This window comes from Drosophila melanogaster, chromosome X (assembly GCF_000001215.4).
Source record: "Drosophila melanogaster chromosome X".
NCBI lineage: Eukaryota > Metazoa > Arthropoda > Insecta > Diptera > Drosophilidae > Drosophila > Drosophila melanogaster.
In genome coordinates, this window is record NC_004354.4 from 20085719 (window position 1) to 20359042 (window position 273324).

Sequence of the window (273324 nt, forward strand, 5' to 3'; positions counted from 1 at the left end):
AATTTCAATGAACCGACCCACTTGTTTAGGAAACGGAAACGCAGCCACGAATCACGTGTTTCCAGATACTAACAACACGAGCCGCGACTTTGGCATTGCCTGGCTTGGTCCTGCGTCCTTGGTCCTGGGTCCTTGCAATATATAATGGTTGGCAATTGGCAAAGTTTATGGTTTCATTTTTGTATTCGACGCACACCCACACAACCACACGCACGCACACCCACACTTAAGCACCAGCCACACAGGCATGTTTATGCAAAAAAAAAAAAAAAATTGGAATTATTTAGTTCGTGAAATCAATGCAGTGGCAATTTGTACATTTTATTAACCCGTATATGCGCCTAAAAGTATCATCAATGCTCCATTTGGATAGCGGCAACGAGCATTCGAGCATTGATACGACCCAATAATAGTACATATCATGTAAAGTGAATTCTCGAAACAAGCGGCGCATGAACACAGTTACAAACGAACGTGCACATTTTCAATTTCGCTCATTAATTTTAATTATTTTGTAATAAATTGAAGATTTATTGCTCACAAGTTGCATGTGGCATAATTTTTATCACGTACTTCTCTCCTCCCACTTTTTATTTCACCCCTCCTCACCACACAACGAGTCATTCGTTTTTTTTTTTTTCGGGGTGTTCGAGCGACAGGAAAGTCAAGCAGATCCATCAGTTGCCATCAATCGATGGACGAACAAAATGCGCCCATCTTTTGTTTGTTAGTTGGCAAAAGGACTAGACATTTAGAGAATATGTTCTGGGACAGCTGCAAATTGTTAAGATTATATTTTGGACGAGTCGAAAACAACAATAGGTATTCCAAGTGTACATTAAATGTATTTTCAGCATTGTCTTTCGGCCAGCCATGGGACCTAAATCCTGAAACCTGTGTATCGGATTAAAAAACAGAGGGACGAAATGGAAAAAAGGGAAAATGCTTTGCATTCGACTTTACATTTTCTTGTCGCTACAGCGATTAAAGTTTTCACTAATGGCAATGAAAAAAATGATTGTTAGAAAGAAGAACAGATTAAATATTATGTAAATATTCGAGAGCAAAATTATTGATTCATATTTATTGGAGAATCTACAGTTTAATGGAAAGTCTTTTACGTAATTATTTGTGAGAATTATGCTTGACTTTCGATTCAAACATTCAAAATCATAATATCTGCACATCTAACAGGAGACTTATCTCTATCATACCCTTATACCGATTTCTCGAAGAGCAAAGGTATCTATAATACCCGATTCTTGCAAAGGTAGAATGAAAAGTATTATGATACTATAAGAGTATATGAACACAAGATCTCTGAAACTATTAATGATAAAAGATTCTAGTGACGCCTAGTTTGTCCAACTTGTTTCAGAATATTCCCACGCCCACAAATTGCATTCTTTCTTCTAGCCCTCTGGCTGCCCCACTAGTTAAGTAAGGAGTAATCAATAGTCGAGTTACTTTTGTGGTCTTTAAAGTCTTTCATTTGGATTTGATTCTCACGTCTAACTAAAAAAAAAAAAAATTACATCGCACTCAATAGACAATTTACCAAATAACATTTAAAGGAGCATGACTTTAGTTTCAGATGTAACTAAACAGTATGTGCCATTAACCTTTAATGACAAACATTATTTATTGAATCAGCCGGAGTGGAATGGAGAGGGCTTGTGCAATGACGGTGCGATAAGCACCCTTCCAATCTACGGATAGTTGCGTTTCCAAGGGGCCTGCCATCCAGGCGTCAAGTTCAAATGCGGTGGAAGGGCACTTTCCTGCGCCGTGGCGCCCCGCCTAATTGGCGAACCACTCGGGCCCGTGCTTTCATTTCCATTTCCACCGCCATTTCCACCTCCACTTCCGCCATAACAATAACCAGAAATGCTCTCTTAAGCCACCGAGGCCCAAAACCCAAACCCAAGTCGAAACCCAAGCCCAAGCCCAAGCCCAAGCCAAACCAAAACCACTCCAGAGTGCGGCTCATAAATTTGCGACAACAACAACAACGGCGACAATTAAGGCGAACAACTGATGCTTGGGCCAGTGGGCGTGGCCACTTGCAATTTCAATTGCTTGTCATGCGAGTTTTCGAGGGGGGTGGCAGGAGGTCAAAGGGCGGCGGTCAGGGGGCTGGGGCGTGGCTAGTGGCCAAGTTGTGGTGGCAGCTGTTCATGTTCATTTCGACGCCTTCCTTGTTTTAATTGTTATCGCAGCAGCAATGGCAGAAGCGGCAGCAATAGCAACAAACAACAGTCATGACAACAAGAGCCACATTTGATAATTAGATATTAAATAATGAATGACATATTCGTGTATGTGTGCGTGTGCGTGTGCATGTGTGTGTGTGTGTGTGTGTACGGCACTTCCGGTTACACGTATGTATCTCTGCCATTTGTGTCCGCCCTTCGGCCATCTTGAACCCCAATTTGGCGCCCATCAGAAACCAGAAACCAGAAACTCGCTCTTGGCCACAGGCCTTTTGCAATTGCAATAACTATTTGCGGTTCTTTGAGTGCAATTGACCAAGAGTGGAATTTAATTTAGCCTGAAGTTTGGGTGCGAATACCAGGCGTTTCAGCTCGGCATTGGACAGTTTTGAGGGGGCCGCAATCTTTGCATTCGCCTTGCTAGAATTTGGAATATCCATATCCATTCAATGTGAATTAAAGGGGCCAGGCTCTTAATTTGCGCAAATTACGCAACCGTTACGAAAGGATTTCATAATCGTTACACAATTGATTCGACAATTTGCACTCACAAAGGGCCATGTTAATGGCAACGAACGGCCCAAAACTATGAACAAGCGTCGGTTCGAGGAATTAAGTCAGCGCCTTGGGCCATGATTAATTACGTAGACTAGGCCAGTGGCTTCCCAGTCAGTAGCCCCGCATCCAGCATCCAGCATCCAGCAACCAGCATGCCTCCACCCCGCAAATGATTTATGTCTTTTTAAAGATAGCCATCAACATCAGCGCGCAAACATTGGCCAGATAAAGCCGCCACAATGGACCACCCAACGCAGTCCATTCCATTCAGTTCCATCCAGATCGGTTCCGTGCAGGGCTTTCCATCCCATCGCATCCTATCTCACCGCACCGCACCGCAGCGCATCGCATCGCTCCATCCGACTTCCGTTTCCGGCGTTTGACCCGATACAGTGGCGACCACGACCAACTTGCCCCCTCTGCCGGGACTCGCAGGACGAAGGAGCCGCAACTCAGGACTGAGAGCAGAGAATTCTGTTGACTTTATACGCATGTACTCGTTGTCAGTGAAGTGAAGTTGATTCCATGATTTGCGCCGAAATTGTCTATGAAAATGTAAATGTGTAATTATTTGGAAAATGGCAGGCCGGCAAATGGAAGACGGCGATGAAGAAATAAATCTTCTCCACTGCGCCAGGTGGGGGGTGAGGGTGAGGCGGTGGACGAATGGAGGGCAATGAGAAGTGGCATCATCAGCAAGTTGCCGTAAGTTGTGCGACAAAACATTAAACACTCAATCGAGATGGAGATAGAGATGGCTGGTCACCCAGCCAGAAGTTTTCACATTACTCCAACGCATCCTGCGCGTCCTGCGAATCCATATTTCGGGGAATATCGAAACTCTATAGGACCGCGCAGCTTTGCCTCGTGAGGAGATTTATTTGGCGTTTCTAGCTCAGTCAATACACACGGATAAAAATGTGGTGTCTTAAAACTTCAATGCAAAATAAATATTATATACAACGAAAGAGCAATAAAGGCAAGCAATTCTATAGAGTTACTTTATTCGGTTGAATACTTTTTAATTTCTAACCGACTAATACACAATTCCCGCAGCTGCAGGGGCTTAAAAACTCAGGAGGCATGCTGCAAAGTCAGTTCTGCGAGCTTACTTCCAACTTTTTGCGTATTTCATAATTTGTGTGTGCTGCATATTTCACATATTCATGAAATTCCGAGAATAAGCGCAGTACATGATGTACCCGGCACTTCCACTCACATCCCTGTGACAATGTACGTTGCACACGGCAACGGCGGCGGCATTAGTGACCTAGTTAGAGTCCGCTGTGTTGCCGTCATAAGCTCGCAAAATTCCGAGTACATTCTTTGAAAGCCACTCACCGACTCAAAAAGAAAGCATAATGGGTGTGTCGTGCATGAAGCAGAAACAAAAGTTCGTCCAGTAATACCCTAGTCTCACGGGGACACCATCCACCATCACCTCTTCGGCGATTAAAACCATAGGACCGGATGGAAGTCGATTTGGAAATTTAAGGTAACAACTTCTGAAGTTACCATAAAGTTGTCATAGAATAAATGTTAGAATATATGTTATACTTCCTCTTTGACATAGCACAGCAATTCAACTGTGGCATTGCAGTGTTATTTTTGAATCCAATCATTCCTTTTTGGGGGTGATCGGTGTAGGCGGAGTTTTGAAAGTATTCCGTACTCTTATCACCGAAAACAATGCCTTCAAACTCATGATTCATCAGCAACTTTTCGTACCTAAACAAACGCCAAAGCCAAACCACAGACAATCGAAGGAAACTTTCGATTTGACCACTCTGAACAGTGACACAATGGATCTGAGCAATATCATTGCTTGGCATCGGTAGTTTTCCGGCGGAACGGAGGGGAGAGATGGCCAATAAGTTGTCCCTATGCAGGGAATCGGGCCGGTAAGCGGATCATTCACTTCTGCCACGCTGGGCAAACAGAATGGATTCGGAAAATGTGTAATATTTTAAGGGAATCTTGTTGTCATTGCATTGCGGCTTATTGTTTGCGCGGCGAGAAGTTTCAAAGTCATTTGGCATTCAATTGCGCACTCACTCTGTTGTTGTTCGTGCGGCCAAATGAATTTAATGTAAAACCTCTCGCGTGGCCAAAAAAGTTGAATGTTTGCGCAACTATGGCCCCCTATCAAAGTCCCCATCCCCATCCCCATCCCCATCCCTATCCACATCCGCAGCCGTAGCCGCATCCAAGTACACCCACTGCCCGATTCACTTACTTAACAGGTGTGACAGCGGCAACAACGAGTCGGCTGCTGTCACTCGAACAAGTAAAGCCAAGTGAATAACTGTGACGATGACAAGGACGAAAGCAGGACACGTTTTAGCAGATAAATGCCAGGCACTTAAGTCATTTACAGCCGGCATTTGGATGTGGTATCCAACGTGGCGATGCAGCTTCAACCGACAGTTTTCAACAGTTGAAAACTTCCCGGAATAGCGGCTAGTTGGGATCCTCGAGACCAGCTGGGAAGTCCTTTATTTAAATTGTGTTGAAATATTCAAGTGTTTTCAGGGATGCAATTAAAAACCAAAAAAAAAAAGCAGTTGTAGCATGTACCTGCTGTAACAATACATGGGCTTTGCGGTTGGTTAGGGTTTCACGTAGTGACGAAACGCACATGAATATCACAAAACAAAAACTAGCATATGGACTTTGCTGGAATTAAATCAATATTCGTACAAATCGGTTTTAAGTCCAATATAAATGCAAAATTATTGTCTTCAGAAAATGCCCTATTTTATTTAAGAAAAAAGAACAAAGTTCTTCGGATATTAAGTTTTATTTTTCAATGGCAGTTAATATTAATTCAATTTTTAAATAAGCAAAATATATAAATCACTAAACCAAAATACAATAAAAATTTCGCACTATTCTTCGAATGTCGAATCATCTTTATTTGAAAACAACCTAAAGTTTTGTATGAGAATGCACGTAACGTTTACTACGATATATTTTAAAGCCTGGGCATAGTTTCTATGGATATTACCCTACATGATTTAAAGCTAAAAACATTGCCGCGTTCTACGCCAAGAAGGAATTTTCACAGTTCGTAGTCTTTGAGTGAGTTTTCACGCCTCTAAGACTGCTGAAATTCACTCTTGGTGAAGATGGTAGCGGGTATGATGATATGGCTCCTGGATATGAAGGGGCTTTGATTGCTGAATGAAATGAGAATGAGGATGCTGATGCTGATGCTGATGCTGGTGATGGTGAGGATGTGGCATCATCTGGTATCTGTGCATCATGGCCTGGTAGTGCTGCACCATGGCGGCATGGTGTTGATGGTCCATTATGGGGAAGTAGGCGCTGTGTGCCTTGATATATGGGCCGTTACCGTGCCCGTGCCCATAATATGGCATTCGCTGATAGGGATGACCTGTGACCTTGGGTCTCGCCCCCGTATTCTGCTGCCAATTGCTGCGGCGCAGGCGTCCCGTCGTCTCGCCAATGGACAGATCCTCGGCATACGGATCGAGTGCCCAGTAGTGGCCACGTCCAGGATCATCGAGAGCTCGCGGCACCCGAACGAAGAACGGATTGAGACTCAGGTTGTGCCGGATCGAGTTCTGCCAGACGCTCTTGCGGGTGCGATAGTACGGGAAGTTGTCCGCGATCCACTTGCAGATCCCGCTTAGGGTCAAACGCTTCTCGGAGCTGCTCCAGATGGCCATCACTATGAGGGCGCTGTAGGTGAAAGCCGGCTTTGCATTGCTCTTTGCAGCCATCGAATCCGAGCTGGAGTTGGAACTGGAGCTCGAGCATGAGCTGAAGCTGCTTCCTGAGTTGTGCTTCGAAATGGGGGACTCCTCCTTTTTGTCCACGGAGAGCAGCGATCGGATGGAGAAGCTGGACTGGAAGATTGGTGTCGTATCCATCGTAATAATATTGCAATATGTGTCACTGTTTGAGTTCGTAAAACGACTGTGACCAGTCCACCGGCCGCCGATCTATTTATACGAGAGGAAGAGGCTGAACTCGAGGATTACCCGTGTATCCTGGGACGCGGATTAGCGATCCATTCCCCTTTTAATCGCCGCGCAAACAGATTCATGAAAGCCTTCGGATTCATTCATTGATCCACATCTACGGGAACGGGAGTCGCAAACGTTTTCGGATTAGCGCTGGACTAGCGGTTTCTAAATTGGATTATTTCTACCTGACCCTGGAGCCATCGTCCTCGTCCTCCGTCCCTTAGCGCCTCCTGCATGGATGTCGTTTTTGGGTTTCATACCTTTTCACACTGGAAAAATACGGAATTTGTTGTAAGCCCTTTCAAGACGAATGGGATTTAGCTTCGGATGTCAACGTCACCATAATCATATTAGGAATATTTCTACTCAATTGCAATATTGGTACTTTTCTGACTGTAAACGCGATGATAATTACAAATATGCCTAATTTGCTGTCTTTATAATCAAATGGAGTTCTTTATATTTCCAAAATATTGAAATTCCGATTCCCTAGAAAATAATACGTTTTTCTGTTATTAATAAAAAACCAATAGGAAAGTTCTCAAAAATTACTCTGTTGTATTTGATCATTTCTTTTCCGGTATAATCTTTTATTTTAAGCATTCCCATGTGAATAAATTTCAGACTAATGTATTAATAAGATGTCGTGTTTTTCCACTTACAAATTTCTCATACAGCTGGATATATACTACGAGTACTATACACATGCTCTGGGTATCGTTATTTTAGAGAGACTACTAACCATTTATATCTTGATTAAAATGTATTTCAATTCTCTTCAAAACTGTATACTACTGTATAAAAAAATGGGAGTAAAAGTGGAATAACATCTTACATGCCAAAATTCAAAAACCAAGATATGTAATGAAGCCATATTCGAAATAAATGATATTATATATTATAGATATAATTTGTCAAAAATTCTAAAATCAAATGTTATTCAAACGGGAAAATTGTTATGAATTGTTCCGAAATTTTATGTTTAAACAAGAGAGAATGCTATGGTCGAGTTACCCGACTATCAGATACCAGTTACTCAGTTAGGGGGAATGGGAATAGATATTGGGGAATAGAATGAGAAAAATTGTTTCAAATTATTCAAAAGTAGGTGTAAGGAATGGCGTAACCAATGTGTTTTTGGTATGGCGGTAGAAATTTACAAAATAAACAATAAAACGAAGAAAAATCTACACATCTTTCAAAAGTGTGAGCGTGGCAGTAGTGGGCGGATGGTGGGCGTGCCGAAAAGTTGTTTGGCAAATCGATAAAATCTATAGAACTAACAAAAATGTAAAAGAACATCTTCTATAGTTCCTGAGATCGAGACGTTCATACGAAATGACCGACGGATGGACCAAATCGCCAGCTCGACACGGCTATTGATCCGGATCAAGAATGTATATACTTTATATCGAGTATACCCTTTTACTCTTCGAGTAACGAGTATAAAAATGTTTCACTTCCTTTGTCGCGTCTCGCAGCCGCCAGAATTTTGAAGACACAGTTCAACTATGCGCCACCGCAGCTATGCAGCCTTATCTTCGTTAACTAAGCTATCTCCCATCGCAGCGATTTGCCAAACAACTATTTGCCACGCCCACAAATCGGCCAAACCTTTCACGCCGTTGAACACAACGCTTTAGATAAAATAACGCTTTAAAAAAAAAATTTAAACAAAAGTGTGGGAATAATTATAAAAACCTTTTCATTTACCAGAAAGCTAAGTGGCGCTAATGATGATAAGGAGGAGATTGATTTGCGAAAAATGATTGTCATTGTAATTGCTGGTGGTGGTTCAAAATCGAACTTTTTCGGTGTAATTTGCAGCAATTTGCATAATTTGCGGCATAGGTGGCTTATTGGATGAATATAAAAAGGTCGGAACGCGGAGAGCTGCTTCAAAGAGGCGAACAACCATGGACATATCGAAGGTGGATTCAACGAGGGCTCTGGTTAACCACTGGCGCATCTTCAGGATTATGGGAATCCATCCGCCGGGCAAGAGGACCTTCTGGGGTCGCCACTACACGGCGTACTCCATGGTGTGGAACGTAACCTTCCACATCTGCATCTGGGTGTCCTTTTCGGTCAATCTCCTGCAGTCCAATTCGCTGGAGACTTTCTGCGAGAGCCTCTGCGTGACCATGCCGCACACGCTCTACATGCTTAAGCTGATCAATGTCCGTCGGATGCGCGGCGAGATGATCAGCAGCCACTGGTTGCTCCGTCTCTTGGACAAGCGGCTTGGCTGCGCCGACGAACGCCAGATCATTATGGCCGGCATCGAGCGGGCCGAGTTCATATTCCGCACCATTTTTCGCGGCCTTGCGTGCACCGTCGTCCTTGGCATCATCTACATATCCGCGTCCAGCGAGCCCACGCTGATGTACCCCACCTGGATTCCCTGGAACTGGAAGGACAGCACCTCCGCCTACCTGGCCACCGCCATGCTGCACACGACCGCCCTCATGGCGAATGCGACACTTGTCCTCAATCTGAGCTCCTATCCGGGCACCTACCTCATCCTGGTCAGTGTCCACACCAAGGCGCTCGCCCTGCGGGTCTCCAAATTGGGATATGGCGCGCCACTACCGGCGGTTCGGATGCAGGCCATTCTGGTTGGGTACATCCACGACCACCAGATCATTTTGCGGTAAGTGTCAGGAAATCTCATCTCCCAATGCAAGAACTTTTAAAGCATTTCGGGAGTTTTGACCTTCATCGAAAGGCGTATGTACACACACTTTGGCGTGCCAAACATCTTCATTGTCATTGAAGATTATTATATCCTTTTTCTCAACTACAGCCTCTTCAAGTCACTGGAGAGATCCCTTTCGATGACCTGCTTTCTGCAGTTCTTCAGCACGGCGTGTGCGCAGTGCACAATCTGCTACTTTCTACTCTTCGGGAACGTCGGGATCATGAGGTTCATGAATATGTTGTTCCTGCTGGTGATCCTCACCACGGAGACCCTTCTTCTCTGCTACACGGCGGAGCTACCTTGCAAGGAAGGGGAGAGCCTCCTGACCGCTGTCTACAGCTGCAACTGGCTGTCCCAGTCGGTAAACTTTCGGAGACTCCTGCTCCTGATGCTCGCACGCTGCCAGATTCCAATGATCCTGGTCTCCGGCGTAATTGTGCCCATCAGCATGAAGACCTTCACGGTGGTGAGTGCTGTACAAAGCTAACATTTACCCACCTTATCAGCGATTTTTTGCAGATGATTAAGGGAGCGTACACCATGCTTACTCTGCTGAATGAAATTCGTAAAACGTCCCTTGAATAGAACTGAAATCGTAGGCAATATAGTATATATAATTCATATGTTCAAACACACACTTGGGAAACAGTCGCTTTCCTATTCGCTTCGCACTGACTTTATCTGAGTAAGAGGTATCCGATAGTCGCAGAACTCGGCAATGGCATTCTCTTTGGTCTACCCGCAGTCGCCAGAATTTCCTAAATTTGTTATTTTCAAACATGACAACTTTGAAGACGCAGTTCAGCATAGACGCATCGATGAAGAATAAATAATCGTTCGCTAAAGTAAATAAACATTAATCGTTTGAAATCACTACATAAAAATCAATCGCCTTTTCATTGCTCGAAAAAAGCAAATAAGCATTTTAATTATTTTTTTTTATTATTATTTGGCAATAAGTTAACAGTAATCGCATATACTAGATGTCCTGCAAATATTGATTTTGGCTTAGTACTCCTCGGATTACATGCATGAGCTGAAATAGGTACAGTATTTCACATTCCTTCTCCTTTTGGACAATCAGCCTCTCCATGTCCTGTATTTCCTCATCGATGCGCTGGATCTCTTCAAAAAGAAAAAGCTTCAATTGTCGAAGAAGAAGCCTGTAAGGACTGCTTACCCTCCGTGTAAGTAGGCGAACTTATCATATTCGATACACTCGGCTGCTCAGGATCCTTCCTCGTCAAATACTCGTTGTTTCTAGTTGAATATGCATTCGCGTTCGACTTCATACATTTAAATACATTTCAATGCGATCTCGAACTGCTAACTACTCCAATAGCCTCCAATATTATTGAAAGCCAGCCGTTCTTATGCATTGACACCCTTGCACCTGGAACATAACCCAAAACCTTATGCTCGCGGACCCAGAGTTTCGTAGTTCTCAACGCATAGATTTACTGATGGGCGCCAGTGCCAGTCTCTTCTACGAACTGCTGTGCGTCGGTCAAGTCAAGCTTCTGTCGGGATTGCCGCTAATGCAACGGACTCAGTTAGGCTGGATTGTTTCTGGATCTTGCAGTCGCTCAGATGTCACGGACTCCATAGCTGCTGGGTCACCTACAACATTAACATAGAAGCACACTAAAGGATCAGGACAGTCTAGCACCCTAGACTCACGTGCCTCGCTTGCATCCAGATGGCCTTCGTCGAGTATATGGTCAACTGGAGATGTCTTCATTGGATTCAGTGACCGAAACCCAATTATCGTCTTAAGGATCATAAAACAGCAGAATCGACGAGGCGAGAATGAGCTGCCGCCCCTTAAGAATTCTTATGAAAATCGTCTTTTCATTGCTCGAAAATGAATAATTCTATCGATATGCCAGCGAAATATTGGAATCTTGTCTAAGCACTCCTCACTCAAAGGATATGTGTTACTCGATTTATTCTGAAAACAGGTAGATTTAAGATAGTAGTACTTCAATGCAGTGATTCGGAAAATACGTTAGAAGTCCTCGAGAACTCGCCGGTGATCTGATTGAAATGTAGGTCTTGCTGGTGCTCTGAAAGCCGGCAAAGTGCGTTGTCGCACTTATACTCGTAAATGGCATGCCACTTAAATGACAATGTACAATGTGTGATAAATGTGTCGGCCACCGGCCCACCCAGTTTCCCAGTTCCATTTTTCCAGATCCCCATTCCCATTCCCACCCCAAACCAGACCACATCAGACCAGACCACACCGGACCAACCCATATGTACGGAGGAATATCAGGCGATGTTGCCACTGCTGCTGCACTCTTAGATGTAAATGGCCCTCGAAAATTCCTTTGGGTCCTTCGCACCCAACTGCTAAGTGAGTGTCTGTGTGTGTCTGTGCCTGTGCCTGTGCGTGTGTGTGGGTACAGTTGGGTATATTTGGGTGCAGTTGGTTGTGGCAGCAGTGGGTGTGGGTGCAGTGGCTTAAGCGGAATTTCGAATGAAAGGGGTTTTTGAATTGTTCAATTTAAATTAACTGTCAGTGAAATAAGCACAGATGCATATTTATATTAACTTCTTTAATTACCTAAACACTACAAGCATTTGATTTGAGATGCTTAATGCTGTTAATTTCTTATGTGGTATATCCTGTTATCGCGATAGATAAATTCGATGAACCAATACCTAAGATAACCATATTAGCTTAGTGAAATGGCAGCTATAACATGGACAAACTTTTCTTACGGTGGCTGGGCTGAATGCAGTGCCAGCTGAGGTAATGCTCTCCGATGGCATTTGTCATGAGTGACTTGCAGAACTGCTGGGATAGCATTAACATGGAGAAACACTTAAACAACTTTGACGGATGGCACTGGCACCTCCGCACCTCGCTTTCCCCGCCGAAAACACGCAGTTGCTGCAAGACACTAACACACACACACACACACACACACATTGTTTTTATGATTTATGTGCATAATATGACTGCTCGCTCTCTTTGTGGCAGGGCAACAATCGTAGCATACTTAGGGGCGCCAGCTTCAATTTATTGCCCCGCCAGAAGCGAAAATTATTAATATCGGACGTTAAATCGCTATTAGTCCGTTGCAGCAAATATCTGTCACTTCGTCGCTGAATTTCCAAATTTTAAATTGTTATTATCTTAGCCTTTGGACTCCGATTGGGACACATAACGACGGGCTTTCAAGCTGAAAAAGTCTCTTCCGCATGTTTCATGCCGTAACCAGTTCGCAGTTCAAGCTCACAGCACTGGAACAAATAGTCCATCTCCAAAAATTAATTTTTACAGAGTGGGACAGTATTAAATTTGTGGTCTTCAGGAAACTAATCATGTGCTTCTCATAATTTGTCTATTCTTGCCTTATTCAGTGATTTCAATTTTAGCAATTTTGAATTGCATTACAACAAAGGTTCTTCCTCGCTGTTACATACTCCTCGCGCACCCAGCATGCCCTCTGCCCGGCGAGTACTGGGTACAATTATCATCTTTGTTAAATTTTCTTAAGAATTTAATTAAATTTTGCGTGATTGATTGCACTCGGCTAGATGGACTGAATGCCCCGGAACCCCGGGACCCTAAGACCCCAGGGGCCCAAGGTGTTGGGCTCCAAAATGATTTTTTAATTTTCTGCGACAGCCAGCGAGAGCGGAAACGGAAAAAGAAAATATATAAGTCCAAGTCGAAGTCGAAGACGGCGATTCGGGGAGGGCATAATTAAAAATGAAATCTGCTTAATAAGTTCGCGCCGCGAGTTCGCCTTTGATGAGACCATCAAACACGGACTGCCGGTCCAGTGGCAGCTAGAAAATGAAAGTGAAATGGCACCGAAGGCATAGGCATACAAATTAAGAGACACTTTTATTTTTATGCCTGCCAGCCGCCCCAGCCCGCCGCGATTTTTGTGGCAACATGCGTGCCAACTGGAGGCACAACCACCCAGCTTCCAGCTCCCAGCACCCAGCACCCAGCACCCAGCACCCAGCACCCGGCACCCAACTCAACTCAAATAAATGCCGGGGCTTTAGTGTTAATGAGGCAATGCGTCACTGGCAGCCAGGAGATGGGTATTGACAGTTGGGAGCTTGGTGCTGGGCCTCCTCCCTCATTGTCAGGTTCATCAGCAATGGCATTGACTTCATCATCGGTCCCATTGTTGGCCCAAAATACTGAGTAAAAATGGTGGAAGCAAGGGAGCAGGCTGGGACAATGCCGCATAAAGTGTGTTAATTGTTAAGATTTGCCGAGTGGAGTGCAGGAATAATGTTTGCCGGCTTAAAATGATAAATCGAAAGGTGGTCGAGCACTGCTGTGTGGATTATTGGGGGACACAGGCTCAACGAAACTTCCAGGACCGGCCGCAAAGAAATTGTTTGCAGGACTCGCGGGGCAGGGGATAACTAATTCGAGCAATCATTAGAGGGGGCGGCGCAAAAGCTGTAACTTAACTGGGTCTTAACGGAACTAATGCCTCCACAACGAACTAGAGTTCTTTGGTTTTTTGGCCCCGACGCGCCCGTAAGTCCTATCATGAGGGTTTTTTTTTATAAAACAACCAATTTGTTTAGCTAATTGCAGACATTAAATACCTGATCATAGTATATTGTTTAAAAATGAAACCGTCAGGGTTACTGTTTAGTTTATTTTGTTGGTTTCCGAAAAAAGCCAACATAATCAGCATCTGCTGTAAACACTTGTTCGCAATACAAATATCACATCTCTATAATACCCACTTCCCCCTTTTGTCGACAATGTACAAATAAATAAGTATATCTCAGCTTACATACATGCATACATACATATGTGCCTTTCTGATGAGATCGCGAGCTCCCAAAATCCAGTACTGCTGACGGCGATTGCCAAACGTTGCATTAACTCCAGTGTGAAGATGGAAGACATGAAAATGGAGAACAACTAATCCAGTATTAGAATTGGGTATCAGAATTGGGTGCTTCGAATCGCATGATTCCAAAATCGTCCAGGAACAGAGATTCCTGTCGATTCTTTAGCTGGGCATATTCTCTGTCAAAAAATTTTGATTATACATGTCGAATGAGTCGGCGTTGTGCGGCCAGCAGCTTTTCAGACGTAAGGAATGGTGAAGAATTGCCTTGATGAGATTGAAGAGTGTGAATAAAACAATAACTAGATATCCTTATAAGACCCGTCCAGGTTGAGAATTTGCGCATGACCAACTCGCTGATACTTTCGCCAGGAAAGTTATGTAAACTTCTCCGTGTTGACATCGAAACTTAGAGATACGCTAAACTTGTTTGTAAAAGGTGTCCACTCAGAGATCGGTGTGGCCAGCCAAGACGGACCTTTCCTCCACAGTCGATGCTCCAGAAACTTTGACAGATGAAATCCTCGAGAAGCAAGAACATGGTTTCAGCAGTTGCGTGGAAAGTCGGTCAGGATCTCAGCCGTTCGTAGGTGTTCCAACGTCGTGGGAGAGCTGAATGCCAGTGTAGCACATTTTCTGAATCTCTCCAGCAGATCGTCCTGAAAAGAGGAATTGTTAGCGACGTTTTAACAAGATTAAGCACTCGAGAGAGAAGTAAGGCAGACACTTAGCTCCAAACGTGGAATCGATACGGACTTGATCAGGACCACCGCAACAAGGGTGACTCGAAAACTGCATCCAACTGCAACTCGAGCGTAGACCGGTAGTCCTCATAGGCGTGTGTGGTTGCGTTGGCGAATCCCTGCAGTCGATCATCTCGAAATGGTAACGCAATATACCGTGGCACTTGGCATTGCATAAGTGCTGGCTTTTACGAATCGGGTCGTCCCATTGCATGACACTTGTCCAGCTTTCTTGGAACATATGCTTGAGCAGAACTGTGACAGGTGCTACCAGTCCAAGCGGATCAAAAATTCCTAATATTTGCGACAAGAGTTCTCTTTTCGTCAGAGAAATGGTAGCATCGAAGTCCTTTAGATTGATATACAGGATGGCTTTTCCTGGATTTCATTGGATACCACGGCTGATTTGCTGATGAGCGGATAGGCTCATAACATCTATCTTCTTCAGGCAATGATTTCAGAAGATGGAACTCCATCTCCGTAGTTTTTGGCTTTATTGCCTTATTTGCCTTTATCCAAGAGTCCAATAAGCTCGTCCTTTACAATCATAAGGTCCTTGAAGGTGTTGCACCCTGTAGGAATATCGTTCACATAGGCATCGCGCAGAAGTGCGTGGACTGTTGCAGGGTGATGATCATCGGCGAGTTGCTTAAGAACCAAAAAAGGTATCGGTGCTAATCAGTAAGTCACCGTCAGTAGGCAAAAATGAAGCAGGGTTTCATTCTCAGTCTTGTTCCAAACAATGCGCTGAAAATTGGTTTGCGGCTTGAAGATTTGAATTCCGCGAAACATCTTCACGATATCTGCGCACAAAAGATATTGGTGCAGCCGGAAACGTAGACAAACGCCAAGAACGGCGTTTAATCGGTAGACCAATATGAAGTCAGTTATTAAGCTATACTCCAGAGCTGTCCTCTTCTGATCCATCAAAAACTACACGGAATTTGGTAGTAAGGCTGTCCAGTTTGATGACAGCATGATGCGCAAATAGAAGCAAGCATCTGGGGGCTCTTCAACCAGAGCCGAGGTTGGTTGAAGAGTCCAGTTGTCCGAGTAGTCGTCCAGGAGAGCTTCGATTCTGAAGACCGACGAAATTTCCGTTCCAGCGAGGACAGGCGCTTGATGGCATGTGGCAAGGTCGATTCAATAGGCGGTGCCGTCTCTTAGACAGGTTACTCGACAACATAAACCCCGTCCGTCAAGAACAGCAAAATGATGCAAATTGATAGAATCGTTAGCGTCCAAGAGAGCCTGGTTAGGTTGAGTGCTGTCCATCCCTATGAATGTCTAGGTCCGCGTGATGAGTAACAGCAATCGTATCATCAATATATCATCGCAGACAGAATAAAAACCTGCAATAAACCAAACTAAAAACAGTATTTAGAGCGAAGGGAAAGTCGTTACCAAAGTATTTCCGTCCTCCTGTGTATAGAGACCAGAGCTGATCCGATCCAACGATGACATCGATTGCTCCTGGTGTGCAGAACGTGGGGTCTGCCAAAGCAAGCTCGCAAATTTGCTTCCAAGTAAAAGATGAGGATGTCAGCGAGTTGAGTTTAAACGAAACCAGATCGAGAGATTGGCCCAAATGACGAGAGCGCCCGCGCTGTTTGCGGCGAGACCGAGAATATAAATTCGTGCGATAGTTCGACGCAGGCCTATTCGCGGAACAAATGATTCCGATGCCAAGGTTATTGTAGATCCAGTATCCAACAGCAGCCAGCAGGTTATAATATTCTCGATGTGTAAAATTTTTTTTCTGCGGGAGACACTTACTGTGTCAAAGTAGTTTCCATGAACCAAAGTACGATGCTTGCGGCGGCAGATCCGATAAATATGCCGCGAGGTACAGTTGCCCACCATATGAGCTGGAAACAAAGCTTCCTTGCTTTGAGGAATTCCCGTCGAGATGCAATATCGAGTGCGATGAACTGAGGACACTAATGAAATAGGTGATTCTGCTGGCACGATATCCACATTGGCTTTTTACGCCGTGGATGCATTGTAGCTGCGCGTCAAACTTTAATGGGTCGCGCTAAGTTAAAAGCCTTTAACGTATCGCAGCGTGATGTGAGAAATTTCAGCAATCGGCGGATGGTCACACCTTTTTGCTCGGATTCTGTGTTTTCATTGAGAGGCAAAATGTGACTAAACTAAATCATTGGCTCTGCACACGCCATGCAATTATGCTAGCTTAAGATGTAAAGAAGTTACAGCTAGGAGTCCGCATCTTAAGTCTCTTTGGATGAGTCACATTTCGCGTTTTGCCTTCAGTCTGGGCCATATGACCACTTTATTTGTCCAATCCTCGACCTGAGGCCGTTGAGCAGTTCAGTTGATTAGCGGTAATCAAATCAAATCAAGTCAGTCGGTAGCCTTTTCCACTCGCCGTTAACCCTCGCCATTTCCACTCGAAATCCAATCTTTTTCAACCAATTTTGGGTAAGGAAACAAAATGAAAATCGTTTGTCACACTCGCCGGCACACCCACACACATGCACATATGCCACTTATTTATTTCGCATTACGCATTATTCAGATCAAAATTTCTCAGCTGACAGTAGGCACTTCGTCCTCACATCCTTATTCTCATCCTTATCGTTTTCCTTCTGTTCTCGTCCTCACCCCTTTCCCTTCCTATGAATCCGATTCCACCCACCCAGTAATTGTAAGTTGACTTTTGCTGTGCTTGGCAAAAAGCGCTCGTTCGCCGGAGACGATGGAGGAGAAAAGGGGGCCACAACCCTTCAATCAATCACCAGTGCTGACAGTTACGCAAATATCAATCAAAAAATAAATCGGATGTTGTATGTATAAACTTGTTTGGCCAGGTGGGCGTGGCAGCCACCGCAGACAGAGCTCGCAACTTGCGTTGGATTAGGGGAAGCCGATGAGGGGCGAGGAGCGGCGGCGGAGCAGTACCTTTGACACGTGGTTGCAACAGTCACCGCTGTCCCTTATCTCCTATACCCTCCAATCCTCATCCTATCCTTCGGCCTTAGTGGTGGGTTGATGGGAGTGGGGGGGGGGGTCGGCCTTTCAGGCGACGTTGCCCTTTGTTTTGCCGTCTTTTTTGGTCGTGCAACATATAATTGCCTCCGTCTGCGAGTGTCAACGCGCTAAGCCGCAGTCAACACACAAATCACACGTGAAGCAAATAATTCGCACCATGGCTCTTTCGTTTTAGATCCGAACTCGGATTCGGCGTCCCCAAGTGAATCATTCCAAATGAATATTCATATCTATGTATGTTCGCCTTTAAGTTAAGAGACACTATATAAGTATTCGAGATTGCACCTGGCGGTGGTTACTTTCAATTCTTACAACTTACGTATAAGTTTTTATATATCAATTTGTCCCCTGTATAATTGTATTGGCAAACTTAACAAAATTTATCCTTTACATTTACGAATGTAATTATTATGTTTCTGATTACGGCAACATGAACTGATGAACTTTACATAGAAAATGCAAAATAGCAAATTATTAACTACAAACATTTTGCAGAATTCATAAAGTTGAAAAATTCCCTGGTAGCATTCCATAATTGCATATTAAATGATTTTAGCAAAAACAAATTTCACCCCACGCAACCATGGAGATACAGTTCATCAAACAAAATGATTCGTTATTCTTAATAAGCACAATCTATTGTCGTCCGTGTATACGTAGTGACGAGGCACGCTGGCGATGACAATGGAGAGATTCATGCCCCTACATGATCAAATGTCTGCTTTAGTGCGCTGCAAGCTTCTAGCTAAAAATGCAAAGCCCTTGACAAGGCTACAAATGTATAGGACACACAATAGTTGAAAACCAATGCGCTAGAATGTGTTAGTCGAACATAAAGTATGTGAATCCGTGCTAACGAGACGTGCCATAAAATCGATTTTACCGGTAAAGGATTATTGACCCGTAATTGGTCCGTTCCGACTGCAAGGGTACTAGAAAAATACTCGCTCACCTCAAAATGCCACCTGAATGGGCGAATGACGTGGCAAAGCTCTGGCCAAGGACAGAATGCTCCCTGGCTTTTTAACTTGTTTCGTCTTCTGGCAAAGCGTTGCCTCATTATGGCCAAATGAATGCGCCGCGCTTGCCAACCAGCAGCGGCAGCAACAACTGCTGCAGCAACAACGGCAACATCAACAAAAGCTGCCGCCACAAAGCCAAAGGCAGTGCAACTTTTTCTAGCCGCCTTTGAGGGACCTTTTGCTTCAGATTCTGCTTTAGCTTCTGCTTCAGCTTCTGCTTTTGCTTTTGCGGCCAAGTGCTAATTTATGCGGTTAGTTTGTCGACCGGCCCCGGCGAGCAATGTTCTGTCGGGATCTGTGGCCCCTAATTGGCTTAATGCTGGCCACAATTAATTTTTCAACCAGTTCGCAGTGTTCGCTGCAATCTGGGGAAAGTCCTTTAAAGTGGCGCCACCTAGGTGTCAACACGAAGACATTGAGCACATTGAGCTGACATGTTGCATGAAATATGTATGTGGGACCATCGGACAGGCGAAGGAGCACGTGTGCGGGGCAGGCGACTCCTTTCACTTTTGTTCTCCGTGCTACAGGATGCTCCACATCGAAGGACCCCGGCGAGCATCTGAATAATTTATGTAACAATTGCGACACTTTTTTCTAGACGGACTTACGTATCTACAAGTTTAATGGCATTGTTGCTTTGGGCCGAGGCCCAAACGTGTCGTAAAAGTAAATAGAGCAAATGTAAATGTATTGCAGGATACGTTCGCAGTGGGACTGGGATTGCGATTCGAAACTCTCAAGCTGCAAGTGCAGAAGTGATGGCCGGGATGTGTTTCAGCGAGATTCCCGCTTTTTTCGGCTAAGTGAATGAAATATGGAGGCCTAATAAAATTTTTATGAAATAAAAGTGATGACTTTCACTTTCGCCATTTCTGTCGCCTTTGTTGTGGAGTGGAGAAAGTGCCCCGGCAGTATGATGTATCTGTATCTGTGTGTGTGTGTGTCGGTGTGTGGGTGTGTGGGTGTGGGTAAGTGAGCCTGTCACTGTGAGCGAGTGTGTGTGATGTGAGGATATGTGTGTGTGCGTGTATGAGTGTGGGGGAGGTGGTATACTTGTTGCTTTAGCCGGATTCACAGGCGACCTTCGCGTAATTCACAGCAACAAAAGGCGTGCAATCAAAATGCCAAAAAGAATATTTGTTATTTACATAACACACCCTGATCCGCCGGCAGAGCTGTTAACCTGAGGGACGCATTCCCCTTCCGCCAGGGAAACCTTTCCGGTTTCGTTGGAAAGCAATTGATGGCTGTCCTGATGGCTGACGATTTGTGCAGACGACACGCGGGTGCGGAATTTCGGATAAATGTTTGCAAATACAATTGCAACAGGCTTTTATTTCAATAATCCTGAAGCAAAAATCTCAATTCGTTAATTTTAAAATATATTCTTCTTTTCTTAATTGGCAAAGGCTCAGAACGCAAAGACAGCTAACAATGAAAAATTTAAGGTAACTCGCATAAGGTTGCGATATCCTCGAAGTGGTGGGTGTATCAGGATAGCGAGCGGCACACACACATTTGTGTGTTGGCCAGAATAGAGTTTGGCCATTAAATTCGAGTGGAATGAATGGGGCAACATAGTCGCCACACACACACACACACAAGCAGACAGGCAGCTTAAACAACAATTTCCTCCATTTGCCATTAAAATACGCTTTAATTTTTGTTTGGCTTTTTGTGCTTTCGCCTTTCTGTTGCCCTTATTTACACCCAAGTTGCATGTTGCTGCTGTTGCCTGCCCCATTTTTGGTATGCAATAAATTGCGCCACTTGAGCAAAGTTAATAAAGTTACAAATAGTTTAAATATTTATTTACAGTTTTTTGGCTTGGCCAACAATTTGTGCAACGCTATTCAGTTCATTGTAGTTTGCCACAGTTGTTGCCGTTGTTGCCGTTGTTGCTGCCACGTTGCTTACGTGACATTGCCAACAAGCCGCAGTGCGCGGATCGTTGAGGGGAATGTGAAAGTGGATGTGGACGTGGAAGTGGAAGCCACAAGCGTGTTGGTCTACGCGGCACAGGATATACCCTTTCAGAGGGCCATTACGGACTTAAAACCCTGACTTTTCCCAATTACAATTTTTGTGCTCTCAAACAAGCGTTTGAGCAAATAGCTTTGAGGCAGGCACACATCCTTTCACGCAATGATAACGCTATAGAATGCGTTTATTAATTTTTAATTTTCAATTTTAACTCTACAATTGATTATCTAAATACTGAAGCTCTGATTAAAATTGCGAATGCTTTGGGAAGCCATTTAAGATCTGTGTAGTTCGATTAAAAGTAATCTACAAATTTAGAATTCCCCACTCGCAAACTCGAGCAAAATCTTCATAACGCCACTCAAAGCAACAAACTACAACAAGACAACAATTTGAGCTGCAAATTGAATTAGCTGTTCATTAGAGCTAAGAATTAAGTGCGGAGTGCATCAGATGTGATATTTAATATTCAACGCCACTTGAGCTATGCTTGTAGCTAGCTATAATTTAATTTGAGCTTTCAAATTAAATATTTATATATTTTTCGATGGCCAGTGCAACGGAGTGGCAACTTAGCCCAGTTCGATGGAGAACAACAAAACGTATTCGCCATAGTTGATTCCCTTGCTTGAGCGAAACTCAAAAAGCGTAGGGAATTTTCTTCGACAATTGCCATGGCCCTCTGGGGCCAGGAAGCCCTGCAGAGGGCTCTTCACCCCTTTTATGACAGCACCCCCCCCCCCTTGGAAAAGCGCTAAAATTAAGTTTCAGGTGTGTCATTTCGGAAGGAGGAAGGATGAGCCAGAGGAGGAGGCAGTATGTAGTGGAGATGGTCAGTGGCCGCCCAAGGACATGCGTAATTAGCCAGAAACATCATTTCCATATGGCCAGAGCTTTTTAATAAGTCTTTTCCATAACCAACATCAAAGCGAGCTAATTTATGTGTGCCTCTGAAACGGCCGAAATCCCCCAACTTCCTTGGAGAAGGGGTAGCTCACCTGATTTTCCGAGGGTGGATTCACTCTTTTAAACTGTATTAAGTACATTTAAATGCGATCATAAAAAATTAGCAGGCTCTGAGTTAGCTGATTTTGGACATACTTCATCTAGAGAGAGAGAACGATTTTGAAAACCAGGGCGTAATGGCTTACTGCAATCTGAAATATGGCGATGCGTCTTTAAGTGGAAGACAGTAGACGATAACACAATTAGCATACCCAGACCCGGGCACACCCCCCAATTTCCAAACACGCCCACTTTTCGCATCGTGAAACACTTGTGGGTGTATTTATTGATCCATCCTCGTAAGTGAAAATTCGCTTTCCGAGTTGCTGACAGCAATATGAGGTTGTGGCTGCCATGGCTACAATTCAGTTTAGTCTAAGTTTTCAGATAGCTGTCCACGAATGAATTAGCTGGGTATTTCCCCCCGAAAACCGAAACAGAAACAGATACAGAAACTGAAACTGAAACTGAATCAAAGCCTGTAGTTTTTGGTGCTTTTGGTTTCTAGTTTCCAGCTCGGCACTTAAAGTGGAAAATGCATCGTGCAGTCAAAGTGAGGTCAGCTACTCGCACTAACTCTGCAACTCTCGCTTTGTAAGCTACATACATATATGTATAACATATTTCTAAATAGTTTTTAGAAAGATGAAAAATCATATAAAGCAATGGGAGTCATTTCCGCTTGGCTCACAGCTGGCTCCAGCAGCTGATTTACTAAGGCAAAACTAATACGATTTAGACGCCCCCAAGAGTACACTCAGGACATCTAGATGGCGCTTTTTCGAATACTTCGAAAGATTACGTCTTGAATGCCTCAATTTTCTAATCAATTTGGTTTCGTTTACACCGTTTCATGCTTACTTAAAAGGAAATGGTTGCAAAAAGATATATATGTGATTTAGTTTATTAGCATTTTTTGTGTAATATATGGCCATAATTAATCAAATTAACACATTTTGTATACATAATTTGCTTGTACATAAATTGAAGTCGTGGTAAAATTTTCAGATCCTTTGGGAATTTTATGACGCTAAGAAGGTGCAGTGTACTTTCTGGCTCAAACACGAGCAACGCTTCATAAATCTCGGTATTAAAAAAGTCCTGGCAAGGAAAGAGCGGTGGCAGTAAGAGGTCCTGGAGGCGAGAACAAGAGTGACCATTTCATGCACACCCACACACACACACACACACACAAAGTCGCACACCCGCACATCATATATTACCAGCTTGTTGGGAAGAAGGAGCCGGGAGTGGGGCACTTGGCCCGCTGTGAGATATGGGATGTGCAACGATATTTTACAATATAATTATGTCAACTACAGAGCATGACGACAAAATCTCCGACGAGCTCTCAACTTCAACAATACTTTATGTGTGCGTCTGCCCGGCTCGCCGCCACGTTCCTGAACCCCCACCCCCCCTCCCTCCTCCCCACCCTCACCACATTTGTTCGTTGATCCTGGCGAAATCGGGTTGAGAAGGGGGAGCAGGGAGCTTCGAAGCGGACGGCTTTGAAGCCGCTGGCGCCAGCATATGAAATGATGTCACCCGTCGGGATTACAAGCGGGCTTTGAGATTTCACTTCCAACCGAAGCTCCCCCACTGCACGCCAGCCATTCGTATGCCCCCCATTTCTCTCTCTCTCTCTCTGCCACTCTAGCCGTCTCCTTCGGCGGCATTCGAATTTTGCACACTTTGCACTTTTGATTTGCCTTTGGCTTTTCACCGCATCCCGGCTAGCAATGATATTGACTCGGCTCGATGGCTGCAAGCGGCATAAATAAAACGGCAATGCAGGCTCTTTATCGTACTTGCATTGTTTGAGAGCATTCTTTGGCGAAATTATTAATAAATCGGCAACGGAATTCGCAAAGCCGTAAAGACAAGCGATGCATAAGCTGTATAAAGCATATAAAGTGATCCGAGGCTAAATTCCAGTACAGTCATTTTTCATTAAAGATCACACATAACATTCCATTAATGCGATCATATGGTCATGCTTATCTGTAGAGGCAATTCACTGAAGGCACCATACAATTTGCAAACATGTCAACTTTGAAGACGCAGTTCAACTGTGCGGCAAATCAGCTGTGCAGCATTGTATTCATTAACTAAGCTACCCCCCCCCCCCCTTTTTTTTTCAACATACTATCCTAATAGTTCTCTAGTGCTTGCACTTTTGGCTTAGCGTTCTGCTCTGCAATTATGTGGCTCCTTAGCACTCGCTATCGTAACATAACTCGTTCGCTAAAATAAATAAACATTAATCGTTTGATTTGATTCATTGCTCGAAATGGATAATAGAAGAGCTTATTATTGTTATTATTTTATTTATGCGTCAAGACCATACATGATAATACATTGGTATTTTGGGAATAGGTTAATATACTATTTCTTCGGCAAATGTAGCTTTTCTTCTATTTCCACTCTGATTACATCCAGGAGGCGATCGAATAACAGCCTATTACATTCCTTCTCATTCAGGGCAATCAGATCTTTCAGGTCCTTTATGTCCTTATCGAAGCGCTCGGACACATTCTTAAAGTATTCTTCCTCGGACTCTGAAGACTGCGAACCCTTCTCCTTCTGGGTGGACGATTCACTTGGCTGCTCAGGATCCTCGCTCGTCATGTACTTGTTGTTTTTAGATGCCTTCGCATCCGCGTTCGACTTCTCTGCCATTTCTAAATTCAGTTGAGCTCTGGATATTGTTTCCTAGGCAATTGGTGAGACGAAAGTGAACTTTATTTTCAGTCGCAACGAAACTTCATGTTCACGTGTCAGCGACATGCCAACTTGATCGAAATTCAATGTGGATTTTCAATGGTTCCTTTGAAATTAGGAATGCTCGAATATACAAAGTTTGAAAAATTTTGCCATATATATATCATTTGAGCAATATATCCAATCTCGAAACTTGTCTCTCACTTAAAAGACGGATTATTTATTCTATATTAGACAAAGATGATTATTTTGTTTGTTTTATAGTATATAGAATGTGCTAATTAACGAACCATTTAAGTAATGCCCATAATATTAATTTATGCGTTAACACTAAGTCCATTCGATAACATAGTGTGACCATAATGCATTGGTATTTTGGTATATTGTATCAGGACTGGTTATCAACGGAGGTGTGCAACTCTTTCGAATTTAAGCACCACAATTGGCCTCGCCTTCACCACATGAAAGATCACAGCCTGGAGAAACGTTTAATTCTGACTCATCATACCATAGACGCTAGGAACGTCTTCTGCTCTTCTTGCCCAGGATCTTGGTAAATATGTTGTGCGCCTTAATCACTGCCACCGTATTACTGAGAAACCGTTCAGGAATCTTCATTTCATGCCGTGCTCTGTTTGATGGTGGATCTCAACTGCAGCTTCAACTTCAAGATGTCAGGAAGCTTTGAGACAGATGGTTCGTCAGTAAATACATTTCAATGCGATCTGGAACGTCTAACTACTGCAATAGCCTCCAATATTATTGAAAGCCAGCCGTGCTTCTGCATTGACACCCTTGCACCTGGAACATAACCCAAAACCTTATGCTCGCGGACCCAGAGTTTCGTAGTTCTCAACGCATTGATTTACTGATGGGCGCCAGTGCCAGTCTCTTCTACGAACTGCTGTGCGTCGGTCAAGTCAAGCTTCTGTCGGGTTTGCCGCTAATGCAACGGACTCAGTTAGGCTGGATTGTTTCTGGATCTTGCAGTCGCCCAGATGTCACGGACTCCATAGCTACTGGGTCACCTACAACATAAACTTAGAAGAACACTCAAGGATCAGGACAGTCTAGCAGCCTAGCTCACGTGCCTCGCTTGCATCCAGATGGCCTTCGTCGAGTATATGGTAAACTGGAGATGTCTTCATTGGATTCAGTGACCGAAACCCAATTATCGACCGAAGAATCATAAAGCAGAATCATAAAGCAGAATCGACGAGGCGAGAGTGAGCTGCCGCCCTTTAAGAATTCTGTTGAAAATCTTCTTTTCATTGCTAATCTTACGCCGACAATCCGCCTTAAGCCGTCACAACTTTACAACTTTTTAATTTTCATGCATCATGATATGCTAAAAGTATTTTGACAATGGCGACCAACCAAAAAAAAAAAAACGAACCCGTCTGCAATCTTAAAAACATTCTATCGATATGATAGCGAAATATTAGAATTTTTTTCTAAGCACTCCCACCAGCTGAGAAAAGGGTATCTTTTAATCGATTTATTCGTTTCCAGCGTTCTCTCCTTTTTCCTAATTGAAACATCACAGATCTCATTTCATTTCTAACGACTGAAAAAATAAAATTCATGTAGGGAAACGCTTCCTTCTGCCTGTTACATACTTTTCAACGAATCTAGCAACTTATAGTTTACAAATTAATCGCTTGTCAAAATCGAATTCACGTCGAATCCACTTGGCAACCACCACCTAATCGATATTATATAATAGTAAATTAATAGTAGCAGTATTATATAACAGTATATAACTAATCATATTATTATGTAACATTATTATTATGTAATATTTGTCAATACATACGCAAATTAATTGTAGTGAATGCTAATTATTACCTAATTTTCGGGCACCAACTATCAAGGATATTTTCACCTGCTGCCCTCCCTTTCCACCTCCAGTAGCAGTGGAAATTTTAATTACTTTGCCACTTTTGGCGGCTGACTTTGCGGTTAGCTGCTTAATAATCGCTCGCGATTCAAAGCCCATTTGTCTCAGGCCACCGAAGCAATCACTCACACTTGCAGGCACAAGCAGCTCACACGGACGCACACAGACAAGCAAACCACAAGTGCCGCAGAGTATGCCACACTTATTTGCAATAACTCTTTGCGGAACCGAAGTAAGCGGCTGGGGAAACTCCCATCGCACTCCATCATCGCATTACTCATACGCCGCATGTGACCAAATATTTGCCCACTCACGCTCACATCCACAGTTGCCCACACACACACACACACAAACATGGGATTGCGAATGCCAAACAGGACCACAAACAGTCGTCCTGCTTTGCTGCTTTGGAAAGATACCGATACTTTAATGCCGGCTGTGTAGCACATCAAATTAGCGCTCCCCCTGCTGCCGACAAACAATTTGTTTGTCCAACACTCTCTTTTTCGGATCAGAATCGAGAGTCAAGAAGATTCCATCTGCCATCTTCTGGACTTGGCCAGCTGCAGTTAGACCAATGGCTCAGGATACGATGCTCAGCCAAAAGGCAAACAAATACAAATCCTATTTGCATTGTTGGCAACTATTTGCTTAGCCAGCACACTGCAAGAAATATCAGATTGCCTCATTTGTTCCACTGCAATCTATTGGTTTTAATACACAAATAAGTGTAAAACTTCTATTTCATAGCCAATACATATACATACATAAATATATATTATATATACATATATATTTATATACACATTTTGTGTGCTTTAAGTGCAAACATATAGTTGACATCTAGTACAAGAAAGGCTTATAAGACTAGATTATACAATTTCAAAGTGAATCTGCAATGAATGCAAAATGTCTTTGTTTTATTATTATTACCCTACCTATTATAAAACTTTAAAAACTATATATTTTTAATATTTCAATTTTTGTTATAGCAAAACTCATTTGATTTGAGTGTTTCGATTTTCTTGGTCTCTTTTCCATAGGTACGAAATTTTGCATCCAATATAAAACATTGATATTTATTGAAAGCAGTACCGCAGGATTTGCATTGAATACCATTACGAAATTGGTGTGTATTTTCTAAGCCATCTGATATGGATTTGGACACCACTATATAAGTGTATATCATTTAAATATAGTTTTAAACGTTCCATTTATCCAAAAGTGATATATATTATATATCATTTCCATATTCCGTCAATCTTTAAGAGCTGTAATCGATTTGCGACTTTGTCCTTTTCCTATTTCGTTTCTGACCCCCCCGAGGGGCGGAAATGCACTGTGACTTCATTCCACGTCCTTTGGAAAAGGGCGCATTTTGGAAAAGGTGAAGAGTGTCGTGGTGTAGAGTGGATTGAAGCCTGTGAGGACGGACTAGGTAAATATTAATCTAGCCAAGATGGCAAGTCTTGCAGGTTCGCGTCGTCGGCAGGAGTAAGCCAAATCAATTGCAATTACAACAAACAAACATGCAAAGGGGATCAGGGACGGAATGCAAATCGAAATCAAAATGAGAATCACGTTCTGGCGCTGTGCAGTGTCTCCAGCATTTTGCCGATGCCGATGTTCCTATCCATCTATATACATATGTATGTATGTTCGAGTATATAGGATATAGCCGAGCCACGAAGTTTGTTTGCATTCGATTGCTTTGCTAAACATGTGCAATGAAAAATGCGTGCATAAAATGAATGACGCTTTGGGAAAGCTGAAAGCTGAAAACTGAAAACTGAAAACGGAAAACTGAAAAGATGGAACACTGTAATGGGGCAGAACTGGAAATGCAAATGGAAATGGCTGAACCAACGAAAATAACATCGACTGAAAGCTAATAAATTGCCACTCGACTGGGACTTGCGGCTGTGGGAGTTCATAAATTTGATTTGTTTCCTTCAATTTGGAGACAAGTTTCAGCAAAGGACTGAGATTATACCATACTATATTAAACATTTTTGGCTGCCAAATAAAAGAGTCCCTTTGCGACCCTAAGCAACAAATATCTGTGTTCGAAAAAAGCTATTCATCTTATAGGTAAGTCTATCTAAATCGTATTCAGTATCTGATACTACACATTTTAGGGCTCTATAAAATATATGTTAAATAAATTATTAATTAACATACAAATGTTGATAAGAAGATTGCCCCATTTTTTCGATAAAGTGTTTTACAAATGGCAATAAAACTCAATCGCATAAATGGCTTATCACATCAGCAGGCATAAATAAAAATTATCTTTTGAAGTACCAACAAGCCGGAAACGGAAGTAGACGTGAATTGCGTAAGTGAGGAAGAAGCGAGTTTCAGGCAACATTCATAATGCACATGTCCAAGATAAACCGAAACAGAAGACAAATGTTAGTTCATAAATTGTCAAGAAGTCGGAAAAAAAAGAAAAGGAAATGAAAACGAAATGCCATCTTCACTCATTTTCCCCCGAAATGTGCTCGTTTTTTTTTTTTTTTTTGTTTCTTCTAGTCTTTTCTTCAGGAAGTAGAGCTCCTGCATTGTTGTTTAAAAAGTTTGAATACGTTATAAACGTTTTATAATTAAAACGGCAGTGAGGTACAACGGAGCAAACATCTCTGCAATCTAAAGTAATATTTTCTGTAAGTCGTTTCTTCTCATTTTGGATGAAGCTGAAAATAAGATGGCTGGAACTTAGGAATAAGAGAGGATAGTTATGGTTTACGAACAATTATGTTAGTTTTATTGCCGCATATATGCAATGAAACTTTATTGAACTTGAAATATTTCAATATCTTAAGGTGGAAATTACTTTACACTAAATAAAGCAGCCACGTTCCTTAAATTTAACTAATAAATATCTCTACATATTCCTAATGTTTTCTTTTTGCAATTTTTTTTTCAACCCCACAAGCAGCTGTCTGATTGAGCGTTGCAATGGATTTTTTTCTTCAAGAGCGCATAAACAAATAACATATAATTTGGTAAATAATATGCTACTTTCGTATCAAGTGTCATTATTCAAGGGCACCAGTGTAAACAGCACAGATATCGATTCGAGTGGACACATCCGCTGAACTAGGATCAGGACTGGGAACACAGGACACTGCCGTGATATCAGGTGATGGGTGACGGGTGACTGGAGTCACGGAGTCAGGCCATCAGGAATTGCTTTTATTTGTCTTCATTACACTGGCCACTCTCCAGTTGGATAGTTTTTTGGGTGAAACCGTAAGGGAGCAGGAGGAGCCGAGGACCAGTGTTAAGAGCAGGAGATTCAGGAAATTCAAATACGCTTACAACTCGAACCACAATCAAAGTTTTTGGGCCAGGCCCACACAGATGGAAGATACTTGTACTGCTCCAAATAGCCGCATTGTTTTGCTTGCCTTTCTGTTTTGTTTAGCATCTCATCTCAGCTCAGTTTTTTTGACCTTTTGTTTATTTTTTTTGTTTTTTTTTTTTGTTTTTCGATGTCGATTTCGATGTCGCAGGACTCTTCCGCTACTTTGACTGCTCAGATTAAGGACATGGCAGAAGGAGGAGGTTTGTTCGGGCAAGTTTTTTGCGGCTTCGCCTTGATAATCCCACGTCCTTTGCAGGACATCAAGGGCATTAGCATGTGATATGTGTGTGCAAGTTCTTGGATTTTTCGGTGTATTTCAAATCTGTATATAAATGGCTTTCGACCAGAAGTGCTGAAGTTTATGGAACTTGGCCAAAGATGTTGTCAGTTTAAGTTTGCTAATTAGCCGGCAAGACGGTATCAAAGGAATTAGAGGCATTTGCAGCGATTGAGGTGATGCCGACTTAATCAAAAATTGCGAAATACATTTCCCTTCTCCACCAGGCCTTCCATCTATTCATCAACTGTTGCTTTTGCCTCGACAGCGGCAGCCATAAAAGAAAAAGCTATTCGCGATTTATGCCCCGCCGTCAGCAATTGCGGGATCAGCTGAAGTGGGCCTGTCCTCGTCCCCATTCCCATCTTCCGGCCGTGAAGGTCCTAAGTAAACATCCTGGACATCCCCAACATGCCCAACATCCTCAGCATCCTGGACATCGCGGAGAAAGCGCAAATATGACTCAATTTCTCCTCCTCAGCCATTGCGCACCTTTCGCGGTAATAAGTTGCGAGTTTATTATTACATTTGCCTCGCAACCGAAAAAGTCTTCAAATAGAGCGACGAAATCGTTTAGTATTATACCATAATGGGATTCATCCAGGGGTATTTATAGTTAATCATCACCTTAGATAGATTAATTTCTTCCTATTAGTAAACGGCGTTTAGGTATAGATATCCAAAAATAATTATATCCATTAAATTATGAAAAATATGCACATGTCTTAAAAATTCATTCGAATTTTTTTGCCATACAAATTATGCAAGTGTTTAAATTTTTTATACTTCCCTCACTTACTTACCCTCAAATTTGAACTCATAACCATTAACAGTATTCCAGGCTTCCCAGCTTGAAGGCGGCGTGGAAAGGATGCAAATCCGCCGGTCGATGGCCAAATGTCAATTTACGCAGATTTTATGTTTATTTGCCCATTGATTAATGGGCGAGGACACACACACACACACGCGAGGCTCTCGGTCGCAGGTCTTCAATCATAAGGAGTCGCCCCTTTTTTCGAAGGTCGCCCTTCGCCTTATTTATGCATAGAATTTATAGGCCAAGACCAGCATATTTGTGTCATTAGCCGCAAATTTTTGACCCATTTGTCATTAGAGCTGACTGCAGACTTCGGGCAGGCCGAAGGATTTGCATAAAACAAACGGACAAGGACACGGCCATCCGTGTATGCCGGCCATTGTGCCCTGCCAAAATGTGTGACCGACAAGATTTATCAAGTAATAACAGACATTTCGGACAACCCATAGACCCATTAGTAACACGCTGTTTGACATTGTCTGAAAATATCATTTTAATCACAGACCGACCACACACAAGCAGCACATGGAGCACATGGAGCACATGGAGCTGGCCATTCAGGATGCGGACTCGGCTGGCCGTGTGACTCGTGTCCTTCGTCGACATGGTCGACTGCCTTCCGCCTCGCAGCTTTAAGATGTTTCATGGTTACCACACTACTACTACTGCTAATGAAACGAAATTAAGATCTTAAAGGGCATATGACTCAAAATAGTAGGAAATAATACATAATAAATATAATACATTTGAGAAAGTGAAATAATTTTAAATCTAATCATGTTTTGTTTTCTTTTTGTTAGTCTAGTAATGTTAGTCATTTTTAAGCTTACCTAATACTTAATACAATTAATGAAACCACTTCTAATCCGCCTTCCTCATGAAGTACAAATTTCGATCGCTGGCAACAGTACGTATGAGTAATGAGCTGCTTAGTCAACAATAACTGCCCTAAAGCTCATCACACAAGAAGTTGGGGAAGGAGCTGTGGCCAAATGCACTGCAGGTGCAGGCTCTATTATACATACAAATAGTATAACATGAACTTTGTATAGTTATAGTCCTTCACCCACCAAGGTTGGTAGTACCAACGGTACTCAGTGGTCTGATTTGGCGGAAGTACCTGGTGGCAGGATTTATGGCGTGTCCGCCATTAAGAGCCGCCGTGTTTGTTAGTGGTTAACAAATTGAATCTGAGAACTATTCAAATTAATCTGCGAACTTTGCCCTGACTGATCTGTCCGGCTGTCTGAATGTCTGGATGTCTGCATGTCCGGATGTCTGGATGTCTGGATGTCCGTCAGTTGGCACATCTCCACAACCAGCAGGTGGCTACGCACTGACTGATTTATGTGCGGCAATGTCTTGGGCTAAAAACTTTCTTTCCGTTGCGGGTTAAGCCACTGCGAAAGGAAATTAAAAAATTACGGAAAAAAAGAAAAGTGGCAGCCGCGAGGAATCTTGGCCAACTTTTTGATTTGTCTGCCGCAGTCAGCCGCCAGCACGTTGCAATTGTGCCCCAAGATACTCAGATCCTTGGAGTCCTGCTTAAGTTTTAATTACACGAAACGTGAGCCAGATTACAAACTGCCACCTTACTTGATTTCCGTGCTCCCTTCACAAATCAAGCGCAACATCACGCAACTTTCCAATAAACGACTCACTTGTTCTCCCCGACCAATTATAAGACGCAAGTTATTCTCGTCGCGATATAGACGCCGTATCGAGTTGCAACTTGTGACACATGATATGGAATGCATGAGTTATTAATGGAAATTCGCCGGCATCATTAGTAAAATGTATTATATGCGATATGTGTGCAGTAGTGTGCTAATATATCAAGAAATTTGACTTGAAAATAATTGGAGTTAGGCAGAGAAGACGATTTCTGGAAATTCAAATTCGTACTTGATTGTTATTTGATTCGATTACAAGGCTTTTCTGCTTGCTTGCGACTGTCTGTTGTTCGTCAATCGAAGAACATGGCTCACATTAAATTTGTGTATATAAGTACAAGGTACTTACAGGTACTACAGTGACCAAAACAAATCGATTTACAGTCCACTCATGCCCTGACAAATATTGCACTCCATTATCACATCAGAGTTACCGACAAACCGCCAGGTTAGACGATTTATGCAGTTTCTTTAAATATCTGTACTTAATATAGTATATAGTATGTACAACGTATAGATTGTAGCCTCCGCTCTCCTCCATTTCATATCTCGAATGACATCCTTCTTATTACTATATTTGCGAGAAACTGCGAATCTTCTTCTATTTAGACATTAGGAATGGTTTCCCCCGCATTGTGCAATTCGAACACAATTCGCTTAAGTGTTTGCACACGGTTTGATGACAGTTTAGTTTTAAGACGTTCTTAGAGAGAAATCGTACTGAGAAATTAATTGCGAACTCATGTAGTTGTTCGAGGATGTCATCAGAATTCAACCAAGTCCCACAACCCGTATACGTGTGTGTGTGTGTGTTCAACAAGGAGGACGAGCAACGGAAGCGGAAAGGATGTATTTGGTGCCATAAATATTACCCACAAGAAGCCATAATCGCTGTGTAGCTCCCAGTGTAACCCAATTAGTTGACAAGCGTTCCAATACGGCTCCTTACAAGGATCCTCCAACTCTGAAACATATCGAAGAATTTCAGTCTCTCGGGCAAAGTCATCTGTAAGACGAAACAAACATGTGGTTTGAGTCCAAAACACAATTCTATAAAATTAAATTCTTTTTCGGTTGCAGCATGGAAACTATTTGAATTGTTATACACAAGATAATGCTTAACATTTGTCCATCACCTTCGTCAGTATGGATTTACAATGATGTTCGCTTGGTGCCATTTCGGCTAAGTAATCATTATCAGCAAATTTGTAAAAAAATCTTCGTTTTTAAGTATTATTCGTTTACACTACTCTTTAGCTGTTAAGTTTCGACATCTGCTCAACAAATACATGTATTCAATTTAACGGGTATATAAGCTTCATTTATAGTTTCTTTCAGATTCAAATAAATTCCGTTTCGGAACACCAATTGAAAAATTATTTTCCAGAGGCCGTAACAGTATTATGTGCAAGATAATAAACTTAATTAAGACAGCCTGCAAAATCTTAAATATGGCTGATTACCACACTTTAAGATACCAGTCATTGAGCTTTCAACTTTTGTGGCTTGTAGAAATGTATACTGGCTTGAAAATTGTTTGCTTATTTCGGGAAGTAGTGAGTTCGCTGTAGCGAGTAGCGCTTGCTCGTGATTAACTCGATACACTGAGAGAATTAAAATACAAACGTTCTATTGCATTATTTCTGGAAATGATGGTATCGCTTTTTAATTTCATAGGCCTAATCTCACAGTTTTCGTGTTTTCGTGAGTGTTAGTTTGTAGGCACATATCAGTTCATAAAATCTGTTCTATTCTGTTCTATTGGTGGTAAATAAAAATTAGAATAAAACACACACACAGTAATGTTAATTTATTAAAATAAATTCCCGCCTTTTGTGTGAACAACGAAATTTATTTTAGTAAGCTACAATAAATTTAAATGGCAAGGTGGCAGAACATTTGATCACATTGCACTTGATTGAATTCCCGCTGAGGGAATCAACCTCTTTTGAGTAACACCAAATTTCATATGGGAATTTGATTCCATTGAAGAACTTGAGCCTCTAAGCACAAGCCAACCACAACAATATGAGAAGCGGAAGGAGGCGGAAACTTTTTTAATTAAAAGGAAAAAGAAGGAATGAAATGAAACTTTTGCCACTGACAAAATGTTTCTCCCGGCCATCAACAAGTTAAGCACAACAGAAATTGTTTCTTTGCCGTATTTTTCCACCTGTTTTCTTCGATTCGCTTAAGCCTGATAACCGCCCACAAAAAAACAAATAAAACAACGAAGAAAAACCGCCCACTTAGCTTTTGTTGTTGCTCTACTTATTGCGCTTCATTTGCAGCAATGAAATTTAAGCGTTTAGAGAAAACTTTCTCCTGCTTCTTCGTTATTCAGTCTACTGTATGAGATTTATGCCGTTTTGCCAATTAGTCCATCAATTCCTTTCGTTCTGGCTTTGCATTTGTTGAATAACAATTGGCTAAAAAGCACTTTCAAGCCAGCTTTGTCCACACATTTGCATATGTATTTCATCACTTCCCGATGACAGCTGGGGGGTACGATACCATATTCTACAACTACTATCCAAAAATATATAGGCACGGAAATAGGGCCCTATGTACAATGTAGTCCTCGTCTTCCGGATGTTAACATCTTCACTTCGCTCGGTTTCATTGACTTTTCCCATGGGTGTGGGTAAAAAAGGCTGCGAAAATGGGAAAATTCGGGGTGGGGTTGCCTCTTGGCAGATGTTCCCAGTGTATTACATTTGAGCGCCGTAATTATTATTATTATTATTATTATTATTATTGTGTAATGTTATCATGATTATTTTTATGGTTTTTGCATTTTAAAACAAATGAGACTCGAGTATAGAAGCTCGCATGTATGCTGGCGGGTGCGCCAAAAATTACCCCAGAAATGGTGTTTTTATGTGGCTTTAACTGCCTGTCCGTTGCCCATCAATTTTACTAACTTCTGGCGAAATGACAGCGGCAGGGAGAAAGGAGAAATGTGAAAGCAGAAAGCAGAAAAGGAGCAAGGATACCAGCTCCACGAACATAAAAATCAAATTTCCGCGTAAATCGTTCGCTCAACATTTGTTATTTTGTGTACAAAAACGGAGAAAATCAGCGAAATTGTAGCCGTTTCCCCACAAAAATAATGTATAACATTTTGGCGAAAAAGTACACTTTTCCAATAAATAAGGGAGTGGCCAATGCCGATGATTCGAGGTGGTTCCAAGTAAATCAAACTCAAACAGCTCTTCAATAACATTTAACACTTATTCGTTGGAAAATATGTGACATGTTGAAGAAGCCCATAATCGACTTTATTTATATATGCATATAAATATATTAATATTATTCAGAATCACTAGCCGAGTTGATATGAACATGACCCCGTCCATTTGTCCGTCCGTAAAAACTGAGAAATCTAACAAGATCGTAAACTATTAAAACTAGATAGTTGTTGGTCGCTGTTTTGAAAACTGTTGTTTTTTAAAGTTTAAATGTAAACATAAACAAAAAATTAAACAGCCGCTAGATGAGGCTCCTACTTGCATATATACACATTTGTCTGCGGACGCTCTTAAGCCGAGTAATGGGTATCCGATAGTCGATAAACTCTATAGACTATAGAAATCTGTCTAGATTTCGTATTAATTATTATACATTTAATTGATACAATTTTACGATTTGTAGGCTCGTCTAGAGTTAAGTCGCAGAAATGCTCTCTCAACTCAAGCGGATCCAATCTGAAACTTGAGCCAAACCGAGGCGCAATCGCGAATGGGCAGATACTCGGGGAGTGCGTCCAGTTACAGTGATTAGAACGCGCGAGAGCTGAGAGCTGGGCTCGGTGACCTTGAGCGGGAAGTGAAACTGATAAGGCGGCACAATGGAGCACTGGAAGTGGATGCTCGAATCGAAATCTTGGAAACGGAACGGCATCAGTTGCTTCTTGCTTGCCACCGAGATGAGCGCAATAAAGCCCGCCCTGCTGCTCTGCCTGATCCTCACCATCGGTCTGTTCCTTGGTCAAGGTCGGGCGAATCCCGTGGAGACGAATGTTCCCGATATTCCCGCACCCGATGCCAACGAACTGGGCATCGATTTCGGAGAGGAGGAAGATGCCACCGACAAGCCACTGGGCATATTCACGATCAAGGTGCGCCACATTCAGCCGGACCCCGCCCACTGCGCCCAGCTCTCGCCACATCACCCACACCACCCCCAGTGCCACAGCTACTGCAAACGCCAAGGTCACTGGGTGGGCCAGTGCAAGAAGGACATCTGTCAGTGCTTTTCCTAGGTCTACTTCGACTGTAAGCCAAAACAGCGTTTTTTTTTTTCTTTTGTTGAGTGCAGCACAACTATATGACGAAATATGTGCAAATATGTTTATCTACCAACTAGTATATATATTAAAACTGGCAATGAACAATGAAAGCGAATCAAAATTGCTCAAATCATACACATAATATGTAGTCTTTGACCTTCTAACATGCACTGAATAGAAAAAGCAGAACCTTAATAAATCTTCAAGTTAAATTCAATTCCATTGGATGCTACATGGATTTTGGGTTTCTGGAGAACTAGTGTATGTTGGTTTTTAAAGGAATTTAGCTGAGCATTCAATCCGAAGTGTGATATAAAATGGAATATGTGATGGTAAAATGAATATTCATGGATCGACTTGCCCATAACCCAACCATTCCCATCAAGCGAAACTTTTGCAACATTATTGCTGTGCTAATTACCAAAATGGGTCCGGTCCGCATGTTATTATAACTTACGGGTTACTGAGATCGGTCAGGAGTGAAAAGAATTTCCAATTAAAACGAAATCCAAACTGAACTTCAAGGAGTCTGCGATTTAATGAATGTCATTGAGGGCCCCAGCCGCACCAATTATATCCATTAGTTGACATTTACGCAATGGATTGCGGATTTGAAGGAGGTGAAGTGGCGGTCCGAGGTCGCAGATACTCACATTATTGGCCAAGTTTGATTGATGGCATTGTTCTGTGCAATAAGCTGCAGGACTTACCCCAAGTGCCCCCCATCTGGATTCTCTCGGCTCTTCTGGGCTTCAGTGGGAATGCCCAAATCATAGCTTTGCCTAGTTAGATGTGACAAGGAAAATGGGTAAATGCGAAATAGATTTTCCATCCGTGTTGGCTCTGGCATTTCTATTCTATCCTCCTCACACATGCTGTAAACTGATTTTAGCTCAATATAATGTGACGTCTCTCGCTTTTGATAAGGGTTCTCCTCTCGGCCGGAGGCTGTCAAATGATAAGCAGCAGACAAGCCCAATAAAAGGGATATAGGCGGCACGAATGGCGAATTGTTATTATTATAACACTTGCCCGGGAAGGAGGGTTCGAGGGTTTCCCAAAAACAAGGCACGCACGAATGCCTTTCTAATTAAAAATTCAAAAACCTTTTTTCAGCCACTCACCAAATTGGCGAATTACGTGCCAAACAGAAAGAAAGAAGGTTCCCAGCTCGAATGGTGGAAGTATGAATTATTTATAGATATATGATTTTTATAAGCACACGCATTATAACAATTGAATCGCAATGGCTGGGATCAATGCAGAGGTGAATATTCCAATTAAACTGTTATTGATGCTTTTTTAAAACAACTTAAAGTATGCACACGCCAGTCGTATGAATATAAATATACCTATATTCCGAAGACATAAACTTTGACCCGCCTTTGCAAACTTCCCTACGTACATAATAGTTCATGATCATGATGAAATTAAGTTCCCTTAAAGTGAGTACAAGTTTTTTGAATATTATGTTTAGTTTTTGGCCTCATTACATCTCGTCCGATTAGATGCTGGGCCTTATTAGTTAGATTGTTAATCGTTTTGGGGCAGCAGGTAAGTCGCCTAGGAGGGATGGTTGGTGGGTGGGAGGGGTTACTTAACTGGCGCCGGGGGACACGGGATGGCGAATCCAGGATGCAGGCAGAGGCTCCACATTGATGGCAGATACTCCCCCAGCTTACATATAAAAATATACATACATATTTTCGTGTATATCTTTATAATAATTTGTTTGCCAGCAAAACTCTCCCCGGGGCACATTTAACTAAGGCACAGCCAAGGACAGCATTGATGGAGAAGTGGAAGGATGGGAGGGTCCTGCCGAAGGATGTGAGGTGGCGAGTATGCCGGCCGAACTGACTGCTCGTGGCAATTATAAATTGTTGAAAATAATTTCATTAAATATGTAAAAAGGCGACGCCGAATAGAGAAGCGTATTAAAGGCCGGCAGTGGGATCCTTTGGCTGCAGGAGTGTGTGTGTGTGTGTGTGTGTGTGCTCCCAACTACGTGCCAGCTATTAACTTTGACCCCCCCCCCCCCATCAACAGCACCCCAGGATACAGGAACCCCGGGACGCTGCCGCCACCTATCGTTGCGACCCTCGAACTTCGCCCCCCACTTCCGATGGCCTCGGGAAAAAGTTCCCCACCTTGAGTGCACATTGTGACGAAGATGTGATGCCAGTGCCGAGAGCACTAAGTAACTTATTAGCCCCGGGAAAAGTCGGCTTTTGGGCACATTCCATTTGCTTGCAAATTTAATGATTCCACCAAATGAAATTTCATTCTCGCTTCGCAATTGTTCATTTCACCTGCCGCGGAGAGTGCCATTGCAGTCCGCTGCAGGAAACTAAGTTGGCAACCTAATGAACCCTTACTGGACAAAAAAAAATCATTGGAAATGCGAAAATACAGTCTGCACTCGAAGAAATGGACAGCACATAGCCAAAGCTATGAGAGCATTGCAAACAATATCTTTATGGAACATTTCGGATTGAGAAAAAAAGATGATTTAATACAAAATAAAAGAAGCATTTGAAATACAATATAAATATATTTATCTTATCTGAAACAAACATTTGATAGCGATTCGCATTAAATTTCATTTAATTGAATTTATACAATTTAATGGATTTTTTTTCACGAAAATATATAATCATTTTCTTACTCTGTGCTTCTGTTCACTCTGTTATGTTTCCATTAACATGAGCATATATGGCCAAGTCAAAGAAGTGTGTGCAAAAAAAGTAAAACAAGAGATAATTGATTTGTTATTTCCATTATAAAGCTTACTCGCTTCCTGCACGGGTCATAACTTTGCGTGCATATTTCGGAGAAATGAAAATTATGAAAAATTCTATGTCTCTTAAGGATCTTCCACAGGGATTTCCTGCGCCACTTAGCCGCCTCGTCGCACTCACAGCCACTCCCTTTCTGCATTTCAGTATTTCAGCATTTCAGCATTTCAGCATTTCAGCATTTCAACCTTTCATCCTTTCAACCGGAGCGAGCAAACAGTTGCTCATTTATTTCTTTGCGCTGTCGCCCTGCGCTTGCAACTCATTACTCATACCACACGTTGGCCGGGCTCAGAAAACTGGGCGGTGTCGCGTGCGTGAGTCACAAATTCGATTCACATGCGCTCCATTGGGTCGAGAGTGCAGCTCAAGAATGCGGAAATACTCACTTGAATAAAACAAGAGACACGAGTCCTGCAGTGTTAATTCGCGGCCAATCTAGTTAAAGTCAGCCCAAAACGAATTAAGCATTCCATGTAGAAATGAGGTTTATGTAATATATTTTACAGTTTTGTCAGAACATCCGTAATAATGTTCCTATTAAAAATGTATATTTTAACAGCCTAAAAGCCGCATTTAACTTAAGTTGAACCCAACACTTTATGGGATAGTTTCGATAGTTTCCTTTCGCTGGCAAATTAAATAAAGATATTAGTGGAAAAATGCAGCAGTGCGGTGAGCTATTTTAATGGGTACTTGATCGAAGCTAAATGTTAATTATTTCTGCTGCGTGGGAGAGGCGGTATCCAGTACCTTCCTCTTCCTGCCAGAAAACAACCGACAATTTGACGCTTTGGATGCCAGCGTGTATCAAGTATACAAAAACATGGGCCAGCCAAAGTCGAAGTGCCGCATTTCGATCGTGGCAACTGAAATGAAATGAAAAGTAAATTAAAAGTGGTGGCGGCAAAGGAAACGAAATTAGGCGTCGAACAAATAAAATATGAAAAATGTGCAAATTAGCTGAAATTCGTTCACGCACGAATGAAACGAGACTTGGTAGCGGGGAAATGATATAATTGCTGGGGCAGGAAACTTAACTGACTGAGTGAGTGACTCAACTCGACTTGACTCGAAAAAAAAATGTGGGTTTTTTCATAAGAAAACGGGGTGCCGGTAAAATGCAAAGTTGCCGCGCATGCTGCGAATGCCCCAAAGTGTTGCACACTTGACTGCCCCGAATGATGGCTGTGGCAAGTCGAACGAAGGGTGGCTGGGCTGGGCTGCACGATGAAAGCGCCCCAATTGCCAGCAGCGTTCACCATCCACTCGGCTGACTTATCCGGATTTACCCCCCCCCCCCCCCCACCACTCCGCGCCCATCCTTTGGGCGTCAATTACAAGCGGGCTGGGGCTCAGCTCCCCAGATCTCCCCTTTAATTTCCTGCCCGCCGGCCGCCTGTTGTTGGCGTTGCTAGTCAATGAGGGCTACATTTTTAATGGACTTTTCGGGAGCGCTGTCCACTCAAAACACAGAATCGTGCAATTACTTCGAATTATGATCGGATGCAAGCTGCACCCAATGTAAAATTCTTAACCTGGCAAAGGTTCCTTGCGAATTTCATGCGAAATAAATTAAAACCGATATTACAACGATTTACATTTAATCAAAGCCAGCCGATGTTTGCGAAGGTTTCAAAGTTATTTCGTTTATTTAGGAACAGTAACTCCTTGCAACTTGATTTGTATGGCTATTAAAATCAAGTTTTGGTTCTACATTAAATGGCAAAGGTTAGTCCTCCAGTTCCGTTTCTCACATCTGGAAATATTTGCATGTTTACAATGAATGTACACCTCGTCCATTGGTCGAAAAATTATGCGGGCACATGATTTCTCGAGGGCACTGGAAAAAAAAGAGGACGCCTTTCCTTCGAATAGAATCGAAACGGAGGCATTCTTTCTTCGAATCGTAATAAGCTTTGCAGCTTACGAAGGACCTGAATGACCACCAGCCACATCGAAAAAAAAAAAAACGAAAAAACCAGAAGCCAAAAGGAACCGAACCAGATGCACCGAGTACATGGCACCAATTGCAGGCACTTCTTGGGGGCTTGCTTACTTATTCATGGCATGGCTTCCATTCGGAGCTTGCCAATTGCCATTATTGCAGGGAAAAGGTGATTGCTACCCTTTAAGAAATGGGGTGTATTTTTGATACTAGCACTTGGTATTTGTACACTTGCATATACATAAGAATTGAAGTAATCAATCTGAAAGATATCTTAAGCTTGTTAATTTGAACTTAAAGCAGGCAATAGATATTGTACATTTATGATCACTTAAAATTCAATAGTAATATGCAACGCCATTGAAATTGACCAAAAAGGTACAAGGAATCAAATAGTCCGAAGAGAATTACTCGATTTTTCCTACGGATGGCTTGCAACCAAAGCCCAGAGTGTCCAGCCCTGCACGGCATTCCTTGTCGTTCGCCGGATACGGACGGCGATAGCGGAAATTATACTATCTGCTAACTGGTTTCGTAATGTTTACTTGGTCCTTTGCGCCGCACCTCGGATCGGAATGCATCCACAAAATATATTCAGTGAACAAATCGACGCCCGGCGCTCGGCGCTGCCTGAACTGGACTGGACTGGCTAGCATAGCAATTGCATTTAAAGAGTTTTTCATTTGACTGAGCAATTGTGTTGTTTATTTTAGTTGCGGCCATCGGTGGGTTTATTAGGCAACCTTTTCTGTGCATTTGGCATTTTTGGAGTCCACACTGAATCCACTGGCGAATGGAGCGCTCAGAAAGGAGGAGAGCCCACTGTCAGTTACAGGTTTTTTCTGATTTATGCTTAGATAAATGTCATGTTCATTTGCTAGCCGTGTTTGTTTATTCATATGCCATGATGCCCGATGCCTGATGCCTGATGCCTAATGCGAGATTCGTTTGCTGCCTTTTCGGCACGGTTGAATGCGTTTCCATGCATTTCCATGAATTCCAGCTAGATCCTTTTAGCCAAAGGACTAATTCAATTCAGTAAGGCATTCTCGTTCGGCAATATTCGACAACCATAGATTCATAGATTGCGACAGGATTCTACAGCGAGAAGATGATGAATGATAATCATTCGTACTTGGCAAATTCTTTTTTATTTCTATTCATTTATTCCTTCAACTGCTCCCCTTCGAAATATCACGCTCTCCTCCTGAGCCCCTTTCTGTATTTGATTAAATTAGTTGTCAGCTTGTATTCACTTTGTTCTCATTTTCATTCTTCGCAAACTTTTTCCGCTGGCCTGTTTTATTGTTGGCGCTGTTTGGATGTTTGTAGTGCCTCGTATTCCCTTGCCCAATTAAACGCTTTTTTTTCAGCCGCCGCCACCAAGCAGCAGCGACAGCAACAACAAAGTGTTTTTTGATTAAAATTAACGAAAGTTTTTGGCCTGGCTTAAAAGTCAAGAGAGCCAAGTGGGTGGTGGCTGGGCGGATGGGCGGCCAACAGGGAGTGACAACAAGTGGCCAAGGACACAATATATCGCGTTGAATGCCTGATAAGCTGCGTAAGCAAAAAAAAAAAAAAAAAAGAAGGAGAGCAACGCGAATAACAACATACAGAGAAATCAGGACTGATCAAAAAATTGTATTAAAAATACTTCGGCTTATTGGCTATTTTCTAAGAATTCATGGTCTATATTTTCATTTTAACTAGAGATCTTAATATTAAGCAACTGCTATGCCTTTATTTTTTGGTTTAAGAACAATTTTCGTTTATGTTTAGCAGAGATTTAGCTGAAGTTCGACTTAAGCAAGCTCGACTGTAGGCGGAAGCAGAGAAGGCTGAAAACTCAATTCGGCCCCAAACGATGTGAGCCACTGTGACAGCCACAATTCAAACAGTTTGGCAACAGAAATTGGCATCGTTTCAATGCAGCGCCAACTTATTTAAAGTCAACTGAACTGAGCTGAACTGAACGGCTGCGTTTTAAACAGCGCCGAAATCGCGCTCGTTTTCCCCAGCAAGTTGGGCACGGGCACACAGACCGCAAGCTAAATTACGTGGCAGATTCAAATGAGCATTTGAAGCATTTCCATGGAAAACTTTTTCGCCTTTTTCGTCGTTTTTGTCGTTTTCGTCGTTTTTCGTCTTTTCGCCCGTATCTGCTGCAGTGTGTGCGCACTTTTTTTTTCTCGTCAGCGCGGAAATTGTAATGAATAATTTAGCTTTTAACTGTTCGAGGAGCTGAGCAGGCCAACTTAGCTAACTTAGCTGGCCCGAGGTGGGAAGTTGGTTGTTGGGTGTTGGAAAGTTGGACGGATGCCGGGATGCTGCGAAGTTGGAGGAGTTGCTGGTGCCACGCAATCTGGTTTTTGAATGGCCAACTGGAGGGGGGGCTAAGTTTTCGGCCTGGCCCGGTTGCGTTGACAAGCGCTTTGGATCTGCAATTGGCCAGCGGACTTGTATGCCCCTGGAAGCGAATCCGAGATTGAATCTGGCTGCCCAGCTGAAAGATATATATTGCCCGTAACTGCGTTGCAAGCCAGCCACATTTGCCACATTGGGGGCTGCTTCGAAACAGAAACAGTAGGCCTTCATGTATCTCTATTTCCGAAGAAAAGGGGCAAAAGACCTTGAAAATATGCAATTTACTTTATAAGGCTTACAGACATTTACTTTGCCTACCTCCCCCCAGTTTGCAATAGTTTGCAGTTTAAATTATCGCTATGGCTATGGATAGAACTAAGCAATACAATTTATCTGTTTCCTAATAGAAATAGTGCGTATTGATTTATATTTATATTGTAGTAAAGATCGTATTTTTCTTGCAATAGCTTTGATTTTAATTAATTTAATTGTCTTTATTGTTAGTTTTGCTCAACATTTATGGTGTCAAATATACACTGCGATTAATTGCTCCTAATGAAGTTTAATGACTTTCCTGGCAATCTGACCAATGTTAATGGGAATTTTGAGCTCTAAGAGGAAAAAAAGGGAGCATTTTAAAAACTGTATTACACTGGCCCAAAAGTTGTGCCATTGTTATAACACTAAATTACTTGCGTTTATTTACTTTTTTTTTTTTGATTATCAGAAAGGTCGAGATATAACTTAGGGATTAGTTAAAATAAAATTATTAATATTACCCTACTACCTCTCAACTGCATTCAAGTTTCTCCCAGTGTACTCGATGCTGAGCAGCGGATCGTCGGAAGGCCCGAAAGAAGGCTAGTAGTGCACTTGTCGAGCCAATGTCCGTCGAAACCAGTTGAGTGGGGTGTCGCATTGGGGGACATTAGACATTGGACATTGGAGCTGGGGGATTGCAGTTGGGAGATTGCGATTTGTGGACCCCACCTGGCTGCCGATCTCGATTTCAGGCTGCATTTCGCCGAAAATGCGACAGCCCGAGGTGCATTTCCGTGAAAATAATTGACGCCAGCCGATTGCCGATTGCCGATGGCCGATGGCTTTGCACGCTTCCTTTTGGAGCTTTGATAACCAGTTTTGCGTTGCACTGATTTAGTTTCGTCCATTTCGAGCCATTCGATTGCATAAGTCCGATTGCCAACGCATCGCAACGCAGTTTCCTGGCCCCATGCACACCGCCTCCTAGCTACCAGTTCCCAGTTGCCAGTTGCCAGTTTTTAGTTCGCAGTTACCCCCTAATCCTGGGCTCCCTAATTAGTTTCTGGAACGGTCCGAGTCTGGCCATAATTTATGCGGCAACGCAATGAAATGACAAACTGGCGACGCAATCATTTGCGATTTGATACCGCCGTGGATTATCGGGTTGCATCGCGCGTAGCTCGTTTGTGCAACCGTCCAATAATTTGGGACGCAAATTGCGCTGGAAGGTTGAGGTGGGGTGGTCGGGTCGGGTGGCAAATTAAAATATTTCATTATAGAACTGATGCAATTATTCGTGGCCGAAAATTGGTTCTGTTCTGTTGTGTTTAAATTGGATTAGGTTAGATTTCCGAGCGAATTAATAATTATTTCACGTTTTAATTTGTAATTATTCGCATTTCGTTGGGAGCAGAGATTGCCAAAGCGATTTGACCACGTTGCCGTTTTTTTTTTCTCGCTGCTCTTAATAGTGCAATCGCATTTTTATGAATTTTCAAATAATAATCATTCTCTCAGAGTATTTTGCTTTTTAAAAAGAGTCTTTTGCAAACATAAAACGCTAGCCACACATAAGTAAATATTGTACATACCAAAAACACAAGCACAAAGATATTGGGCAATATTGTCTTCTAAGCTGTGCCAGGCTTTTTGAATATTTTATACCACACCAAAGGCAATTTGCGGTAAGTACGGGTGCATAAAAAGAAAAACAGGGAGCAGCACAATTTGCTGAATGTGAAAAAGTTTGCTCCGTTTGATTTTAGCACAATTTTCGCACTGGAGCACATCACATCAGATGCTTTTCATCCTGGCCAACCTTTCGAACCAACAAACTTGCTAAACAAAAACCAAAAACTAACCATGCATGCGAAACCGCTTTTTCGCCCACTTGCTACTTGCTACTTGCCACTTGCCACTAGCCACTTGCCACCAGCCACCAGCCACTGCCACCCATATCATCTCGTTGGCACTACTAATTATAACACTTTGCTGTCCGAGGAACAATTAAATGGATGTTACCGGGCTCAGCATGATTCTTGTGCACAAGAATTGGGAGACTTTTAACTTCTCCACCTGCAGTCATCCCAAAATCCAAGAATGCGAATGGCAATGGAGCTGTGGATGGACCTGTGGATGGAGATGAGGTGATGAGGAGAGATGAGATGCTCTTAACTTGCCGCACACATTTTATGTCCGACTGCAAATTGAGGGACTTTTATTTGACATGGCATGGGCATAGCATTTTTCGGCAGTCAAAGGGAGGGAAAGAGGGATGATGGGTCGATGGGTCGATGGGTCGGTGGGTCGTTCGGGGGGCGGAATGTTAGTGGTGTTGTGTGCCATTGCCAAAGTAACAGTTAAGTTTAATGGGAAGCCACTTGATTTTATTAGGAGCCCTCATAAAATCATCGTCCGTTGTAAACGCTTCGTTCCACAGCGGAAATGGCCAGGACGAGGCTTGCCTGGAATCCAAACAGCCGAGGTCCTGTAGTCGCCACAATCGCCTGCGATGCAAAAACAAACTCCTAATGAGTGCAAGCTAATCCCACTTGAGGAAACAACGCGAATGCAGCGAGAAGTGCTACTTAATGTAATGTGAGGAATTAGTACAAGTTCAATTGAACTAAAAGTTCTCGTGCCAAGCCTTATCGATTCGCGATGGGTGAATTGTGGAAGCAACAAGAATTGAAAACAAGTACTTTAAAAGTCATTTTAGCGAAGTTAGATCCTTCTAGAAATAAAAAAAAAAAAAGATTGTTCCAGCTTTGCATTATTTCATATTTCCACCCTTGTTGCAGTGCATCCATCATACATGTAATAGTATAATTATAATATAATAATAATAATATAATAACAATAATTTCGAATTTAGATTGGTTTCTCAAAAACTGGAAATTAGCGTAGGAGTACCTCATCAGATACAGTTGTTTTGTAGCAAAGCTTAAATAACTAATTTATCTCTGTTTCACCATTCTTGGCCAGTTGTTCCGATTAATTTGTTTTTTAAAGATTTAGTTTTTTAGACTCCTGGTTTTTGCGATCCTCTTACTTCCGATCACCGATGCGTAGCGATGCAGCACAAAAAGTCGATGACGCAAGCCAAATTGGAGCGTCGGATCTGCAGCTGACAATGACCATCGGTTAATGGCCATGATTGTGCTCCACAAATGGCTCATGGTTGGATCGCGGCGACACCACAAGGTGCTTGCCCCCAACGGTGGCAGGTTGCTGCTAGCTTGTTGCTAGTTGCTAGTTGCTGGTTGCGCGCTGCATGCTGCATGTTGCTGGTGGCTGGTGGCTGGTGGCCAGTTTGCAGCTGCAAGATACAAGGCGGCAATGCCAAGCGCTGGCTATAAAACGACGCAAGGCTGGCGAACCAATTTCACTCTCACTTTGTTGGCCAACACGCGAGCTAGCGATTTAAGCCGCCGCAGTAAAATCGCTAGCGATTTCGGCGCGTTTACTTAACCGCAGCAAGAGCAAACGTCTGCCTGCATTGAGCAAATAGCCGTGAAAAGTGTTTATAAATTTGTTTGGTTTAGTTTTTTTTTATTATTTTTTTGTTTGTTTTGGTTTGCCGCTTTTGTTGGCCCGCCCACACGAATCGAATTTTAATTGAGTGACAGAAGGAAACCAAATTAAAACGGAAAAAATAAGTGAACACACAAAATAAATTAAATATATACATTTGCCCATATATATATATATATGTATATGTGTGTATGTATGTATATGGTATATGTTGGTTTGAATAAATAAAGCAGCAGCCATGGGAATAATGCCTGTCATACGGGTAAATAATGCAAAATAGGATTAAGCCCATATAATTGAAATCGAACCCACTGAAAGTTGCCCATCAAATATTGATAACGATATAAATCAGCGCCTATTTTGATTATTTCCGCTCGATTGCTTGCCATCCTGTGCATTCAGATAACCGAAGGGAGATAATACTTACAAATGCAATGCGAGTCGCGATAGCACAACTTAATAATTCATTAAATGTTTACATGATATTCAATCATTTTAAGCACCCATCCTTTGAGGTTATTGAATTGTTCTCTTCCGTAGCCATGAAACCGCACAAATTCTTTTTCAAAATATTTGCAAATTAAATCAAATAAGATTATGCCCCCGTTTTTTTTTCACTGATGCCCAATTATTATGCACAAACGAAAGTATTGTATTGAATTGAAAAGTCGCCATCGAATAATTACGCCATTATAGATGAAACCATCATTCACCCAAAGCAGCCGGGCCAACTAACCACAATAAACGTGGCCAAGTCATTTCTCATCTCAAGAGATCAGATCGGATTTACATTATGTGCACATACGAGTACTATATACATATATGTACATATGTGAATACAAATAGCATATATACCATCGGATGATATTTGCTGCCATGCAGCTTATTAATAATTACCTTTATGCCAGGTTCATTGTACACACTCGGCTTAATTACGAGTATTAGTTATTAATCGCGTGTGCAGTGAAAAAACAAAAATAATAATGTGCGACAAGAGCGGAAAACAATTGCACTTCGGTGAATAAAATTTCATAATTGCATATAAATCATTTTAATTAAATTATTATTATGAATGGCAGTGCAAAGATTTTCGAATCGAACGCCTTTTTCCGACATTTAATGCACTAAATGAACGATGGGCGGCCATTCAACATCCAACGGCAACTTATTGCGTTGATTCCGATTTAAGTTGATTGCATTTCGATTCGCAAACGATTCCTCTCACGCTCACGCCCCAATGTTCCATGTTCTCTCTGTTCCAGGTACTGGCCGCCATCGCCATCGCCATCTGTTGCCTCTTGGCCACTTGCTGCAGCGCCGAGGACATCGAGGCCATTTCCAGCAAGGCCGTGGACAAGGTCGAGGCCATCCCCATCCCCATACCCACCTCCACCACCACCAGCACCAGCACCAAGCTGACCCCCACCATCGCGGAGGAGTCCAAGAGCAGGACAGAGAAGCGCGACTCATCGGATCAGACAGGTGGGCGGTGGTTACTTTTCCTTGTGCATCATTATTTAATGGTTATTTCAATTGGCTTCAGTCTTAAGGGGGTCTGTGGTGAATGTTCTCGATAGTTTATCGCTAGAAACTAATTTGATTTCACAGGAAATAAGGCGGGTCTAAGCCAGGTTCTGTCCATAACAATGCAGCAGGATGGAAAAGTCATTTTCGCTTAACAGTAACGTATAGAATAAGTTCCGATGGAAGTTCCTTAAAAATCGTTCAATCAGACGATTATAATTTAGACTGGTTAGTCTTAGTTTCAGCTAACAGATCTCCACCAAAAGAGGTTTCCCTCTTTAGCAGCTGAGATGTAACTTGTGTAAAATGATCTATGGAATATCAATTAAATATATTTACAAAATTTAAATTCAAAATTGTATGACTAGAGGATGTGTTTATCCGAGATGCATGAACTCAAATGCAAGTCTATCATTTTCTGAGATACATTATCTCCACGTGCAGCAGTTATTACGCCACACATGGCGCTCTCTCCGTGGCAGTAACAATTTAATTGTCCAACCAACTGCAGTTAGCGCCACAAGGTGATTTGCAGTATTTACAGTGACTGACCGCAAATTTGCCCCCGCAGGTGGTCCTTACTTGAGCCTATCGAGCAAAGACCCGCCGTTCCGACCGTATTACCCAGCCGGCAGCCACTTTGAGGCGGAGACGCCCACGCCCATCTTCGGACCCACCACGCTGCGATACACGGCGGCGGAGGCGGCACCACCGGCACCACAGCCACAGGTAGGCAGCAACCACAGCGAGTGCATTTAATTACGGCGCCGCAATCTCTGTTTGCATCGCCCAAGTGCCCCACACTCACTCACTTTGCCCCACCTATCCCGCAGGCATTCTACGGGCAGAAGGCGCCACCGCAGCACCACCGCTTCAGCTTTGCAGTGCCGCAGCAAGTGGAATCGTATCAGCGACAAGTCGCCTTTAAGCCAGCTGCCCCTTCGACGCAGCCACACCAGCATTCGCAATCGCATCCGCATCAGCATCAGCAGCCGATTTTCAATTACGGCGAACTTGAGCCGGAGGCGAGGGCCACAGCACCACTGACCCAGCACCACCAGCTGCAGCAGCAGCAGCAGCAGCACCTCCCACAGCACCACTTAAGCCAGCAGACGAAGTACCTGCAGCAGCCGCAGCAAAAGTTGCAGCAACGCATCCAGTATATAATCGCCATACCACTATCGTACATGCGGCAGTTGCAGTTGCAGCAGCAGCAGCATCAGTTGACATTGGGTCCGCCGCCCACCAGTAGTAGTAGCAGCACTGGCACTAGCACCACCAGCACGGCACCACCGTCAGCTAGCCCGGCAAACGGTAGGCATCCGTTGGTGCAGCTTCTAGGTCCGCTGGCCCGCGATCATCAGGGTCAGTACAAGCCCTACTACCAGTCGGATGCAGCCAGTGCACCACTGGCGGGACCCAGCGCACCGCTGATCCATCAGCCGTACCTGCAAATACCCACCAGCCTGCTGATGGCTGCCGCCCAGCAGCTGCAGCAGCAGCACCACCAACTCCACCAGCAGCAGCAGCAGCAGCAACAACAACCGGCTGTTTACGCCAAAGTGGCAGCCCCACCTGCACCACCGGCACCACCCAGTTACCAGCCCGCCCAGTTGATCTACCAGCCGCAGGCACAGGCGCACCACCACCAGCCGCAGATTCAACTGCAGCTGCAGCGAATCTTCCTGCAGCCACCGCAGCCTCAGCAATCCACCATCTACGCCGAGCAACCAGCTCCACTTTATGGTAAGCCAGCATATTAAACTGCATTAGTACGTCAAGTAAAACAAAAGACAGCGCTCGACTATCGAATACCCCTTTCTCCATTTCTTGCATTAAACTGCAAGTCTGGGTATTGTTATATAAATCCTTCGAGGGAAGCGATTCGCACTACATATATTACGTATACGTATTCCGAATATACGTATAAAACTGTCGCTTTTCCGCTAGTATGAGTCAATACAAAAGACAGATTAAATATTAAAGTCCGAAAATAATACAGCTTTTACAGCAGGTTCGTTTTGGGCACTCTAAGTCCTCGATTCGAGGGCTAACACTTTTGACTTCTCGCATAAAGCCTTAGCATAATCGGTGGTCTGGGTAATTAGTGGCTGGCAAAGTGCTCTGGGAGAGGAATTAGGCCGTGAAATCTGATGCGAGTAATCCCCTTGTTTCATTGCGCCTTTCAGCGTATCCGCTGCAGCAGCAACACCACCAGCACTACCAGAAGCCGCACCAGCAACAGACCCTGAAACAGGCGCATCAGTCGCAGCAGCAACACAAATACACGCCTGCAGCGCCGACATCTCCGACAGCATTGACAACATCAACAACGAGCACCGCAGCAACATCAGCTGCAGCAGCAGCAACAGCAGCTGCAGCAGCAACAGGAACACCACAGGCTGCAGCAGCAGCAGCAGCAATAGCGACACGACAGCAACACTTGCCCCTGGTGCACTACAATCCCATTTACGTGCAGGCACCCGCCGAGCAGCAGCATCAGCAGCAGCATCAATTTGCCATATTGCCACGTTTTAGCAATGGTAACCCCAAGGCCGTTTACAGCCTAACCCACGAATCAGCGGCAGCGGGGCCAGGAACGGGAATAGGAGCGGGACCGGGTCCCATTCACGTGGTCAGATTGTCGGCGGCAAATGGGCCGCCGATCCATCACTACAACTACAACTACCAGACGGCGCCAATGCTGCAGCCGCTCTATGGCCATGCCCCGCAGCAGTATGTGTCGTCCTATGCGGCCGGCGACGAAGTGCAAGGTCCCAAGTTGCAGGTCCCCGTTTCCGGTTCCGGTTCGAGCTCCGGCTCACTTTTGGCCGGACCCACGCCATCGCCTCTCATGACCGCGGCCTCGCCAGCCATAATACCATACTTCAGCCATCCTGGCGCCGTGCACTATGGCACGCATTTGTACCATCCGGGCGCAGCAACAGCATTGGGTGCAACAGCATCAGCCACATCAGCAGCATCAGCAGCAGCATCCGCAGCTGGGCCCAGAGCAGCGGGACCAAAGCAACAGTCGACCGCAACAAGTGGGGGACAGCTGCCAGGTGACAGTAACAATATTGTGAAATATCCCTAAGGCGATCAAAGCAACAATGACAGCGGCAGCAGCAGCAACACAAACGCCACCAGGAGCAACATCACCAACCATAACCCATCGCCCAGGGCGAGGATGGAACTAAGCTTTAAGCTCGGTTTCAAGACCCAGCAACTGGAGCAGCCAGGACCTTTCACTCCGTTCGGATTTCACATTTGTTATACGGTCTTGCTGCTCCTGTTTTTGGTACGCTGTACGCTAATTACGTATTTTACTCGATTTAAAAACCCCCCTTTGGAGCCCAAGCTCCCTTACCTGTTGTTATGCAAATGCGGAGCGTTGGCGTTTGCTTTTCCAACTTTTAATGAGTTCGCCCGTAGACGACGGTTTTTGTGCTCGTTCGGTTTTTTTTGTGTAAATATTTAAGAAATTTTCCAATAGACTCGCCAAATAAATATTTGCCTAAGCCTACATATACATATGTACGTACATACGTATGTTAATATTAACAATTATACTCACAATTAAACTCATTCTATAAAAAGTGGAAACCGTTAGTTTCATTTGGCAAAGGAGTAATGAGTAAGTAAAATCCATTGAAATCGATTGAATTTTTATTTGTTATATATATATTCTCCCGTGATACTATAATCGCTATTCTTATGTCAAGCCCGTTGTCGAACCGTTTAAATTGCCATTGATGGGTTACATAATTATGTTGGTAATTCAATATTTAAGTACACATTCAGCGGAATGACTACGAAAATGAATCAGATGGAAATTGTCGCTGGAACCGCGCATTGGTTAAATCATTAATCGCATATCCATTAATTGACTTATGTGGACTTTAGCCATGCACAGTGGGACAAAAAGTCAAAATGGGAATAAATCAAGCAGTATATTGATATAAACTATTTTGAATTAACAGGAATGCCAAATGACCTTTCCTAAATGGTGTTTGAATTTTTCAAAATACTATCCCGCTTGACTAGGCTCACCACAGTGCAAAGAGCAGAATTGAATTGCAATCAAGGGTTCGAAAAAATGAAACCAAGTTAAGCTGGGCAAATGGTCATTTTTGCAAATATGATAAGTTAATCGGTAGGAGTGCCACGCCCACCTTGCGGGAGGCTTCAATTAAAATGTCTATTACGGAATCCGCCTCTGGGTCAGCTGGTCAGCGTTCGTGTGGTGCAGCTGTCAGAGGAGTTTGTGTTACTTCAATTTCCGTTCAATTCATTTAATAATAACCGAATGCATTATGCAGCAATAATTAAGAGCCACAGACAGGTGAAAATTCCTCACCTGAAATGCAATAATCGCGCAGGAGCGATAGATAAAAAGCTTCGCTGATTTTGAGCTGTTCTGATATAAAAGGAAACATTTTAAAATTCGAATTGATTTTCAATTAAGTTGGCTATGCTTTCATTTCTAATAAGATTTTGTTCTGCCGGAATATTGTGTTCACTTTCTTTCACTACTTGACTGAGAAACCAATTCCAGTGCTCAACGGAATTTAGAAATGGCAGAGAAGTCGAACGCGGAAGCAAAGCCAACTGGAAAAAACGAGTTCTTGATGACAGAGGATCCTGAGCACCCGAGTGGATCGAAGGAGGGTTCGCCGTCCTCAGGATCTTCTTCTTCGACAACTGAAGCTTCTTTGAATACGATAAATGTGTCTACCCAGCGCCTCCATGAGAAACTAGAGGACCTAGAGAGGCAGATGGACCAGGATGAGATAATGAATGAGCATTTCATTCGCCTCATGGCTGTAATCCGAATGTTTTTTTATAAAATAAATATCATCTGGCGCGGTAGATGGGTAGATGATGGTAGATGACTTGGCAGGACTCTTTTATTTTCATACCGGGTTTTGATACTGATTTTTGATTTCACCACCCAGTCGGAGAGTTCACAATCCTTATAGACATCTTTCTCAACAACCGAGGTCGTCTTTGATAACCATCCTGATCCTGAATACATCGATGACATCGACAGGATTTGCACGGAACTAATTTCCCTTGTAACGGAAAAAGTGGAAGTCGGCGGGACCAAAATACCAATTGATCAAAAATAATAAAGATTTAAAGTCTAAGAACTTGTGAATTGAAGGACATATTTTGTCAAATTTACAAAGCATGAGCATACGTGAGCACACATACACTTGTCGCCGTTCGCTGTATGCGTAGAAGAGAGCTGCTGGCTGTAAAGCTCTCCGCTCTCTGGCTCTTGAACAAAAGGATTCTTGATTCAAAGGAAGCCTGGAACCAGCTCGAAAATATCGGGTGCAAAAATATCGTATCGCATCTTGACATTCTACTGTCTTTGATCGAATGGTCGAAATAAGTAGACCAATATCATGGGCATTCGTGAAATGGTTCTAATTAACGAATAATAATCTAATAACGAATATTCTCAGCTTTGCCTTTTTTTTTTGGCGCTTCCTTTTACGGATCTTCTCCGGTTCTATAGGTTCAGAACGATATATATATAAAGAAAGATATATAAAAGAATAATCAAAAATCACAAACCGAAAAACAAGTTTCGAGATTTGTCAAAATGCTTAAATGATTTAAATATGGCAATATTTTTCACACTTTGTATATTTGAGCTTTCCTACTTTAAAAGGAACCATTCAAAATCCATATTTATTTTCTATCAAGTTGGCAAGTTGCTGACACGTGGCATGACGTTTCGTTGTGATTGACAATAAAGTTCACTCTCATCGCACCATTTTTCTGACAAACCGGCTACAGAATTCAACTGAATTTAGAAATGGCAGACAAGTCGAACGAGAATGCATATTCAACTAGAAACAACGAGTATTTGACGAGGAAGGATCCTGAGCAGCCGAGTGTATCGAATATGATAAGTTCGCCTACTTACACGGAGGGTAAGCAGTCCTTACAGGCTTCTTCTTCGACAATTGAAGCTTTTTCTTTTTGAAGAGATCCAGCGCATCGATGAGGAAATACAGGACATGGAGAGGCTGATTGCCCAAAAGGAGAAGGAATGTGAAATACTGTACCTATTTCAGCTCATGCATGTAATCCGAGGAGTACTAAGCCAAAATCAACATTTGCAGGACATCTAGTATATGCGATTACTGTTAACTTATTCCCAAATAATAATAAAAAAAAATAATTAAAATGCTTATTTGCTTTTTTCGAGCAATGAAAAGGCGATTGATTTTTATGTAGTGATTTCAAACGATTAATGTTTATTTACTTTAGCGAACGATTATTTATTCTTCATCGATGCGTCTATGCTGAACTGCGTCTTCAAAGTTGTCATGTTTGAAAATAACAAATTTAGGAAATTCTGGCGACTGCGGGTAGACCAAAGAGAATGCCATTGCCGAGTTCTGCGACTATCGGATACCTCTTACTCAGATAAAGTCAGTGCGAAGCGAATAGGAAAGCGACTGTTTCCCAAGTGTGTGTTTGAACATATGAATTATATATACTATATTGCCTACGATTTCAGTTCTATTCAAGGGACGTTTTACGAATTTCATTCAGCAGAGTAAGCATGGTGTACGCTCCCTTAATCATCTGCAAAAAATCGCTGATAAGGTGGGTAAATGTTAGCTTTGTACAGCACTCACCACCGTGAAGGTCTTCATGCTGATGGGCACAATTACGCCGGAGACCAGGATCATTGGAATCTGGCAGCGTGCGAGCATCAGGAGCAGGAGTCTCCGAAAGTTAACCGACTGGGACAGCCAGTTGCAGCTGTAGACAGCGGTCAGGAGGCTCTCCCCTTCCTTGCAAGGTAGCTCCGCCGTGTAGCAGAGAAGGAGGGTCTCCGTGGTGAGGATCACCAGCAGGAACAACATATTCATGAACCTCATGATCCCGACGTTCCCGAAGAGTAGAAAGTAGCAGATTGTGCACTGCGCACACGCCGTGCTGAAGAACTGCAGAAAGCAGGTCATCGAAAGGGATCTCTCCAGTGACTTGAAGAGGCTGTAGTTGAGAAAAAGGATATAATAATCTTCAATGACAATGAAGATGTTTGGCACGCCAAAGTGTGTGTACATACGCCTTTCGATGAAGGTCAAAACTCCCGAAATGCTTTAAAAGTTCTTGCATTGGGAGATGAGATTTCCTGACACTCACCGCAAAATGATCTGGTGGTCGTGGATGTAACCAACCAGAATGGCCTGCATCCGAACCGCCGGTAGTGGCGCGCCATATCCCAATTTGGAGACCCGCAGGGCGAGCGCCTTGGTGTGGACACTGACCAGGATGAGGTAGGTGCCCGGATAGGAGCTCAGATTGAGGACAAGTGTCGCATTCGCCATGAGGGCGGTCGTGTGCAGCATGGCGGTGGCCAGGTAGGCGGAGGTGCTGTCCCTCCAGTTCCAGGGAATCCAGGTGGGGTACATCAGCGTGGGCTCGCTGGACGCGGATATGTAGATGATGCCAAGGACGACGGTGCACGCAAGGCCGCGAAAAATGGTGCGGAATATGAACTCGGCCCGCTCGATGCCGGCCATAATGATCTGGCGTTCGTCGTCGCAGCCAAGCCGCTTGTCCAAGAGACGGAGCAACCAGTGGCTGCTGATCATCTGGCCGCGCATCCGACGGACATTGATCAGCTTAAGCATGTAGAGCGTGTGCGGCATGGTCACGCAGAGGCTCTCGCAGAAAGTCTCCAGCGAATTGGACTGCAGGAGATTGACCGAAAAGGACACCCAGATGCAGATGTGGAAGGTTACGTTCCACACCATGGAGTACGCCGTGTAGTGGCGACCCCAGAAGGTCCTCTTGCCCGGCGGATGGATTCCCATAATCCTGAAGATGCGCCAGTGGTTAACCAGAGCCCTCGTTGAATCCACCTTCGATATGTCCATGGTTGTTCGCCTCTTTGAAGCAGCTCTCCGCGTTCCGACCTTTTTATATTCATCCAATAAGCCACCTATGCCGCAAATTATGCAAATTGCTGCAAATTACACCGAAAAAGTTCGATTTTGAACCACCACCAGCAATTACAATGACAATCATTTTTCGCAAATCAATCGCCTCCTTATCATCATTAGCGCCACTTAGCTTTCTGGTAAATGAAAAGGTTTTTATAATTATTCCCACACTTTTGTTTAAATTTTTTTTTTAAAGCGTTATTTTATCTAAAGCGTTGTGTTCAACGGCGTGAAAGGTTTGGCCGATTTGTGGGCGTGGCAAATAGTTGTTTGGCAAATCGCTGCGATGGGAGATAGCTTAGTTAACGAAGATAAGGCTGCATAGCTGCGGTGGCGCATAGTTGAACTGTGTCTTCAAAATTTTGGCGGCTGCGAGACGCGACAAAGGAAGTGAAACATTTTTATATATCCGTTCCTCGTAGAGTACAAGGGTATACTCGATATAAAGTATATACATTCTTGATCCGGATCAATAGCCGTGTCGAGCTGGCGATTTCAATCCATCCGTCGGTCATTTCGTATGAACGTCTCGATCTCAGGAACTATAGAAGATGTTCTTTTACATTTTTGTTAGTTCTATAGATTTTATCGATATGCCAAACAACTTTTCGGCACGCCCACCATCCGCCCACTACTGCCACGCTCACACTTTTGAAAGATGTGTAGATTTTTCTTCGTTTTATTGTTTATTTTGTAAATTTCTACCGCCATACCAAAAGCACATTGGTTACGCCATTCCTTACACCTACTTTTGAATAATTTGAAACAATTTTTCTCATTCTATTCTTCAATATCTATTGATATCCCAGAAAAAGTATGAAAATTTCGCATTCCCACTAGCTGAAAAACGTGTATCTGATAGTCGACTGTAGGATTCTCGCTTGTTCTTTTTTTCTACGGGTTGTCGGGAATAAGTCGATGGTAATAGGAAAGTGATCGCTACCGTGGAGGATATTACTTATTGTAAAGTCGGAATAGATTTTAAGTTGTGGTGAGCAAAATGCCAGGTCGATGTGTGTACTTACACTGTAAGTACTGTTTGTGAGTAAGTGACTTGACTTTCTTGAAGTGAGAAGATTTTTGGGTTGTATCGTTTTCTTAGGGTAAGTAATTCGTTGTAGTTGTTCTGGTATTCATTCATGTTCGATTGTAGTAGTTTCAGGGTTAGTTAGGAGTTAGAAGTGTTATAAATAACGAAATAAGGTTTGTAGGGTTGGCAAAGGTTTGGTTGATGAAAGTGATTTTAGTTTTGACCTGGTTAAAATCTGGTTTTGGTCGAGTTTGTTGGATGTGTTTAACGGTACGATTTTCGTTTTCTTTTTTATTGCCGGGTTTGAATTGTCGTTGTTCTGAGAATCCGAGCAGGTTGACATGGCTTCAGCAGCAGCTAAGCTAATTACCTCCGCAAATTCCTTTCATCAGGGTCGGATCCATAGTTTATAATTTGGCTTTGGTTGATTTCAGTTGTTGCGTTCGTGCTTGTGGATAGTTGGGGTTGGTATGATGGGGTCGATTAAACAGTCGATGAATATAATGAGCCATCATGATGGCGTTTGTTGTGGAAGGACCAGACTGTCCTGTTATCCACCTTCTGCAATGTCTTTATTGCCTGGACTTTCTTGTGCGACAGGAAAACTGTGTTTCACCGTTTCTGTGATGTTGAAGTGAGTGCATTTGCATTTCTGCAAAACTTTTTGGTGTGGCCAATTCGAGAGCAGGAGTTGCAGGAGGGGAATATGTGGACGTACTTGGACTCTTTCGTATCCTATAAATAAGAATTCTGATAGGTTTGTGAGTTTTGAGGTGATTTTTATTATTGTATTATATTAACAATGAAAATTACACGGTTATTAAAACTTTTCGGTTTTCTTTTAACCACTTTCGTCTTTACTAGACTTTTGCGGCTGTCTCCGCTGAACTCCATACACCGAATGCCACCTTTTCTTTTCTGAGACCAATGCCAGACGAACTGAATCCAGTCTCCGAAGCTGATGGATCTGGATGAGCCGCTACCACAGGGCATAGAACCTACCAACCGAAGTTCAACAGAAGTTGAAGGGGCTCTGATGATTATGACTATTGTGAGAATTCTAACGATATTACAATTTGTTCAGAAAAGTTACCTGGAGTGCGTTAAATTTGCCAATTGAAAAAAGAAAGAAATCTGTGTTTGGCCTAACCACAAACCATTTCTTTATTTCAACTTCTAATTCAAACAAAGATACTAGAATATTCTAGTGTCTTTGGTTCAACCATCGGTTTTTTCAAGAATTTCTGAGTCTTATGCATATTTAACAACGAAATAATGCTATATACGAATAAATATTAAAAGTATTAATATACTTATTATTTTATCGAATATCCTATTTGTCTTTATTTGATGGATAAGATCATTTATGATACGTATAATCGAACAAGAAATCGGAAAAAAATCTTAATCATGTTTGATTATTGCAACCCTTTGAAACAATTATATCAACAATTATAATTTATTATTAGTCATCAAAAATTGTATATATAGTACGGATCTTTATTAGGTACTACTTATTGACGAATGGCTTGACTTGAATAGGCGTTACTTTTTTTTAGGTAATTAATTAACCCCATCGCTTTTGCCAAACCCCTTCGACTAGACGTATTTTAGTTTGGCCAAGCTTCACCTCAAAAGCCAACCCATCCAGATGAGATTTTGTGAGGATGGAGGGATGGATGGTTGCTCGCAGGTGGTGTGTATTCAAATTAATAATGCCAAATTGATTATAAAACATTTGTCAATGGCAATCTGCCGGGAATGACCCGTCCGGAGTAGAATAGACCCCACGAAAACACACACAGGGCACAAGGCACCATGATGGAATATGATTGATATTGGGCGGTATGAATTATGAGGAGGCAGGGGAGTGGCTCCATTTCGGTTTGGGATCCAGGATCCCGGACAACCCAATCCATCAGGGCAACCTGTCGCGCGACCTTGACTGGCTGTTGGAAAGGAAAGGAGACAAAATATAGGCAGCTAAAATATGGTAAGCTAAGTGTTGGCCCAGAGATTTGTAGGCCAAGACGGTATAATTAAGTTGGCCCAAAGAACAGGTGCCCGTATCGGTCGTCAGGTGAATTCTCATTCAATTATGGCCAATTGGCGTACGTTTCAATTTGCAGTTTAATCTGTAATATTCCCATATCGATTCGATTTGCGGAGCTTAAGCGATGCCATTCAATGATGCCATTTCATTTGAAAATGGTAGTCGATTGCAAATTGGCAAATGGTCATTATCTTATTGCTATAGGTCAAACCATCTCTATTATTCATTCTAACCAATGCCCACGCAGCCAGCAGAAGTCAAGATTCTCGTTTTAATTGGCTCGATTCCAGTGCAGATTCGTTTGTTCTTAATCCGTTCTTTTTGATATCGAATGAAAGTGGAGCCGGTCTTGCTAAGCTTATATTTTAAACTCGAATGCCATTGAAATGGACTTAGGAAACGGTAGAGTGAGTTAGTGAAGATGTTCAATGAAATACCCAATTGGCTTATTGTGTGGTATGAGTGAATCGGAATACCTCAAGCTAATCAAGAATATTTACGGCCTCTCAGTTTTTTTTTTTTTTCAAATTTTATTTTCTTTCATTTATGTATATTCTCTTTTCGCTTACTATTTGAACGGAAATGGGCGATTTTTTGTTCTCCTCAATTTCCGACATATTTCAGATTGAAAAATATGTAAATTCGTGAAATTAATTAAATTTTGTAATGCGATTATCTACATATATCTTATGCCCAATTAAGAAGAAATAGAAAGAAGAAAAAACCTTAGCGAAATGACCATATTGAATATTTCCCCCAGTTAGTAGTAATAGGCATCCGGTGCGGATAAGATACATTCTGTTTGAAGAATCGGTATAAATTATAGTATAATAGATTTGTAAATTTAAATGACATAACTGTCTTTTAAATCCTACAAAGATAAAGAGTCGCTTAGTTTTGGATGCTTTCAGAAATATGTGTGTACATATATTACCAGGTACCGCCTAGTACTAGCGACCTGCCCATTGTGTCAAGTGGGCAATTTCTTCGTTCACAGCCAAGTTGCCTACGATCCGGAGCCGTGTTTAGTAGGAAGCCCAGCCAAGTTCGACCCACGGCACTTGGATGCAGCGGCCCACGCAGAAATCGAGCCATCATAGCAAAGGCATGACCAAAACAATCCGAAGCAAAGTCGCGTCAAGTACGCGTATATAAATAGCCCGATGCCCAGGCAAATATATGTATATATATGTATATGTATGTGTGTACGAATGACTCAGTCTGAGAAGCGATTTGGACTGAAATGATTTTAGCTAAAATCGAGCAGCACAATATACAAAGTCAACAAACAGCAAAACAAGCTTGTCAAACAGAGTTATGAGACAGAATGCTGGTGCATTGGGAAAAATAGTTTTCCAACTGACAGGCTGAACAAATATATATAACTAAATTAACTACTTCATCAATTTGATCTACTGCTTTCGTTACTCGAAATGTTTCTAGTTTAGCAAGTTGAACTTATGCAGACATAATGGTAAATTAGTTATAAAACTAATGAATTTGGTAAATTCCGATCTTTATTTTGTTAAAATTACAACAACTATTGGATGCTACTACCTGAGGAGAGATAATTTACTTTACAAATCTTTAATATCAAGCTATACTATAGTTTTTTCTCTGTGTAAGTGGAAGGGTTGTGGATGCGGGGTAGAGGGGAATTCGGGAAGGGAAGGTGAGCAGATCAGAGCAGAGCAGAGCAGCTGAGAGATGACGCCAACGTCGCTCAGCTGTTTCTCGGCCAAGTTAAGAGTTGCGGCCTTATAAATAGCCCAAGCTCGTCTAGAAGCCGACTCAGTTGAAAGCGAAGCGTGCCAAGTGGGAAATCGCAACCATTTATCAGTTGACACTTTTTGTTTTGTTTTTTATTTTACGTTCTTTATCTGCTGTAGTGCTAGTGTTTTCTAAGAACTGAACCCCGAAAATGGTGAGTTGCAGTGGGAATAACCAAAATCAATATGTATATATAAACGTGTGTTAAGGAATATATCCTTTTTTTTTTTTAAATCATCTAAACTGAAGCAATCTATCAACGATGGATAATTTATAAACAATTTTATAAAAGTAATAAAAATGGGTTCGATTTAAGGAAAGAATCTGAATCACGAATAAGTATATAGATTTAAACTTGCACATTTATTTGCTGTTTATTTTCTTCACCGCGAAAACTTAAGTGAAAAAATTACGCACAAAGGCAATACATAAAATATGCATTCAGTAAATGATACGTGAATGGAATATTGATGTACTTAAAGCAAACACGACAAAAAAAATATTCATTTCACAATGTAAGGACTTAACTTTGCTATTTGCTATTTACTTCCGGCTAGATGAATAGTGGTGAATGGATTTGCAAATACATCGAATGAACCAAGAAATATTCCCACATACTCGTAATGTTTCTGAAGCCCACGATCGGTTTATTCTTTTGAGTGTCTTCGATCTGCCTTTTATCTGCCCATTTTTTTGTTTTTTTTGGCGATGATCAATCACTCAACGCTTTTTAAGCTGCCCAAGTAAACATCAAGCCCATTATTCATTTGTTTGTGCACAAAGCCAAAAACACAAACCAATTAGTTTCTAGCACTTTAGCATAGCTTGTTATTTTAATTGCCATTACGAGAAGAGTAAAAAGTCCAATAGATTTGAATTGTTTACCTTTTTACCTACTTATGTTGAGCACTTAACATTTTCTTGCTCATTATTTAAATTTAGAAAGCATTAATTTAATCTAAACTCTGACAGGTTTTACGTTTTATTTAACTAATTCAAGATTGAACAGATTATATAGTTGACTATTTAGTTCTCGCCCTTCCAAAAGCAATTATTTAAATGTACATATGTATGTACATATATAATATAACAAATATGGCTCTGATTCACTTCACTTCCCTTGCGCAATGTAATCAGATTATAAATCACCCTGCAAGATGTGTGATTTAAGAAAAAAATCCAATTTCCTCCCTCGGTGGATCCATCCGTGCCATTTACGCGATGATCGACAACTTAGTTGATACGAACATGGACTACCATATTGGTCATTCAGAGTAATTCGAAAAGGCAGCCGACCCCCATTTGCATATTCTTATTGTATGCCGATATTTGAATAATTGTTTTTAGCCCGAATTGAGCTTCCAAAGAAGCGGACAACAAGTTTATCACCCATGTGTCATTCGCCAACAATGATCGCCACCTTGAGAGCGAAGCCATATCATCATCTCGATCGTCTCGTCTCGTCTCGTCTCATCTCCATGCCCAGTTAGCCCAAACATGGTGCCACCAGAATCCCACTGACCACTGAGAGTCCAAGTCCAAGCCAATGTTTGCTACCAAACAGCGGATCATCGAGTTAGTCATGTTTATTGGGCTTTTTCAGAACTCGAATGCGATTATGACACATAAACCGGCAAAGGGGGCGTGATACTCGCTTCTCGATTGAGATGTTTGTTCATATCGAATACTTTAGTGAATGAATCCCAATCCAGTTCAAACTCATTTCATTCGACTGGCTCTACGATTGACGCAGAATATGACATTTATCTTTGTATTACCGTTGTCTTTTATTTAGTTTCGTTACTAATGAGAACTAGTGAATGCACTCCATTTGGAGTTACTTCAAGTTAGTATTCAAATATATTCAAATATTATATTCATCTTAGATCGGTATCGTATTGAATTTAAATTCAAGTGATAGCAGCACTAATCGCAGCTGATCCTTCTCTTGCAGCAGCAGCTCCTGGTCGTGGCCCTGGTGGCGGTGGCCATCGCGTCCTTGCCCCAACTGGCCGCAGGTAAAAAGCTGGGGAAGCGCTGCGTGAACTGCACGTACCGCACTTACTACACCTACGGCGATGGGCGATCCCTGCAGCGGGTTGTCTATAGAGATCCGGTCTACACACGTGGTATTTACACAGCTTGCCTATCAGTATCCGTATTCGTAGTCTTACCGCACCAGCACGATGTACATAGGAGGAGAGCACCGCCGCCAGCACCCTGACCCCTGACCCTTGACCCTTGATCCTTGACCATTGACCCCGCGCCCCAAATGTGTCTGCAGTAGCTAACCCCTAACCCCTAACCCCTATATATATATAGTATAGTATATAGTATAGTATAGTATAGTATAGTATAGTATACATATGTATGTACATACCATACTCGTAGTAGCGTAGCATTAGAGATTAGATTGAGACACAAGTTCACCTGCGCACCAGTGCATCACCTCACCGCCTGTGCCTCTCTCCTCTCCTCTCGCCCACACAGCGCAGTCCTACGCGAGCGGATGCAGCGGTAGCCCGTGCGGCGTGAACGCCGTGTGCCAGGAGGCCTCCGGAGGACGGCCCGTCTGCTCGTGCCCGCCCGGATTCAGCGGTAATCCGCTCACCCACTGCAATCGCGGCGAGTGCCTGGACAACGTCGACTGTCGCGACAACCTGCAGTGCAAGGACAATCGCTGCGTTAATCCCTGCGTGGGTGCCTGTGGCATTGGCTCCAATTGTGACGTAAGTGGGACTTTTATGTCGCCAACACTCCTCCACGGCCAACTTCTGGCGCATTCCCTCGCATTCTGACCATCGGCACTCTACGCCACCTCCGCTTGCTCTTTCCAGGCCCGCAACCACGTGGCCGTGTGCAGCTGCCCCGCCGGCTACAATGGCGACCCATACCACGCCTGCCACCTCAACGATCCGGGTAAGTGCCTGACCACTCCACTACCGCCCACATGCCGCGGGGTAGGCGTGGCAGAGCTCAAAATCGATTAAAATGCCGGGTGTCATAAGAGTCGTTCGCTCAACTGGGAGCTGTTGAAATCAATCCGCTTCGATTGTGTATTTCGTTTCACGATTAAATAAATTAATTAATTGGGAAATCTGAGAAATGCACAATTTAAAGATATATGTACTAGTAGATGATCGAATCAATTAAAAGCTCTTAGTTCTTAACGCGCACATCTTAACATTGATTATGTACTAATAATATATGAATTACAATCATCAGCTGGTTAAAATTTTAATTAGCTAAAAGATGCAAGTGATCATACATGTATGTACATACATAGTGTGGATGTGAAAACCAAGCCGAGAAATAAGCCTTGACCACTTGAATTAAATCAAGGGCAAACAGGTTTCTTTACTGAGTTACATAACAATGAGATGAACCAAGAGGAGCGGAGTGTTTGCAGTGTTAAAATTATTGGCAATACACGAATGCACTTGAAAATTGGCATAATGCAATGCCTTGTCTAATAGAAAAATTTCAAACTAAATGAACACATAGATCGCGACATATTTGTAAACAATTTGTAAACAACTCATGTTGTTTATTATGTTTTATTTATTATTATTATTTTTTTTTTGCATTAATGCAAAGTGGACATACGACTGATTGTTCCGGAAATGCATAGATATAGACATGGATTGACATAGGTACATCGATTAATTAGCCCACTCGCGAATCCCTTCTCCACAATGAGGTGCTAGATAAGTGGCAAGATGACGTCGCAAATCCAAGTGGTATTGCCAAATTTGGTCAAATCTAGTGTATTGACAAAAACAGGGGGCTGGGCCTCTGGACAGCATGTGGGTTTACCTTGCTTGCATAACATTTTGCACTCGATGATAATGAGAATTATAATAATAATAATAATAATCCAAAGCCAACGGCCAACGCCCAACACTTGGGGCCTTTGTAATTTTATGGTAATTAGCATAGCATTTCGCTTCGCAATTGTCAAGATCAAGGACGCAGTGGGCGAGCTCTCAAGGCCAACGAGTGTCCGTAGTCGAGCCTAGTAGAGCTGGAATCCGACGGAACCGAAAGGTGGCCCCGGTTAGGCACCAGTCAACATCCGATTATGGTCATAAGCTGCGCAGGTCGGCCAGCTACCATTCAGGTAGCACAGGTCGGCCGAGTGGCTTGGGAATTTCGCTGGAAGAAGACAACTTGATCCACCCGGGGGCTACACTGCAAGAAACTGATTGAAAAATATCATCTTTAGAACGACAAACTGAAGCACACTGAACGTAATTTGATCGGCTTAAATATTTAAGCGTTCTAAATGGGAATAGTAACATTTCCAAACACTTCATATTCAGAACTTGCCATAAATAGTGGCTAAGCGCAGGTTCCGTCATTAGTTGAAATAATTCCTGCTGGGAATTTCTTAACTATAAATATTAAAATTAACACATAATTGAAAGCTTTTTTCTAAATTGTGACCGTGAAAGTTGAGCGGTGTAAATGTCACTAGGACCTGCTTGTTTATTACCAACATTCTGGCTTTTATACGAACGGACAAACGCACATGTTCAAAAGGCAAATTAACTAGAACTTCTAACCAGGAAATTATTTGATGGGTGGGGGGGGGGGGGGGGTCTTCTACCTCAACGAATCTATTATATTCCTTAACTTTTAACGCCAATATTGAGCTGCTAAATATTATCTTTGGCTTGAATTTCTTTAAAATAAAGTCAGTTGAAAACCAATTTCAATTGCTGTCCGTCCAAGAGTCGGCGTCAATAAATTGCATCTCTACGTTGGTTGCTCATTCGGGATTCGTGTCGAGTCCAAGGGCCTGGCATTTCTCGCCCCTTTTCCGATTTCTGCATCTTAACTGGTCCTCCGATATACATATATTCTTGATTTCACTTAAATCCCTTTCTGTGTTGCCTTTACTCCGGCCTCCGTTTGCGTGCAATTCCCATTGAAATACAATATTTATTTGCATTTCCAATTAGCAACTGACTTGGAAACAATAATTGCAAACGAACAGTCTGCGGGGAATGGAAGTAGCTCGGATTCCCTGCTCCATGATGTTCCCTGCTGCCGCCCCAAGGACACCGGATTCTTTTCCATTCATGTTCCTGGGGAGCCGAAGCAGTTGCGATTCCCTTTGGGCGTGTTGCAGACCAACTGAAAACATTCACGGACATTTGCCTTAAAGATTTCGTGCAGGAATACAAATGAATTGCTAACATTTAAAGGTCCACAATGCGTTTGCCACGCCGATAATAAAAAATAACTATTTGGTTAGCTATATATTTCGAAGAAAATCTACCAATACATCGATTTAATGTCGACGACGAGCATTTCCGACTTTCGTTGCAAGACATTTTGCAATCGATTTTCAAAACCGAACTCCACATTTCATTACAATACATTTTCCCGGCGCGGAAAAGTTGCTGCTTCTCGCAAATTATGTCAAAAGGAAATGTAAGAGAAAAGGCCTGATAATGGCGAAACTTTTGCCATCGGAACGGAAAACAACGCAAACTAATTTCTTGACTTGCTCACCGCACCACCACCATCATCATCATCATCATCATCACCATCATCATCATCATCATCTTGAACGACGAGTAACAACAATTGGTGCAAAAATAAAAGAAAATATGGGGTAAAAACCAAAAATATGCGCATAAATGAGCCCGGCTATTTGAATATGATTTTCTATTTGCCCACTTTGAGTGGCCGGCCCCCAATTATTGGCCCCATTGGAGGTATTTTCCCGATTTGACCGGAACACAAGTCACATGACCCGGCATAAATCAAAAATGGGGCAGCAACAGCGGATGTTGACAGGGGCCACAACCCCCAACGATGGTGAAAGGTGAAAGGTGAAAGGTCGGGTGGAAAACAACTTCCTTCGTCGGCCGATTGAACTTTTCATAGACTCAACTAAATCGACACTTGAACTTGGCAATATAGCACTTACTTACTGAAAAGTCTTGCTCAGATGGAAATGAATCCATCATCGCCATGCCGCATTCAAAATATACTGTTGCAGACAGCTTTGTGGGCGAGTCTACGACACTGCTGTGTGTCGTCCATTTCCAAACATTAATCTCTCATTCCATTCCGCAGAGGAGCAGTGCCATCCCAGTCCGTGCGGCGTTAACACCAAGTGCGAGATCATCAACGGCGTGCCCACCTGCTCATGCGTTCACGGCTATGTGGGCAATCCGCTGAGCGGCTGTCGCCACGAGTGCGATCACGATGGCGACTGCAGCAGCCGGGACATGTGCTCCAGCAACTTCAAGTGCGTGCCGGCATGCGGGCAGTGCGGCACTGGCGCCACCTGCCGAACGGTCAGCAATCACCGGGCTGTCTGCGAGTGCCCCAAGGGCTACATTGGCAGCCCGTACACGGAGTGCCGACCGGAGTGCTATGGCGATGCCGACTGCCCGGCCGGGCGACCCGCCTGCTTCTACGGCATCTGCAAGAACACCTGCGAGGGTGCCTGCGGCATCGGCGCCGACTGCAACCTGCGCGGCCTCACACCCGTCTGCAGCTGCCCCCGCGACATGACCGGCGATCCCTTCGTGCGCTGCCGTCCCTTCACCAAGGAGGACCTTTGCGACCCCAATCCGTGCGGCACCAACGCCATCTGCGTGCCCGGACACGACAACACCGGCCGCGAGCGGCCCGTCTGCAACTGCCTGCCCGGCCACACCGGCAATCCGCTGAGCCACTGCACCCGGGTGAGTCACTGTCCAAATCATAGGCAATCATACAGATTGGGCAACAACGGTGTTATCTACGATGATCCGGTGATCCCAATCATAGAGTTCTTCCTACTGTTTCTACTTTTTAATTATACCAAAAAAGAGTTGACAAACTAGTGACGAACGCTCTCTTAAGCGGAAACGGCAAATATGTCGAAATTTTGTCTGTATTTCGATTTTAAATAGAGTTCTTCTTCTTCTTCATTCTCCATTATAATGGGGCATAACTACTGTACTAACCCACTTACCCTCGTCCACAGGGTGAGTGCCTGAGCAACAACGAGTGCCCCGACCATCGCGCCTGCATCAACTACCAGTGCATCGATCCCTGCATCGGCAAGTGTGCCACTGGAGCCAGCTGCGAGCCCAAGGCCCACCTGGCTGTCTGCCGCTGTCCACAGGGACAGTCGGGCGACGCCCTGGTGTCCTGTCGCCAGACGCGCACCTTTCCCGTGGCCAAGTACCACTGAGGCGGGATGGGGAGTCGTATAGTCCCGGAGCCGCACTGCCTGCCAAACCAGTCACCATCCGCCCAGCCAATCCCCATCCCAATCCGCACCAATCCGCATCTGCCCACTTCCCGTACTAGTCGTTGCCCTAACCTCGTGCTCTCCCCAACAGAAGCGATAAAAAATGCGTTGAAAAACAATAAATAATACAAGTAAATAATAATCATAAACAATGTGCTATTTTTCTGGGATCCGTAAAGTCACAAACAACTGAATACATCATAAAAAAGTTAAACAAATTGTTTTCAAATACTGCAGAAGGGAAAAAATTCCATTTTAAAGATATAAAGATTATATTACTGATTGTCTTAGTACCGAAATCCAACCCAAAATCTTAACGGCTAAATGCAAAAGACCAAACATTTTAGAAAATCAAATTGCCTTCTTTATTTTGATCGATAAATATATACATCTATATATATAGATATATATATACATTTATATAAATATATAGTTTTCTTTTGGTTGGTATGAAATATAGGTTTCATATTCGAGAATAGTATTTAACTATGAGTTTGCCTCACTTTCTGAAAGCTTTTTTCAGCCCAAACCACAACTAGGTAATTCATTTTGGTATTCAAACGCAATAACATAGTCTTTGAATTTTGGGTATAGCTCAAGGTTTACATATAAATAAATATATACTGGAACCGAAATCGATTATTGTGGTATTTAAAATAAATCTATGAATCGAATGGTTTTTTAAGCAGAATAAATATGGTTACCACAAAGCGAACCCATATGTACATTGTGAACATATAAATATAAATTCTAGTGCGCTTCGTTACTACGTTATTCACTCGTTTCATAGAGTCGCCGAAGAGTATGCAACTACTTTTAGAAGCTAACAAAAATTGTAAAATCGGGAAAGTTTACCAAAAATAACGAACGTGCTTGCAGTGCGATTTGGTGCGTTTTTAACTTAGATACAATACAAATGTAGCGATGTATTAAATGCATTTGTGGCATAAAAGAATGCCACAAAATGTTGATTGCCAATCATATCTTATTTAATTTTAAATCAGCAATGCCTAAGGACTTAAATGAAAAGTGGCTACATTTTGGACATATTCAACATAGCTATGGATTAAAAACATGGTTTTGAATTACAGTCCGAGCGCAAGTAATCGTGTTTTTCCAAAGATCAATCTTTATTCTTTCTGAGGGTACATATGTAATGTATGTATATAATATCAGAGAATTGGAGTATTGGTTCCCCGGTTTTCGAATAGATACAAACATTACCTACAACTATTTCTCTTCAGAAAATTTGCATTGGAAATCATATTGGCTGACAGTTTCAGGTTTTTCATTTTAAGCAAGCACATCCAAAAGAATTGGAAACAGTCCCTGAAGTTCTTTAGTTTATCCAGTTAAATCAATCACGGAATGGCGGCAATAATATCAAATGAAATCTTAACAAGTAAGGCAGTTTCCGAGAGCAACGAAATGTTTAAAAGCATCACTCCAAGCAAATAAAATTTCAGATTCATTCAAAACGTGTCTTTCGCGATTGATAGTCGGCAGATCAGAGCTTTCGTTTTTAAATTTTAAACTATGGGAGTATTAAAAGTGGAGAGTCGCGATCGGAAGCCAATAATTTGATCTCCCCACATATGTATATCTATGTATATATATTTATATATTTCTATAAATGTGTTTCGTAGCTTAGCTAGCGAGCGAGGCGTTTGCGTCCTCGTGCCTTTTCCTGCGGTCGCTCTTGTTATTGTAAATACAATTTTCCGTTTGAAATATAAATATATTCTTGTATATAAATATGCAATTTGTTTCAATTTTGTTTATGTATGTATATATTAATATGTATATAAATTGCTAAATACATTTAATTGCGCTTTACACTTTTACACTTTAATTTACGGCTATCTGGCATTATTCCGAATAAAACTGAGGAGGAAAAAAAAAAACAAAACAAAAAAAATTGTTGTCTCTAGTGGGTGTGAGTGTTGTTCAGTTGTCTCGTGTTGTTTGCTTTGTGTGGTTTCTTGTTGTTGGTTGTTTGGTGGTGTTAGCTATGTCTATGTGAGTGAGTGTCTGTGTCGAATCGTAAGCCAAGAACCCTACAAACTACGCGCCCCCACAACGATTCCGTCCGCCCCCGAAGTTGATCCAGGTCCTGGTCCTAATTTCAGTTCCAATTCCCGTCCCGCCGCCGCCGCCGCCGCCGCCGTCGCCGTCGGTCCAGTTGCAATGCCAGCTCCCGTGCCGGAGCCGCTTTCACCTGCAGCACTTCCCACCCTTGCTGCCCTTGGGATTGGGCTTCAGATGGAGCGTGTCCTTCTGCTGCTCGTTGGGGGAGGTGCGCAGCTTGTGATCGAGCACCTGTCGCGTAATCGACAAGAACATGTTCTCCACGTTTATGTTGTCTTTGGCAGATGTCTCGAATAGCTCGATGTCCATTTGTTTCGCAAACCGCTGCGCGTCTTCGGTAATGACCACCTTCCTGTCCGGATCGTCGTTCTTGTTGCCCACTGTTGAGGAATCGAAACATGAGTCTATATCGATAATGTAAGTTGTCTACTAATTAAGCTCCGCTTGGCATAGCCAACAACTACTTCTCAGTACGGGTCAACCAATTCTGTGCGTAATACGATATAGGCTCACCTAATACTTTTTTAACCACATCGCAGTTATTCTGGATCTCCTCCAGCCAGCGGCGGACGTTCGCAAAGGATTCGCCGTTCGTGACGTCGTAGACGACAATGACGCCGTGGGTGCCGCGGTAGTAGGTGCTGGTGATTGTCCGGAAGCGCTCCTGCCCGGCCGTGTCCCAGATCTGCAGCTTTACGCGCATGCCCTCGATGTCCACGGTGCGGATCTTAAAGTCCACGCCGATGGTGGTGATGTAACTGCCTGAGAATGTGTCGTCCGAGAACCGGATGAGCAGCGACGACTTGCCCACGCCTGCAGGGGATCAGATGGAAAGATGGAATGGGATTCGTATTACAAAAATGTGATATCGTTACTACACACAAGTAAGCCCATTCGGCATATGACATTGCTGTGGAGCGGGGAGTGTTCTCCTGCTCCGGTTACCGCCGCAGCTGGTCTGCTCGCATATCAAGCTGTATATCCTGCCAGTGCGTCACCATTAGTCATGAGCCTGGTTTTGCCCGAGCCAGACCACCTTTCTCGAAATACGCCCAAATGAATATGTAGATAGCTACGTTAGGAGGAGGACAGGACTGATATAAAGTGCTTTTGCATTTATGATTAAATATATAAAATTAGTACAACCTAACACATGTTGAGTATGCCAAAAACATTGAGTATAGAAACAAGAAGCTGACGAATGTTGAAAGTATTATGGAAACTGAAAACAACATTACTCATACGCCATGTTGGCGTTAGCATTTTAAATGTAACATACATTAATGGTAATCAGATGCAGTAATGCGAAAGGGAGGTGGAGACAACTGCGTTTTTGGCCAGGAAACGGGGACAAATTGCAATTTACACCTGCTATTTTCAACTCGATGCTATTTTTAAGCACCTGGTCTGTGGGAAACGGGAATGCCTGGGAAACTCACCGCTATCGCCGATTATTAGCAACTTGAATAGATGATCGAAGCCGCGTGCCATTTTTCGACGTTTTTTCGCTGTTTTTCTGTGTTTTTCCTTGTTTTTGCAAGTGCTTTTATATTTACAGTTAGGCGCGTCGAACAATGCAAAATATACTTTTGTTTTCTTTTTTTCTGCTGCCTGCTCCCACACTCACACACACAGGAGCACACTCCCTGCGCTTACTCTCTCTCTCTCTCTCTTTCGCACTCTCTCGGAAGCGCCCTCTCTTTCGCCCCAAGCTACGACCCTCTCGCTCGCACTGGTGCAGCCGGCTGAATATCTGAGATAAGCTGTTGTTCTTTCTGGCTGCTGGTCTGTTGTTGTTGTTGTTTTTGCTGCTGTTGCTGATGTTTTTGTTGCTGTGTGATAAGCTATAGTTATTAGTGTTGTTGCGTTGCGAGTTAATTTATGTAAGTGTTGTTGCCGCCGCCTTGTTATTTAATTTCCTTTGATTAGGTAGGTGTGTTTCTCTTTTTTTGGCTCCACTGGTACAATTGTTGCTTTTGCTTTAACAGCGGATTTGCGAAGAGAAATCGAGCGGCAGGCTCATTTCCATCAGATCCAATGGCTTGCTGGCGGATAAGACGGCGATTTGGTGCCGAAAATATTTCAATATAGGCTGGCAAATTTTCGCAAAGCTCGACTCCCTCGCAATCGTGCGTCTCGCTCTCTCCAACACTGTAGCACAGACACAACACACGAACACATACGCACGCACGCACACACACACAGGAGTGAAGCTCTGGCTGACTGTTGAATTTATATTGGGCTTCTCGGCGGTCTCGAACTTTCCAGCTTCCGGGTTGCTCTTGCAGCGCTGAAAGGACGACGATTTGTGGGAATTTGTGGGCGTCGGCGTTGCGGATTAATTCTGGTTAATTCATATTCTGGATAAACTATTGCTAACGCACCCACACTAGAGACGGAACCAAATGCGATGTTTATGCTATCGATAGTTTAGGATAGATAGTACCCCACAAACATCGATTCATTTAGCCGGAGCATAAAGTCGAATTTTTCTGTAACTAAATATGCAATGTGCCCACTCAAAAAATTAAATTAGTTTAATAAATTAATACTGGCAATTTTTTTTAATATCAATATGTATCGATATATTTAGAGAACATTATCGCAAGTGTTGCCGTTTAGCGGGTTGCTAACGTTGCCACCTGTGCATAAACTTTTGGCCATATCCAGCACTTATTTATTATGAATGGCGCGATTTTTAAAAAATCTTCAAATAATCACTTATAAAGCCCATATTATATTAATACCAAAAAAAAAACTAAATATTATATACTTTCATACCGATTTGTAGCGGGTATTAACTAGAAGCAAAACGCTATACTCTTAATGAAAGTGAGTATTCGTAGTTTACAACTTTTGAGAAGTTTTTTCAACATCCAAATAAAATCATTCTAACTTATTTTTCAAATATTTTAATTTTATTTATTTCATTTTAGCGTTCAGATACTGGGATTCTTGATACAGATACTGGATTCAGGGATTCTTAGATCGCTAGTCAAAAAAATGTAATGCTTAGAGTAATTGAAATAATGTAGGCACTGCGAGCTGCTGAAAAGAAAGTCAGATGGGGAAAATAATGTCTACAGCTACTTAAAGTAAATATGTATACAAGTTATTTATACGTGTGGAAAGGAGCACTTACTTAGCTTACTTAACAAAGCAAATAAATGGTAAATGCATCTTATTAGCGAATACCGCTAGGAGAACAGGATTTTAATGGAATTTTATATGTACAAAAGGCGGAAAATAGAGAATAACGGGTGCGAACCAAACGCACGCATTTGGTCCACAACCTAGTCGATGTGATGGTTAATGGAATGTGCAAGTGTTATGTATCGTGATGTTGTCATCTGTTCTCCTAGTCCCTGCGGGTATCCTGCCCACTCAGGATATATCCATATTGATCTTGCCGTGTACATGGATTTGTGCGAGTGTGATCTATTGTAATGTCATCTGTTCTCCTAATCCTTGCGGCTGGCCATGTGGTTGGACAAGCGGTGGCGGGTCCTATTGGCCACACAGGATATATCCATGTTGGCGAGTGAGGAAGGCCTGTTGGCCAAAGTGCGGCGACGTAAGACACGTGGAGCAGGAGTGCTCGGCTCCGGCGAGATGGAGCCCAACAGACGCCTGCCATTCGACGGCGCAGCGGCAGTGGGCGTAAGTTGGCGCCTCTTCGACTCATATTCATCACTATCATATTCATCACTATCGTCATCGCTATCCGACACGTGTCTAGGCGGCGAGACGTATCTAGGGCGCCAGGGACGACGTCCATTCGATGTGGACGGCTCAGTGTTTTCTTGGTTATCAAGTGTCGATGCGGATGTGGATGTGGATGTGGATGTGGATGATGTCGCAGTTGCAGTAGCAGAGCGAAACGAGGTTACTACACTTGAGAGAAATGTTGTTTGCGTTCCCTGTGATTCAAATGTGCGAGTTCCACGATCGGCTAAAGCGCGTGCCCCCGCAGAAGTAGATGGTTGATCATCGGAGAGGGTCACCACGCGACTCTGCACTTTGGTATCGAACGCACGCTGAAAGACGGCATCATCGTCGGAGGAGCCGAAATCATCCCAATGGGAGGGTGATAGCTTCTCTTGAATCTGATCACCATTTAGGTGACCTGGACGTGGGGCTTCGGCCGAGTCGTCCATTGAGCCGGCGTCATCCGAGTCCGATTCGGCAACGGGCACTGCCTCCGGGCTGACGGCTGAGCAAACCTTGCAGACGTAGTTTTGGAGAGTCTTCAACGTGCAAAGGTAATGTGACGGATTGGCGCCACATGAGGTGCAGTACAGCAGCATGGCGGAAGTGTCGGCGCGACCAGAGACCGCAACGCACAACGCGGCCGTACAATTGACATCGCGGCGGTACTGCCCAGCAAAGGCGTCCGGCTCGGTCTCCCAGGAAGCGTCTCTGCGGAATACAAGTACTGGTTAGTTGGGCTTGTTTGCTCCAAATGTAGTAGGTTTTAACTTACTGGTCCAGCACCGCGATGCCCATATAAGCCACCCTGCGGAACACATCTGTGTTGTTGCACAGCGGGCACTTGAAGAAGTAGCCGGACGAGTTGGCGTAGCGCTGCAGGCACCTGCGGTGGAACCATCCATTGCGGCAGCACGGCGCGTATAGGCAGGTCACCACGCTGAAGCGCTCGCCCTTGGCAACCACGTCCTCCGCGCATAGGAGACATTCCTCGTCATTCTTGAACACCGGACGGTTTCGAGGCACCAGCACATGCTGATGGCAGAACGAGTTGTACGTGTCGCAGAACTGGTTCTGGGCCAGATTATCGACGCCGCACTTGGTATGGAAGGTGCGACGGCACCCCGACTTGCAGCACCAAATATTGGCGCCCAAGCGGCGGCAATAGCAACACTTAAGCAAACGGCAGCGGTTGACCTCCGCTTCGATGTCCTCCTTGAGGAAGTTCATGATGCTCAATTTCTTTTCGCCACGCTGGATGAGATTCGAGCTGAGGTACTGCAAGAGGAAGGGAGAACGAGGGGAGTGAGAAGGTCGGCTTGCGAAGGAGTCTCCTGGACGCGGAAGCCCACCCGAATACTCTTACTTACCAAGCAGTTGCGGTGCACCATCATGTTGCCCTCCACGTGCACAGTGCCGAAGATCAGCTCGTCCCGCTCGCCGCTGAGGCACAGCACGCAGATCTGCACCATGGATGCGTTTCCGGTGACCAATCCCTCAACTAAAACAGCAACAGCAGCCGAAAAAAACAAATCTCGCCGATTGAGAAGCGATTGACTGTTTTCGCGCGCAATGAACGTCGGTTTATCGGAGATAGCCCTGCAGCCAGAGATGCCAGATCGCCTCGAGTTGATTTGATTTTATTTGCGTTGGCACGAATTGCCTAAAACTGCTGTTCTGAAAAAATTTTAATTAAAATCTTAATATTTAACATGTCTAGTTTCTATATATATTTCTATATTTTCTTAAGCAACCCTGATGTTAAAAAGGGATATTTTCAAATTTTTGCCTTGGGAAGTCCAAAGAGAATTGACGTAGCTAAATAGGAACGAAATAAAAAAATCAAGCAACAACCTAAATAGAAAAATATAAATATAAAATCTTAATACTTGACTTTTCTAGTTTCTATATATAGTTTTATATTTTCCTAAGCAACCCTTAAATTAAAAAATAGATCTTTTTAATTTGTTGCCTTGGGAAGTCCAAAGAGAATTGCCGTAGCTAAATTGAAACGAAATTCAAAAGAAAAAATAAAAACAGCTCTTATTTACCCGTTACTCAGGTGGTGCGAGAGAAATGGCAATATTCAAATAGAAGAGCGAGTGCTGTAGAGCGCGCAGCGATTGAATGTTAATGGGCTTCTAAAAGTCTAATCTGAACACAATTTGCCAGTTAGCTTCTGTTGACAAGTGAAGCACATGTCCCTTAATACCAAGAAGTTGAGCATTTTGGCGGCAACAGTTTGAGATTCACACAAGCAAATCGGGAATTTTATTTAGCCAATGATGAAGAATATATATGCACATATAGTCTGTAGGGTTTATAGGGTTGGAGACGATTCTGTTTCTATAAATTCCCAACGATTGATTTATTTTAACTCTTAATGGGCTTCTAAAAGTCTAATCTGAACACAATTTGCCAGTTAGCTTCTGTTGACAAGTGAAGCACATGTCCCTTAATACCAAGAAGTTGAGCATTTTGGCGGCAACAGTTTGAGATTCACACAAAAGCAAGTCGGAAATTTTATTTAGCCAATGATGAAGAATATATATGCACATATAGTCTGTAGGGTTTATAGGGTTGGAGACGATTCTGTTTCTATAAATTCCCAACGATTGATTTATTTTAACTCTTAATGGGCTTCTAAAAGTCTAATCTGAACACAATTTGCCAGTTAGTTTCTGTTGACAAGTGAAGCACATGTCCCTTAATACCAAGAAGTTGAGCATTTTGGCGGCAACAGTTTGAGATTCACACAAACAAATCGGGAATTTTATTTAGCCAATGATGAAGAATATACAAATATGCACATATAGTCTGTAGGGTTTATAGGGTCGGAGACGATTCTGTTTCTATAAATTCCCAACGATTGATTTATTTTAACTCTTAATGGGCTTCTAAAAGTCTAATCTGAACACAATTTGCCAGTTAGCTTCTGTTGACAAGTGAAGCACATGTCCCTTAATACCAAGAAGTTGAGCATTTTGGCGGCAACAGTTTGAGATTCACACAAACAAATCGGAAATTTTATTTAGCCAATGATGAAGAATATACAAATATGCACATATAGTCTGTAGGGTTTATAGGGTCGGAGACGATTCTGTTTCTATAAATTCCCAACGATTGATTTTTTTTTAACTCTTAATGGGCTTCTAAAAGTCTAATCTGAACACAATTTGCCAGTTAGCTTCTGTTGACAAGTGAAGCACATGTCCCTTAATACCAAGAAGTTGAGCATTTTGGCGGCAACAGTTTGAGATTCACACAAACAAATCGGGAATTTTATTTAGCCAATGATGAAGAATATACAAATATGCACATATAGTCTGTAGGGTTTATAGGGTCGGAGACGATTCTGTTTCTATAAATTCCCAACGATTGATTTTTTTTTAACTCTTAATGGGCTTCTAAAAGTCTAATCTGAACACAATTTGCCAGTTAGCTTCTGTTGACAAGTGAAGCACATGTCCCTTAATACCAAGAAGTTGAGCATTTTGGCGGCAACAGTTTGAGATTCACACAAACAAATCGGGAATTTTATTTAGCCAATGATGAAGAATATACAAATATGCACATATAGTCTGTAGGGTTTATAGGGTCGGAGACGATTCTGTTTCTATAAATTCCCAACGATTGATTTATTTTAACTCTTAATGGGCTTCTAAAAGTCTAATCTGAACACAATTTGCCAGTTAGTTTCTGTTGACAAGTGAAGCACATGTCCCTTAATACCAAGAAGTTGAGCATTTTGGCGGCAACAGTTTGAGATTCACACAAACAAATCGGGAATTTTATTTAGCCAATGATGAAGAATATACAAATATGCACATATAGTCTGTAGGGTTTATAGGGTCGGAGACGATTCTGTTTCTATAAATTCCCATCGATTGATTTTTTTTAACTCTTAATGGGTTTCTAAGAGTCTAATCTGAACACAATTTGCCAGTTAGCTTCTGTTGACAAGTGAAGCACGTGTCCCTTAATACCAAGAAGTTGGCGGCAACAGTTTGAGATTCACACAAGCAAATCGGGAATATTATTAAGCAAATGATCAAGAATATATGTATAACATATATATATATATAGTTTGTAAGGTTTATGGGGTCGGAAACGCTTCTTTGATTTATATACATTCGGCTAGCATAACAAAAACATGGCGGGTTTCAGTTGAAGATTTTGTTTTGTGGCTGTCTCAAAAAACACGTGTGCCAATTCAATGTAAAGTCCTGCACAAATAATTAAACAGTTGGAAAAACGCTTAGGGGCAACCCTACTGCCAGAGTTGGCAAGCGTCAAACTCTCGGTTTTATTTCTGTTTCTACGAATTTCCTCGAAAATTGCCGTAACCTGGGGCAAATGCGAATTGAATGAAAGTTGCAGTCCTTTATTTTCAAAGTATGTGTATAGGGGTTCTAATTAATGCCTTTTCAAGTAGATATATGTATTTGTGTTACAATTCATTGCACAATGCTATTTCATTATGAAAACTTACCAAAAAGCGTTGAATTCCCGAACTTTTTATTTGTGCTAAATTTTTAAAAATAACACTATTCACTGCTTTAAGCTTTTGATTTGGTTAAATGGGTTTGGTGCGGAGTTATTTTTGAAAACTTGTTATATTTATTTTTTTATTCCGAAAATTTCTTCTCTGACCTGTGAGCTTCTGCTTCGAGACTATGCACCTTTATGATTTTCTGATTTTTAGATTGTGGCAAGCAGAACTCAAATTTTCGATAACTTTGAGAAGTGATGGAAGCTGGGACGATACATCGATAGATTCGAGAATAATATCTGTTCATGGCAATTTTATGTGCGTCTTGTTATGTGCGTCAAGTTAGCGTCGATGAGTTAGCGGCTATGTCGGAACGGAAGAAAATGGAACATGGCATCGTTTTTTATGTACTTATTAATTTTTTTTCGTATTTTGAGGTGAATTCCAGGCGGCATTTTTAAATGCTTTAAGCTCCTCCCACTGCATTTTTCCAGGATCATTACCTAATTCGGTTTAGGTAAGCAAGGCACAAGAAATGTCCCTTAAGATGGGCTAGCGTGCAATTAGGAACAGGCTCTGCGAGTGGAAATATTCTCCAAAGAATGGTGAACCTGATTTTTCGATTGCGCATTTTATATACTTTCTTGAGTCCTATAAACTTAAGTCGTACATATATAGTTGGATAATTCTTATCTGAACATTCTAGCATTTTTATTTTTTGGAATACTCCTCTAAACAACGAAAAAATAAATAATAATACACATTCGCATTGACGCGAATTTGATGCAAAACTTTTTAAGTTAGAATCCTCCAGCCGGGTGGCAGCAAAACACCGTATTGATATAGTAGCCGAACAAATTTCTGCCGCAACGACTTGATTTTACCTACAACCCATTTATTGCAACAACTGTGTCCTTATGCAGCCAGAAAAATCCATTGAAAATCTGCTAGTGAAATATATCCAGTAGCTTTGATAAGCCGAGAGCCCGCCTTATTTTGAATATTTCTGCCGGGTGGCAGCACTGCTACGTATCGTTAAGCAAACAAAACAAATTTAGCTGCCGCAACAAGTAGATTTGATTTGAAACCAGTGAAAAGAAGGTTTATTATGTCGCTCTCCCGCCTGAACACTCTGATGAAACTAACGCCCAAGCCCACGGGTAAGTATCGGGGACTTCGATAATCCGACATCCAGCCTTCTGCGTTCGAAATTTGGGTTCGGTTCAAAGTCCGAACACCGGTGATTGAACCTTTGTCTCTTCATCGTTTTAAAAGTCCAATCAATTGCACTTCCCGTCAGCCATCGGATCCCTTAAGATGCAGAGAAACCTTTCCGCCCTCCCGGAATCCGGACCCACCGGCTCTTTCAAGACGCTGGCCGTCAGTTCGCCCAAGCCGTTCGTCTTTCATGTGGAGCTCCATCGGCCCAGCAAGTTCAACGCCATAAGCAAGCAGATGTGGCTGTGGGTTATCCAATAGCTTCCCGTTTCCTGTTCCGCAGACTGCTAACCCAAACTGCGTTACCCATTTCCAGGGAGATCAAGGAGTGCTTCGACGGACTGGCCACTAATCCCGACTGCCGGGCTATCGTTTTGTCCGCCTCCGGAAAGCACTTCACCGCCGGCATCGACCTCAACGACATGATAAACGTGGGCCAAACGCTGGCCGAGACCGATGACTACGCCCGCAAGGGCGTCTCCATGGAGCGAATGATCAAGGTGTACCAGGACTCAATCAGCAGCCTGGAGCACTGCCCCAAGCCGGTCATCACGGCGGTGCACAAGGCGTGCATCGGCGCCGGCGTGGACCTGATTACCGCCGCCGACATTCGCTACTGCACCGAGGACGCCTTTTTCCAGGTCAAGGAGGTGGACATCGGCATGGCCGCCGACGTGGGCACCCTGCAGCGTCTGCCCAAGGCAGTGGGCAGTCAGTCCCTCGCCCGCGAGCTGTGCTTCACTGGGCGCAAATTCGAGGCCGCCGAGGCCCACTCCTCGGGCCTGGTGAGTCGCCTCTTCCCAGACAAGGATTCCCTGCTGACCGGAGCCCTGGCCGTGGCCGAGCTCATCGCTAGCAAGAGTCCCGTCGCCGTAAAGACAACCAAGGAGAGCCTCGTGTACTCCCTGGAGCACACCAATCAAGAGGGCTTGGATCACATTGTGGGTATCCTAATATCTCAACGAATTTGCACGAGCTAACCACGCCTCACGCCTCACACCTTGCAGCTCCTGCTGAACAAGCTCAACCTGCTGTCGGAGGACTTCGCCCAGGCTGTGGCCGCCCAGTTGACGAAGGACGATAAGCCAGTGTTCGCCAAGCTGTGATCGGTAACCTGTAATATGTAATCTGCAATCTGACAGAATTTAAAATGTATTTGCCATGTGTGCATTTATAAATACAGCATCTGCCTTTACTTTAGGACCCAAATCAGCTCATAAGGTTGTCGGGAGAATGAAAGGCTTATGACTAGGAATTTGGTTTTCGTTGTGAGCTCTTAAAACGCCTCCGCGGATGAGGCACCGGGGTTCTTCTGTTGCTGTTTGCAAAGCTCCTGCAGGGCGCGTGGATCCTTGACGCACGCCTCAGTTAGAACTTCCACGTGGCCGTTCTCGTTGATGAGCAGATCGTCTTCGATGCGGATGCCGATGCCCCGGAACTCGGGCGGCACGTCGCCGCAATCCTGGCCAATGTAGATGCCCGGCTCAACGGTGAAGACCATGCCGGGCACGATGCGTGTGTTGCGTGGCACGTGCGGTGTGTCGTGCACGTCCATCCCAAGGTAGTGGGAGACGTGGTGCGGACAGAAGCGGTAGCCCTGGCTGACCAGTTCCTTGTACTCGCTGAACGACTTGCCCACCAGCCCGATCTCCTGCAAGTACTTGCCCAGCTTGTAGCAGGTGGTCTCGAACAGCTGGTCGAGCGTCTCGCCGCCCGGCTTCATCACGTTGCCAATAATCTCCTCCTGCAGCTGGTGCAGCATGTCGTACAGTGTGCGCTGCGGCTCCGTGAAAACCCCACTCGCCGGCCAGGTGCGTGTGATGTCGCTGGTGTAGCCGCCATACTCGCAGCCGGCGTCCATCAGCACGAGATCCTGCTGACCCAACAACTGGCTGTTGGCCACGTAGTGGATCACCGTGGCGTTTTTACCGGCAGCCACCACCGGCGGGTAGGCCAGGTAGCTGGCGTTGCGCATGCGGCACTTGTAGTCAATCGCGGCGAACAGATGGTGCTCCGACTGACCTGGCCGGGTCTCGGCCATCACTTCGTTGAACGAGCGTGAGGCTATGTCGCAGGTGCGCCGCATTAACTGCATCTCGTCGCGGGACTTAAGCAGGCGCATGGCTTCTAGGAAAGTGTAGGCCGGCAGCAGCGGACGCTGCTGATTGCCGCTCAATCGCAGCATGTTCTCCGCCAGGGACGGCAGGTCGGTGCTCTTCTGATCGAACCAGATGTGTGGTTTTAGGGCGCCTGCGCGCTTGGCCAGCACCGCCTCCAGCTGGGACAGCGGATGGGCCTCAGTGACTCCGAAAAGCGGCACCGCGAGCTCGGGCCCAGTGCGCGGACCATCCCACAGCTCGGCATGCGGGTCCTTGGGACGCATAAACAGCTCGGACTGCACGTTCTGGGCCTCGTCGATGGTCAGCAGTAGCACGGCGTCCGGCTCTAGGCAGCCAGTTAGGTAGTAGAAGTCCGAGTTCTGGCGGAACACGTACGGGATCTTGCCGCTCATATACTTCTTGGAGGCGGCGCCCAGAACGAGCTGTCAGAGATTCAAGTTTATATATTTTGCTTCTCTTTGTAGCCTGCAGGTCCTCACCATGTGACAAGAACTCGAGTGCCCATTGAACTCGCCGCCGAAACTGCGTGCATAGGCGCGGATGTTTTGCATCAGCTGCGAACGGCGTTCCTTGATCTCGGTCAGCTCCACGCCCGGAACCAGCTCGTCCGGCTGGATAAGATGTGGATGCGAGACGCTGGTGGGCTGTCCCAGGTTTCCCTTTTGCTGGCGCAGAATCTGAGCCACGCCACGCACCTCGGCCGCGTTTACTGTCGATTTGCTGCTGGGACTTCCTGGGGAGATCGTGGTGGACTGGCTCATCCAGCGGTGTGGCCACAGGCTGGTGGAAATGGCGGCGCTGCGGCGGACGGTGGGAGCGATCAGGCGGTCCAGGCGCCTTAGGATATTCATCGTGCTGCCGGTTCCGGTTCTTGGGTTGCCAACTAAAATCTTCACAATATTATACACATCAGAAAACGGAACTGTTAAAAACACTAACGATCCTGGATAAAAACAAAACACATGGGTTGCCAGACGATTGCTTAACAAGAGTCCCGCCGATTGACAGATGTCGATAACTATCGTTGTAAAATTATACAACTATGTGAATGTAGTTTCGCCTTACCTATAGCAGCTTTCAAAAAACGCGATTCATTTCGAATTGTGTACAACCACGGCTTATATAAGCTTATGAATCCACTCAAGTACGCCAACTTGATTGCTTTCGCCCCATAGCATTTAAATATTGCGCTGCAATCGAAAAACCTCGATAGTACCGCCGCTAAGCTTTAGAAGTAATCGACATTGGCATCCCTAACATAATAACAAAAATTTTTAACAGGATCAATAGGGGGCTTTGGAACAGTATTTTCGACTTAGACAGACACTTTGAAATCATTTGACATATCTTTAGAATGTCCATGGAGGAGGTATGTGTTGGTATAGCCCAGTTCCAATGGCCAAACACTCAATGTAATCCCGTCCTGCAGTGCTTTGTGCCCCGGCTGCCGGTGGACAGCGAGTTCATCCAGTTCCACGACTGGGCCATCAAGTATGAGAAGTCGCACATCCTGAAGAGCAGCTGCCAACTGGGCACCGCCAAGTGCTGTCCCAAGGACTCGGCCGACCGCTGCGACCTCTGCCACTACCAGCACTCCCTGCAGCTGCCCCACCTGCCCGACATGGTGTTCCACAAGAATCGGCTGGTGTTACAGCACAAGGACGGCGCCACTCTCGAGTTCTGCCCCATGGACGCGCTGGCGCTGGTGGACAATGGGAAGCAGCCGCTGGAGGTCGCTTGTGCTCAGGAGTGGCGGGAAACGCGGTGGGTACTCCCATTGAGATTGGGATATGGATCGTTCTACTGTTGTTCCTCTATAAATCGCCCAAATGATTGAATTCTATACTCCAGTAACGAGCAGACAATGGAGGAGAAGTTCAAGCCTTTCGACTGGACATTCACCTCCACCTACCAGGGCACCATGAACGAAAAAGTGCGATCGGAGACCACGAATCAGACGCTGAACAAGTTCAAGCTGATGCAGCGCGAGAACATCATCTTCTACCACGATTTAACTCTGTTCGAGGATGAGCTGCACGACCACGGAATATCGGTGATGAGCGTGCGAATCGTAAGTGCTGATAAATACAAATTATAGAGCCCTTATCGAAGAAGCCCAACTCTTTCTGGCACAGCGCGTGATGCCCTCTGGCTTCTTCATCCTTTTGCGCCACTTTCTGCGCGTGGACCACGTGCTAATCCGGATGCACGACACCCGCTTCCACCACGAGATCGAGAACGACTTTATCCTGAAAGAGTACATCCATCGGGAGGCGCCTTGCACTGAGCTTCAAAACTGTGTGGCCTTCTGGACCAACCCGGATGAAATGCAAGAATTTGTGCCCGTGAAGTCCAAGCAGTTGCACAAGCTCTTCTTTAAGTAGTCCCGATGTCCGATGCTAGATGCCAGATCCCAGATCTCTAGGTTTATGTCAGTCGTCGCATTGGTTACAACTGCTGCTATATGCGTTTATTTATTGCCAACAGTGTGCGCATGCGCAGACGACATTAAAAGCGATTTTCCTAAAAGGCACACTACGATCAAAGCTATTAACACGAATAAAATATTGGGCGGACCAGCTGCCACATCCTCGGGCCTAGGCGGATCCAAGTAGGGCTGTCAGGGCCCGCTTGTAGTCACCAGAGGTCTCCGCCTGGAAAGTAAAGAAAGGAACGTATTGAAGCGAGATCCAAGTTCTTGCTTTTTTGGCTATGCCCTCTACACTACAATTACTACTTTGCCCGAAAATACTTTTTTGGCAAGCCAATAATGAGATATCGAAAAATGCCCAAGAACCAGTTTGCTTCGGCGTTCTTAGAAATAATTTGATGGGGATTTTGGCAGCATATGTAGCGTAAAAGGAACACTTGATAACGTGGAGTAACCAAGACCAGGAATACATCCGTTTCACCAATGGCGTGGCCAATACTTACGTCCTAGGACAACACAAACACCGCAACAAATGCCGACAAGTACGTGAAGAGAAGGGGAAAGGGGTGCGTTAACCATGTGCGAAGCACTCGCGATTCTTCGAGATCCACTTACCACCACGGCGCTGTGCAGCGTACGGTTGTAGATCCGCTCGAACTCCTGCTTAATGGTCTCCAGGTCGATCTCCGAGCGGCTGACGATGATGCGGATGAGCGTGGCGTCATCGGTGCCGGCGCCATTCATGGCCTTGTACAGGCGGTTGGCGAAGAAGGCCGCCGGTGACTGGACGCACTCAACTAAAAGGTTAAGAAGTGTGTCATTTAACCAAGTGTCTGTTACAACAATTACTTATAACGGAACAGTTAAATATATACTGACCTATGGCCATCATGGCCTCGTGCAGCTCGTCGGACATCTCGTGCTTGATGGCCTGCTCGATGGTCTGCCCGGAGAGCACCTTGTACTCCTCGAAGACGAGTCGCAGCTGCGGGAAGCTGGCGTGCGACATGATCCGGTTGAAGACCTCCTCGTCCGTTCCCAGCTTGGCCTCGCCGGCCGAGTAGAGCTGGGCGGCCTGCTCCTTGGCCTGACCGACGTCGACGGGCGTGTCCAGTCCGTCACGTACTCCGGTCACGATCAGCGTGAGCAGGCGGCGGAAAAAGCCGGAGGTCTCGCTGCACATCTGCTCGGCCAGCGGGCGCTGGTAGCGCTCCTCGTAGACGGCCACGATCTGGGCCATCTCCTCGTTGGTCTTGGTGCACAGGATCTCGACGAGCGTGGCCTCCTCGGTTCCGATGCCCGCCATGGCGGCGTGCAGTTGCTTGCACAGGTACTCCACTGGTGGCATCATTAGACCCACGATCACGTCCTCGAACTTGCCTCCCAGCTCGTCCTTAAGATCGTCCACCAGGTCGCGCTCGAACTCCGCTTCGTAAACCGCCTTGATCGTCTGCCTCTGCTGGTTGCTCCTGCCGACGAGCACGTCGATGATTTCCTGCTCGTCGGTGCCGAATCCCTTCATCGCCGCCCGCAGCACCTGGGCGTCCTGGGAGGCGTCGAAGGGAGCTGCGTCCTTAACCGTGGGCACGGGCTGCACAGTAAAAATTTAGTTGTATATTAAATATAATTTTAGCAAAAAAAAAAAAGCCTAATAGTTTAGCAGCCTAACAAATATTATGGTCATATTCAAATCATTCATTTACACATATAACATTTCAAATATCAGAAAGTAGCTGCATACAATGAGGATTGAACTTCCTATGGTAACTCTCTGTTTTCGATAGAAACTAATATTTTGGAAAGTTAATACATTCAAACTCAAATCATTAAGCCATATGCATTTTTCTTCCCGTGTAGCGAGTGACGCATCGCCGTGGCGAATCAATAACAGGCATTAGTGCAATAATGGAATCATCTCTAGCCTGGCAATCCAATCCACTCACTTTGTATTCCATTATGCAGCTGGAAGATTCCTTGGGTTCCTTGTGGCTCTTCAGTAGACGACTTCACACGAATCAGTCTTTCTCCTGGGACTTTTTTGCGAATTCTTCTTGCGACGTCTTGTCGCCTCTGCCTGCTTTTGCTAAATAATTCGGATTGGGAGGCACTGCACCGAGGTCTCTTTTCAGTGCTCTCCGGTTTGCGCTCGGTGCAGAGCACAAGTTTTACACACGAAGAAAAATGAGACTTGTTTTTGGATGGCAGAATCTGAAGGCAGCACTCGGCTACGTAAATTAAATACACATATTGTATTGCTTTTGGCTCAAAATCGATCGGTTTTTATCTAATTTCTTTTGTTTTAACATAGAAGGAATATTTTTGAATTCTTTTCGAATTTGAAATCGAAAGTTTTTTTTTAATTTTAAAGCATTTGTTATCTGTTTTAGATAATGGATGCGATGTATTGCAACATAGGTACCTGCCATTTCCCCGTTTGAAGCCAATCTTGTTTCTCTCAGTGTATAAGCTTACGCGAGCGCGAGAGAGAGCTTTTAATTCCGCTTCAATTGGGGTTGCACTTGAATTCCAAATCAACTGATTCATTCGGCACATTTCTTGAATTAATTAATTAAAACCTGGCGATGAGATCGTAAAAGCTTAAAATGTGCACAAGCATCTAGGTTTTAATGGAATTTTTAATGCGCTTTATGCCGAAAGAGTCGAAAATGGATTCAAGTGTCTTGGAAAAAGTCGCTTCAAATGTTTTCAGATCTTAAAAAACAAAATATCGAATAAAATCATTTCTGAGGGTATACACTTTATATCCGAGCCAAATAATAGACATCTTTTTCTCGTAGGATATCTTGTATAGATATTATGTTTATTTAATCTTGTTAAATAGGCTTCGCTATAATACATTTACATTTGGGCTCTACTAAAACAAACAATGGATTACCAATCAAATATGCGGGTAGTTCTATTCTTATGTATATATATATGTACATATGTATGTATGTTTGTCTATATTCTGTCAAGTAGAGAATGTTGCAGTTTCCCCTGATTTCTTGGCGACTTTTAAGTGATTCTGAGCACTTGGACTGCAATTGAGTTTTGAGTTCTGGGTTCTATACAGTAGCGGGATCCCAAAAATACAACTTAAATTTTGTTCTAGGACGATCCTGTAAGCTTAGCAAAAGTGGTATCGACTATTAACTATATCGTCCTAGATCTCGTCACCCTGGTTCATCTTGATCTCGCTAAGATGGGTGTTGAACCGCGACCATTCGTCGCGCGATGGCTGCGCCAGGTTCTCGGCCACGTCGTACACGTACAGCTTGCCGGCCTCGTCGCCGATGCACAGGCCGGATGGAGTCCAGGAGTCGCGGCGAAGGGCTGGTGCTCCGTGTCTGGGTTGAGTTTTATCAGGTCCAGGCGGCCGCTGCCGTCGCACGGGCGACCAGGCGATGTACTGCTCAAAGGAGTACAGCGGCTTGGTGTCCTGAAAGAGTGGGCATATTTGAATTAATTCCGGAGACGACAGAAAACTGGCAACTTGATATGGGTACCTTTAGCGACCAGAGCTTGATGGTCCAGTCAATGGACGAGGTTAGGAAGAGGTGGCCAAAGTCCGGCGACAGCTGGTTGTAGTGCGTGGATATGCCAGTGATAGGGCCAAGATGGCGTTCGTAAACCTCGTTGACCCCGGAGCGCAGGCCGTGGCGCGAGGCGGAGTAGACGTAGCCGTCCTCACTGCCCATCACCAGGCTATTGATCTCGTTGGCCGGGAAGGCCATCGATGTAATGGCAATGGCCTTAGACTGGCGCTGCTGCAGCTCCAGCGTGTCCTGTGGTTGCGACAGCATGTCCAGCGACCAGGAGCACAGCTTGCCGTCCGAGGATATGGAGATGACGTTGTGCGCATTCTGGGTGCCCACCATTTGGAGGCAGTAGACGGGATGCGTGTGCGCCGCGGCACTGAGGGGCGTGCGCTGTATGGGCGTGCGCTTCTGCACGCGATTGTCCCACAGCACAATCTGGCCCGAATAGGTGCCGCCGAGGATCAGGTTGGGATTGAACTTGGCAAAGCAGGTGGACATCACCGCGCTCTGGCAGTGGAAGACGTCCTCGGGCGTGCTCTTCTTGAACTTGGTGTTCCAAACCATCACCACGCCGTCCGGCTCGTTCGGACTCTCCTCGTTGTTGTGGTACGAGCCCACCACCAGCTCGGGGAAGTGGGTGGACCAGTCCATGCTGGTGATGCAGCGGTTCTTCGACCAGCGCTCGTCGTAGAAGACGCGGTTCAGCGAGAGCCGCGCATGCGATCGCTCGTCGTTCGCCTCCTCGCTGTCGCCGCCGCCGATGTAGTCCGTGTATATGTCCACATTCTCCGAGAGGGCCCGTTCGATGACGCGGCCGGCACGCACCACGAACCGCTGGAAGTTCTCCGACAGTATGATCATCTGCTTCTGCTCCTCGGACAGCTCGTTGACTGGAGGAAAGATGGAGAGGAGGAATATTTGTGAATAGCTTCTTGCTTAACATTTCCATGCGTGCAATGGAAATGCACGCGAATTCTTTAGCACTGATCTAAACAACATTTGAGCTTTTATTATTATAAAATGCATCAATGCAAATGCATATCATCATCATTTGGAAGCAAAACATAACAAAACCTTAAATATTAATAAATATTTTGCTAGCATTAACCAAACAAGAGAACAAACGAATGATTTTATAAGGTCTACTAATTAATAAAAAAATATCTGGTTGATAAATAAAAATAACAGTTAGTATAATGAAAGAAAGACTTTTTCATTAAGGGTGGGAATTCGAGAGAATGTAAATAGATGTCTATTCGACGTGGTGACTCACCCTCCTTCTTCACTTCAGTCTCCTTCTTGATCTCGAGTGGTGTGATGGCCGGGGCGACGTCCTTAACGGTGGGCAGGCCGTGGGTGAGATAGCCCGGTGGCAGCTTGGAGGTGAATCCGTTGCCCAGGTTCTGCAGTGAGCTCTCTTCGTCGTCTCCTTGGGCATCAAATGCAAGCACTGTTTAAGGTATAAAACTAACACAGCTAGAGGAACATGACAATCGACAGAACAGGAACAATTCTACTTTCGGCTCTGATTGATTCGATCTGATTCGATTTGGTTTTGAACTTATTTGAGTTTAGATTAAGTTATCATTACGCGTTCTTCTTCGTCTTCGTTTCTCTTGGCTAGGAACCGTAATTTTCTGAGACATTTGGCTTTGTTTGTGGGGCTCATTGAGGCGGGATTGTGGGTTTCGGATTTTGGGGATTCGATGAAGCTCTTAGTGTAAGGGGGAAAGCGAGAGAGAGGGAGAGAAGGAGCATTGCAGCACATTGGTTCCTCTCGCCTGTCCTCGTCTTCTTTCGAGTGTGGCTGTGTGCGTGCGTGCATCACATCGGGGGAAAGGGATAGACATATAACGAATATATTACATATAAATTAAACAAGTTAAGGTTAACGGCTTATTGATCGATTCTATAATAGTGCTGTAATTGAAGAGGGTATCGGTTATCGGAATCAATAGCTGAGAGAGCGAGACAGGCAAAGGTCGCTCGCTGTCGAGTTTGCGTGAGAGTGCGTGAAATGGAGCAAGTCTAGCTTCCTGTCGCTGCTGCGTATTCGTTGTTTTCGATAAGTTTTGTTAGTGGTTAGGACATTGTTATCTCGGGTTTCAGGATGAATGACTGGGATTAGCAACACTACACACAATGAGGGGCGGGCAATGCAGTAGCATCAGCAGTCATGCAAATGTAGGATGTACACAAGCAGATGGATGTGGATTTGCATGTGGATGGACAGATTGATGCTGGACAGCGGTTGATATGCGGAAATGAGTGGAGACCAAGACCAAGACCATGACCAATTGGTGTAATGCTTGGTGATTCCTTGGTGCTTAAAAAAACGCGACAAAAATTAAAGAAAGTTTTTAGACTTCATAGGGGTGGACAGGAACGACAAAAGGATACTTATTTTTATAAAGTTCGGATTGAAGTGCTTAGATAGTGTGCCTAATATTGCATAGTAAACAAAATAGTGACGGATGGTTCCTCAGATTTTTAAAATAAATTAACAAAAACAATTGCTGGGATAGATGGGCTAAATTGAGAGCACTGAAGGAACCAAAAACCAATAATGCGGATTGACCAAATCAAGAGAAATCTGTCATAAGATGATCAATCGACCAGCAACTACGTTTCTTGGGCATTGCAACCAAATTGGGCCGAGGCAAAGCAAAAGGAAGCTGTCTAAATTCAAGCAGTTAAGTAGATAGTCCACCGAATTGTCTACGCATGTACGATGCCGACATCCTTCTGCCTGCAGAGCCTTACAGCAAATTTATGCCGCTTCGTTTTGTCACAATAACTTTCGTGTGCTGATGTGTGATTAGGTGTGGAGTTTGCTTAAAATTAAGATTAGTACCTTTACGTGGACGCCACCAGTCCTCCATATATCCTGACAGAGGCGAGGAGTGGCAAGAAAGAACTGTATTTGTTATTTTATTTCACTATGGATTATGGTTTCTGTTTGCATCTTTGTTTTTTTCTCTGCTGGGAGGGACGCGAGTTGGGGGCACTTGATGGGGAACAAAGCGCGGAAACAGGGTCAGCATGCAGCGGTGTAAGCTAGCACCAGACAGAAAGGGAGAGTTTGGAGCACAGACATGGACAGAGAGAGTGAGAGGGACAGATAGATACACTGCTCCTCCGGCGGACGGGGACGGAGTCGGGGAAACAGGAGCGCAGGGAAGCCAAACACATTTAACAACGAGACCAAGAATAAGAACGGTAACAGTAGCGAAAGATGGAGTCAAACTATGGATAGTGGTTACGGTAGAGCCCAACCAGATCCCCGCCCCGGGGGCAATACGCACCATCGCCGTTTCCGCCTCCGGTACTGGTCGTCTGGGTCTGCTTTGTGTAGACCAGTGTCTCTTTTGGTGGAATGTTCGTAGCCTGCACATTGTAGACGCTTAGGTTGAGAGGCTGTTTCTTTCCGCCGCTGGTGGGGGGTGCACATAAGAAATCGGTATTAGTTAGGAATTGGTTAAATGGCAATAGTTATAGTACCTCAAAGTAGAATACGTTGATCGTAAAAACTTAATCAGTACTAAGCCCATTGTCCAATCTGTGTAATACTAAGCTTATTCAATTTAAAAAACGGCTAAAGCTAAAATTGTAAAAATTGTGTTTGGATTACAATGCTCTCTAACCAGGATTCCAATTTTGACTACTGATATTGTTTTGACGTTAAACTCATAGATGGGGAATCCAACAGAATTTCCCCCAAAGGCACACTACGATCAAAGCTATTAACACGAATAAAATATTGGGCGGACCAGCTGCCACATCTTCGGGCCTAGGCGGATCCAAGTAGGGCTGTCAGGGCCCGCTTGTAGTCACCAGAGGTCTCCGCCTGGAAAGTAAAGAAAGGAACGTATTGAAGCGAGATCCAAGTTCTTGCTTTTTTGGCTATGCCCTCTACACTACAATTACTACTTTGCCCGAAAATACTTTTTTGGCAAGCCAATAATGAGATATCGAAAAATGCCCAAGAACCAGTTTGCTTCGGCGTTCTTAGAAATAATTTGATGGGGATTTTGGCAGCATATGTAGCGTAAAAGGAGCACTTGATAGCGTGGAGTAACCAAGACCAGGAATGCATCCGTTTCACCAATGGCGTGGCCAATACTTACGTCCTAGGACAACACAAACACCGCAACAAATAGCGACAAGTACGTGAAGAGAAGGGGAAAGGGGTGCGTTAACCATGTGCGAAGCACTCGCGATTCTTCGAGATCCACTTACCACCACGGCGCTGTGCAGCGTACGGTTGTAGATCCGCTCGAACTCCTGCTTAATGGTCTCCAGGTCGATCTCCGAGCGGCTGACGATGATGCGGATGAGCGTGGCGTCATCGGTGCCGGCGCCATTCATGGCCTTGTACAGGCGGTTGGCGAAGAAGGCCGCCGGTGACTGGACGCACTCAACTAAAAGGTTAAGAAGTGTGTCATTTAACCAAGTGTCTGTTACAACAATTACTTATAACGGAACAGTTAAATATATACTGACCTATGGCCATCATGGCCTCGTGCAGCTCGTCGGACATCTCGTGCTTGATGGCCTGCTCGATGGTCTGCCCGGAGAGCTCCTTGTACTCCTCGAAGACGAGTCGCAGCTGCGGGAAGCTGGCGTGCGACATGATCCGGTTGAAGACCTCCTCGTCCGTTCCCAGCTTGGCCTCGCCGGCCGAGTAGAGCTGGGCGGCCTGCTCCTTGGCCTGACCGACGTCGACGGGCGTGTCCAGTCCGTCACGCACTCCAGATCAGATCATTTACACATATAACATTTCACATGCCAGATCAAGGAGCTGGAGCCACGCCAAAGATGCTTCAGATGTCTGGAGGAAGGCTACATAGCGGTCCATTGTAAAAGCACCGTCGACAGAAGCCAGTGCTGCTTCAAATGCGTGACCGCGGGACACAAGGCCTCTGAGTGTCCTAACGAAGCTAAGTGCTTCTTGTGCGCAAGCAGAGGAACCCAAGCGACCAACCACCAAATGGGCACCCGGAAGTGCCCATTGGCGGGAAAAGGAGCACCAAAGGCACTGCAATGATGCTTTTGATTCAGCTAAACCTGAATCACTGCACTGCAGGCCAAGACCTGCTAGTGCAGACGGTGCGCGAACGCAGAGTGGAGCCCGACCGCTCCAAGAAAGCAGCGATCTGGAGGTGCAGCAGAGAAGCCCAACAATTAACAGATGTTCTTTCGGACATCGGATTTGTTAGGGCTAGGGTAGGCAGATGGTGGGTGTACAGCTTATACCTAGCCCCCAGCCTGACCTTAATCGCAATTAGTCGGGCATTAGATAGACTGGCAGCGGACGCTAGAGGCCGCACCCAGATTCTTATAGCGGGCGACTTCAACGCAAGGTCAGCGAGCTGGGGCAGTTGAACCACCAACGCGAGAGGCAGGATGGCGCTGGAGGCATTAGCGACGTTGGACCGGGCTCTTCTAAACCATGGAAACCGGCACATGTTCAGGCGCGCCGGACTGGGCTCTGTGGTGGACCTCACCTTCACTAGCGGCTCGTCGTTCACGCTAACGAGGTGGAGACTCAGCGAGAGTTACACTGGCAGCGACCACTTGGCCATCTTTTGCGACCTGGGATGCCCTCCCTCGTCCGAAGCCCAGATAGCAGCCCAAGCCAGGTTAAAATACAAGACGGACACTCTGGACAGGCAGGTATTCCGAGAGCAGTTCATACCCACTGTCCTGATTAGCTCCAGGAAGGCAGTGGAGACGGTCACTGTCGAAGTAGGCGGTACTTCGGTGTCCTCCTCATGGCCAATCAAGTACCTGGGAGTCATGATAGACACAAGAAAGCTACGCCCAGGGCCTAAATGCTACCCATAGACTGTCAGCACTACGCATCTGCTGCGCCTTCAGAACAGTGTCCAACGCGGCGGCATTGGTGATCGCAGGAATAATGTGGTCTTCAACCAAACACACGGTAGAAGCCTCTGCCCCTGCGTCAAGAGGGCAATACGAGCAGAAGCAAGGCAGCACACCGTGGAGACATGGCAGCTCAGGTGGAACAACGAGCTTAAGGGTCGCTGGACGCATCAGCTGATCCCCAATCTCAAGCCGTGGATAGAACGGAATCATGGCGAAATAACGTTCCATCTAACGCAGCTGGTCAGTGGACACGGTTGCTTTCGCAGATATGTGAAGCGCTTTGGACATGAGGAGGCGGATGATTGCCCATGGTGCAGAAGTAGATGGAGCGAAACAGCAGAGCACGTTCTCTTCTCGTGGGTTAAATATGCAAGGGAACGGAGCTCTCTGGAAACCGTACTTGGCAGCAGACTGACTGCGGATAACCTAGTCCCATTCATGCTGCAGGGTGATGCGAAATGGCAAGCGGTCAACAGCTTCGCCGCAGCGATAACCACCGAGCTCAGAAGAGCCGAGAGAGCCAGGAGGGTCTACGAGTAAGCAAATCCTGATCGTCCTCGCGAAGCAATGCAGCCATACCGCGGGGGGTCCTGGATTTGCCATCCTTACTGTTACATTGTTAATCTGTTAATCTTAAATAAACGAATTAAAAAAACAAACAAAATATCGAATAAATTCATTTCTGAGGGTTATATCCGAGCCAAATAATAGACATCTCTTTCTTATAGGTGTATATATAGATATTATGTTTATTTAATCTCGTTAAATAGGCTTCGCTATAATACATTTACATTTGGGCTCTTTCAGTTGAGGGGACGTAGCTCCATCTTCAGTCCTCGTACCTTCATTCCCAAGCCCCCACTTCCACGATTAATACGTTGTTGTATATAATATGTAGCATTTAATTTATTTATGTGTTGCTTTCAGCCTGCCCGACAGTCGAATAAACAATAAACGATCTTTCTGCAATCTTGTTAGTTGCACTAATTTAAAATCAAGTATGAATCCTATTTGCAGTTCAGTTACCACCACCAATCAAATTTCCGGGGAGTCGGAATAGCCAATTTGGTTGCGATTTTTGGTGGGAACAGAACTGGGAAAATAGCTATGGAATGAAACCAATATTGAGTAACAAAATAATGGATATACCAATCAAATATGCGGGTAGATAAACTTCAAGTTCTATTCTTCGTATATATATATGTATTCATTTATGTTTATCTCTATTCTATCGAGTTTCATTGAATAAAACTTCTAGTACAGTTACTGTGGTCATCTAGAGAATTTTGCAGTTTCCCCTGATTTCTTGGGGGCTTTGGAGTGATTCTGAGCACTTGGACTGCGGTTAAGTTTTGAGTTCTGGGCTATACACAGTAGCGGGATCACAAAAGATACAAAAATACAAATTAAATTTCATTCAAGGTCGCTCCTGTAAGATTAGCAAAAGTGGTACCGACTCTCAACTACCAGTTAACTATATCGTCCTAGACCTCATCGCTCTGGTTCATCTTGATCTCGCTAAGATGGGTGTTGAACCGCGACCATTCGTCGCGCGATGGCTGCGCCAGGTTCTCGGCCACGTCGTACACGTACAGCTTGCCGGCCTCGTCGCCGATGCACACGTGCAGACCGGATGGGGTCCAAGAGACGCGGTTAAGGGCTGGTGCTCCCGCCACGACAATCGAGGCGGTCGGCACCTCCGTGTCTTGGTTGAGGTTCCACAGATCCAGGCGGCCGCTGCCGTCGACGGCGGCGAAGAGTGCGGGATGCACGGGCGACCAGGCGACGTCCATCACGTAGTCGGAGTTGTCCTCAAAGGAGTACAGCGGCTTTGTGTCCTGAAAGAGTGGGCATATTTGAATTAATTCCGGAGACGACAGAGAACTGGCAACTTGAAATGGGTACCTTTAGCGACCAGAGCTTGATGGTCCAGTCAATGGACGAGGTTAGGAAGAGGTGGCCAAAGTCCGGCGACAGCTGGTTGTAGTGCGTGGATATGCCAGTGATAGGGCCAAGATGGCGTTCGTAAACCTCGTTGACCCCGGAGCGCAGGCCGTGGCGCGAGGCGGAGTAGACGTAGCCGTCCTCACTGCCCATCACCACGCTATTGATCTCGTTGGCCGGGAAGGCCATCGATGTAATGGCAATGGCCTTAGACTGGCGCTGCTGCAGCTCCAGCGTGTCCTGTGGTTGGGACAGCATGTCCAGCGACCAGGAGCACAGCTTGCCGTCCGAGGATATGGAGATGACGTTGTGCGCATTCTGGGTGCCCACCATTTGGAGGCAGTAGACGGGATGCGTGTGCGCCGCGGCACTGAGGGGCGTGCGCTGTATGGGCGTGCGCTTCTGCACGCGATTGTCCCACAGCACAATCTGGCCCGAATAGGTGCCGCCGAGGATCAGGTTGGGATTGAACTTGGCAAAGCAGGTGGACATCACCGCGCTCTGGCAGTGGAAGACGTCCTCGGGCGTGCTCTTCTTGAACTTGGTGTTCCACACCATCACCACGCCGTCCGGCTCGTTCGGACTCTCCTCGTTGTTGTGGTACGAGCCCACCACCAGCTCGGGGAAGTGGGTGGACCAGTCCATGCTGGTGATGCAGCGGTTCTTCGACCAGCGCTCGTCGTAGAAGACGCGGTTCAGCGAGAGCCGCGCATGCGATCGCTCGTCGTTCGCCTCCTCGCTGTCGCCGCCGCCGATGTAGTCCGTGTATATGTCCACATTCTCCGAGAGGGCCCGTTCGATGACGCGGCCGGCACGCACCACGAACCGCTGGAAGTTCTCCGACAGTATGATCATCTGCTTCTGCTCCTCGGACAGCTCGTTGACTGGAGGAAAGATGGAGAGGAGGAATATTTGTGAATAGCTTCTTACTCAACATTTCCATGCGTGCAATGGAAATGCACGCGAATTCTTTAGCACTGATCTAAACAACATTTGAGCTTTTATAATTATAAAATGCATCAATATGATATCATCATCATTTTGAAGCAAAACATAACAAAACCTTAAATATTAATAAATATTTTGCTAGCATTAACCAAACAAGAGAACAAATGAATGATTTTATAAGGTCTACTAATTAATAAAAAAATATCTGGTTGAGAAATAAAAATAACAGTTAGTATAATGAAAGAAAGACTTTTTCATTAAGGGTGGGGATTCGAGAGAATGTAAATAGATGTCTATTCGACGTGGTGACTCACCCTCCTTCTTCACTTCAGTCTCCTTCTTGATCTCGAGTGGTGTGATGGCCGGGGCGACGTCCTTAACGGTGGGCAGGCCGTGGGTGAGATAGCCCGGTGGCAGCTTGGAGGTGAATCCGTTGCCCAGGTTCTGCAGTGAGCTCTCTTCGTCGTCTCCTTGGGCATCAAATGCAAGCACTGTTTAAGGTATAAAACTAACACAGCTAGAGGAACATGACAATCGACAGAACAGGAACAATTCTACTTTCGGCTCTGATTGATTCGATCTGATTCGATTTGGTTTTGAACTTATTTGAGTTTAGATTAAGTTATCATTACGCGTTCTTCTTCGTCTTCGTTTCGCTTGGCTAGGAACCGTAATTTTCTGAGACATTTGACTTTGTTTGTGGGGCTCATTGAGGCGGGATTGTGGGTTTCGGATTTTGGGGATTCGATGAAGCTCTTAGTGTAAGGGGGAAAGCGAGAGAGAGGGAGAGAAGGAGCATTGCAGTACATTTGTTCCTCTCGCCTGTCCTCGTCTTCTTTCGAGTGTGGCTGTGTGCGTGCGTGCATCACATCGGGGGAAAGGGATAGACATATAACGAATATATTACATATAAATTAAACAAGTTAAGGTTAACGGCTTATTGATCGATTCTATAATAGTGCTGTAATTGAAGAGGGTATCGGTTATCGGAATCAATAGCTGAGAGAGCGAGACAGGCAAAAGTCGCTCGCTGTCGAGTTTGCGTGAGAGTGCGTGAAATGCAGCAAGTCTAGCTTCCTGTCGCTGCTGCGTATTCGTTGTTTTCGATAAGTTTTGTTAGTGGTTAGGACATTGTTATCTCGGGTTTCAGGATGAATGACTGGGATTAGCAACACTACACACAATGAGGGGCGGGCAATGCAGTAGCATCAGCAGTCATGCAAATGTAGGATGTACACAAGCAGATGGATGTGGATTTGCATGTGGATGGACAGATTGATGCTGGACAGCGGTTGATATGCGGAAATGAGTGGAGACCAAGACCAAGACCATGACCAATTGGTGTAATGCTTGGTGATTCCTTGGTGCTTAAAAAAACGCGACAAAAATTAAAGAAAGTTTTTAGACTTGATAGGGGTGGACAGGAACGACAAAAGGATACTTATTTTTATAAAGTTCGGATTGAAGTGCTTAGATAGTGTGCCTAATATTGCATAGTAAACAAAATAGTGACGGATGGTTCCTCAGATTTTTAAAATAAATTAACAAAAACAATTGCTGGGATAGATGGGCTAAATTGAGAGCACTGAAGGAACCAAAAACCAATAATGCGGATTGACCAAATCAAGAGAAATCTGTCATAAGATGATCAATCGACCAGCAACTACGTTTCTTGGGCATTGCAACCAAATTGGGCCGAGGCAAAGCAAAAGGAAGCTGTCTAAATTCAAGCAGTTAAGTAGATAGTCCACCGAATTGTCTACGCATGTACGATGCTGACATCCTTCTGCCTGCAGAGCCTTACAACAAATTTAGACTAAGTCGTGTGGGCGCTTCACATGGAGCTCTTCGTGTATTCACATGTGTATGCCGCTTCGTTTTGTCACAATAACTTTCGTGTGCTGATGTGTGATTAGGTGTAGAGTTTGCTTAAAATTAAGATTAGTACCTTTACGTGGACGCCACCAGTCCTCCATATATCCTGACAGAGGCGAGGAGTGGCAAGAAAGAACTGTATTTGTTATTTTATTTCACTATGGATTATGGTTTCTGTTTGCATCTTTGTTTTTTTCTCTGCTGGGAGGGACGGGAGTTGGGGGCACTTGATGGGGAACAAAGCGCGGAAACAGGGTCAGCATGCAGCGGTGTAAGCTAACACCAGACAGAAAGGGAGAGTTTGGAGCACAGACATGGACAGAGAGAGTGAGAGGGACAGATAGATACACTGCTCCTCCGGCGGACGGGGACGGAGTCGGGGAAACAGGAGCGCAGGGAAGCCAAACACATTTAACAACGAGACCAAGAATAAGAACGGTAACAGTAGCGAAAGATGGAGTCAAACTATGGATAGTGGTTACGGTAGAGCCCAACCAGATCCCCGCCCCGGGGGCAATACGCACCATCGCCGTTTCCGCCTCCGGTACTGGTCGTCTGGGTCTGCTTTGTGTAGACCAGTGTCTCTTTTGGTGGAATGTTCGTAGCCTGCACATTGTAGACGCTTAGGTTGAGAGGCTGTTTCTTTCCGCCGCTGGTGGGGGGTGCACATAAGAAATCGGTATTAGTTAGGAATTGGTTAAATGGCAATAGTTATAGTACCTCAAAGTAGAATACGTTGATCGTAAAAACTTAATCAGTACTAAGCCCATTGTCCAATCTGTGTAATACTAAGCTTATTCAATTTAAAAAACGGCTAAAGCTAAAATTGTAAAAATTGTGTTTGGATTACAATGCTCTCTAACCAGGATTCCAATTTTGACTACTGATATTGTTTTGACGTTAAACTCATAGATGGGGAATCCAACAGAATTTCCCCCAAAGGCACACTACGATCAAAGCTATTAACACGAATAAAATATTGGGCGGACCAGCTGCCACATCCTCGGGCCTAGGCGGATCCAAGTAGGGCTGTCAGGGCCCGCTTGTAGTCACCAGAGGTCTCCGCCTGGAAAGTAAAGAAAGGAACGTATTGAAGCGAGATCCAAGTTCTTGCTTTTTTGGCTATGCCCTCTACACTACAATTACTACTTTGCCCGAAAATACTTTTTTGGCAAGCCAATAATGAGATATCGAAAAATGCCCAAGAACCAGTTTGCTTCGGCGTTCTTAGAAATAATTTGATGGGGATTTTGGCAGCATATGTAGCGTAAAAGGAGCACTTGATAGCGTGGAGTAACCAAGACCAGGAATGCATCCGTTTCACCAATGGCGTGGCCAATACTTACGTCCTAGGACAACACAAACACCGCAACAAATAGCGACAAGTACGTGAAGAGAAGGGGAAAGGGGTGCGTTAACCATGTGCGAAGCACTCGCGATTCTTCGAGATCCACTTACCACCACGGCGCTGTGCAGCGTACGGTTGTAGATCTGCTCGAACTCCTGCTTAATGGTCTCCAGGTCGATCTCCGAGCGGCTGACGATGATGCGGATGAGCGTGGCGTCATCGGTGCCGGCGCCATTCATGGCCTTGTACAGGCGGTTGGCGAAGAAGGCCGCCGGTGACTGGACGCACTCAACTAAAAGGTTAAGAAGTGTGTCATTTAACCAAGTGTCTGTTACAACAATTACTTATAACGGAACAGTTAAATATATACTGACCTATGGCCATCATGGCCTCGTGCAGCTCGTCGGACATCTCGTGCTTGATGGCCTGCTCGATGGTCTGCCCGGAGAGCTCCTTGTACTCCTCGAAGACGAGTCGCAGCTGCGGGAAGCTGGCGTGCGACATGATCCGGTTGAAGACCTCCTCGTCCGTTCCCAGCTTGGCCTCGCCGGCCGAGTAGAGCTGGGCGGCCTGCTCCTTGGCCTGACCGACGTCGACGGGCGTGTCCAGTCCGTCACGCACTCCGGATCAGATCATTTACACATATAACATTTCACATGCCAGATCAAGGAGCTGGAGCCACGCCAAAGATGCTTTAGATGTCTGGAGGAAGGCCACATAGCGGTCCATTGTAAAAGCACCGTCGACAGAAGCCAGTGCTGCTTCAAATGCGTGACCGCGGGACACAAGGCCGCTGAGTGACCTAACGAAGCTAAGTGCTTCTTGTGCGCAAGCAGAGGAACCCAAGCGACCAACCACCAAATGGGCACCCGGAAGTGCCCATTGGCGGGAAAAGGAGCACCAAAGGCACTGCAATGATGCTTTTGATTCAGCTAAACCTGAATCACTGCACTGCAGCCCAAGACCTGCTAGTGCAGACGGTGCGCGAACGCAGAGTGGAGCTCGACCGCTCCAAGAAAGCAGCGATCTGGAGGTGCAGCAGAGAAGCCCAACAATTAACAGATGTTCTTTCGGACATCGGATTTGTTAGGGCTAGGGTAGGCAGATGGTGGGTGTACAGCTTATACCTAGCCCCCAGCCTGACCTTAATCGCATCCAGACTGGCAGCGGACGCTAGAGGCCGCACCCAGATTCTTATAGCGGGCGACTTCAACGCAAGGTCAGAGAGCTGGGGCAGTTGAACTACCAACGCGAGAGGCAGGATGGCGCTGGAGGCATTAGCGACGTTGGACCGGGCTCTTCTAAACCATGGAAACCGGCACATGTTCAGGCGCGCCGGACTGGGCTCTGTGGTGGACCTCACCTTCACTAGCGGCTCGTCGTTCACGCTAACGAGGTGGAGACTCAGCGAGAGTTACACTGGCAGCGACCACTTGGCCATCTTTTGCGACCTGGGATGCCCTCCCTCGTCCGAAGCCCAGATAGCAGCCCAAGCCAGGTTAAAATACAAGACGGACACTCTGGACAGGCAGGTATTCCGAGAGCAGTTCATACCCACTGTCCTGATTAGCTCCAGGAAGGCAGTGGAGACGGTCACTGTCGAAGTAGGCGGTACTTCGGTGTCCTCCTCATGGCCAATCAAGTACCTGGGAGTCATGATAGACACAAGAAAGCTACGCCCAGGGCCTAAATGCTACCCATAGACTGTCAGCACTACGCATCTGCTGCGCCTTCAGAACAGTGTCCAACGCGGCGGCATTGGTGATCGCAGGAATAATGTGGTCTTCAACCAAACACACGGTAGAAGCCTCTGCCCCTGCGTCAAGAGGGCAATACGAGCAGAAGCAAGGCAGCACACCGTGGAGACATGGCAGCTCAGGTGGAACAACGAGCTTAAGGGTCGCTGGACGCATCAGCTGATCCCCAATCTCAAGCCGTGGATAGAACGGAATCATGGCGAAATAACGTTCCATCTAACGCAGCTGGTCAGTGGACACGGTTGCTTTCGCAGATATGTGAAGCGCTTTGGACATGAGGAGGCGAATGATTGCCCATGGTGCAGAAGTAGATGGAGCGAAACAGCAGAGCACGTTCTCTTCTCGTGGGTTAAATATGCAAGGGAACGGAGCTCTCTGGAAACCGTACTTGGCAGCAGACTGACTGCGGATAACCTAGTCCCATTCATGCTGCAGGGTGATGCGAAATGGCAAGCGGTCAACAGCTTCGCCGCAGCGATAACCACCGAGCTCAGAAGAGCCGAGAGAGCCAGGAGGGTCTACGAGTAAGCAAATCCTGATCGTCCTCGCGAAGCAATGCAGCCATACCGCGGGGGGTCCTGGATTTGCCATCCTTACTGTTACATTGTTAATCTGTTAATCTTAAATAAACGAATTAAAAAAACAAACAAAATATCGAATAAATTCATTTCTGAGGGTTATATCCGAGCCAAATAATAGACATCTCTTTCTTATAGGTGTATATATAGATATTATGTTTATTTAATCTCGTTAAATAGGCTTCGCTATAATACATTTACATTTGGGCTCTTTCAGTTGAGGGGACGTAGCTCCATCTTCAGTCCTCGTACCTTCATTCCCAAGCCCCCACTTCCACGCTTAATACGTTGTTGTATATAATATGTAGCATTTAATTTATTTATGTGTTGCTTTCAGCCTGCCCGACAGTCGAATAAACAATAAACGATCTTTCTGCAATCTTGTTAGTTGCACTAATTTAAAATCAAGTATGAATCCTATTTGCAGTTCAGTTACCACCACCAATCAAATTTCCGGGGAGTCGGAATAGCCAATTTGGTTGCGATTTTTGGTGGGAACAGAACTGGGAAAATAGCTATGGAATGAAACCAATATTGAGTAACAAAATAATACAGTTACAGTTACAGTTACTGTGGTCATCTAGAGAATTTTGCAGTTTCCCCTGATTTCTTGGGGGCTTTGGAGTGATTCTGAGCACTTGGACTGCGGTTGAGTTTTGAGTTCTGGGCTATACACAGTAGCGGGATCACAAAAGATACAAAAATACAAATTAAATTTCATTCAAGGTCGCTCCTGTAAGATTAGCAAAAGTGGTACCGACTCTCAACTACCAGTTAACTATATCGTCCTAGACCTCATCGCTCTGGTTCATCTTGATCTCGTCGCGCGATGGCTGCGCCAGGTTCTCGGCCACGTCGTACACGTACAGCTTGCCGGCCTCGTCGCCGATGCACACGTGCAGACCGGATGGGGTCCAAGAGACGCGGTTAAGGGCTGGTGCTCCCGCCACGACAATCGAGGCGATCGGCACCTCCGTGTCTTGGTTGAGGTTCCACAGGTCCAGGCGACCGCTGCCGTCGACGGCGGCGAAGAGTGCGGGATGCACGGGCGACCAGGCGACGTCCATCACGTAGTCGGAGTTGTCCTCAAAGGAGTACAGCGGCTTTGTGTCCTGAAAGAGTGGGCATATTTGAATTAATTCCGGAGACGACAGAGAACTGGCAACTTGAAATGGGTACCTTTAGCGACCAGAGCTTGATGGTCCAGTCAATGGACGAGGTTAGGAAGAGGTGGCCAAAGTCCGGCGACAGCTGGTTGTAGTGCGTGGATATGCCAGTGATAGGGCCAAGATGGCGTTCGTAAACCTCGTTGACCCCGGAGCGCAGGCCGTGGCGCGAGGCGGAGTAGACGTAGCCGTCCTCACTGCCCATCACCAGGCTATTGATCTCGTTGGCCGGGAAGGCCATCGATGTAATGGCAATGGCCTTAGACTGGCGCTGCTGCAGCTCCAGCGTGTCCTGTGGTTGCGACAGCATGTCCAGCGACCAGGAGCACAGCTTGCCGTCCGAGGATATGGAGATGACGTTGTGCGCATTCTGGGTGCCCACCATTTGGAGGCAGTAGACGGGATGCGTGTGCGCCGCGGCACTGAGGGGCGTGCGCTGTATGGGCGTGCGCTTCTGCACGCGATTGTCCCACAGCACAATCTGGCCCGAATAGGTGCCGCCGAGGATCAGGTTGGGATTGAACTTGGCAAAGCAGGTGGACATCACCGCGCTCTGGCAGTGGAAGACGTCCTCGGGCGTGCTCTTCTTGAACTTGGTGTTCCAAACCATCACCACGCCGTCCGGCTCGTTCGGACTCTCCTCGTTGTTGTGGTACGAGCCCACCACCAGCTCGGGGAAGTGGGTGGACCAGTCCATGCTGGTGATGCAGCGGTTCTTCGACCAGCGCTCGTCGTAGAAGACGCGGTTCAGCGAGAGCCGCGCATGCGATCGCTCGTCGTTCGCCTCCTCGCTGTCGCCGCCGCCGATGTAGTCCGTGTATATGTCCACATTCTCCGAGAGGGCCCGTTCGATGACGCGGCCGGCACGCACCACGAACCGCTGGAAGTTCTCCGACAGTATGATCATCTGCTTCTGCTCCTCGGACAGCTCGTTGACTGGAGGAAAGATGGAGAGGAGGAATATTTGTGAATAGCTTCTTACTCAACATTTCCATGCGTGCAATGGAAATGCACGCGAATTCTTTAGCACTGATCTAAACAACATTTGAGCTTTTATTATTATAAAATGCATCAATGCAAATGCATATCATCATCATTTGGAAGCAAAACATAACAAAACCTTAAATATTAATAAATATTTTGCTAGCATTAACCAAACAAGAGAACAAACGAATGATTTTATAAGGTCTACTAATTAATAAAAAAATATCTGGTTGATAAATAAAAATAACAGTTAGTATAATGAAAGAAAGACTTTTTCATTAAGGGTGGGAATTCGAGAGAATGTAAATAGATGTCTATTCGACGTGGTGACTCACCCTCCTTCTTCACTTCAGTCTCCTTCTTGATCTCGAGTGGTGTGATGGCCGGGGCGACGTCCTTAACGGTGGGCAGGCCGTGGGTGAGATAGCCCGGTGGCAGCTTGGAGGTGAATCCGTTGCCCAGGTTCTGCAGTGAGCTCTCTTCGTCGTCTCCTTGGGCATCAAATGCAAGCACTGTTTAAGGTATAAAACTAACACAGCTAGAGGAACATGACAATCGACAGAACAGGAACAATTCTACTTTCGGCTCTGATTGATTCGATCTGATTCGATTTGGTTTTGAACTTATTTGAGTTTAGATTGAGTTATCATTACGCGTTCTTCTTCGTCTTCGTTTCGCTTGGCTAGGAACCGTAATTTTCTGAGACATTTGACTTTGTTTGTGGGGCTCATTGAGGCGGGATTGTGGGTTTCGGATTTTGGGGATTCGATGAAGCTCTTAGTGTAAGGGGGAAAGCGAGAGAGAGGGAGAGAAGGAGCATTGCAGTACATTTGTTCCTCTCGCCTGTCCTCGTCTTCTTTCGAGTGTGGCTGTGTGCGTGCGTGCATCACATCGGGGGAAAGGGATAGACATATAACGAATATATTACATATAAATTAAACAAGTTAAGGTTAACGGCTTATTGATCGATTCTATAATAGTGCTGTAATTGAAGAGGGTATCGGTTATCGGAATCAATAGCTGAGAGAGCGAGACAGGCAAAGGTCGCTCGCTGTCGAGTTTGCGTGAGAGTGCGTGAAATGGAGCAAGTCTAGCTTCCTGTCGCTGCTGCGTATTCGTTGTTTTCGATAAGTTTTGTTAGTGGTTAGGACATTGTTATCTCGGGTTTCAGGATGAATGACTGGGATTAGCAACACTACACACAATGAGGGGCGGGCAATGCAGTAGCATCAGCAGTCATGCAAATGTAGGATGTACACAAGCAGATGGATGTGGATTTGCATGTGGATGGACAGATTGATGCTGGACAGCGGTTGATATGCGGAAATGAGTGGAGACCAAGACCAAGACCATGACCAATTGGTGTAATGCTTGGTGATTCCTTGGTGCTTAAAAAAACGCGACAAAAATTAAAGAAAGTTTTTAGACTTCATAGGGGTGGACAGGAACGACAAAAGGATACTTATTTTTATAAAGTTCGGATTGAAGTGCTTAGATAGTGTGCCTAATATTGCATAGTAAACAAAATAGTGACGGATGGTTCCTCAGATTTTTAAAATAAATTAACAAAAACAATTGCTGGGATAGATGGGCTAAATTGAGAGCACTGAAGGAACCAAAAACCAATAATGCGGATTGACCAAATCAAGAGAAATCTGTCATAAGATGATCAATCGACCAGCAACTACGTTTCTTGGGCATCGCAACCAAATTGGGCCGAGGCAAAGCAAAAGGAAGCTGTCTAAATTCAAGCAGTTAAGTAGATAGTCCACCGAATTGTCTACGCATGTACGATGCTGACATCCTTCTGCCTGCAGAGCCTTACAGCAAATTTAGACTAAGTCGTGTGGGCGCTTCACATGGAGCTCTTCGTGTATTCACATGTGTATGCCGCTTCGTTTTGTCACAACAAGTTTTGTGTGCTGATGTGTGATTAGGTGTGGAGTTTGCTTAAAATTAAGATTAGGACCTTTACGTGGACGCCACCAGTCCTCCATATATCCTGACAGAGGCGAGGAGTGGCAAGAAAGAACTGTATTTGTTATTTTATTTCACTATGGATTATGGTTTCTGTTTGCATCTTAGTTTTTTTTCTCTGCTGGGAGGGACGGGAGTTGGGGGCACTTGATGGGGAACAAAGCGCGGAAACAGGGTCAGCATGCAGCGGTGTAAGCTAGCACCAGACAGAAAGGGAGAGTTTGGAGCACAGACATGGACAGAGAGAGTGAGAGGGACAGATAGATACACTGCTCCTCCGGCGGACGGGGACGGAGTCGGGGAAACAGGAGCGCAGGGAAGCCAAACACATTTAACAACGAGACCAAGAATAAGAACGGTAACAGTAGCGAAAGATGGAGTCAAACTATGGATAGTGGTTACGGTAGAGCCCAACCAGATCCCCGCCCCGGGGGCAATACGCACCATCGCCGTTTCCGCCTCCGGTACTGGTCGTCTGGGTCTGCTTTGTGTAGACCAGTGTCTCTTTTGGTGGAATGTTCGTAGCCTGCACATTGTAGACGCTTAGGTTGAGAGGCTGTTTCTTTCCGCCGCTGGTGGGGGGTGCACATAAGAAATCGGTATTAGTTAGGAATTGGTTAAATGGCAATAGTTATAGTACCTCAAAGTAGAATACGTTGATCGTAAAAACTTAATCAGTACTAAGCCCATTGTCCAATCTGTGTAATACTAAGCTTATTCAATTTAAAAAACGGCTAAAGCTAAAATTGTAAAAATTGTGTTTGGATTACAATGCTCTCTAACCAGGATTCCAATTTTGACTACTGATATTGTTTTGACGTTAAACTCATAGATGGGGAATCCAAGAGAATTTCCCCCAGAGGCACACTACGATCAAAGCTATTAACACGAATAAAATATTGGGCGGACCAGCTGCCACATCCTCGGGCCTAGGCGGATCCAAGTAGGGCTGTCAGGGCCCGCTTGTAGTCACCAGAGGTCTCCGCCTGGAAAGTAAAGAAAGGAACGTATTGAAGCGAGATCCAAGTTCTTGCTTTTTTGGCTATGCCCTCTACACTACAATTACTACTTTGCCCGAAAATACTTTTTTGGCAAGCCAATAATGAGATATCGAAAAATGCCCAAGAACCAGTTTGCTTCGGCGTTCTTAGAAATAATTTGATGGGGATTTTGGCAGCATATGTAGCGTAAAAGGAGCACTTGATAGCGTGGAGTAACCAAGACCAGGAATGCATCCGTTTCACCAATGGCGTGGCCAATACTTACGTCCTAGGACAACACAAACACCGCAACAAATACCGACAAGTACGTGAAGAGAAGGGGAAAGGGGTGCGTTAACCATGTGCGAAGCACTTGCGATTCTTCGAGATCCACTTACCACCACGGCGCTGTGCAGCGTACGGTTGTAGATCCGCTCGAACTCCTGCTTAATGGTCTCCAGGTCGATCTCCGAGCGGCTGACGATGATGCGGATGAGCGTGGCGTCATCGGTGCCGGCGCCATTCATGGCCTTGTACAGGCGGTTGGCGAAGAAGGCCGCCGGTGACTGGACGCACTCAACTAAAAGGTTAAGAAGTGTGTCATTTAACCAAGTGTCTGTTACAACAATTACTTATAACGGAACAGTTAAATATGTATATACTGACCTATGGCCATCATGGCCTCGTGCAGCTCGTCGGACATCTCGTGCTTGATGGCCTGCTCGATGGTCTGCCCGGAGAGCTCCTTGTACTCCTCGAAGACGAGTCGCAGCTGCGGGAAGCTGGCGTGCGACATGATCCGGTTGAAGACCTCCTCGTCCGTTCCCAGCTTGGCCTCGCCGGCCGAGTAGAGCTGGGCGGCCTGCTCCTTGGCCTGACCGACGTCGACGGGCGTGTCCAGTCCGTCACGCACTCCAGATCAGATCATTTACACATATAACATTTCACATGCCAGATCAAGGAGCTGGAGCCACGCCAAAGATGCTTCAGATGTCTGGAGGAAGGCCACATAGCGGTCCATTGTAAAAGCACCGTCGACAGAAGCCAGTGCTGCTTCAAATGCGTGACCGCGGGACACAAGGCCTCCGAGTGTCCTAACGAAGCTAAGTGCTTCTTGTGCGCAAGCAGAGGAACCCAAGCGACCAACCACCAAATGGGCACCCGGAAGTGCCCATTGGCGGGAAAAGGAGCACCAAAGGCACTGCAATGATGCTTTTGATTCAGCTAAACCTGAATCACTGCACTGCAGGCCAAGACCTGCTAGTGCAGACGGTGCGCGAACGCAGAGTGGAGCCCGACCGCTCCAAGAAAGCAGCGATCTGGAGGTGCAGCAGAGAAGCCCAACAATTAACAGATGTTCTTTCGGACATCGGATTTGTTAGGGCTAGGGTAGGCAGATGGTGGGTGTACAGCTTATACCTAGCCCCCAGCCTGACCTTAATCGCAATTAGTCGGGCATTAGATAGACTGGCAGCGGACGCTAGAGGCCGCACCCAGATTCTTATAGCGGGCGACTTCAACGCAAGGTCAGCGAGCTGGGGCAGTTGAACCACCAACGCGAGAGGCAGGATGGCGCTGGAGGCATTAGCGACGTTGGACCGGGCTCTTCTAAACCATGGAAACCGGCACATGTTCAGGCGCGCCGGACTGGGCTCTGTGGTGGACCTCACCTTCACTAGCGGCTCGTCGTTCACGCTAACGAGGTGGAGACTCAGCGAGAGTTACACTGGCAGCGACCACTTGGCCATCTTTTGCGACCTGGGATGCCCTCCCTCGTCCGAAGCCCAGATAGCAGCCCAAGCCAGGTTAAAATACAAGACGGACACTCTGGACACGCAGGTTTTCCGAGAGCAGTTCCTACCCACTGTCCTGATTAGCTCCAGGAAGGCAGTGGAGACGGTCACTGTCGAAGTAGGCGGCACCTCGGTGTCCTCCGACACAAGAAAGCTACGCCCAGGGCCTAAATGCTACCCATAGACTGTCAGCACTACGCATCTGCTGCGCCTTCAGAACAGTGTCCAACGCGGCGGCATTGGTGATCGCAGGAATAATGTGGTCTTCAACCAAACACACGGTAGAAGCCTCTGCCCCTGCGTCAAGAGGGCAATACGAGCAGAAGCAAGGCAGCACACCGTGGAGACATGGCAGCTCAGGTGGAACAACGAGCTTAAGGGTCGCTGGACGCATCAGCTGATCCCCAATCTCAAGCCGTGGATAGAACGGAATCATGGCGAAATAACGTTCCATCTAACGCAGCTGGTCAGTGGACACGGTTGCTTTCGCAGATATGTGAAGCGCTTTGGACATGAGGAGGCGAATGATTGCCCATGGTGCAGAAGTAGATGGAGCGAAACAGCAGAGCACGTTCTCTTCTCGTGGGTTAAATATGCAAGGGAACGGAGCTCTCTGGAAACCGTACTTGGCAGCAGACTGACTGCGGATAACCTAGTCCCATTCATGCTGCAGGGTGATGCGAAATGGCAAGCGGTCAACAGCTTCGCCGCAGCGATAACCACCGAGCTCAGAAGAGCCGAGAGAGCCAGGAGGGTCTACGAGTAAGCAAATCCTGATCGTCCTCGCGAAGCAATGCAGCCATACCGCGGGGGGTCCTGGATTTGCCATCCTTACTGTTACATTGTTAATCTGTTAATCTTAAATAAACGAATTAAAAAAAAAAACAAAATATCGAATAAATTCATTTCTGAGGGTTATATCCGAGCCAAATAATAGACATCTCTTTCTTATAGGTGTATATATAGATATTATGTTTATTTAATCTCGTTAAATAGGCTTCGCTATAATACATTTACATTTGGGCTCTTTCAGTTGAGGGGACGTAGCTCCATCTTCAGTCCTCGTACCTTCATTCCCAAGCCCCCACTTCCACGCTTAATACGTTGTTGTATATAATATGTAGCATTTAATTTATTTATGTGTTGCTTTCAGCCTGCCCGACAGTCGAATAAACAATAAACGATCTTTCTGCAATCTTGTTAGTTGCACTAATTTAAAATCAAGTATGAATCCTATTTGCAGTTCAGTTACCACCACCAATCAAATTTCCGGGGAGTCGGAATAGCCAATTTGGTTGCGATTTTTGGTGGGAACAGAACTGGGAAAATAGCTATGGAATGAAACCAATATTGAGTAACAAAATAATACAGTTACAGTTACAGTTACTGTGGTCATCTAGAGAATTTTGCAGTTTCCCCTGATTTCTTGGGGGCTTTGGAGTGATTCTGAGCACTTGGACTGCGGTTGAGTTTTGAGTTCTGGGCTATACACAGTAGCGGGATCACAAAAGATACAAAAATACAAATTAAATTTCATTCAAGGTCGCTCCTGTAAGATTAGCAAAAGTGGTACCGACTCTCAACTACCAGTTAACTATATCGTCCTAGACCTCATCGCTCTGGTTCATCTTGATCTCGTCGCGCGATGGCTGCGCCAGGTTCTCGGCCACGTCGTACACGTACAGCTTGCCGGCCTCGTCGCCGATGCACACGTGCAGACCGGATGGGGTCCAAGAGACGCGGTTAAGGGCTGGTGCTCCCGCCACGACAATCGAGGCGATCGGCACCTCCGTGTCTTGGTTGAGGTTCCACAGGTCCAGGCGACCGCTGCCGTCGACGGCGGCGAAGAGTGCGGGATGCACGGGCGACCAGGCGACGTCCATCACGTAGTCGGAGTTGTCCTCAAAGGAGTACAGCGGCTTTGTGTCCTGAAAGAGTGGGCATATTTGAATTAATTCCGGAGACGACAGAGAACTGGCAACTTGAAATGGGTACCTTTAGCGACCAGAGCTTGATGGTCCAGTCAATGGACGAGGTTAGGAAGAGGTGGCCAAAGTCCGGCGACAGCTGGTTGTAGTGCGTGGATATGCCAGTGATAGGGCCAAGATGGCGTTCGTAAACCTCGTTGACCCCGGAGCGCAGGCCGTGGCGCGAGGCGGAGTAGACGTAGCCGTCCTCACTGCCCATCACCAGGCTATTGATCTCGTTGGCCGGGAAGGCCATCGATGTAATGGCAATGGCCTTAGACTGGCGCTGCTGCAGCTCCAGCGTGTCCTGTGGTTGCGACAGCATGTCCAGCGACCAGGAGCACAGCTTGCCGTCCGAGGATATGGAGATGACGTTGTGCGCATTCTGGGTGCCCACCATTTGGAGGCAGTAGACGGGATGCGTGTGCGCCGCGGCACTGAGGGGCGTGCGCTGTATGGGCGTGCGCTTCTGCACGCGATTGTCCCACAGCACAATCTGGCCCGAATAGGTGCCGCCGAGGATCAGGTTGGGATTGAACTTGGCAAAGCAGGTGGACATCACCGCGCTCTGGCAGTGGAAGACGTCCTCGGGCGTGCTCTTCTTGAACTTGGTGTTCCAAACCATCACCACGCCGTCCGGCTCGTTCGGACTCTCCTCGTTGTTGTGGTACGAGCCCACCACCAGCTCGGGGAAGTGGGTGGACCAGTCCATGCTGGTGATGCAGCGGTTCTTCGACCAGCGCTCGTCGTAGAAGACGCGGTTCAGCGAGAGCCGCGCATGCGATCGCTCGTCGTTCGCCTCCTCGCTGTCGCCGCCGCCGATGTAGTCCGTGTATATGTCCACATTCTCCGAGAGGGCCCGTTCGATGACGCGGCCGGCACGCACCACGAACCGCTGGAAGTTCTCCGACAGTATGATCATCTGCTTCTGCTCCTCGGACAGCTCGTTGACTGGAGGAAAGATGGAGAGGAGGAATATTTGTGAATAGCTTCTTACTCAACATTTCCATGCGTGCAATGGAAATGCACGCGAATTCTTTAGCACTGATCTAAACAACATTTGAGCTTTTATTATTATAAAATGCATCAATGCAAATGCATATCATCATCATTTGGAAGCAAAACATAACAAAACCTTAAATATTAATAAATATTTTGCTAGCATTAACCAAACAAGAGAACAAACGAATGATTTTATAAGGTCTACTAATTAATAAAAAAATATCTGGTTGATAAATAAAAATAACAGTTAGTATAATGAAAGAAAGACTTTTTCATTAAGGGTGGGAATTCGAGAGAATGTAAATAGATGTCTATTCGACGTGGTGACTCACCCTCCTTCTTCACTTCAGTCTCCTTCTTGATCTCGAGTGGTGTGATGGCCGGGGCGACGTCCTTAACGGTGGGCAGGCCGTGGGTGAGATAGCCCGGTGGCAGCTTGGAGGTGAATCCGTTGCCCAGGTTCTGCAGTGAGCTCTCTTCGTCGTCTCCTTGGGCATCAAATGCAAGCACTGTTTAAGGTATAAAACTAACACAGCTAGAGGAACATGACAATCGACAGAACAGGAACAATTCTACTTTCGGCTCTGATTGATTCGATCTGATTCGATTTGGTTTTGAACTTATTTGAGTTTAGATTGAGTTATCATTACGCGTTCTTCTTCGTCTTCGTTTCGCTTGGCTAGGAACCGTAATTTTCTGAGACATTTGACTTTGTTTGTGGGGCTCATTGAGGCGGGATTGTGGGTTTCGGATTTTGGGGATTCGATGAAGCTCTTAGTGTAAGGGGGAAAGCGAGAGAGAGGGAGAGAAGGAGCATTGCAGTACATTTGTTCCTCTCGCCTGTCCTCGTCTTCTTTCGAGTGTGGCTGTGTGCGTGCGTGCATCACATCGGGGGAAAGGGATAGACATATAACGAATATATTACATATAAATTAAACAAGTTAAGGTTAACGGCTTATTGATCGATTCTATAATAGTGCTGTAATTGAAGAGGGTATCGGTTATCGGAATCAATAGCTGAGAGAGCGAGACAGGCAAAGGTCGCTCGCTGTCGAGTTTGCGTGAGAGTGCGTGAAATGGAGCAAGTCTAGCTTCCTGTCGCTGCTGCGTATTCGTTGTTTTCGATAAGTTTTGTTAGTGGTTAGGACATTGTTATCTCGGGTTTCAGGATGAATGACTGGGATTAGCAACACTACACACAATGAGGGGCGGGCAATGCAGTAGCATCAGCAGTCATGCAAATGTAGGATGTACACAAGCAGATGGATGTGGATTTGCATGTGGATGGACAGATTGATGCTGGACAGCGGTTGATATGCGGAAATGAGTGGAGACCAAGACCAAGACCATGACCAATTGGTGTAATGCTTGGTGATTCCTTGGTGCTTAAAAAAACGCGACAAAAATTAAAGAAAGTTTTTAGACTTCATAGGGGTGGACAGGAACGACAAAAGGATACTTATTTTTATAAAGTTCGGATTGAAGTGCTTAGATAGTGTGCCTAATATTGCATAGTAAACAAAATAGTGACGGATGGTTCCTCAGATTTTTAAAATAAATTAACAAAAACAATTGCTGGGATAGATGGGCTAAATTGAGAGCACTGAAGGAACCAAAAACCAATAATGCGGATTGACCAAATCAAGAGAAATCTGTCATAAGATGATCAATCGACCAGCAACTACGTTTCTTGGGCATCGCAACCAAATTGGGCCGAGGCAAAGCAAAAGGAAGCTGTCTAAATTCAAGCAGTTAAGTAGATAGTCCACCGAATTGTCTACGCATGTACGATGCTGACATCCTTCTGCCTGCAGAGCCTTACAGCAAATTTAGACTAAGTCGTGTGGGCGCTTCACATGGAGCTCTTCGTGTATTCACATGTGTATGCCGCTTCGTTTTGTCACAACAAGTTTTGTGTGCTGATGTGTGATTAGGTGTGGAGTTTGCTTAAAATTAAGATTAGGACCTTTACGTGGACGCCACCAGTCCTCCATATATCCTGACAGAGGCGAGGAGTGGCAAGAAAGAACTGTATTTGTTATTTTATTTCACTATGGATTATGGTTTCTGTTTGCATCTTAGTTTTTTTTCTCTGCTGGGAGGGACGGGAGTTGGGGGCACTTGATGGGGAACAAAGCGCGGAAACAGGGTCAGCATGCAGCGGTGTAAGCTAGCACCAGACAGAAAGGGAGAGTTTGGAGCACAGACATGGACAGAGAGAGTGAGAGGGACAGATAGATACACTGCTCCTCCGGCGGACGGGGACGGAGTCGGGGAAACAGGAGCGCAGGGAAGCCAAACACATTTAACAACGAGACCAAGAATAAGAACGGTAACAGTAGCGAAAGATGGAGTCAAACTATGGATAGTGGTTACGGTAGAGCCCAACCAGATCCCCGCCCCGGGGGCAATACGCACCATCGCCGTTTCCGCCTCCGGTACTGGTCGTCTGGGTCTGCTTTGTGTAGACCAGTGTCTCTTTTGGTGGAATGTTCGTAGCCTGCACATTGTAGACGCTTAGGTTGAGAGGCTGTTTCTTTCCGCCGCTGGTGGGGGGTGCACATAAGAAATCGGTATTAGTTAGGAATTGGTTAAATGGCAATAGTTATAGTACCTCAAAGTAGAATACGTTGATCGTAAAAACTTAATCAGTACTAAGCCCATTGTCCAATCTGTGTAATACTAAGCTTATTCAATTTAAAAAACGGCTAAAGCTAAAATTGTAAAAATTGTGTTTGGATTACAATGCTCTCTAACCAGGATTCCAATTTTGACTACTGATATTGTTTTGACGTTAAACTCATAGATGGGGAATCCAAGAGAATTTCCCCCAGAGGCACACTACGATCAAAGCTATTAACACGAATAAAATATTGGGCGGACCAGCTGCCACATCCTCGGGCCTAGGCGGATCCAAGTAGGGCTGTCAGGGCCCGCTTGTAGTCACCAGAGGTCTCCGCCTGGAAAGTAAAGAAAGGAACGTATTGAAGCGAGATCCAAGTTCTTGCTTTTTTGGCTATGCCCTCTACACTACAATTACTACTTTGCCCGAAAATACTTTTTTGGCAAGCCAATAATGAGATATCGAAAAATGCCCAAGAACCAGTTTGCTTCGGCGTTCTTAGAAATAATTTGATGGGGATTTTGGCAGCATATGTAGCGTAAAAGGAGCACTTGATAGCGTGGAGTAACCAAGACCAGGAATGCATCCGTTTCACCAATGGCGTGGCCAATACTTACGTCCTAGGACAACACAAACACCGCAACAAATACCGACAAGTACGTGAAGAGAAGGGGAAAGGGGTGCGTTAACCATGTGCGAAGCACTTGCGATTCTTCGAGATCCACTTACCACCACGGCGCTGTGCAGCGTACGGTTGTAGATCCGCTCGAACTCCTGCTTAATGGTCTCCAGGTCGATCTCCGAGCGGCTGACGATGATGCGGATGAGCGTGGCGTCATCGGTGCCGGCGCCATTCATGGCCTTGTACAGGCGGTTGGCGAAGAAGGCCGCCGGTGACTGGACGCACTCAACTAAAAGGTTAAGAAGTGTGTCATTTAACCAAGTGTCTGTTACAACAATTACTTATAACGGAACAGTTAAATATGTATATACTGACCTATGGCCATCATGGCCTCGTGCAGCTCGTCGGACATCTCGTGCTTGATGGCCTGCTCGATGGTCTGCCCGGAGAGCTCCTTGTACTCCTCGAAGACGAGTCGCAGCTGCGGGAAGCTGGCGTGCGACATGATCCGGTTGAAGACCTCCTCGTCCGTTCCCAGCTTGGCCTCGCCGGCCGAGTAGAGCTGGGCGGCCTGCTCCTTGGCCTGACCGACGTCGACGGGCGTGTCCAGTCCGTCACGCACTCCAGATCAGATCATTTACACATATAACATTTCACATGCCAGATCAAGGAGCTGGAGCCACGCCAAAGATGCTTCAGATGTCTGGAGGAAGGCCACATAGCGGTCCATTGTAAAAGCACCGTCGACAGAAGCCAGTGCTGCTTCAAATGCGTGACCGCGGGACACAAGGCCTCCGAGTGTCCTAACGAAGCTAAGTGCTTCTTGTGCGCAAGCAGAGGAACCCAAGCGACCAACCACCAAATGGGCACCCGGAAGTGCCCATTGGCGGGAAAAGGAGCACCAAAGGCACTGCAATGATGCTTTTGATTCAGCTAAACCTGAATCACTGCACTGCAGGCCAAGACCTGCTAGTGCAGACGGTGCGCGAACGCAGAGTGGAGCCCGACCGCTCCAAGAAAGCAGCGATCTGGAGGTGCAGCAGAGAAGCCCAACAATTAACAGATGTTCTTTCGGACATCGGATTTGTTAGGGCTAGGGTAGGCAGATGGTGGGTGTACAGCTTATACCTAGCCCCCAGCCTGACCTTAATCGCAATTAGTCGGGCATTAGATAGACTGGCAGCGGACGCTAGAGGCCGCACCCAGATTCTTATAGCGGGCGACTTCAACGCAAGGTCAGCGAGCTGGGGCAGTTGAACCACCAACGCGAGAGGCAGGATGGCGCTGGAGGCATTAGCGACGTTGGACCGGGGCTCTTCTAAACCATGGAAACCGGCACATGTTCAGGGCGCGCCGGACTGGGCTCTGTGGTGGGACCTCCCCTTCCCTAGGCGGCTCGTTGTTCACGCTAACGAGGGTGAAAACTCAGCGAGAGTTACACTGGCAGCGACCACTTGCCCATCTTTTTGCGACCCTGGGGATGCCCTCCCTCGTCCGAAGCCCAGATAGCAGCCCAAGCCAGGTTAAAATACAAGACGGACACTCTGGACACGCAGGTTTTCCGAGAGCAGTTCCTACCCACTGTCCTGATTAGCTCCAGGAAGGCAGTGGAGACGGTCACTGTCGAAGTAGGCGGCACCTCGGTGTCCTCCGACACAAGAAAGCTACGCCCAGGGCCTAAATGCTACCCATAGACTGTCAGCACTACGCATCTGCTGCGCCTTCAGAACAGTGTCCAACGCGGCGGCATTGGTGATCGCAGGAATAATGTGGTCTTCAACCAAACACACGGTAGAAGCCTCTGCCCCTGCGTCAAGAGGGCAATACGAGCAGAAGCAAGGCAGCACACCGTGGAGACATGGCAGCTCAGGTGGAACAACGAGCTTAAGGGTCGCTGGACGCATCAGCTGATCCCCAATCTCAAGCCGTGGATAGAACGGAATCATGGCGAAATAACGTTCCATCTAACGCAGCTGGTCAGTGGACACGGTTGCTTTCGCAGATATGTGAAGCGCTTTGGACATGAGGAGGCGAATGATTGCCCATGGTGCAGAAGTAGATGGAGCGAAACAGCAGAGCACGTTCTCTTCTCGTGGGTTAAATATGCAAGGGAACGGAGCTCTCTGGAAACCGTACTTGGCAGCAGACTGACTGCGGATAACCTAGTCCCATTCATGCTGCAGGGTGATGCGAAATGGCAAGCGGTCAACAGCTTCGCCGCAGCGATAACCACCGAGCTCAGAAGAGCCGAGAGAGCCAGGAGGGTCTACGAGTAAGCAAATCCTGATCGTCCTCGCGAAGCAATGCAGCCATACCGCGGGGGGTCCTGGATTTGCCATCCTTACTGTTACATTGTTAATCTGTTAATCTTAAATAAACGAATTAAAAAAAAAAACAAAATATCGAATAAATTCATTTCTGAGGGTTATATCCGAGCCAAATAATAGACATCTCTTTCTTATAGGTGTATATATAGATATTATGTTTATTTAATCTCGTTAAATAGGCTTCGCTATAATACATTTACATTTGGGCTCTTTCAGTTGAGGGGACGTAGCTCCATCTTCAGTCCTCGTACCTTCATTCCCAAGCCCCCACTTCCACGCTTAATACGTTGTTGAATATAATATGTAGCATTTAATTTATTTATGTGTTGCTTTCAGCCTGCCCGACAGTCGAATAAACAATAAACGATCTTTCTGCAATCTTGTTAGTTGCACTAATTTAAAATCAAGTATGAATCCTATTTGCAGTTCAGTTACCACCACCAATCAAATTTCCGGGGAGTCGGAATAGCCAATTTGGTTGCGATTTTTGGTGGGAACAGAACTGGGAAAATAGCTATGGAATGAAACCAATATTGAGTAACAAAATAATACAGTTACAGTTACAGTTACTGTGGTCATCTAGAGAATTTTGCAGTTTCCCCTGATTTCTTGGGGGCTTTGGAGTGATTCTGAGCACTTGGACTGCGGTTAAGTTTTGAGTTCTGGGCTATACACAGTAGCGGGATCACAAAAGATACAAAAATACAAATTAAATTTCATTCAAGGTCGCTCCTGTAAGATTAGCAAAAGTGGTACCGACTCTCAACTACCAGTTAACTATATCGTCCTAGACCTCATCGCTCTGGTTCATCTTGATCTCGTCGCGCGATGGCTGCGCCAGGTTCTCGGCCACGTCGTACACGTACAGCTTGCCGGCCTCGTCGCCGATGCACACGTGCAGACCGGATGGGGTCCAAGAGACGCGGTTAAGGGCTGGTGCTCCCGCCACGACAATCGAGGCGATCGGCACCTCCGTGTCTTGGTTGAGGTTCCACAGGTCCAGGCGACCGCTGCCGTCGACGGCGGCGAAGAGTGCGGGATGCACGGGCGACCAGGCGACGTCCATCACGTAGTCGGAGTTGTCCTCAAAGGAGTACAGCGGCTTTGTGTCCTGAAAGAGTGGGCATATTTGAATTAATTCCGGAGACGACAGAGAACTGGCAACTTGAAATGGGTACCTTTAGCGACCAGAGCTTGATGGTCCAGTCAATGGACGAGGTTAGGAAGAGGTGGCCAAAGTCCGGCGACAGCTGGTTGTAGTGCGTGGATATGCCAGTGATAGGGCCAAGATGGCGTTCGTAAACCTCGTTGACCCCGGAGCGCAGGCCGTGGCGCGAGGCGGAGTAGACGTAGCCGTCCTCACTGCCCATCACCAGGCTATTGATCTCGTTGGCCGGGAAGGCCATCGATGTAATGGCAATGGCCTTCGACTGGCGCTGCTGCAGCTCCAGCGTGTCCTGTGGTTGCGACAGCATGTCCAGCGACCAGGAGCACAGCTTGCCGTCCGAGGATATGGAGATGACGTTGTGCGCATTCTGGGTGCCCACCATTTGGAGGCAGTAGACGGGATGCGTGTGCGCCGCGGCACTGAGGGGCGTGCGCTGTATGGGCGTGCGCTTCTGCACGCGATTGTCCCACAGCACAATCTGGCCCGAATAGGTGCCGCCGAGGATCAGGTTGGGATTGAACTTGGCAAAGCAGGTGGACATCACCGCGCTCTGGCAGTGGAAGACGTCCTCGGGCGTGCTCTTCTTGAACTTGGTGTTCCAAACCATCACCACGCCGTCCGGCTCGTTCGGACTCTCCTCGTTGTTGTGGTACGAGCCCACCACCAGCTCGGGGAAGTGGGTGGACCAGTCCATGCTGGTGATGCAGCGGTTCTTCGACCAGCGCTCGTCGTAGAAGACGCGGTTCAGCGAGAGCCGCGCATGCGATCGCTCGTCGTTCGCCTCCTCGCTGTCGCCGCCGCCGATGTAGTCCGTGTATATGTCCACATTCTCCGAGAGGGCCCGTTCGATGACGCGGCCGGCACGCACCACGAACCGCTGGAAGTTCTCCGACAGTATGATCATCTGCTTCTGCTCCTCGGACAGCTCGTTGACTGGAGGAAAGATGGAGAGGAGGAATATTTGTGAATAGCTTCTTGCTTAACATTTCCATGCGTGCAATGGAAATGCACGCGAATTCTTTAGCACTGATCTAAACAACATTTGAGCTTTTATTATTATAAAATGCATCAATGCAAATGCATATCATCATCATTTGGAAGCAAAACATAACAAAACCTTAAATATTAATAAATATTTTGCTAGCATTAACCAAACAAGAGAACAAACGAATGATTTTATAAGGTCTACTAATTAATAAAAAAATATCTGGTTGATAAATAAAAATAACAGTTAGTATAATGAAAGAAAGACTTTTTCATTAAGGGTGGGAATTCGAGAGAATGTAAATAGATGTCTATTCGACGTGGTGACTCACCCTCCTTCTTCACTTCAGTCTCCTTCTTGATCTCGAGTGGTGTGATGGCCGGGGCGACGTCCTTAACGGTGGGCAGGCCGTGGGTGAGATAGCCCGGTGGCAGCTTGGAGGTGAATCCGTTGCCCAGGTTCTGCAGTGAGCTCTCTTCGTCGTCTCCTTGGGCATCAAATGCAAGCACTGTTTAAGGTATAAAACTAACACAGCTAGAGGAACATGACAATCGACAGAACAGGAACAATTCTACTTTCGGCTCTGATTGATTCGATCTGATTCGATTTGGTTTTGAACTTATTTGAGTTTAGATTGAGTTATCATTACGCGTTCTTCTTCGTCTTCGTTTCGCTTGGCTAGGAACCGTAATTTTCTGAGACATTTGACTTTGTTTGTGGGGCTCATTGAGGCGGGATTGTGGGTTTCGGATTTTGGGGATTCGATGAAGCTCTTAGTGTAAGGGGGAAAGCGAGAGAGAGGGAGAGAAGGAGCATTGCAGCACATTGGTTCCTCTCTCCTGTCCTCGTCTTCTTTCGAGTGTGGCTGTGTGCGTGCGTGCATCACATCGGGGGAAAGGGATAGACATATAACGAATATATTACATATAAATTAAACAAGTTAAGGTTAACGGCTTATTGATCGATTCTATAATAGTGCTGTAATTGAAGAGGGTATCGGTTATCGGAATCAATAGCTGAGAGAGCGAGACAGGCAAAGGTCGCTCGCTGTCGAGTTTGCGTGAGAGTGCGTGAAATGGAGCAAGTCTAGCTTCCTGTCGCTGCTGCGTATTCGTTGTTTTCGATAAGTTTTGTTAGTGGTTAGGACATTGTTATCTCGGGTTTCAGGATGAATGACTGGGATTAGCAACACTACACACAATGAGGGGCGGGCAATGCAGTAGCATCAGCAGTCATGCAAATGTAGGATGTACACAAGCAGATGGATGTGGATTTGCATGTGGATGGACAGATTGATGCTGGACAGCGGTTGATATGCGGAAATGAGTGGAGACCAAGACCAAGACCATGACCAATTGGTGTAATGCTTGGTGATTCCTTGGTGCTTAAAAAAACGCGACAAAAATTAAAGAAAGTTTTTAGACTTGATAGGGGTGGACAGGAACGACAAAAGGATACTTATTTTTATAAAGTTCGGATTGAAGTGCTTAGATAGTGTGCCTAATATTGCATAGTAAACAAAATAGTGACGGATGGTTCCTCAGATTTTTAAAATAAATTAACAAAAACAATTGCTGGGATAGATGGGCTAAATTGAGAGCACTGAAGGAACCAAAAACCAATAATGCGGATTGACCAAATCAAGAGAAATCTGTCATAAGATGATCAATCGACCAGCAACTACGTTTCTTGGGCATCGCAACCAAATTGGGCCGAGGCAAAGCAAAAGGAAGCTGTCTAAATTCAAGCAGTTAAGTAGATAGTCCACCGAATTGTCTACGCATGTACGATGCCGACATCCTTCTGCCTGCAGAGCCTTACAGCAAATTTATGCCGCTTCGTTTTGTCACAATAACTTTCGTGTGCTGATGTGTGATTAGGTGTGGAGTTTGCTTAAAATTAAGATTAGTACCTTTACGTGGACGCCACCAGTCCTCCATATATCCTGACAGAGGCGAGGAGTGGCAAGAAAGAACTGTATTTGTTATTTTATTTCACTATGGATTATGGTTTCTGTTTGCATCTTAGTTTTTTTCTCTGCTGGGAGGGACGGGAGTTGGGGGCACTTGATGGGGAACAAAGCGCGGAAACAGGGTCAGCATGCAGCGGTGTAAGCTAGCACCAGACAGAAAGGGAGAGTTTGGAGCACAGACATGGACAGAGAGAGTGAGAGGGACAGATAGATACACTGCTCCTCCGGCGGACGGGGACGGAGTCGGGGAAACAGGAGCGCAGGGAAGCCAAACACATTTAACAACGAGACCAAGAATAAGAACGGTAACAGTAGCGAAAGATGGAGTCAAACTATGGATAGTGGTTACGGTAGAGCCCAACCAGATCCCCGCCCCGGGGGCAATACGCACCATCGCCGTTTCCGCCTCCGGTACTGGTCGTCTGGGTCTGCTTTGTGTAGACCAGTGTCTCTTTTGGTGGAATGTTCGTAGCCTGCACATTGTAGACGCTTAGGTTGAGAGGCTGTTTCTTTCCGCCGCTGGTGGGGGGTGCACATAAGAAATCGGTATTAGTTAGGAATTGGTTAAATGGCAATAGTTATAGTACCTCAAAGTAGAATACGTTGATCGTAAAAACTTAATCAGTACTAAGCCCATTGTCCAATCTGTGTAATACTAAGCTTATTCAATTTAAAAAACGGCTAAAGCTAAAATTGTAAAAATTGTGTTTGGATTACAATGCTCTCTAACCAGGATTCCAATTTTGACTACTGATATTGTTTTGACGTTAAACTCATAGATGGGGAATCCAAGAGAATTTCCCCCAGAGGCACACTACGATCAAAGCTATTAACACGAATAAAATATTGGGCGGACCAGCTGCCACATCCTCGGGCCTAGGCGGATCCAAGTAGGGCTGTCAGGGCCCGCTTGTAGTCACCAGAGGTCTCCGCCTGGAAAGTAAAGAAAGGAACGTATTGAAGCGAGATCCAAGTTCTTGCTTTTTTGGCTATGCCCTCTACACTACAATTACTACTTTGCCCGAAAATACTTTTTTGGCAAGCCAATAATGAGATATCGAAAAATGCCCAAGAACCAGTTTGCTTCGGCGTTCTTAGAAATAATTTGATGGGGATTTTGGCAGCATATGTAGCGTAAAAGGAGCACTTGATAGCGTGGAGTAACCAAGACCAGGAATGCATCCGTTTCACCAATGGCGTGGCCAATACTTACGTCCTAGGACAACACAAACACCGCAACAAATAGCGACAAGTACGTGAAGAGAAGGGGAAAGGGGTGCGTTAACCATGTGCGAAGCACTCGCGATTCTTCGAGATCCACTTACCACCACGGCGCTGTGCAGCGTACGGTTGTAGATCCGCTCGAACTCCTGCTTAATGGTCTCCAGGTCGATCTCCGAGCGGCTGACGATGATGCGGATGAGCGTGGCGTCATCGGTGCCGGCGCCATTCATGGCCTTGTACAGGCGGTTGGCGAAGAAGGCCGCCGGTGACTGGACGCACTCAACTAAAAGGTTAAGAAGTGTGTCATTTAACCAAGTGTCTGTTACAACAATTACTTATAACGGAACAGTTAAATATGTATATACTGACCTATGGCCATCATGGCCTCGTGCAGCTCGTCGGACATCTCGTGCTTGATGGCCTGCTCGATGGTCTGCCCGGAGAGCTCCTTGTACTCCTCGAAGACGAGTCGCAGCTGCGGGAAGCTGGCGTGCGACATGATCCGGTTGAAGACCTCCTCGTCCGTTCCCAGCTTGGCCTCGCCGGCCGAGTAGAGCTGGGCGGCCTGCTCCTTGGCCTGACCGACGTCGACGGGCGTGTCCAGTCCGTCACGCACTCCAGATCAGATCATTTACACATATAACATTTCACATGCCAGATCAAGGAGCTGGAGCCACGCCAAAGATGCTTCAGATGTCTGGAGGAAGGCCACATAGCGGTCCATTGTAAAAGCACCGTCGACAGAAGCCAGTGCTGCTTCAAATGCGTGACCGCGGGACACAAGGCCTCCGAGTGTCCTAACGAAGCTAAGTGCTTCTTGTGCGCAAGCAGAGGAACCCAAGCGACCAACCACCAAATGGGCACCCGGAAGTGCCCATTGGCGGGAAAAGGAGCACCAAAGGCACTGCAATGATGCTTTTGATTCAGCTAAACCTGAATCACTGCACTGCAGGCCAAGACCTGCTAGTGCAGACGGTGCGCGAACGCAGAGTGGAGCCCGACCGCTCCAAGAAAGCAGCGATCTGGAGGTGCAGCAGAGAAGCCCAACAATTAACAGATGTTCTTTCGGACATCGGATTTGTTAGGGCTAGGGTAGGCAGATGGTGGGTGTACAGCTTATACCTAGCCCCCAGCCTGACCTTAATCGCAATTAGTCGGGCATTAGATAGACTGGCAGCGGACGCTAGAGGCCGCACCCAGATTCTTATAGCGGGCGACTTCAACGCAAGGTCAGCGAGCTGGGGCAGTTGAACCACCAACGCGAGAGGCAGGATGGCGCTGGAGGCATTAGCGACGTTGGACCGGGCTCTTCTAAACCATGGAAACCGGCACATGTTCAGGCGCGCCGGACTGGGCTCTGTGGTGGACCTCACCTTCACTAGCGGCTCGTCGTTCACGCTAACGAGGTGGAGACTCAGCGAGAGTTACACTGGCAGCGACCACTTGGCCATCTTTTGCGACCTGGGATGCCCTCCCTCGTCCGAAGCCCAGATAGCAGCCCAAGCCAGGTTAAAATACAAGACGGACACTCTGGACAGGCAGGTATTCCGAGAGCAGTTCATACCCACTGTCCTGATTAGCTCCAGGAAGGCAGTGGAGACGGTCACTGTCGAAGTAGGCGGTACTTCGGTGTCCTCCTCATGGCCAATCAAGTACCTGGGAGTCATGATAGACACAAGAAAGCTACGCCCAGGGCCTAAATGCTACCCATAGACTGTCAGCACTACGCATCTGCTGCGCCTTCAGAACAGTGTCCAACGCGGCGGCATTGGTGATCGCAGGAATAATGTGGTCTTCAACCAAACACACGGTAGAAGCCTCTGCCCCTGCGTCAAGAGGGCAATACGAGCAGAAGCAAGGCAGCACACCGTGGAGACATGGCAGCTCAGGTGGAACAACGAGCTTAAGGGTCGCTGGACGCATCAGCTGATCCCCAATCTCAAGCCGTGGATAGAACGGAATCATGGCGAAATAACGTTCCATCTAACGCAGCTGGTCAGTGGACACGGTTGCTTTCGCAGATATGTGAAGCGCTTTGGACATGAGGAGGCGGATGATTGCCCATGGTGCAGAAGTAGATGGAGCGAAACAGCAGAGCACGTTCTCTTCTCGTGGGTTAAATATGCAAGGGAACGGAGCTCTCTGGAAACCGTACTTGGCAGCAGACTGACTGCGGATAACCTAGTCCCATTCATGCTGCAGGGTGATGCGAAATGGCAAGCGGTCAACAGCTTCGCCGCAGCGATAACCACCGAGCTCAGAAGAGCCGAGAGAGCCAGGAGGGTCTACGAGTAAGCAAATCCTGATCGTCCTCGCGAAGCAATGCAGCCATACCGCGGGGGGTCCTGGATTTGCCATCCTTACTGTTACATTGTTAATCTGTTAATCTTAAATAAACGAATTAAAAAAACAAACAAAATATCGAATAAATTCATTTCTGAGGGTTATATCCGAGCCAAATAATAGACATCTCTTTCTTATAGGTGTATATATAGATATTATGTTTATTTAATCTCGTTAAATAGGCTTCGCTATAATACATTTACATTTGGGCTCTTTCAGTTGAGGGGACGTAGCTCCATCTTCAGTCCTCGTACCTTCATTCCCAAGCCCCCACTTCCACGATTAATACGTTGTTGTATATAATATGTAGCATTTAATTTATTTATGTGTTGCTTTCAGCCTGCCCGACAGTCGAATAAACAATAAACGATCTTTCTGCAATCTTGTTAGTTGCACTAATTTAAAATCAAGTATGAATCCTATTTGCAGTTCAGTTACCACCACCAATCAAATTTCCGGGGAGTCGGAATAGCCAATTTGGTTGCGATTTTTGGTGGGAACAGAACTGGGAAAATAGCTATGAAATGAAACCAATATTGAGTAACAAAATAATACAGTTACAGTTACAGTTACTGTGGTCATCTAGAGAATTTTGCAGTTTCCCCTGATTTCTTGGGGGCTTTGGAGTGATTCTGAGCACTTGGACTGCGGTTAAGTTTTGAGTTCTGGGCTATACACAGTAGCGGGATCACAAAAGATACAAAAATACAAATTAAATTTCATTCAAGGTCGCTCCTGTAAGATTAGCAAAAGTGGTACCGACTCTCAACTACCAGTTAACTATATCGTCCTAGACCTCATCGCTCTGGTTCATCTTGATCTCGTCGCGCGATGGCTGCGCCAGGTTCTCGGCCACGTCGTACACGTACAGCTTGCCGGCCTCGTCGCCGATGCACACGTGCAGACCGGATGGGGTCCAAGAGACGCGGTTAAGGGCTGGTGCTCCCGCCACGACAATCGAGGCGGTCGGCACCTCCGTGTCTTGGTTGAGGTTCCACAGGTCCAGGCGACCGCTGCCGTCGACGGCGGCGAAGAGTGCGGGATGCACGGGCGACCAGGCGACGTCCATCATGTAGTCGGAGTTGTCCTCAAAGGAGTACAGCGGCTTATTTGAATTAATTCCGGAGACGACAGAGAACTGGCAACTTGAAATGGGTAGCTTTAGCGACCAGATCTTGATGGACGAGGTTAGGAAGAGGTGGCCAAAGTCCGGCGACAGCTGGTTGTAGTGCGTGGATATGCCAGTGATAGGGCCAAGATGGCGTTCGTAAACCTCGTTGACCCCGGAGCGCAGGCCGTGGCGCGAGGCGGAGTAGACGTAGCCGTCCTCACTGCCCATCACCAGGCTATTGATCTCGTTGGCCGGGAAGGCCATCGATGTAATGGCAATGGCCTTCGACTGGCGCTGCTGCAGCTCCAGCGTGTCCTGTGGTTGCGACAGCATGTCCAGCGACCAGGAGCACAGCTTGCCGTCCGAGGATATGGAGATGACGTTGTGCGCATTCTGGGTGCCCACCATTTGGAGGCAGTAGACGGGATGCGTGTGCGCCGCGGCACTGAGGGGCGTGCGCTGTATGGGCGTGCGCTTCTGCACGCGATTGTCCCACAGCACAATCTGGCCCGAATAGGTGCCGCCGAGGATCAGGTTGGGATTGAACTTGGCAAAGCAGGTGGACATCACCGCGCTCTGGCAGTGGAAGACGTCCTCGGGCGTGCTCTTCTTGAACTTGGTGTTCCACACCATCACCACGCCGTCCGGCTCGTTCGGACTCTCCTCGTTGTTGTGGTACGAGCCCACCACCAGCTTGGGGAAGTGGGTGGACCAGTCCATGCTGGTGATGCAGCGGTTCTTCGACCAGCGCTCGTCGTAGAAGACGCGGTTCAGCGAGAGCCGCGCATGCGATCGCTCGTCGTTCGCCTCCTCGCTGTCGCCGCCGCCGATGTAGTCCGTGTATATGTCCACATTCTCCGAGAGGGCCCGTTCGATGACGCGGCCGGCACGCACCACGAACCGCTGGAAGTTCTCCGACAGTATGATCATCTGCTTCTGCTCCTCGGACAGCTCGTTGACTGGAGGAAAGATGGAGAGGAGGAATATTTGTGAATAGCTTCTTGCTTAACATTTCCATGCGTGCAATGGAAATGCACGCGAATTCTTTAGCACTGATCTAAACAACATTTGAGCTTTTATTATTATAAAATGCATCAAAATGATATCATCATCATTTTGAAGCAAAACATAACAAAACCTTAAATATTAATAAATATTTTGCTAGCATTAACCAAACAAGAGAACAAATGAATGATTTTATAAGGTGTACTAATTAATAAAAAAATATCTGGTTGAGAAATAAAAATAACAGTTAGTATAATGAAAGAAAGACTTTTTCATTAAGGGTGGGGATTCGAGAGAATGTAAATAGATGTCTATTCGACGTGGTGACTCACCCTCCTTCTTCACTTCAGTCTCCTTCTTGATCTCGAGTGGTGTGATGGCCGGGGCGACGTCCTTAACGGTGGGCAGGCCGTGGGTGAGATAGCCCGGTGGCAGCTTGGAGGTGAATCCGTTGCCCAGGTTCTGCAGTGAGCTCTCTTCGTCGTCTCCTTGGGCATCAAATGCAAGCACTGTTTAAGGTATAAAACTAACACAGCTAGAGGAACATGACAATCGACAGAACAGGAACAATTCTACTTTCGGCTCTGATTGATTCGATCTGATTCGATTTGGTTTTGAACTTATTTGAGTTTAGATTGAGTTATCATTACGCGTTCTTCTTCGTCTTCGTTTCGCTTGGCTAGGAACCGTAATTTTCTGAGACATTTGACTTTGTTTGTGGGGCTCATTGAGGCGGGATTGTGGGTTTCGGATTTTGGGGATTCGATGAAGCTCTTAGTGTAAGGGGGAAAGCGAGAGAGAGGGAGAGAAGGAGCATTGCAGTACATTTGTTCCTCTCGCCTGTCCTCGTCTTCTTTCGAGTGTGGCTGTGTGCGTGCGTGCATCACATCGGGGGAAAGGGATAGACATATAACGAATATATTACATATAAATTAAACAAGTTAAGGTTAACGGCTTATTGATCGATTCTATAATAGTGCTGTAATTGAAGAGGGTATCGGTTATCGGAATCAATAGCTGAGAGAGCGAGACAGGCAAAGGTCGCTCGCTGTCGAGTTTGCGTGAGAGTGCGTGAAATGGAGCAAGTCTAGCTTCCTGTCGCTGCTGCGTATTCGTTGTTTTCGATAAGTTTTGTTAGTGGTTAGGACATTGTTATCTCGGGTTTCAGGATGAATGACTGGGATTAGCAACACTACACACAATGAGGGGCGGGCAATGCAGTAGCATCAGCAGTCATGCAAATGTAGGATGTACACAAGCAGATGGAAGTGGATTTGCATGTGGATGGACAGATTGATGCTGGACAGCGGTTGATATGCGGAAATGAGTGGAGACCAAGACCAAGACCATGACCAATTGGTGTAATGCTTGGTGATTCCTTGGTGCTTAAAAAAACGCGACAAAAATTAAAGAAAGTTTTTAGACTTCATAGGGGTGGACAGGAACGACAAAAGGATACTTATTTTTATAAAGTTCGGATTGAAGTGCTTAGATAGTGTGCCTAATATTGCATAGTAAACAAAATAGTGACGGATGGTTCCTCAGATTTTTAAAATAAATTAACAAAAACAATTGCTGGGATAGATGGGCTAAATTGAGAGCACTGAAGGAACCAAAAACCAATAATGCGGATTGACCAAATCAAGAGAAATCTGTCATAAGATGATCAATCGACCAGCAACTACGTTTCTTGGGCATTGTAACCAAATTGGGCCGAGGCAAAGCAAAAGGAAGCTGTCTAAATTCAAGCAGTTAAGTAGATAGTCCACCGAATTGTCTACGCATGTACGATGCCGACATCCTTCTGCCTGCAGAGCCTTACAGCAAATTTATGCCGCTTCGTTTTGTCACAATAACTTTCGTGTGCTGATGTGTGATTAGGTGTGGAGTTTGCTTAAAATTAAGATTAGTACCTTTACGTGGACGCCACCAGTCCTCCATATATCCTGACAGAGGCGAGGAGTGGCAAGAAAGAACTGTATTTGTTATTTTATTTCACTATGGATTATGGTTTCTGTTTGCATCTTTGTTTTTTTCTCTGCTGGGAGGGACGCGAGTTGGGGGCACTTGATGGGGAACAAAGCGCGGAAACAGGGTCAGCATGCAGCGGTGTAAGCTAGCACCAGACAGAAAGGGAGAGTTTGGAGCACAGACATGGACAGAGAGAGTGAGAGGGACAGATAGATACACTGCTCCTCCGGCGGACGGGGACGGAGTCGGGGAAACAGGAGCGCAGGGAAGCCAAACACATTTAACAACGAGACCAAGAATAAGAACGGTAACAGTAGCGAAAGATGGAGTCAAACTATGGATAGTGGTTACGGTAGAGCCCAACCAGATCCCCGCCCCGGGGGCAATACGCACCATCGCCGTTTCCGCCTCCGGTACTGGTCGTCTGGGTCTGCTTTGTGTAGACCAGTGTCTCTTTTGGTGGAATGTTCGTAGCCTGCACATTGTAGACGCTTAGGTTGAGAGGCTGTTTCTTTCCGCCGCTGGTGGGGGGTGCACATAAGAAATCGGTATTAGTTAGGAATTGGTTAAATGGCAATAGTTATAGTACCTCAAAGTAGAATACGTTGATCGTAAAAACTTAATCAGTACTAAGCCCATTGTCCAATCTGTGTAATACTAAGCTTATTCAATTTAAAAAACGGCTAAAGCTAAAATTGTAAAAATTGTGTTTGGATTACAATGCTCTCTAACCAGGATTCCAATTTTGACTACTGATATTGTTTTGACGTTAAACTCATAGATGGGGAATCCAACAGAATTTCCCCCAAAGGCACACTACGATCAAAGCTATTAACACGAATAAAATATTGGGCGGACCAGCTGCCACATCTTCGGGCCTAGGCGGATCCAAGTAGGGCTGTCAGGGCCCGCTTGTAGTCACCAGAGGTCTCCGCCTGGAAAGTAAAGAAAGGAACGTATTGAAGCGAGATCCAAGTTCTTGCTTTTTTGGCTATGCCCTCTACACTACAATTACTACTTTGCCCGAAAATACTTTTTTGGCAAGCCAATAATGAGATATCGAAAAATGCCCAAGAACCAGTTTGCTTCGGCGTTCTTAGAAATAATTTGATGGGGATTTTGGCAGCATATGTAGCGTAAAAGGAGCACTTGATAGCGTGGAGTAACCAAGACCAGGAATGCATCCGTTTCACCAATGGCGTGGCCAATACTTACGTCCTAGGACAACACAAACACCGCAACAAATAGCGACAAGTACGTGAAGAGAAGGGGAAAGGGGTGCGTTAACCATGTGCGAAGCACTCGCGATTCTTCGAGATCCACTTACCACCACGGCGCTGTGCAGCGTACGGTTGTAGATCTGCTCGAACTCCTGCTTAATGGTCTCCAGGTCGATCTCCGAGCGGCTGACGATGATGCGGATGAGCGTGGCGTCATCGGTGCCGGCGCCATTCATGGCCTTGTACAGGCGGTTGGCGAAGAAGGCCGCCGGTGACTGGACGCACTCAACTAAAAGGTTAAGAAGTGTGTCATTTAACCAAGTGTCTGTTACAACAATTACTTATAACGGAACAGTTAAATATATACTGACCTATGGCCATCATGGCCTCGTGCAGCTCGTCGGACATCTCGTGCTTGATGGCCTGCTCGATGGTCTGCCCGGAGAGCTCCTTGTACTCCTCGAAGACGAGTCGCAGCTGCGGGAAGCTGGCGTGCGACATGATCCGGTTGAAGACCTCCTCGTCCGTTCCCAGCTTGGCCTCGCCGGCCGAGTAGAGCTGGGCGGCCTGCTCCTTGGCCTGACCGACGTCGACGGGCGTGTCCAGTCCGTCACGCACTCCAGATCAGATCATTTACACATATAACATTTCACATGCCAGATCAAGGAGCTGGAGCCACGCCAAAGATGCTTCAGATGTCTGGAGGAAGGCCACATAGCGGTCCATTGTAAAAGCACCGTCGACAGAAGCCAGTGCTGCTTCAAATGCGTGACCGCGGGACACAAGGCCTCCGAGTGTCCTAACGAAGCTAAGTGCTTCTTGTGCGCAAGCAGAGGAACCCAAGCGACCAACCACCAAATGGGCACCCGGAAGTGCCCATTGGCGGGAAAAGGAGCACCAAAGGCACTGCAATGATGCTTTTGATTCAGCTAAACCTGAATCACTGCACTGCAGGCCAAGACCTGCTAGTGCAGACGGTGCGCGAACGCAGAGTGGAGCCCGACCGCTCCAAGAAAGCAGCGATCTGGAGGTGCATCAGAGAAGCCCAACAATTAACAGATGTTCTTTCGGACATCGGATTTGTTAGGGCTAGGGTAGGCAGATGGTGGGTGTACAGCTTATACCTAGCCCCCAGCCTGACCTTAATCGCAATTAGTCGGGCATTAGATAGACTGGCAGCGGACGCTAGAGGCCGCACCCAGATTCTTATAGCGGGCGACTTCAACGCAAGGTCAGAGAGCTGGGGCAGTTGAACCACCAACGCGAGAGGCAGGATGGCGCTGGAGGCATTAGCGACGTTGGACCGGGCTCTTCTAAACCATGGAAACCGGCACATGTTCAGGCGCGCCGGACTGGGCTCTGTGGTGGACCTCACCTTCACTAGCGGCTCGTCGTTCACGCTAACGAGGTGGAGACTCAGCGAGAGTTACACTGGCAGCGACCACTTGGCCATCTTATGCGACCTGGGATGCCCTCCCTCGTCCGAAGCCCAGATAGCAGCCCAAGCCAGGTTAAAATACAAGACGGACACTCTGGACAGGCAGGTATTCCGAGAGCAGTTCATACCCACTGTCCTGATTAGCTCCAGGAAGGCAGTGGAGACGGTCACTGTCGAAGTAGGCGGTACTTCGGTGTCCTCCTCTTGGCCAATCAAGTACCTGGGAGTCATGATAGGCACAAGAAAGCTACGCCCAAGGCCTAAATGCTACCCATAGACTGTCAGCACTACGCATCTGCTGCGCCTTCAGAACAGTGTCCAACGCGGCGGCATTGGTGATCGCAGGAATAATGTGGTCTTCAACCAAACACACGGTAGAAGCCTCTGCCCCTGCGTCAAGAGGGCAATACGAGCAGAAGCAAGGCAGCACACCGTGGAGACATGGCAGCTCAGGTGGAACAACGAGCTTAAGGGTCGCTGGACGCATCAGCTGATCCCCAATCTCAAGCCGTGGATAGAACGGAATCATGGCGAAATAACGTTCCATCTAACGCAGCTGGTCAGTGGACACGGTTGCTTTCGCAGATATGTGAAGCGCTTTGGACATGAGGAGGCGGATGATTGCCCATGGTGCAGAAGTGGACGGAGCGAAACAGCAGAGCACGTTCTCTTCTCGTGGGTTAAATATGCAAGGGAACGGAGCTCTCTGGAAACCGTACTTGGCAGCAGACTGACTGCGGATAACCTAGTCCCATTCATGCTGCAGGGTGATGCGAAATGGCAAGCGGTCAACAGCTTCGCCGCAGCGATAACCACCGAGCTCAGAAGAGCCGAGAGAGCCAGGAGGGTCTACGAGTAAGCAAATCCTGATCGTCCTCGCGAAGCAATGCAGCCATACCGCGGGGGGTCCTGGATTTGCCATCCTTACTGTTACATTGTTAATCTGTTAATCTTAAATAAACGAATTAAAAAAACAAACAAAATATCGAATAAATTCATTTCTGAGGGTTATATCCGAGCCAAATAATAGACATCTCTTTCTTATAGGTGTATATATAGATATTATGTTTATTTAATCTCGTTAAATAGGCTTCGCTATAATACATTTACATTTGGGCTCTTTCAGTTGAGGGGACGTAGCTCCATCTTCAGTCCTCGTACCTTCATTCCCAAGCCCCCACTTCCACGCTTAATACGTTGTTGTATATAATATGTAGCATTTAATTTATTTATGTGTTGCTTTCAGCCTGCCCGACAGTCGAATAAACAATAAACGATCTTTCTGCAATCTTGTTAGTTGCACTAATTTAAAATCAAGTATGAATCCTATTTGCAGTTCAGTTACCACCACCAATCAAATTTCCGGGGAGTCGGAATAGCCAATTTGGTTGCGATTTTTGGTGGGAACAGAAGTGGGAAAATAGCTATGGAATGAAACCAATATTGAGTAACAAAATAATACAGTTACAGTTACAGTTACTGTGGTCATCTAGAGAATTTTGCAGTTTCCCCTGATTTCTTGGGGGCTTTGGAGTGATTCTGAGCACTTGGACTGCGGTTAAGTTTTGAGTTCTGGGCTATACACAGTAGCGGGATCACAAAAGATACAAAAATACAAATTAAATTTCATTCAAGGTCGCTCCTGTAAGATTAGCAAAAGTGGTACCGACTCTCAACTACCAGTTAACTATATCGTCCTAGACCTCATCGCTCTGGTTCATCTTGATCTCACTAAGATGGGTGTTGAACCGCGACCATTCGTCGCGCGATGGCTGCGCCAGGTTCTCGGCCACGTCGTACACGTACAGCTTGCCGGCCTCGTCGCCGATGCACACGTGCAGACCGGATGGGGTCCAAGAGACGCGGTTAAGGGCTGGTGCTCCCGCCACGACAATCGAGGCGGTCGGCACCTCCGTGTCTTGGTTGAGGTTCCACAGGTCCAGGCGGCCGCTGCCGTCGACGGCGGCGAAGAGTGCGGGATGCACGGGCGACCAGGCGACGTCCATCATGTAGTCGGAGTTGTCCTCAAAGGAGTACAGCGGCTTATTTGAATTAATTCCGGAGACGACAGAGAACTGGCAACTTGAAATGGGTAGCTTTAGCGACCAGATCTTGATGGACGAGGTTAGGAAGAGGTGGCCAAAGTCCGGCGACAGCTGGTTGTAGTGCGTGGATATGCCAGTGATAGGGCCAAGATGGCGTTCGTAAACCTCGTTGACCCCGGAGCGCAGGCCGTGGCGCGAGGCGGAGTAGACGTAGCCGTCCTCACTGCCCATCACCAGGCTATTGATCTCGTTGGCCGGGAAGGCCATCGATGTAATGGCAATGGCCTTAGACTGGCGCTGCTGCAGCTCCAGCGTGTCCTGTGGTTGCGACAGCATGTCCAGCGACCAGGAGCACAGCTTGCCGTCCGAGGATATGGAGATGACGTTGTGCGCATTCTGGGTGCCCACCATTTGGAGGCAGTAGACGGGATGCGTGTGCGCCGCGGCACTGAGGGGCGTGCGCTGTATGGGCGTGCGCTTCTGCACGCGATTGTCCCACAGCACAATCTGGCCCGAATAGGTGCCGCCGAGGATCAGGTTGGGATTGAACTTGGCAAAGCAGGTGGACATCACCGCGCTCTGGCAGTGGAAGACGTCCTCGGGCGTGCTCTTCTTGAACTTGGTGTTCCACACCATCACCACGCCGTCCGGCTCGTTCGGACTCTCCTCGTTGTTGTGGTACGAGCCCACCACCAGCTCGGGGAAGTGGGTGGACCAGTCCATGCTGGTGATGCAGCGGTTCTTCGACCAGCGCTCGTCGTAGAAGACGCGGTTCAGCGAGAGCCGCGCATGCGATCGCTCGTCGTTCGCCTCCTCGCTGTCGCCGCCGCCGATGTAGTCCGTGTATATGTCCACATTCTCCGAGAGGGCCCGTTCGATGACGCGGCCGGCACGCACCACGAACCGCTGGAAGTTCTCCGACAGTATGATCATCTGCTTCTGCTCCTCGGACAGCTCGTTGACTGGAGGAAAGATGGAGAGGAGGAATATTTGTGAATAGCTTCTTACTCAACATTTCCATGCGTGCAATGGAAATGCACGCGAATTCTTTAGCACTGATCTAAACAACATTTGAGCTTTTATAATTATAAAATGCATCAATATGATATCATCATCATTTTGAAGCAAAACATAACAAAACCTTAAATATTAATAAATATTTTGCTAGCATTAACCAAACAAGAGAACAAATGAATGATTTTATAAGGTCTACTAATTAATAAAAAAATATCTGGTTGAGAAATAAAAATAACAGTTAGTATAATGAAAGAAAGACTTTTTCATTAAGGGTGGGGATTCGAGAGAATGTAAATAGATGTCTATTCGACGTGGTGACTCACCCTCCTTCTTCACTTCAGTCTCCTTCTTGATCTCGAGTGGTGTGATGGCCGGGGCGACGTCCTTAACGGTGGGCAGGCCGTGGGTGAGATAGCCCGGTGGCAGCTTGGAGGTGAATCCGTTGCCCAGGTTCTGCAGTGAGCTCTCTTCGTCGTCTCCTTGGGCATCAAATGCAAGCACTGTTTAAGGTATAAAACTAACACAGCTAGAGGAACATGACAATCGACAGAACAGGAACAATTCTACTTTCGGCTCTGATTGATTCGATCTGATTCGATTTGGTTTTGAACTTATTTGAGTTTAGATTAAGTTATCATTACGCGTTCTTCTTCGTCTTCGTTTCGCTTGGCTAGGAACCGTAATTTTCTGAGACATTTGACTTTGTTTGTGGGGCTCATTGAGGCGGGATTGTGGGTTTCGGATTTTGGGGATTCGATGAAGCTCTTAGTGTAAGGGGGAAAGCGAGAGAGAGGGAGAGAAGGAGCATTGCAGTACATTTGTTCCTCTCGCCTGTCCTCGTCTTCTTTCGAGTGTGGCTGTGTGCGTGCGTGCATCACATCGGGGGAAAGGGATAGACATATAACGAATATATTACATATAAATTAAACAAGTTAAGGTTAACGGCTTATTGATCGATTCTATAATAGTGCTGTAATTGAAGAGGGTATCGGTTATCGGAATCAATAGCTGAGAGAGCGAGACAGGCAAAAGTCGCTCGCTGTCGAGTTTGCGTGAGAGTGCGTGAAATGCAGCAAGTCTAGCTTCCTGTCGCTGCTGCGTATTCGTTGTTTTCGATAAGTTTTGTTAGTGGTTAGGACATTGTTATCTCGGGTTTCAGGATGAATGACTGGGATTAGCAACACTACACACAATGAGGGGCGGGCAATGCAGTAGCATCAGCAGTCATGCAAATGTAGGATGTACACAAGCAGATGGATGTGGATTTGCATGTGGATGGACAGATTGATGCTGGACAGCGGTTGATATGCGGAAATGAGTGGAGACCAAGACCAAGACCATGACCAATTGGTGTAATGCTTGGTGATTCCTTGGTGCTTAAAAAAACGCGACAAAAATTAAAGAAAGTTTTTAGACTTGATAGGGGTGGACAGGAACGACAAAAGGATACTTATTTTTATAAAGTTCGGATTGAAGTGCTTAGATAGTGTGCCTAATATTGCATAGTAAACAAAATAGTGACGGATGGTTCCTCAGATTTTTAAAATAAATTAACAAAAACAATTGCTGGGATAGATGGGCTAAATTGAGAGCACTGAAGGAACCAAAAACCAATAATGCGGATTGACCAAATCAAGAGAAATCTGTCATAAGATGATCAATCGACCAGCAACTACGTTTCTTGGGCATTGCAACCAAATTGGGCCGAGGCAAAGCAAAAGGAAGCTGTCTAAATTCAAGCAGTTAAGTAGATAGTCCACCGAATTGTCTACGCATGTACGATGCTGACATCCTTCTGCCTGCAGAGCCTTACAACAAATTTAGACTAAGTCGTGTGGGCGCTTCACATGGAGCTCTTCGTGTATTCACATGTGTATGCCGCTTCGTTTTGTCACAATAACTTTCGTGTGCTGATGTGTGATTAGGTGTAGAGTTTGCTTAAAATTAAGATTAGTACCTTTACGTGGACGCCACCAGTCCTCCATATATCCTGACAGAGGCGAGGAGTGGCAAGAAAGAACTGTATTTGTTATTTTATTTCACTATGGATTATGGTTTCTGTTTGCATCTTTGTTTTTTTCTCTGCTGGGAGGGACGGGAGTTGGGGGCACTTGATGGGGAACAAAGCGCGGAAACAGGGTCAGCATGCAGCGGTGTAAGCTAACACCAGACAGAAAGGGAGAGTTTGGAGCACAGACATGGACAGAGAGAGTGAGAGGGACAGATAGATACACTGCTCCTCCGGCGGACGGGGACGGAGTCGGGGAAACAGGAGCGCAGGGAAGCCAAACACATTTAACAACGAGACCAAGAATAAGAACGGTAACAGTAGCGAAAGATGGAGTCAAACTATGGATAGTGGTTACGGTAGAGCCCAACCAGATCCCCGCCCCGGGGGCAATACGCACCATCGCCGTTTCCGCCTCCGGTACTGGTCGTCTGGGTCTGCTTTGTGTAGACCAGTGTCTCTTTTGGTGGAATGTTCGTAGCCTGCACATTGTAGACGCTTAGGTTGAGAGGCTGTTTCTTTCCGCCGCTGGTGGGGGGTGCACATAAGAAATCGGTATTAGTTAGGAATTGGTTAAATGGCAATAGTTATAGTACCTCAAAGTAGAATACGTTGATCGTAAAAACTTAATCAGTACTAAGCCCATTGTCCAATCTGTGTAATACTAAGCTTATTCAATTTAAAAAACGGCTAAAGCTAAAATTGTAAAAATTGTGTTTGGATTACAATGCTCTCTAACCAGGATTCCAATTTTGACTACTGATATTGTTTTGACGTTAAACTCATAGATGGGGAATCCAACAGAATTTCCCCCAAAGGCACACTACGATCAAAGCTATTAACACGAATAAAATATTGGGCGGACCAGCTGCCACATCTTCGGGCCTAGGCGGATCCAAGTAGGGCTGTCAGGGCCCGCTTGTAGTCACCAGAGGTCTCCGCCTGGAAAGTAAAGAAAGGAACGTATTGAAGCGAGATCCAAGTTCTTGCTTTTTTGGCTATGCCCTCTACACTACAATTACTACTTTGCCCGAAAATACTTTTTTGGCAAGCCAATAATGAGATATCGAAAAATGCCCAAGAACCAGTTTGCTTCGGCGTTCTTAGAAATAATTTGATGGGGATTTTGGCAGCATATGTAGCGTAAAAGGAGCACTTGATAGCGTGGAGTAACCAAGACCAGGAATGCATCCGTTTCACCAATGGCGTGGCCAATACTTACGTCCTAGGACAACACAAACACCGCAACAAATAGCGACAAGTACGTGAAGAGAAGGGGAAAGGGGTGCGTTAACCATGTGCGAAGCACTCGCGATTCTTCGAGATCCACTTACCACCACGGCGCTGTGCAGCGTACGGTTGTAGATCTGCTCGAACTCCTGCTTAATGGTCTCCAGGTCGATCTCCGAGCGGCTGACGATGATGCGGATGAGCGTGGCGTCATCGGTGCCGGCGCCATTCATGGCCTTGTACAGGCGGTTGGCGAAGAAGGCCGCCGGTGACTGGACGCACTCAACTAAAAGGTTAAGAAGTGTGTCATTTAACCAAGTGTCTGTTACAACAATTACTTATAACGGAACAGTTAAATATATACTGACCTATGGCCATCATGGCCTCGTGCAGCTCGTCGGACATCTCGTGCTTGATGGCCTGCTCGATGGTCTGCCCGGAGAGCTCCTTGTACTCCTCGAAGACGAGTCGCAGCTGCGGGAAGCTGGCGTGCGACATGATCCGGTTGAAGACCTCCTCGTCCGTTCCCAGCTTGGCCTCGCCGGCCGAGTAGAGCTGGGCGGCCTGCTCCTTGGCCTGACCGACGTCGACGGGCGTGTCCAGTCCGTCACGCACTCCAGATCAGATCATTTACACATATAACATTTCACATGCCAGATCAAGGAGCTGGAGCCACGCCAAAGATGCTTCAGATGTCTGGAGGAAGGCTACATAGCGGTCCATTGTAAAAGCACCGTCGACAGAAGCCAGTGCTGCTTCAAATGCGTGACCGCGGGACACAAGGCCTCTGAGTGTCCTAACGAAGCTAAGTGCTTCTTGTGCGCAAGCAGAGGAACCCAAGCGACCAACCACCAAATGGGCACCCGGAAGTGCCCATTGGCGGGAAAAGGAGCACCAAAGGCACTGCAATGATGCTTTTGATTCAGCTAAACCTGAATCACTGCACTGCAGGCCAAGACCTGCTAGTGCAGACGGTGCGCGAACGCAGAGTGGAGCCCGACCGCTCCAAGAAAGCAGCGATCTGGAGGTGCAGCAGAGAAGCCCAACAATTAACAGATGTTCTTTCGGACATCGGATTTGTTAGGGCTAGGGTAGGCAGATGGTGGGTGTACAGCTTATACCTAGCCCCCAGCCTGACTTTAATCGCAATTAGTCGGGCATTAGATAGACTGGCAGCGGACGCTAGAGGCCGCACCCAGATTCTTATAGCGGGCGACTTCAACGCAAGGTCAGAGAGCTGGGGCAGTTGAACCACCAACGCGAGAGGCAGGATGGCGCTGGAGGCATTAGCGACGTTGGACCGGGCTCTTCTAAACCATGGAAACCGGCACATGTTCAGGCGCGCCGGACTGGGCTCTGTGGTGGACCTCACCTTCACTAGCGGCTCGTCGTTCACGCTAACGAGGTGGAGACTCAGCGAGAGTTACACTGGCAGCGACCACTTGGCCATCTTTTGCGACCTGGGATGCCCTCCCTCGTCCGAAGCCCAGATAGCAGCCCAAGCCAGGTTAAAATACAAGACGGACACTCTGGACAGGCAGGTATTCCGAGAGCAGTTCATACCCACTGTCCTGATTAGCTCCAGGAAGGCAGTGGAGACGGTCACTGTCGAAGTAGGCGGTACTTCGGTGTCCTCCTCATGGCCAATCAAGTACCTGGGAGTCATGATAGACACAAGAAAGCTACGCCCAGGGCCTAAATGCTACCCATAGACTGTCAGCACTACGCATCTGCTGCGCCTTCAGAACAGTGTCCAACGCGGCGGCATTGGTGATCGCAGGAATAATGTGGTCTTCAACCAAACACACGGTAGAAGCCTCTGCCCCTGCGTCAAGAGGGCAATACGAGCAGAAGCAAGGCAGCACACCGTGGAGACATGGCAGCTCAGGTGGAACAACGAGCTTAAGGGTCGCTGGACGCATCAGCTGATCCCCAATCTCAAGCCGTGGATAGAACGGAATCATGGCGAAATAACGTTCCATCTAACGCAGCTGGTCAGTGGACACGGTTGCTTTCGCAGATATGTGAAGCGCTTTGGACATGAGGAGGCGGATGATTGCCCATGGTGCAGAAGTGGACGGAGCGAAACAGCAGAGCACGTTCTCTTCTCGTGGGTTAAATATGCAAGGGAACGGAGCTCTCTGGAAACCGTACTTGGCAGCAGACTGACTGCGGATAACCTAGTCCCATTCATGCTGCAGGGTGATGCGAAATGGCAAGCGGTCAACAGCTTCGCCGCAGCGATAACCACCGAGCTCAGAAGAGCCGAGAGAGCCAGGAGGGTCTACGAGTAAGCAAATCCTGATCGTCCTCGCGAAGCAATGCAGCCATACCGCGGGGGGTCCTGGATTTGCCATCCTTACTGTTACATTGTTAATCTGTTAATCTTAAATAAACGAATTAAAAAACAAACAAAATATCGAATAAATTCATTTCTGAGGGTTATATCCGAGCCAAATAATAGACATCTCTTTCTTATAGGTGTATATATAGATATTATGTTTATTTAATCTCGTTAAATAGGCTTCGCTATAATACATTTACATTTGGGCTCTTTCAGTTGAGGGGACGTAGCTCCATCTTCAGTCCTCGTACCTTCATTCCCAAGCCCCCACTTCCACGCTTAATACGTTGTTGTATATAATATGTAGCATTTAATTTATTTATGTGTTGCTTTCAGCCTGCCCGACAGTCGAATAAACAATAAACGATCTTTCTGCAATCTTGTTAGTTGCACTAATTTAAAATCAAGTATGAATCCTATTTGCAGTTCAGTTACCACCACCAATCAAATTTCCGGGGAGTCGGAATAGCCAATTTGGTTGCGATTTTTGGTGGAAACGGAACTGGGAAAATAGCTATGGAATGAAACCAATATTGAGTAACAAAATAATGGATATACCAATCAAATATGCGGGTAGATAAACTTCAAGTTCTATTCTTCGTATATATATATGTATTCATTTATGTTTATCTCTATTCTATCGAGTTTCATTGAATAAAACTTCTAGTACAGTTACTGTGGTCATCTAGAGAATTTTGCAGTTTCCCCTGATTTCTTGGGGGCTTTGGAGTGATTCTGAGCACTTGGACTGCGGTTAAGTTTTGAGTTCTGGGCTATACACAGTAGCGGGATCACAAAAGATACAAAAATACAAATTAAATTTCATTCAAGGTCGCTCCTGTAAGATTAGCAAAAGTGGTACCGACTCTCAACTACCAGTTAACTATATCGTCCTAGACCTCATCGCTCTGGTTCATCTTGATCTCGCTAAGATGGGTGTTGAACCGCGACCATTCGTCGCGCGATGGCTGCGCCAGGTTCTCGGCCACGTCGTACACGTACAGCTTGCCGGCCTCGTCGCCGATGCACACGTGCAGACCGGATGGGGTCCAAGAGACGCGGTTAAGGGCTGGTGCTCCCGCCACGACAATCGAGGCGGTCGGCACCTCCGTGTCTTGGTTGAGGTTCCACAGATCCAGGCGGCCGCTGCCGTCGACGGCGGCGAAGAGTGCGGGATGCACGGGCGACCAGGCGACGTCCATCACGTAGTCGGAGTTGTCCTCAAAGGAGTACAGCGGCTTTGTGTCCTGAAAGAGTGGGCATATTTGAATTAATTCCGGAGACGACAGAGAACTGGCAACTTGAAATGGGTACCTTTAGCGACCAGAGCTTGATGGTCCAGTCAATGGACGAGGTTAGGAAGAGGTGGCCAAAGTCCGGCGACAGCTGGTTGTAGTGCGTGGATATGCCAGTGATAGGGCCAAGATGGCGTTCGTAAACCTCGTTGACCCCGGAGCGCAGGCCGTGGCGCGAGGCGGAGTAGACGTAGCCGTCCTCACTGCCCATCACCAGGCTATTGATCTCGTTGGCCGGGAAGGCCATCGATGTAATGGCAATGGCCTTCGACTGGCGCTGCTGCAGCTCCAGCGTGTCCTGTGGTTGCGACAGCATGTCCAGCGACCAGGAGCACAGCTTGCCGTCCGAGGATATGGAGATGACGTTGTGCGCATTCTGGGTGCCCACCATTTGGAGGCAGTAGACGGGATGCGTGTGCGCCGCGGCACTGAGGGGCGTGCGCTGTATGGGCGTGCGCTTCTGCACGCGATTGTCCCACAGCACAATCTGGCCCGAATAGGTGCCGCCGAGGATCAGGTTGGGATTGAACTTGGCAAAGCAGGTGGACATCACCGCGCTCTGGCAGTGGAAGACGTCCTCGGGCGTGCTCTTCTTGAACTTGGTGTTCCACACCATCACCACGCCGTCCGGCTCGTTCGGACTCTCCTCGTTGTTGTGGTACGAGCCCACCACCAGCTCGGGGAAGTGGGTGGACCAGTCCATGCTGGTGATGCAGCGGTTCTTCGACCAGCGCTCGTCGTAGAAGACGCGGTTCAGCGAGAGCCGCGCATGCGATCGCTCGTCGTTCGCCTCCTCGCTGTCGCCGCCGCCGATGTAGTCCGTGTATATGTCCACATTCTCCGAGAGGGCCCGTTCGATGACGCGGCCGGCACGCACCACGAACCGCTGGAAGTTCTCCGACAGTATGATCATCTGCTTCTGCTCCTCGGACAGCTCGTTGACTGGAGGAAAGATGGAGAGGAGGAATATTTGTGAATAGCTTCTTACTCAACATTTCCATGCGTGCAATGGAAATGCACGCGAATTCTTTAGCACTGATCTAAACAACATTTGAGCTTTTATAATTATAAAATGCATCAATATGATATCATCATCATTTTGAAGCAAAACATAACAAAACCTTAAATATTAATAAATATTTTGCTAGCATTAACCAAACAAGAGAACAAATGAATGATTTTATAAGGTCTACTAATTAATAAAAAAATATCTGGTTGAGAAATAAAAATAACAGTTAGTATAATGAAAGAAAGACTTTTTCATTAAGGGTGGGGATTCGAGAGAATGTAAATAGATGTCTATTCGACGTGGTGACTCACCCTCCTTCTTCACTTCAGTCTCCTTCTTGATCTCGAGTGGTGTGATGGCCGGGGCGACGTCCTTAACGGTGGGCAGGCCGTGGGTGAGATAGCCCGGTGGCAGCTTGGAGGTGAATCCGTTGCCCAGGTTCTGCAGTGAGCTCTCTTCGTCGTCTCCTTGGGCATCAAATGCAAGCACTGTTTAAGGTATAAAACTAACACAGCTAGAGGAACATGACAATCGACAGAACAGGAACAATTCTACTTTCGGCTCTGATTGATTCGATCTGATTCGATTTGGTTTTGAACTTATTTGAGTTTAGATTAAGTTATCATTACGCGTTCTTCTTCGTCTTCGTTTTTCTTGGCTAGGAACCGTAATTTTCTGAGACATTTGGCTTTGTTTGTGGGGCTCACTGAGGCGGGATTGTGGGTTTCGGATTTTGGGGATTCGATGAAGCTCTTAGTGTAAGGGGGAAAGCGAGAGAGAGGGAGAGAAGGAGCATTGCAGCACATTGGTTCCTCTCGCCTGTCCTCGTCTTCTTTCGAGTGTGGCTGTGTGCGTGCGTGCATCACATCGGGGGAAAGGGATAGACAGAGGCAGAGAAAGTGAGTGAGAGGGAGAGAGAGAGAGAGAGAGAAAGGAAAGATGTGGCGGCAGGTGCATGGCTGTTAATAAACTGTTAAACACTGTTAAAGGCACTCACACAGGTGCATATATCAGACTGCAGTTGGTTATCGATATATACAGTGTTAGGGCATGGACAGGTGAGTGTGCGAGAGTGTGCGTTTGGTTAGGTGTTTGGATTTGGTTTTCGGTTTGCAGTTTTGTTTTTCACCTGGTTAATATACAAAGCCAATTACTGAAATCAAAAATTTACATTTTCCCTACTGCTGTTTAGCTCTGGTTCTGTTTCGATCGAATCAACGTTATCGCTATTGTACATCGTTTTTGCATTTTTCTCCACCCAATTTATAATTGCTTGCACTTAAAATTATTTAGTTTTATGCTAGAAATATATTACACATATATTAAACAAGGTTAAGTTAACGACCGATTGATCGATTTCGATTCTGTAACAGTGCTGTAATTGAAGATGGTATCGGTAATCGGGATCAATAGCTGAGAGAGCGAGAGAGACAGAGAGAGAGACAGGCAAGAAGTCGCTCGCTGCCGAGTTTGCATAAGAGTGAGTGAAATGGAGCAAGCCTAGCTTCCTGTCGCTGCTGCGTTTTCGTTGTTTTCTTGTGCGATAAGTTTTTGTTAGTGGTTAGGACATTGTTATCTCGGGTTTCAGGATGAATGACTGGGATTAGCAACACTACACACAATGATGGGCGGGCAATACAGTAGCATCGCCAGTCATGCAAATGTAGGATGCACACAAGCAGAGATGAAGGAGCGAAAGAGTCGGAAAGATATTAAGAGAGAGAGGGAGAGAGATAGAGCGAGAAAGGGCACTGGTCCGTTATTTTCAGTTTTGTGAGGGCGCGTGTGTGTCCGCTTTTTAATTCGCTTTCCAACACTGACACCTCACTGGACCGATTTTAAACGCGTTGGCTTTTCTGTGATTTGTGATGCTCTGAATTCTGATTTCGTTTCGCTGGCAAAGTGAGAATTTGAACGTTCCTATTTTGCTTCATGTCGATTCCGTCACTGTTCAATATTTTGGTTTGGGCGGCTGGCCTGTACCTACCTGTGAATTCATCCTCCCACTCTAAACCCGGATTAAGATTGTATTCATCTTGAAGAAATATAAAGAAATAAATATATTGTACAAACATTGCTGGTATTTGGTAGTTTGTGATTCTTCAAATCAAAACGCAAAAAAAAAAAAAAAACATGACTTTGGCTTTAGCATACCGCCCATTTAAATCGACAAATCGATAGTCAATGTTTAAACAAAATGCATACGGTAAGAAGTGAAAAATGTTGGTTTTTAGTGTGCTCAACACTTGTTGCTTGGCGAAATTATTACACGAATATGTAAAATATGACTAAATAGGGTATATGTATAAGTACTATTAGCACACAAGCCAGGCTCATATGATGGAACACAAAAGGTAGCGAGGGGAGGAGAAAGTGTTTATAATACAACTTAGGATGTTTAGCTAATATATCTGATACGCAATCATACAAACGATATTAAGATAAAGGCTATTCGTGCTTACAAATGAAGATTCTTTTATACGTGTGTATGTTTGGGTTATGCATTTGATTCTTAGACAGTAGCATAGACTTAAAAATACTCTTGGGAAAATAAATCGAATTCAAATATTTAAGTAATAGATCGGTTATGCTAAAAAGTACAAAAAATCTAAATTATACCATTGGTATGCATGTTTTAGAAGAACCCTCAATACTTATAATGGGTCATACATAAATTAAGACAAAAAATTACAAAAAAAAAAATTATGTTAAAACTCAACTTAAAGCGATTACGAAAAGTACTTAAACGAATAAAGAACTTAAAAATTGGGTGGAGATTACAAATTTGTTTTTCATTTTCCATTCAATGAACGATTTTCACACAAGGTCTCTAAGATCTGATACGAACTGATACGAATCTTTTTTCAGGTAGTTATCGAGCTAATTGAAACAAATGTCATATAAATCATATAAAATGTAATAAATATATGTATATAGTCCCAATTGGGATGCAAATCAAAGGACCAAATCGGAAACAAAGATCGAAGAAGCAACTACGAGAAGCTAGGACATAGGGCATATATATATTCTAGGATAGGATTACCATATCAAGCGTACACTAAGCAAGTCAGAAAAACTCTAAGGAGCATAGATCGTGTTGTGGATAGATATTGAGCAAACTACACAAATACATAATGTGAGTATATAGAGAAGTTCAGCATAGAGAGGTTTCAAGGTAATGGTAATATATAGGACTACGGGTATAGATACGCTTCTTACGAGTGGCACACAGACCGCTACGGAGGCTGAAAAGTTCTAAGTACGGAATTACGCATACAACGAGGACTACTCACCATAATAATCCGTAGCATGAGCTGCAGTTTTTTTTTCGTGCGTGCCAAAAACAGTTAAGAGGGAAGAAAGAGAAAGTAAATAGACAAATTATTAAATGCGCTCGAACGGTTTACACTCTAATGATCTATGGGTTCGGATGTGGACATGGATGGATGTGGATGGAAAGATTGATGCTGGACAGCGGTGGCCATGCGGAAATGAGTCGAGACTGCGGCGTTAATGAAGCGAAACAAGGCCAATTGGTGTAATGCTTAGTGCTACCAATAACCTTTACAAAAACGCGACAAAAATTAAAGTAATAATTATAAAAAGGCGTGTTTAAAGAGGGGATAAACATGACACATTGCGTTGCAGTACCATTTACAACCTATATTTTTAAAAGTTCGGATTGAAGTGTTCAGATAGTGTGCTGAATATTGCATAGTATACAAAATAGTGACGAATGGTTTTTGAAATCGTGTCTGAGCTTTTCCAGTTTCGAACATTTATAAAATAAACTAACAAAAACAATTGCTGGGATAGATGGGCTAAATTGAGAGCACTGAAGGAACCAAAAACCAATAATGCGGATTGACCAAATCAAGAGAAATCTGTCATAAGATGATCAATCGACCAGAAACTACGTTTCTTGGGCATTGCAACCAAATTGGGCCGAGGCAAAGCAAAAGGAAGCTGTCTAAATTCAAGCAGTTAAGTAGATAGTCCACCGAATTGTCTACGCATGTACGATGCTGACATCCTTCTGCCTGCAGAGCCTTACAGCAAATTTAGACTAAGTCGTGTGGGCGCTTCACATGGAGCTCTTCGTGTATTCACATGTGTATGCCGCTTCGTTTTGTCACAATAACTTTCGTGTGCTGATGTGTGATTAGGTGTGGAGTTTGCTTAAAATTAAGATTAGTACCTTTACGTGGACGCCACCAGTCCTCCATATATCCTGACAGAGGCGAGGAGTGGCAAGAAAGAACTGTATTTGTTATTTTATTTCACTATGGATTATGGTTTCTGTTTGCATCTTTGTTTTTTTTCTCTGCTGGGAGGGACGGGAGTTGGGGGCACTTGATGGGGAACAAAGCGCGGAAACAGGGTCAGCATGCAGCGGTGTAAGCTAGCACCAGACAGAAAGGGAGAGTTTGGAGCACAGACATGGACAGAGAGAGTGAGAGGGACAGATAGATACACTGCTCCTCCGGCGGACGGTGACGGAGTCTGGGAAACAGCAGGGAAGCCAAACACATTTAACAACGAGACCAAGAATAAGAACGGTAACAGTAGCGAGAGATGGAGTCAAACTATGGATAGTGGTTACGGTAGAGCCCAACCAGATCCCCGCCCCGGGGGCAATACGCACCATCGCCGTTTCCGCCTCCGGTACTGGTCGTCTGGGTCTGCTTTGTGTAGACCAGTGTCTCTTTTGGTGGAATGTTCGTAGCCTGCACATTGTAGACGCTTAGGTTGAGGGGCTGTTTCTTTCCGCCGCTGGTGGGGGGTGCACATAAGAAATTGGTATTAGTTAGGAATCGGTTAAATGGCAATAGCAATAGTACAATACATTGATCGTTAAAACTTAATCAGTACTAAGCCCATTGTCTAATCTGTGTAATACTAATTTTTAAAACGGCTAATGCTAAAATTGAATTGTAAAAATTGCCACGCTCTCTAACCAGGATTCCAATTTTGACTACTGATATTTTTTTATGTTAAGCTTGTAGATGGGGAATCTGTCTCTACAGTTGTTTAGCAAAAAAAACTTAGGGAATCAAATGTCTATACCTATATGACCTGAATATGTCTAATATGCCCTGCGAACTTCTGCTTAAGATGGTAATTCTACTCACAAAGCTTTTGCTATGAACTGGCTTACCTCTGGCCATTGACAGTGGCTTGGAGGCTGGCGTCGGGGGTCTGTGTGTTCGAGTTGTCCGAAGTCATCGAGTTGACGGAGGAGAGTGAGGAAAGGACCTCGGAGACGGGGGCCACGCCCAGCGATGACAGCATTTCGTCGAGATCCCTGAAAGAGGCGAACGAAAGTTGGATGATGGCGGTGCTGAGTCAGCTCTGAGGAGAAGCTTATGGCAAACCCACTTGCGCTGATCCTTGTCGATGCCTGCTCCGCCGCCAATGCGACCGGCCGCCTCCTCCATGTCCTTGATCTCCTTCTCGCGACGCCGGCGATCCTTCTCCTCGCGCAGGGCGGCCAACTTGGCCTTCTTGCGTTCCAGCTCAGCCTTGCGATCCATTTCTCGGGGCGATTAGCTGCTGCGATTTGCTGTTCGAGTGGGCGTTCGGTACGGGACTCTAGATCTCTGGCGGGCCAAGTTCTCTGCAAGGGGGATGCATGATTAATGGTCGCCAATATTGGTAGCTTTGATGATGTCACCAACTGCTGGCCAGAAGCAAAGAAAGTGGGTGCGCTGTGTGGTTCTCCACCGCTCGCTTGGCGTGGCGCAGCCAACTCATATGTTCTCCTATCGCCAAGTGGAGCACATTTCCCGGTAACCCAGTGAGTGGCCGTCACTTTACTTTCCTTTGCTCGGCCAAAAAAAAAAAATCAATAATCCAGCGATTGGACTGTGACGTCTTTTCGCCCTGGCTGCGTTTTTCAACTTCCTTCTCTCACTGCTCTTGTGATTTTTCCATGAAATGCACAAAAACCCACCTCTTGACTGTCTTTACTCGTTGTTCGGCTGCTTTTTAAGTACTTAAATCATCATTTTTCAACAATGTAAAAATGCGACTGACTTTTAATGTTTTGACTAACTAGAGATGGAACATCGCCCACGGCCAGTTACTTCGCACAGTTATTGGCACACGAAGGAGATAATGGGCGCGGCTGGTTTACATAGATGCCCAAAGGGTGTGGAAGACTAGGATTCTTAGCGGGATTCCGAATTCTTAATTAACACAAGTTTAAACACAAGAATAAGATTTTACTACTGTACGGCGATAGCTGTGAACAGCTGTCGTGACAGCGATAGTTCCAGTCTTTCCATGCACTAGCGCAGCGATCTGGCAGCACTACTGCGTTTAGCAGAACGCTGTTAGTTACAGTTACATTTCACATACACTGCAACACACTTTATATTTATTAATATTTATATTTATTTATGGAAGAAATCTACAAATCATGCTTAAATAGAGCTTCAAACTGAATATATATATATATATATATATATATATATTATATTATATATTATTAATTATTAATTATTAATTATTAATATTAATTATAAATATATTAGATTAATATATAATTATATTACCATAATTAATAATAGGTAAAAAGTATGTTAATACAGAGATATGCCGCATTTTAAAATTGTTATGTTATAGGTGGCTTACAGTTATCATAAAAAAGTTTTGCACACTCACACACATGCACTATGAAATATCAGTGTTGCTTTCTGAAGCGTAACTTTTAATTTATAGATTCAAGAGAGGTATCTGTAGGTAAATTCGAATTGATACACAGTACCTTAATGATAATACACTGATGTCCCATATGCATACAAAATTAAATAATCCTTTTAGGTCTAAAATTCAGCTAAAATTAATGCCCACAACCTGTGCATTTGTTTGATTAAAATGCTGAGTGTGAAGTACTACAAAATGTAAAAATTAATTAATTAAGAAAGGTAAGCAAGACTATTCTTGTAAAAAATTACCAATACCGCTGAAATTCCCATAGTGACTCAAAACTACTGAGCTTACAAAATACGTTCAGGGTTCTGAAAGTATGTACATACATACGTATGTACATATGTATGTAGATATGTCGTGTTTTAATTGCCCCTCCAAAGTGCCAATTACATTCAATGCGCGTCTTTGGGCCAGTGAAATCACCAGAACCCGCCGTGGAAATAGAAAGCGCACTTAGGCGATGTGTCTTTCCACAATGTATGCCATAATTTGTGCCACCAATGCCAGATGTTGCTGCAACGCGGGGCGCAAAGCGAATCCAACAGTAGTACGTGCCTTCGGTCGTATCTGAATGTATCCGAAAGTATCTGAAAGTATCTGAAAGATACCGTATCCAAAGTGCCAAGGAAGAGGTTTTCATGGGGTTAAAGCGCCCATGAAACTTTTGGGGATTTTATTTCGATTCGATTTGGCGCATCTGCACATCTGCACATCTGAATTTAAATGCCAGCATTCGACGACCCAAAAACTGTAGTCCGAGTTGCTCGTTTCGTAACCGCATTGATAAACCGGACTCGAACTGGAATCGCTCCGATGATCCCCCATGCTGCAGTAAAAACCTTGAATTGCCAAATCTTCGACTGCTCAACTTTTTGCTCCAGGCCGACAAATCTTGCACATGGGCGGGAGTTGGCAAACCGATGAGCGGATACTTAATATCTTCGCTTTTTCCCCGCGCTAATTGCCAGGCCAAACCTGTCGCACCGAAGTCGAGATGCCAGCGCGATTAGTTTACAAATTAATTTGCCAATTGAATTTCAGATTTAGACGTCTGGCCGGGCTTCCAAGAACCACCTCCACCTGGTTTCCACATGGGATCGGGCGAGAGTAAAAGTGTATTGTTAATTAGCCACTACACGCCGCCAACCTAAACTAGTTTCCCAGCCCGTCTGGTTTGGCCGCATCTCCGATCTCCGATAGCTGATTATATTTTCATTATTTTTTATTTCTTTCCTACTCCGATCGGAGCGGATCGATCGCATCTCCCAAGGACAGCGGCTTTTGGGTCATTGCGTGGCCGCTTAGCATATTTATGCATATATTATGTACATATATTACCGGCATGCTCCGCCGCTTGGCCGCTGGAAGCATCGGGATGACACAGTTTTCCATCCCATGGGCGTAGCTCCTCGGAAATGGCTACACCAAACCAACCCCCCCCCCTCCCCTCCCCCACCAATCACCTGTAGACCAGTTCCCAAGCAGGCAAAACTAGAAATTCTATATTGTATCAGGCATTTCATTGGATTCCTATGGATCACCATGTTTCTAATAGATATACAACATTCAATTTGTAAGATACATTTATTACATTAGTACTTGCTCTTGTTAATTTCATCATATTTTAATATTTCTAAATGATAGTTTATAAAAATGTGCTCTTATTTCAATTATACATATATAATGTATATTATCTTACCTTATTTTACCAAAAGTAATAATGCTAAATTTTTGATTTGCGGGAGTGGCGTTTAAGACATTACCTTCCAACTAATTGGGTGTGTTACTCATTACCAAGTCTTTCATCCGTCCGTCTGCATATATGCAATGTATATATAGTATAATTTAAAGATACAGATCCAGACCGAAACTACGCCCATGGCGTGTCCTCTTCAGCCTTGAAGTCTCAATTTTTGGCTGGCACTTTGGACGAAAGGACGGTCTTCCAACTCCAACTCGTCGCCAAATGGATGGTACCTGTTTGGCTGGCCTTTTGGTCGATCGATGTAAGCCATTTGCATGCGGACCATCAACCCGGCCAACTCAATTCGAGCCAACTGAATTCGGGGATCGTTGACGCATATGAATTTATTTACGTTCATTTTCGTGTGTGTGTGTGTGTTGCTTTTTTGGTCACATCGACACACTGATCGCAGGGAACGCATACCCTACTCGAACCGCATCCATCGGTCGCTCGATCGCATTTGGTTATTTGACGGTCAATACCCGGAAATGTGCAGCTGACCAGATGGCTTACAAGCTGGAATTTTGTATTTTTGCACAGGGTCAACTATTTATTACTCTATATGCCTAAGAACCACCCATTTTTAGCATATAATTTTATTTTTAAGCGAAACAATTGAATTGAAACGCTAATGGAAATCAATTTAACATCTTCTCTACCTGCATAAATGACCGCTAGATGGCTCTGCAGATCAAGATCACTAAAGAATTTGCGGCATTAAAACTGTAATTATACGATAAATAACATTGTTTTTCTTTTTTTTTAATAGCCTTTGAGTATTCTTAAGAGTTCGCTTACAAATACATAGAAGCATTTCCTAATTCTTCCAAGATTTCGATGTAATCTCCAAGTCATCTGATACAGGTGACGCCTTCAACACAGTTGATCAATGCGCGGCCTGAAGAATTCGCGTGGTGCACATTAAGCTAGGGCATCTGGCCAGCGGTTTTCCGGTCCTCGCCCCTGGACTTTCTTGTTTTTGTGCCATTACATCTCTGGCTCGCCTTTCTTCGTCGCCTTTGGAGCCCCGGCTCCATTCCATTCCCATATCCAGTCCAGCTCCAGCCGCAGCTCGTTTGGCCTGGCTCGGTTTCGTGTGGTAGTAGTAGTAGTAGTGGTGGTGGTGGTGGTGGTGATGGTAGTGGCAGTGGCAGTGGCGGGGGCGGTAGTGGCCCCGCCCATTGGCATCACTCTGCCGCAGCCGACGGCGTCGTCGCGTCGTCGGCGACGTCGAGCAGAGCCGGTAAAAAGTCTTGAAAAGTGCGCCTCTTTGGCGTTCCGTTGTTAGTTTAGTTTAACCATCGCAGCGCTTGAGTCGCGATTAGTTGCTCAAGTATCCAGTTGCCAGGATCGTTGCTCTGCTTTTTTTTTCTCAGACCCCGAGTCCAAAATGAAGTTATTTTTATGTGCCATTGCTGTGACCCTGTGTGTGGCGACAAGTGAGTGTGAATCAATGGATCCGTGGGAATGGATCAATGGATCGTTCAATGGATCAGTGGTGCCCAGTTCAAGTGACTGACGACTGACTGGCCAGTGCCAGCCCATCCGCCAAGTCAGAGTCGCAAATTGTTGCTAATTACTTTGACACTGACACCGAAATCAAGACTCGATCTCGATCTGCTGCCGCTGTGTGTTTTGGCCAGCTAAGTAGCTAAGTAGCTAAGAGCTAAGAGCCATAAGTAGCTAATCATATTTAGCCGTCTCGCAAGACTGGGCCTCAGACGCAAATGTTGAATCTGGTCGCGATTGCGGATCTACAGGCCACATGCAGATCGAGATGGAGGGCCGTTTTCCGTCTGGAAAAACTGGAATGCTGGCCAAGCCCAAGATGCTGTCTGGCTGTCTGGGCCGCTGGGGTTATGCAACTCATGCAGTTTGTTGGCCAAGTGGAAAACGGCTCTTCTGGGCCGCAAGAGAAGTGCATTGAACCCGGACCGAACGTCGTAATCTTGGCATTATGCTGAGTATGAAGCCTTCTCTGACATTTAAATTTCGACATTTCGAATCACTTACCGGTGTGTTACGGAAATCCAAAGAATTCGCGTAGTTTGAATTCCCAATTTCGGTTGTAGAAGATATTGTCAGCATAGCGAATGCAAAGGTGTATAGAAGTATGCAGTGATTTTCGCATTGTATACATTTTTTATAGCTATCCTTTAGGCGCCCAAGTAAGAGATTTCACATTGGTTGAGTAAATAGTACTAACCTATATCTAGCTTACCGAAGTCAGTGGGATTCTGGTCAAATGTATCAAGCGATAGCAACCTGTTCCAATGGAAAACCACTGATCATTTCTTGGGCCACCGGGAGTGGTGGCAACCAGGAAACCGCAAATGCGGAATTGCCATCGGTAATCGAACGTCGTTCGATCTGTTACACTTTCGAGTGCGACTGGGGGTCGCCAGGAAAGTGAAAGTGGGAAAACCAGTTGACTGAAGTGCTTGTTTCTTTCCTTTGTTTTACCCCAACACCAGCCGTGTCCGCCGCCAACTTCGAGTGCCCGAAGCCCAATGGCCAGTTCGCCGATGAGGTGCAGTGCGACAAGTTCTACGTCTGCGACGACGGAGTGGCCAAGGCGAAGCTCTGTCCCGATGGCCTGGTCTTCGATCCACTCAACCGCAAGTTCAACAAGTGCGACCAGCCCTTCAATGTGGACTGCGAGGACCGCACTGAGCTCCGTAAGTAGCCCATCCCATCACCATTTCTATTTCTAGGCTATTGTTACCGACCCCTTGGGAATGGTCACGAAAACTATGTCAAGGCAGAGCGCTAAACAGGTTATTCCAATTACATCATTACATCACCATTAACTATGTAGGGAGTTAAATTTAAATTCGCCTCTTAAGTTCAAATTTAGCTTACTAATGAAAGCATCAGTTGAAAGGATGAATTTGTAGCATACTTTTGGACATCTCTATATTTAAAGCAAATACACCACTACAATGAGCTATCCAAAAGTTATGTAGTTGTGTAGCTCCTTTGGTAGACGGAGGAACTAACCCTGTTCGGTTTCCCCTTCACAGAGGAGCCGAAGTCCAGCAAGTACTGCCCGCGCAAGAACGGCTTCTTCGCGCATCCCGATCCCGCCGTGTGCAACATCTTCTACAACTGCATCGAAGGCGACGCCCTGGAGACCAAGTGCACCGTCGGCCTCCACTTCGACGAGTACTCGGGCACCTGCGTGTGGCCGGATACCGCTAAGCGCGAGGGCTGCAATCCGGAGCAGAGTAAGTGGACCGATTGAGTCGCCGTGCGGCGGAGTGGGCTAATGGTCTGGCATGTGGTGTGTACTTTCAGGAACCTCCGAGACCGGCTTCGTGTGCCCCAAGGATCAGCCAAAGACCGACGATCGCGGCCAGGTGGTGACCCACCCCAAGTATCCGCATCCCACCGACTGCCAGAAGTTCTACGTGTGCCTGAACGGCGAGGATCCCAGGGATCTGGGCTGCCAGCTGGGCGAGGTCTACAACGATGCCACCGAGATGTGCGATGCTCCCGAGAATGTGCCCGGCTGCGAGGACTGGTACAAGGATGTGGACGACAAGAAGGACTAAGCCACTTCCGGTCGCTTCTACTTCTCCTCATCACATCCACACTCACAACTCATGCACATGCACACGCACACACAAGCACACTGAAAGAAATTATCAATCAAATCAAATCGAAACAATTCGAAACAAATCAACACACAGATTCGCGTCTTAGTCACTTAAATTTAGTAGTTCTAGCCCATTTCCTATAGAGCGTATGTGTAGCAGTTAAACTTCAATACTCTGACCTATCTATTTCTTAACTATCTTTCTCTATATCTGACTACTTCTAACTACTTTTCTAACTACCCAAATCTCCATTTCTGTGCCCAACCAAACGCTGCCAAATTGTTGTGTATATATTTCCCGCTTTCAGACTTTCGCCTTATTATTATACAAAAAGAATAAACTGAATTTTTTATAAACTATCTATATCTATCTATCTACTATAAACTATCTTCCCAATCCCAAGACTACTACTATTCCATATACTGTTTCAGCTATCCTATGTGATCTTCGCCTAAAATTTCAATTTCCCTCATCTCTACGTTACTCTACTTAACTTCTTATCATATTCCAAAACCAATTTTCTGTCTATAAGGAAACCCACTCTTTACAAACTTTTGTCCTCCTAAAATTTTCAAACTTGAATCTTTTCCGTTCTCTTTTCTTGATTTCTTTCTTTCTATCTTTAAAATTTCAATTTAGTTCGTGTTTTATTGTTTTGCGAACTGTTACGCTACAGTTTATTATTCCTAAAATGCTCCTTTTTTAAGCATTTCAATCCTGTAATCTTGTATTTCACTTCTACCTCAAGTTTCAAATCTAAATCTTTTCTATACATTCTATCTTCCTCATAAATATTTCCTTGTATTTCGATTATACCTACTGTATAAATACTCTTTTAGACTATGCTATATGTTATTTATTAATAAACATCTTGACTTGCCTGCAAAATCCAAACGATAAGAAATTTTCACGTACCTTATTTAAGTAATCATTCAACCGACTGTAAACCCATGACACCCAAACTCACTTCCCATTCTCCGATCTTTCTCGAATTAAAAAAAACTATGTATTTCGAATCTATACAAAACTAGTGTGCATCTCGTGGGGAAATAGCAAAAAAAGGGAGGGGGGGGGGGGGGGGTTGAGTGGTCGATTGACCAATCAATCAAACCTTTCACTCCACACGCAATATCGGATAATCGCCGTGGACGGGCGGGATCGGTGCATCCATTATCCATCATAGCCCTTTGTCCCTCCATCGGTTGCAAAGAGTCTTTAATTGGCCGAGTGGCCAAGCGGACCGCACATTTACACATGTAAATGAACACAAAAAGCAGGCAAGAGTGCTTATGCAATCGCCGCAGCACGAGCAAAGCAAAGCAAAAGCAAAAGTTTTGCAATAGTTAACAATGTAACGGCAATCGGCAAACGGGGCCCAATCATGAATGAAGCTTATGGTCTGCGCGAGCTTTGCCTTTTACTTTCAATCACACATGTTGCCAGAGAAGCTCGATTTCCGCCTTGGCGTGTTTTTCTTTTTCAAGCCAGGAAATGGACCCGAACTAGCTAGGAAACTAGCTAAATCATTGGCAGTGTGGAGCGAAAGCGACCTTGTGCACAGCGTGGATGCTGGATGCATCCTTTTAGATAGCGTTCTAAGTTTTATCTGATTTTATGCAGTGTTTCCACTGTTTGTGGATAACCTAAATTTCAGCTGAATTCGCCATAGCTCGACAATCTTGCAACTGGGAATCAGTAGAAGCTAAAGTACATTTCGCTGTACTATAGAAGTTTATTCTTCATTTCGCTGTACTATAGAAGTTTATTCTTCATTGCATACAACATTATAAGAGATGTAGAAGCACTAGAGATTTCTGCAATGGGATGCGATTGATATGAAACTTTGTATTCCGAATACCACCGAACTGTAAGTCCTCAGATCGAAAATAAATCCCATAAATTCCGTCTGTTATAGGCTCTCAAGTTGGGAAGATGTGGCGAGAAAATGGATTCGAGCGATATAACATTTGGTATATGGTTTGGTATCAAACATATATTCCCAAATTGCGGCTGTTATGTGCAATTAAGAGCGTAAGATGTGGCTGGAATCTGGATGGATTGGCAGCACTGGCAATCCCAAATCCCGTTTTGCATTAAACACCAGCCAGCAACAATGCAACAATGCAACAATGCAACAACAATGCCAGCTGTGACAACACACAGCACCACCCACCGCCCACCTTTGCCGCCCCCAAAAAAAAAATCAAAGGCAAAGCGGTATCGAAAAAAAAAACGAAAAAAGCGAAGTTTTGCAAAACTGTGGTGTCGTTTGTGTGGTTTTTTGTTTTTGATTCGGTTTGGTTTCAGTTATGTTCGGTTTTTCGACCACGTTTCTACTGTATTTTGCCTTTTTTTTGTTTTTTTGTTTTTTTTTTGGCTCTTTGGCTTTGCTGGCGAGTCAACGCTGCGCAGTCGCAGCTCGGCCGCTTCTTCTTCTTCTTCTTGGAGCGCGGTACAAATCTTTTCAGTTGAGTTTGGAACGCGTAACCGTTAAAACGTACAATCTTGGAGCGGAAGTTTCAAGTTTCTCCATTCCACTTTTTGCGCGCATTTGAATATATATATATTTTTTTTACGGTGCGTGTGTGTGCCTTGCTTGTGCTTTTTCACTACTTAATACCACCCATGCATTTCCGCCTAATTCATAAATAATTTGTTTATATCGCATATGTGTTTTTATATGTCAGGCACCAAACATGCAGCGATTCCAAGTGTGCAGCGTCCTGATCCTGGCCTGGATTGCCTGTGGTAAGTGTGCAACAACTATGGCTGCTATTGCAAGTATTACCAGTACCAAAACATAATGCTCTAGAGGGCCTTGGGATAGCGATTCGATGAAACGATTGCCACTCCCGCTCGCAATTAGCACAACCTTTCAATTACTCGCGTGTTTGCGCCTCGAAAACGGAGCTTTTACTTTCAAAAATTCCACTGCAATCGCGTGGAGTGTCCAAATGCGATATATGTATATAATTTATGTACGAACGTCTATATATCGCAGTGCCCCTTCGAATCTAACGGTCTGCTCTTTTGTTCTCGCCTCTAGAATCAAAACGAATCGAATCGAATCGAATCGAGCTCCAGTCTAAATGTATTTTAATTACTGGTTTCTCGAGCCGAAGGCTGCTGCTCCACTTAATCGTAGAGCCCGCCGATCTATAGCCACATCTATACTGCTCCGTACCCTATAGCCATATAACCATGGCTGATTTGGCATGCAGATCATGCGGCCGATCACTTTTGCTTTTGTTTCCACCACTGACTCACTGCAGCGATCTTGGTACTGGGCATGCATATGTACATATGTATGTACACATGTATCATATCATATAATAGCATATAGACATCAGACGTAAGACATCTTAAATCGGCCAGTCGATCCGGCAAGCTAATGAACTAAATAAAACAAATGCCAAACCCTGACAAAAGTAGAACTTGGGCCCGTCAAACCAGTTGACAATTAGGTACGATATCGTTCGCATTATACGATCTAGTTCTGGGTTAACCAAGGCAACCAGTTTCCAACCGGCCCATAAGAAAGGTAGTTGCATAGATCACATCGGATCGCATCGGATTATCGCCATAGATATATCTAATTAATCGCCACCCGTTTTTCGAAAAGCCATCAATGTCGTTTGTGTCACAAGAGGACTGTTTCCCAACTACCAACAACTTCAACACTTCATTCACCACCATGATCCTTAAGCAGTACCATCAATGCTCCTATAAATCTCTATTAGTTGAACATGAACATGGTGGTCATTGTGGTCAATGGAGTACTTAAAGTTTCCAAAGATTTCTATAAGATAGCAAGCTGAAATCATAGAGCAATATGATCGGAGCAAGTTGAACCTCTGAGATAAGGAACAAAAGAATCAGGCAGCGATGACATTTAATCCATAACTTATTGACTTAAATACCGGAAATCTTCACAGATTTCAATTTAGCTGCGTGTTTGCCTTTGGTTTTCGGTTGGCGACTTCGAGAAAATTGTGCGCAGACAGGCAGGCAGACAGCAGTTAGTTCGCTAGTCAGCCACTAGTCACTAGCCATTAGCCATTAACCATTACCCATTAACCAACGACAGCAGTCAACAGTCAACCATCAACCTGTTGCCCGATCTCGATGGCATCGGCGTTTCGGGCTTACATCACACCAGCTCCAAAGCTCCATCGCCACATCTCCATTTCCATTTCCATTTCCAAAGCGATTCGAATCGCTGCTAGACGCGGTGCGAAGATGCGCGAAAGTGTCGTGGTCGCGATTGTGGCGTCACTTGCACTTGCATCAAAACCAGTTGGGCAGGTGAAAAGGCGGAGGCGGAGGCGGTGGAGGAGGAGGAGGGGGAGGCCGATTGGCGGACAGGAAGGAAGTGGACGCCACTGTGGTTCGGGTTTGACAATGGTGGGAACAGTGGTCAACAGTGATTCAAACAATCATCGGTTCAATCGCTACGTTTGCAAGTGCCTATAGCACTTCTACACTGAAAAAAAAAACAAGCGAATGTAATGGTCTAGCTCTTGTAAGTGCAGCGCAAATAAGTACAATTTTTTGATGAATTCAAGGATAGGGAAATAGGTGATGCATTTAGTGAGTTTGTTGTATTGTACGTATTACCTTCCTTGTACGGCTGATATATGTACAATATATAGATTACAAACATAAAAAAATAGTTCTACTATCACAACTATCACAATTGCCATCTGTCCGATTTACAGGACATGCCCTGGCCGTGGGATCCCCGGAGTGCCCCGAGAAGTACGGCGTGCAGGCGTACGCCCACACGGAGAACTGCGACCAGTTCTTCCTCTGCACCAACGGCACCCTGACCCTGGAGACCTGCGAGAACGGACTGCTCTTCGATGGCAAGGGCGCGGTGCACAACCACTGCAACTACAACTGGGCGGTGGACTGCAAGGGCCGCCAGTGGGATCGTGAGTAGCAGCTGGTCGGTCCATCGTGCTGGATTCCCTAACTAAAGCGGTTATTCTTTCTCGCCCGCTAGCCACTCCCATTTCCACGCCGGCCTGCGAGTACCAGTTCGGTCTGTACGCTGTCTCCAAGGACTGCTCCACCACCTACATCAAGTGCGCCCACGGTGAGCCGCACGAGCAGGACTGCGACGCCGGGTTGGCCTACGACGAAAGGATCCATGGCTGCAACTGGCCGGATCAGCTGCTGGAGCACTGCAATCCCGAGGGTGAGATCTAAAGCAAAAGCTGACTACTGGACACTTATGGACACATCAAGTTAGACTTGCAAGCGATTTCCATTCGGTGCTCCATTCCATTCCCCTTTTCGTTCCTAACAGTTGCACAGTGTGTATTCACGTACAAATTTGTAATAACTCGAACTATTCCAGCGGTCGTTGGCTTCAAGTGCCCCACCAAGGTGGACCCCAACTCGGTGGCCGCTCGCTTCTGGCCCTTCCCCCGGTTCCCCGTCGCCGGCGACTGCCACCGCCTGATCACTTGCGTGGAGGGCCATCCGCGCCTGATCAGCTGCGGCGAGGACAAGGTCTTCGACGAGCACACGCTGACCTGCGAGGACCCGGAGTACGCCAGCGGCAGCTGTGCCAACTACGGCAAGTAGGGATCGCCGAGCGATCTGTACATGCACACGAACAAACAAACTGCAACAGTGCAATCTCGATAATGTGAACGTTCAAATTAAAGGAGATACATATGTACATATGTATGTACTTGCTGGCTGCAAATTTGGAGTTATGTTGTTTTGCAGACAACCCCCCCCTCCTAGGTTTACACTGGTTCGCTGCTTCGAGTGCGCACTGTAGGCTCCGACTAACCAACTACTTTCGTCCCTTCATCTCCGCACCTTCGCTGCACTGTAAAAAATGTCCTAGCCCAGTTAGCTTGTTAACCTTTTTGCTTTCTAACCAACCAACCGTCTGTATCTTGCTCTTCTTTCTGTATTATTAACTTGTTTTGTTGTTTGGTCTCTTTTGTATATGAATCGCAATAAAGTTAATTTTATTTATTGTACATTACATCAAGGCGAAAAAGTAGCCATTCTTGGTGGGAGTTTGGTTTGGAAGGTTCTTAAACGACGTACCCATCATAGCCCAGAGCTTTACAATTAGGATTGAGACACGCGACGGCATTAGGAAATATATTAAATATGTTTTATTAAATTGAAATATACCAATTTAGTCTTGTGTAAATCTTAAAATATTTGCTTGTTGCTCTACAAAACCTAAGCTCAAAAATATTACTTTTGGAAGAAAAACATTTAAGTGGTGTTCGTTGAGAGGGACGTTTGGATAATCATTATCATTAGGCAGCTAAAATCAAGCATGCAAAAAAAAAGAAATGCATAATTGGCTACAGCGTTTCAGAACAAATTGAACTTGGCAATAAACCTGTACAAACATAATGCAACAATTGCAGTTGCATTAGCCATTGCTGACCAGAAATGCGATGTTCATTTCTAGTCATTTGCTTGGCGATCCAAAACAGATAAGGAACACAAACAATCCATACACACACACATGGTAAGTGATGTAAAAACTATGCACAATTAGTTCCCATTTTGGAACTAGGAGAAGGGGAAATATAATCGTACAGATCAAATAATTTCCATGGCCAATGACGCCAACCAAAGACTATCACATCGGAAATACAAGGAAGGAGACCTAAACTAACGAACTCATATTGCTCCGCATTCAGTCGACCAGGTGACGGCCATGGTCCTGCGGTGTGGAGAAGATAATTGCGTAGATAAGGCCGTCGCGAACCGATTCGGTGGGGTTGCCCACGTTGAACATGAACTTCACGCGATTGCAGTTGGCATCGGGCACACAGGAGTACATGGGATACCAGCCGGTCTTGTTGAACACCACGTAGATCTTGTAGATCTGGTTTCGGTATATGTACACCGGTCGATCGAACGTGATGTCCAGCAGCGAATCGTAACGCACGCGTGCCGTGCAGTGCGTGTATGTGATGCGTGAGCCGTGCATGTCCTGGATGTGGGCGTACAGCACCTCGGTGTATCGTTCCGTAAAACCGGCAGAAGTCATCAGCTCGCCGCACAGCACGCGCGTGGGCACTTGGACGCCCAGGATCCAAATGTTGGTGTCCACCTGGAACGTTACGCCCGCATCCGTGACGCTGGTGTTGCGGAAGTCAAATTGCCGGGTAAGGGAGCGCATACAGTACGCGCGCACCATGTCGTTGTGCGAATTTCCAGCTGCGGATCCAGCTCCTCCAGCTGCAGCGCCGCCAGCGGGCGCCGGTGCGCCTCGATCGCCGCCATCATCATCATTGGCGGGCGCTGGGACTGGCGCTCCGCTCTCGTAGCCCTCGCCGAAGCAGCGCAGTGGTGCTGGCGCAGGTGCGGCATCCGGTGGGACGCCCACCGGTTCCGGCGGGCGGATGACCAATTCCTCGCCTGCGAAGCCGAATCCCGTGCCCACGGATCCGAAACGGGGCGCAATGCCCATCATCATACCGCCGCCGGAGGGTCCTCCGCTGCGAACTGCCGGTCCCGGTCCCGGGAAACAGACGCCCGAGGGAGCGGCTCCAGTGCGATACGAGGAGGACAATTCTCTCTGGGCGTGTCGGTGGCCCGACTCGTAGAAGTTGCGCGTGCTCCGCGACACGCAGAAGCCTTCGGGCATGTGACAATCGTTGAGCGAGGGACTGGAGATCTTAATCAGGATGGAGAGGGCCTCGTGCTGCTGCAGCAGCTTGGAACGGGCCGGTCCCTCCGCGAACTGCTGCGGCGTCATGGTGAGAAAGCGAATCTTTTTGACCGCCTGCCTGAGCATGGCGCCATCGAGAATGGTGCGCTGGGCGTCCATGATGTTAATCATGTTGGCGGCGGCATCGGCCGAAGCGTCGCTATCGATGATTACCAGGTCGTCGGAGCCGGAAGCCACGTCCAGCGGCGGGGAGGCAGCCGTGGGCGCAGCTGCAGCCGCGGCAGCCGCAGAGGAAGTGGAAGCCATCCCAGCGTCCGTTTCGAAGCTGTCAGCCTCGTCGTCCTGGTGCATGTGCTGCACCATGGCCGCCACATCGGGCTCCATCTTGATCTCTTCGACCAGCACATGGCCGGCAGCATTGTCGGGCGATTCCTTGGTCAGCACCTGACCTCCGCTAGCAGTCTCTTCCTGGCCGGACTCGTTCAGGATGCCCCGCTCACTGGCAAACTTCAGCAGGCAGTTGAACAAATCCAGCTCGGAGTCGATGTTCAGGCGATTCTGGTCAAGAATGGCCATCAGGGTGGAGACCTCGATGTCCAGGAAGCTGGGATCGGACAGAACCTCGCGCGTGTTGGCCGCGATCAGATCCATGCTGCTTTGCATGAGGCGCGGCTCATCGAACAGCTTGGCAAACTCGTACGCCCGGCACGCGTTTTTCGGACTAAGATCAGCCCAAAGGAAATGGGTGCAGCGCGTGACCACGTGGGGCAGCATGTACTTCTTGGCCACGTAGCACAGCTCGCAGGCCTTGTCGAAGGACCCAATGGTGATGCGGTCCGTGTAGATGTACTCCAGCATCGCCTCGAACGCCTCCGGCTGCACGTCCGGAATGACGATGGGGTCCGTCTTATCGGGCAGGTTGCCATAGAACATTCGCTCGAACACCGGCGAAGCCATGGCCAGTAGCAGCTTGTGGCCGGCAATGAGCCGCTGGGTGGGCGAAGAACCCACCAGAAAGCGGCAGTCGGCCCACTTCTCCGAGTGGAGCAGGTACTGGCCCCGATCCTTCAGCTCGGTGAGGCCGTTTTGCCAGTCGATGTCCATTGCCTGCGGTGGATTGGCTGGGATTGGGATCACTGTAATCCAAACGTTGTTCGCTCTGATTTGTGTGAATAATCCACCTTTTTGCGAATCGGTTTGGGATTTTGCGAAATTGTTATTATTTTACGATACCGATAATTGAATGCGTGCTTACCTATCGATTGGCTGTCGTACCGATAGCAGAGGTCTGCCAAATGGCGTAATAATTAAAAGTCATGTTATGAGCTTTCTAGCAAAAATACTTAAGCATTTAAGGTATTATCAAGAGTAAACTCAAATCTTTCTTTAGATTTTAAGCTGTGATTTCAAAACTGTGACTCCATAGCAGTCGATAGTTGTATTAAACCATCGAAGTTGCCACACTGGTGAGAGCATGGATGGTATCGAACAGATATCGATTCATGTTCCAGCTCTAGTTCTAATAGCAACAATTTCAAGCGAAAATATTAATTAATTCGGCGCATTTAAGACACGCGGAGAAAAAAGAGCTAGCTCGAGATACAGGATCATTGCTTAGGCGGCCATAACCGAGAGAAAGAGCGAAAAAGGGCAGGCGCTTCAATAATAATAATATCTCTTGTCACCTGCGCCCGTGCGTTTGTGTGTGTGTGTGTTTGCGTGCGTGTGAGTGTCGCGTGTGTTTGTGCTTTGTTCTGCGAGCGTTCCGTTGCGTTTTGGAAATGGCAAAGAAAACCTACGATTTGCTCTTTAAACTGTTGCTGATCGGTGATTCAGGAGTGGGCAAGACGTGCATATTGTTCCGGTTCTCGGATGATGCATTCACGTCCACGTTCATATCGACCATAGGTGAGTAACGGGACCGTACGCACATACTTGCATCTGTCCACCCGCACCGCACACACACACACACGCGCACATGTCAGCTGCACAGCCAGGATATATATACGTGTGTGTGGGTGTGTGACTGGGCGTGGCACTGCCTTATCGACTGGCCTATGCACTGCTTGTTTCGATCGCCTGCGGAGTGGAAAGCGGAGGAGAAGTGAGCAAAATATGCCATCTATGTGGCTATGTAACTCCCTGAACTTGAACTTTTCGTACTAAACTACTGCATGTTCGCAACACGTAACACAGACGTGTGATCATTTGGTTGGAATGAATGCTTCATATACGTCTAATGTAATGAATCATCGTGATATCAATGTCGAACTGCTTTATTTTATTCAATTCCAATGTAATCGATAACACCGCCGTGACGTCATTCGGCTCAAATTGCGTTGGTTTTTCCGCACTACATTTGCTTTCTCGTTCAACCGTTTTTCTCAGGCATCGATTTCAAAATCAAAACAGTCGAGCTGCGCGGCAAGAAGATCAAGCTGCAAATATGGGACACCGCCGGCCAGGAGCGGTTCCACACGATAACCACCTCGTACTATCGAGGCGCCATGGGCATAATGCTGGTCTATGACATAACGAACGAGAAGAGTTTCGAGAACATAGTCAAATGGTTACGGAATATAGACGAGGTAGGTGTTTCCCCTGCGAGTAATGGCCTTTTCTAAAGTCTGAAATCTTCTTCTTTTTTTTTTGTTTTAGCACGCCAACGAGGATGTGGAGAAGATGATCCTCGGCAACAAGTGCGATATGACGGACAAGAGGGTGGTCAACAAGGAGCGCGGCGAAGCGGTGAGCATCCCTCATCCACAGAGTGCCCCCACAACAGCAATCACTGTCAGAGATTAGGAAATATAGTCGTAGTTAGATCGTTAAGCTCTTCTGCCATAGGAGTTGAGTTCGGAAATCGATCATATATTAGTGTGTTTAGCTTTCAAAGCCAACTGTTTTTTACAAGCGAATTCCATGCCCCTTAATAGTTTCCTATTGTTTTGATTTTTTAAGATAAGTTTGCAAATTGAACACAGCGAATATATTCGTTCTCTGACAATCAAGACGAAACTATTTAGGTGCTATAGTATGTCCGTGGTAATGAATGCAAGGGAAAATTTCCGGAGGCATACAATTTATGTTAGAACTATTCTGGTTATTTATTATGATTGTTACTCAATGATCGCACACGCCCCACGTCTGTTTGATCAATTTGTTTACAAAGCCAATAACTTGCTCCCCTTCCCCATCTCTGCCCACGTTTTTTAGATTGCCCGTGAACATGGCATTCGGTTTATGGAAACATCCGCCAAGTCGAACATAAACATCGAGCGGGCCTTCTGCGAGCTGGCCGAGGCCATTCTGGACAAGACATCAGGACGCGAGTCGGCGGAGAATCAGGAGCGCGTGATTATCGATCGCCGGAACCAGGAGAAGGCGCCGGGCTACAGCAAGTGCTGCGCGTAAAAAGCGGCGTTCTAGGCGAACGGGGCGTGGTTTGGCCCGGTTTGTGCTCAGCTGTGCGTGGGGAAGGCGGCGAAGTACGGATTGGATTGGATTAAACTGGACTAGATTGAATTGGAATGGAACGAAACGAATCGAATCGAACCGAAAGCAGTGGGGACCGGTTTCTGAAACCGCTCCGCACGGACGAAGCAAAAAACAAAGCAATAGAGCCGGGGTCATTCGCACGTAGGAAACTTACTTATTACGAGGATACGCAAAATGGAACAAGCAACAGAAACAACCTACCTAAAGTTTAACAACAAGCAACAGATATTGTAATACGAACATTTGGAAGCAACTTTACAAAACTCCGAACGATGGATGGTGGTCGGGCATGGGCCACGTTAGTTAACGCCCACACAACGTGGACGCAAGGATCTGCATATCCATGCCGCACTCGATCGGTTGACTAACGTGGATCGGATAACGAGGATCAGCTCCAGCCACTGTCCAGCCACAAGAAACGATAATGATAGCGCTGATGTCGCTGACGCAGACATAAGCAACTTTTGTAACGTACTTTTGATACACATATAGTCTTACGATTCCTGTACTCAGTCATTCGATCGCTCGCTCGCTCGCTCGTTCGCCACCACTCGCACTCCCCAGCCGCCCCACTTAGTGTTTCGTTTTTGTTTTGCGTTTCAGCCTAGATATAAATAACACCTATACATATTATACATCGGATAGTAGTATATAGCCTATACCTACTTAGCTTGCTTTCGCTTTCTATGTCGACGCCAAGCCAAGCCAGCGAGGAGTTCGATGGGGCGGGTGGTGATGTACGCCCTGCTCTGCGTCCTGGCCACTCAAGCTTTCAAGCCAGATCCTCGGCCAGAGTTGCAGTTCCATAGGGAGTTTCGAGATCGAGGTGTTCCGAAATCGTTTTTGATTATTGCCTGTGCATATATATATATATATATATATATATATATATATATATATATATATATATATATATATAGATATTTAGATATAAATATATATTTATATATATATATACATATATGAAATTACACACCGTATATCGCATCGTTTTTATGTGCATTCGCGCCCGCACACCCAATTTATATATAATATATATGTATGTATCTGTGTACACTTAAGGGGGCTTGGGTGTGCGCGCGTATATATCTCCATGCTTGTATGTAAGGACGGTGCACGCCATCAATGTAGCATTCGCATTTGCATTCGCATCCGCAAGGGAGGAGCGCCCCAAACCGAACGCACCACCTAGCGCTCGCCTCCCGTCTCCTTGTAATTTTATTCTACTCTTTTTTTTTTGTCGTGTAAACCTATTATTTGTAACTGTATATGGATTTAGTTTAGTTGTCCACACCAAATGATTTACCGATTAAAATATAAAGAACAACCTAAACCATGTCATATAAACCAGTGAGTGATTCCTTATTTCAAATGGCAAACAATCATCGTTAAACAATTCATTTGAACATCCTTGGCTGCACTCACAAGAATCTCAAGCTCCTTCAATTGGAATGTATAAGTTTAACAATTTATTTGGAGAATCTTCGGTGTAGAATCCTGCATCCTGCATCAGGTAAATAAAAACAATTGCAACAGTTGCACATTCGATGCGCTACTTGACAGTCCTATGAACACATACGCCAGCGATCCAGGTGGATAGCACCCGGAGCTGGTCGTCCAGGAGAACGAAGTCCGCGTCCGAGCCAAAGTCCAGGGTGCCCTTCTGCTTTTCGATCTTCAGGCACTGTGCTGGATGCAAGGTGGCCGCCTCGATGGCATAGACCACGGAGCAGTCTGCAAAACGGAGTAATTAATGCGAATTCTAGCGGGGATCTCGCACTCACCGGTCGCCTTCTGGAAGATCCGCACGCACTCGTCCATCGGGGCGATGCTGCCGCACAGCGTCTCTGTGCCTGCGATGAACGCCTTGCCCTGCTTAACCTGCAGCGGCAGCTGTCCGATGTGGTGGACACCCTCCTCGAGGCCCAGCGCCGATATGGCGTCCGTCACCAGGATCAGGCCCTGCGGATGCGTGCGGTAGGCGATCCTCAGTGCCGCCGGATGAGTGTGCACTCCGTCCGAGATGATGCCGAAGTACACGGTCCTACCGTGCGGCACTGCGTCCGAGGCCAGCAGTCCCACCAGGCCGGGATCGCGGTGATGGAACGGCAGCATGGCGTTGAACAGATGCGTGATCAGCGTGGCGCCCTGCTGCACGGCCCTCTCTCCGTCGCTTAGCGAGGCCATCGAGTGGCCCAGGGCCACGGTGATGCCACGCTCCACCAGCTGGCCAATCACCTCCGGGTCGGTGACCTTCTCCGGCGCCAGGGTGATGATTTTAATGCGTTCCAGCGAGCCGTACGTCTCCTTCAGCGTGCTGAGTCCCTTCAAGCGAGGCAAACGAAAGGTTACATTTGAATGATCTCTCTGCAGATGTTGGATATCAGGGTATCAGCAATGAAAACTGGTCTCCCACCTTATCAATGGTCTGGATGCAGTGCTCCGGATGCGCGCCCTTTTTCTGCGGATTGATAAACGGACCCTCCGCATGGATGCCCAGTATGCCGGCGCCCTTGGGAACCTCTGCGGGAATGCGCGGCAGGATGGTGTGGTAGCTGTCGCTGGGCGAGGTCACCAGCGTGGGACAGAAGGAGGTGACTCCGCTCTTGACCAGGCCGCGTGCCACCGTGGCCACGCCCTCCTCGATGGTCTCCGTGTCGTACGAGAAGTCCACGCCATAGCCACCTGTGGAGAATGTGAACTCGGGTTAATCAGCCATCTTTGGATTGGATTATGTTTCTGACACCACGGATTATCTCCATGGCACGATTAGCCATTGTCTTCCGAAGACAAAGAGGTCGCTTATCGCGACTTAGTTTGACCACAGTGGGTCATCGCTGCAAGTGCCCACTGTAGCCCACTTGCGGTCGAGCTCAGCAGCTTGGGGCCTGCGAAGTCACGATAAGATTAAATCGCTCCGATTACGAGTGCTCCATATTGCGGCTTGCCGCTTTGTCAACGGGTAAACAGAACGGATGACCTTGGCGGCTGATTGGAGCGCGGCGAAAGTGCCAATTAGTGGGATTCCAGGCCGAGTGGTGCGGAATTGAACCCATCAACATGGTGTTCTAATAGGAAACATGATGAAAGTGGAAGTGGGATCGGGTTTAACGACCACCGCTAGCTGCCGTTTCTTTTTTGCAAGTTTAAATTTTTGATCGTGGAACTATAAATTTAACATATATATCTATATACCGATAATAGATATAATAGTTATGGAATGCGATGCACTTGCATACATATGTAGATTTCTGCAATCTGCAGAGCCCCAAAACGAAATGTGTAGATCCTAAAACTAATCTCTTAATCTACTGCACACAATGTGGATTCCATATGGTTTCTTTCAATTGAGAGCTCAGAGACATGATGTCATACGTTTTTCACAGTGCAGCGGGGAGATGGGGTCGCGCGCGCTTCTCAGGGCTCACCATTGATCTGGAGGTCGATGTAGCCGGGCGCGATGATGGCGCCCCCGCAGTCGATGCGACAGTGGGCCTTGGTCCGCTCGTCGAAGAACACAGGCTCTGGGTTCACGATCCGACCGTCGCGAACCCACAGATCGTCGTGGATGATCCGGTGGTCGCGTACAAGGCGGCAGTTGGTGAACTGCAGCAGGCGCTGGCTGCTCGCCAGGATCTTCTGCTCCGGAGACTCTGGCTCCTCGCTGTTGCACTTAATCCGAACGTCCATTGGTGGGGGCTGCGGAGCGCAGGGGGCGGGGCTGGCGTTGCGGGCGGAATGAGCGATGGCTCGCAAATAAACAGGGGAGCGTAAACTAAACTGAAACGAAAACGAAAAACAAAAACAAAAACGAACTCAACAACAATCAGATGTTGTGCTGTCAAATAAGCTATTTTATAGCCCTGTGTTACTACTTTTGGCTATTTGCTTCGCTACATCATAATGTAGCGCAAGTAGTAGTTAAACATGACTGACCTAAAAACGAACTGTCAATTAGCGTGCAATCCCACTCTTATGCATCAAATATAGAATGATTGTTGATTAATAATAATACAGCCACATATATGGCATAAGTAGTAGTAGAATAGCTATTCTATAGCTAATTAAGCGGCAGCACTGATTAGCTGGCCAACGTGCCGCATCAATCAGCTTTTGGTCGAGGGCATTCGATTCGTGTCAATCGTTATCGATTAGATTCAAATTAATATCCACCGAATTAACTCAATTTCCGGTGACAACCTTTTGCTATCCTTCTGTTTAAACAGTTGTCGCGGCCTTGCGCCACCCCCGACCCCGTCCAATTTGTTTTTATAGCCAAAGTGCCGGCTCCTTCGATGGCATCTCGTGGACGCTGCATAAAATGGCAATATTTACCCAACAAGCCGTCGGTGAGCAGGCCGAAAATGCAAATGCAGATGATAATGACGACACGGCGCCCAAACAGCGACAACAGAGGGCTTCAGGTGACTAGGTACACTGGGAAAAATACGCGTTTTCGCTATTCATGTACACTTTATTGAAGGAAAGCTCACTAATCAAATTTTCTTTGAATTTTAAGTTGTTCGATAGTATACACACTTAATCAAGTTCGTTTTTAATTTAAAGTGGAAGCTGTTTACTAGTATAATATAATAATAATAATATACATATCAATACATAAGAAAACGAATCAAGAAGATAACACCATAATCAAGATAATAATTTTATTAGAGTATTAAATATTAGATATAAACATACTTGAAAATTCTAAAAAGTACTTTCCTTTTTATCAATTTTTCCGTTTTTTTTTAGTTACTTAATGGCTGTTATCTGATGAACTATGTTTTTCTTCCAGTGCCTCCTGTTTGACGTGCTGCTGGGTGTTGAATGTTGGTTCCTGGGAGCTGGGTGCTCCTCTGTCTCAGCTAATCCACAATGGCCGACATTTTAAATACAAATTGCAGCGCTGTTGCTGTTGTGCCCATCCAGGTTATCCAGCCCATCCAGCCGGGCCACCCACTTCCAAATGAGTTGCAATTTTTGCACACACCCAGGCACACATTGTGCAGCCGGCTCGTGGAACATGAACTGCACTCGAGGTGGGATAGGTTCGCTCTTTTTTGTCTATTGGCAACTGATTAGCATTTAAATTAAAATGTCGCAAAGTGGCCTTACCAAAATGCTCCACTCTGTGTGTGCTAGCCCCATGTTTCCCCTTTATGGCCATGGAAGTCTCTAGTGATTTGAAATCACTTGAAAGCTTGCACAACAGTATGCTTTAAACAATGCACTTCGGCAATGTTCTTAAAAATAAAATTAAAAATACCGCAATACCGCAGTTTCGAAATTATATTGTATACTTTTTTTATAATTATACCCGTTAAGTGCAGAGTAAAAGGGTACGTACACTAGATTCATTGAAAAGTATGTAACAGGCGGAAGGTAGCCTTTCCGACTATATAAAATATATATATTCTTGTTCAGGATCAATAGCCAAGTCAATCTGGCCATGTCCGTTTGTCCGACTGTCCGTATGAACGTCGAGATTTTAGGAACTATAAATGCTAGATGGTTGAGATTACAGATATGTACATATATTTTTTTACAATTTTATTCGTTTTGTAAATATGTAACTCTAATGCCCTAAAGGCGCCAAACCGGCCACGCCCACACTTTTGAACAATTTTTAAGTTTTTTTTCATTTTATTCCCCAATATCTATCGATTTCCCACTATTCACACTATCTGAGTAACGGGTATCTAATAGTCGGTGAACTTGACTATTGCATTCTCTCTTCTTTTGATCAGGATTACCTTCCAAGCTAGAAAAATTCGCCTTTTAACTGAGATATGGCAACAATGTTGAGCTGTTCTGATATAAAAGGAAACATTTTCAAATTCAAATTGATTTTCGATCAAGTTGGCTATGCTTCCATTTGTCATAATATTTCGTTTTGCCGGAATATTTAGTTCACTTTCGTTTCACTACTTGACTGAGAAACCAATTCCAGTGCTCAACGGAATTCAAAAATGCCAGAGAAATCGAACGCGAAAGCAAATCCAATTGGAAGCAACGAGGTCTTGATGACAGAGGATCCTGAGCAGTCGAGTGGATCGAAGGAGGGTTCGCAGTCCTCAGAGGCTGAGGAAGAACACATCAGCGAAGCGTTTCAGCGCCTCGAGGAAAAATTAAATGACATGGAAAGGCGGATTGCCCACGCGAGGAAAGTTAAAAGGCGTTTATTCGTTCGCCTCTTATGTTTAATCCTCGATCTACTACAAGCAAAGCTATATTTGCAGTACACGTAGTATATGCGATTTCTGTTAATCTATTCGCAAAATATCAATGTATTATCAAATGGTCTAAGTGTTGACGCAAAAATATATTATGAGCATTCCTGAAATGGAGCTTTAATTATAAAATTTCCTTTTTTTGCATTTACTTTTTACTTCCAAATTCGGGTATAAAATATTACAAGTGTCAATTGAATCTTTCTAATAATTAAAGATCATCTGGCGTGGTAGATGGGTAGATGACCCTGCAGGATTGTTTTCTTTTCATACCCGTAGAGTAGATTTGATTTTACCAACCAGACGTAGGGTTCGCAGTCCTCAGAGACGTCTTCCTCTACAACCGAGGTCGTCTTTGATAAACATCCTGATCCTGAATACATCGATGACATCGACATGATTTTCAAGGAACTAAGCTTCCTTGTAGCGGAAAAAGGTGGAATCGGCAGAAACTGACACGTTGATTGGGCAATAAAGGACCTGGACAAACCTGAATTGAACAGACAGTTAGGGTATGCAATAGACTACTCTTCCTTTGCTTCGACAAGGATGCGATAAAATATGAATGCATAATCGGAACACTCTATTATCGAATGCATTCGATTAATGGTAGAGACTTGATTGTACACATCTATGCAGTCAGCATCCAGCGAATACTTTCACTTTAAAGACAATTTCCAGATATCCTTGCTGCTTTCTATCCTGACTCTCAGTTGGTTGGATACCCTTTGATTTGCTGGCCACAAATTGATTCATCTGCCCGACATTGATCGAATCGCCTTGGCAATCGATGTCGCGACTCCTGTCCATTTCTCATGGTCACTTATTATTGTCCCAGTGGCTGGCACGCCTTCTGTTCTGTCCTTTTGTTCTGTGTGCTCTGTTCTGTTCGGCTGGGGCGATATCCTTGGGCGCCTCCAACTGCGAAAAGGACCTTATGCATATGTATGCGCTGCTTATCCATTGTGTGTGCGAGATTGTGTGTCATCTATGCTCACGTATCAATAAGTGCTCGGGACGTGGGCTGAATTTTTTATTGCAGCTTGTGTATGCAATATAGTGAATGTCCCAGGACCACAGGACCAAGGCGAAGACGCTTGTGTGGGCGTTTGTTGGTGTGTGTTGGTGTGTGTTGGTGTGTGCATGTGTGTGTGTGGGGGGGGGGGCGGGGTGCTGTGAAATTGCCTGTGAAATATTTTTTGTGTACACACACAACGCCGCAATACTGTCGTCCACAACTGAGGTCATCACACTAAGCCACCGATCAAACATACTGCAAACATAATTAATGGAGTAGCTACACTCGAAAAAGCATTTAACACAAATACAGCAATGACTGCAAGTGCTTTTAATCTTGATAGTGAAATAAAATAATAATATAATCGATGCAAATATAATTGTTAAATCAATTATAAATTGTAAAATAAAATGCACTCGTTATGATAAGTTTTATGAAATTTTTTTTTTTTTTTTTGGTAATAATTTGGTAATGTTTTATACAAGTCTATAAAATGATTTAAGTCCAACATTTTAGGTTAAGCTTATGTTTTTGAAAAAATGAACCATTTATTTTTTTACCTATTTAATCAAAAGTATGCCCAAAATACTACAATTTTGTGGAAAACTTGAATAGAGTTTTAGCATTTATTATAATTTTTCGATTCTAAAATCTCATAGATTTGCTAGATTTGCGACCCCGCCTGTGTGTGTCAATAAGTCAAAGGACTTTTTGCGGAGCAGGAGTGCTTTTTAAGCCGTTCTCTTTGTCATGGAGCGCTTAGCTGTAGGCGTGGCAGCACGCCCAGCTGGGAAAATTGCCCAAGATGGAATCAAATCAGTTGCAAACCTAACCAGCCATGGCCAAGGATGTGGGATGCGGCCGGGAATGGCGGCTAAAACTCAAGGACACTTTGCCGTAATGCGAGGAGTCTAATCCAGATGGGCAGTCAGGTCAGGCGATTACCTTTGAACTGTGCAGAATAGGCGGATACTTGGTTGGATAGTTGGATAGTTCCATTCAAGAATCGCTCCCGGGAAATTTGTCTTTATTAATTAGGGCCAGTTGCGTGGAGCGAGTTGCGGACTCCCCGGTGGCTGCAATTGATTTAGAAGTCAATGGAACGACGTGCATAAATATTTGCCAAGGCAATCTAAATAAATTACAGTGCAGCTCGCATTCTCCGTGCGGAATATTTCGCCCGAAAAATCTCATGGAAAATGCATGCATTGCCATGAGCAAAGAGACAAAGACCGAATGGAAAACGGACACGGGCAGCCCGGATAAATGCTCCGGCTTACTTATTAACTGGCCTTAGGTCCTCGGTCCTTCTGTCCGTCCGTCCGTGTCCGTCCGTCCGTCCGTGTGTCAGATTTACTTTACTTTGGGCCATAATTTGATGTATTGTGCAATATGGAACGCAATTTAAATATGTGCGCAATTACGTAAAATGTTTGCCAGCCGCTCCTTCTCGTCCCCCAAAATCCTTGTCGGTGCATTCGACACCCATCCACCATAAGCATCACCAAGACACCCAGTGCCGCCACTCGGGGCCACTACGGATTTTCATGGAATCCGATTCAGAACCGAGCGGCCCAACGAAAACCAACATCCGTTGCTGTGTGCACGGTTGACCAAAACGATTCTGACCATTTCGGACGCTGCCGATGATTGAGGCAGGTGCCAACTAATCAAAAATGGTAGCAATTATAATTGATTAAAACGGTACGGATGATGGCCACGGCAATGGACGTGGATGTGCGTGTGGGTGTGGATGTGAATGCAGCTGGGGGAATCCGTCCTGGGAATCCGATGATGGTATTGAAGTCTGGGGGCGGAAATGCAATTGCATCAGCACTGTTTACAGCTGTGTCTGGTCGAGCGTTTGGGCCACGTACACTGGGATTTGGCAAGCGAGTTTTGGCCAAATATACTCATGTTAAATGTGAGGAACATGTACTTTGCATTTTGGGGCATCTTGAAGAAGAATGTGTCGCTTAGTGCCAATCCAAACATCTACAACTTTCTCACATTCATTCTAAATTGAATTTATATTAATTGCGAAGTATGAACATTTTAGTGCGTTATCCTATACTGGTCGCAATGAATATCTTTTTTTTTTTTACCAGTGTGTGCAGCGAAGGAAACAATCCGATCGCATTTTGCGCTTTGTACGCGCTATTTGATGCGGTCCAGTGGTTTGCAATATTCATGCGTTTTCCGAGCAAAAACTGATTAAGTCAACATACCCAATTTTGTTTGGATTCTTGTTTAAGATTGACGGCGCGCACAGCTGCAAAATCAAATTACAATCACTACCAAAACCACCACACACTTCACGCCGATAATATTGATCTAATTTGAGGGGGGTTCTACTCAAATAAGCCACCATATGTATGAGTTCATATTCTAAACAATTGAACGTATTAAGTCGTGCATAATGCGGATAGGAATAACATTTGTTATATAGCTACCCATCTAGGAAACATCAGACAGTAGCGAAACGATGACGGAATGGATAGTTTTTCAAATGCCAAAGCAATTTCAACCCTTTCCTCTTCACCAGTATTTCCGCTTCGGTGTGATCAATGGTCATTCAAAATGCTTTGCATTTTGCATCCACAGAAATGCCGTTAAATCAATTTTGCAGCAAATTTTCAATATGCAACAATCGGGGGCCCGAATGCGAATGCGAATGCGAATGCCGCCCACTTGGCACTTGTCCTTCTGCCATTTTTTGGTGCAAAAGTAGCCACCCACCATCCCACCTGCCATGTGGTCATGGTCGCCTTTTTAAGGGACCAAAGCCAGAACCGCACACGAAACCCGAATATGTAATTGAAAAATGATTTTGTTGCACATGTCCCACACAGGGCGGTAGGATCCGGGATCCGGATGAGGATGCGGATGCGGATGCGGATGCGGCACCCACTGCCAAGTGCCCAGTGCCCAGAGATGGGTCCAAAAACCAGGACGGGCCACTCCTCGAATTGGGATGATTGCATTTTCGGCACTAGGCTTTTGTGCTGCGGCGGCGGGCTTTTCGCCAATTTCGAGGGCGGTCGAAAAAGTTTAATTAATTCGCCGACCTGGCCGGAATCAACTTGGTTAGGCGAGCTGCTTGAGCTGCCTGGCCTCAGCTAATTAGCATATAAATGACATTGTCGCTTTATGCGCCTGCCATTGTGTTTGCTTATTGATTTAGCATTAATTGTTAATTGTTAATAACCGGCGGCGACCGCAGCGCAAACCGCACGGTTTAACGCACCTGACAAACCGCAACGCACTCCCACTCGCCAACCAGCACCACTCGCCATTAGCAAGGAAATTCGTCACCAGCAAGGACCCCTCGCCGCCGGCAGAGGACGGGCAGAAGGACACAGCTGCCGCCGAGCGAAAGGCGTCCTCTGGATGGGCACATGAATTACTAAAATCACACAATTCATCATCTTGTTCATCGAAGGCGCCGCCAAGCGAATTTTTTAGGCCTTTTTTTTATTTTAAAAACAATAAGCATTACTTTATTAACTTATTACTTTTTATAGTGTAACACGCGAATTCTTTAGGCCCCTGTTTTTTTAATGATGTTTGATCGCTTTCTGTGGACTTCAGTTTAACTTATTATTCTTCAGGCTTTTTTTTTTTTAATTAACGTTTTTGATCGATTTCCCCTGACTTTAAAGGTTAATAGCTTTACTTTAGTAATAATATAAATTAACTAAGGTGATATAGGCACTTGAATAAAAGTGTTTGTCTGGATAAATAAACAATTTAGTCAGTTTTCCACTGAATTATTTACAGCTTGCTTGCTTGACTTAAAAATAAGTTATAACAATTCCGTGTAATTGTTGTTTAATACAAATAAATATTATGTACCTAATGTGCTGAAAACAAATATTCTTAACCAACACGACTTTCTGTGTTCTTAGTAAGAACTTATTACTTTCTTTAAAAATTTGTGTGCATATTTTTTATTATTTTTTTCACAATTTTGCTGGTTACCAAAATACTTCGGACTTAGCTTCGAACAGTCTTGAATTTTCAAAAGTGGTTCTGGACAAGGTTTTCCAAACTTGCCTAGTCTAAGCTACTCTGTCGATATCCAATTAAATTCTATTCTTTGGCACATTTTTGATGCCCCTTAATTAAGTTTGGTCTTTTTGCTGGCAGTGTCAATATATTTCGACCACAATTGTGGGGGCGAGGCTGTCACCTGACGACTCCCACCGATTATTGGCCATAAGGCTCGGAGGTCTGAGGCCTCGGGATTCGGGAATCGGGCTTGGGGCTTGGGGTTTGGGGTATGGAGTATGGAGTATCGGGTTCCTGGTCCCGTCTGGTCGGGATCACTTTCGCTCGCTGCCTAAACACGAAACTCAATTAACTTGTTAATTTATTTGAAATCTTCTTTGTCGTCCTTCGCCATTGAAAACCACTTTGGGGTTACCAAGGTGACGGTTCGGATGGTTCGTCTGGTTTGGATGGAAGATGGAAGCTTCTCTGCTAGCAGGCTAATCTATTTTGGCAAAAGGATGGCAGCCCATTAACAGGCAAATCAAATTGTAGTGATGCACATGGGAAGATTATGGAATTCGTTTCTATTCTCCTGCTTTAAATGATCCGACTTGCTTTAGTACGTAAACTTAGTTAGTAAGACAATCACATTAGATCATATCTTCTACCGAAAACTACATAAATATGTTAATATTGAGTTGGTTTCAGTGTATGCGGATAGTTAAAAAATATGTCGTCAAACTACAAATGTGCAGAGTGCTTATATCGATATATATATATCGATATCGATTTTAGAATGAGTGGATATAAAATAGGTAAATCAATTATAAAGTTTTTGTGTTATTTGTACTTATAATCGTACTATGTGATCAAGGAATATCGGTATGTACAAATGTTAGTTATTATAGGATTATTATTAATATTATTAATGTCTCAATGCATTATTTACATAATTATCCCAAGGTATAGGTAATTTATTATAGTTATAGATAATTTTCGCATTTTCCCTACTACTTGTGCACTTCAGTTTTGGCATCTCAAACGCTGTTCTAACCGCTTTTCCTTCAAAATCCTTCAAAGATTTCCCGTTAAAATGCAAAAGAAGCTTGCAGGCTGAGTAATCTCCATGTGGATTGGGGATTGTGGTTAGCTAAAAATCGTTTACCGTTGCTCACTTTAAACTTTCGTGCCATGGAAGGGTGGTGGGGGGTGGTGGGTTTGATTGTGGGCGGTTGGTGGTGGGAGGTGGTGGGTTTATTAGAGTGGTGTTGCAAAGTGCGGGCAAAGTTTTTGCTCGGTATAATTAAAACTAGGCAGAAACAGCGTCGAAGACAAACGGAATTGTTTACATGTGTCTTTGTTACAGTTACAGTTATCCATTGGTGGCGCTGGATCCCGTGGGCGTGGGTTTTGGGGTGTTGGGATTGTGAGCAGCGAAGGAATATGTATGTTATGCTTCAGTTTCATTTTCAGCCTACATTTCAGCTGGCGGCATGTTTTCTCTGCCGGTCTGTCTATTCCGTTCAGAGCTGTCAGCTTGCCCATTTTCCAGATAGATTCCACTTATGTATTATTTATAAGCTCAAAACAAATGACAACATGAAGTTAAATTAAATTAAATTAATTTAAATTAAATTAGTTAAATTGTTAAATGTGGGGCAATAGAAGTTTTTTTTATTTCTTTATTTATTTAGAAGCGATAAATCGATACAATGCAGTAATAGTAACATAACAGCGCAATCAACAAGTAAATAATAAAATCCAACCTCGGGCAATAGAAGTAGTTTTCTCAAAACGTACATGCCCCAAAATGTATGCTACAAAATTGATGTGACGTTTTCTTATAACGTATACGCATAGTCGCGTATTCATCTTATTATGTACTATTTGCGTATTTATGTAACTGCACATATAAACGTATTCTTTAAATAAATAATGCGTGTGCTCCTTGGATTAGGTAAAATATAGCTACCAAAAATGGTTCTGTCCTATTTTGGGTGAAATTATCGTACTCACTAGACTTTCACCAAAGTTTTCGCTTTAAAACAGCTGACAGCACTAATCCCTCTCCTTCGCTTTCTCTCTTTATCGCAGTTGCATATGTAAGACATCCTGCCCGCTCACTCACTCCTTCGACGTCATCGTTATCGTCATCGGCTTCGCTGAGTCACTCCGTTCACGCCCATTTTATTTAGCATTTTGTTGTTTTTTTCGGTTTCCTGCGGTTTTTAATTAAAATTAACTTTGTTTATTTTGCGCTTTTACCCACCTCTCCGCCGTCTCTCTCGCTCTTCGGCCGCCTCAGACAAAGTGATGTTGACTCTCTCACTGTCCTTCTCTCTCTTTCCCCCTTCCACCGCTCACCATACCGTTGTTGTGTTATTGTAGCTGCATGTAATTGCCGCCATTTGCGTTGTCGTCGCCTCTTCTTACTCTTCCTCTTGCTGTTCCTGCTCCTGCGAGTGCAGCCAGTTGAGCTGTTTTACAGCCAGACTTGACTTTTGCCGACATTGCTAGAAATGCTTCATGTGACTGATAGCATATTCAGCAATTTTGTAGCCTATTAACTGAATAAAGTCATTACTTAATTAGAAAAAAAGAAACGGAATTGTTAAATCAAATTGTTAAATTGCCTAGAAAGTGCAAGAACTATTGGCTACTTTTCGAAAACGACACTGGGCAGCACTGACTCTCGCTCCCTGCCGTCGCTCACAAATTGTTGTTGTTAGTTTTACCTGTTGGCAGACAGACAAAAGCTTAACCAGCGGAAGAGAAGAGTTTCGCAATCATCGTCATCATCTCTCAGCGAGAGCGAACGCCGTTCTCGCCCTGCCCCACCACCCCCGCCACTATCACATCTTGCAGTCGGCTTGTTTAACTTTTGTAAGTTTGTTAAAGTTTTTGTTATGCCTGCTGGTATTTGGTATTTGGTATTTACCCCGCCGGCCTCCCGCTGTCATTTTGATTAGTGCTTTTTATTTGCATTTTGATGCAATTCACTTATTTGCAAAACTGATAAAGCTCCACGAGGGAAAGTGCTGCAAATGGGGGCGAAAGCATGCGAAATGATACGGGCGCGATTTTAGGAGTAATGTGTTTTGAAATTATGCACATATGTACATACAGTACATATTTATGTACATATGTATGTACATATGCATGTATGTTTATCCTTCAAGAAAGGCAATCAAATCGGCAAGTCAAAGCCAATATACCAATAGATTGGTAGGGTATCTATATATTTCTTTATTCTTATATGTGCATACATACATGTAATACAAAAAAAAAAGTACTGATGTGTACCGATTATATCTGCTTAATTGAAAATCACTACATTTAATTGAAGTGCTAATAAATCGCAGAAAGTGGACTGGCGGCAACAATTATGGACCCTATGCGTGGCTCTCGTGGAAGAAACGATCCATGCTGATAATCTCGTCGTTGGGCGCCATTAGGTTGAGGGTCGGGGCCGTGGGCATCGCCGTCACTCGATGGCTGCTCTCCGTGCAAATTGAATGACGATCGGCCGTGGGATCAATCAACAGGCTGCAGTTGCGACTGGGACACCTGTCCAGCTTGGCGTGCGAGAAAAGTTGCGGCACTTGCGCCAGCTGCGGCACTTGCTGACAAGGCTGCTCCGCGAATACGGGCTCCGTGCAGCGCGCCTGATTTAGCTTGGCGTAGAGCTGCTCGAGGAGCTCCCGGAACAAAGTGGGATTGACGTTGATGCTCACGCACATAAGTACAAACCAGTCGCCGTATCCAGCGCTGGCCAGGACTTCCCGCACATGCGACTTGGGCATGCCGTTCAGGTGGGTGCGCAGCAGCTGGAGGCGCAGCTCCGGGCAGCAGATGACCAGCAGGCGGTAAAGGATGTTCATAATGGCCAGCAGCGCGATGAACAGGAACCATACGTACAGCACGGCGAAGATCTTCTCGTTGAGGATGTTCAGCGGCAGCACGCACAGGATGTCCATGATATTCGGCGTGCCACTGGGCCCGTAGACGAACATCTCGCACTTGGCCACCTTGGGAAAGACGCGCGACGTCATCAGGTTCCAGAGGTTCCAGTCGTACACGGGTATGGCGGCCAGGGCGTGGATGTACTTGTACCAGAACCCATTGAACACCACGTCCATTAGCCAGAAGTTGAGGATCTGCAGCGGAGGCGAAGGAGCAGTTACACACCTGGTCACAACTGGTTTTGGCACTTCAATGGAGTTTAACTCACGCTGATGAACACATTGAGCAGCTCGCAGAATGCGTACTTGATCGAATAGCACCAGTGGATGGGGGCGAACTGGGCGCGGAAATACCTGGTGAGCATCTGCAGGCGGGTGCGATAGGTGGCCTCCACGATGAGCGCGTCGCCGACCTCGCAGCACAGCTGCTCCATGCGCTGGCCCTCCCAGACCTTCCACAGGAACGAGGGGAAGTAGAAGAGCAGCGACTGAAAGAGCAGGATCATAAAGACCCACTGATAGTAGCGCAGATACATCCGCTTGGTCACGCCACGCGTCTCCGGCCCGACGCCCTCGGCGATCGAGATGAACCGGGCGTACTGCTCATTTTGGGCCACCAGGGCGCGCAGACTGCTCACGTTAAAGGTCTCGGCGGCCGTGGAGGTGGGTGCGTAGAGGGCGTATTCCCAGCTGCTGCCGCCATCCCGATCGACCTCCGCCGGCAGGATGTAGGTGCCCATTGTCCAGCAGTAGGACTGCACGTAATCCGCTTGCCGCTCGGAGCTGAGGCACAGGATCGGCTCGCCGAAGTACTGTTTCGCGGAAAGCAGGAAGGTGCAGGTCAGCAGGATGACGATGGTGCACTTGGAGTGCAGCGTGAAGATCGGGTCGTATATGCGTACGGTCTTCAGGCGCAGATAGTTGGACAGCGGCTTTACGGCGGCATACATCGTTCCGGGACTGCAGTGGCTCGTTTGGGATAACGTTTCGGCTTGGCTATTGGTCTCCAGAGTTACGGCTTGCTTGGGTTCAATTTTTTTCGGCTCTCCTGACTTTTGTGTGACACTAGGGCTTTCTACTGAGTGTATTTTGAATTGCCAACGCATCAGGGTTGCCTAGTGTTGGATTGATTATGATTACCGTTATTTTCAAAATGTCACACATCTTGTAATTAAGCAGAAAACCCTAATTTCGCCTGGGATTTGGCTAGTTATACTGGATTAAAGTCACTTTCAATGAAATATTTTATATACTTTAAGTTTTAGTTTTATTCTCTAGTATTTTTTAACTTTTGTTGTTCTTCTAATCGTTTTAAATAGTTACTTGCTGCAAAAAGCAACAGAAAATATGTTTTAAAATTTTCACATAAAATTGTATCTCCAAATAAAGCTAAGAACGATTCGCAATTTGGGATCGTTCCTGCAATTTAAAGAAAAAAAATACATATGTTTCGTAAGGCACACAAACTTTGGAGCATTAAAATCTGATGTAATTATTATAATTAAATTCGAAGTTGCTCGCATCCTATCGCAGTTAATTGAATTGGATCGCATTGTATGGTGTACGAGTATTATATTATTATCTTTCCAAATGCATTGCTAATATTAAATGTACATTCGGGATTATTATGGCATAGACCCTAGTCCCAAGATAATAGGCAGTTCGTTTCCCATTCACAACCACCAACTATTGAATGGAATGACCGTATTAATGGACATCCCTACCGGATTTGTGCACCCATCGATGGAGCGGCCTTTCCCCGGTGCGATTATGAACAGCATTTGGAATTCCATCTAGGAGTCGACTTTTCAGAGCTCGTATGTATGAGGATCACGAGCTGTGGGAGCGCCGGCGAATGGCAATAATAATAAAATGATTAATCGATGCTACATGACTGCATATACAAATAATTCCCAGCGGTGTGTCGTCATCAGCGTCATTACCCACATCGCAGTCCCCGTCATCGTTATCATCATCATTATCATCAGCATCATCATCAGCATAACCATCATCATAATCAGGAGTTGGGGCCGGTGGGTGGTGCTTGGTTGGGGCTGGCAAATACATCGTCATCAACATTATCATCATTTGCCGGTGCAAATGTTTATTGTGGGAATTCGCTGGCTGCGACGTGTCGACTGGCTTGGAGTCCAAGTTTCAGTTCCAGCTTCTGTTTCTGTTTCGGTTCAGTTCAGTTCCGGACACCATCGATTCATCCATCCATCCTGTTATCCTGCCAACCTGCCATCCTGCCATCGTGCCACCTATTCCCGCCGCAACTCTGGCACAAAAATTAAATTTATGAATTGTTTCGTTTGTGCGTGACCAGAGATTTACAATAATCAGAAATCGGGAATCAGGCAACACGCTCAGGAGACTAATTAGTCCTGGCCGTATACTCGTTATATGGTGCCAAATTGTAATTATAATTTCTCGTGTCTGCCAATTGCCCAGTCGCAGTGACCGGCATCCCAGCATCCCAGCATCCTGGCATCCTGCATCCCCTCGGTCCACTGATTGTTTGGCAATAAAACGAGAATGACAATGAAATATGATTCGCAGCATTGGCAGCGGACTGAAACCCGATGAAGAAGTCACACAGTTGGCCAATTTGGACTGGCCAGTCGATTTGGCTCCACCGCCTTGGGCAAATTAATAAATACAGTTTAGGAATTAGTTATACATGTCTTGCTGTACCCTGGGGAATTAACAATTAGCAGAGAAGAGCACAAGGTTAATTACCACAAAAGTTGCGAGGGAAAACAATACTGCAGCTTCTGTACACTCAGCACTTAATGTAATCGAAAATACTGCGGATAATTTCAACGATGACAATTTCCACTGTCACTTCTAGAACGTGAAGTACCGCTCAAGATACAATTGTATCTATTTGTAAGCTTTTTATTAACTGAGACAACTGAACGCTGTTAAGATACCCTTGGAAAATTGTTTTAAGACGTTCGATTTTTGGGCTAGTCTTATTTTTGAAACGCAAAATAGAGCACAAAGTAAAGACATCCTAAATCTGGCTAGTAATGCCTGGTATCGAATAAGGAATATATACATTTAGAATAAGGTCTATTATTCAGTTGTATACTTCAATTTAATTCGATTCGAATTCCTTGATTTATTTTTGAAACTGATGACTGCTTTTTAGTAGCTGAAAGTTAATGTAAAATATAAAGAAGAACTGGCGGTTCTTGAGTAGGCAAATCTATCTTTGCAAAACTAGCATGTTAAGTCAGTTAAATATGTCTATAGGACCATCAAAAATGCAGAATGGTGGAGCTGGATGGCCGCCATTAGGTCAATGTGGAGCACAATGGGGCGTAAACCGTTAACCGACACCAATCAATCGCAGCCAGGTGCTGATCCTGATAGAGTCACCCCATTCAGCTGGCGGCACTCGAGCAACTCGAAATGCGTGCGAGCTCCAACTGGGCGAGCCCATAAAAGTTCGCTGACAGCTTTTTAAATATTTATTTAAATGAAATGCATTATTTAAAGCGATTTTTCATTGACCACAAAAACCGAAAAACGTTTGCCGTACAGCCGCTGGCAAATAGTGGGCGTTTTTGTTGCCACTTCGGGGGGTGGCATGTCCTGCAGGATGGCAGGATGGCTGGATGGATGGCCGAATAGGATGGATGGCGGCGCTTTTCAGCGCGAGCATTACGTTGGGCCATGGCTATGGCCACGCATTTCGTGCTTAAATAAATAAATTTAACAATTATGCGTGGTTGCGGTTGTTTTGGCTTTGATGGAGCCCAAGCATAATCCTATTACCGGCCGATTCGCCAGTTGCCACTTTCCATTCGACACTGGCCCACTACCAAAAACCCATGCCCAGTCCGATACCTATCCCAATTCCAATTCCAATCCCTTGACCATTTCCACCATGGATGTAACTCCTGGGTGCGGTGACTGCTGTATGGCGAATCGGTCGGTCGATGGCGGTTTACTTTTCTGCATAAATATGGCAAAGCCAAAGCAGCTGGTTTTCGGCCCATCTCGATTATTTGATGGCCAATTTAGTTAAACTTTGTTAAAGTTGGCTACGATTTTGCGAATAATAAATTAACGAGGCTCGTGTTCATTTCCATAATTGCCGTTGTTTTGCCAGAGTGTTGGAGTGAGGGGGTGGAGGAGGAGGGGGGTTTTTTGATTTAGTCGCATCATCAACGCAGGTCAAACTGTTTGGTCGGCACATATTTATGGATAGAAGCTTTTAATTATCAGCTTGTATTCATTTGATGGGTGTTTATTATCTGAAGCAATTTTCATTATTTTATTTATTCGATTGTATCGCTCACCTTTTATTTAATCTCGAAATTATGAGTTTCAATTAGTTTTTTTAAATCGATATCCTAATAAAGAAATCAAGTGCCATTGCATTTTACTATACATACATACATATGTATTTGAAATTATTTATACGCAACATATTTCAAGAACGCGGCTGACGGCATTAAAGCCTTTAATTAGAGATTTTGATTTAATGATAGATGACAAAGATAAACAAATGGAAATTTGTAATGCCAGAAAAAACATGGCGTGTCACAACATTTTACTCTGAATAGCAGCATTTATTTTCACAATGGCGCAACTCATTATTAAATCACTTTCGCAAGCCAAAAATGTTTAAACAGCTTGCTAAATGATTTGAATTTAATCAATTTCGCCCAATTTTCCTGGTTTGTTTGCCCAAGTCTAAACGGCGATTTAAAAATCATTCAGTATTTTTATAGGTTCCACTAAATGCAAAAGAATTCGAGTTCCTAATTTCATCACTTTGTCACTGTACGTTTTGGAACTTTTCTTTTGAACTGGTGATACACTTATGTACCAGTATGTGAATCCAGGAAACACCCAATTACTTTGGCCTTCAAGTGTTTTCCTAGCCAATGGACCATAAGCAGTTCCAAAGAGATGTGCGGTGGTTGCCTGTCCTGTCCACCTCCGAAATGGCGTCTTGTCAAATGCACTTGAAATGCGCGACCACTCAGCGACCGTCGTCACTTGGAGCCGAAAAGGATTCCCCCTACGTCCTGGTGTGTCCGTTTTTGGGTTTCCCTGCCACTTGACTTGAAATTTATACGTTTAATAATGCATTGTACAGTCGAAAAGTCCAGGTTCCTGGGCGCGACCATTCTCACTGCGATGGGTCCCGCGTTGACATTGCTCACCACAAAGGCGACATCACCATCACCATCCCCATCCCCATGCCCATGCCCATCTCTATCGTCATTTCTATTTCCATTTCCATCATCATCACCATCGTCATATTCATCGTCTTTCGGGGCCCTGTCCGTTATTATGTGCCAACATGGTCGTCAATACGATGTCGTTGGCCAAGACAAAGGCTAAGGCCAAGTTAAATTAAAGGCCACGATATCAGCATATGTCACGTGTGTGTGTGTGTGTCGTGTGTGTGCCCACATGTTCCTGCCGTGCATTGTTCGATTAATGACTTAACGACGTGAGTTGAATAACTTTGATTTAGTGTCATCTCATTTTGCGTGCCGCACAGAGCACATGCGATGGGGAATCTCCCATCTGTGGAGCTCCGAAGCTCTGGAGCATTGGAGCCTTTGGAGCTCTTCCATCTCCCAGCTAATTATATTTATTTACTGGGCGTGCCCAGAGTGGAAGGATGAGGAGACGAGTGGTGGACATGGGAGGCACCAGCAAGTGGGGCTGGCCGCCTTGAGCCTTTAATTATTATCAGAATCCCCGTAGCAATCAAACGGAGGCGCATGATGAACATATTCGATATGATATTGCCAACAAAGGAGGAGCACAGCACGAGCAGCTCATCCAAATGAAATGGCTACGTCGTCCAGGACAATGGGTTCGGGGTTAAGGTGGGATTTGGCGAGTCGAGGTTGAGTAGAGGGCCAGTTTGCGGCGATTGCTTCCTAAGCACTTAACCCCTTCAAATTGTTTAATATTTATTGCGAGAAACTGTGCATGTGCATTTGAACAGCTTTGAATACAAGCAATACAGCTTAATAGTCCAGAAGTATTCATACCATTCATATAGTCATAAAGTCGGATAAAGTCTGATAAAGTCACAATATTCTCACAGTTTTACAACTAACCTCCGGTTAAAGTCACAGCACTCTCACAGTTTTACAGCTAAACAAAAAAAAATACCCTGTTCCGTAATCATTAATATTTGTGTTTCAAGTTTCATGTGTACACCATAGAAACTGGCAGGTGTGTCATTCACCACATTTGCATCGACTGCATCGGGCTTCAGTTGACCGTACATGGGGATATGGATAAGGCCCGGTTGGGTGTCCGGTTCTGGTTCTGATCACGTTTAATTAGCTCTAATGAATGGCCATCTGACAGGGCACGTCTCCTGTTTCCCGAACTAGTTTTTCGAGGCCAGGCTGCCTGTGGAATTTCCCACACGATTTTCTATTAGTCCAAACCGAACCACTCCGCCAAATCGCCAATTCCCCAATCCCCCACAATCCATTCCGTTTGACCGCCCGTTTGGCGCTGGACTCCGGTTTTTGGCTCGTTATTTGTAATTTGCTGTAAGTTTTTGTTTCAGTATTTATACATGCCGTCTGGGGACAAATAGGGTATGTTGTATTCGTGCTGAGTGCATTTCTGAGAACGTACACTAATTCGTTAACAAATAATCGAATTATTTTCAGTTTATTTTCAGGATTGCATATATTATCTATAGTTTTAGCAAAATATTAGGCAACTCTGGAGTTTTGCTAACATGCGAGGCAGAGAGTAATGGGTATTTGGTAGTCGGCCTGTTAGCTTGCCAGCTTGCCACACATGCTGTCCACACTCCTTGGCCTTCCTTGAACCCTATGTCCGGTCACAACACCCAACCCCCACCCCCCCAGACACCCCACCTCGCTCTTGCCCCATCCGCACACCGAGGACCGTCGTTGTTTTTATCGACATTGAAATGTGGCCCCAAAACAGTTTCAGCTCATAAAAATACAATTTGCTGCTGCTTATTTTTTACGATGCACCAGAGGGCGATGCTTGGTTGGTCCCGGGGTCTTGGTCCTGTCTCATATCCTGTCCGATTAGCTCGGACTCCTCCTGGCAGCCAGGGCCGACGCCTTGCCCAATCGTTGGCCAAAACTATTTTCGAGCATGAAATGGTGCGGACACATGCTCCAAGTGCGTCCAATGTCCACTTTTTCCTGCTCCATACCCTATTCTTTAGATCGGGCTCGTCCGCCTAAGTGGAGACATTTGACTATACATAGTACATGGAATCATAAAAAAATTACTATAAGAATCAAGATTCTATATTATGCCGAAATGGTATTTTAAATTGAAATTATTCTCATATTATTAAACTATTCACCATACAAAACACAAAAAACATAGGCAAACAATATAAGTAGTCTATATCATTTTTCTAGCCTAGAATTGGGATTTAATCGTTTGTAATTTGAATATATTCAATCGCAGATGATTGATTGGACAATTGAAGTTCTGAACCCTTTGGATAGTGTATAAATAGTTCGCCTGACCACTACGAACAGCCAATGCTGTTCCCTTTGTTTTGTCTATTCGGTGATGTTTTTTTTTTTCTTTTTCGTTCGGTTCCCGTTACGTTTGTGGTGGTTCAACAAGAACGGGGGCGGGGGGGGCGTGGTCAGATGCAGCTGGGCTCCGGCATTTAAAACGTTTAAGGGATTTGTTTATGTGCCGAAGCGAGTTGAACTCAACTGGACTAGTTCAGGTGGCCGGACATATTTCGCTTCTCCTTCCCCATTTGAAATTGGGAAAAGTTTGCCAAAACATAAAAACAATGAGCGGCCAGAGCGTGAACGGTCTGAATGAATATGAGCCTATCTATTCATAATCCTGCTTAATAATCCCATGACCCATTCCGTTCTATAATACATTTGGCCCAGCTTCCAGTTCGGTCAATTCCCGTTTTGGCATTTCCGGGTGGTCAAGGGATATTAAATAAATTAGCCTCTATTCGGGAAGAGAGCTGCATACCATTGCGGAATCCGTAAAGTTGCCAAGGCACAGCCATGCCGATGTGAATACTCACTTAAAGTTTGATATAGAGTACATTAGTGATGCAAATTGAGACAATTTTTGATATTGCAGGTCCAATGTTTGTCACTTAAAAAGCTGTATGAAATATTGGAGAATTTTATTTCATAATATTGCATCTTAACATCACAGGGTGGTATTTACATGCCAAATCTGACAAACGGACATAGAAGGATCGACTTGGCAAGTGAACCTAATCAAGAATATAGGGTCCTTTCACCTGTTACATGCATTCGATCGAATCTAGTATAGCATTTCACACTACGAGTGATATTAATACTAATAATAAATACAATAATGTTGTTGAACTCAAAAGTTCATAGATGCCATCATTTATGACGCTTTTAGCAAGTGGAGAATTTTGTAAAATAAAAATTATTTGCATTTTGAGACCCATTTTATTTGGTTCAGCTTATGTTGAGCTCATTGCGATTAAGTTTCCTGTTTTCTATAGCATACTATATATTTCTATGTATGTATGTATGTACATGCATATTATCCCTTGCATTCGATTAGATCCTTTTGCACACACTCACATGTGTGGCGTGTGCACACAGGCCACATCAAAGCTGTATATACTGCACATACATATGTATGTATGTATATGTACTCGGTTGGGCGGTGGCCGTGGGCGTGGCAGCTGTGGGTGGCAGTGCGTGCGGTTTGGTGATAGAGCTTGTGGGCGGTGGGTGGTGGGTGGTGGTTGGTTGGTAGAGAGACCAAGGTGGGCGCTGGGCGGAAGGACGCTGCAAAGTCGGTGCGGAGCCATTGCACTTATTGTATAATTATGCAGTTTAATGAATACTAAAAAGATGCCAGACTGGTGGTGGCAGCGGGGGGTGGGGGGGGGGGCTCGTTGCAATGGGGGGTTTCTCGCAATAAGTACAAAGCTGCGTGGAGGGGGCGGGTGGCGGTGGTTGGCTGGCAGAATAAGCCGCAGCACAGGAAAAGCAAACAAAAAGGCAGCAAAATGAAAATAAGCGTATGTATAAAATTAAGAAAACGAAATGAGCAACATGCAACAACAGTATACGTGAGTGTGTGCAAGTGTGCATGTGTGCAAGTGTGTGTGTGAGTCTGTGTGGGTGTGAGGATGTTTGTGCCAGTGGCCGCATGTTGATTATTATAGTTATTATTGCGCCGGGTTAGGGACTCCAGCGAAATGTGTTGCAGCATTTCAGGCGCCGTGGGCCACCGGACCGGACAACTCGACTCCGCCACTTCAGCAGTTCGCCAAAGGACTCCGTAAAAAGGCAGGACCTTTTGCAACCCAAACCATCTCGCCGTGGAGATAACGATGCGGTATTTAACATAAAACGTTTTGCTTATTGCCCTGCCTCGCCCTTGCACCCGTTGCACCCCTTGCACCCGCCATCTCCAGTTGCCATCTGAAGTTATTTTCCGGTTTTTAGGGAAAGGATTGATACTCTGGACGACTCGGTTTAAGTGCAATCCGCAAACTATCCGCTCGCTCGGCAGACGCATTCTGCGTGGGATTATTAGCATACGAAAATCGTTGTTGGACAGAACACGTAGCACGTAGTTGGGGTAGCTAACACTAGGTGCAGTTATGCAAACTGAAAGCACAAGTAAAACGTATAAAAAACTTGAAATTGAGCCAATACAATTGTAATACTTGAGGTTTTCATAATGCTAAATATCCTAAATTGAGTTGCCATATATGTATATATGTATGTTCACAATATATCCGTAATATAATCTTATCTTATAATGAACGACCATATTGAATATATTTTGTACTGCTTGCATATCCGCGGAATATCCGCGCTGGAAGTTACCAAACGCAAATTTACCCATTGTGCGAATTGTCCGCATATTGCACAGGCAAAAATGCTAATCTTACTTGGCCGTCGTAAAACGCGTGAAGTTTGACTTATCCGCGGAATATCCGCGCTTTTCACACACTCGCCTACATTGCGGACTTTCGCGGGAGTCATTTTAAAATTGACCTGTAATTTAAATAATATTTCTAAAGAACTTGACGCAAACAGCTGTTAAATCAGACCAAGTTTATCTATCAAATTTTTGCGATAAATATCTTGTGCTTCTTTCGAAACTGTGCCAAAATGTTCTGAAAGTGAAATCTAAAACGGTTCTGCACATAACTTTTTCGTTATGCAACCATAGTTTTTGCGTTCTTTTTGTTTATAATTAGTAGCCGTCTAGTCTGCACAGCTTGAATATCCGCACTGGAAGTTTCTTTGCAGACATTTACCGGCAGTGCGGATATCCGCAGTCATTCGGAGCACACTTAAGCTGGAACTTTACACTTTTTACTCTCTATTTTCTGGCCATCCTGCCACTGAGCGTTTTTCTTTTTAATTTGGTTCCTCCTCGAGCTGCGTGTGTGTGTGTGGGTGCGTCTGTAAGTGTGTGTGTGTGTGTGTGTCATTTTATGCATGAATTTTTTAATAGCTTAAATATGCGCCAATAAAACTTTAGCACGCTCATCTTATCGCCAGCGCCTAGCAAGTTCTCAAGACTCCACGCCACCTCCATCGCCAGATGACCTCTTCCACTTTCCACTTTCCACCACCCAACTCCCACTTTCCACTTCCACCCTTTGTGACCGCCTCACGTAGCTAATAAAACCCCGGTGGGGCAGGGGCAGGGACAGGGACCGGGGCAATGGAGATCCGGCAGAGTGGAAGGAACGATGGCAGCTGCCGACATGGCGCCGTGCACGTGCTCATCCACCTGCAGCAGGTGAGTCCCGCACCCGCGATTCCACCAACCCCCCCCCCCCCCCCTTCGTACCACTTGCCACCCGCCACTTGGTGGCATCTTGACTTTTAACTAGCTAACTTGATAAGACTACAAAACTATACAATAAATATGCAAAAAGGCCAAAAGAAACGCGTGAAGAGAAGCGCAAGGTGGAATAATGCCGGCAACGAGGAGGGGTGAGAGTGGGGCATTTGGGGAAAGAGTGCTCGGAAGGACAACAGAATCCTGCAGAGCATTTCGAGTGTCCCATAAGTGAGGCGGAAGGCTCCGTATTTATATTGGTACACTTCAGAAAACAAGCATTCATGAGTTCGGTACTCGGAGCTGTATAAACTTCACTAAACGATTTCCAACGCACACAAATGCACTCTTCAAAGATGATATTTTACCTTTAGTATATAATAGAATATTACCTTTAGATTTGTAAAAAGAAGGTCTGTAAAATGAAAATAACAATAAACGGGCATTATAATGCTAAATGATAAAAGCAGGACTCCTATTTTTAAATCTAGTCTGAATCTAAAGATATATTTTCTAATGCAATGAAAAATATTACAAGAATTTTAATTTTTTTTAAACTACTAAATAATAGCCTAAAAAATGTTCCTCTTGTATATATGAATATATGAATTGTTTCCATTATAAAAATGATAGAGATTGTTTACGAAAACGTAAACTATTTTCAAAATTTAAATTTAAAATATTTAAATAGAAAATTTTTATTTATAATAAAAGTAATTATTGAAGCCATAGAATATTAGTTTTGAAAATTACAAAAATGGAAGCTGTTAAAAAAATAGTTAAAATAAAATCCGTCGCACTTAACTTACCCAAGATGTTCTATAAAATTAATTAAATTTAAAATTGAACCGTAATGCTGCACACAAAATACCTGACCATCGACCAGCACTAATGTTTCGTGATTTAATTCCAACTCCCCAGCCCCGGCCCAATTTGGCTTTCTCATTTCCATTTAGGGGCTGCCCCCTTTTACGGCTCAAATATGTCGAGCCTTTCCACTTTGCACCTCCTTTCCCAGGATACCAGCATTCCGGGGATGTGCGTGCGTGTGAATGAGATTGGGAATGGGAATGGGAATTGGCATTGACATTGGCATAGTTTTATTTTTTTGCACTTCTATTACCCATTTGCCGATGTTCTCGACTTCTTTTCAGTATTATAGGCTTGTTATTTCATTAGCATAATCAAATCGCATGAGGCTGGGAACTGGGGGAGCTCGTTAAGGGGCGGAAGGAGCATGTTGGAGCATGTTGGCCCGATCGTATATCTTAATTCTTTAGTGAGGTCCTTTGGCTTTCCTGAGCCTCTCTCTCACTATTCAATCAATTCCCATCGCTCTTACCGTTGTTTCCCATATCGCCTTTGTGCTTTTAACTCCTACTTTCACCCCTTCCGTCTTCAGCTCTCACCACGCCCCGCCGCAACTGTCGTTCCGGTGGCAAATCTCTGCTGAATGCCATCATCTTCGTAGCAGTGCTGGCGACATAACAAGGACAACCCCAAGCCCAATCCAGAGCCCAATCTCGAACCTAAAAGCTGAAGTTCGAGCTGAATCACGGGCTGTTTGCGCTTTTCTCGCCCGCCAAGGCACGACAAAGATGTGCACTGTAAGAAATAAAGCTGGCACAATATTTCGACAGATATTTGCTTAATAATGTCTACACAAGCTGTATAAAGGTAGGCAACAATGTAAACAAATGCGCAAGTTAGCTACATAAGAACTTTGTGATTTTGAAAACCTCTTGATTTTGTTTTAAAACTTGTTTACTTTTTGTTTGCCCCAGCGATTTTCACTTTTATACTTTTCCGATAAAACATTGTGTATTTCAATATTTATCTTTAAATTAAAGTTGAAAGTAATGTCATGATGAAAGAATTTTGTATTTTTGTTTTTTTATGGCGCCCAACGTTTTCTGCACATATGCTTTTTCAAGAACAAAATTGTAAAGTCTAATATTTATCTTTAAATTTAAGTTTGGAATGCCGTTTCATACCTAATGATTTCGTCTAGTGTGCAAAGTGTGACGCGATAGTGAGAGGCAAAAAAAGTTGTGCGTTTTGCATAAAGTGCGCTTATCCCCGCAGGATATGACTGGCAATGACGCGAGTCATCCCCGCTCCACCGCCGCCGGAGGATCCCTCTGCATCCCTTTGCCGGGTGTCTCAACGTCCCGATGTCCCGATGTGCCGATGTCCTGGCGGTGACGCTTCTGGTTATGCTCTGTCTAATTTCGCTCAAAGCCGGCAGAGAGCACTGTGACAACTCCGTTCGTGGCGTTCTTGGGGGCCGCTCGTCTTCTTGGCTTTTCAATTGCACGTGCCGAAATGCAGGTGGATGTCTGTCAGGTGGCATTTCCGTTGCCGCGCCCACTGACTCGTCCTCACAACACCAGACCTCAACCCACCAGCCACCGCCGCCCCTTCGGGTCCACTTCACAAGGATGCAGCATCGTTTTGTCTGTATGTGTGTGTGTGTGTGTGTGTGTGTGTGGATGTCCTTTTTCCTGTCGCTTTGTGATTGTTTGTGTGCTTCTGGTTCTGTCGCTGCGCCTGTCGCTCGCTTTTGAGCTCCGAGCTTTGATTTATGTTAACGCCACCTGAAAACCCCTCCCTGTCACGCCCCCTAAGCCATTGTGCCGCCCCCGCCTACCGCCCACTCAAATTGCCTGCATCTGCTGAGAACACGGAATAATGGTCAAGTGAAATACGGCCAACAAACTAATGCAAAGCCACACGCTTGCAGGCACACACTCGCGATTTTCACAGCGGCGTAGTCCCGAATTTATCGAAAGAAGTCGCTTTTAAAAGAGCCGTTTTCGAAATTTACTGCCTCAGATTCCACGGTGAAGTACTGCCTTGTGGATTGCATTCTAAATTGCTTGCTAAAATCGCATTTAATCCTTGGCTCCCGATCCTTTATGGTCGACTGGAAGTCGCTCCAAAAATATATTTTGACTAGTTCATTTGGAAAGCCCCTTTTTTGCGATGTCCCTGCCATGTGAAGATGCCGTTGACAGCGAATGGGGAGCTCATATACATATCTACATCTACGACCTGGCCATTTCCATTGAGCCTTCGTTCGGCTATTCAAAGGTGTCTCATTGTCCTTCTGCCTGCTGCCTGCACCATTCCCCAATTTCCCAATTCCCCGATTTCCCGATTTCCCGTTTGAGGGGCCATCATCCGCTAATGCCACTTACTACACTGTGCGTGGGTGCCGGGCACTGCCTTTGTGTCCTGCCAGGACCTGCCACTTGGAGCAAAAGGGTTCAGCCGAAGGCAATTAGAAACGGTGGCAATGTCTTGTATCCTACACTGGGCGAAATCGATAACTTTGCACTTGACAGTCGGTCAACTTTTATTTTACCGTAGAAAGATTCTCACATTTAATGAAGATATACATAAATAACAATATTGAAAATATTGACAAATAACAAAGTTATGAAATTGGTAGCTGAACCAACAGAGGCAACAATTATTTCGTGCAATCCAAAAACGAAGATGGTTTTCTTAAAATAACATCATTCAAAAGCCGAATATCGTACTAATTTTATTAAAAATTACCAATATTTTTATGGAAGCTTTAACTTGTTTTGGTGACTTTCCAACTAGAGTTTTGTTTTCTCGAAAGATTTAACGGCTTTATTTGCAGTTTTATACGTTCTACGTATGGTAGAAATGTTATAAAAATAATAGTAATTACATAATTATAAGTAATACCTCAAGTTGGTTTGATCAAGAGTTAAGCTGGCAAATAAGCCGCACGTAAAAAGGTGTAAGCTGGTGCAAAACTGCGTTTCCTGCACTTAAGCTTAAATTGTACTATATAGATAAAGTTTCGCTGTGGCGAAGCGGCGCTCGTACTCCTTCCCATGCTTCCAATGCTTCCATATATCCTGCGATTTCACCGTGCTCCGCTCTCACTTTCACTTCCAACGGACATGGGCCACCAATTGATGCAGGCGCATCTGCAAGATGCATCTTCAATTTGCAGCACAATGCGAGCCAATCACTGCGTAAACAATTGGCCGACCGCGAGTCTGGTATTTATTTTTTTGTTGAATTAATCAAATTTCAGTTCGGCTTTTATTCTTTTTTCATTCATCTGCGTATGCCCCTATTTTTTTTTTTTTTTTTTTTGAATTGTTTTTATTGCCGCTGTTGTTATCGTCGGGCAAAAGAGACGGAGAGACTGGGCGAGAGCGCTTTCAACTTTCAAATTGAACAAATTGAATCAAATCAATTTCGCTTCATTGAATGTTTACCATTTTCAGTTACTTGCCCGCTATTTTTGTAGCCGCCTTTTACGCGAATTTTCCGGACCAACTCCAACTCGAAGGAGGACAAGGGCAAGGACGTGCAGGCGTCACGCTTGAACGTCGGTTCAAGCCACTGGCCACTGCCACTGCCACCGGCAACATCCATTTCCACCTTCACTTCCGCATCCGCATCCGAATCCGCCTCCGCCCCCCCAAGTTGGGCGTATGTTGGGGCATGGTCAGCAAGCCAGTGGGCCATGAAGGTGTTTTTCAACTCGACTGACCCGCACAATTCGCTCTGTCAGTGCTAATTATAAGGCATCCAGATCTGCGATCTAAAGTTTCAGCCTCGAATCCGAATCCGAATCCGAATCCCATATGGCGCAAAGTTTCCACCTCGTTTTCATAGTTTTTAGCGAGCAGCCACTCGCTGTGATATTAAATTGTGAATTAAGAGCCATGTCCGGCTGCACCGCCCACCGCCTGCCCTGGGCGGACAAGGTTAAAGCAGCTGACAGCGATTACAGCGACAGGCGACAAGGACGCAGGATGCTGGACACAGGAGCTGCGATCTGGGATCTGGGAATACTGCTGTTAATTCACTGGCATCGCTGCGTTTTGGGACTGGTCGGTCTAGCATTCTTAAATGCACAAGTTGAGTTTCCATCGGAAGTGGTCACCAATGTGTCTGGCTTAAAAGTTGTATAATAAAATGGCTTAAACAATACTAAAATGACCCTGAAACATCGCAGTGTACGTTGCAAGAATGTAAAATGATAATATACAAACTTAAGTAATCTAAACATCAGAATTAAGTAAATAAATTAAAATCAATTAATTAGATTATGCCTGTCACAGTAGAAGTAATAGTAGTAATTCACTTTTCACCAAGATCGTGAATAAGAATTCTGTGTTCGCTGCACTGCTTTAAAAGCCATTTCCTCGAGCTAACCAGTTTTGGCCATCCCACAGGTGACCGTGCCGCGTTAATCGGTGAACAAAGTCCGTAATGGCCATGGCCAGGACATCGATGATTCTCCGTATTCCGTGGGGGAGCAGCTGACAGCCGCGGGAATCGGGGGATCCATCGGTCCAGAATTAGTTCGCCACCACTGTGAGGTAGTTATGGCACACACACACACGCACACACACACACAGCTGCATATCGGAAACTCTTTGGCCATTTTCAGTAAATTGAAAAAGTATTAAATCAATAAATAAAAGTTGCACACACGCACATGCACACACACACACACACATCGATGGGGCGTGCAACTTTTTGGCCATGTGCGTTGGTCCCTGTGCTCCATATTGCTGCGCTTACGTTGCACATTTTCACAGTCCCACTGCGAGAATCCCCTGCCACGCCCCCAGCCGCACACCCATCCCCGATCTGCCCCATCCGCCCACTGATGGTATGACCATTTGGGGTTACACACGCCGCGTGTTAATTACTCAGAACATTTTAAACGGCAACAGAATCAGATGGCCCAGGGCTGCAAGGGATGCAAGATGGACCCAGCAAGGACCTGCGGAGAAATGGCCAAGTGGCAAGGGATGAAGGAGGGGCACAAACAGTCAATGGCGACCCGCGAAATTTGTTGTATTGATTTAAAGCGAGAGACAGCCAACCAGCGAACAGGACACAGAAGCCATGAGGCAGCAGGAGCAGCCAGGAGCAGCCAGGAGCATTGTTGCAGGTGGCTGACAGGTGGCAATCAATGCAACTGAGCGGGGCACGTCATCAGTGATGGTAGCGAAACAAGGATCATTGCGGCTGGTGCATACCCCTCAGCCGTATGTATGTATGTACATATTTTATGCAAGGTAACACACTGATTGCCAAGTTGAAATCGAAATAAGAAAGTCGCAAGGATGCAATAGCAGGCGTTTATTATAATTTATTCATAAATGTTACCAAAACTTGTAAATATAAATGATTAAAGCACAGGGATGTTTGGACTACTACTTAATAGCAAACATAATAGACATAGCAAACAAGCAAATGAACGAATTCAGTTCTATCGATGAATTTAAACGCCATTTCTGTAAACTGTTGCCATTAAGACTGTTGATACTATCGAAAGTAACTCATAGTAGTGAACCATATAAATGTAATATTGGTACTAATTAGGGTTTTCCACGAAACAATAGAAGAAAAAACATAAAATTGATGCCACATGCCCCATTATATACCCCATTACATGTATAGTTTATACGTATAGTTCATATGTATAGTCCTTTCACTTGGCCAGTGCCAGAACGCCCAGAATGGCCCAGGAAAATGGCGCGATGACGAGAGTGAGTTTTAAAAATGCAACCAGTGCAGAAAAGGACGTGGTGAACAGGTCGAAAAAGCGAGCATCGCAAGAAAGCAATACCGGCAAATAAAAAACAATCGAATGGCAAATACAAAATGAATTGTGGGATGCCATCGGTGGCGAGTAGAGATGCAGGAATCCGGGAATCTGTGAACCCGGGAATCCAGGAACTGAGAAAGTCGGGCATCCCAGAAACGGGCCCGCGGAATGTGATCAGATTTTTTCCTGTGAAGATGCCCTAAAATGCCTTTGTCAATGCCATGTCAGGGATATTGGCTCCTAATATGGGGTATCCTCGCTGGCAGGAGACCCAATAATGGCCCACCCACGGCCAATGGCCATTCCATTTCGCTCCCGGAGAAGTTTATTAAAAGCGAATGCAAATTTCAAGCAGCGCCGGCAATTTAATTAGCAGCAAATTCAACAATTTCCATGCGCACAAACACATACACAAGCGCACACACACACACACACCCACACCCACACAAAGACACCGAAAGGGCTCGTTATTGTAAGGACCTTCCGCAGGACTTCCACTTTTGTTACTCCTTCAAAAGGGATGACACGGCCAGTGAGTGGGTGGAAAGCGGACTGGGGCACACTTTTTATTAGAATCGTAAATAGTCTTTACGAGTTGTACGTGCCCAAAATTTGCAATAAGCCAAAAATATTCGAATGGCTGCCAACAGCAAATTATCGGCTATGCCTAACATCCTCCGAAATTCCACCTCCAAGGACTCGTCCTCGTCGCTCCTTTCAATATGATAATCATAATAATTATTGTGTAAGCAATGTTTATGGCCCTGTAACTAAAAACAATCTGATGAATTGGAAACTTGTTGACCGACTATCGCACATTCCAAAAAGGGAAATGGAAACCTAAAACTGCATTTTAGTTCCTGCATAATAGCTTTAAGCAAATAATATTCATTTGATTTTTTTCACTAAACAACAATATTGTAGTTGTGAATTTTGGCTAGAATATCTGGCTCCGAAAGTATAAAAGTTAACAAGGTTTTGGGTTTCGAATTGCGGCTTAAAGTTCTGTGTTTTCAAAGTCATTTTGTTGCCTTGAATTTTGAGCCTAAACTTGGGGCAACTAAATGGGTATGGAGTGTATAGCACAACTGCGAAGTTGTCCACCTAAAGTATAAGCTATACTTAAATGTATTTCTATATGAAGACAGCTCTTTAAGAGCTCTTAAAGTTCGGTTTTAAAAATGCACGCAATCATCGGTCATAAATGACATTTCTGATTGCTCGTTGCACTTGTGATTCTCAACCATTTCAAGCCGTTGAAACGTATATGTACATATATGCTATTCATCGATGAATATATATGTAAAGAACGAATAACTTTAGCCTTTTTTATTCATTCATGCACCGACTGACTCTTTATGCACTCAACAATGCTCTGGGGTGAAAAACGGCAGCGGCATAGATAAAAGTGTAAATATTTATAGCATTAAATAACGAAAACAAACACCGTTTTTGACATTTTAATTGAATAAAATCGTTTTGTGGTCTTTTAAGGATCATTTCATGGCCAGCAGATGGCGCTGCCGTGCGATATACTCCCCTCACCCCTTTCACCCCCTTTCACCACTTCGTTGAGTGTTTGTCTGGGGCATCCAAAATGCAAAATGCATTGCATGCAATTGCAGTTCAATTGGTGTTTGTTGTGTTTGTGCAGCAAGTGAAAACAGTGAAAGGGGGCCGGAAGTGGGTGGTTTTGGGCGTCTGGGTGGCCAAAGCATTGCACATATGTATCCACATACATGTGTCCATATACATACATGTATGTATACGCGACGCACACATCGATCATGTGCCTCCTACACAAAGAGAAATAGGCCGCTCTTAAACTAATTTGGAACGGCTTCGATTTGACTAATTGGCTCCTAATCAAATTACACTTGAGACAACATGCCCAACCAAATAATCATCACTTAAGTAGCTTGAATTTTAGCTAGTGAAGGTTAATAATTCTGCATTTCTTTTTAGTATCTGCAGGGTTGCCATGATTTCATATAGCCTTGCTTTAAATTATTATAGACTTCATTCTAAGCCTTTTAATACAAAACAAAGTTAAACCTAACCTGATTAACTTAATGGAGCAAAATTTCTGTTTCTATCTAAAACCACTAAAGCACATATATGTATGTAGTGACAAACATTACTTTCAAGAAACTAGAGTTCCTCGACTATACTATCAGATACCCTATACTCAGCGTTAGTGGCCGTTGGAAATCGGCAAGTCAAGCAATAAAGTAAAAAAAAAAACAAAACATTTTTTTTAAGTGTCGGCGTGGACGATTACTCAATCTCAACTTTCTTTTATAGTTTCCGCTGACACGGCGTTAACACGAACGAACAGATGGACGTACGGACAAAAAGACAAAGGGACACCTCCAAGAAGCGGTAAAGCTTGCAAGTACTTATGTATTTTTCCGAGTGTAACATTTGATTACCTTTTGTTTTGGTATAGATTTAAACTAACTGCTAAATTGGAGCGTTAAAGTATGAATGAAATATGACAAAGATAGCAATAAAATTTCGATTTGAGTTGCAAGAATCGAGTAAGTTGAAATCCAACCGAATAAGTTTTTGTGTATAGCAGCAGTACAGCATAAGGTGAGTGCTGTTTCGAATGTGTTTACCTATGTGCATTTGCGAATGACGATAACGATGATGAAGTTGATGATGGTGGTGATGATGATGATGATGCATGACCGGCCAAACTAAACAGCCAGCTGGCCATAGAAATAACAGGCAGCTCAAGTGACACCCAGCAATGCCGAATCACCGCCCACCGCCCACTGCCCACCGCCTACCGATCCACTGGGCCAACTCTGCTCCTTTCGAGGACCAATGCCCCACCCTTTCCCGCATACCTGGCTACATACATATGCGCATGTATGTGTTTATCCTTTTTGTCGGCTGATTTGCATTTAATTTCAATGATTTTTTGAGGACTCGAAACCAGCACACCAACACAAACGTGTCCAAAGTAGCTTTTTGTGTGCAGTCACACACACACTCGCACTCTCGCACACTCGCCCACACACACACACACACACACCACCCACGCCTTTTGCCACCCACTCGGACTTTTGCCAGACTGTTTTTGTTTTGCTCTGTTTTGTTTCGTGTTCATCGCTTAAGCTGCTTTAAATTTATTGGTTTGCACAGTTTAAGCGATTTTCGTTTTGTATTTTCCATTTGCAGACTCGCTGGTCAGCCCAAACAGCACACTATTGCGTTTCTTCCTTTTCGTCCTGGTCCTGCTCCCCCTCCTCCTTGTTCACGACAACCATTACCAATGGATACAACTTGCCAATTATGTTCGTTCTCTGGCCAATGGACTGCACCTCCACCCGCCTCTAAGCCCACATCCCCCCCTACCAAAGTGAATATGCAACTGCTCATATTCGTGTGGCATATGCCAATGTCGATTGTTGCCATCCTATACCAAATAAAAATCACGGGGAAAAAAAAACAAAAAAAAAATAGCCAAAAGCACTGCATACTTTCGGGCGCTTTAAGCCCCGCTCGTTTCGTTGGGCTTCCCCCATATCCGCAAAAACCCAGCCCCCAGCCCGAGTGGGTGGTGTGGTGTATGGGGGGGCATTGTCGCCAGCGCTAAATGTGGCATTAAAATTTTCGACCAACAAAACTGGTAAAGTCCGCGGAGCGAAAGAGGAGCAGCTCCACCCAACAGAGATGATTTTTTCATGGTGACTTAAAGGAAACTGTTCGATGTATAAAATGTATTTAAAGTGATTCCCCTACTTAAGGTAAACCTTAACATATCTTTAATTGGCAACACTTGAGTCACAAACAAATGTTTGTATGGTCAATTATAGAAATATTATGATGATAAGTGGGTACTTATCTTGCTTCAATATAATTTGAAAAAAAAAACAATGTTCTATGCGTTAACACATTTAATGTCAATGGATATTCAAGACCTATGCGTTTCTATTCATTATACATTAGATATATAATAATTATTACATACAGATCGAATTGGAAGATAGGAAGTTCCTAACAATGTGCGATCTCTAGTGACCACGCACAAAATTTTGAGTGGGACTGGACTGGGCGGAAGGGCACACACAACTGCTAACTACACTGAAAATATGCGCCCTTTTGCATTGGTATGTGTGCGCCGCATTGTTGTAGTTCATATGCTTACACACACACACACACAGACTACAGGGTAGTTGGGGTAGCTAATTTTGGCCTTTCTTGGGTATAATTAAAGTGAATTCCAATGCCTTGACTTTAACAAGTCACAATATAACATGGGCATGTCAATATCTGAATAGTTGTTGCTTTGTATCACCACTTTTCCAGGCCAATCCATTCGGTTGTCCTGTGAGCCAGGGTACTAACTAGCTCGGCTGACCCCTTGGCCTTCGTCCTTCGTCCTTCGTCCTGGCACAGTAGTTGTCGTTGATAGTTTGCCGCGGCTGCTTCCGCACTTAGCAGTACTTTGGACTAATTTTTAATGCCGCTCATATTTCGCGCACAGGAGCAGTCCAAGCCGAAGGACTAACTGTGCATCTGCATCTGCATGTGATTGTGTGTGTGAGTGTGAGTACGGCAGTAAGTATGAGAGAGTGTGTGTGAGTGCGAAACAGGTGCCGGCGAAAGTAATTGGCCAAAAGAGTGCCATCAGGCTGCGCGGTGCGATATTTATGCGAGCGGAGCATTCATCAGATACGTTTTCTTCTCCCTCAGTTTGCAGAAAAGTGGTAAAAAAGTTAAGATTAAATAGTTTTAACTTTGCACAGCTATGTAGCTGCAAAGGAATTTATTTTCAGGCAACTTGATAAATATGATGAAGCTTATATTTCATTTATTTGTAGCATGCTAAGAAACGTGATATATTCGCAATATTTTATCACATATTAAAACAAGAGGAAATAATTTTTGGGAAGCAAACAAATTGAAAACAATGAGCGTAATTAAGGCAGTGATTTCCAGGGAACAGTAAAAGGTAAGTAATATAATATATTTTAATTTCAAACAAGTATTCTATTTTTATGCATTGAACTTTCTTTCTCAAGCTATAGCTAAATACTGAATACTAGATAAACCGGTAAAGTTTCTATGAGGGCGATAATACCCTGTAATATGTGAATTTGGGGGGTATTGTTAAAAGTGTTGTTCGTACAACTGATTGATATCCAGTACACGAGAAGCGTTTTGCACAACACCGGTGGCTCTTGACTCCAGGGTGTGTGTTAGTCGAGCCATTCCTCGACTTTGCGGCACTGTGCCGGCTCCCAAAATGCGGCAAGTACTGGGTGAAATCATTTCTGCAGACACTGCGTTGGCGACTTATGCATACATTTATCCTTTTTTCGGGGGGACGAAAAAAGGCGGCGTTTGTGTTTGTGCGGCTGCTGCCTTATTTTTGTGGCCATTTTTGTTTTCTGTTTTATATTTTGTGCCTTATTTTGTTCGTTTTGGTTTTTTGCTCTTGTTTTTTTTTTTTTGCATTTTGCTGTGGCTGCGGTTGACTCGAGATATTTATTATTGTTGCTGAAATTGCTGTGTATCCTCGCGCCGGGAGTCCTCCTTTCCTCGGTCCCTCCCCGTCCCCTGTCGTCCCACCCAATGGCCCGCTCAGCCTTGTCCTGGTATTTGTTCTGCTGCTGCTGCTGCTGGTGACGCATTTAAGGCTTTCGCATCATATAAATAAAAAACTAGCAAAGCGTAACAAGCAACATGAAATGAAGGAGCCGCCGCGGCAGAGAAAGATGTTGCGAAAGACAAAGGCTCTGTGGAAAGGGAGGGGGCGGGGTGGATCAAGGACATCAGGAATGGGGGACTTTAAGCCGCGGCCAGTGCGGCGGAGAAGAGCATCTGTGATGCGCCAATGCTTGATTTATTGCACCCTGGCAACCCTTATCCGCCGCCCATTGGCCCATTGGCCACGCCCACTTACAGCGCACAGTGGCCGCATTTATTGTCTACCCACCTCCAACAACAACTCCGCCGGAAATAAATAATCCTTTGGCTTGGCTTTTGAATTTATTATGTTTGTTTTATTTTTTTTGTTTTGCTCATTTCTTTTTATTTGGCTTCTCCGTCGATAGTAGGTTTGATTATTATTATTATTATTATTATTATTATAATAGATTATCAATTTTTCATGGGGTTTAGTTCGCTCTTTGAAGTTTTCTTTGTAGCTTGGTATCCCATTATCGTTATCGATATCGTTACCGTTACCGTTATGCACCTGTATATCTCATATTTAGCCTACAGTTAACATTATTCATAGGGTATAATTGTGTAATGTTTGCTATGATGGCTCGATGGCTTTCTCACGCGCCTCCTTTAGGCTAGACATATGTATGATAATGATGAAGGGAAATGGAGTGGGAATGGGAACTTACTTATATGTTTATAGGTCACACAATTATGCTATTTTACAGTTAATCGAAGACATTATCGCAGTATTAACAATCGATAGTTTCTAGGGATACTTTTCACTAGTTGTATTATAAATTTGGTATTGAATTTGGATTCTTATAGCAGCTGGGGGTTGACAAGGAAATGTTTCTCATATTATGGGAGACAAAAAAATGTTGGATATCTATTCTTTACTTTATATAAATGTATATGTATATATATATCTAAGTGTTGAACTATACTGCACGTGTTTTGTGTGATTTTTCTCGGTCGTTAACACGTCTAATTGGAATAACAATTCTCCTGGGCCTCAAAAAAGGATACGCAATCACACACACACGCGTACACACACACACACATACATGGGCAGGCCAACACAAATACCATGTACTCATACACCTAGAAAACAATTTGCTTGGAAACATTTCCCATTTGCCGTAACAAATCGCTTGTTTTGTTTTATTTGATTTGCGGCAAACTGTTTGGACAAATCGACTCAATTTACATTTAATTTTCTGTTAGATCGAATTGCGTTTCGGAGGCTGACTTATAGATATAGTTGGGTTAGTCTGGGCAGCGCTATATAAAATGTACATTGCACCGGTTCACACTTCAGATAAGCGAGTTAGTAATTGATAAGAGTTGTCCACCTGTAACCTGTTGATATGTACAGCCTGCAGTGCGGGCAAAGTGGGCGGAACGGATGACCATGGCTGCATGCACCAGTATAGGCCACCTGTAACGCCCACTTCCCAGATCTGTGAGTTTGTGGCATTGCAAACGTTTTATCACATATTTATCCATATAATAATAGTGTGTGCTCCGTATATAGCGGACTCGTATAGTTTCACTCGATTTATAAAATAAGTACAAATGCTTGTTTGTTTGTTTGCTTGTTTGCTTGGTTTCTAGATAGCTATCGTAGATACAAAGATACAAGATACAATGGCATTAATTGACTAGACTCGCTATGCACACATCTATGCATTTACTTTATCCATCTGGCTAGGTAGTGCAGATTGCGCCTCTGCCGCTGTTTATTTTCCCACACATATATATGTATATATATATATTTATATATATATGTATATATATATATATACATGTTTGTATAGGTTGCATCTTTATTAATTGGCCAATAAATATCCCAGTTATTTATGAACTATCAACTATGATCAAAAAAAAAATTGCGTACATCCGCACATACAGCTAGGTTTATATATATTTAACTTTCACATATACAAATTCAAGTACAAATTCAAATACAAATACAAATACATATGCTTAAATACGCTTACATCGGATTTTGTCTATGCCGTCGTCCATATGAGTTCACTTTATGATTTACACACATTTGACTCGAAATTTGATATAATAATTTAGTGTTCAATCCGCAGTCCGCATTCTGCACGCTGCATTCGGCATTTTGCATTGTGGATTTAGCATTTCGCGTTTCGCATTTAACGCAAACAGAACGAAATGGCAACACAAACGTAAACAACTAACAAACATACGTAGTTGGGCCCTCGGGCCCAGGATATGCAGGATGCAGTATCCTGGTCGCAGGATTAGCCTAGGGTTCAGCATTTTTTTTGGGGCAGGATGGTGAACGGGGTAAATAGCAAATGGCAAATGGCAAATGGCAAGAAGGGAAGTTGGAGCGACATCAACGGCATCAGACTCCCAGATTTCGCATGATGATAGCAAAACTGCAGAGTTTTACATTTGGCAATCTGCAGCTTTTTACTCTACGTTGCAGCTACATAAACGCCACATACAACATATATATGGTGTTTAATGGATGACAGATACCCTGGCGGAGTCGGTGATCGGAATCATCAGGAATTCAGGGGAAGCGACTTCTGTCTCCAGGATCTTCAGCTGAAGTCTGCAGTTCTCTGGAAGAAAGTAAGTAAGAAAGTAGGGTTAAGATAAAGATCAGTGTTTGGACGAGTGTTCAATTTTCCACTTGAATAGAGGGAAAACATAGGCGGAGCCATATATGTATGTATGTATGTATGTATGTATGTATGTATCTCAACCAGCCGAACATGAAACCGAGCGCTAAGAGATCTTGAAAAGATTACGAAAAGTTTACCAGTCGAGTTGCCCCTCGAGTGAAATCTCAAGTTGGATGAAGTTTCTTCAGGACCCAGAGCGCGGAACTCTGACTTTTGGAAGCCTTCAAGTTTCGACTTTAGACTTTCCACTTTAAACTGATTTGAAACGCAACTTGTCAAGTAATAAACAAACTGCTCAGTCGAAAAACTTGAGAAGCAGCCCGTTTAGCTCGTTGAATTGGCAGTTCACAGGGTCCCAACTAGTTGAGCTCTTCACAGGACACTCGCCATTTTTATGTGTATGTATGTGTGTCGGTTCGGGTGCTCACCCCCCATGCATGCATGCACACACACACTCTCTGTTTGCCTCTGTGTTTACAACAATAAAACGCTTCGTTGTCATAGCTCAAGCAGATTGATGTTCAACACAGCATTTTCCTACTCTCAGCAAGGACGAGTACGAGAACGTTGACAGAAGGGGCAGCGAGGACAGGATGATGACGATGTCATCATCGCAACAAGCAACATTCGAGTGCACTTACATGCCTATCTATCGTATATATCGTATATCGTATATCGTGTGTCTATATCTATATGAGCGGATATATCTGTGTGCGTCCGTCTCCCCTGACATTGGTGCATTGGTATGTGATGATGTACCTCGCCTCTGGAGTCGCGGGATGTCCTGGCTCAGTCTGATGCCAGACTCTATCCCGAATGTCCTGACTGTCCCGGCTGTCCTGGCTGTCCTGGCTGTCCTGGAAGGCCTGAGCCGGTCTGGTCGAGCAAGTGCAAGTGCAGTGCAAAGTTGCCGGCGCCTTGATTTATGTCCCAGTTGAATGCCTGTCTTTGGACCGAATCCGAATCTGAATCCGAATCTGGATCCGAGTGTGAATCCCTTGCCCTTCGCATCGACCTCTGCCTTGGATTTTCGGGCATGGCAATCTCTCTCAGGAGTTTACTTGAATTGTGTACACACTCGCGGCTTGTTTGTGCTTTTGATTTGATTTATATTGCCGACTCAAGTGCATGAAGATGTTGTTGATGTGGATGTGAATGTGAATGTAAATGTAAATGTGAGTGTGAGTGCGAGTGTGGATATGGATGTGGATGTGGATGTGAGTGGGCCAGAACTTGTGCTCCGATTTTCGGGCCACCATGATGATGATGATCTCTGTCTGCTGTTGGATTCTGAGTGAGATGATCGGGACGGATTTGGAAATTTGAACCAGATTCGCACCGACACAACCAAAATAACCGACAGCCAAAGCACTTAGGCGGCCCTAGACCCTGGCTCATGTGATTTGCATGTGTCACATCAGGTCGCATCTCGATTCACGCATCTCGCATCGGGTCGCTGCTAACAGCTCGCATCTAACAACTCGCAACTCGGGCAGCAGAAAAGTTTTGGCAACTGAGACAAGTCGAGCCTCGGGCATAGGCGATTTTTCAATTAGTTGGCAGTCAGCCGCCCCAGGACTCTTTGCTCCTACTCCGCTGACATCTACACAATTCTTCAGGGCTTTGGGCCATGAGCTCAACAGGGAACTTGCTGGGAGAGCTGGGAGCTGCGACCTGGTAGCTGGAACTCAAATCCTACATAATTAAAATACTTAAAGGCTTTAAAGGCAGCGGCAAAGTTTTTAACTTTTAAATTGTTGAGCCTGGCCCATGTTACCATTACCATTACCTTCTGCCCTGCTCCCTTATTGAGTTTCAATGTAGCATACAAAAGGGCGCACATGTGTGGAAATGCTTTATGGGTTAACAGGGAGGGAGTGGAGTCCTGGCTGCTTTCAGGCTAAGCGGAGTGGGTGTGGAGTGATGGCTGCGGGATGTGGGGTGGTGGGCTCAACTTACTAAGCTTACTTAAGCATTTTTGCCTCGGCCTCGACTCTGTGTCAGTCGCAATCTCGGTCTCAGTCTCAGTTAGCGGCCAAAATCGCGTTGATGAAGTTGTTCCTTTGCTCCTTGGGCCCTTAACCCCCTTTAGCCCCCCTTAACACCCAAACTTCCTAAATGCCACCTTCTGCGCCCATTTTCGCGTGAACTGTGAGTTATCGAGACTGGCAGGCGGCGATGTGGCCGAAGGTGAGCCGTTCTTCGTGGGACTCCTCTTGGAATTTGTAACCCTGTAAGCCTGGCCAGAAATTAGCCGAATTTATTAGTTGAGTCGATTTCAACATATTAGCCTTAATTTAGTTGGGTAATAAAATGTATAAAATATGCTAAATCATTTTTCTTTCGTCTACTTATGTAATTTTTTTTAATGTGGATTACATCAATTAAAATATTAAAATTTAATATTTGAACTCTACAAGCAATAGTTCCCACGAATTCTCTGGAATCACAAGCGATCAACTTTTGCTGACTCACCGCAGTATCTCATCTGCGTGCTCCGGCGATTATGTTTCCTACAAATCGTTGAATCTCCGACTGGTCACGTCAATGACCTATCCACCCAGCCCCCTTCCATTCATCCAAAAAATAGTCCCTTGGCCCGCATTGCTCATTGCTCGCCCCATGTGTTTGGTGCCATTGCAGGCGACGTTAATTGACAGGACACCCACATAGATTTTCATAATTTTTGTTATTAGATAAACACACGCACGCACACGAGACTAGCAGCTGTTGGCGCGGGGTGCCCGGTGTGCCCGGGGTGTTTAGTTGGGGTCATCTGGCTGCATATTTTATTGGGTTTGTGTTTAACCCGAGGTCGTTTGACTCACTTTCACGAAGGCCCAACCAATTCACCCAACCCGCATTTTCAGCATAACCATTTCGTGCCCGCCCATTGCCGCCTCGTTTCGACGTCGACTTAACGATTTTGCTTTGTCATTTGGTCGTTTAATTATGTGCATGGAAATTTATGTGCGACTTCTTGACTTTAAATGAAGTGTAAGGACCAATGCCAATCCTTTTTCGCCGCCAGCTGTTGGCCACCTTCCGCCAACTCCCGACCTTGGACCCAGACTTCGGCTGCGGACCTCACTTTCAGTTATTTATGGTGGACTCGAGTCTGATAATACACAGAAAAGTGCAAAGAGGGACGAGAGAAAGGAGATGGAAAAAGGACCTGAGGCAGGAGGGAAGGAAGGAATCGGAATATAGGCTGATTAAATTTTGTATTAGCCCAATAAATTGTCGACCAGGCAAATATGTATAAAAATGCCCTATGACACGCAAATGGACGTCGCTTAACCCGCCACTGGCCGTTGTCATATTTCAAGCGCACTCGACCAGAGTCTTATATCCTTTGTGGTCGTGCTCTAATTTATGTCGCTGGTAATTTGCCAGGGATTTTAGAAGGGTTGCGATGGACGATGGACGATGGGCGCTGGATGATGGGTGAATTGTGGATGGGAGGGCGCCGCGTTTTGCATATGATGAGTAAGCAATCCAGATGATTCGAATCGAACCGACGATTGGACACCAAGTGTTTGGAAGAGTTACATTAATGGGTGTCTGAGATTGAGAAGACGATGCGAGAGGATTATAACGCATGGCTTCTTCGATGGATGTTGCGATCTTGTTTCCATACATGGCTCTTCTGCTACAACTGCATGGCTTCCTCGATAATGAAGCAAGTTAACCCACGGCTATTTGGCTATCGGTTAGCCCGGCACACTTACTATGAATAATCTGCAGGATTTCTGTTCGGGCGCCATCGCAAAAATACCTCAACCTCTAATCTAGTCTTTTCAATTTGCAACTCTCAATTGCATTTCACTTTTCGCTGCACGTTTTTACAGCTCGTCGTCGATGATTTTATTTATCGCCCTTCACTTTCCCATGTTTGCTTTGCTCCGGACCTTGGCTGAACATTTATCACAGCTGTGCAGGGATACGGATAGATGGGTATATAGATAGATAGATAGATGGATGGATGGATGGATGGATGGATGTGCGGCAGGATAGACAGCTACTGCTGTGGGGCAACGCCGTTTCGGAACTCCAATTTAAGCTTCTGAATGGCAAATGGGAAATCCGGCGGCGTGGCCACCTAGTCCTCCATGTTGGCCCCGCGTTAATTACGCGACTTTTGCTGCGGTCGCCTATTTGCTGATTGCATGACAGCGTCAACGTTGGCCGAGGCACGCACGACTTGCGCCCTTCTGTGGCTGCCACCGAGGGAGTGAGCCATGTCCCCAAAACTCCTCCGAACCCCACCACACGCTCTCATCCGCTTCTCAGCCTCGGGCTCAGCTCATCTGCAATGCTCGCATCGCTCCCACAGCTGAGTTAGTCACGCCAATTTTATTGCATTCCTGTTCCTGTTCCTGTTTCTCGCCCTCGTCCTCATGCTCATTCTCACGCTCTTCCTGTTTCGGTTTGTGCCCCATAGGCGTTTGCCGAGGGGGCGTGGTCACGGCCATTCACGACTATCAGTCGCAACAATAGCGTTGGCAGTTTTCGGATTTCAAGCGGAACAATTAAGTTAACGATCTGCGGACGAGTGCCAAAGCGCCAAAGAGCAAAGTGCGCCTACAACATGGCCATCCCACCAAGTAGGAATCCAATGGGGCGGTGGTCTGCAGCCCACGGGCCGTGTGCCATGGGCCCAACTGGGCGTGGCAGCAGGACAAAAAGGGAACGTGTTAAGCCGGCCACATTGGCGACCATCGCACGTCCGTGTCGCCTTGCCAAACGGGCTGGAGTGGCTTTAAGTCTTTAAGTGGACTCAAAATGGCGCATCCTGCCCGCCGGGTTGGCTGGTCACTCTGGCCAGGACAGGACAGGATAGGACAGACGGGCCAGGACAGTCCGGCCCGTCTATCCTTCAAGTGCACACAAAAAATGTCCTTTTTTCTTGTTGAACTTTTTGGCCCCGCTTCTCAGGCTGATGCTGCTCCTGATTCTGATTCTGATTCTGATTCTGGTTTTGCCTCCTGTTCAACTCCTGCCTCAGACGAGGAAGGACTTAAAAGTAAACAAAGTTTTAATTTCCTTCAATGATTTTTCTGGGCATTTGTTTTAGGCCGGCCGGGATCCGAATGCCTTTCCCCTTTTCATTGGCTTCCTGGGGGGGGGGGGGGGGGGCAAGGGGCAAGGCAAGGGCGCAAAGAAGCCCTGTCCGGCCTCATAATCAAGTTAGATAAATCTAAATCCTTTGCGATAAGCGGCTGAAGAATGGCCTGGCCTTGCTCCTAAGGACCCAACGTCTCCATCAAAGTTTCTCCGTCTGCCCGCCTGTCCGTGTGTCCGGCTGCAAGGCTAAATGGGTTAGGCGATTGGGTGGCCTTGGGGCTGGGACCGCTTCCTCCACTCTCGCTCACGCTCTACGATCCACGCTCCACTCTGGCCTAGGCACTTTTGGAGTGGGGCTAGGGTTCCAGCTCCAGCTCCAGCTCCAGCTATAGCTACGGCTACGAATTAGAGTGCCACAGTCGGGCGAGTGAATAGAATTTGTAATTTCCGTTTTCGTTTTGTATGCTAACCCGGCAAACCACCCTGCAGCACACTCTTAAAGCGCCCCACAATGAAACTGTATCCGAGAGCTGATGTTGGCTGCACTGCAGCACGGCACGGGTTTTCAAGCAGTTCAATTGGTTTTGGGGGGACCAGCGGATTGGATTGGATGGGGCTGCGTGGAATACTTATGACGATGACTAAACACTCTGTTGGCCATGTTTGCGATTGCATTTAAAGATGAGAGGCTATTGAAACCGTTTTCCATTTGCCGGTTGGCCAAAAAGGTTGAAATAAGGGGGATAAGAGGCAGAATTTTGTGGTCCTCAGGGATTCTGCGACTTAAACTGAACCTGAGCAGGTGTTGCTTGACTTACAACCTACGTATGATATTAACAAAACAATCGGTGGCAATACGAATTGTTCGTGTTCCGACTCGAAGGATCATTAAATATAACTATTTAAATTGGCGTTAAATGATATTGTGTCTTTTGTGTCGGAAATATCCGGATACATACCTTCGGTATTCTGTGTGTAGGAGGGGTCCAGGAGCAGTCCAAGCCGAAGGACTAACTGTGCATCTGCATCTGCATGTGATTGTGTGTGTGAGTGTGAGTACGGCAGTAAGTATGAGAGAGTGTGTGTGAGTGCGAAACAGGTGCCGGCGAAAGTAATTGGCCAAAAGAGTGCCATCAGGCTGCGCGGTGCGATATTTATGCGAGCGGAGCATTCATCAGATACGTTTTCTTCTCCCTCAGTTTGCAGAAAAGTGGTAAAAAAGTTAAGATTAAATAGTTTTAACTTTGCACAGCTATGTAGCTGCAAAGGAATTTATTTTCAGGCAACTTGATAAATATGATGAAGCTTATATTTCATTTATTTGTAGCATGCTAAGAAACGTGATATATTCGCAATATTTTATCACATATTAAAACAAGAGGAAATAATTTTTGGGAAGCAAACAAATTGAAAACAATGAGCGTAATTAAGGCAGTGATTTCCAGGGAACAGTAAAAGGTAAGTAATATAATATATTTTAATTTCAAACAAGTATTCTATTTTTATGCATTGAACTTTCTTTCTCAAGCTATAGCTAAATACTGAATACTAGATAAACCGGTAAAGTTTCTATGAGGGCGATAATACCCTGTAATATGTGAATTTGGGGGGTATTGTTAAAAGTGTTGTTCGTACAACTGATTGATATCCAGTACACGAGAAGCGTTTTGCACAACACCGGTGGCTCTTGACTCCAGGGTGTGTGTTAGTCGAGCCATTCCTCGACTTTGCGGCACTGTGCCGGCTCCCAAAATGCGGCAAGTACTGGGTGAAATCATTTCTGCAGACACTGCGTTGGCGACTTATGCATACATTTATCCTTTTTTCGGGGGGACGAAAAAAGGCGGCGTTTGTGTTTGTGCGGCTGCTGCCTTATTTTTGTGGCCATTTTTGTTTTCTGTTTTATATTTTGTGCCTTATTTTGTTCGTTTTGGTTTTTTGCTCTTGTTTTTTTTTTTTTGCATTTTGCTGTGGCTGCGGTTGACTCGAGATATTTATTATTGTTGCTGAAATTGCTGTGTATCCTCGCGCCGGGAGTCCTCCTTTCCTCGGTCCCTCCCCGTCCCCTGTCGTCCCACCCAATGGCCCGCTCAGCCTTGTCCTGGTATTTGTTCTGCTGCTGCTGCTGCTGGTGACGCATTTAAGGCTTTCGCATCATATAAATAAAAAACTAGCAAAGCGTAACAAGCAACATGAAATGAAGGAGCCGCCGCGGCAGAGAAAGATGTTGCGAAAGACAAAGGCTCTGTGGAAAGGGAGGGGGCGGGGTGGATCAAGGACATCAGGAATGGGGGACTTTAAGCCGCGGCCAGTGCGGCGGAGAAGAGCATCTGTGATGCGCCAATGCTTGATTTATTGCACCCTGGCAACCCTTATCCGCCGCCCATTGGCCCATTGGCCACGCCCACTTACAGCGCACAGTGGCCGCATTTATTGTCTACCCACCTCCAACAACAACTCCGCCGGAAATAAATAATCCTTTGGCTTGGCTTTTGAATTTATTATGTTTGTTTTATTTTTTTTGTTTTGCTCATTTCTTTTTATTTGGCTTCTCCGTCGATAGTAGGTTTGATTATTATTATTATTATTATTATTATTATAATAGATTATCAATTTTTCATGGGGTTTAGTTCGCTCTTTGAAGTTTTCTTTGTAGCTTGGTATCCCATTATCGTTATCGATATCGTTACCGTTACCGTTATGCACCTGTATATCTCATATTTAGCCTACAGTTAACATTATTCATAGGGTATAATTGTGTAATGTTTGCTATGATGGCTCGATGGCTTTCTCACGCGCCTCCTTTAGGCTAGACATATGTATGATAATGATGAAGGGAAATGGAGTGGGAATGGGAACTTACTTATATGTTTATAGGTCACACAATTATGCTATTTTACAGTTAATCGAAGACATTATCGCAGTATTAACAATCGATAGTTTCTAGGGATACTTTTCACTAGTTGTATTATAAATTTGGTATTGAATTTGGATTCTTATAGCAGCTGGGGGTTGACAAGGAAATGTTTCTCATATTATGGGAGACAAAAAAATGTTGGATATCTATTCTTTACTTTATATAAATGTATATGTATATATATATCTAAGTGTTGAACTATACTGCACGTGTTTTGTGTGATTTTTCTCGGTCGTTAACACGTCTAATTGGAATAACAATTCTCCTGGGCCTCAAAAAAGGATACGCAATCACACACACACGCGTACACACACACACACATACATGGGCAGGCCAACACAAATACCATGTACTCATACACCTAGAAAACAATTTGCTTGGAAACATTTCCCATTTGCCGTAACAAATCGCTTGTTTTGTTTTATTTGATTTGCGGCAAACTGTTTGGACAAATCGACTCAATTTACATTTAATTTTCTGTTAGATCGAATTGCGTTTCGGAGGCTGACTTATAGATATAGTTGGGTTAGTCTGGGCAGCGCTATATAAAATGTACATTGCACCGGTTCACACTTCAGATAAGCGAGTTAGTAATTGATAAGAGTTGTCCACCTGTAACCTGTTGATATGTACAGCCTGCAGTGCGGGCAAAGTGGGCGGAACGGATGACCATGGCTGCATGCACCAGTATAGGCCACCTGTAACGCCCACTTCCCAGATCTGTGAGTTTGTGGCATTGCAAACGTTTTATCACATATTTATCCATATAATAATAGTGTGTGCTCCGTATATAGCGGACTCGTATAGTTTCACTCGATTTATAAAATAAGTACAAATGCTTGTTTGTTTGTTTGCTTGTTTGCTTGGTTTCTAGATAGCTATCGTAGATACAAAGATACAAGATACAATGGCATTAATTGACTAGACTCGCTATGCACACATCTATGCATTTACTTTATCCATCTGGCTAGGTAGTGCAGATTGCGCCTCTGCCGCTGTTTATTTTCCCACACATATATATGTATATATATATATTTATATATATATGTATATATATATATATACATGTTTGTATAGGTTGCATCTTTATTAATTGGCCAATAAATATCCCAGTTATTTATGAACTATCAACTATGATCAAAAAAAAAATTGCGTACATCCGCACATACAGCTAGGTTTATATATATTTAACTTTCACATATACAAATTCAAGTACAAATTCAAATACAAATACAAATACATATGCTTAAATACGCTTACATCGGATTTTGTCTATGCCGTCGTCCATATGAGTTCACTTTATGATTTACACACATTTGACTCGAAATTTGATATAATAATTTAGTGTTCAATCCGCAGTCCGCATTCTGCACGCTGCATTCGGCATTTTGCATTGTGGATTTAGCATTTCGCGTTTCGCATTTAACGCAAACAGAACGAAATGGCAACACAAACGTAAACAACTAACAAACATACGTAGTTGGGCCCTCGGGCCCAGGATATGCAGGATGCAGTATCCTGGTCGCAGGATTAGCCTAGGGTTCAGCATTTTTTTTGGGGCAGGATGGTGAACGGGGTAAATAGCAAATGGCAAATGGCAAATGGCAAGAAGGGAAGTTGGAGCGACATCAACGGCATCAGACTCCCAGATTTCGCATGATGATAGCAAAACTGCAGAGTTTTACATTTGGCAATCTGCAGCTTTTTACTCTACGTTGCAGCTACATAAACGCCACATACAACATATATATGGTGTTTAATGGATGACAGATACCCTGGCGGAGTCGGTGATCGGAATCATCAGGAATTCAGGGGAAGCGACTTCTGTCTCCAGGATCTTCAGCTGAAGTCTGCAGTTCTCTGGAAGAAAGTAAGTAAGAAAGTAGGGTTAAGATAAAGATCAGTGTTTGGACGAGTGTTCAATTTTCCACTTGAATAGAGGGAAAACATAGGCGGAGCCATATATGTATGTATGTATGTATGTATGTATGTATGTATCTCAACCAGCCGAACATGAAACCGAGCGCTAAGAGATCTTGAAAAGATTACGAAAAGTTTACCAGTCGAGTTGCCCCTCGAGTGAAATCTCAAGTTGGATGAAGTTTCTTCAGGACCCAGAGCGCGGAACTCTGACTTTTGGAAGCCTTCAAGTTTCGACTTTAGACTTTCCACTTTAAACTGATTTGAAACGCAACTTGTCAAGTAATAAACAAACTGCTCAGTCGAAAAACTTGAGAAGCAGCCCGTTTAGCTCGTTGAATTGGCAGTTCACAGGGTCCCAACTAGTTGAGCTCTTCACAGGACACTCGCCATTTTTATGTGTATGTATGTGTGTCGGTTCGGGTGCTCACCCCCCATGCATGCATGCACACACACACTCTCTGTTTGCCTCTGTGTTTACAACAATAAAACGCTTCGTTGTCATAGCTCAAGCAGATTGATGTTCAACACAGCATTTTCCTACTCTCAGCAAGGACGAGTACGAGAACGTTGACAGAAGGGGCAGCGAGGACAGGATGATGACGATGTCATCATCGCAACAAGCAACATTCGAGTGCACTTACATGCCTATCTATCGTATATATCGTATATCGTATATCGTGTGTCTATATCTATATGAGCGGATATATCTGTGTGCGTCCGTCTCCCCTGACATTGGTGCATTGGTATGTGATGATGTACCTCGCCTCTGGAGTCGCGGGATGTCCTGGCTCAGTCTGATGCCAGACTCTATCCCGAATGTCCTGACTGTCCCGGCTGTCCTGGCTGTCCTGGCTGTCCTGGAAGGCCTGAGCCGGTCTGGTCGAGCAAGTGCAAGTGCAGTGCAAAGTTGCCGGCGCCTTGATTTATGTCCCAGTTGAATGCCTGTCTTTGGACCGAATCCGAATCTGAATCCGAATCTGGATCCGAGTGTGAATCCCTTGCCCTTCGCATCGACCTCTGCCTTGGATTTTCGGGCATGGCAATCTCTCTCAGGAGTTTACTTGAATTGTGTACACACTCGCGGCTTGTTTGTGCTTTTGATTTGATTTATATTGCCGACTCAAGTGCATGAAGATGTTGTTGATGTGGATGTGAATGTGAATGTAAATGTAAATGTGAGTGTGAGTGCGAGTGTGGATATGGATGTGGATGTGGATGTGAGTGGGCCAGAACTTGTGCTCCGATTTTCGGGCCACCATGATGATGATGATCTCTGTCTGCTGTTGGATTCTGAGTGAGATGATCGGGACGGATTTGGAAATTTGAACCAGATTCGCACCGACACAACCAAAATAACCGACAGCCAAAGCACTTAGGCGGCCCTAGACCCTGGCTCATGTGATTTGCATGTGTCACATCAGGTCGCATCTCGATTCACGCATCTCGCATCGGGTCGCTGCTAACAGCTCGCATCTAACAACTCGCAACTCGGGCAGCAGAAAAGTTTTGGCAACTGAGACAAGTCGAGCCTCGGGCATAGGCGATTTTTCAATTAGTTGGCAGTCAGCCGCCCCAGGACTCTTTGCTCCTACTCCGCTGACATCTACACAATTCTTCAGGGCTTTGGGCCATGAGCTCAACAGGGAACTTGCTGGGAGAGCTGGGAGCTGCGACCTGGTAGCTGGAACTCAAATCCTACATAATTAAAATACTTAAAGGCTTTAAAGGCAGCGGCAAAGTTTTTAACTTTTAAATTGTTGAGCCTGGCCCATGTTACCATTACCATTACCTTCTGCCCTGCTCCCTTATTGAGTTTCAATGTAGCATACAAAAGGGCGCACATGTGTGGAAATGCTTTATGGGTTAACAGGGAGGGAGTGGAGTCCTGGCTGCTTTCAGGCTAAGCGGAGTGGGTGTGGAGTGATGGCTGCGGGATGTGGGGTGGTGGGCTCAACTTACTAAGCTTACTTAAGCATTTTTGCCTCGGCCTCGACTCTGTGTCAGTCGCAATCTCGGTCTCAGTCTCAGTTAGCGGCCAAAATCGCGTTGATGAAGTTGTTCCTTTGCTCCTTGGGCCCTTAACCCCCTTTAGCCCCCCTTAACACCCAAACTTCCTAAATGCCACCTTCTGCGCCCATTTTCGCGTGAACTGTGAGTTATCGAGACTGGCAGGCGGCGATGTGGCCGAAGGTGAGCCGTTCTTCGTGGGACTCCTCTTGGAATTTGTAACCCTGTAAGCCTGGCCAGAAATTAGCCGAATTTATTAGTTGAGTCGATTTCAACATATTAGCCTTAATTTAGTTGGGTAATAAAATGTATAAAATATGCTAAATCATTTTTCTTTCGTCTACTTATGTAATTTTTTTTAATGTGGATTACATCAATTAAAATATTAAAATTTAATATTTGAACTCTACAAGCAATAGTTCCCACGAATTCTCTGGAATCACAAGCGATCAACTTTTGCTGACTCACCGCAGTATCTCATCTGCGTGCTCCGGCGATTATGTTTCCTACAAATCGTTGAATCTCCGACTGGTCACGTCAATGACCTATCCACCCAGCCCCCTTCCATTCATCCAAAAAATAGTCCCTTGGCCCGCATTGCTCATTGCTCGCCCCATGTGTTTGGTGCCATTGCAGGCGACGTTAATTGACAGGACACCCACATAGATTTTCATAATTTTTGTTATTAGATAAACACACGCACGCACACGAGACTAGCAGCTGTTGGCGCGGGGTGCCCGGTGTGCCCGGGGTGTTTAGTTGGGGTCATCTGGCTGCATATTTTATTGGGTTTGTGTTTAACCCGAGGTCGTTTGACTCACTTTCACGAAGGCCCAACCAATTCACCCAACCCGCATTTTCAGCATAACCATTTCGTGCCCGCCCATTGCCGCCTCGTTTCGACGTCGACTTAACGATTTTGCTTTGTCATTTGGTCGTTTAATTATGTGCATGGAAATTTATGTGCGACTTCTTGACTTTAAATGAAGTGTAAGGACCAATGCCAATCCTTTTTCGCCGCCAGCTGTTGGCCACCTTCCGCCAACTCCCGACCTTGGACCCAGACTTCGGCTGCGGACCTCACTTTCAGTTATTTATGGTGGACTCGAGTCTGATAATACACAGAAAAGTGCAAAGAGGGACGAGAGAAAGGAGATGGAAAAAGGACCTGAGGCAGGAGGGAAGGAAGGAATCGGAATATAGGCTGATTAAATTTTGTATTAGCCCAATAAATTGTCGACCAGGCAAATATGTATAAAAATGCCCTATGACACGCAAATGGACGTCGCTTAACCCGCCACTGGCCGTTGTCATATTTCAAGCGCACTCGACCAGAGTCTTATATCCTTTGTGGTCGTGCTCTAATTTATGTCGCTGGTAATTTGCCAGGGATTTTAGAAGGGTTGCGATGGACGATGGACGATGGGCGCTGGATGATGGGTGAATTGTGGATGGGAGGGCGCCGCGTTTTGCATATGATGAGTAAGCAATCCAGATGATTCGAATCGAACCGACGATTGGACACCAAGTGTTTGGAAGAGTTACATTAATGGGTGTCTGAGATTGAGAAGACGATGCGAGAGGATTATAACGCATGGCTTCTTCGATGGATGTTGCGATCTTGTTTCCATACATGGCTCTTCTGCTACAACTGCATGGCTTCCTCGATAATGAAGCAAGTTAACCCACGGCTATTTGGCTATCGGTTAGCCCGGCACACTTACTATGAATAATCTGCAGGATTTCTGTTCGGGCGCCATCGCAAAAATACCTCAACCTCTAATCTAGTCTTTTCAATTTGCAACTCTCAATTGCATTTCACTTTTCGCTGCACGTTTTTACAGCTCGTCGTCGATGATTTTATTTATCGCCCTTCACTTTCCCATGTTTGCTTTGCTCCGGACCTTGGCTGAACATTTATCACAGCTGTGCAGGGATACGGATAGATGGGTATATAGATAGATAGATAGATGGATGGATGGATGGATGGATGGATGTGCGGCAGGATAGACAGCTACTGCTGTGGGGCAACGCCGTTTCGGAACTCCAATTTAAGCTTCTGAATGGCAAATGGGAAATCCGGCGGCGTGGCCACCTAGTCCTCCATGTTGGCCCCGCGTTAATTACGCGACTTTTGCTGCGGTCGCCTATTTGCTGATTGCATGACAGCGTCAACGTTGGCCGAGGCACGCACGACTTGCGCCCTTCTGTGGCTGCCACCGAGGGAGTGAGCCATGTCCCCAAAACTCCTCCGAACCCCACCACACGCTCTCATCCGCTTCTCAGCCTCGGGCTCAGCTCATCTGCAATGCTCGCATCGCTCCCACAGCTGAGTTAGTCACGCCAATTTTATTGCATTCCTGTTCCTGTTCCTGTTTCTCGCCCTCGTCCTCATGCTCATTCTCACGCTCTTCCTGTTTCGGTTTGTGCCCCATAGGCGTTTGCCGAGGGGGCGTGGTCACGGCCATTCACGACTATCAGTCGCAACAATAGCGTTGGCAGTTTTCGGATTTCAAGCGGAACAATTAAGTTAACGATCTGCGGACGAGTGCCAAAGCGCCAAAGAGCAAAGTGCGCCTACAACATGGCCATCCCACCAAGTAGGAATCCAATGGGGCGGTGGTCTGCAGCCCACGGGCCGTGTGCCATGGGCCCAACTGGGCGTGGCAGCAGGACAAAAAGGGAACGTGTTAAGCCGGCCACATTGGCGACCATCGCACGTCCGTGTCGCCTTGCCAAACGGGCTGGAGTGGCTTTAAGTCTTTAAGTGGACTCAAAATGGCGCATCCTGCCCGCCGGGTTGGCTGGTCACTCTGGCCAGGACAGGACAGGATAGGACAGACGGGCCAGGACAGTCCGGCCCGTCTATCCTTCAAGTGCACACAAAAAATGTCCTTTTTTCTTGTTGAACTTTTTGGCCCCGCTTCTCAGGCTGATGCTGCTCCTGATTCTGATTCTGATTCTGATTCTGGTTTTGCCTCCTGTTCAACTCCTGCCTCAGACGAGGAAGGACTTAAAAGTAAACAAAGTTTTAATTTCCTTCAATGATTTTTCTGGGCATTTGTTTTAGGCCGGCCGGGATCCGAATGCCTTTCCCCTTTTCATTGGCTTCCTGGGGGGGGGGGGGGGGGGCAAGGGGCAAGGCAAGGGCGCAAAGAAGCCCTGTCCGGCCTCATAATCAAGTTAGATAAATCTAAATCCTTTGCGATAAGCGGCTGAAGAATGGCCTGGCCTTGCTCCTAAGGACCCAACGTCTCCATCAAAGTTTCTCCGTCTGCCCGCCTGTCCGTGTGTCCGGCTGCAAGGCTAAATGGGTTAGGCGATTGGGTGGCCTTGGGGCTGGGACCGCTTCCTCCACTCTCGCTCACGCTCTACGATCCACGCTCCACTCTGGCCTAGGCACTTTTGGAGTGGGGCTAGGGTTCCAGCTCCAGCTCCAGCTCCAGCTATAGCTACGGCTACGAATTAGAGTGCCACAGTCGGGCGAGTGAATAGAATTTGTAATTTCCGTTTTCGTTTTGTATGCTAACCCGGCAAACCACCCTGCAGCACACTCTTAAAGCGCCCCACAATGAAACTGTATCCGAGAGCTGATGTTGGCTGCACTGCAGCACGGCACGGGTTTTCAAGCAGTTCAATTGGTTTTGGGGGGACCAGCGGATTGGATTGGATGGGGCTGCGTGGAATACTTATGACGATGACTAAACACTCTGTTGGCCATGTTTGCGATTGCATTTAAAGATGAGAGGCTATTGAAACCGTTTTCCATTTGCCGGTTGGCCAAAAAGGTTGAAATAAGGGGGATAAGAGGCAGAATTTTGTGGTCCTCAGGGATTCTGCGACTTAAACTGAACCTGAGCAGGTGTTGCTTGACTTACAACCTACGTATGATATTAACAAAACAATCGGTGGCAATACGAATTGTTCGTGTTCCGACTCGAAGGATCATTAAATATAACTATTTAAATTGGCGTTAAATGATATTGTGTCTTTTGTGTCGGAAATATCCGGATACATACCTTCGGTATTCTGTGTGTAGGACACCTCCGCCTAATTGCCCTTTCGCCTTTTCCGGCGCCGTCGCCAGGCCACGTGTCCTAGGAGCTGGGCCAGCCGGTTAGCCAGAAGACGGACGTGACGCCACTCCGCACAACTGGCGACCGCGATAAGCAGCATCGAGTTGATTCCGAGGGCTAGCGATGCCGCTGAGCTGCCCAGATTACCCTTGGTCAGCTGGTCGGAACAGCGGCCAATGGAGTCGATGTCCAGCTCGCTCATCACCCGCCCGTTGACCTCCAGCGGCGAGATGCAGTAGTTCTTCTGCAGAAAGTCGGTCAGGTTGTGTGCGCCCTCGGCCAGCGGTCCGTCGAGTAGGGTGTGAATATGGCAGCCGCAAGGGAAGTGATTGCTCACCAGCTGCAGGTGCTCCACCCCGTCCACGATGATTGAGTTGGGATCTGGAGTCTCTAGCACGTGGTTGCCAAAGAATTTCAGGTGCTTTATGGCCGCCGTGCTAGTGAAGTTCAGCTCCTCGATCGAGTCGATCTTGTTGTTCAGGATCTGCAGCGTCTCCACCTGGGTGAGTCCGGTGAAGGCGTCTGCACAAATCACACCGAGATCCGATTCCTGCAACGTGAGCAGCAGGACATTCGAGAGGCCGCGGAAGGTGAAGGGCGCCACCTCCTTGAGGTCCATGTAGGCCAGCTTCAGCAGACCGACCGTGTCCATGCCGAAGAAGGCGTCCTGCTCGATGCTGCGGATGCCCGAGGGCAGGATCAGATGGCCCACGTTGGTCAGGCTAGAGAAGGCCGAGCTGTCGATGCGGATTAACGGATTGTTGGTCAGCAGAATCAGCTTGATGTTTGAGGTGCCTGCGAAGGCGTTGCCCTCGATCCGCTGGATCTGGTTGTGGCTCAGCAGGATGGTCGACAGGTTCTGCAGCCCGGCGAACGCGAACTGGGCCACCATCTGCAGCGGCGTGTACTGGATCGATAGCTCCTTGAGGCGCGGCAGTCCGCGGAAGGCGAACTGCTTGATCCGCGTGATGTTGTTCCCGTCCAGCGAGAGCTTCTTCAGCGCCCGCAGCCCGGCAAACGAATCCGGCTTGATGATCGGGAAGTTGTTCTTGGTCAGCGCCAGGTTCTCCACCGTCGCCGGCAGCTGGCGCAGCGGGATCTGCTCGAGGCCGCCCGTGTTACACAGCACCTGTGGATGAGATTAAGTCTCTTAAGTGGGGTCTTGAATAGGCAAGATAATGAAGCAAAACATCAGTGACGATGGCATCTACAAAAGCTTTGATATTTTTGTGACTTTTGTGACAAAAAATGATTTAACTTTTAACAATATAAATGCATTTAATAAAATCTGGAACGCATTATCAAAATATTTTACCCACACAGGCACTTTATATTGCATTTTACGGAATAAGATAACTTTCGGTCACTCGTATTTGAGTCATAGCACGGTGTGCTGAAGTGTTTCGTTACTACGTGGACTGCTCTCCACAGAAATAAATTACTAAAGGTATACGGATAGCTTTAGGCTTATGTTAAAAATGGTGTTTAATTGAGCACAAAACAAAATACATATGCAAATGAAATCAATCCAATTGAGTTTGTCTGACTATTTACTTTTAAATAGAAATGTATGTTATTTTGACATTTTATGTTGCAGCCAAAGAATAAGAACCTTTTATGGTGTAACATTTAATTTGAAAATAGTGAATTGTTACTCCTACGAAATTTGTTCACAATTTAGTATTAACCAGTTATAAAATGTTCAGGTAAGTTACGAATTTTTTCTTCGGAAAATTTCTACTAGAAAATGTTTTGGATTTTATAAAATGGAAATGCGACGATGTGATCGTCACTAGTTTCCCAGTTCGTTAAATGGTGGCCTTCCTTTGATTAGATAACTTCTCCGCCAAATCGTCAAAATTTGCCCACACCCAGCTCCTGTCACATTGTCCTGGTCACCTTTTGATGTTATATTTATTCAAGATGTGGACGGAGGTGGGATGATGGAAATGGAGGCCCCGGGCCGGAAAGTTAGCCTTGTCAGCGGACTCATCGACTCATCAAAGGTTCTCGCTCTTAATCAGTTTGTGTGTTTTCCTGCCTTATGACATTTCCCCGCCCGTTTTTTCCCGTGGGCGTCATTGATACCGCCGCGGACTCCGACTCCATCTCCGTGGCAACTAACAGCCGTTGGGCAATCAGATCAGACGCCGCATCGGAGGAGGGTCTCCACGCCATCGCGTGGTCGGAAGTCAAAGGACAAGGACGAAGGACGAAGGACGAGGCAGGGCCGGGAAGCGCGACTTTGTTTGATGCGTGGCGCGAAAATTGAATTTGTGGCTTTATTGCTGAAAATAAAATTAAATCGAATTCTTGTTTTTGGCGGCGGAGCGAGCCCGTGGTTACTGGCCAGACCCTTGTCTAGCATTGTTTTTTTTTTTTTGCACATCCTTCGCTCCTGGTCTTCTTCGCCTTTCTACTCATCCTCGTCCTCGTCCTTGGCCATTTCGCTTTGTTCCTTCATTTTTTATGTCTTTTATGTGCTGATGTGTGCGTTTCCCTGCCACGAATTTTCTTGGCTTGCACTTCGAGAAACGGAATTAGACAAGGTTTTAATGATGTAAAGAGAAACTTGGAGGGATTTCCACTAGAGCGTGCTTCTAAATGAACATTTTACATTTGCGGTAAAATCAGTTGGTCAATCTGAGTTCACCATTCCAAGTGCGTAGGTTTTGTCAATCTAATTGCTTTTGAAAATCCATTAAGTGAAGGACATAAGAAACCTAATTACATATATTTTTAGAATAATTTTTAATGCAAGTTGGTACAAGAAGTGCAATTCATTTTCCAAGTGTATCCATTGGTCCAGAGTCCACAGGTTCCCTTTCCGGTCGCCAAGTAACTGTGCATAACTGTCCATCGCCTGTCACGTCCCTCTTGACCCCGCCCACCGCCCAACCCCATTTCCACCACCCACAATGGGAAGACAAGACACGCCCCAGCCCCCCGCTTGCGAATTTCCTTTTGCTCACCTGGTTTTTCGCCCAACCTTGGCTGCACTTCTTGCGTAACATTTGCACAATTTTCATACGCTTCACCTTTTTAAATGAACGAATTAAAAGTTTCTTTCCCTGGCAGGACGGTCCTTTCCCTTTCGCCCAGGACAATCTCCTCAACCCACCCCCACCCCCCCTCCGAAGGATTGTTATTTTTGACTCAGTTCAGTTCAGTTCAGTTCTGTTCTGTTTCGGTTCTGTAATGTTCTGCTCTGTGCCGTTTAATGAAATTTCGTTTCTATGCATTCACAGTCGCGAATTCAAGCGACTCGGTTAAAAAGTCGCTTGTTCGCTGAACTTTAACTGCCACTGTAGTCGATGGAGGAACAAGTGGTGGGAGGAGGAGGCGGAGGAGCAGAAGAATGGGTGACCCCAAAAAGTGTGCTACACTTTTGGTGCCTTTTTATTTATTTTTTTTTGGTTTGGTTGGTTGGAAGAGGAGGGGCTGAACTAATTTCGCCTCTTCAATACAGTTACAGTTAAGCGTAGCGAAAGGATACAGGCCCCCAGCCAGGCTCACAATTCCCAGAAACAGAATGAAATCCAACCAAGAAATGTGGAGAGCGGAGAGCAGAGATAAGTGGAGAACGAGAGCTGAGTAAATCATTGCATTGTCTATAATCCGGAATAATGAAATCACTTAAGTTCTCAATTTGGTAGAAATGACGATGCCGTCGTTCCCTCTGGTAATAAGGATGCGCATTAAGCGTGCTCCAAAACTCTCGCGGGACACCATTGAATACGGCCACACACAAAAATGCGGGGTGCGGCTGCGTCTGGACGGGATGGGGGCGTGGCAGACGGACACAGACACAGAAACAAAAGGAAAATAACCATCATTTCCCTGCATTTTCGATTAATTCTCTCTGCTCATCACTGCGCCGAAGAGGCCGTCGAGCAGCTGTGTCCATTGCCTGACCACCAGTTCCCCAGGGATCCTCCCGATGCTCCAACTCTTCTGCTCCCCTGCTCCCCTGCTCTCCAGCTCCTTCTGCCTTCTGCCGTCTCCATTCTCCCTTCTCCAGAGTCCTGTCTTCGGCCCCTCCTCCCTTGACAACTGGCATTTCTGAAGCTCGCGATTATGATGGTAAAGGCATACAACTCCACCGCACTGTGGAACTGCTCTCCAACTTGAAACGGAAATCTAAATGTGTAGCCGTGGTGACCCCGACAGTTGCACTCGAAACCATTGGTTCATGTAAAGTAATACATTACTCAATTCGAAACTTAATGGATATACTGTCATGTTCAAAGACATTATCAAAATGATACAACTAATAAAATTAAACTTCTTAATAGATCATGTCAAACTTTGTATCTCAAAGCATATTCTACATTGATCTTTTACTCAGATCGCACTTATAATTTATGTTATTAGTCTATACAACGACTTTCGGAATATATTTCCAACTGGGGTTATCAACTTTTAATAATTTACTGAAATTTACTACTGTACTACTCAAACTGTTTGTTTTGAAATACATTCATCATTAAATATTAAGGAAATCTTGGAACTGTTTGTACCCCGATCTATTGAACCAGTCATTTCGTTATCATTTGCATGCATCTGAATGTGTGGTCCTGGGTAATTAGGTAATTGCTAATAACTGAGCTCGGAAAACATAATACTAATACTTAAATGGATCGGACGGGAAATCTGTTTGGTGGTGGTGAACCCATGTGCTGCAATGTTGCCACAACATCCATTTTCTGCATTCAATGCAGAAGCCATTCGATTGGTTATCACCCATGTTCCTGCAGAACATTTATGTGTACCTAATGCCTGTGCCATGAGTATCTACGGATGGTATAATATCCTGTTCAATAAGCGAGTCCACTGTGCGGGGCTACTGCAAACTGCAAACCTGCCATGAACCGGCAATCCGGGACATGGCAGGTCGCCCGTAACTCCCAAAACTGCCGCCATTTGGAGCTGGGTGGACAAGTAGACAAGTGGACAAGTAGATTGTTAAGCTTACTTGAGTCTGGGACAAGCAGATGCACTCGGCTGGGCATGATTTGGATGTTTCGGTTTGTTGCGAGTTCCACAGGCAGACGACAACGGAGAGCGCAATTATGAGCACCAGCCAGGAATTGCACATTTCACGTTGTTGCTGACACGACAGTTTGGCGGCGTAATTGAGCTCTATTCTCTCTTGTCCGGCTGCTGTTGCTCCGCTCCTCCTCTCCGCCACTCCACCACTCCTCCTGCTTCTGTTGGCCAGCTCCTGCTCCTTTTGCTACCGCTGCTTATCCTGGGCTAGCTTTTTCCTGCTCTTGGTGGGAGAGGGAGGGACAAATGGATGTCTCACCGCCTGCCAGCCTGCGCAGATTTTCAACTGCTCAACTGCTCAACTCCGCAGCCTCAGCTTTTGTTGCCTATTTTTTTTTTTTTTTTTGGCTCCTCGGCGCTGCTCCTTCTTGCTCGGCACTTCCCTTAGTTATTTATGTTTTTATATTGCGTTATTTCATTTAAACTTTCCCTCCTCTGCCGCTCGCTCCTTTATTATATATTCTTAAGCTTTATCATATTTATTTACGCTTCTTCTTCCGGTTCCTGCTCCTGCTCCTGTTCCTTTTGCTACGCCTGGCGGGGGCGGGGGCGTGGCATGCCAATAACTGCAAGAGATGGAAAGCAAGAGGTAAATATAGATGCTGCTTGGATATTGGGGCACAATATTGGATTGGGTTAGTATAGTTCGAGTTGAAGTTCGAGTTTGCAGCTTGCAGTTGCAAAGTCCAAAGGCCGAGAGTGAACCAATGCGACACTTAAAAGTTATGGCTTACTCGAACTCAGTAGGAATACAATGCTCATGGACTTTGCGATGCATATTGTATGTACAGTACTGTACTGCACTGTGTGTGTGTGTGTGTGTGTGTATGTACACGTGTCAAGTATATAGACGGGGCACATAGCACGTGGGCCGCTAGAATATTTAAGCATACGCCTCGTTCATTTATATCAATCCTGTTGGTTGCGGGCCAATTATGCTTTTGACAGCTTCGGCATACAGCAGTTATATTTTAATTAAAGCGGACAGATACTCTCTCGAAAAGCTCCCCAAACGTCAGTTTAAATATCGGAATCAGTTTTAGCGACACAGCCATTCATTCAGGTGGCAAGCAAAAATGTAATGATGTAGCGCACATATATTTGGAGAGGCTGAATGATAAAATGAATTACCAACTGAAGGTCGCATTTATTTTTAATTACTTTTAAATGAATAATAACTTTTATTAGATAATTTCATTCGCGATTAGTTAGTTTTAAAAGTATTATAGAACCATCACTTCAGTAACAAAGTTTAAGCCTTTGCTTCGCTCAATAAACTTCTATACGCTCAAGTGAAAGTTTAGCATTATGCATTTGATTATATGAAAATGTTCGATTAAATCGTAATTAGTTTTAGAAGTAAAACTTTTTCCTCATATTCCTTATTCGCTTAAAGATTTCGAAACAAAGATAATCAAGAATTGTCAGAAGTCGAATGTTTGGGAAATGAGTTGGCCCATTCAGTCTGACGTCGAGTCTGTGCAATAAATGTATTGTAGTAATTTAAGCTTGAGGTTTCAGTGCCTTCTGTGGTCCGCTCCACATTTCGAGGCTTCACTGCGGCCAGGCCGCAGGTGGCATTTAATTTCGCTTCTCTGCCGGTCCGCCTGTGGCAGGCTGAGTCTTTCCGGATTGTCCGCTCAAAGCCTTCGACACATCCAACATTTATGCCCGGATTAGAAGACGGCTGGCCGAAGGATGGTGGAAGGAGAGACCGGGACGAGGTGACAGGACAAATGCCAGATGTGACAGCCGGGATGGAAGTCCAGCCTCAGGATCTGTGCATCCGAGCGTCCGAGTATCTGTAGTAGTATCTGAGCATCGGAGCTGCAAATGCAGATAGCAGATAGGCAGAGATGCAAATGTAGATGCAAATGTTCGATGGCTCGGCTCCGCTCTCCAAATAGCTTCTTGTTAATCATTTATAATAAATAATGCCCAGGTAGGAGTTAAGTTGCTGCAGCATCAGCATCAGCAGCAGCAGCAGCAGCAGCAGCAGCAGGACGAACAAGGATGAACAAAGCCAAAGCAATATAATAACTGAAATTACTCTAAAGAGAATTTCCAATGAGGCAATGTCGCTTGCACTTGCCACCGGGCTGAGATGGTGGGCTTGGGTTGACACAGCTTGTTTGAAATGTTTAAATGCACAAATCAAATATGCAAGCAGTCCGGCATCCAAACTCCAAACTCCGAACTCCGAACTCCGAACTGCAAGCTGCGAGCTGCGAACCTCTGGCCAGGAGAGGAGCACCTGATGTTAGAGGAGTTAACCCCTCGTAACCCCGAACGACTCGTCCCCAAGAATCCAAATCCTTGCAGCAGCATCGGCTTTTAATTGGACACCGAGGATGGCAAAAAGGACCTGGCTGGCTGGCAGGACAACTGAGCAGTTGAGCCTCGGATTCGAGAATGCAGGACACAGGACGCAGGATGCAGGATGCAAGCGAGCACAATAATAAATAAGCGCAGGCATAAATGCGTGACATTATAATTGAAAATCAACAAAGCAGGCCAAGCAAAAGGTGCAGCAAAATTAACCATTGCCCAGTTGGCTAGTGTAACCCCCACAGATGCATCTGAAGCAAGATTGTTAGTTGGATATGGAAAATCTCCTTTGAAATACTTGTATAAAGGTGCCTGAATAGATTGAAATCATTTTCAAAGCTATATAATAGAAATATCATATGCTCTAACATTGAATTATTATATTTACAACTTATGTAAAAGTGTTTAGCAATGCAAGAGGTAAGCTAACACTTTTCAACTGCTCTCCATATTATTCTGCATAATTTGAAACAAATCTTTTGAACTGCAGAATTTTCGCCTGCAAAATGGCATTTGATTGTCACATAACAAATCGTGTTTACTTTCGGTTATGGAAAGCCATTGCATTCCGAAAGGCTAAACTTTCCGTGGGAAATCAAAGGAAATATTCGACTGACTCTGGCTGTCTGGCAGGCAGCTAGTCCCGTCCTCCGTCAGTTTTTAAGAATCGGAATCGCACAGGAATGGCGGGGATTTGTGTGCTACTTGCTGGCGATAAATACATGCATTTTTTACCAGATTCTTGGCTACCTTTTCGGCGAGTGCAGCATTGGGGAGGGGGATGTCAGTTGGATGTGGAGATGGAGATTCCCCGGATTCGCGACTTGCCGTCCCGCCCGCTTTGTCTGAATCCGAATCTGAATCTATTCCCGTCCCATGCAATCGCATTACTTTGCGTTGCCTTCATCTAAAAGGATAAAGCAAAATAACAAATGCCAGCACAAACTCAAATAATGTACAGACAATTGTGTAAGCAGCAGCAGAGGCAACGGCGGCAGGACGACGGGTATGCCAACTGCTGCCAACTCCATTCTGCCAGGACTCCATCGGCTACGTAAGTGAGTTCTACTCCTCACGTGTGTGTGTGTGTGTGTGTGTGTGTGTGTGTGTGTGGAATCAGGACAATGGCAAAAGGAATCGCAAATGTGGCAGAAGGAACCGACGAGCTCATGGGCATGGGAGTCGAGTCTGCGATATGGCTTAGCATCCACTTGAAACAGGCATCAAGCCGGGCATCAATGCCTTTAAACAAGCATGTGGAATATGTGGTGGTGGCCAAACGGGACCTCCAGCCCAACCCACAGACTGGCAGACTCTTTGCCCTGCGATGACGACATCGTCTGCCATTTTCAACTAATCAATCAATTTTATTAAGCATTTTATTTAATTTACACAGTCAGAGAGCCCAGACAGAAAGCAGCGATGTTCTAATGGCACTGTGGTCATTCTATGACTACTTTTGACGTTCTTGAAGATGCTGCAACAGATACGAGATACATTTCATCTAGCCTTTAGTCCACAGAATGCCACAGAAGTGCATGTGGTATTGAAATCACAAGAACCTAAAAGTATGCAGTGAAAATACAATTTAAAATGTAACGCAGCATACTTTTACACACCTTTATACATACATGTGTGCTATATTGTGTTCATTATTTTATTTGCCATGATAATTTTATCATAGTAAAAATTAGTAAAGTAAGATGAAACACCAGAGCTTTGGGGCGCCAATTTAGAAACATAGATGAGCTGTTCGAAATAAGTTGTGAACAATTTTTCGTTAGGCGAAATTTCATTCGAAATATTTCAACTATTAGGATATTGAATTGACAAGAAAATATTGACAAAGCGAGTGAATCAATTTCGATGAATGGTGCGATTAAAAGAGCCGTAGTTCATTCCAATGCCAATGCCGGTGATTAAAAATCAAAACGAAATCCGCAAATTGAAAACGAAACGAAATCAATCGGTGCAGCTGGCTCCTATATGAATGCAAACATGTGCCAATAAATAAACCAAAGATGAAAATCAAAATTAAAATTTCAAAATAAATAAATAAAATTTCAATTTACACTCTCCTTAAATTTTACCCTAATTCCTTGGCCCCGCCAGTTGGGCTTGTTTCGAACTCAGCCGTTTTCACCTGGCCAACCCAGTTAGGGATTATTTCCGGGTAAACTACGGCGATAACCAACTGGCAAATGCCAGGAAGGTGAAACTCGTTTTTTTTTTTTGCGAGCAAACTTTGAAATCAAATCGAAAGCATCGCAGGTCACAGCCCTCGAACATTCTCAGGCCAGAGATTATTAAATAAAAAACAAATAGCAGTGCTGCATTGGAAATAAGTTCGATTAGGAAATCACAGATTATTTCTATTCTACGAAGTATGTATTATACAATATATGCTGCAACCTGTGAGTGTCCAAATACTATTCGCCTAACTTAGTGCTGCAAAATTGTCTAAGATGTGCGTATATTTCCAGGACTTTGTAAACTATCTGGAAAAGCAATAAGCTGTGTTTGGTTTTTGGTTGCGCATTCAGTCGTGTCATGACAGCAAAATGTGTAAGCTTTACTGCAGTCGAGACATGACTTTAATATTTTGAGGGGCTGCACGAATATGGGGCTGCACGTCTAAACTTCAGAACTCTGTATATAGTCAGTCAGTCAGTCGGCCATAATTACAGATTCGAAAATAAGCGTATCATGTGCTTCTACTCTGGTCATTATATTGCAGCAAATAGTAGTAAATCAGTAGTTAGTGCTGTTTTAAAAATGCCTTTATTGGTTTCGGGGGGGGGGCAACGTTTGCCCAAAATGCTCCAATTTCGAGAAGCATTTGTGTGCGTTTCGGTTGAATAGAGAAGTTTATTTAAGTTTTCCAAGTTGTGTCTGGGCACTGCTAATTCCTTCGATTCCTGCAATGTTAACTACAGCGGAGCTGAGGAATCCAGCAGGGAAGGGGGAGGGGCAACCTGCCGGGGTCATAACTCACCGGCTGGCTAGCTGTGGCAGCTGCAACAAGATAGAGGAGAAAATAAATAGGAAATAAATAAAAAGCACGCGAATAAAACAAACATCTTTAACCGGATAAGTGATAAAAAGAAGCAAGTAAATGGGATTATTTGCCGAAGGGAGCGGAGCAGGAGGAGCGAGCAAGTCCTCCAAGGATGCGGCTGCCATCTGGGGAACTGCAGTGGGGTGGAGTGGCGTTGGATGGCTCACGGGCTATTGAATGGCACTGCGTAGGTGGTGGGTCCTCGAACACGGACCCATCTACCCATGAAGGATAATTCCAGAAACCGCAGGGCAGTCGAGGCACACGCATTGGGATCTCCAAAGTGCCGAAGCAGCCGGGAGGTGAATGCATTAGGTGCTCAGCGGTTGCAGCTCTTTAAGCTGCAATGTCCTGGCCGAAGGACACTTCATTAACGATCGACTGGCAGTGCACCGGTACGGTTCGGTTCCTGCTTCTGTTTCAGTTGCTGTTCCTGTTCCTGTTCCTGTTCCTGTTCCTGTTCCTCATCCGCATACACTTCCTGCTACTGGCAATCTGCTACATCCCTGGCAAGGTGGCTAAACGAGTCCGACGCATCCTTTAATTTAATTGCAACTTTGGCTATTTGCCAGGCATCCAGCCTCCCGTAACCAGTGTCCAGTGCCCAGTGCCCAGGGTAAAGTAGCCATGTGTGTGTGCCGGTGTGTGCATTCCTTATCTTTTCGCCCAAATGCCTGTGCAGAATGTCACTAATCAAATTATGGTATGTTTGTTAACCAAGACCCGGCAGTTAAAAACGGTGACTAGAGCGAGGACAATGAGCGAGCAATGATGATGGCCAGATTGATAAGGCGGAGTGGAGGTCCAAAATCTATCCACCTGGTCACTGCCCACTGCCCACTAACTGCTAACTGACCGTTACCCAAACCGCAGAGCTCCCCTCAAACTGCATCCAGAAATTCTCATAAATGTACGAATACATTTGGCCTGCCCATCCATCCTTCCGGAGCAAAGGAGCCGAAGCCTTTGGCTGTGCTCCCGAGCGTCTGGCGTCTGGGAAAGGGATTTCCCACAAGACGGTCTTTGGCCCCGAAATGGCTCAGACTTGTCTGGGCGGGCGACCTGCTCCTCCTTCAGCTCCTCTTTGCGTCGGACTGCATTGGCAGGTCCAAATTTGTGGCTGTCAACGACACTGCCAAGTCCACTACCACTGCCACTCCCAGTCTCACAGCCTCTCCTCAAGAATCTAAGGCTGCGTGGCCAGGCTTGAATGGCTGAGGCTACATCCATCCGACTCCATCGCCAACCGAGACTGCGGCCATTGTCTAAGCATCTTATCTTGGCCATATTCTCATGAAAGCCAAGTGCGTGACCTCCCACCATGGCAGCCAAAACCTGCCTGAGGAGGGCTCAGTCTCTCATCCTTTCCACCTGGTTTGCCGGATCACCGCAAGTCCTCACATGTTGAATATGTTCGTGGTGGTTTTAAAGGCTAATGGCATATTGAAAATGTCTGAATGAATAATCATTTTGAAACAAGAAATAACCACTACGTTAGACGAAGAATATAGCTTACATTTGATTAGGTGCTGTAAAGTAGTTAAGATCAAATAATCGCAATGTACTATGTCTACTGAACGAAGTCTTTAGTAAAATGGAAAATAAGTTTGAATAGTCTGTTATCGAATGCCTTAGAGCCGAAATTGTAATCTACATAAGACGATCATGCCATAGATATGAAAATGAAGTTATATAAGCCTTGTATAATTGCTGAAACACAGCTAACCCATAGTCCGCTTCATCCCTTCAATTCAACAATCAACGACTTTGATCAATTTGTCTGAATGCCCCCTGAAAAATTGCAAAAAATAAAACCATCGACTTGTTGGCATTTTTCTGGTTTTTGGCTTTCGCCTTTGGGCGTGTGAATCGAATGCCCATGGCACATGAGTGAGTGGCGGAAGAGGGATGTGTGGGCGTGTTTATTGGTGTTGCTGGCAAATTAATTGGGCAAAGGTCAAAGGTTGCGGCACATTCTTGCTTCTTTCGCTGCGGTGTAAGCCATGTCGGGGTGGGTCGATCGCATAATTCAATCATTTAGTCAAATAATCAATCATTCAAGTGAATCATTAATTAATTCAGCATCAACCATTTGGCTTTGACCCCAAACCAAGCTCCCTAGGAAAACACTTTGCTCGAAAAGGGAGGAAGGAGCAGGGGATTTGTGGTGCTGAGTGTGGTTGTTAGTGGGCCACCAGTGAGTTGGGTGGGTGGCTAGTGGGTCACAGCCTGAGTCTCGTCCTGGCGCCAATCTGGGTCCTTGGCCGGCTCGTGTGTATTTGTAATTAACTGTTATTTAATACGATTTGCTTGATTTCGCCGGATGATGGGAAACAAAACTGTTGAGGCATCCCCAAGAGGATTCAGTCCCAACTGCGGTTATCCACACCGCACCACCCCCACACACCCACATCCACTCCGTGGGTCGGCGCCCACTTCACTCCACTCCACTCCACTCCTCCCCAATCCGCTCAACAGCAGCCACTTCGGCCAGGGATATTTTAAGCACCGATTTAATTTGCCAAACTTCCTGACGCCTTCGTTTCGGCCTCATCATTTGTTTGCCCGCCTGCCGTTTGGTTCGTTGGTTCGTCTGTCTGTTTGTTTGTTTGTTCGCCCGCCCCGACTGTCTGTTTGCCATTGATAAATGTTTGCGGGCCCGATGTTCGTTAATGATGACACTTCTTATTGTCAGCTTGGTGGGTGGACCTAGTGAACTCCGTGGGCTGAGTGGACTGAGTGGACCCACTTGGTGATTTGTCAGTCATAAGCGGACGAGTCCTGTCGCATCCTCGCCAGCATCTTGACAGGTGAAGTCATAGGGGCTTTGCTCGGTCATTGCATACAGCTGATTAAGCGATTTAATTCGATTCCATTCAATTCCACTCGAGCCGACTGACTCACAGCTGAATGACACCACAATAAGTTGAACAGGCCCCCAAGGACACGCCGACGATACTGGCAAGGATATTCTGGAAAGCCCCGTTGACGGACTTGTATGGCAAAGGCGATGACGATGACGATGGCGAAAACAAAGGGAACTTTCACAGTTACTGGCAAGGACGAGCCGAGTTCGACAGACTTATATCCAGTAGGCATAAAGGTAAGAAGGCGTTTTACGTAGAGAGCATTTACATGATTTATATTCTGTGATTATATGTAAATGAAAAGATTTCTACAATGCATCTATCCGTTCATTTTCGGATGATAGGAAACCACTTGGCAATTACACTCTAAATCAAGTTGCTTGCCTAGCGCCCAACTAATCCACCCGGGTGCGCTTGCCGTCGGGACAACAGGGTACTCCTGGAAAACAGGTTATAAAAACATGTGTAACTAGACGACTTACAAGGATCACGCACTCCAGTGACACTTAATGCCGCCACGTCGACGCCGGAGACGAGAGGTTACACAAGTGAGTCGGGTGGAAGAAGTGGGTGGAGTGGCGGGAGTGGCGGGGACAACGACGATGAGAGGAGGCCAAATGTCAGCAACTAACACAGACAAACGCAATTAGCTTTTAGCCATCATAACATTATGAACGGCAGGCGACAGCCAACGAAGTAGACTAGACGACGACATCGTCTGAATGCTAACTGCTAATGACAAGGATGTGGATGCGAAGGACGACCAGGACGACGGACGGGGGAATCCGGTAGCTGAAACCGAAACTAGGGCCAGTACTTTTCCGAGGGAGATGGCGGTGCTGGCGGTGTTGTTGGTGGAAAGGAGCAGCGTTGCGAAGCAATGTGGTTGGGATGAATACCGAGCTGTGCGCATTATGTTGAGTTAGAGCCATAGAGCGGCAGGACGACGGAGCAAAGCTCACGGATGGCACGCGGCTGCCAACAATGCTGTTAACTTGTGTCGAGATTAAAATAAGGACACTCGGAGAGCAGATAAAGCCCCAGTCCCGGCCAGAGGACCCGGCAACTCCCTTTCTCATCCGGATGGACGTGCCCTCAACACGCAGCCAAAGTCACAGTTCGCAGTCGTCGGTGGAAGTTGACTTGCACGAGTTGCGAGCTGAAGCTTTGTTTATTATGGCAATGGTAGTGAATACCCTGGATACTAGGGATGGTAAATGGGTGACGGGTGATGCAGCTGCCAAAGTGTCCTGTGGTTGAATTGGATAATTTCAGGGGGTTGGACAAGACCTCATCATTCCGCTGGCTTCTAAAAATTACTGCGTAAATGATGATATGAGATTTGGAGCATTTCTGCGGCATCATTCAGCGGAAGCGGATACACGAGTATGCCCCGACACGGAGTCGCTTGGTTGTTGTCGCCACCGGAAGGAAGTTATTTAACGCATACCCACACACACACACACACATACACAAAGAGAGAGAGAGAGACAGGACAGGAAGAGGATGTGGATGAGGGGGCTTATGTGGCACGATAATCATATTACGATTACGTCGCGTAAATTTTGCGCCACTGCCATATGAATGAGTGATTGAGCGAGGTTTAAGTGGAAGTTACCGGGCTACAGATGCATATATGGATACGGATAAAGATACAGATACGGAAACAGATTCAGATAAAGGCAACTGAGAATTTAATACACACGTGTGCGGAGAGTGTGAGCAATACCCTTTTTGACTTTCGACAGGACATGGAATTTGTACCAAAAATTATGACATGATAAAAGTTAAATCCGGCTCGAAGGACCCACACTCTCTCTCATCCTTAGCACTGTTCATAATTATTTAATTTTATTTCATTGACTGTCGAGGACCCTCGCCGTCTTCTCTCGCCGGGAAGCATGTCACTGTCGCCAATCGTCATCAACGTCGAGCTCCCGTTCCCGTTCCCGTTTCCATTCCCATTCTACATTCCTGGATTTCCGGATTTCTGGATGCGGAATGGTGGGCACGAGTGGGTCGTGTTGTGGGTCGGGCACAAGATGCGGATCGCTTAGCATTAATGTCTTTCATTTATTGTCATTGTTGTTAATGTTTTTTGTGCTGTGCATGGGAAAAAAGCATTTGCATTTAAGCGCCGCGAAAACGGCAAGTGAAAAGGGTTCCACGGATGGGTTGATGGTTGCTTGGGTGGATGGGTGGATGGTTGGATTGGTGGATGGGCGGATGTGCGGGGATGTGTGGGTTCTTCTGTGGCCGGAGCAGAGATTTTGCTTGGATGATTTTTATTGCTCGTTTGTAGTAAATTTGGTGTGTAATTAGAGAGAAAAGGGTTATTATGTTCGTTAACGCAGTGCGCTCCATTCCCCCCCCCCCCCCCCACAAATTCACTTTGGGAGCCACGCAGCGGATTCCGGGCTTTAAGCTGGATAGGGCCATGGGAGGAACTGCAATTGGACTTCAGAGCCGGGCCTGGGAATTTTAGGCGACACAATGCGAAACCAAAGACGCACCGCAAAACGACTGCCTCTGACGACCGGAAGGCCTCGGAACAGACAGAAGGCAGTGTACAGAAGAAAGCGAAACAGCTGAACTACTGAGCTGCTGCAAAAAACTGCACCGAAACCAAAACAGAAATTAAATTGTGGTTCGCCAAAGTGGTCCTGGTCCTGGTCCTGGTCTTGGAACTGGTCCTACTCGTCGTAGCACTGGCTTGGCCTGCTCCTGGGTCAAGGGAATGCGAGTGGAGTGGGCAAATGCGAAGTGGCAACGGGTGAAAGTTTGAAGGCGGTACTTTGCCGTTGGGGTATATTGGTTTAAAAGGTAAGCAGGAAAAATTCTTAAATACAATATAAAAAATGTAGAAAACACTTAATGGGACTAGAATTACATTGCAGTTAAGCAATTGAGCTTGAGGTACACATAAAGAGTATTTCTAGGGTAGATGGAACAATATACAAGTACTGAAATTCTAGTGCAACTACTTTGTTGTGCATTATTATTTTATTCGCAAGGAATAAATAAACGAAGTAGATGAACAGAAATTAATTAGTTGCGCTTTAAGAGCAAAAAATAAATTATATATGTTCCCGCACCATCGATATGGTAATTACTCTCATAATAATTTATATCAATTTATATCAATTGCATTAAGGCCGTTCGTTGTCTGGCAATTTGTGCCTGCCCTATCAAGTGGCTTGCTTGGTGCGCTATGGTCGAGTCCCACGCCGGATGTCCTTGCAACGGAGGTGTGGATACCCGAGAAGGCGGAGGAGGCGTGTCGCCTGGCCCAGATCAGAGTGATACAATGATAGCGACTCCGGAGCGAAGTGGAGTACAACCCGGGAACCGGGTCAGAGGCAACTCCGTGGCTCGTTTTTATTTGTTGCATTTGAGCCCCGGCCATGGAAATAAAATTTCAAATGTAACTTTGCTGCGGTAGCCAGTTCATGTACGCGTTCTCGTACGAATGTGTGTGTATGTGTGCGGCTATGGGAGTCCTGTGTCCTTTCGGCAACCAGTGTGCATGTGGAGCGCGGCCTGCGGCCTGTGACGATGCCGCAGTTAGCCCGGTCTCCAACTACGGCTCCATCTTGGCCCTGTCTCCGTGGCCTTTTCCGTTTCGAAGACCTCTCTCTCTCTCTCTCTCTGCCTTCGCCTTTAAGGGCATTGCAGTTGGCATAAAATTTAATTCGCCGTCCTGGAAGGAAGCGCCCAGGACATTACGTGCTGGCAGTGTCGCTTCCTGCACCCATCTCGAATCTATAGTCCAAGCCCCGAAACCCAAAACTAATCCCAGTAGCATTTGCCGGGCAAAACATTTCCAGCACGCATGGAAACAAGTTTAGAATCAGAATCACATCACACCAGGAGACAGCCAGACAGTCAGACAGTCAGACAGTCTGAAACTAAGAGATACAGCACATGGACGTACAGATATAGGAGCCGGGATTAGACACAATCGAACATGGCCAGCGACCCTGCCAATTCCAGAGACCAGATCAACATAAACGCGGACGTTTCGGATATTTCCACTAGCGAGAGTGAGCTAACCAGCGACGACTATACTAGCGATAGCGAAGGTGATTACCAATCTAGAAAAATGTGTTTCCACTAATAGCGAACCGCACATCCGATCCAGATGAGAGCTGCACAGTGGCCGATCCCGACACCAGTCCGCAGACGAGCATGTACAGTCTGCTGTCGGCAGAATCAGACAGCGACTTGGAGGAGGAGCAGGAGAATTTCTGCGAAGAGACTATTTCGCTGCTTGCCCACGAGATCCTCTGCTGTGAGGGCGACAGTGAGGGCTCAGAGGTAGAGTCCGACGGCGAGGACATCGACGAGGCCAGGGAATACGATATGTTTGGAGAATCCTCAGAGTTTGGGCTTCCTACATACCGGCTCATGCTGAGCGACGAGGACGAAGATAATTCGAATGAGGTCGAAGTGGTAGGCAGTAATCCGTTCGTTGGCGAGACAATCTTCCTGCTAGAAAAGGATAAGGATCAACAGAGCGAGGAGAAGTCCGAGTCAAAGGAGGAAGAAAAAATCTTCCAAATGGAGCTTTTTGAGTAGGGCTGGGGTTGGTTGAATCGGCATCTCTGCAGGCGGTTTTTTTTTGGTTTTTACAGATATTCACATTCGATGATCATGGATCTAATATTTATGGAGGGCAAGATATGAGATGGATCCTTACCAGCAAACTCAATTTTCAGGATAAGGCTTAGAGTAATTAGAAACGTACTATCCGAGTATATTTCTTTTTTAGCCAGATATCAACATTTATGTATTCGCGCAAATTAACATACATACATTGTTTTATGCATTAGGTGTACAAATGTCCCGAAGCGGCAAAAGTGTGACTCCCTCAGGGAACAGACAATCCTGGCTTTTTGTGCGAGTCAACAGCATCCATAGATAGCAGTATACAGGACGCAGTTAATGGCGACAGATAATGAGTGGAACACACTGCTGATCCCAAGACTACAAACTTTATAAATTTGTCAAATTGTTTACAATAGAGTAAATTGATCGATACCATAGGCCTTACTTATTATTTGAAACTTTTATGATGTATTTTTATACTACTAATGACAGTTTAAAGTAGCACAATCTTTGAAGAGTTTTAATGAGCTTTTATTGGCTTTGAAAATTGTTATAGCAGATGGCTGCCATTTTTCTCGAATTAAATATTCATGCTTAAAACGTCTGAGCATTATAATTACTTTCAGTTTTGACCCAATTAGGATACTAGTTAAAGAAAAGGTAAAAGAAAATCGACCTCATTTTTGGAAAAACGTGTTTATAGTGTTTATAAACGTAATTTATAGTAACAGTAGTTATAGGTACCAAGAAAGTCGGTTTATTTTTATAAATGACATCGCTTGGAAACCCCATAGGATCACTTATATTTCTATTTTATTCTTGCCTCAGTTTGTTTTCGGGAATGGGCCTCCCACATGGCATCAGCCTGTGCGATCAGGCTAGCATCCCTTTAGGATCCCTTTTCACATTGTCACTCACCTGTTCACGCTCAAAGTGGCTGGATGGTCGCTCAGGACACCTGAGGGAGACTGGGCTGGTGTTGGCGCTGATGCTGATGGCGATGGTGATGGCGATGGTGATGGCAACTGTGACTGCGAGTGGGACAGTGACTTTAGCAAAATGCTGACAGGCGACGGCAACAGGCGGGCTGAACTGCAACTGCCTTTCCCTTGGCAGCTGGCATTTAGTATTTAATATTTTGCCTCTGGTTATGCCTCGGTTATCCCTCGGTTATCCCTCGGTTATCCCTCGGTTAGTCCTTCAGCTAGTCCCTCAGCGCCTCAGCCCCTCACTTTTGCCATTTGAATGGAGCTGGTCTTTAATTGCAAACTGGCAGCGGCAATTGCTGGCAACTAAAACTAAAAAGGACGACAAAGGATGAGAAAGCGAAATGCGAATGCGAATGGCAAAATGAAATACAACATCAGGCGGAAAGCGAATATGCACTTTGCAGTTTGCAGTCTGCTCCTGCTTGCTCCTGCTACTGCTGCTGCTCTTGATGATTATGATGATTCCTATTTCCATTCGCATTCGCATTCGCATTCCCATCCCATTTCCACTCCGCCTCCTTTCAATTCGACTGCACTTATCGTAATCGGCGTTTCGGTGTTGGCTTTCAAATTGCCCGCGACCACGTCAAAGCGACCACAAAACTAGCTGAACGGACAACCGTTGACCATCCAACTTCCAACATCGACCATCCGCCACCGTCCACCTTCCACCAACAGCAGGCAATCGAGGACCGCAGGTCAGGTTTTAGCCAGTTATCAGCCGGGCTTAGTTTGGTTTTGGTTTGGGCTCGGTTGGGTTTGCTTTGGTTTGGATTGGAGGTTTGGATGGTTCGGCTTGCGGCTCAGTTTGAGGAGTAGTTTAAAGCGCAACTGGCAACTGTTGCGGGGGCCCCAGCCAAACAAAAACCAACGAAATCACTCACCTCGCACTCAAAACAACACACACGTGATTTCCCGGACCAATAAAACAAAAAAAAAAAAACCGAAACACAGCTGGACAGAACAGAGTGATGACAAAAAAGATGTCAGTTGGGGATGTCACACACCAGCCGCTGAACAGCTGAACTCTAAACTATGAACTGCGGGTCGCGTCAAGTTAGGACTTGTCGAGATTTGGCGAGAGATTTGCGGGCCACGCACGTATCCGCATCCGCATCCGGTACCCGGTACTGATGTCAACAAGCTACCACACGCAACTAATTCAAAAAATCCAGCGAACGGATTACGGCGCCACTGTCCGCATTGCCAGCCGAAGCCGAAGGCGTCACCAATCGGGTAGCTCGGCGCTAGCCGAGTCCGTATCCGAAGTAGCCTCGTTGTCCTCTCGTGACCGCTCGGCTCAGGCAATCGTTTGACGTCGGTGGCGTTCGGCTGGAACCGGCTGGAGCAGTGGTCCGCAGTCGTTGGTCGCCAGCGGAGTGGTTCGCATGTGGCCCGGCTGTAAGTGGCACAGGATTATGGATGAGACCCCGCGTCCTGGCGGGATTCTCTTTTCGTCCTGCCAGCGGGCATTAACGTGCTGTGCGCTTTATTTAAAAAAGCAGCTTAACCTGCTTTTGTGACCTTTTCCCTTTTGGCCAACACGTGGCCAACGGCTTCACCAGCAATCGCCTCACATTTGTCCACCTCCAACGCCGGCGATGGATAGACTGCGTCCTCATCCTGGACCACGCCATGCGTGTTGATAAATGGGTTTTTATTTTGATTTTATTCACTGTTTGCCTTGTTTTTGCATATTCATTGACGGGGCTTCGACTCCGATTCCGATTGCGATTCGATTCGAATTCCCGTCCGTCCACCTGCTCCTGCTTCTGCCTCTGCTCTGCTTCTGATCCCCATGCGAGGATGGCTGGTGTGTCCGGCGTCGAGTGCAAATCCTCTGCCACCTATTGCCTTCGGGTCGTGTCTGTGCTGAAATGGTTTTCAATTTATTAGCAATCAGTGGCATTAACAGCCGAATGCGATGCTGTTGCTCCCCAGCGGATATGGCCACTAGGATTATGGCGGGGTCAGTCAGATAGGAAGCCAGTTGTCACTGATCATCAGCAGGGTATTGGTACTGCGAAGGCGTGCGCGATGAGTTTGTGAAATCAGTATATGTTCAGTAGTGTTATCGAGATCACCTAAGGCATTATTGGCTATTTCAATTCAAGGTTCATTGAGTAGCTATACAAATTCTTACTTGTCTTGAACTAAAGTTCGGCAGTTGTATCATACTTTAAAAGTTAGATTGATATCATTTTGTTATACATAAAGCTTTCCGAAATGTAAGCTGAAGGAAATGTTAAATTTAGAGCTTGATAGTTGAACATACTATCTATATATATATATAGATAGAACTATACTATACTATATTTGAAATGCGCACTCGTTTGTACTACCATTTGTACCAGCATTATATAGGAATAATTCTATGTTTGAGATGGAATTTGTCAGCTTGAAAATCAAATGTGATTGATAGCTTTGAAATTTTCAAGCTATGATATGTAGAAGGAGATGGGTAGATACGCAGTCTTGTGCCGAAGAATTGATTCTATTTTGATAGATAATTAATTAATTTCAAGTTTGTTTTTGTCTAAATGGAATGTTAGGCAAATATATTTCTTCCTCAGAAGGTTATTAACCCTTACCCCAACTCTAATCATATTTTAATCTGTGAAAGTGGTATCGCACACATATGGAAATGAGTCCACATGTGTGGTAAGTATCCTGCGTCGTGCCACTGATTGAACTGCTGACCCCCTAACCTTCAGCCCGTGTCATACGTGGCATATATGCCCCATATGCTGCCCCAACTGACATGCCATTGTACTTCGATTCGGTTTGGGGTGCCCTCAAGATCGGTTTTGCATTTATGCGGAGTGGAAATTCCCAGCGAGGAGCCAGGACCAGCGGCCCAGTGTGCGGCCTAATGCGCTCAACCCGGAACCGCAGGGGCGGCAAATTGGTCAAGTCGGTTGCTGGCCACGTAGCCAGTGTCTTGCGGCTGCAATTCCCGTTACCAATCCAATGCCAATGGCAATGGATATGTAGATGCAGATGTAGATGTAGATGTGGATGTGGAGGTTGCAAATGGCAGGAAATGCGTGATAACGACCGGCAGCACACATGGAAAATATTGAAAATTTGAATGAGGGACACGGACACGAGTCCGCTCAGTCGATTCTCGAGATGGAAGTGAATGCAGGACGCGGGGCAAAGCCATATGCCATATCCTGGCCCTGACTGCGATGTCTTTGTTGCTGTCGATGAGGATGTGGAAGTGTGGATGTTGTGAAAGTGTCGACACCAGTCCCGGCCAGGCCAAACACATGGCAAATGGCACATGGCAGACGCTTCTCGTCCAGTGTCCTGCCCCAGCCACGCCCACAGCCCCATCGGCTTTCCCGCAGAAGCTTCCCTGTTTGTGTCGCCGCCTAGTGTAAAGGAACGAGCATAAAGAACCGCAAAATCATGAAATGCAATAATGAAGGCTTCATGGTCGATCGCTCAAACACTACTCGCTCACACCCGTTGCGATATAGTCACACACAAAGAGGAGGGCAGGACGAAAATCGAAGGCTGCAGGTCCTCGTTGCCGAGGATGGGGCTGATGCTGATGCATAGGCAGCAAACCCAGCAAGCCTGTGGATAAGGGGCCACCAGGCAAGACTTGCAATCGACACGACTGTCAATGCACTCGAAAAAAACGCATATGCTTAGAGTGAGCCCAGGTGTTTGAGAGTTTGTCATAGGTAATCTTTAGCCACCATATAAAAATAAACAATGTAATCAATAAGAAATACAATGAAGAATTTAGAGACTAATTATCATATGCCCCAATGACGAGTGCCTTTATTCCAGTGCTTCCTAGTGTGCGTCAGAGTATCTATAAGCCACTGTGCGAGTGTGAGAGTGTGTCTGTCGACACCACAAAGTTGCCATATTTAAAGCATAAAAGCAACATTTCCGTTTGTCGCATGCCGATGAAGCGACAGGAAAACAGAGCAGCAGGCGAAGCTGTAGGCAGGGGCGACTGGGAGTCCTGGCATCGAGAATGGATGGGAGATGACGATGGGCAATGGAAGATGGGAGCGGGGAGCGTGGAGCGGGGAGCGGGGTGCTCCAAAACTAAGCAGAGGTCGAGGCCTACCTCCTTTCGGGGCATGTGGATGTGAATGTGGCACGTGTGTCTGTGAGTGTGTGTCAATTTGTGTGCGTGCGCGTTGCAGTCATGTACAACATGCAACAAACGTGAGAAACTAAAATGAGTGCAATTTGTATTCCACATTTACGTAGAAAAGGAGTCGAAAGGGGGTCGGGATTGGTTATAGGATATCTGGATGTGGATGTGGATGTGTGGAAAGGCGCCTCATCAAATCATCAAGCCCGAGTTCCGACCACAGAGCGCAGCTTTCCCCATCATTTTCGGAAAGCACAAATTTCATTTTTTCCTCATTTGTCGCATAAAATTTACCGATTTACACACACACACAAACAGCTCTGGTCCTCTTCATCATTAAATTGTGTTGGGGCAGTTTCAAAAGAACAAAAAAAAAACAAAAAAATAACTCGACCTGTTTGGGTCACCACTCGGGTCACCCATTCTCAGCCATTGCTTTATTCTTTCCCCAGCTTCGTTGCAGCTGTTCGTGTGCCTTGGTAATTGTTTAAAGTAACTGCAACAAATTGAAATGGAATGCCAGCCAGCCAGCCAGCAAAGAAGACAAGCAGCCAAAAAGAAAGAAGGCCAGCATAGAGCACCAAGCATGGGGAATGGAGCACCGAAAACCGAAACCGAAACTCCACGACCAAGTCAAAGACTGCATACCCTCACCGAGTTGCGGTGACTCAGTGGGTTCAATTAGCCCAGGGAACTTGGTCTGGTGCGTTGCGAGACAGCCAACCGTCTCTTCTTTCTTGCCCGTGACCATCATTTGGAATTAGGAATCATTGTCTGACTGGGGCCGAAAGTTCGACGACTCATCCCCACTGCAGTTAAAGAGGAGTCGCATCTCGTGCGGCAGGAGGCCGAGGTGTCGCGCTGGGGCATAATAATTTCGAGCATTGTTTCCATTCCGTTCCGTTCGTGGGGTGGACTTTCATGTTATTTCGCTATTTGGGTCTTAAAATTAAAGGCCGACCCAGAGGCCACACAAGAGCCGAAAGAAGAAGCCTTAAACCACTTTGGGAAGCCCGCTTGTGGAGATTGGGACTGCCGGGAAGAGGAGCCACCGAGGCCCCAGAGACCGGGGCTACAAGTCCACAATGCACTTCGCTTCGTTCTCCTTTCTCCGTTCTCCATTCTCTGCAGCGCATTCAGTTCGCTGACATCCATGTGGGGATGGAGACAGGGATGAGGAAGTGGATGGTCATAGGGATGAGGATGGGGAGTCGGGTGCCACAGGCTCTGTGCGTGCGATGAACATGTGCGGATCGTGCTCGGAGTTGAGGGAGCCGGCGGCATTAATGGCAGCGCCAGGGTATCCCTCTACACTTCAAACTCCGTTGACCAAGACTTTTTCCAACTGCCACGATATACATATATGTATGTATGTCCACAAATCTTATATCGACAATCAATTATTATTATTTATATTGGTTCTTTGTAAGTGATAATCTTGACACATGAATACGAACATACTGGAAGCATGAGTGATTAGTGTCTTTAATTTAAGCTGAATCAATCAATTAATTAAGATTGCCATGGGCTTGTAGAGGTCAAATAAAAGGAATAACATGTTCATATATTCGCTTTGGAAATGTTGGGCAATATTTCTCTGCGTGTATATAGCGACGCGTGGTTTTGTGCTGGTCCAATTCTTGGCCCTGGCATTCGCCAAACCGAAATCTAATTTAGTTCGTCAGGAGACAATGCCTTTTCTCTTGTCTGTCACGCATCCTTTCTGGGTCTCCTTACCGAATTGCTACATGGCTGCAAGGATTCAGCGATGCAAGGATGCAATTGGGCCAAAAGGCAAGAGGCTGGCGGAACTCCCCCCCTTCGTGTTGTCTGGCCAAATGCCATAATTAAGGTGTCGCCTCAGTTAGACAGGCAGTAACGATATACTTTTCAAACGTCTCGATGACTGCGACTGGGACTGGAGTGAGGATGTAGAGAGGCGGCCATAGCTATGGGGCCAGTTCCAATTCCACTTATGCACAGCGCGGAGATTAAGATGTCGACTCGATGCGACTATGAAAATGGCTGATGGAATCCCTTAGCTAACCGCAGAGCCCTGAACTCGTGCCTTCGCTTCTTCACCAGCTTCAGTACCTCAGTTCCTCAGTACCTGGCACATGGAGTGGGAGATGTAAAAATATACTAAATATAAATGCACATAAAAATTCAATTTCTCTAAAGTGTAGCTAAGCATGTAATTGAATTTGTAATGGGGAACATCGTTGAGAATATCGCTCCCACCCTTTCCTCATTCGTTCACGAATTCACGTTAGCAAAATGTCTGTCCCATTGACAGACGAACTCACTGGTTGGCTGGCTGACGAACTGACGAACTGACGGAATGGCTGAATGACGCCCCGACCAACTGGCTGAGTACCTATCGTATGCATGGGAGATCCAGATCCATGTGCCGGTTCCATACCATTGAGTGTGTGTGAATGAGTCATACAATCGAGTAGGTCTGTGTGACATTTGACATAGGAATCCATTCAAATTCTCCACTTGGCCCCTCAAACGTTGCCATTATGTCTGCGTGGCAATTTTTCGCTCCTCTTTCGATTACCAGGACACAAAGAGGCCAAAGGAAACGTAAACCAAACACCAGCTCACTGAGATATATAGATGTGTCTGCGAATGACAAAATTAATTTGTATTTTGTATGCACATCAATTGCTAATAAGAAAAGGAAAGTGGAGACGTTAAGTTAACAGGGATAGGGGCAAATCCGGCCCCTTTTAGCCTTTTCTCGGCGGCCCCACGTTGGGCGCCAGTTTTTCATTTCGCCGAAACATAGTCATTAAACGGCTTTCGCGCTTGTTGCCCCTGTTGTTTGAGCGTTTGGGGGCTTCATTTCGGTCATCCGCTCCGTTTTATTGGTCAATTAAATACGACTTCTGCGGCGGCTGCTGCGGGCGAGGCCGTTTAAGAGCTGCACAACCAATCTCGAGGTCATCGCCGTCGCCAACGAGTCGCACTAAAAGTAACAGCGCACAAGTGCCGGGGGACAGACGAGCTGAGGGCGTTGCATGTCGATGGGACGTTGGACGTTGATGTGGATGTGCGGCAGTCACGCCACGTGCATCTGTCAATCAGGCAGTCAGTCGGTCAGTCAATCAGCGACATTGACAGGCCATAAAATTGGGCAGGTCAATCAATTAGTGGGTGACCCCGACCCTTGATGGGGCCGGAGAAGTGGTAGAGGCCTCGGCGATCTTCGGCCAGCATCATTATCGCCTGTCAACGCCAGTCAGGACATGTCACGCAGCGCAACGAATCAGGTCCGGCTCCAGGTCTAGACACATATTCATTCCAGAATCAGGCCTTACTTCTCTATTGTGCAGTATCCACAGCATCCATTGTCCATCGTCCACTCACTTCCACTTCCACTCGCATGAGTCGGCATGTAAATTTCCGAGGGCGTCTGGCAGGAGGGAACAGTCGGAGCTCAAAAGGAAACAATTATGCTGAGCCAATGAAGCAAACTTCATCCGCCCTGTTGCCGTGACACGACTCTTGTCAGGACCGTGACACGTCGGTGCCGTTTCCTGCCCCTTTACGCGCCAACCACCCATACCATCGTAGTCGCTGTCGAGGCACTTTGTAAAATAAACACGAATGAGAACTGAAATGAAGTGACTCGACCGTAGATACCCACTAATTTGTTAATTTAACATATAAATCCTTGTTGCCATTGTTTTTGAAACGTAGTCATAGAAACGGTGGATGTGGCTTACAGTATGACTAGCTCTGCAAAGCTGTTTGAAAATATTTGTTCCACTCAGTCTAGGAAAAACGGTTAGGCATTATACCCTTTCTTCTCAGCGAATAACGGGTATAATACAATGAAAATTTGCTGCTTCCGGCCGAGAACGGAGCACCATCTCCTTCACAACGTATCCGAATCAGCCGCATCCGTGACCATGTCCGTGTGTTATTTCTGCTGCTTCACCTCCGCCTCTGCTGCTTTTCTTTTCAACATAATTTTTAATGGGACGCAACGAAACGAAAAGTGAGAAAGCTGCAATGCACAGTGGCTATAGACAATAATTTTGAAAGACTAAAAACTTTTTTCACAGTTTACTTAATTTCTTTTTCAGATTTTCGGTGACGCTATAATTAATAACAGGTATTAGGACAGCCTGTAAGTTAACAGCATGGTCATCATCAACATGGTCATCATCAACATACAAACTGATAACAAATGAAAGAGCTGACGAAATATTCCAACCTTTTTATGTTTAAACACAATTTTAGAGATCCAGTAGCAGCCCCAAGGTAAATTCTTAACTATACTTAACTACAAATAGAACGAATTTAAAACGTTTGTTAGTATAATCCCCTAATCGCTGTATTTTGATAAGGTGTTGATATTAAATAAAAACACTGTACAAATCATATACATATGACCAGAGCTATCACAAATCTGTGCCATCACCGATTTCACTCAACGTGGACCACTGTGCGATGCCATACCCGTACTCACTCCTTCCCTTCCGGAACTCACTTCCGCAGCCCAACTAACTGTTAACGTGCGTGCGGGTGGGTGGGTGAGCGTGGAAATGCAAATGATGCTATCTGTGCCTTCTCCTCCTCCGCGGGCATGGCTCACACTTATCCAGCCGGAGTCCTGCCGGAGTCCTGGCGGTCCTGAAGTCCTGAAGTCCTGGCATACTGGCATTCTGGCCTGCTTGACATTCCGCAGCCGTGCGCTCAGCTTACTTCGCAGAAAACTTTTCATTGCCGTTAAGAAATTGATCAAGTGAAAAGGTGAAAATTGATTTTGCTACATGTGTTGTGTGCGCCCCCAGATCCGCCCTGCCGTATAAGTGTCAATTGTTTATCAAACAGAGACATGCGAGAGCCCAAGTGACTTTCACATGTACGCCCTGGTGACTTTTTACCGACTTACTTCGTTTAACTCGGCCGCAGGACGGGGATTTGGATGGTATGGTTATAAGGAGAAGGAGAAGGAGGAGGAGGAGGAGGATGAGGAGGAGCAGGATGAGTCGGCCGACTCCGGCTGACTGCCTCTCTGGATGACTGACATGTGGCGTGTCATTCGATTACGTTAATCAAATGATGCACAAACACGAGGCTACTCCCCAGCACTTTGGCCAAAGAGTCCCCCCGGTTGCTTCCGCCCCCAACTTCATTTGTGTTTGTACAATCGCACCGGAATAACATGACTTTACAATACATCTTCGGATGAAAAAAAAAAACTCAAGACCCATCATCCGTTCAGACAGTAGGCAGAAATGAAGTTTCGCTAGCCGTGCCCAAAAGTTAGAATTTTTAAAGAAGCCAGCCAACATATGGAAATAAGCTTACTAATTATTTTCCTTAAAAGAGCAGTTTACAAAATTTACACTATTTATTTGTCTTTCCCAGGTAGGTAAAATTCATGAAGAAATAAATTAATCTGTCATAACGATAACATATTTTTAAGTTAATTATGTTTGGCTTAAGATATCAAGTAAATAAACCAGTTCTGAACGTGTTCAACCAATTAAATAATCTCACTAATCAAACTCCCAGATCTATCTTAAAGTATATGCTGTAGGATCTTAATATATATTTGTGCATTTCAATAATTACCATTTCACATTTAATTAAAATCAAAGGCTTAAATTATGCTTATCCTCGTTTCACAGGTATATGAATGTGTCCATTTTGTTTATAAAATATTTCCCAATAAATGTGAATTTCGCACCATGTGTTTTGAAGCGTAACATGCATAAATAGTATACACTTTCGGGAAGAGGGTAGATTGAAATTTACTGAAATAGTCGCTAAATAGTTACCATTTGCCATAAACTCTGACCATGCCTAGATGTATAGGCAGCATCTGAAGCATCTGAAGCAAATCCAGGGCTCTGCCGTTGTATCCGTTATGATGATGATTATGACCCAGCAGCTGCTGTGGGCAATATATGAAATGAAAATCTCAGCACCCGCACTTGACTCACTTTGGCCGCACAATTCATGGCTGTGTTCACGAGCCCGAGCCCGAACCCAATCCCAATCCCTATCCCAATCTCCAACCAAATACCCATCCCGATTCCATCCCCCCTGCCATCATTGTTAAACGTTTTTTTATGGCCTGCCAAAATCATATTGAATACAAATGAAAGCGTGTCGGCTGTCCCTAGTCGAAAACCACGAAGGAGGATGAAGGTGAGGGTAAAAAGGTTGAAAAAGGAGCAGCACATGGCCACCAGTTTGGTAGGATGGCATCGCTGCGGGTATTCGAGAATTCCGGAAAGTACAGGCAGTACAGGAAGTACGGGAAGTTGGGGAAGAGCCGTTGCAATCAATTGCCATACACATGCAGCCCTAAATGCAAAGTTCAACAACTGCAGATTGTGGATGTAAATCTTTTGCCTTCGTGCCGCAGCCTTTGTTCCACCTCGATGGCAAATTGCAGGGTAAAACTTTATCGTGTAATCATTTTAAGTTCACTTCCTTATTATTTTTGCACAACAAGTTGCAACAATTGCAGTTGCCTATGTCATTTTCCGAGTGCTTAGCACTGCCCTCCAGTTCGCTCGTCCTTCGTCCTTCGTCCCTTCCCCGTCGCCCGTCGCCCATCGCCCATCGCCCTTACTCCATTTAACCACCCACTTGGCCCACTTCACAGTGGGTAATTGTTGCTGCTGCTGCTGCTGCCGTTGCAGCTACTTCTTAAGTTTCGTATACAACTTTTATGACACTTTGTCGTATTGTTTTTTGTTTGGCTTCTACCGTACTTTGTGGCGAACGTGTCATATTCAGTTACGTATTTATTCCTTGCCCAGTTTCATAGTTTCTTTCCTCCGCAACTCAACTCAACTCAACTCAGCTCAGCTCAGCTCAGCTTGGCTCCTCAGCTCAGACTCAGCTCCAGCTTCGGTTCTCTTCAGTTCAGTTCAGTTCAGTTCAGTTCAGATCCAGCTACGGCTTTGAGTTTCCACTTTCAGATTTGCCAGTCTCGAAACTATTCCCCACAGATCGCCCACGCCAACGAAGAAGGGTTAAGATGGGGCTGCAGTTGGGGATTCAGATGGAAATGGAGATGAAGGCTGAGACAGTGGAAGTGGCAGGAGCAGAGGCATAGGCAGAGGAGGAGGAGGAGGCAGCTGTCAGAAAAACGCTTTGAGCACGAATCAAATGCTTTTTCCCTGATTTTTTAGTTGCCGGACAGGAATGGGCCGAGCAATTTGAAGCACAGCCACGCAGCAATTGGTGCTTGTCTTCCAGATGGGCTAGATATTGATGCAAATATAGGAACGAGAGGAGCGGAATCTGATAAGTATTCATAATTGCGATAAGGTCTCAAGGAGTATAGATATATATATTTCATACCAATATATCTAGCTTTATCTGGCTACTTACAATTTACAAGGGTCATTATTATATATTTGCAGCGAGTCGCTTTTACCGGGCTAACAATTGGTTCTTAACAACTATTCTACCAGATCCTGAAGGATAAATGAGGGCTTCTACAATGCTCTCAGATTGCCGGAGTCTAAAACTTGTTAAATTTTGATAGCATAACCCTTCGCAAATCAATAATAGGTTAATAGGTCACCAATATTTGGTATGGTGTGCACTCCCGGGATAAATGATAATTTTCCGAGCTCCGGCGTTGCGGGAGTAGCACGGAGTGAACAGATTTTTGCCCCGCCAAACACCTTAACGACGTGATTACGTCCTAAAGCTTCAATTAAGTCGCCACTCCGACGTGGCCCCTAGTTATTTAAGCCGGGTGGGGACTTTGATTCACTTACTGAAAGCGATTACACAGAAACAATTCAATCGAGTCGGCTGCTCAGTGCCTATCCGTGATCTCACTGGGTCATAGTTTGCCCACCCACTCAGGCTCCTCCTATTCCCCCTACTTCACCTCGTCACCCACCGACGACCTTTCCCCCGGCAAATCAGAGGCACCCTTGGGGATTTCGGCATTGCGATAAGGAGGTCGTCGAGTCAGCTCTCCAGCTCTCCAGCTACTTGGTCCTCTGGCTCCGCAGCCATTGGAATATCCCCTCCTTTGCTGCTCCACTCCGCTCCTGCTGCTGTGTTGTGTCGCCTGTAAGTGCTCGAAAGTCAATTTTGAATTTAAAATACACCACGTAACGCAATATGTTGATCTTTTGAATACGAATGCGGCAGCCACGTCGTTGCTCCAGGTTCGGGGCACCAGATTCGAGGTATCCGAAAATGGCAGCACAAGCACAAATACCCAGACACACATCTTTAACGAATTTAAATAAACTTTACTAATAAAATGTCGTTTACAAGTGGCAAGTGTCGAAGTTGGCTCAAAGAGTAACTGAACGACTGACTCGATGACTGACTGAATGACTGGCTGAATGACTGACAAGGTGGATGCTGGCGCAGGAGTGGATGCATGAGTTGATGCCAACAACGTATTAATTTTGTGTATCAAAATAAACTTATTGTTCTGGCATTCTGCCCGCTCCAAGCCAGCCGTTTGCCCCCAAAAAATAAGAGCCAGCACCAGAGGCAAACAATGCAAAGAACCTGGGGGGGGGGGGGATGGTTTGTTTGAATCTGGAGCTGGCTGGCTTGTTTCCTGCCTGGTTGGGGTTACATCCATGGCCATGGCTGCAGATACATTTACCAGTCACCGACTTGGGGCTGGAATTGGATGGAAACTACGACGGTGGCAGTAGCAGTAGCAACAGCAGTGACAGTGGCAAACGCAAAGGCAAAGGCAAAGGCAAACCAAAGGCAATGGCAATGGCAACGGCAACGGCAGCGGAACGGCTACGACTACGGCATGTATAAATATCTACATCACGTTCCAAGCTCGGAATGCCAATGTAAATATTTTCAAACTTTGATGAAATAATCAAGGTAAACAGTAAATGTCGTCGTTGTCGTTCTCGTACTCGTTCAGGTTCTCATCTCCCTCAGCTTTAGATTCAGACCCAAAACCACGCTGCTCTTCTTTCTCCCTGTACACTTAAAAAAAATACGCACATCTCTTGACAGAACTGCACCATAATAACCATTTGCTTTCCACGAATATTATTATGTTAAAATGTTATAATTACTGTTATAATTACTTAAGTTTTAGTTAAAAATGCCAGTTAGCCTTTATCAATAATCTGTTCTATTTTTCTTGAGTGTACTTGGTTTTCTGGGGAATGAGGAGGCTTTTGGGAAATGGACAATGTGGAGGAGCGTCTGCGGCTCGTGTGGACTTTAGTGTTGCAGGCGGATGCTCGTTTCGGTCTTTCACCCTCCCCCCACCCGTCCAACAATTGTTTTCCCAGCCCGCCGGGCTGTGTACCACCCACCACCCACCAACCCCCACACTGACCATTTTGTTTGTTTGGCAGACATAAATGTTTAACTGCCGGACGAGATGCGGAACGGGCCAGACCGCAGTTGGGACAACTGCTGCTGAGGCAGCAAAGTCACCGAAGGAGTGTTCATCCGGGCCGGATCCTCTTCAGCGCACCTGCGCTTCCAGTATCACTTCCAGTTCTAGATCCGTCCCAGATCCTAGTCCCAACTTCTGGCCACATCGTCAATCACCCGACTGAAGCCCGGACTTAGACGTCGGCTGTGATAATAATGGGCACGGCCAGAATCCAGAATCCAGGGTCCAGGAACCAGGAACCAGAAACCAGGACCAAGAACCCAGAACCCAGAACCCAACCGAACCGAACCGAATCGAACTCTGAACTGGTGCTCAGTCGGGCGTGAGATCGCCAAGGCTGCTGGCGATAGCCTTTAAATTGCCACCTCTGCGTCCGTGCAGAGCCACGTGTGTGTGAGTATGTGTTAGTATGTGTGCAGGTGTGAACAGGGAGTGTCCAATTGGGTGGACCTCAGTAGCCCAGCTGCATATATATCACAATTATTGCAGTGTATAGGATTTCATTTAGTCCGATGCCAATCTCCTATAGTTATAGACTAAAAACACTAAACACACCGGGAGAAAAATCAGCCAAGTTGCAAATCAAGGCTTTTAAATAAAAACATAAATTGTCGTTAACGCATTTAACTTTTATGAGAATTGGCTAAAATTAACTGCCATGAGTTTCATTTAATAGAAAAATTTTTGTGTATAAATCTTTTCGTTAGCTACAGAAGCAGCTCACTTCAATTGATAGCTTTAAATGACCAAGGTCCACCCCAGTTTGGTTCATTCTGGACCCTCCGGATGCTAGCGACTGTCACCTAGGTGCCATCCAGCGTTTGGGTCGCCAGTGGATGTGGAGAATCGGGAATGGAAACTGTGACTGGGGGGGGAGGGGGGAACGGGGACTACGGATTGGGACTGGCTAAACGCCTTCGCTTACCACCTTCGACACCTCCAACACCTCCGACACCTGCAGCACCTATGCACACTCCAAGTTCACCGAGATAAGCCACCATAAATCTGTTGCCATCATTTTAAAGCGATTACTACAAATGGATGTGCACACGGCGACTGCGACGCGACTGCGATGACAACGAAAATGGGGAAAAGCCAGAAAAGCAAGAGTGTGGGTGTGTGTAAAATACATAGACATACGTCTGCCTGTGTTTTCGCTCGCTTTTCATACGTTTTCCTTTGGGGTTTTGGCTTTTACAGCGCTGTCATCGCAAACATCGAGCAGCAGCAGCAGTCGAAACGAAAGCAGAACAGAGCAATGGAAAGGCTAACGGAATACTAAAACCAATATCGGGCAGCTATGTTGTTTGGGAATCTTGTAATGCCCGAAACTGCAAACTATCATGACCCTCTTTAAAATAAACAAGAAAGAATGCTATAGTCGAGTTTCCCGACAATCAGATACCCGTTATTGTTCAAAGGTGTGGGCGTGGCAGTTTTGTGCGGTTTCTGGATGCTACAATGGGTCGTGGCAACAATCCTGCGATGCGTCTATGTCTCTAGAATCTGTATGCTTAATCTCAACCATCTAGCTTTTATAGTTCCTGAGATCTCGACGTTCATACGGACAGGCGGACATGGCCAGATCGATTTGGCTATTGATCCTGATGAAGAATATATATATATTTTATCTAATACAGTTCCCAAGATCGCGACAGACGAACATATGATTATAATACCAAATACCGATATTTACCGTTGTTCTAAAATAATTATAATATGTAAAATATATTTATAATTAATTTTCGTATATATTGTTAGAGAATTAAAGTTAATTATAAATTTTCGCGTGGCTGCTTACAGCCTGCTTAACCAATAAATTGTCGCTAATTTAATTTAAACATTTCATGAATATGATAATATGAATATAATGAAAACGGTAAGATAGTAAAAACACTGACAAATGTTTTTTCAACTGTTCAATTGATGGATTTGAATTGACATACTTAAATTTTTTAATCCACAATGTGTGTATAGTAACTGGATGATTTTCTTTTAAAATCGAATAAAAAATGAGAATCATATATGAAAAAACAATGCCCCTTACTTTTACGATAACAAGCATAAATAAATGTAAATAAATGTATCTATAGAGCTATCTAATGTTTTATTTAAAAGCAACGCTTCGCTTTGGCTTCGAATTATAAATTGGTAAGTTAACTATTTCATATTCAATTTTAAATACAGTCTTATGATAATGATATAAATAATCTTATGTCCCCTCTTGGGATCTGTCAAGTGGCATTTGGTCCGAGGCCAGAAGGTAGATCATTCGTTTCTACAGATTTATGGGTGACGCTTGATAGAACCTGTTCCTCCCCATCAATTTTGGAATCCAAATCCGGATCCAGGGACTAGTTCCCGAGATGCCGAGTTGCCTTTGCTCTCGCCAAACTAGCTATTCCGCATTCAGCGCGTGCTGCACTTTAATTAAATTTCTTAATTATGTTGGATTAATACAAACAGAGGGCGCTGGCAAGGGCACACACACTAGGACACCAGCACACACTCACTTACTCACTCACTCACTCACACTAGCACACAGTCGTACAGTTTCCTATTCTCCTTTTAAGTTTAATCAACATACGCAGAGGACGCTCTGAGATGGCTGAGCCTTGCCGGAGTAATTGAGAAAGCTCGGCGCAAGTGTCGGTCTCGACAGCTCGAACATCGTTTATGCGAATCCGCAAATCTTGAATATGAATACGTATGAATATTACGCATATTAACTAACTATTAACTAAGAACTCAGCAGGATGCAATAGAATAGAGAACATGTAAAATCCATGATATTTCACAAATTTACACAAATTGGAGAACATCTTTTAATTACTTCTTGTTTACTCCAATAGCGAGTGTAGTTAATGATTCCGCATAAACGTCCCGGAGGCAGAATCAGTCTGCAAATGAGCTGGCTGTCCTCACAGAGCTGCCACTCGAACCCCCAGATCCGAACAATTCACCCAATCCGCCCAATCCTCGCCAGCGTCTACTAGTTCCTCCTGCTCGAGTGCATACACAGTTAGTTACTTTGGCATTTACCTTTGCCGGCGAGCATCCTGCTAACATCCTGCCTCTCGTCCTTGTCCTCGACCTGGTCTTTATGCCCAGACCGTCTCATCTGTTGCCATTGGAGACGCTTGGTCCTAGTTTTTGGTCCTGGTTTTGGTCCTGGCTTGGGTCCTGGGCAACCTGGGCGACAGGCGCGTGTGGGGCTGGGGATTAGTTGCAGCACGTGACTGAAATTCCAAGCGCTGTGGAGGAAGCAAGTGCTTACTAAAAATTAAAACACATGTAAAGAAATAATTAAGATATTATGCCACGAACCTCCGATTCAGCTCATTCTCTTCCTCCTCCCGACTCCTGTCAGCCACCCGATGTGTTCCTCAGCTCTACACTGTGAGAAAATGCAGTGAATTAGTTAAATTTGGTATTGGCTAGCTAATATCTGCAAAACATAAATAGCATTCATATCAACTATGAAATGTATATAACACGCGCTTGTATTTGATGGAACAACTGGTGCAGTGTATCTCTCTATATTATCTTAATTTGTTTCGGATATGGAAAATATACCATTTCCTTAAAGTGCATTCGAAATATTACTCGTATTTACATGCTCATGAATATTTCATTTTTATCTCGAGACCGTCCCCACGTAAACAACTTTGGTCAAGTTGGACGTATGTATTTCATTAGTAACACAACACTGTTCATTCACCAGAGGTGTTTTTGGCAATTCAGTTTCTTTTGGATTTTTTATAAAACTTAGGACATGACTGTCCTTCTTCATAGCACAATTTCCTCTAACACTTCGATTGATCACACTATTTTTGTGGTTTATTCCAATACTTTTTGTTGCGATAGGAGCACATTCTGTCATTCTGAATGGGCTTGGAACGGTGTCCTGTGTGTTTCCACCACGAAAGGACCTCTTTTGCTTGGTTTTCTATTATTCTAGAAGCTGATGGCTGACCGTTTATACATACCAAGCCCAAGCTCCAAATCGGAGCATTGTCCTTCTGGCACGTGGCTCATTTCTTGCGATTTGTTTCGCTAAACTTTGTGTCTCATTATAGGCCCAGTCTGCTGCCTAATGTATCATTAAAAGATGTTTTTGTTTCGCTCCCTGGGTCCTTTTGCTGAGGTGAGCACGGTGACACTGGGGTGGAGTGGGCTCCTGGAATAGTTGCCGCCTGTTGTAATTTCTGCTTGTTTTATTTACGGCACTTACGCGCACTTGTACTGAACAGGATCTGGAGTCCTGCGAGCCGGACGAGGCGGCGGGCGACAGTGGAAGATAAGGTTCGTGCTCAAAACGTTTTTACATTTTATCGACTAAGGGAGCGACGGGGGCCAAGGAACACTCCAATGCTCCAACACTCAAACACACACATGCAGCACACACAGAAGACACAGCAGACTGGTGAGAACGCTGAAACAATTAAATTTAATTGCATTCCCAATTTGTATAATTATGCCTTGGTCTAAATACATTTTTTATTTACTCACAGCGATGATGACACAGAAACGAGCCAAGGATGGTGACAAAGGTGGACTTCAAGGCGGGCTCAGCTGCTGATGCCGCATCCACATCCGAATCCCCATCCGCTGCCCTCTTCTTACCCAGCCACATTTAGTGGTGCCTTCTGGCCATTTGAATCTCCGCTGGTGGCTGAGGTCCACACTGGGTTTCGGAGCAGTCGTACTTCCACTTGGACTTGGCAATTACTCTCGAGGGTTCGAGATATGCTGCACACAGCTTGAAACTGGGAGTCAGCTTGGTGTGGGCTTTAGAAATAATATTTCTGGCATCTAGCACAGCTATTTTTCGTTGATTAACTGAATTAGATTAGGATCTGTAGCTCGTGCTTTTCGGTAATTACGAGTTTATAGGATCAAATCACGAAATAGCTTCTCTAATTAGAAAAGGCTTAGAGGAAAGTAGAAAGTTGTTCGATTACTTAAAATTATCCTTAATTACGCAGTATGAAAGGGAAAAAGGCATGTATTAGAACTATAGATTCTCTTACATTTTTAGAAATAACACATGGTCTAAACAAATATCTGCCGCCCAATAGCCCAATCATTCCAGTTTTCGATGCAGTCATGGGCTGCTGGACACCAGCTTCTTTTCCTTGTTCTTGGCCGGAGCCATTGTCATATGCCGTCAAAGCTGTCAGCAGCTGCATAATTTCAATTATCGACTCGAGCTATCGACTCCGAGCTCCACTGGGCCGGGGCCAGTGATTCACCAGAATCATTGCAAACGAACGGAAGCCTAATCAAAATTGATGGCTAGATTGCATTGCCATTGTCGTCCAGCCGTTGACAGCTGTCATCGATGGCCGGAGATTTTCCAATTTTGATGATTAGCTCGAGTCGGGCAGTCGGGATGGTGTGGGCATGGAGATTCGGGTACGGAATCCTAGGAGCTGCATAATTAGTACTGCCCTCGTTCCGCCCACAATGCCACAATCACGGACTGCGCCTTTGATCGGCAAATAGAAATTCCACACAGCGATTAATCCAATAAGTTTCTATTACTTTGATTAGGTGTTGATTATGTGTGTCTGTTCGAAAAGTTTTCGCCTGCCGACAGGTGGCGTCCTGGTGCTCGGGGGAACTTTTCAAGCTGCCTGCTAATAAAGTCGTGAAAACACAGGCTCACCCAGTGCTACATAAATGCCGCCGTTTGGCGAGCAACAAAGGCCAAGGAGCACGAGCAGGAGCACGAGCTGGAGCAGAAGCCTGCCAAAAGCGGAAAAAAAACGTCCTGAGAAAACAGAACAAAAATGCTAGGAAAATGGCAAACTATGCGAAGGATGCTGTGAGAAAGATTTTTGCAATTTATTTAAGTCACGTGCCATATTCTCTGCCACCTCACCTTGGGCGCTTGCCACTCCTGCTGGTGTGGAGGTGTGCGGGTTTGCTGGTTTGCTGGTTTGCAGGTTTGCAGGTGGGTGTGTGCGAACTTGATATGGAACTCAAAGTGACTGGCCCGCCACTGACTGACTAACTGACAGCCGTACTCGCAGTCCCACCCCACTCCACTCCACTCCACTCCACTCCAAGCCCAAACCAAGACGGAGTCGGGCCAAAGTAAGGCCAGCAGCAAATGCAACATAAATTATATGAAGCAAAGGAACCCGATGCCCGGGGCAGACGAAGACGAAGACGGAGACGGCGACGGTGACGACTAGGTGACGACGAGTGGGTTCCCCATCCCGGATGTGGGCCTCCTTTTCGACACTATCATATGCCTGCCTTTTTGGTACCCAGTCGCCGGTTTTCATGGGGCAACTTACTTTACTTAGTTGGCAGCGCTTAATTAGTGTGCGCAAATTTCGAGAACGTGAATTTTCATAAGTGTGTGATACACGGTTGGGGTCAGGAGCTGTTACCAGGATAGACTGATTGGAACGGAATGGAAAAATCATCAGTTAAACTTAATATAATCTTGAAATGGATTCATATCCGGCAAATTACATTTCGGCAGGCTGTTTATATTTAAGAAGCAAAACAGTTCCTTTTCAATTGACTTCTTTTGTTTGATTCAATATGTTTGGAACAAGTCTAAAAATATTATTTTAATTTGTCGACAGAAGCTCACTGTGCACGTAGTAACGAAGTCCACCAAAAAAGCGTTAAATTAATATGTAATATTTATATTTACCTTGAACTTTGTTTTTAGTTGTATTCTTTTACTATATTTTCATTGAAGAATACAGCTATTGATATTTACCATTTAGAGGTTCTGTTTAGGAAGAAAATATTTTAAAACTAGAGAAAATGCTACAGTCGAGTTATCCGACTATCAGATACCCGTTACTCAACTAGTGTGAATGCGAACGCGAAATTTCATCAGTTTTCTGGTATATCAATAGATATTGGCGAATAAAATGGGAAAAAAATTTAAAAATGGGCCTAACCAGTTTGGCGGCTTTAGGGCGTTAGAGTGGGCGTGGAATTTAGACCTATAAAAATGTGAAATATCACAAAACTTCAACAGACCTTCTTCAAGCTGAAAGAAGTCAACCGGGAACAACAGACAAACCAGAAATATCCTACTTCCCAAAACGTAGACAAAGAAGCCGTCCAAATCAACATAATTATTAATATATAACGCAAACCTTTACCATCTCACAAACGTCACCAAACACACATCCATACAGGGAACCATGGTGGAATAAGCAAAGGAATAATGCTTTGCGCGAAGAGCGAGTGCTGCGTGGGTGGGCTCGTCCTGACTTAAGGTTGATGGCTTTATCAGCATGCTGGTTTTTTTTTTACAAATCTGATGCACCTGATTAATATAGGTATCTGCTTGTCGGTCTTCGACTTAGCTTATATGCATATGTGCTTTTTGAATATGGATACATTCCCAAAATACCAATGTATTATCAAATGGTTTAAGTGCTGACGCATCTGATGGTCGGGGAACTCGACTATAGCATTCTCTCTTGTTTCTTCTAAAGTTTTTGGTGCTGACCATCAATGAACATTTGGCAAATTTCTCTTGGTGCGCTTCGTCACTACGCGAATATGGCCGTGCGTTTTATCTATTTCATAAAAAGAGTTTATAGGCAAACATAATCAGTCTCTCGTATATCAGATACGTGACACTCAGCTCATCATTTGTATATCCAAGTACCCACATATTAATTTTAATGAATATATATGATCCTGACAAGCCCTTTCTACCGTAACTTTAAAAAAATTCAATTCGAAAGAACAAAATATCCCCAATTCGGTTTGTCGTGGCGTGAAAAGAACAGAAATGGCTAGGCTAGACTACCTATCTCATACTCTTTAAAATATTTGTAGTATAACTCTACGAGTAACTGGTGTTAAGTGAAGAAAAACAATTGTTGGCTTTATCTTCTCAGCACTACCAACAAACAAAATATACATAATTAAACACATTGTAATTAGGTATTCGAATCATCCTGGCCAATTTTATTTCCCACTGTGCTGGCACATTGAAGTCGGCAGAGCCGGGTTTCCTTTTCGTTTTCATTTGCGTCGCGGTCTCACTTTGAAACAGTTTGATTAAGTTTAATTGATGTAATTACACTCTCAAATTGGATTGGATTTGTGAATACAAAGCGTGTCGAGAGGAGGAAGAGCAGGAAGAGGCAGGGTGTCGTCGGCAAGGACGAACAGACAGGAACTGGGATTGGGGTAGTGACTGGGGAGGAGAAGGACGAGGATGAGGACGAGGACGAGGACGGAGTGCGAGTACGAGGGGTGGCACACCTGCTATACCAATCGATCCCATTAACAACTTCAAAGTCGAGATCTCGTCATGGATTTTGTGGCCGGCCCAAACACACAGTCACACACATTCTAACACTTTGCACTCGACTTTCATCAATTTCGAAAATGAATTTGAAAGTGTTGCCATCGTTGTTGCTGTGCCTGTGTGGCAGGGATATGGCGAGGATATTCCGGGGATCGAAGAGAAACAGGAGCAGGTTTAGCAGCAGCCCGAATGATGTGGCGCGCATATTTTGCATAATTTAAGCAATTTGTGCAACGCCAGCGGAAAGGGAAGAGGATGCGAACTGGGAAATCGGGGTCGGGATTCAGATGTCGGGAATGGGGAATGGGGAATGAACATGCGAGAACGGCCACCGCCGACGAGGATGCGCCCCTCGATGACAAAGACAAGGGCGATGGCGATGCGGATGACGGACCATGGCGGCCTGGCAAGGTGCTGAAATCGTTCCCACATTACCACACACAGGGAACAAAATAATACAGATTTCTCAAAAAAAATATTGGTGATGGAGCGAGCATAGACGTATGTATATATACCTAATTTGTCTAATTTAAAAGTAGTTTTGCATCGTTCTTCATTAAGTATTAGTACTGAAATATTTAAGGAAAAATACAATCTTTTAATTGTTTTTTCTCTGAGTGCAGTTCTGACTCTGGTGTCCTGCAACCTGGCCAGGAGCCAATGGCAATGGGCATTGGCCAACAGGCGGCGGAGCTGAGCCAGCGCTGCCCTGGCCAGATAATGAAGCAGCAACATTTTAACCAGGCAAATGCTCAAACACACAGGAAGGGGTGTGGAGTTTGGAATAAAGAGTTGGAGCTGGGAATAAGAAGTTGGGACGGGATCTAGGGGCACATGGCGTGAGTAAGTTGCTGTTGATTGCCGACTGCCAACTGAGGGCTAACGTCGGCCCATGACTGTCTGTAAGTCCGTTTGTCCGTTTGTCCGTCTGTTCGTTTGTCTGTTCGTCCGACTGTCCGTATGACAGTTCGTCCGTAAGGCTGAGTGACTAACTGACTTGGTCCCTGCTACTGATTCATGAACTGCCAACGAGCCTGGCCACCAACCTGAACCTGAGCGCCGCAATAGCTGCACCATGTTCAGACATCCGTGTGCACCAGCACACTGACCGCATACCGCTCTCACCCACACCCATACACTAAGAAAAAAAAAAGCACACGCACACAGAACCATGTGTCCTGGACTGGTGCTCATATTTCGTGTTCCCACAGTCTCGTTTCCGTTGGGCCCATGATGCTGCTGTTGTGGATGCGAATGTGAATGGGGATGCGCATGCTGTTTTTGTCCATTGCGTTGCCATGACAGTGGATTTTACAGATACTTAAGTGCCGGTTGGTGGTGTGTGTGTCCATGTGAGTGCGAGTGTGTGCGTTCGCTTGATATATTCAGCTGACTCATTCTGCTGACGCTCCAAATTCAAAAGCAAACACTGTTGCATACTTTTGCCCGCTGCAAACCCACACAGACAAGACCAAAAGCGAGAGAGCGACAGAGAGGGGGAGACACGGCGTGACAGAGAGAGAGCTAGTGCTATAGAGACAGACAGAGAGAGAGAGAGAGAGAGAGAGAGAGAGAGAGAGACTGCAATGGACACATATTTTCTGATAAATTATTGCATTGTTGATTTATTTTTGGCTTTTCGCTGTCTGCGGCTTAAGATTAATTTCCTTGCGTTGTTGAATTCACACTTATGTGGCGCCCAACGTGGAGTCCACCCAACTGCAGGCAAACAGTCACCCACCAACCACCACTCTCAACCCACTCAACCCACTCAACCCACTCACCTCGCCACACCGCTTCTCTGGCCAGGGCAATCCCTTTGTGCGTGTGCCCCAAGTCGTTAAATGACTTTTTAAAAAGCGCCAATAAAAATTAAATCAAATAAATATAATTTTTAATTAAAATTCCCTTTAATCTTTTTACAATTATTACCAGCTTAATGTACAACAATGGCAACGACAACAAGGACCACGACCACAATGGCGACTGAAACAACGGTAACAAGAACACCAATTGCTGCGAAGCGCAAGGTAACGCACTGACAAAAGATTCAATCCCATCAATTGGATGGGATTTTTTATTAAGCTCTGATAAGCGGATGGCTGGGCGGATGGGTGGGCTTATACATGCGTAAGGATGTGCATATTGTGGCCAAGAAGGGCGGAAAGGGATTAATTGCAAGCGATGGGCAAAGTAAAGTAGGCACCACATTACTGTGGTCTTTCGTCATCTTCATAACTCAAACGGCTATCGAGTAACGCTCCACACAGGTGGTAATTTATAATATGAATTTTTGATTTTTTATTGAAGAGTTCGTGGGATTTGGGGCGACAGTAGAAGGTGTCCATCTCAATATTCAGTGTGGATATTCAACTTAAGCTCATTCTCAATAATATTATGTTATTTTCTTAGCCAGATATTATGGTGAGCACTAAATTACCAAAGCCGCCTTTAGTTTAAATTTGATTTTCGTGCCTTGGGCGCCTTAATGTAGTGAAGTAATTTATCGATTTAGTGGTCTATTGCAAAAGCTACTCTCTGCATCTGACCTCTTGACCCCTTGCAGTCACCGCGAACTTTTCTATTGTTAGCAGCGGTTATCATTTCGGTTTTTTTTTTTTTCATATTGCTCGCCTTGTGGTTGGAGTGGATGGGTGAGTGCCCCATGAGTTGGCCATAGTCGATTCCCGTGCCAAGTCTAATCTGTGAACCGTGCGTGTGGGTGGCTGATGGTGCTGGGGGACAAAAGTCGCCGGCTAAGCCGCTCATGAGTGGCCTTTGATTGGCCATCATCCAGCGAATCCACTCCTCCATCCACACCCACAGCCGCACCGAGCGAGTTCTTCGCCATATGCGTGTGTGGTTGCCCCAAGGTGCTGACGGTGGTCGAGGGGATGTTTAGGGACAGCTTCATACATATTAAACCCATGGAACGTAAATATTTAACGAATACTTTATTTTGCAGCCAGAGCAACAAGGAAATCTATTTTTTTTTTATGGGATATCTCTGCTTATTTCTCCCCTTTTGAGTGGAAAACTTTGTCAGTTTGCCTGTGGGTTGAGTGGGGCATGCAACATGTGCGTGTGTGTGTGTGTGTGTGAGCTGGTCCTGTGGCCCGAAAGGTTAGGGTTTAAAGGCTGGAGTTTATTTCTCTGGATAGCTTTAATTATTAAGCGTGGACTTGGCACCCGATTCTTAGCTATCGCAATCAACGCCAGTTAAAATGATGACCCAGCCAGACTGGATCTCTAGCTTCCCACTCCATTACCACTACCATTCCTGTTCCCGCTCCCGTTCCCATACCCATTACTAAATCCAGTACCACTTCCAACATGAATTGACTGCCAAAAGGGAACGTCTTTCGCTTAAGCTGAAAGTGAGACACAAATTCCGTGGGGGCTTACAAATTGCAGCGTTAATTGCATACAAAGAACAAGAAAAGTGCCCAAGAAATTGTAACAAAAGGCTGTTTTTTATTTCCGTTCCCATTCCGATTTCCCGTTCATCCAAATGTGAGGGGGCGTGGCTGGGATAGGGGGCAGGGCGCAGGAGGCGCCTCATAGAGTTGACAATTGACGCATTTGCAATTCAACACTCGAGCAGAACGGAGCTCGAGCGTTGCGCAATCAGCGGCCTCGCGTTTCACGTTCGTCCTGCCCCGCTGACTTCTTCATCCTGTGAACGCTTAGGCATTTGCATTTTGATGCCACTGCGGGACTGTAGTTGTGTGGCGGAAGGGGGGGGGGATGGTGCGGGGGATGGGAGAGGAGAGATGAGAAGGAAAGCAGGGTGCACGTCGGGCGACATAAATATTTGCAGTGTTTGATGTGGCAGCTTCGGGTTTGGCTTCGAAATGGTGACTCCACGGAGCCACTACACAGTGCGAAACTGAAAACAGTGCTGAAGTAAAACCAAACTGTATAATGGCATATTGATATACCTTCGATGAACTGGAAGAACTGAGTATCGTCAAGGAATTTTTCGTACGAAACTAAAAACGGTCCTTCAGCTCAACTGAGTCAAAAAGAAAAGAAAATATATATAATATATATATTAATTTATTTTATATCCATAAAATATAAATATCATTCTGAAACCATAGTATCGATTAGTCTAATAATTGGCTGGCATATAATTCGCCTCATTCGCATTTCAATTTTGATTCGATTTGACAATTCGATTCGAGCTGCGATATGCTTACACTTAAATTTTTCCAAGCGTGATTTTTATATTTCCCGTTTCCAAACTATGATTTTCCCAGTGTAACGAAGCTGGCTTCTCGGATTTATTAAGTCGAGCACCAGTTGAATGTGTGTGTGCGCACGTGTGTGTGTGGGTGTGTGTGTGCATCTTGCTATTCCTGGAGGCACACTTGCCTTAATTATTGCCTGGCATGCTGCCCGTGGAGAGGGGGCGCCGGGGTAATTGGTAGCCGGTCGGTGGAGTGGGACTAGAAGTGGGGGAGTGGGTGTGGGTGTCGAGCAATGGGAAATAGGAAACGGGAAACGGGAAACGGAGTGTCAACAGTTTATGAAGTGGACTCCTCACGCTTGGCTCCGACTCTGGTTGGCATTTTCCACCGCTCTCTGCCGGTCGCCGTAGTTTTCCTCGCTTTTCCGGCACATTGGGGGCATAATCAAACGGTAATTGGTGCGGGCAACGATTTTGCAAATTGAAAGAAAGCACACAGACCCGGGAAAAGCGGAGTGGGGCGGTTTGAAAGTGTGTGAAAGTCGGGAAGAAAGTCGGGCTGTGGCACCCAGTGAGTGCAGACAGAGACAATTTTCTATAAAAACTAAATTTGAAATTGTGTTGACTTAATGTTTGCGCATAAAGCGGCAACCAAAATGGCAAATGCACTCACACGACCAGATGGACATGCTAAAGGACATGCCAAGGGATACTCACACTCACACAACACACATACACCCTCGTCTCCGTCGACGACTGCCTGCGTGTGTGTGTGTGTGACAGTAGGTGTTTGAGAGAAAGGGGTACACAGAGCAAATTCCCAAATTGAGTTTTCATGTCCTTCAATTTCATTGAGAATAATTCGCACACTTCGTTCAATTTAATTAACTGATAGTTCTCTAATGTTGTAATATGATTATTCTTCTCGTATCAACTATTCATTCATCAATTGAATAAAGATGGTTAGAATTACTCAGCGTTATCATTTAGCTACCTTGATATGGTGCAATGGATATTTCAGTTCGGAGTAACAAATAAAATAAAGTTCAGTAAACTTAATTCAGTGAAATAAGAGAATTATAATTAGGAATGTGAAATTATCCACAAGTCAATAGAATTGCGACTCCTCGTGCAAATTGCAATGAGTTTCGAAGATCACGTCCTATGTCTAACTTTTTCTCAGTGCATGGGCGAAAGGATGCCGGGTCTTCTTGTGTAGCACTTTGTGCAATGTCTCGCCTCATAGTCGTCATCTTGGTGGAAATTTATTTTCATTGCTGCCGCAGGCTGTGGCAATATCAACAGACTAGTGGGTGGTGGGCGGTAGACGGGTAATGGGGGTAGTTAGTTTTCGCATTCGCATGGAAAGTCGCCTGACCTTTGCCACGCGTCCTGCCGAAAGTGTGCCCCTTCCCCTGGGTGCCCACTTCGTGGGGAAATCGAACTAGTAGTCCAAGTTATCCCACTATAACTTTAATTCAAAAGTTCTCGGAAGAGAGTGGCAATTGAGATTTAATCCAAAGGTGCACGCAACGAAATGTTGGCCGAAATACTGAATCAAGCTCCTCAATCCAAGCTGTAAATAATCAAATCGCACTGACCACTTATTTCTGTGAGTGCACTCAATAGTGGATATATTCACAGTTCAATAATATTCTCACAGTTTTCTGCTTCTCCAAGTGTTAGGATATTTTCTAGCGCCTTTATAACAGAATAACATGTATAATTATAAGACTATTCTAAAATGGACATGGTCTTATAATACAACGCATTGTATAGCTAATTGCTTGAGGAGGGAATTCTTACCATATTTAATAGTAGTTGTTACGTCAAAACTTGCACTTTTGCAATGTGCATTAATTGAGCATTTAAAAATTTATTAAGCACTGTCATCATTTTAGTGGAATTTCCTAAAAGGAAGCACAAAGCACAAAGGTGCATACCAAAGCTACATCTTAAAGTAATAATAATTAATCACCAATGTTTTTTTGCACTATTTGTTATTGTTGCTGTGTTCCGAGCTGTGTTCATCATCAAACCGAAGTCCATATGCTCCAATAGGCTTGAGTGCCATTTCAGTGTCCGAAATGCCTTAAAGTTTCGTCCTTGTTGAATATATTCTACGATTTTTAGTGAGCAGATTTCTTTCCTTGTCCGAGTCAGTTGCTTTTTTGTGAGCAGTCCGCTTTATCCTTTTGCTCCTTTTGGACCACTGACAGTCAACGAGCTGGGCCATTGCCCTCCATCATTTCGGGCAGCAATGAAAGTTGCAGCTTAGCGCCAGCAGCAGCAACAACAGCAGCAGCAGCAGCAGCAGCAGCAGCAGTAGCAGCAACATCAACGGCGGCTACGCGTTCAAGTGAAAAGTCCGCAGCTGCTGCCCGCACTTCATGTACTTCGCACTGTGAGTGTGTGTGTGTGTGTGCGAGAGTGTATGTGTGGGTGTGGTGTGGGTGTGTGTTAGTCCTAAGCTTTTGCTCGACGCTTTGTTTTACTGCTTAGCTTTGGTCAAGTCCTGTCTGGGGATGCGCGGCTGCTGCTCCTTCTGCCGCCGCCATTGGCTCAGCAGGCCCTACACGGAGAAAAAAAATGTGGTATATATACTTTAAAGTGCTAAATATCTCCATCTAGTGGTAGGTTACTTTTGAACCTAGGCGCCTTATACGAAATTCTTAAATAACTAATTCTAAGTCAATACATTTCTCGAGCTTCCTGGAATTCTCAAAAATGTACTGTAAATTACTGTTCTATGTAAATGAAAAAATTACAACCAGCCTTCAATCATTTATGTAATCACAATCAAAATGATATAATTATTAAATTGCAACTCAATGGCGGGGATTTTTTGACCAGTGAACGCCGCTATGAGTCCAGAGACGTGACTGGCCACTGGCCACACGCTTGGCGAGATTCCCAACACTTAGTTGCCAAGGAAGGAAGGAAGGAGCAGTCGGACGAGGAGCACGGGGAGTGGGATCTGGATCTGGATCTCCTTTGGAGTCGAGTTCAGGTTCAGTGGCGAACCTCGCGCAGGCGTTCACCCACTAGACACCCCATCCGCAGTCCGCGGCCCGCAGTCCCCAGTCCCCCATACCCCAAACACCCATACCCACCCGAACTGGGGCACCCCACCGTCTATTCCCTCGTTCGCCATGATAGCTGTAATCGAGGAAATCCCATAAGAGACGATTTAATCCCATATTTCAAAGTTATTCAAGTGCAAAAATGCCAAAAAGGAATGCAAACATAAGCACTGCCAGGACACGGACACGGACCTTCTCAAAGACAGTGTTGGCGGGACGGGGCGGATTGCGGCGGTACGGGGCGGAGGAGGAGTGCCAGGGCACGGAATTGAAGCTCCTATTGGGAACTGGGCCACCTGGTGCAACCTTCTTCTGACCGCACACTTTGCCACTTTGTTGCATTGAATCAATTCCGGACAGCGCATCCCGCCGAGCTGCCATCACTCCAGACGTGGATGCTGCTCCTTCAGCGTTTTCATCATTTCTGTGCGATTGCGCTTGATTTCGTTTCATTTAGTTTGGCCAGCGAGAATCCCTCGTACTCCGATTGGTAATCCCCAATAATTAGCTGCAGATTTAAACGATAATTGGACAATCGCACATGCCCAAACAAGACGCCCCGATCCCGACTGCCTTCCCAATCCTGAATCCCGAATTCTGACCCTCCTGCTCCTGCTTATTGCAGCCAAATTGCAGGCAAAATGCCACTAATTGCGTTTCAAATAGTTTATAAATATGGCGCAGCTTTAAGCTGGCTGGCTCATTAAATTTCAAG

At 45.3% G+C, this 273324-nt stretch overlaps 33 protein-coding genes, 4 long non-coding RNA genes and 7 pseudogenes across 75 annotated transcripts, besides 22 other annotated features; 14 read left to right on the forward strand and 30 right to left on the reverse strand.

The window, feature by feature from the left end:
• Positions 1 to 4814: 4814 nt before the first annotated feature.
• On the forward strand, positions 4815 to 5140 carry lncRNA:CR45628 (long non-coding RNA:CR45628). Its single transcript, NR_123963.2, has one exon. It is a non-coding gene; the product is annotated as a long non-coding RNA:CR45628 (long non-coding RNA).
• A 569-nt stretch (positions 5141 to 5709) lies between these two features.
• fd19B (forkhead domain 19B) lies at positions 5710 to 6690 on the reverse strand. Its single transcript, NM_134525.2, has one exon. The coding sequence runs from the start codon at positions 6665 to 6667 to the stop codon at positions 5885 to 5887; it is 783 nt and encodes a 260-aa protein (NP_608369.1). The 5' UTR covers positions 6668 to 6690; the 3' UTR covers positions 5710 to 5884.
• A 1054-nt stretch (positions 6691 to 7744) lies between these two features.
• Positions 7745 to 8175: a mobile genetic element.
• A 504-nt stretch (positions 8176 to 8679) lies between these two features.
• On the forward strand, positions 8680 to 10049 carry Or19b (Odorant receptor 19b; the record flags this gene model as incomplete). The annotated part of the gene is made up of 3 exons (NM_167690.1): positions 8680 to 9416; positions 9570 to 9930; positions 9984 to 10049. 3 exons carry the CDS (start codon positions 8680 to 8682, stop codon positions 10047 to 10049), a joined length of 1164 nt encoding a protein of 387 aa, NP_728315.1.
• A 394-nt stretch (positions 10050 to 10443) lies between these two features.
• On the reverse strand, positions 10444 to 10756 carry CG42581 (uncharacterized protein; the record flags this gene model as incomplete). Its single annotated transcript, NM_001169329.1, has 2 exons — positions 10444 to 10589; positions 10645 to 10756. 2 exons carry the CDS (start codon positions 10754 to 10756, stop codon positions 10444 to 10446), a joined length of 258 nt encoding a protein of 85 aa, NP_001162800.1.
• Positions 10757 to 10857: 101 nt separating this feature from the next.
• Positions 10858 to 11038: a mobile genetic element.
• A 3231-nt stretch (positions 11039 to 14269) lies between these two features.
• Positions 14270 to 17274: a mobile genetic element.
• Positions 17275 to 24391: 7117 nt separating this feature from the next.
• On the reverse strand, positions 24392 to 24857 carry karr. Its single transcript, NM_144149.3, has one exon. The coding sequence runs from the start codon at positions 24756 to 24758 to the stop codon at positions 24465 to 24467; it is 294 nt and encodes a 97-aa protein (NP_652406.1). The 5' UTR covers positions 24759 to 24857; the 3' UTR covers positions 24392 to 24464.
• A 465-nt stretch (positions 24858 to 25322) lies between these two features.
• Positions 25323 to 25782: a mobile genetic element.
• Positions 25783 to 26392: 610 nt separating this feature from the next.
• Positions 26393 to 26439: a mobile genetic element.
• A 10295-nt stretch (positions 26440 to 36734) lies between these two features.
• On the forward strand, positions 36735 to 39553 carry CG34331 (uncharacterized protein). Of its 2 annotated transcripts, NM_001298549.1 has the most exons (2): positions 36735 to 36957; positions 39178 to 39553. In NM_001298549.1, the coding sequence occupies exons 1-2, from the start codon at positions 36766 to 36768 to the stop codon at positions 39388 to 39390; spliced, it is 405 nt and encodes a 134-aa protein (NP_001285478.1). In that variant the 5' UTR covers positions 36735 to 36765; the 3' UTR covers positions 39391 to 39553. The 2 variants fall into 2 exon arrangements, with proteins under 2 accessions (NP_001285478.1, NP_001097032.2); NM_001103562.3 differs by lacking the exon at positions 39178 to 39553 and having other exon boundaries at positions 36735 to 37343.
• An 8307-nt stretch (positions 39554 to 47860) lies between these two features.
• On the forward strand, positions 47861 to 53160 carry CG15322 (uncharacterized protein). Of its 2 annotated transcripts, none has more exons than NM_001298550.1 (5): positions 47861 to 48295; positions 49296 to 49515; positions 50129 to 50286; positions 50391 to 51303; positions 51747 to 53160. In NM_001298550.1, the coding sequence occupies exons 1-5, from the start codon at positions 48272 to 48274 to the stop codon at positions 52652 to 52654; spliced, it is 2223 nt and encodes a 740-aa protein (NP_001285479.1). In that variant the 5' UTR covers positions 47861 to 48271; the 3' UTR covers positions 52655 to 53160. The 2 variants fall into 2 exon arrangements, with proteins under 2 accessions (NP_001285479.1, NP_608371.2); NM_134527.3 differs by having other exon boundaries at positions 48072 to 48295.
• Positions 53161 to 54074: 914 nt separating this feature from the next.
• On the forward strand, positions 54075 to 54452 carry CG42583 (uncharacterized protein; the record flags this gene model as incomplete). The annotated part of the gene is made up of 1 exon (NM_001169332.2): positions 54075 to 54452. Exon 1 carries the CDS (start codon positions 54135 to 54137, stop codon positions 54450 to 54452), a length of 318 nt encoding a protein of 105 aa, NP_001162803.1. The 5' UTR covers positions 54075 to 54134.
• A 216-nt stretch (positions 54453 to 54668) lies between these two features.
• Positions 54669 to 54940: a mobile genetic element.
• A 351-nt stretch (positions 54941 to 55291) lies between these two features.
• Positions 55292 to 55758, forward strand: CG34332 (uncharacterized protein). The gene is made up of 2 exons (NM_001103563.2): positions 55292 to 55505; positions 55561 to 55758. The coding sequence occupies exons 1-2, from the start codon at positions 55388 to 55390 to the stop codon at positions 55704 to 55706; spliced, it is 264 nt and encodes an 87-aa protein (NP_001097033.1). The 5' UTR covers positions 55292 to 55387; the 3' UTR covers positions 55707 to 55758.
• A 342-nt stretch (positions 55759 to 56100) lies between these two features.
• On the reverse strand, positions 56101 to 57470 carry Or19a (Odorant receptor 19a; the record flags this gene model as incomplete). The annotated part of the gene is made up of 3 exons (NM_080274.3): positions 56101 to 56166; positions 56220 to 56580; positions 56734 to 57470. The coding sequence occupies 3 exons, from the start codon at positions 57468 to 57470 to the stop codon at positions 56101 to 56103; spliced, it is 1164 nt and encodes a 387-aa protein (NP_525013.2).
• Positions 57471 to 57976: 506 nt separating this feature from the next.
• Positions 57977 to 58419: a mobile genetic element.
• A 16-nt stretch (positions 58420 to 58435) lies between these two features.
• Positions 58436 to 58486: a mobile genetic element.
• A 1263-nt stretch (positions 58487 to 59749) lies between these two features.
• Positions 59750 to 59782: a mobile genetic element.
• A 2623-nt stretch (positions 59783 to 62405) lies between these two features.
• aspr (asperous) lies at positions 62406 to 69796 on the forward strand. 3 transcript variants are annotated; one of them, NM_134528.3, is made up of 6 exons: positions 62406 to 62543; positions 64344 to 64518; positions 64880 to 65118; positions 65227 to 65308; positions 68480 to 69096; positions 69381 to 69796. In NM_134528.3, exons 1-6 carry the CDS (start codon positions 62541 to 62543, stop codon positions 69588 to 69590), a joined length of 1326 nt encoding a protein of 441 aa, NP_608372.1. In that variant the 5' UTR covers positions 62406 to 62540; the 3' UTR covers positions 69591 to 69796. The 3 variants fall into 3 exon arrangements, with proteins under 3 accessions (NP_608372.1, NP_001188677.2, NP_001188676.1); NM_001201748.3 differs by having other exon boundaries at positions 64344 to 64407; NM_001201747.2 differs by having other exon boundaries at positions 64347 to 64518.
• Positions 69797 to 70047: 251 nt separating this feature from the next.
• Positions 70048 to 74154, reverse strand: Rab35. 4 transcript variants are annotated; one of them, NM_001272809.1, is made up of 4 exons: positions 73178 to 74154; positions 72621 to 72810; positions 72252 to 72551; positions 71427 to 72118 (listed from the first exon to the last, which is right to left on the reverse strand). In NM_001272809.1, exons 2-4 carry the CDS (start codon positions 72637 to 72639, stop codon positions 71865 to 71867), a joined length of 573 nt encoding a protein of 190 aa, NP_001259738.1. In that variant the 5' UTR covers positions 72640 to 72810; positions 73178 to 74154; the 3' UTR covers positions 71427 to 71864. The 4 variants fall into 4 exon arrangements, with proteins under 4 accessions (NP_001259739.1, NP_608373.1, NP_001188678.1 ...); NM_001272810.1 differs by lacking the exon at positions 72621 to 72810 and having other exon boundaries at positions 70048 to 72118; NM_134529.4 differs by lacking the exon at positions 72621 to 72810 and having other exon boundaries at positions 70761 to 72118.
• Positions 74155 to 74636: 482 nt separating this feature from the next.
• Positions 74637 to 80112, reverse strand: Phf7 (PHD finger protein 7). Of its 3 annotated transcripts, none has more exons than NM_001272812.1 (4): positions 79939 to 80112; positions 76817 to 77123; positions 76222 to 76724; positions 74637 to 76157 (listed from the first exon to the last, which is right to left on the reverse strand). In NM_001272812.1, exons 2-4 carry the CDS (start codon positions 76916 to 76918, stop codon positions 75200 to 75202), a joined length of 1563 nt encoding a protein of 520 aa, NP_001259741.1. In that variant the 5' UTR covers positions 76919 to 77123; positions 79939 to 80112; the 3' UTR covers positions 74637 to 75199. The 3 variants fall into 3 exon arrangements, with proteins under 3 accessions (NP_001259741.1, NP_608374.1, NP_001259740.1); NM_001272811.1 differs by having other exon boundaries at positions 74926 to 76157; positions 76817 to 77118; NM_134530.3 differs by lacking the exon at positions 79939 to 80112 and having other exon boundaries at positions 76817 to 77013.
• Positions 80113 to 80954: 842 nt separating this feature from the next.
• Positions 80955 to 82362, forward strand: CG9577 (uncharacterized protein). The gene is made up of 4 exons (NM_134531.4): positions 80955 to 81098; positions 81239 to 81401; positions 81473 to 82097; positions 82164 to 82362. Exons 1-4 carry the CDS (start codon positions 81047 to 81049, stop codon positions 82260 to 82262), a joined length of 939 nt encoding a protein of 312 aa, NP_608375.1. The 5' UTR covers positions 80955 to 81046; the 3' UTR covers positions 82263 to 82362.
• Positions 82324 to 84263, reverse strand: CG9581 (uncharacterized protein). Its single transcript, NM_134532.4, has 2 exons — positions 83756 to 84263; positions 82324 to 83698 (listed from the first exon to the last, which is right to left on the reverse strand). The coding sequence occupies exons 1-2, from the start codon at positions 84125 to 84127 to the stop codon at positions 82433 to 82435; spliced, it is 1638 nt and encodes a 545-aa protein (NP_608376.1). The 5' UTR covers positions 84128 to 84263; the 3' UTR covers positions 82324 to 82432.
• A 240-nt stretch (positions 84264 to 84503) lies between these two features.
• Positions 84504 to 85808, forward strand: CG9578 (uncharacterized protein). Its single transcript, NM_134533.4, has 4 exons — positions 84504 to 84645; positions 84706 to 85040; positions 85128 to 85347; positions 85412 to 85808. The coding sequence occupies exons 1-4, from the start codon at positions 84631 to 84633 to the stop codon at positions 85658 to 85660; spliced, it is 819 nt and encodes a 272-aa protein (NP_608377.1). The 5' UTR covers positions 84504 to 84630; the 3' UTR covers positions 85661 to 85808.
• Positions 85727 to 87796, reverse strand: AnxB10 (Annexin B10). 2 transcript variants are annotated; one of them, NM_001169333.2, is made up of 5 exons: positions 87651 to 87796; positions 86587 to 87298; positions 86323 to 86504; positions 86211 to 86213; positions 85727 to 85930 (listed from the first exon to the last, which is right to left on the reverse strand). In NM_001169333.2, the coding sequence occupies exons 1-5, from the start codon at positions 87660 to 87662 to the stop codon at positions 85874 to 85876; spliced, it is 966 nt and encodes a 321-aa protein (NP_001162804.1). In that variant the 5' UTR covers positions 87663 to 87796; the 3' UTR covers positions 85727 to 85873. The 2 variants fall into 2 exon arrangements, with proteins under 2 accessions (NP_001162804.1, NP_476615.1); NM_057267.4 differs by lacking the exon at positions 86211 to 86213.
• Positions 87797 to 88498: 702 nt separating this feature from the next.
• Positions 88499 to 92920, reverse strand: Sdic1 (Sperm-specific dynein intermediate chain 1). 2 transcript variants are annotated; one of them, NM_001258848.1, is made up of 6 exons: positions 92748 to 92920; positions 92552 to 92679; positions 92101 to 92133; positions 90520 to 90672; positions 89214 to 90136; positions 88678 to 89046 (listed from the first exon to the last, which is right to left on the reverse strand). In NM_001258848.1, exons 1-6 carry the CDS (start codon positions 92795 to 92797, stop codon positions 88891 to 88893), a joined length of 1443 nt encoding a protein of 480 aa, NP_001245777.1. In that variant the 5' UTR covers positions 92798 to 92920; the 3' UTR covers positions 88678 to 88890. The 2 variants fall into 2 exon arrangements, with proteins under 2 accessions (NP_524670.2, NP_001245777.1); NM_079931.4 differs by lacking the exon at positions 92101 to 92133 and having other exon boundaries at positions 88499 to 89146; positions 90520 to 90696.
• A 116-nt stretch (positions 92921 to 93036) lies between these two features.
• Positions 93037 to 94011, reverse strand: CR33491 (annotated as a pseudogene).
• A 20-nt stretch (positions 94012 to 94031) lies between these two features.
• Positions 94032 to 95757: a mobile genetic element.
• A 114-nt stretch (positions 95758 to 95871) lies between these two features.
• Positions 95872 to 100769, reverse strand: Sdic2 (Sperm-specific dynein intermediate chain 2). Of its 3 annotated transcripts, none has more exons than NM_001298552.2 (5): positions 100623 to 100769; positions 100427 to 100554; positions 98342 to 98518; positions 97041 to 97963; positions 95872 to 96973 (listed from the first exon to the last, which is right to left on the reverse strand). In NM_001298552.2, exons 1-5 carry the CDS (start codon positions 100670 to 100672, stop codon positions 96620 to 96622), a joined length of 1632 nt encoding a protein of 543 aa, NP_001285481.1. In that variant the 5' UTR covers positions 100673 to 100769; the 3' UTR covers positions 95872 to 96619. The 3 variants fall into 3 exon arrangements, with proteins under 3 accessions (NP_001285481.1, NP_001285480.1, NP_996516.1); NM_001298551.2 differs by having other exon boundaries at positions 96025 to 96973; positions 98342 to 98494; NM_206793.2 differs by having other exon boundaries at positions 96320 to 96973.
• Positions 100770 to 100911: 142 nt separating this feature from the next.
• Positions 100912 to 101886, reverse strand: CR33496 (annotated as a pseudogene).
• Positions 101887 to 101906: 20 nt separating this feature from the next.
• Positions 101907 to 103617: a mobile genetic element.
• A 104-nt stretch (positions 103618 to 103721) lies between these two features.
• Sdic3 (Sperm-specific dynein intermediate chain 3) lies at positions 103722 to 108509 on the reverse strand. Of its 3 annotated transcripts, none has more exons than NM_167693.4 (5): positions 108353 to 108509; positions 108157 to 108284; positions 106071 to 106247; positions 104765 to 105687; positions 103722 to 104697 (listed from the first exon to the last, which is right to left on the reverse strand). In NM_167693.4, exons 1-5 carry the CDS (start codon positions 108400 to 108402, stop codon positions 104374 to 104376), a joined length of 1602 nt encoding a protein of 533 aa, NP_728323.3. In that variant the 5' UTR covers positions 108403 to 108509; the 3' UTR covers positions 103722 to 104373. The 3 variants fall into 3 exon arrangements, with proteins under 3 accessions (NP_728323.3, NP_001285482.2, NP_001285483.2); NM_001298553.2 differs by having other exon boundaries at positions 103883 to 104697; NM_001298554.2 differs by having other exon boundaries at positions 104119 to 104697.
• Positions 108510 to 108641: 132 nt separating this feature from the next.
• On the reverse strand, positions 108642 to 109642 carry CR33487 (annotated as a pseudogene).
• Positions 109641 to 111333: a mobile genetic element.
• Positions 111334 to 111600: 267 nt separating this feature from the next.
• Positions 111601 to 116215, reverse strand: SdicA (Sperm-specific dynein intermediate chain A). Its single transcript, NM_001316647.1, has 5 exons — positions 116069 to 116215; positions 115873 to 116000; positions 113787 to 113963; positions 112481 to 113403; positions 111601 to 112413 (listed from the first exon to the last, which is right to left on the reverse strand). Exons 1-5 carry the CDS (start codon positions 116116 to 116118, stop codon positions 112090 to 112092), a joined length of 1602 nt encoding a protein of 533 aa, NP_001303576.1. The 5' UTR covers positions 116119 to 116215; the 3' UTR covers positions 111601 to 112089.
• A 142-nt stretch (positions 116216 to 116357) lies between these two features.
• Positions 116358 to 117336, reverse strand: CR46272 (annotated as a pseudogene).
• Positions 117337 to 119324: 1988 nt separating this feature from the next.
• Positions 119325 to 123885, reverse strand: SdicB (Sperm-specific dynein intermediate chain B). Its single transcript, NM_001316648.1, has 5 exons — positions 123739 to 123885; positions 123543 to 123670; positions 121511 to 121687; positions 120205 to 121127; positions 119325 to 120137 (listed from the first exon to the last, which is right to left on the reverse strand). The coding sequence occupies exons 1-5, from the start codon at positions 123786 to 123788 to the stop codon at positions 119814 to 119816; spliced, it is 1602 nt and encodes a 533-aa protein (NP_001303577.1). The 5' UTR covers positions 123789 to 123885; the 3' UTR covers positions 119325 to 119813.
• Positions 123886 to 124027: 142 nt separating this feature from the next.
• Positions 124028 to 125006, reverse strand: CR46273 (annotated as a pseudogene).
• Positions 125007 to 127019: 2013 nt separating this feature from the next.
• Positions 127020 to 131541, reverse strand: SdicC (Sperm-specific dynein intermediate chain C). The gene is made up of 4 exons (NM_001316649.1): positions 131395 to 131541; positions 131199 to 131326; positions 129167 to 129343; positions 127020 to 128788 (listed from the first exon to the last, which is right to left on the reverse strand). Exons 1-4 carry the CDS (start codon positions 131442 to 131444, stop codon positions 127509 to 127511), a joined length of 1635 nt encoding a protein of 544 aa, NP_001303578.1. The 5' UTR covers positions 131445 to 131541; the 3' UTR covers positions 127020 to 127508.
• Positions 131542 to 131683: 142 nt separating this feature from the next.
• CR46274 lies at positions 131684 to 132658 on the reverse strand (annotated as a pseudogene).
• A 2289-nt stretch (positions 132659 to 134947) lies between these two features.
• On the reverse strand, positions 134948 to 139302 carry Sdic4 (Sperm-specific dynein intermediate chain 4). Its single transcript, NM_001382066.1, has 4 exons — positions 139130 to 139302; positions 138934 to 139061; positions 136849 to 137025; positions 134948 to 136470 (listed from the first exon to the last, which is right to left on the reverse strand). Exons 1-4 carry the CDS (start codon positions 139177 to 139179, stop codon positions 135161 to 135163), a joined length of 1665 nt encoding a protein of 554 aa, NP_001368966.1. The 5' UTR covers positions 139180 to 139302; the 3' UTR covers positions 134948 to 135160.
• A 116-nt stretch (positions 139303 to 139418) lies between these two features.
• CR33498 lies at positions 139419 to 140393 on the reverse strand (annotated as a pseudogene).
• A 20-nt stretch (positions 140394 to 140413) lies between these two features.
• Positions 140414 to 142139: a mobile genetic element.
• A 103-nt stretch (positions 142140 to 142242) lies between these two features.
• sw (short wing) lies at positions 142243 to 150664 on the reverse strand. Of its 15 annotated transcripts, none has more exons than NM_206799.2 (10): positions 150365 to 150480; positions 150090 to 150232; positions 149791 to 150028; positions 149570 to 149716; positions 149057 to 149184; positions 147705 to 147725; positions 146399 to 146446; positions 144723 to 144878; positions 143422 to 144344; positions 142243 to 143354 (listed from the first exon to the last, which is right to left on the reverse strand). In NM_206799.2, exons 3-10 carry the CDS (start codon positions 149943 to 149945, stop codon positions 143001 to 143003), a joined length of 1932 nt encoding a protein of 643 aa, NP_996522.1. In that variant the 5' UTR covers positions 149946 to 150028; positions 150090 to 150232; positions 150365 to 150480; the 3' UTR covers positions 142243 to 143000. The 15 variants fall into 15 exon arrangements, with proteins under 15 accessions (NP_996522.1, NP_477078.1, NP_477069.1 ...); NM_057725.4 differs by lacking the exon at positions 150090 to 150232 and adding an exon at positions 148610 to 148642 and having other exon boundaries at positions 142406 to 143354; positions 144723 to 144875; NM_057727.5 differs by lacking the exon at positions 150090 to 150232 and adding an exon at positions 148610 to 148672 and having other exon boundaries at positions 142406 to 143354; positions 144723 to 144875.
• A 2000-nt stretch (positions 150665 to 152664) lies between these two features.
• Positions 152665 to 153399, reverse strand: lncRNA:CR45465 (long non-coding RNA:CR45465). Of its 2 annotated transcripts, none has more exons than NR_123964.1 (1): positions 152665 to 153194. It is a non-coding gene; the product is annotated as a long non-coding RNA:CR45465 (long non-coding RNA). The 2 variants fall into 2 exon arrangements; NR_123965.1 differs by having other exon boundaries at positions 152859 to 153399.
• Positions 153400 to 154136: 737 nt separating this feature from the next.
• On the forward strand, positions 154137 to 157491 carry obst-A (obstructor-A). Of its 2 annotated transcripts, none has more exons than NM_134534.3 (4): positions 154137 to 154308; positions 155344 to 155547; positions 155893 to 156096; positions 156167 to 157491. In NM_134534.3, the coding sequence occupies exons 1-4, from the start codon at positions 154260 to 154262 to the stop codon at positions 156421 to 156423; spliced, it is 714 nt and encodes a 237-aa protein (NP_608378.2). In that variant the 5' UTR covers positions 154137 to 154259; the 3' UTR covers positions 156424 to 157491. The 2 variants fall into 2 exon arrangements, with proteins under 2 accessions (NP_608378.2, NP_001245778.1); NM_001258849.2 differs by having other exon boundaries at positions 156167 to 156821.
• A 1437-nt stretch (positions 157492 to 158928) lies between these two features.
• Peritrophin-A (Peritrophin A) lies at positions 158929 to 162485 on the forward strand. Of its 3 annotated transcripts, NM_078694.3 has the most exons (5): positions 158929 to 159045; positions 159156 to 159216; positions 161187 to 161402; positions 161474 to 161668; positions 161831 to 162479. In NM_078694.3, exons 2-5 carry the CDS (start codon positions 159165 to 159167, stop codon positions 162058 to 162060), a joined length of 693 nt encoding a protein of 230 aa, NP_523418.1. In that variant the 5' UTR covers positions 158929 to 159045; positions 159156 to 159164; the 3' UTR covers positions 162061 to 162479. The 3 variants fall into 3 exon arrangements, with proteins under 3 accessions (NP_523418.1, NP_001245779.1, NP_728324.1); NM_001258850.2 differs by having other exon boundaries at positions 161474 to 162485; NM_167694.2 differs by having other exon boundaries at positions 158929 to 159216.
• Positions 162486 to 162590: 105 nt separating this feature from the next.
• Positions 162591 to 165375, reverse strand: CG17068 (uncharacterized protein). The gene has a single exon (NM_134535.3). It carries the CDS (start codon positions 165233 to 165235, stop codon positions 163151 to 163153), a length of 2085 nt encoding a protein of 694 aa, NP_608379.1. The 5' UTR covers positions 165236 to 165375; the 3' UTR covers positions 162591 to 163150.
• Positions 165376 to 165619: 244 nt separating this feature from the next.
• Positions 165620 to 168973, forward strand: Rab10. Its single transcript, NM_078695.4, has 4 exons — positions 165620 to 166039; positions 166520 to 166719; positions 166790 to 166879; positions 167348 to 168973. Exons 1-4 carry the CDS (start codon positions 165913 to 165915, stop codon positions 167543 to 167545), a joined length of 615 nt encoding a protein of 204 aa, NP_523419.1. The 5' UTR covers positions 165620 to 165912; the 3' UTR covers positions 167546 to 168973.
• On the reverse strand, positions 168974 to 171481 carry CG17065 (uncharacterized protein). Of its 3 annotated transcripts, none has more exons than NM_001298559.1 (4): positions 171058 to 171481; positions 170046 to 170314; positions 169414 to 169954; positions 168974 to 169363 (listed from the first exon to the last, which is right to left on the reverse strand). In NM_001298559.1, the coding sequence occupies exons 1-4, from the start codon at positions 171317 to 171319 to the stop codon at positions 169182 to 169184; spliced, it is 1254 nt and encodes a 417-aa protein (NP_001285488.1). In that variant the 5' UTR covers positions 171320 to 171481; the 3' UTR covers positions 168974 to 169181. The 3 variants fall into 3 exon arrangements, with proteins under 3 accessions (NP_001285488.1, NP_608380.1, NP_001162805.1); NM_134536.3 differs by having other exon boundaries at positions 171058 to 171413; NM_001169334.1 differs by having other exon boundaries at positions 169414 to 169996; positions 171058 to 171413.
• A 1495-nt stretch (positions 171482 to 172976) lies between these two features.
• Positions 172977 to 173372: a mobile genetic element.
• A 148-nt stretch (positions 173373 to 173520) lies between these two features.
• CG42577 (uncharacterized protein) lies at positions 173521 to 173938 on the forward strand. Its single transcript, NM_001169335.2, has one exon. The coding sequence runs from the start codon at positions 173599 to 173601 to the stop codon at positions 173875 to 173877; it is 279 nt and encodes a 92-aa protein (NP_001162806.1). The 5' UTR covers positions 173521 to 173598; the 3' UTR covers positions 173878 to 173938.
• Positions 173939 to 180538: 6600 nt separating this feature from the next.
• Positions 180539 to 180639: a mobile genetic element.
• Positions 180640 to 182102: 1463 nt separating this feature from the next.
• Positions 182103 to 184051, reverse strand: Inx6 (Innexin 6). The gene is made up of 2 exons (NM_132146.2): positions 183102 to 184051; positions 182103 to 183027 (listed from the first exon to the last, which is right to left on the reverse strand). The coding sequence occupies exons 1-2, from the start codon at positions 183780 to 183782 to the stop codon at positions 182263 to 182265; spliced, it is 1446 nt and encodes a 481-aa protein (NP_572374.1). The 5' UTR covers positions 183783 to 184051; the 3' UTR covers positions 182103 to 182262.
• Positions 184052 to 191045: 6994 nt separating this feature from the next.
• Positions 191046 to 191098: a mobile genetic element.
• Positions 191099 to 206328: 15230 nt separating this feature from the next.
• On the reverse strand, positions 206329 to 207689 carry lncRNA:CR45504 (long non-coding RNA:CR45504). Its single transcript, NR_123966.1, has one exon. It is a non-coding gene; the product is annotated as a long non-coding RNA:CR45504 (long non-coding RNA).
• A 193-nt stretch (positions 207690 to 207882) lies between these two features.
• lncRNA:CR45505 (long non-coding RNA:CR45505) lies at positions 207883 to 208570 on the reverse strand. The gene has a single exon (NR_123967.1). It is a non-coding gene; the product is annotated as a long non-coding RNA:CR45505 (long non-coding RNA).
• Positions 208571 to 209584: 1014 nt separating this feature from the next.
• Positions 209585 to 209623: a mobile genetic element.
• Positions 209624 to 216296: 6673 nt separating this feature from the next.
• Positions 216297 to 244654, reverse strand: CG1504 (uncharacterized protein). Of its 4 annotated transcripts, none has more exons than NM_001272814.1 (5): positions 244400 to 244654; positions 243445 to 243824; positions 229592 to 230231; positions 224560 to 225745; positions 216297 to 218470 (listed from the first exon to the last, which is right to left on the reverse strand). In NM_001272814.1, the coding sequence occupies exons 3-4, from the start codon at positions 229712 to 229714 to the stop codon at positions 224591 to 224593; spliced, it is 1278 nt and encodes a 425-aa protein (NP_001259743.1). In that variant the 5' UTR covers positions 229715 to 230231; positions 243445 to 243824; positions 244400 to 244654; the 3' UTR covers positions 216297 to 218470; positions 224560 to 224590. The 4 variants fall into 4 exon arrangements, with proteins under 4 accessions (NP_001259743.1, NP_001259744.1, NP_001259742.1 ...); NM_001272813.1 differs by having other exon boundaries at positions 218135 to 218470; positions 243445 to 243557; NM_001272815.1 differs by lacking the exon at positions 243445 to 243824.
• Positions 219492 to 219530: a mobile genetic element.
• On the forward strand, positions 241726 to 242962 carry CG1631 (uncharacterized protein). Its single transcript, NM_134539.2, has 2 exons — positions 241726 to 242000; positions 242060 to 242962. Exons 1-2 carry the CDS (start codon positions 241886 to 241888, stop codon positions 242494 to 242496), a joined length of 552 nt encoding a protein of 183 aa, NP_608383.1. The 5' UTR covers positions 241726 to 241885; the 3' UTR covers positions 242497 to 242962.
• Positions 244655 to 258390: 13736 nt separating the features above from the next.
• Positions 258391 to 258655: a mobile genetic element.
• Positions 258656 to 263803: 5148 nt separating this feature from the next.
• Positions 263804 to 263950: a mobile genetic element.
• Positions 263951 to 264074: 124 nt separating this feature from the next.
• Positions 264075 to 264225: a mobile genetic element.
• Positions 264226 to 264455: 230 nt separating this feature from the next.
• Positions 264456 to 264497: a mobile genetic element.
• The last annotated feature ends 8827 nt before the right edge of the window (positions 264498 to 273324 follow it).

What these genes read in the sequence shown, in the direction of transcription:
- fd19B (NM_134525.2), bottom strand. Translation starts at nt 6,667, where the DNA reads ATGGATACGACACCAATCTTCCAGTCCAGCTTCTCCATCCGATCGCTG.
- karr (NM_144149.3), bottom strand. Translation starts at nt 24,758, where the DNA reads ATGGCAGAGAAGTCGAACGCGGATGCGAAGGCATCTAAAAACAACAAG.
- CG34331 (NM_001298549.1), top strand. Translation starts at nt 36,766, where the DNA reads ATGAGCGCAATAAAGCCCGCCCTGCTGCTCTGCCTGATCCTCACCATC. An exon ending in TGGGCATATTCACGATCAAG is followed by an intron (nt 36,958 to 39,177) that starts GTGCGCCACATT and finishes CCCCATCAACAG; the next exon opens with CACCCCAGGATACAGGAACC.
- CG15322 (NM_001298550.1), top strand. Translation starts at nt 48,272, where the DNA reads ATGGGAATAATGCCTGTCATACGG. An exon ending in GAATAATGCCTGTCATACGG is followed by an intron (nt 48,296 to 49,295) that starts GTAAATAATGCA and finishes TCTCTGTTCCAG; the next exon opens with GTACTGGCCGCCATCGCCAT. An exon ending in CGACTCATCGGATCAGACAG is followed by an intron (nt 49,516 to 50,128) that starts GTGGGCGGTGGT and finishes TTGCCCCCGCAG; the next exon opens with GTGGTCCTTACTTGAGCCTA.
- CG34332 (NM_001103563.2), top strand. Translation starts at nt 55,388, where the DNA reads ATGGCAGACAAGTCGAACGAGAATGCATATTCAACTAGAAACAACGAG. An exon ending in TTCGCCTACTTACACGGAGG is followed by an intron (nt 55,506 to 55,560) that starts GTAAGCAGTCCT and finishes TTCTTTTTGAAG; the next exon opens with AGATCCAGCGCATCGATGAG.
- aspr (NM_134528.3), top strand. An exon ending in GCATTGGCTCCAATTGTGAC is followed by an intron (nt 65,119 to 65,226) that starts GTAAGTGGGACT and finishes TGCTCTTTCCAG; the next exon opens with GCCCGCAACCACGTGGCCGT. An exon ending in CGCTGAGCCACTGCACCCGG is followed by an intron (nt 69,097 to 69,380) that starts GTGAGTCACTGT and finishes CCTCGTCCACAG; the next exon opens with GGTGAGTGCCTGAGCAACAA.
- Rab35 (NM_001272810.1), bottom strand. Translation starts at nt 73,229, where the DNA reads ATGGCACGCGGCTTCGATCATCTATTCAAGTTGCTAATAATCGGCGAT. An exon ending in GCTAATAATCGGCGATAGCG is followed by an intron (nt 72,552 to 73,177) that starts GTGAGTTTCCCA and finishes GATCCCCTGCAG; the next exon opens with GCGTGGGCAAGTCGTCGCTG. An exon ending in TGTGGTTAAAAAAGTATTAG is followed by an intron (nt 72,119 to 72,251) that starts GTGAGCCTATAT and finishes ATTCCTCAACAG; the next exon opens with TGGGCAACAAGAACGACGAT.
- Phf7 (NM_001272812.1), bottom strand. Translation starts at nt 76,918, where the DNA reads ATGGTGCAGATCTGCGTGCTGTGCCTCAGCGGCGAGCGGGACGAGCTG. An exon ending in TGGTGCACCGCAACTGCTTG is followed by an intron (nt 76,725 to 76,816) that starts GTAAGTAAGAGT and finishes TTCCTCTTGCAG; the next exon opens with TACCTCAGCTCGAATCTCAT. An exon ending in GGCATCGCGGTGCTGGACCA is followed by an intron (nt 76,158 to 76,221) that starts GTAAGTTAAAAC and finishes TGTATTCCGCAG; the next exon opens with AGACGCTTCCTGGGAGACCG.
- CG9577 (NM_134531.4), top strand. Translation starts at nt 81,047, where the DNA reads ATGTCGCTCTCCCGCCTGAACACTCTGATGAAACTAACGCCCAAGCCC. An exon ending in ATAAGCAAGCAGATGTGGCT is followed by an intron (nt 81,402 to 81,472) that starts GTGGGTTATCCA and finishes ACCCATTTCCAG; the next exon opens with GGAGATCAAGGAGTGCTTCG. An exon ending in AAGAGGGCTTGGATCACATT is followed by an intron (nt 82,098 to 82,163) that starts GTGGGTATCCTA and finishes CACACCTTGCAG; the next exon opens with CTCCTGCTGAACAAGCTCAA.
- CG9581 (NM_134532.4), bottom strand. Translation starts at nt 84,127, where the DNA reads ATGAATATCCTAAGGCGCCTGGACCGCCTGATCGCTCCCACCGTCCGC. An exon ending in ACTCGAGTTCTTGTCACATG is followed by an intron (nt 83,699 to 83,755) that starts GTGAGGACCTGC and finishes AATCTCTGACAG; the next exon opens with CTCGTTCTGGGCGCCGCCTC.
- CG9578 (NM_134533.4), top strand. An exon ending in CAGGAGTGGCGGGAAACGCG is followed by an intron (nt 85,041 to 85,127) that starts GTGGGTACTCCC and finishes TCTATACTCCAG; the next exon opens with TAACGAGCAGACAATGGAGG. An exon ending in CGGTGATGAGCGTGCGAATC is followed by an intron (nt 85,348 to 85,411) that starts GTAAGTGCTGAT and finishes TTTCTGGCACAG; the next exon opens with CGCGTGATGCCCTCTGGCTT.
- AnxB10 (NM_001169333.2), bottom strand. An exon ending in CGAGGCCATGATGGCCATAG is followed by an intron (nt 86,505 to 86,586) that starts GTCAGTATATAT and finishes TTAACCTTTTAG; the next exon opens with TTGAGTGCGTCCAGTCACCG.
- Sdic1 (NM_079931.4), bottom strand. Translation starts at nt 92,797, where the DNA reads ATGGGCTTAGTACTGATTAAGTTTTTACGATCAACGTATTCTACTTTG. An exon ending in TCAACGTATTCTACTTTGAG is followed by an intron (nt 92,680 to 92,747) that starts GTACTATAACTA and finishes ACCCCCCACCAG; the next exon opens with CGGCGGAAAGAAACAGCCTC. An exon ending in TCAAGCTCTGGTCGCTAAAG is followed by an intron (nt 89,147 to 89,213) that starts GTACCCATATCA and finishes CCACTCTTTCAG; the next exon opens with GACACCAAGCCGCTGTACTC.
- Sdic2 (NM_001298552.2), bottom strand. Translation starts at nt 100,672, where the DNA reads ATGGGCTTAGTACTGATTAAGTTTTTACGATCAACGTATTCTACTTTG. An exon ending in CGGAGGCGGAAACGGCGATG is followed by an intron (nt 98,519 to 100,426) that starts GTGCGTATTGCC and finishes TACCTTAAACAG; the next exon opens with TGCTTGCATTTGATGCCCAA. An exon ending in TCAAGCTCTGGTCGCTAAAG is followed by an intron (nt 96,974 to 97,040) that starts GTACCCATTTCA and finishes CCACTCTTTCAG; the next exon opens with GACACAAAGCCGCTGTACTC.
- Sdic3 (NM_167693.4), bottom strand. Translation starts at nt 108,402, where the DNA reads ATGGGCTTAGTACTGATTAAGTTTTTACGATCAACGTATTCTACTTTG. An exon ending in GACTGAAGTGAAGAAGGAGG is followed by an intron (nt 105,688 to 106,070) that starts GTGAGTCACCAC and finishes TCTTTCCTCCAG; the next exon opens with TCAACGAGCTGTCCGAGGAG. An exon ending in TCAAGCTCTGGTCGCTAAAG is followed by an intron (nt 104,698 to 104,764) that starts GTACCCATTTCA and finishes CCACTCTTTCAG; the next exon opens with GACACAAAGCCGCTGTACTC.
- SdicA (NM_001316647.1), bottom strand. Translation starts at nt 116,118, where the DNA reads ATGGGCTTAGTACTGATTAAGTTTTTACGATCAACGTATTCTACTTTG. An exon ending in TCAACGTATTCTACTTTGAG is followed by an intron (nt 116,001 to 116,068) that starts GTACTATAACTA and finishes ACCCCCCACCAG; the next exon opens with CGGCGGAAAGAAACAGCCTC. An exon ending in GACTGAAGTGAAGAAGGAGG is followed by an intron (nt 113,404 to 113,786) that starts GTGAGTCACCAC and finishes TCTTTCCTCCAG; the next exon opens with TCAACGAGCTGTCCGAGGAG.
- SdicB (NM_001316648.1), bottom strand. Translation starts at nt 123,788, where the DNA reads ATGGGCTTAGTACTGATTAAGTTTTTACGATCAACGTATTCTACTTTG. An exon ending in CGGAGGCGGAAACGGCGATG is followed by an intron (nt 121,688 to 123,542) that starts GTGCGTATTGCC and finishes TACCTTAAACAG; the next exon opens with TGCTTGCATTTGATGCCCAA. An exon ending in TCAAGCTCTGGTCGCTAAAG is followed by an intron (nt 120,138 to 120,204) that starts GTACCCATTTCA and finishes CCACTCTTTCAG; the next exon opens with GACACAAAGCCGCTGTACTC.
- SdicC (NM_001316649.1), bottom strand. Translation starts at nt 131,444, where the DNA reads ATGGGCTTAGTACTGATTAAGTTTTTACGATCAACGTATTCTACTTTG. An exon ending in TCAACGTATTCTACTTTGAG is followed by an intron (nt 131,327 to 131,394) that starts GTACTATAACTA and finishes ACCCCCCACCAG; the next exon opens with CGGCGGAAAGAAACAGCCTC. An exon ending in CGGAGGCGGAAACGGCGATG is followed by an intron (nt 129,344 to 131,198) that starts GTGCGTATTGCC and finishes TACCTTAAACAG; the next exon opens with TGCTTGCATTTGATGCCCAA.
- Sdic4 (NM_001382066.1), bottom strand. Translation starts at nt 139,179, where the DNA reads ATGGGCTTAGTACTGATTAAGTTTTTACGATCAACGTATTCTACTTTG. An exon ending in TCAACGTATTCTACTTTGAG is followed by an intron (nt 139,062 to 139,129) that starts GTACTATAACTA and finishes ACCCCCCACCAG; the next exon opens with CGGCGGAAAGAAACAGCCTC. An exon ending in CGGAGGCGGAAACGGCGATG is followed by an intron (nt 137,026 to 138,933) that starts GTGCGTATTGCC and finishes TACCTTAAACAG; the next exon opens with TGCTTGCATTTGATGCCCAA.
- sw (NM_057727.5), bottom strand. Translation starts at nt 149,945, where the DNA reads ATGGATCGCAAGGCTGAGCTGGAACGCAAGAAGGCCAAGTTGGCCGCC. An exon ending in CTGGTGGCGTCCACGTAAAG is followed by an intron (nt 147,726 to 148,609) that starts GTACTAATCTTA and finishes AAAAAACTGCAG; the next exon opens with CTCATGCTACGGATTATTAT. An exon ending in GTGGGAGGATGAATTCACAG is followed by an intron (nt 144,876 to 146,398) that starts GTAGGTACAGGC and finishes ATGCCCAAGGAG; the next exon opens with ACGACGAAGAGAGCTCACTG.
- obst-A (NM_134534.3), top strand. Translation starts at nt 154,260, where the DNA reads ATGAAGTTATTTTTATGTGCCATTGCTGTGACCCTGTGTGTGGCGACA. An exon ending in GACCCTGTGTGTGGCGACAA is followed by an intron (nt 154,309 to 155,343) that starts GTGAGTGTGAAT and finishes CCCCAACACCAG; the next exon opens with CCGTGTCCGCCGCCAACTTC. An exon ending in CGAGGACCGCACTGAGCTCC is followed by an intron (nt 155,548 to 155,892) that starts GTAAGTAGCCCA and finishes TCCCCTTCACAG; the next exon opens with AGGAGCCGAAGTCCAGCAAG.
- Peritrophin-A (NM_167694.2), top strand. Translation starts at nt 159,165, where the DNA reads ATGCAGCGATTCCAAGTGTGCAGCGTCCTGATCCTGGCCTGGATTGCC. An exon ending in CCTGGCCTGGATTGCCTGTG is followed by an intron (nt 159,217 to 161,186) that starts GTAAGTGTGCAA and finishes TCCGATTTACAG; the next exon opens with GACATGCCCTGGCCGTGGGA. An exon ending in CAAGGGCCGCCAGTGGGATC is followed by an intron (nt 161,403 to 161,473) that starts GTGAGTAGCAGC and finishes CTCGCCCGCTAG; the next exon opens with CCACTCCCATTTCCACGCCG.
- CG17068 (NM_134535.3), bottom strand. Translation starts at nt 165,235, where the DNA reads ATGGACATCGACTGGCAAAACGGCCTCACCGAGCTGAAGGATCGGGGC.
- Rab10 (NM_078695.4), top strand. Translation starts at nt 165,913, where the DNA reads ATGGCAAAGAAAACCTACGATTTGCTCTTTAAACTGTTGCTGATCGGT. An exon ending in CACGTTCATATCGACCATAG is followed by an intron (nt 166,040 to 166,519) that starts GTGAGTAACGGG and finishes CGTTTTTCTCAG; the next exon opens with GCATCGATTTCAAAATCAAA. An exon ending in ACAAGGAGCGCGGCGAAGCG is followed by an intron (nt 166,880 to 167,347) that starts GTGAGCATCCCT and finishes CACGTTTTTTAG; the next exon opens with ATTGCCCGTGAACATGGCAT.
- CG17065 (NM_001169334.1), bottom strand. Translation starts at nt 171,319, where the DNA reads ATGGACGTTCGGATTAAGTGCAACAGCGAGGAGCCAGAGTCTCCGGAG. An exon ending in CATCGACCTCCAGATCAATG is followed by an intron (nt 170,315 to 171,057) that starts GTGAGCCCTGAG and finishes CATTCTCCACAG; the next exon opens with GTGGCTATGGCGTGGACTTC. An exon ending in GCATCCAGACCATTGATAAG is followed by an intron (nt 169,997 to 170,045) that starts GTGGGAGACCAG and finishes CAACATCTGCAG; the next exon opens with AGAGATCATTCAAATGTAAC.
- CG42577 (NM_001169335.2), top strand. Translation starts at nt 173,599, where the DNA reads ATGCCAGAGAAATCGAACGCGAAAGCAAATCCAATTGGAAGCAACGAG.
- Inx6 (NM_132146.2), bottom strand. Translation starts at nt 183,782, where the DNA reads ATGTATGCCGCCGTAAAGCCGCTGTCCAACTATCTGCGCCTGAAGACC. An exon ending in TGCTCAATGTGTTCATCAGC is followed by an intron (nt 183,028 to 183,101) that starts GTGAGTTAAACT and finishes CCTCCGCTGCAG; the next exon opens with ATCCTCAACTTCTGGCTAAT.
- CG1504 (NM_001272815.1), bottom strand. Translation starts at nt 229,714, where the DNA reads ATGTGCAATTCCTGGCTGGTGCTCATAATTGCGCTCTCCGTTGTCGTC. An exon ending in TCTGCTTGTCCCAGACTCAA is followed by an intron (nt 225,746 to 229,591) that starts GTAAGCTTAACA and finishes TCTCATCCACAG; the next exon opens with GTGCTGTGTAACACGGGCGG.
- CG1631 (NM_134539.2), top strand. Translation starts at nt 241,886, where the DNA reads ATGGCCAGCGACCCTGCCAATTCCAGAGACCAGATCAACATAAACGCG. An exon ending in CTATACTAGCGATAGCGAAG is followed by an intron (nt 242,001 to 242,059) that starts GTGATTACCAAT and finishes CATCCGATCCAG; the next exon opens with ATGAGAGCTGCACAGTGGCC.